The sequence below is a fragment of the Wyeomyia smithii genome, chromosome 2 (genome assembly GCF_029784165.1).
Source record: "Wyeomyia smithii strain HCP4-BCI-WySm-NY-G18 chromosome 2, ASM2978416v1, whole genome shotgun sequence".
Classification (NCBI taxonomy): Eukaryota; Metazoa; Arthropoda; class Insecta; order Diptera; family Culicidae; genus Wyeomyia; species Wyeomyia smithii.
This window is the reverse complement of record NC_073695.1, coordinates 159,286,573-159,574,930: the sequence shown is the minus strand read 5'-3', so window position 1 is coordinate 159,574,930 and position 288,358 is coordinate 159,286,573. Positions and strand designations below refer to the sequence as shown.

At 40.3% G+C, this 288,358-nt stretch overlaps 6 protein-coding genes and 5 long non-coding RNA genes across 16 annotated transcripts; 9 read left to right on the top strand and 2 right to left on the bottom strand.

Moving 5' to 3' along the window:
• The first annotated feature begins 28,175 nt into the window (after nt 1-28,175).
• Nucleotides 28,176-31,031, top strand: LOC129720147 (uncharacterized). The gene has a single exon (XM_055671580.1). The coding sequence runs from the start codon at nt 28,176-28,178 to the stop codon at nt 31,029-31,031; it is 2,856 nt and encodes a 951-aa protein (XP_055527555.1).
• Nucleotides 31,032-31,650: 619 nt separating this feature from the next.
• LOC129720146 (uncharacterized) lies at nt 31,651-33,426 on the top strand. Its single transcript, XM_055671578.1, has one exon. It carries the CDS (start codon nt 31,651-31,653, stop codon nt 33,424-33,426), a length of 1,776 nt encoding a protein of 591 aa, XP_055527553.1.
• A 22,680-nt stretch (nt 33,427-56,106) lies between these two features.
• Nucleotides 56,107-162,352, bottom strand: LOC129725827 (transcription-associated protein 1). 5 transcript variants are annotated; one of them, XM_055682087.1, is made up of 17 exons: nt 162,163-162,352; nt 161,026-161,697; nt 159,742-159,908; nt 159,252-159,487; nt 158,823-159,198; nt 154,608-155,727; nt 153,170-154,559; nt 152,825-153,117; nt 69,461-69,793; nt 68,053-68,291; nt 67,713-67,857; nt 65,098-67,659; nt 59,001-60,599; nt 57,848-58,943; nt 57,566-57,791; nt 56,864-57,506; nt 56,107-56,801 (listed from the first exon to the last, which is right to left on the bottom strand). In XM_055682087.1, exons 2-17 carry the CDS (start codon nt 161,689-161,691, stop codon nt 56,217-56,219), a joined length of 11,676 nt encoding a protein of 3,891 aa, XP_055538062.1. In that variant the 5' UTR covers nt 161,692-161,697; nt 162,163-162,352; the 3' UTR covers nt 56,107-56,216. The 5 variants fall into 5 exon arrangements, with proteins under 5 accessions (XP_055538062.1, XP_055538063.1, XP_055538065.1 ...); XM_055682088.1 differs by lacking the exons at nt 161,026-161,697; nt 162,163-162,352 and adding an exon at nt 160,409-160,456; XM_055682090.1 differs by lacking the exons at nt 159,742-159,908; nt 161,026-161,697 and having other exon boundaries at nt 162,163-162,351.
• A 2,986-nt stretch (nt 162,353-165,338) lies between these two features.
• Nucleotides 165,339-166,981, top strand: LOC129720145 (uncharacterized). Its single transcript, XM_055671577.1, has 4 exons — nt 165,339-165,401; nt 165,449-165,709; nt 165,948-166,236; nt 166,797-166,981. Exons 1-4 carry the CDS (start codon nt 165,339-165,341, stop codon nt 166,979-166,981), a joined length of 798 nt encoding a protein of 265 aa, XP_055527552.1.
• Nucleotides 166,982-170,696: 3,715 nt separating this feature from the next.
• LOC129725141 (uncharacterized) lies at nt 170,697-171,443 on the top strand. Its single transcript, XR_008728022.1, has 2 exons — nt 170,697-170,768; nt 170,870-171,443. It is a non-coding gene; the product is annotated as an uncharacterized LOC129725141 (long non-coding RNA).
• Nucleotides 171,444-194,587: 23,144 nt separating this feature from the next.
• Nucleotides 194,588-194,991, top strand: LOC129724745 (uncharacterized). The gene is made up of 2 exons (XR_008727957.1): nt 194,588-194,764; nt 194,838-194,991. It is a non-coding gene; the product is annotated as an uncharacterized LOC129724745 (long non-coding RNA).
• On the bottom strand, nt 194,700-196,419 carry LOC129724746 (uncharacterized). The gene is made up of 2 exons (XR_008727958.1): nt 195,845-196,419; nt 194,700-195,785 (listed from the first exon to the last, which is right to left on the bottom strand). It is a non-coding gene; the product is annotated as an uncharacterized LOC129724746 (long non-coding RNA).
• An 11,881-nt stretch (nt 196,420-208,300) lies between these two features.
• On the top strand, nt 208,301-212,172 carry LOC129723982 (26S proteasome regulatory subunit 7). 2 transcript variants are annotated; one of them, XM_055678524.1, is made up of 6 exons: nt 208,301-208,458; nt 208,531-208,628; nt 208,693-208,730; nt 208,804-208,977; nt 209,122-209,261; nt 211,230-212,172. In XM_055678524.1, exons 2-6 carry the CDS (start codon nt 208,556-208,558, stop codon nt 212,107-212,109), a joined length of 1,305 nt encoding a protein of 434 aa, XP_055534499.1. In that variant the 5' UTR covers nt 208,301-208,458; nt 208,531-208,555; the 3' UTR covers nt 212,110-212,172. The 2 variants fall into 2 exon arrangements, with proteins under 2 accessions (XP_055534499.1, XP_055534498.1); XM_055678523.1 differs by having other exon boundaries at nt 208,351-208,628.
• Nucleotides 212,173-213,730: 1,558 nt separating this feature from the next.
• Nucleotides 213,731-214,518, top strand: LOC129725256 (uncharacterized). Its single transcript, XR_008728040.1, has 3 exons — nt 213,731-213,882; nt 213,940-214,018; nt 214,076-214,518. It is a non-coding gene; the product is annotated as an uncharacterized LOC129725256 (long non-coding RNA).
• An 8,035-nt stretch (nt 214,519-222,553) lies between these two features.
• On the top strand, nt 222,554-224,725 carry LOC129720144 (uncharacterized protein K02A2.6-like). Its single transcript, XM_055671576.1, has 3 exons — nt 222,554-222,997; nt 223,059-223,993; nt 224,194-224,725. Exons 1-3 carry the CDS (start codon nt 222,554-222,556, stop codon nt 224,723-224,725), a joined length of 1,911 nt encoding a protein of 636 aa, XP_055527551.1.
• A 16,939-nt stretch (nt 224,726-241,664) lies between these two features.
• Nucleotides 241,665-242,507, top strand: LOC129725422 (uncharacterized). Its single transcript, XR_008728086.1, has 3 exons — nt 241,665-241,933; nt 241,987-242,116; nt 242,174-242,507. It is a non-coding gene; the product is annotated as an uncharacterized LOC129725422 (long non-coding RNA).
• Nucleotides 242,508-288,358: the final 45,851 nt, after the last annotated feature.

The following is a 288,358-nucleotide window of genomic DNA, read 5'->3' as shown; positions in this document are numbered from 1 at the left end:
AAACGAGTCTGACGGAGTGTAAACTTTTTTTCCGGAGACGAGCGACATGGACCGCAATTGCTTAACATCCAATACTTTCGCCTCGGTAGTGGATTTTTTGAAGCAGCCGACGCCGCTTCCCAGAATACACTCAACAGTCAGACTCGAATCGGTTATTACACCGTCGATCTCCACGTCTCGTGCAGGTACATACACGCGATACTCGCGTGTAAAGAGCTCAGAACGAGCTATATCGTTGGCCTGATCCAGATCATTGACCACGACACGGAGCTTGTTTGGTCTGACTTTTGCGATTTCGGTCACGGCCTTGTATCGTGACGTCAGATCTTTCGCGATTTGTAACGTGTTCAGGGATTTTCCTCCTGGTTTGGGCCTCATGTAGAGAACCAGTGGACCCGTTGATCCGTCTGGGTAGAGCCTGGGACGAGGATTGACTAAAGCAGGGACAGAGGGGGGGTGAACAGGAGGGACAGGGTCGGGTGGGTTTGGAGACGGGGGATCGGGGGCTAAGGGATTCACATCCATTGCGCTCAAACTAGCGCAACAGTCCAGTGGCAAAGAATCACGTACCTCTTCTTCTTTGTTGTCTTCAATAGCACAATCACCGAGTCTTTCGGTGCTGGAACGGGCAGCTTCGCAGCGGCACAGCTATAGCACAATAGCAGGATGACCTTCGGATTATCAGTTTGTCTTTACACCGCACTTCGCACTCTTTGAAACACGACCAAGTAAGCAATGCTTCTTTTCTTCTTCACACAGTAGCGACTTTATAGCGAGACAATCACTTAATGCGTCCGTTTTCGTCGAGCGTTCGGGACGGAATGAAAAAATGTGTTTGTAAATCAAAGTTTGTTCTTTAAACAAAGTTTAGAATTCCTGTCGATGAGAGGATATAAACATCTCGTATATTTGATGCACTTGGCTTGTATACTTTCAATGTGCTCTTTGAAAATAAGTTTTTTATGGTAAATTAGTCCCAAGTACTTAACCTTGTCAGACCAACTTAAAGAAACCCCATTCATCGTGACAACGTGATTATTGTTTGGCTTGAGGAAAGAAGCCCTAGTCTTACGAGAAAAAATTTTCATTTGAGTTTTAGAAGCATTGGGAGAGATTTTCCACTTTTGCAAGTAGGAAGAAAAAATATCTAAACTTTTCTGCAATCGACTGCATATGACACAACGGCTTTTTCCTTTCACGGAAATGCTTGTGTCATCGCAGAACAATGACTTTGTGCTTCCTGGAGGCAAATCAGGAAGATCTGAAGTGAATATGTTGTACAGGACTGGGCCCAAGACAGAACCTTGAGGCACACCTGCTCTGACAGGAAATCTATCAGATCTCGAATTCTGATAGACAAACTGCAGAGTTCTATCAGTAAGATAATTTTTCAAAATTTTGATTAGGAAAATTGGAAAATTAAATGTTTGCAATTTCGCAATCAAACCTTTATGCCAAACACTGTCGAATGCTTTCTCTATGTCTAAAAGAGCAGCTCAAGTGGAATCAGAGGCGACGCGTGACCAAGTGGGCCACCTGTTCAATCGACATTTGCAACATTAAAACAACAGTATTGCGATAACAGATTTTTAAAGTTTTATTTATCAACATTTATTTATATAACAAAGGAATCCTTCGGTTTACTTTTAACGCAAACTTGTCGATAATATCGTCGTAAAATAATGGCGTCAGCATTATCTCATGGAGTAAATCTTTCTCCACAGCCATCATCATAATACCAAATAATCGATTCTGGCCCGATTTAGAGCGCAAATAATTTTTGATCCGTCGGAGAACCGAAAATGTTCGTTCGATGGACGCCGTTGTGATAGGCAATGTCAGTATCATTCTGGCCAGCCGAAGCGTTTCGGAGAAAGTTTGATGCAGGTTTTGTCCAAGGATAAACGAAATTAAATACAATATATTTATGGGACGATAATTGATACCGTTGCTATCAGTGACCGTTTCGCCAGAAACATCAATTGCATCATTAAGCGTTCTGTAGAAATGATGCTCTGCTTTGAGCTCTTCGATAGAAGCGAGGCAAGCCTTGACGTTACGTAAACATTCTACTACGTCCAATTCTTTTGTTTGCAAAATTTGATACAGAACATCTGTATGTGCAAAAATATTAGCAAAAAGTTTGAGCAAGAATACGGTATTGAATTCAAGCATGAATGCGTGAAGACCTCTGGCTGTAGTACAAGTTTCAGCATCAAAGACACTGTAGCCAAGATAAATCTCACCTAAACATTCATTAATCGCTGCATAATTCGAATCAATTATTTTGATCATACGCGAATTATACGACCATTTGGTCTTGCAAACATTTGGTATGTGGGTCTCCATAAATTGCTTTAATGTCTCGCTGCGTTTAGGTGACTGCGAGAAAAATGCCGCGAGTGATGAGATCGTGTTGAAAAACCTTGCTGATTTCTTGTTATTTGTGCACGAGTGAAGTAGCACCAAATTAAGCACATGTGCGCGGCAGTGGATATATCCAGCTTTTGGAAACCGTTGCTTCACCAATGTTTGCACTCCAGATTTGTCCCCGGACATTACAGCAGCTCCATCATAGCTCTGAGCTACAACTTTGTCACCATCAAGACCAAAATACGCTGCTATTTCATGAACGTGTCCGGCCAACGCAGCGGCGGTTTTGTCACTGCTAACGTCTGCCAATCTAACGAGCCTTTCAACTGGTGTTCCTAAAATTTTAATGAAAAAAAAATGTTTGAGCCTCGTTGAATTGAAAAAAAATCAACTATTTGTTAACATATTTGCAAAATATATTTTATGAATATTTCTTGCCATCGGGCCGTAAGTAGCGCAGAGTACAAGATAGTTGCGATAACCGAGCCGTATCTGTTGATTCATCCTCATAATGGACACGAACTCAGCATCAAGAACTTCTCTTTTAATTGTTTGAAGCATGTAGCTTTCAATGCATTCTATAAGCTCGTTCTGGATTCCTCCCGACGTTCCGCTGAAAACTTTATTATTTATAAAGTCCTGGAATGCTGGATCCCTGGCGGCGATCAACGTGCAGAGGTCTTTATAATTTCCTCTGTTCGTGGAATCGGAACATTCATAATGTCCGCGAAAGGCGAGACCGTGAGTGCCAAGGAAACAGGTGATCTCAATTAAAGTTCGCATACCCTTCCGGTTTTTCGTTACTTCTTCGTTATGCTTATTGCGGGTGATCTGCCGGCTATGGTCAAGTGCTTCGTCTATCCTCATTTGCCCGAACATCGATAAGGCAAGTGAATTATTTATGTGATCTTTAGAGCTCGAATGCGTTTTAATTGACGCAGAAAGGTGATTCAGATCACTATATCCTTCCTTGCTCCAAACATTTTTTTCATTGGCGCTACGGAAAAGCAAACATGGCCAGCAGAAAAGTTTATTTAATTTCGCCGATCCACACAGCCATTGCTGGTCATACGATGACACATTAAAGTTGCGGGACATAATTTTCCCCTTCAACTTATACGTGGATTTTAATTGTTATATAGGTGGACGAGGAACCGGACGTCCAATAACTTTAACTTTTTCTTCCATGGTTCTGGCGGCAAACGGGCGCTTTAGTATTTGCTCAATAATGCAATGATCCATAACGTTGTCCATCTGGAAATCCACGCAAACAATCTCCAGTAGGTATATGGTAGTTTTGATGATTAATTGAAATATATGAAGTAATTAAACTTTACTCACCACGTATCGTTCCTTAAACGAGATTGAAATTTCACACAAGAAAGCAACAGAAATTTGAAAGATGGAGCAATGGTAGTCTTAGCCGTCACAAACAAATCAAAAGCAACCGTAACGTGAGCAGTCAAACATGTACTATACCATTCTAGTTACCATACTATGGTTCAAGTTATTGAATGAACAACATCGAGAAAAATGGCTTGAATCGAAACCACACATCAACGAAAAAACACCACTACATCTACAATAACCATGAATGAATTTGTTCGATTTTTCATTTGTATCGCACTCAGCGCTGCGCGACACTTTTTTTCTCACGTGAAGAATAATGTCATCAATGAGGAAATACATGAAAACCCTTCGCTGCACTCTCGGCTTTGCATCGACCTGACGCTCGCTTGAGCGTTGAGAGCTGTGTACTCTCGCGGCCTCTCTCAAATTTCAATGAACGAACATCAAAGAATGATGGGCGTGGGGGTCGGCGTCGGCGGTATCGTTTCCATCGGCTTGGTTCAACATAATTTTTGAACCGCAAATGTCATTTTTACGCAAGGCTGCGCATTAGTAGTGGTGCACGCTTTATGTACATAACTGGCTGCGTACGCTATAGTACTTGAAAATGCAGAGGAGTGTTTGAATGAATGCTAGTTCAGATAAATGATTTGAACAAACGGTAGTCATTACTGCTTATCTCGTTGTGTTGTGTTGTATTACGGGTGAGCTGTGTTGCGGGTGGGTTGAGTAGTGTAGAGTGAGTTTAGCCAGGTTATATTCTTCACGGTGGAGAAATAAATAGAAATTGAAATTGGTGAAAATAAATTGAAAATCAAAAAAATGTTCGAATGTTCGAAATAACATTAAGGTTACAAGAAAACTTAATGATGTCAGATCCATGCTACAAATGAGAAATAATTCGAGTAATTGTTCTGAAATTGTCTACCTGTCCTATGAACAGGTTGAACAGGTGGACGAGACGCCTCTGAGTGGAATAACCTTAAGATTTGTTAGCTTGTATCATATTAGTTACTCTGAGCAATTGATGAGTTGTGGAATGCCAATGGCGAAATCCAAACTGTTCATTTGCAAAAATTGAATTTTCGTTGATGTGTGACATCATTCTGTTAAGAATAATTCTCTCAAACAGTACTTATTGAAGAAAGCAAACTGATTGGTCGATAACTTGAAACTTCACCTGGATTCTTATCCGGTTTTAAAATTGGAGTAATTTTTGCATTTTTCCATAATTTGGGAAAATATGCAGCAATTGAAAATTTTCACTAAAAATTCCATTGTGCTCTTAGGGAGATGTTTGATTAATATATTAAAGATTCCATCGTCACCAGGTGCTTTCATATTTTTGAAATTTTTAATCATTGATTTAACCTCATTCAAGTTAGTTTCAACTATTTCTGCAGGTGAATAATTCTGGGAAGAAATTAAATCAAATTGACGTGTGACTTCATTTTCAATTGGACTCACAAAATTCAAATTTGAGTTATGAACACTCTCAAACTGCTGAGCAAGTCTTTGAGCCTTTTGTTCATTGGATACAAGAAAACGTTCACCATCTTTTAAAACTGGAATAGGCTTCGAAGGTTTCTTAATAATCTTCGACAGCTTCCAAATGGGTTTTGAATATGGTTTCAATTTTTCAACTTTAGTCTCAAAATTTTGATTTCTCAGAAAGTAAATCTATGTTTAATCTCTTTCTGTACATCTTTATAAATAGTTTTAAAACAGGGTCACGAGAACGTTGATATTGACGTCTGCGGACATTCTTCAAACGAATTAGAAGTTGAAGATTTTCGTCAATTATTGGTGAATCAAATTTCACTTGAGCCTTTGAAACAGAATAATTTTTGGCATCAATAATTGCACATTTCAAAAAAAATTTGGAGGGTGGATATTTTTCTTTCTCAAATAAATCCAATTTGAACTTCGCAGTTTTGGTTGCATTTCTCGATACATGTCACATGCATGCTACTATTTTTTTTTTATTTTTTTTGTATTTGATCGATCTATCTCACTAAACCCAAACGTAAGATCATAATAAATAAGGTGTTTTTGAATTGTTGTATGACTCATGAGAGCCGTTTTCATAGAAATTTGCAACACTCAACCGTATATTTTTATATTCTCTTTGTGTTGTGTTTTCAGCATGATGTGCATTACTTCAGCATAGAGATGGTCGGGTTTTGGGTTTTCGTTTTCGGGTTTGAAAATTTTTGAAAGTGTCGGGTACGGGTCGGGTTCGGGTTTGGTGAAAAAAAAAACTTTCGGGTTCCTGTCGGGTTTGGGTATGAAAACCCGAAACCCGACTATAAAATCTATGAAATCTCGGGTTCGGGTCGGGTTCGGGTTCCACAATTTCGGGTTCGGGTCGGGTTCGGGTTCCATGGAAATAAAATTTTCGGGTTCGGGTTCGGGTCGGGTTCGGATTTGAACGAAAAAAAAGTTTCGGGTTCGGGTCGGGCTCGGGTTTCAACCGAAAAAAAAACTCGAGTTCGGGTCGGGTACGGGTTTGAAAAACATCAAACCCGACCATCTCTACTTCAGCACTAAATGCAATGTGTTTTCTGATTTCTTCTGGCGTAAACGGTTCGAATTTGAATTTGTTTAGTGCTTCCTGTGTCTCGTCGTTACACAGCCCAATTGATAAAAGCGTACCTATGTAATTTCACGAGAATGTGAAAAAGAACAAGATCTAAAAGTTTCACAGAGGCTTAGAAAAAAATATGTTCATCATCATAGCGTATGTTCGAATTTCTCAGTATATGTTTCATACTCCCATTTTATTGTTGATTAACGTTAGGTAATCCTAAATATTATTTTCTTAAATATTTCTTCATTGAGGCTTGTGATCTCTGATGCTAATTCATATGTGTTGAAAAATCTGCGAGCTAAATTCTGTTGTTCTCACCATCATATAGAAGCTCACTAATTCGCTTTCAACGCATTCCGAATGGCGATTTCTCGTGCTTTAGAAACCAGGTTGTCGCTACTTACCACAATGGTTTACCCATGGTTAAACGATAGCTTCCCAAGCAACCAGAAGTTCGAATTTCACTTAACAAACGAACTTAGAAGTTCACATAAGGTTCGGATTTGGTTCCGCGGAACTTTCTTGCTGAACAACAAGACACATTACTCACAAACCGAACTTCATTCTAAATAAAGTACCGTTAACACCTGAAAGCAACTTAAAAGTTCATGAGAAGCTGCTTGTTCCCCTTCATTGGAACCTTAAAGTTCACACATGAACTTCAAAACCCCCGGAAATTAGAGTTCGGTTAACATTTTATCCGTACTCCTAATCAGCACGAAAGTTCAGTAGAAGCTGCTTACTACTCTTCATTGGAACCTTAAAGTTCACATAAAGTTCACACGTGAACTTCAAAACCCTTAGAATTGAAGTTCGGTTAGCATTTTATCCGTACTTCTAATCAGCACGAAGGTTCAGGAGAAGCTGCTCGCTCCTCTTCATTGGAACCTTGAAGTTCACACAAAGTTCACACGTGAAACTTAAAGCCGCCGGAAATTAAAGTTCGGTAATGCTTAATGTAATGCGGTAATGTTCGGTAATTAGTGATAAAAAAAGAGTTTTTCAAAAACAATAAATAAATGTGGTCTATTTTATTATCATCGGAATTTTATTATCTAAATTAATGGCAAAAAGAAAACAAAGCTATGATTCCAAAAGGTAATATTAGGGTGCTTAAAGGTTTCTCTATCTAAACACTTTCTTTTGTTACCTTACAGGAAATCAATTATGAATTCAGATACCCATGAATATGCAGGTCAAACGAAAAAATTAACCGGATGTAAGCTGTGAATTCCCGTTAGACACTTGTTGTGCGTGATGCTTTCATCCCTAAGCAATTAGCCCAAATCTTGGGTGTTTTTTATGTAGGCCACAGCATGATGTTGCCGGTTTTGGAAGTCCGAGTCCATTTCTCGGACACCACCGAGCAGGGATGGTTTCTCCTCAGAGGAAAGAAGAGGAAAGTGAAATTCTAACTCGCTGCTCTGTTTTCAAATCGTGTGCTCTTCTCTTTGTTGCTTTGACTTCTTTCTTGCGTTGAGTGCACAGGAGATTGAGAAACCTACACAAAGAGAAAGTATATTGTTCCTCTACACAAAGTTTCTCTTTTCTGAACTTTGTGAAGCTCGCTTTGGTTTGTGTGATGTGCTGGTTATTGGTATTGGTATTTTTCGAGTGTAAAATCAATCTCACATTCCTCCACTAGCGCTGGTGTACTTAGTCCAACCAGTGATGCCACATGTGCAATTTTATCTGTATTTATACAGATTTTTTACGTGTTTTCCATACATTTATTTCGCCACCTTAGCGGCTTTTGCTCGTGAATGTCAAAATACGTTCGAGGTAAAAAAACGTCGTGATGGCGAGTACTCGTTTGACATGTTTGTTCATGAATGTATTTAGCCACCGTCAGAGGAAAAAAACGATTATCGCAGTGAAAAGTGTTTCTACCTTGACCATTTCGAAACCTGTATATTATATTTATATGCTTCGCGTGGGCTTGTGAATGAACGAATCATGATATATGTTAAACAAGCTTTTCGAAATTTTATCAAAGTGACAAGATTTTTTGATCCTCAAAATACAGATGCAAATATGGCATTACTGAGTACAACGTGTAAATCAATTGATGAGGTTGGGAAATGCCCCCGCGGGAAGGGTAAAAAGCGAGCGCCAAGCTATAGCACATCATCATATTTCCAAGCTTTGATACGTTCTCATCACAAAACCAACAAACATTTCAATTAAAAAAAACAATATCTCTTAATAGGCAATGAAAGTTACCTATACTGTTTTTTAATAATATTGTAACAAAACAAACATATAATATTGATGTAATAATGACAAACCCAAAACACACGAGGATTTTAGACACAGTAACTCCCGGTCATGCACACATTGCCTTTGACAGTGATAATTACCACATTACTATAAAAGATTATAGAGATTAGAGTAGCTTGTATTTTTGTTTCATGCTCTAGCGCTTGCGGCAAGCGAAGTAACCAATTTCTCAGTACAAAGAGAAACAAAGAGTGAATTAAGCACTATCATTTCTCTTTTTTCGTTCGCGTCATTTCTCTTTGTGCTGGTGAGTTTCTCAACGGCTGCAGGCGTTCTTCTCAATGTGAAAAACGGAAAGTTGACTCTTTGTGCACTTGAAGTGAGCAGATAACATCCCTGCCACCGAGAGTTTCCTGTGTGCGGCACACAGCATATCTATTGAGCGAATGAGTTTTTATTGATTTTAAACATTTATCATATTTTGTATATACTGCTTACCAGAATAAATTTTCAATAAACGTTTGGAAGGAAAATATTGCGTACATAACCTTTTTCAATTACATTACCAACGAATTGCAGCAAAATCAAAACAAACTAGAGAACTGTCAGAGTTAAGTTCACATTGCGCTCTGTGTGTACTTTTTCTAAACTTTCTAGTTCGGTTTAGAAGCTGATTTGCATGCTACTCGAAGCTTATTCAACAAATGCGAACTTGAAAGTACGGTTAGTTACTTAAAACTTGAGCTGAATAGAATTCTATTCATGATCGTTAGATTGGCTGATTAGTCTATGAATTCTACTTTTATCCGAACTTTTGGTTACTTGGGTTACTTTCGCCAAGAGTTGCATGAAGCGGATGTAGGCGTGCGAGGGTGACATCCTAAATTTGTATTTTTCAGGATCGTCAACGTCACGATCGCTTCTTCCTTAACGATGACGTATATAACAAGCTTGTGAATTTATTTTAGTAAAGTAATTCCCCACTTTTGTCTCCTTTATGTAGGAAGCCATTTTCGATGTAACTCAAATGCTGTCGATATTTGCAGGGTTGTCATTTGGGCGTTTCGTGTTTAAAGAACTTTTTTTGGTAAACGTAGCAGAGTTTTTTTTTTTTCTTCACAAATCATTTATTTGACACGGCACAAATACAATTCAATGTTTAACGGCGCCAATTATATCGGATGACTTAAAATCTATAAGTAAATTTTTTATCCTCGCTGCCGACTACGAGCTGAAATTAAGTCTATCTTAAAACTAGCATGTATTATTCAATCAGCGTTTTATAGTCTGATGATCATCGAATGAATATGCAGCATGTATGGATTTGTTCTGCTAAGCCACGATGTCATGAGCTGGGACAGGGGTTTGTAATCCTCGGGTTCTGAGGGTATTGTGCGGGGTCTAGTTGCTGGTTTTGGTTCGTTGTTGTTGTTCGCTGGTGTTCAAGTGGCCATATGGTGTGTGCCACTGAGCCAAGATATCAAGAAAGGCCTCGGGTTTTCCTGGCGAGTTCGTGTGGGGTTCAATTTGCTGGTTCCAAAATCGAGGTCTACGACGTGATCTTGCCGTTTTGATGAATGTGGGTGGAAAGAAATGGGACTAGACTTGGGCATGGATGGATTTCAGGAAAATGTATATAAGGGACATGTAGGGTAGGTCGCGACTCGCCAAGACATCACGAACAGGGACAGCTGGTTCTCTACCCTCGGCCCGGAGGGAAGCGTGATGTTAATTTAGACCTGGCGTCACGGTGTACAGGGCATGACCAAACAACGTGCTCTATGTCGTGATAACCTTCACCACAGGCACAGATACCACTTTCTCCGAGCCCAATACGACTGAGGTGCGCATCAAATCTATAGTGATTGGACATAAGCCGAGACATCACGCAAATGAAATCTCGACCTACATCCAACCCCTTGAACCACGAATTCGTCGATACCTTGGGTATAATGGAATGTAACCACCTTCCCAGTTCCCCTCTGGTCCAAGAATTTTGCCAACTGATGATCGTGTTCTGACGTACAAATGCGAAAAATTCATTAAAAGCAATTGGTCTTTCATAAATATCACCGTTTGTTGCGCCCACCTTAGCCAAAGAGTCCGCTTTCTCATTGCCCGGTATCGAGCAGTGAGAAGGGACCCACGCTAAGGTAATCTGGAACGATTTTTCGGATAAAGCACTCAGATGTTCCCGTATTTTCACCAGGAAATACGGAGAGTGCTTAACATCTTTCATCGATCGGAGAGCCTCAATGGAACTGAGACTGTCCGTAAAGATGAAATAATGGTCCGTGGGCATTTTTTCGATAATCCCTAGGGTATACTGAATAGCAGCTAATTCTGCGAAATAAACAGAAGCAGGATTATCGAGCTTATGGGAGACGGTTAAATTGTTATTGAAGATACCGAAGCCAGTGGACCCATCGAGAAGTGATCCGTCAGTGTAGAACATATTGTCGCAGTTGATGTTTCGATATTTATTGGAAAAAATTTTGGGGATCTGCTGCACACGTAAATGATCCGGGATTCCACGAGTTTCTTGTATAATGGATGTATCGAAAAACACAGTAGAATCAGAAGTATTTGATAAGTTGACACGATTTGGAATATTCAAAGAAGGGTTAATATTTTGGGACATGTGATTGAAATACAATGTCATAAAACGGGTTTGAGAATTGAGTTCGATTAACCTTTCAAAATTTTCAATCACAGGACGGTTCAAGACCTCACATTTGATAAGAATACGAGAAGACAGGCTTCAGAAGCGGTTTTTCAACGTTAGAACTCCGGCTAAGACCTCCAAACTCATCGTATGGGTCGATTGCATGCAACCTAAGGCGATACGCAAACAACGATATTGTATTCGCTCCAGTTTGATCAAATGTGTGTTTGCTGCGGGGCGGAAGCAGAAACACCAGTACTCAATTACAGACAATATCGTTGTTTGGTAAAGCCTTATAAGGTCTCCTGGGTGGGCTCCCAACCATGATCCGGTTATTGTACGAAGAAAATTTACTCTTTGCTGACTTTTCTTCATCAGATAGCTAACATGGCAACCCCAGGTGCCCTTAGAGTCGAACCAGATACCAAGATACTTATGCACCAAAACCTGAGAAATCGTTTTACCCATTAATTGTGGTTGGAGCTGAGCAGGTTCATGCTTCCTAGAAAAAACTACTATCTCAGTCTTCTCCGGAGAGAATTCAATACCTAGCTGTAGAGCCCAAGCAGACAAATTGTCCAAGGTATCTTGCAATGGTCCTTGCAAATCGGCAGCTTTTCCTGTAACAGAGACCACGCTGTCGTCGGCAAGTTGTCTTATCGTGCATGAATTTGCCAGACATTCGTCGATGTCATTTACATAAAAATTGTAAAGAAGGGGGCTTAAACATGAGCCCTGGGGAAGACCCATGTAGCTAATTCGAAAAGTTGCCAATTCGCCATGCGTAAAATGCCCCCTTATATATATAAGCTTATGTATATAAGCCCCCTTAATGACCAAGAACGCAGACGCCATTTGTTCTTTGCGAGCATACGCCAGCTGAATATCTGTTGAAGCAACGCAAGACAATCATTCGTCCCTTTGGCTCGGCGGAAGCCAAACTGAGTATCTGATAGTAGACCATTTGATTAGACCCAATGGTCTAAACGACGGAGTATCATTTTTTCCATCAATTTCCGGATACAGGATAGCATTGCAATCGGCCTATAAGAGTTGTGATCAGAAGCTGGTTTCCCCGGTTTTTGGATGGCGATCACCTTCACTTACCTCCAATCCTGCGGTACAATGTTTTGCACCAGGAACTTATTGAACAAGTTCAACAAGCGCCTCTTGGCATTGCCGGGTAGATTCTTCAACAAGTTGAATTTGATTCTATCTAGCCCAGGTGCGTTATTGTTACAGGACAGGAGGGCAACTGAAAATTCTGCCATCGTAAAAGGTGATTCTATCGCGTCGTGGCCCGGAGACGTATCGCGAACAAGGTTTTGCGCAGGAACAGAGTCCGGACATACTTTCCTGGCAAAATCAAATATCCACCTACTTGAAGACTCCTCGCTTTCGTTGACCGTTACGCGATTCCGCATTCTTCGGGCTGTATTCCAAAGAGTGCTCATTGATGTCTCCCTCGATGTCTCGTTTACGAACCGACGCCAATATCCGCGTTTCTTTGCTTTAGACAAGCCATTAAGCTTGGTATCAAGCTCCGAATACCGTAAATAGTCGCCAGGTATACCTCCCTTCTGGAAGGCCAAAAACGCGTCGGATCTTTGCGTGTAGACATCGGAGCACTCTTTGTCCCATCACGGAGTTGGAGGCCGCTCTTTGATCGTTACGCCGGGATATTTCTTCGTTTGGGCCTCGCAACGCGGCGTCGAGGATTAAGCCCGCGAGGAGGTTGTATTCTTCAAGTGGTGGATAATGTTGAATCGACTCGACCGCTTTTGAAATCATTTCCTCGTATAACTTCCAATCGACATTCCGTGTGAGGTCATACGGAATGTCAATTGGTCTCATGCGAGTTGAACCGTTAGTAATTGAAATAAGAATAGGCAAATGGTCACTACCGTGAGAATCGAGGATTACCTTCCATGTGCAATCCAACCGAAGCGACGTCGAACATAAGGATAGATCCAAAGCGCTTGGGCGCGCTGGAGGTTTCGGGATACGTGTCATTTCACCGTTGTTCAAAATAGTCATGTCGAAGTCATCGCAAAGGTTATAGATTAAAGAGGAGCGGTTATCATTGTAAGAGGATCCCCAAGCCACACCATGAGAGTTGAAGTCTCCCAAAATCAAACGTGGCGAGGGGAGAAGTTCTATTAAATCAAAGAGCAGCCGTTGCCCAACCTGTGCTCTGGGAGGAATATATATTGAGGCAATACAAAGCTCTTTACCTTGTATTGTCATTTGACATGCGACAACTTCGATGCCTGGAATCGAGGGGAGGTTAATACGATAGAAAGAATAGCACTTTTTAATCCCTAAAAGTACTCCTCCATATGGGGTGTCTCGACCAAGGCGAATAATATTAAAATCATGGGAGTTGAGATCAATATTTGAAGTAAGCCAAGTTTCACAAAGGGAAAATGCATCGCATTTGTTTTTATTTATCAAAACTTTAAACGAATCAATTTTTGGTAAAATACTTCTACAATTCCACTGTAAGACAGAGATAGAATCCTTCATATACGCAGTTGAATTAGGCATCGAAGGATACAATCGCTGCAAGGAGGGGCCATTGGGCAGTCAACTGCTTCAAAAATGATCTAACTGTTGGGAGAAATGCTGTAAGAAAAATTTTAATTGGATCGGGTACATTGAAAGTTTCAAAAATTCAGTCCACAATGTCAGAAAATTTCACTAATCCAGAGTTTGTTTCATCAACTGGATGTGCAAAAGGAACAACTGGGGTTTTAGATGTTCTTCTGCACAACTCAAGAACAAACCAAGCAAATGAAACCGAATTTGGCAAGTGGATGTTTTAAGGGGTAACTAATATGTCCATAATAGTTGGATGAAACACAAATTTGTGCACATCTCGAGAACTAATCAACCAAATGCAACAAAATTTGGCAGGTGAATGTTTTTAGTGGTAACGAATATGTTCCATAATCGACCTAAGACAACATTTTGGATTGTAAGATGGCAACTTCCGGTTTCTGGAAAACAGCCGAAAATGGCCGATTTCCACCCAATATAATAATATCCGGATCTAGAATAATACACAGGAGCTAAAATCGACCACAGATAGCATTTTAAATTCTAAGATGGCGACTTCCGGTTTCTGGAAAACAGCCGGAAATGACCAAATACCATTCAATATGAATGTTTTCGGAACTAGAATTTCGCCCAGATGACAAAAATTGGTTTCACAGGCAATTTTAAAGTTCAAAATGACGACTTTCGGCTTCTGAAAAACAGTCCGAAGTGACCAAATAACACCCAATATGAGTTTTTCTTTAACCAGTATCCTAAATACCATTTTGAAATCCAAGATGGCGACTACCGGTTTGTGAAAAACGCCAAATCAATAGGGTCTTATGGGGCAATAAGACCTTCCATTTGACACTGATTTTATGAAAATCGGTACAGCCATCTCTGAGAAACATGAGTGAGATTAAACAGTCTTCAGAACACGTTTCTTTTCATAACTTTTGAACCACAAGTTCAATCTTTATGAAATTTAAAACTTAAGGTAAATTTTTCTAGGTAGCCCGTCCTTTTGAGAACAATTTTGTTCAAATCGGTTGTGTAGTTTCTGAGATATTGATGTTTCATGATTTTCACATTTTTAAACATAACCTCTAAACTATAAATACGATTACAATAAAATTCAATAGGGTCTTATGGGACAACAAGACCTTTCATTTGCAATTAATTTCATGAAAATCGGTCCAGCCATCTCTGAGAAAAGTGAGTGAGAATAAAAATCTGCACATACACACACACACATACAGAAAATGCCCAGCTCGTCGAGCTGAGTCGAGTGATATATGCCATTCGGCCCTTTTGAGCACTTTTATACTTTCGGTTTTGCAAGTGATTGCTATACCTTTCTAGGAGAAAGGCAAAAAAAATATCAAATCTCGCGGAATCCGATCATATAATCATCGGGGGAATGGAAGTTCATAGCATCACGAACACATCCTCGTAAATATCTCACGAACACATCCTTTTAAGTATCTCATCCGGTCCGGATTGACAATAGCGACCCGTTTGAAAAATGTTTTTTATGACGTATTTTGACGTTAAGTGTTCACGCCTACATGGGAAATGAAAAAAAAACTGATGGGTCCCTGCCTCATGCTTAAAACAGTGTTTCAGCTCAAAAAGATTGTATGAGATTAGTTTAGTGAATGAATTTCAATTAATTTAAGTTAACTTAAAATTAACTTGATGCACAGAATCAATAATCCGGGTGAATAACACTCCGTACAAAAGGCTTTTTTCAACCTACGTAAGTTCCTCGAGGCATCATATAATCTGTGAGCATCAAATTGAAAATTATGAGTGCGTCTTGAACTGTCCTACAGATCAGACGTTTTCTCGGTTGCTTGTGGACTGGTCTTTGACTGCCTATAGCTTCAAAGTTTGTGTTTTGTTAGTGTGTCTTTTAAAGATTACCTGAAAGTTATTTCCCATCAGTCTTTCTCAAGACTACCTACTTTTGAATTAAACATTTGTTTTAACTTTTTTCGTATCACCTGAAATGGCTGGACGGAAAAAAAACCTCGCATCGCTGCGGGGAGGAAAAGAGAGGCATCTCTTTCTGACACATCGAGTGTCTGTAGTGACAATCCTTTTGATATTTTGCCTGAGCAAGAAGCTGGTGAAATGGAAGTTATTAATAATGAAACTATACAAAATATAAAATCTTTAAAAAAGGAGAAAGTTCCACCTATTGTGGTAACTATTTCTTCTGAATTTAATATATTCAAAAAGGAACTTTCAACGTTTGTTTCTGACGTTAAAGTTACCTATCAAATTGGCCGTAGAGGTGAATGCCGCTTATTAGCCGACTCAGTAAAGGGTCGTGATCGTCTTGTTCAGTATTTAACTGACAAGATGTACAAATTTTTTACATATGACACCAAGAACACCAAGCCGTTCAAGGTTGTCTTGAAAGGTCTCACCAACGATCAAACCGTTGATGAGATCAAACTTACTTTAACAGAATTACTTGGCATAGCCCCTACCCAAGTAATTCTAATGAAACAAAAATCACGAGGCGAAAACAGTCAGAGAACTGGAATTTCCCTTGTTAATTATTTAATTCATTTTAACCGCAATGAGGTTAACAACTTAAAATTTTTTGCACATGCTTTGTATAATGTGCGTGTAAAGAGGGAAATTTATAGGAAGTATGGCGGAGGTGAAAAGCATATCACCCAATGCCGTACTTGCCAACGTTATGGCCATGGTTCCAAATTCTGTAACATGGACCAAAAATGTCTTAATTGTGGAGACTCTTCTCACAAAAAGGACACATGTCCTGTGAAAGAGAGTAAAAATTTTCGCTGTGCGAATTGTAACGGCAACCATATGTCAAATTTTTATCAATGCCCAGTCCGTTTAGCAATTGTTAAGGCAAGGCAAGGTAAACAAAATTCAATCTCTCAATTAAAACCAACTTCAAAACAAAATTCTCCAAGCGTACCAGTGACGCATAGTTTACCTACTCCTTTGCATACCCGTTTAACTTATGCACAGGTTACAGGTAGTTCGAACATTATACCGCCTAGTGTTGGTAGTTCGAAAATGACCGTTAATATGGGTAGGCAAAACAGGCTAGAAAATAATTGTACACCTATCACTCCAGCTAATATTGCTGCCGAAAATATTTTTTCTAATGTCAACTGCCTGGGGCCTATTACGGCAGGTAAACTTTCTTTTTTGCAACAGGCAATGTTCGATCTTATGAACGCCATGTTGCAGGCAAAATCAATGTTTGAAGCCATTCAAATAGGCACAAATTTTACTATTAAAATTGTTTCTAATTTAAAATTTAGCAATGATTTTAAATAAAACAATTAAAATATTAAATTGGAATGCTCGCTCATTGAAGGCCAATGAGAATGAGCTTTTTAACTTTTTAACAGTAAATAATGTGCATATTGCAATTATTACTGAAACATTTTTGAAACCTAACATAAAATTAAAATATGATCCCAATTACGTGGTTCATAGATATGATAGGATTCAGGGTTCCGGCGGTGGAGTTGCAATTGTTATTCATCGCCGAATCAAACATCGTGCTCTTCCCCATCTTGAGACGAAAGTTATTGAAACTTTGGGAATTGAAGTTCAAACTGAACTTGGGATTTTATTTATTGCCGCAGCATATTTACCATTTCAATGCACACGCGAGCTCAAAAATTATATTAAAGGTGATTTACAAAAACTCACCAGAAATCGTTCGAAATTTTTCATAATCGGCGATTTTAACGCTAAACATCGTTCATGGAATAATTCTCAAAGTAATTCCAATGGCAAAATTTTATTCAACGATTGTTCTTCAGGATACTATTCTATTTTGTCTCCGAATAGTCCTACATGCTTTTCTTCTGTAAGAAACCCTTCAACAATTGATTTGGTGCTTACAGATCAAAGTCATGTATGTAGTGATTTGATCACACATGCTGACTTTGATTCTGATCATCTTCCAATAACTTTTTCTTTATCACATGAATCAGTTTTGAACCCTATGAGCTCTGTTTTTAATTATAACAAGGCTAATTGGGAAAGATACAAAACTCATATTGAGAGAAATTTCAATAATGAGCTTGATTTGCAAAACGAAGTGAATATTGATTCCGCTTTGGACGCATTAAAATGTGCAATTGTTGATGCCAGGAATTATTCTGTTCCAAAGACTCAAGTGAAATTTGATTCACCAATAATTGACGAAAATCTTCAACTTCTAATTCGTTTGAAAAATGTCCGCAGACGTCAATATCAACGTTCTCGTGACCCTGTTTTTAAAACTATTTATAAAGATTTACAGAAAGAGATTAAACATAGATTTACTCTTCTGAGAAATCAAAATTTTGAGACTAAAGTTGAAAAATTGAAACCATATTCAAAACCATTTTGGAAGCTGTCGAAGATTCTTAAGAAACCTTCAAAGCCTATTCCAGTTTTAAAAGATGGTGAACGTTTTCTTGTATCCAATGAACAAAAGGCTCAAAGACTTGCTCAGCAGTTTGAGAGTGTTCATAACTCAAATTTGAATTTTGTGAGTCCAATTGAAAATGAAGTCACACGTCAATTTGATTTAATTTCTTCCCAGAATTTTTTACCTGCAGAAATAATTGAAACTAACTTGAATGAGATTAAATCAATTATTAAAAATTTCAAAAATATGAAAGCACCTGGTGACGATGGAATCTTTAATATACTAATCAAACATCTCCCTGAGAGCACAATGGAATTTTTAGTAAAAATTTTCAATTGCTGCTTCAAAATTGCATATTTTCCCAAATTATGGAAAAATGCAAAAATTACTCCCATTTTAAAACCGGATAGGAACCCAGCAGAAGTTTCAAGTTATCGACCAATCAGTTTGCTTTCTTCAATAAGTAAACTGTTTGAGAGAATTATTCTTAACAGAATGATGTCACACATCAACGAAAATTCAATTTTTGCAAATGAACAGTTTGGATTTCGCCATGGGCATTCCACAACTCATCAATTGCTCAGAGTTACTAATATGATACGAGCTAACAAATCTGAAGGTTATTCCACTGGAGCTGCTCTTTTAGACATAGAAAAAGCATTCGACAGTGTTTGGCATAAAGGTTTGATTGCGAAATTGCAAACTTTTAATTTTCCAATTTTCCTAATCAAAATTTTAAAAAATTATCTTACTGATCGAGCTCTGCAGGTTGTCTATCAGAATTCAAAATCTGATAGATTTCCTGTCAGAGCAGGTGTACCTCAAGGTTCAGTCTTGGGTCCAGTCCTGTACAACATATTCACTTCAGATCTTCCTGATTTGCCTCCAGGATGCACAAAGTCATTGTTCTGCGATGACACAAGCATTTCCGTAAAAGGAAAAAGTCTTCGTGTCATATGCAGTCGATTGCAGAAAAGTTTAGATATTTTTTCTTCCTACTTGCAAAAGTGGAAAATCTCTCCCAATGCTTCTAAAACTCAAATGATAATTTTTCCGCATAAGCCTAGGGCTTCTTTCCTCAAGCCAAACAATATTCACGTTGTCAAGATGAATGGGGTTATTTTAAGTTGGTCCGACAAGGTTAAGTACTTGGGACTAATTTATGATAAAAAACTTATTTTCAAAGAGCACATTGAGAGTATACAAGCCAAGTGCATCAAATATACGAGATGTTTATATCCTCTCATTAACAGGAATTCTAAACTTTGTTTAAAGAACAAACTTTTGATTTACAAACAAATTTTTAGACCAGCAATGCTCTATGCTGTACCGATCTGGTCAAGTTGCTGTTCAACAAGGAAGAAAACGCTTCAAAGGATTCAGAATAAAATTCTGAAAATGATTTTGAAGCGTCCTCCTTGGTTTGGTACACTCGAATTACATAGACTTACTGGTGTTGAACCATTAGAAGCTATGTCAAATAAAATTATTAACAATTTTCGACAAAAATCGTTGCAATCCTCAATTGCTACGATAAGCTCTCTTTATAGCCAATAAGTTAGCAATTAAGTTAGTTGTAAGTTTACTTCCCCTTTTCTGACAAGTAGGTTTAAATCCCTACGAATGATAAGTCCTAATTGCGAAAGCAAACAAATCCTAACAATTAAAATTACAAATTTCTAACAGTGTTGAGAAGTCACCATTTGTGATTGGACACACATACTCATTATTTACTAATATTTATCATAAATACTTAAGCTACTAACAAATCCCCCCTTTAAAAAAAAAAAAAAAAAATTGAAAATTATAAATGAAGTTATTTTGCTTTATCATTTTTCTGGTAAATTCTTCGATTTGCTTCGCTGCCCGTTCTGCGAACACAAATTATACGAGCGTATTACCATATCTGCTCACCAACATTAATAAAGACACTTATACTATGTAAATGAAAACATTAAGTTGTGTGTGTGAAATGGAAAAATGCCAAAGTCACTCCAATTTTAAAACCCGAAAAGAATCCAGCTGAGGCATCAAGTTATCGACCAATTAGTTTACTTTCCTCTATTAGCAAACTTTTTGAAAGAATAATTCTTAATAGAATGATAACACATATTAATGAGAACTCAATTTTTGCAAATGAGCAGTTTGGTTTTCGCCATGGGCATTCCACTACTCATCAGTTACTTAGAGTAACAAATATGATTCGGACTAATAAATCTGAAGGCTATTCGACTGGAGCTGCTCTTCTAGATATAGAAAAGGCATTCGACAGTGTTTGGCATATAGGTTTAATAGCTAAAATGTCAAATTTCAGTTTTCCGTTTTACCTTACAAAAATGATACAAAGTTATTTAACTGACCGCACTCTCCAGGTTAACTTTCTAAATGGTAAATCTAATAGATTGCCTGTTAGAGCTGGTGTGCCTCAGGGGAGTATCTTGGGCCCAATCTTATATAACATTTTTACTTCTGATCTTCCTGAATTACCACCAGGTTGTGTGAAATCTCTGTTTTGTGACGATACAAGCATTTCCGCAAAAGGAAAAAGCCTTCGTGTTATATGCAGTCGGCAACAAAAAAGTTTAGATATATTTTCTTCATACTTGCAGAAATGGAAGATTTCCCCTAATGCTTCTAAAACACAGTTAATTATTTTTCCTCATAAGCCAAGAGTTTCATTTCTCAAACCCACCCATAACCACGTTATTAAGATGAACGGTGTGGTCTTAAATTGGTCAGATCAAGTTAAATACTTAGGGCTGATTTATGATAAGAATCTTACTTTCAAGGAGCACATTGAAAATATCCAGTCAAAGTGCAATAAGTACATCAAATGTTTATATCCTCTTATCAACAGGAATTCTAGACTTTGTCTCAAGCATAAACTGTTAATTTACAAACAAATTTTTAGGCCAGCAATGTTATATGCAGTTCCCATCTGGACAAGTTGTTGTGCAACCAGGAAGAAGACACTTCAAAGGATTCAGACTAAACTTATGAAAATGATTTTGAAGCGTCCTCCCTGGTTTAGCACGAACGAGCTACATAGGCTCACCAATGTAGAAACATTAGAAAATATGTCAAGCCAAATTATCAACAAATTCCGACAAAAATCGTTGCAATCCTCAATTGCAACGATTAGCTCACTTAATAGTCAGTAAGATAGTTTTAAGTTTATTTTAAGTTTCGTTTTATTCCCTTTATTCCTTTTTTTTTTCTTGACAAGTAGGTTTAATAATTTTCCTACAATTACATTATCTTAACTGCGAAAGCTAATAACATTCAATAATACTAAAAAGCGTACAAATATATATAATAGTGTTGAAATGTCACCATTTGTGGCAGAACACACAATACTAATTCTGAATAGATATTTTAGTACATAAATAAATCATTACAAACTCCCCCCCCTCCCCCTATAAAAAAATAAAAAAAAAAGTTGTGTGTGTGATGTTACTCTTTGATACAATACTCGAACCAGCTACTTCCACTTCTCACTTGAATATTTCCCAAAATATTGCTAAACAGCAGCGAAAATAATTTTAGCCAGGTTTTCACTCGAGTTACTCCTCTGTGTGTCGGTTTAAATTAATTTAAGACCTTGAAAAAATTGCTAATACATTCTATTGGCCTCAGCTCGAAAATTTTGTGTGCTCAAGATATCGAAGTTTTTCAAAAAAAAATGTATTTCGAGATAACAATCGATCTCGATTTCTGAGACATTATTTTTTCATCGGGTAAATAAGTAGGTAAAACTTGGACCACTGTTCGGTCTTCTTTTCAAAATCTTATTGAGGTCAAATTTTACATCACGATTTTTTTTCGAGAAGACAAAGTTTTTGAGTCCTACCGCTAAACGAAATTCGACATCGGAGACTGCGGATTCGTGTCCCGTCTGGACGAAGTAAATTTTTCCTAAGTCTAAATCACATCCTCAACCCGTGTTCACTATTCGCATCCTCGTAAAAATCACATACATTGCCTACTTGAAATTCGAGGGTCAGAATTTTCCCATAACAGAAGCATTGGAGGCTCAACGGCAAATTGTAGTTAATTGGCCGTTGAGCCTCCAATGCTTCTGTTGAAAAAAGTGAAAGAAATAAAAAAGCGCCATAAGGTGAGGATTGCGAACGATTTGGAGATAAAAAGAGCGTAAATTAGGCAGGACTCTATGTAGAAACTTGTCAGAGTCGACGAATATAGTTTTCATAGTTTTGTAACACTGTTTTTCCTTATTTTCAATAATAAAACATTGGGAAATTTTAAGAAATATTGTTGGGAAAACCAGGAAAAAGCGAGAAATTGAAAATTGATTCTGAGTGGTCACCCTGTTATACGTTTGTATTGCCTTTTTAATACAATCATTTTATATCCTAAAATGTACAGGCCTTTGTCACAAATCAATAGATTTTTTTTTGCTTCTTAGTCTGAATTTCCTCTTTATAAATTTTCTCTATGGTCACTTTTTGGTCTCTTTTCGGTTCGTTTTCGGTCTCTTTCTGGTCTCTTCTTTCAGTCATTTGGTCTCTAAAGTTCCTATTTTTGAGTCACTCAGTCGCTACCAGCTCTGCGTTAAAGTGCATCGGCAGGTCTACATATCTTGCTATTCCCAAAGTTTGACCGCTCGCAGTAGTTAGTTCCACGTCGGTCTGGTGCAATTTTAATTTGCACTGTTTTATAAGGCTATTCGCACCCATCCCCAATATACTACGATGGGCGCCGCTATCGAGTAAACCTAAAATGCGAATATCGTACACGGTAATTTCTGCAAACGGACGTTCATCTCCGTTGAGATGAATAATAAGTTCGTCCACTTGTGGTTCTATAGACTTGTTGTATTCGGATAAATTGAACTGACGGTAGCCGCACATGGCTAGTGAATGGGACATGTGTTGGGGGCTTTCTGATTGCCTAGGACCAGCCTGCCCCATTAAGCTGTTCCCTGTGCGTTTTTTGCACACCACGGGCAAGCTTTGGTGTCCACGTTATGGAAACCGCATTTATAACAATATTCATGCTTTGGGCGGGTACACTCACTTTGGTGATGGCCCATACAACGGCAATCGAAACACATTCCTTCCCTAGGAGGAATATACTTCTCGAGCAAGATCCTTAGTTCTTTCGACTCATCTTCTTCTTTAGATCTAACGTTTTGACCTTTCGGCGTGTCGCGTGATTTGCCTACTTGTTCTTCATCGTACCGGTCCGCCTTAGACCGATACACATTACGCGATTTGTAAGACCTTGTTGCATCTTCACTGGGGAAGTTCTGGTGCATTTTACGCCCGCTTTGCACTTCATTAACCTGCGCACGATTACGCGAAGGGTTGATTTCACCTTGATTGTTTGCGTACTTATACCAATAAGTCGCATCAAGCTTTCTACCTAACTTTTTCAAGTCTGCCAGATTATCAATGTTGGATGTCACCGCGTGCCCTTTATAGTCGGCTCTCAGATTGCGATTAATAATTTCGAATTTCTTACCTTCCGAAACTGGTTTCGTTATTGCATTGCAATTTTTCTGCATTTGCGCGAGGTAGTCCGCAAAACGTTCTTTAGGGCCTTGTTTGCGCGCGATTGCCCGATTTTCATTCACGTGATCGTGGTCAGGGCTCAAGAATTCACGCTTTAGTTCCCGAATCAAGTCGTTCCAGTTCGCGAAATCTTCGTTCTCGATACCCGTCATATACCATGTCTTAGCTTGATCTTTAAATAGATGAATCGCGGAGCGAAATAATTCCCTATCAGATACCTGTTCTGCTTTCGCATAGAATTGAACTTCCTTAATAAAACGCATGAGACCTTGCCCATTATCGTTCCCGACGTATTTTAGATTCCATTCTGGTACCGGTCGCCGTCGGTGGTGCGATCTTCGCTTCGTCCCCAGACGAGAACCTCTCGCGCGTCGGTCAGCATCTGGAATAGACTCGTTGGATTTATTTTCTGTCACCGTGTCCGACGTTTCCAGTTGTGGGATTGGTTTAGGACGTTTAGGCGAAGCTCTACGAATAAACTGTTCTGTCTCGTTGTTCGCGCCCGAAAATGGCGGAGCCCAACCAAACGGATAAGGAGGGAACGCGTAAGGATACCACGTGGCTACAGGTGGTAAACACTTTTTATGATTCCGTTCGCGTACCGATTTTAATTTGCGTCGTTTTGGAACTAAGGATCTGTTTTGCTCATCACTTTGTACATTATCTTCCGACTCGACCGACTCCTGTCGTGAACTACGCGGGGAGTTCGATTTGCTTTTACTTTTGGTTGCCTCTGCGGAGGCCGACATACTCAAATTTGTAAGGGTTTGTGTAATTTGCTTTACCATTTCCTCCCGTACTGATTCGACTGGGGAAAATGGTGAGAAATAAACATTCATCAATTCTCTTGTAGTGCTCAAGATTTTGTCCAAATCTGTCAAATCTTCGTCTGATTCAGCAATATCTTGTACTCGCCTAGCCCTTGTGAAGTAGTGTACTATGCGAGTTTTCAAACTATCTCGAACCCCTTCGAAACGTGTGTTTCCTTCTAAATAATCTCTAATAATCTCTAGATTATGGTCAATGATTTTGATTTCCTCGTCAACTGTACGTCGACACCGTAAAACATCACAGTCTACTCTTGCACTATCTCTTTCGTCCTTTAGACGGTCACTAAGCCTTCTCTGTAAGGCTGAACGACTATCAGTCTGTTCAAATTGTACCGCTCGCACTTCAAGTTCATATTCGATTCCCTGTCGTTCTAAATGATGAACCAAGAGATTTTGTAGAGTAATTGGAACTCTACGTCCATTTTAAATTGTGATTATTTCCTCCGCACAACTTCAGAAATATTTGTCGCTCGAATTACAGACAGATCAACGTCAAGATCAACCCTCTTACTAGACTCTCTCTGCTATCCAACCGTACTAACCTTTCTCAGTTTAGGCTTTTGCAAACCAAACTCCAGGATGGGTTTCAAAGTGGCAGCGTAATTCTAAGGATTGTGTTAAATATCACGGAAATGTGTGCTGTAAGAAATAGCTCAACACGTTCGGAGAACGGACTAAATTTGCTAAACAGGAAACTGTTTACCTCCCCTCACACTGGTTGGAAACGAAGTAACGTAACTTATTAGTTCAAATTTTTCGTTGGGCGCCAATTTGTAGCTCCTAGCTAGCTCAGAGAATTTACCACAGGGTCGTTTTATGCTGTCTGTTCGCTTCACCCATACACTCTTAATTGTACCTACCGCGTGGGAGTTATGTTCGATGTAAGCAGACGATGTTTAGAGCGAAGGTGTGCCACTCTAGAGTTAACAACGTCGCAATAAGGGAAATGGCTCAAATACTGCACTAGTCTCAATCTCCGCTCGGACGACCAAAAGGCGAGGAATGAAAGCTCCCTTCTGAGCTCGGTTACCGCGGAGCAAGATTGTGGCTAAACACACGCAATGGATAGTAACTTTTGGTATATATAAAATGCCATCAGTTCCTATCCTAATACAAAGTCTTAAAGTTAGCAATCCTTAAAGATTTTCAGCTGAGCAAACTTATACTAGGTAACGAAGATTGGATGGAAACTAAACCAAACTTCGAAATACATATTTCTGTCGTCTTTTACACAGACGGCTCGAAAATGAACAATTCAACAGGAGCAGGTATAAATGGAACAGGAATAAGTATTTCGATACCAATGGGTCGTTGGCCTACAGTGTTTCATGTGCACAAATCTGTTTGGCTAGGACGTATAAGCATGCCAATATATGCATTTTCTCCGATAGCCAAGCAGCACTAAACGCATTGAAAGCCTTCACATGTACCTCTAAGCTAGTATGGGAGTGCATCCTTTCACTAAACCAACTGGCAGAAAGGAACCAAGTCAAGTTATTCTGGGTTCCTGGTCACTGCGGAGTGGAAGGCAATGAAAAAGCCGATACGTTAGCTAGACAGGGGTCATGTACCGATTTTATTGGCTCAGAACCGTTCTGTGGAGTGTCATCAAACGCGTTGAAAGCAGAATTGAAAACCTGGGAACATCGGACAATACAAGAGAACTGGATATGCTCTGAAGGGCTATGCCAGCAACTGCTTAGTTTAAACAAAAAGGGATTAAGCACAAGAACAGGTCTGTTCACCGGACATTGTCCGAGTAAGCATCACCTAAAACAAATTAGTCAGTCAGATGACGAGATTTGTCGCCTCTGTGGGTTCGAATGTGAAACCGCAAAACATTTGCTCTGCCAATGCAGTGCATTAATACAGCGCAGAATAAGAGCCTTTGGGAAAAGGAACTATGGAGCCTTTCGAGGTCTGGTCTGCAAATCCTAATGAAGTAATACATTTCATACGAAATTCAGTGCCAAATCGGGAGAAATGGTGTGATATGACAAGGACGATCACTCCTATCAATAGTGATATGTCTGCCACAAGTACCTAGACTAAAGAAGAGGCATACCACAAAAGATCAACACAATGGTCCAAATCTTACAAAAAAAAGATCTTTCAATTTAGGGCTGAGCACGTTGACTTTTTCAACATCGGATTTTTGGGACACCCTGCTCAGCGACGGATGTTATAGCAGCAACGTCAGCGTCAGGAGAATTATTACCTTTCAAGTTCGTTTGTCCGTTGACGCTCGAATCCAACCAATACATTTTGTGTAAGCCATATTGTCACACAAATGGCATATTGGTGCTTATTACGGGAGTCACTTCACAGTGAAATCAGAGTGAAGTGAACAAAATCCTATTACGGGACTCACGTAAGTGAGAAAAACGTCGTAAAGTGACATCTGCCGCGGAATCTGGGTTATTATGGGTGTCATATCAGTGAAGTGAGAACGGAAAAAGCGACGTTTCGCGTGGAATTATTTCACGACCATTTTGAACGGTGAAATGATTCCACGAAGCTGCCATAAGTCTGAAAGTTGATTGATTTGTGATCTAATGGTAAATATTGGATTTTTTCTTCAGTAACGAAGCGAATCAGAGCTTGATCCGTGCCTTAAAGCGGTCAATTTTTCATTTTTTTGCCCGATGAAAAAAATGCAAACTAGGGGAGGAGTACCAGCTATGGCAGTACCTAAAAAATGTACCAGTTATGGCATGAACCAGTTATGGCCTATGGAGTTTAAATGGACTATTGCCATAACTGGTACCATTGCGCTTATGCGATATAGCCATAACTGGTACACTTGCCATAATTGGCTCACCTACCCTAGTTCAGGAAATTTTCGATGCCGAAAAAAACATTTTTTTTAATGCCGAATGTTTTAGAAATGCAGAACACGTCAAGACCTGGTGTTATCTAAAAAAACGGAAAAAACGACTTTCTGGGACTTAGAGATTTTTGAGCTAGGAAACAATCTCGTTTCACTTGTCCTATTCTCAATTTCACTTCACTGTCAATCTCACTACACGGAGGTGATTTTTGTCACCTCACTTGAGGTGGAATCGGGAATAGGTCTTGTTCCGTCTCCCCACCAAAACTAACCACGACCAATCAGCATCAAGCAGCATCTATGCGAGCCACCGCAGCTGCTATAAAAGAACCCTCTGAAAGAGAAAGCGTTCATTCAGTTTTTTGTCGTGCAACCATTCACATCGTAGCAGCAGTAGCAGAAGACCAAAGAAGAGAATAAATAGTTGGTAGCATAGCAGCAAAGTTGTTTTTCCCGCATTCTTCTTCCTTTGGAGCTGAGCAAAAGGCAATTCCCCCAGTTCTTTTCATGACTAATTAGAGTTAATTTTGAGCCAACTGCAAACTCCGTTCCCCTCTGGTGTTTACAGTCCACCACAAGACGTTCCAGTGCGAACATCAATTTGGTCCTTCGAATCGGATCACGAGCCACCCGGAAGAAGCAAAATCCGTGCGTTATTTTCCTACCAAAAGAGAATTGAAAACGCAGTCGCGCTGTGCTATCAACTCGCCCGTAGGTAGAAGAACCTGCTACAGCAACTGCGATTGTGGCTAAAGCGTAAAAGCAAAAGTAAACGTGTTTGAACGTGTTCGCGCGCGTTTGAAGTAGAATTTTTGGAGAATGCCCGTAATGCATTCGCCGTCGCGTTCGGAAAACGGTGATAGTGACGGATCTGCGTCGTTTCATGGATTCGAAGAAGGAATTACTATGAATCCCGACAACGAGAATAAATATCGTGTTGTGTGCCGTCAGCGCTCACAAGTGAAACAAAAGTTAGTGCGGATTCAACGTACACTTATCACTAATTCTAATATTGGATTGGCACAATTAAATGTGCTGTCGAAAAATCTGTCTGCTGTATATTCGGAGTACAGTGGATTCCACAGTAAGGTACTTTTCTTTGTATCGGACGATGCTTTGGATCAGCAAGAAGAGGAATATGCTGGGTTCGAGAGCATATATAATGACGTGTGCAATGCCGTAGAGGAGTTACTTTTGGCAGCAAAGAATACAGCAGTGCCAGAATCTCCAATAAACCAACCAGCTCAACCAGTTATTATTCAACAGCAACCATTAAAGATGCCAATTCCAACATTTGACGGAAGTTATGCCGCATGGCCGAAGTTTAAGGCTATTTTTAATGATCTGATGGCAAACTCCGGGGATACAGATGCAATTAAGCTATATCATCTTGATAAAGCGCTTATTGGAAATGCCGCCGGAGCTCTGGATGCTAAAATTCTGAGTGAAGGTAATTACAAACAAGCCTGGGATGTACTTATGGATCGCTACGACAACAAGCGTGCGATTATCGAGACTCATTACCGCGGATTGTTATCCTTGAAGACAATGTCATCACCATCGTATAAAGAACTACGTGCCCTCGTGAATGAAGCGACCAATCATATCGAAAGCCTTTGTTATCTCGATCAAGAAATCAACGGTACTGCAGAGCATTTTTTTGTATTCCTTATCGTTTCGGCATTAGATAGTACCACACGTCAATCTTGGGAATCTACAATGAAAAAGGGAGAACTCCCGAAGTACAAGCAAACCATAGAGTATCTGAAAACTAGGTGCCAAATCCTAGACAATTGCGAAACTGCTTTCCAGGCAGCTGCTGCTCCAATCGAATCGAAGCAAGTTCCTTTCCAATCAAAGATACAGCCACAGAAAAGCTATGCCGTTTCGACTAGTTCATCACAATCTACGCTTGTTTGTGACATTTGCGGCGGTTCACATCGAAATGTCCAGTGCTCAGCCCTATCCAACCTTACACTTGCCCAGAAGAACGAAAAGAGTCGAGCTGCTGGAGTATGTTATAACTGTCTACGCAAAGGACATAGAGCCAAGGATTGTCCTTCCGATAAAGCGTGTCACAAATGCCAACGCCGTCATCACACATTACTTCACCACGATGGAGTCATCAACAAAGAATCCAGATCCAATGTCTCTGCTCCTGTTGAAATGGCAAATCAGCCATCGGTTATTGCCGTTCCAAAACAAGCTACTGCACAGCAAACACCTGCTCTGGTTGAGCCACCTATTTCAACCACTTGCTCCTCGTTTTTTACGAAATCCGCCAAAACAGTGTTACTACAAACTGCGCTAGTAGAGGTCTTCGACATAAACAGTCAACCGCACCTGTATCGTGTTCTGTTGGACAGTGGTTCTCAGGTGAATTTCGTAACCGAAGAAATGGCCAACCGCCTAGGCCTCCTTAAGACACCAGCCAACGTTCCTATCGTGGGTATCAATGCTTTACGTACCCACGCCCGTGATAAGGTGAAAGTACAGTTCCGTTCCCGCGTGTCTGCTTACCACGCCGAGCTAGAATGTCTAGTTACCCCGAGAGTAACGGGCATAATCCCAACCTCCAAAATTGACATCTCGCAATGGATGATCCCTGACGGAATAATGCTTGCCGATCCTGAGTTCCATACACCCGACAAAGTTGATTTGCTTATTGGTGGAGAACTATTTTTCGACATCCTCGAACCGAGTTCGATTCATCTTGCCGATGGATTACCACAGCTACGAGACACTCACTTTGGATGGGTCGTAGCTGGTGTCATCATTGATCCGCACGTAGTCAACGTGTCCCTCCAGTATTCGCACCCACCCGTCGAAGACATCGAGCGAAAAATGCAACAGTTCTGGCAAACAGAAGAAGTGCCTATCGTTTCAAAATTGTCAACAGCCGAAATAGCATGTGAAGCACATTTTCTTTCCACCTACCAACGTAATGAAACAGGAAGGTTTATTGTCAAGCTACCATTCAAGGAGAATCTTTCCCAGCTGGGTAATTGTCGTTCTCTGGCCTTGAAGCGATTTCTCATGCTGGAGAAACGATTGATTCGAAACCCTGAGCTGCAAACCCAGAACGTAAATTTCATCCGGGAATATGAGTCTATAGGTCATTGTCGTGAGGTAGCCGAGTCGGAGGACGTACCAAACCAACAAGTGTATTACCTCCCGCACCATGCAGTACTGCGGCCGTCCAGCTTGAGCACGAAATGCCGTGTCGTGTTCGACGCAAGCGCAAAATCTTCACCATTGGAACTTTCCCTTAATGATGTACTTCAGATCGGCCCAGTAGTACAAAACGACTTATACCATATTGTGCTACGATTCCGTACGTTTAGAGTGGCCTTCACCGCAGACATTTCAAAAATGTACCGCCAGATACTCGCAGCTCCATCGGACCGTCGATTTTTCTGGAGAGAAAAGCCGTCGTTACCTTTGCGCGTGCTGGAATTGTGCACTGTCACGTACGGCACTGCCTCGGCACCGTACCAAGCAACAAGATGTTTACTGCAACTTACCGAAGAGGACGGTAGAGAATTTCCTATTGCTACGCGCATAGTAAAGAAAGAGACGTACATGGATGATGTACTCTCGGGTGCAGACTCATTGGAACAGGCCCTTGAGGCGCAGAACCAGCTGAAGCAGCTTCTTCACCAGGGAGGCTTCATACATAAGTAGTGCTCCAACTCGCAAGAGTTCCTCGAGCACATACCGGTCGATGAGCAGGAGAAAATGGATGCTTCCGTAAACCGTGGTGTGAATTCAGCTATTAAAGTGCTCGGATTGCGTTGGAATCCTAACACAGATACACTTTCCATCGCAAATCATACGAATCCATCGGTCCCAAAATTGTTGACGAAACGAATACTGTATTCAGAAATCGCTAAGTTCTTTGATCCCCTAGGCTTGGTGTCACCGGTAATAGTGAAGGCGAAACTTCTAGCGCAGCAACAGTGGCAAGCTAAGATTGGATGGGATGATCCTGTGGACGACAACATAAAGGAACAGTGGCAAGAGTTACAAAGTTCATTGATTCATTTAAATGATATCGAGATTCCAAGATGCGTGCTCTCCGACAGTGCGGTAGCCTATGACGTACATGGTTTTCCAGATGCTTCTACAGTAGCATATGGAGCATGCATTTACCTCCGAAGTCTGGGGTGGGTCGGCCTCGCTTTGTCTTCTAACCAGTGAATCAAAACTGCCCCCCTTGGAAGAACTCTCCATTCCGCGGAAGGAACTGTGTGCCGCTTTATTGCTATCCAGACTAGTGCAGAAGGTGTTGCCAGCTTTAACGATGAAAATCCAGGAAACAGTACTGTGGTCTGACAGTACGATTGTTTTAGCATGGATTAAAAAACCACTGAATCAACTACAACAGTACGTGCGCAATAGAATCGCTCTGATTCAAGAGCAGACTAGTGAGCATCGATGGAAGCATGTCAGATCGCAGCAAAACCCAGCCGATATCATCTCCCGAGGCCAACTTCCTGAGTATCTTCAGAACAATCCGCTCTGGTGGAGCGGTCCCGAATTCCTGAATAGGGAAAAGTATGAAGTAGACGTGCCCGAAACTATACCTGATGAAGAGCTACCAGAACTTAAATCCATGGTGACAGTGTCAAACGATGATGGTTTGCTGGCCTATTTCCACAAGCAAAGTAGTTTCCGTAAAATTCAACGAGTCGTGGGATACATTTTGCGCTTCGCTAAGAATTGTAAAAAGAAGCGTGCCGAACGTGAGCTTGGGACACATTTACCCGTCAGCGAGCTACGCCAATCCACGGAAACCATTGCATATGTCGTACAGCAGTTCCATTTTGCCGATGAAATCAAGCGCGTTGTTACCAATCAACCGTGCCGAAAACTTGGTAATTTACGCCCGGTTTACGTCAATAAGCTTCTCCGCGTGGGTGGTCGGTTGGATCGCTCGCAACTACCTTTCGAGAATCGTCATCCTATAATATTGCCGGATAAGGATCCGGTGGTGCGGCTGCTAGTGCAACAGATGCACATCGAGTTACTCCACGTAAGACAAACTGGACTTTTGAATGCCATGAGACAGCGATATTGGCTTCTAAACGCAAGATCTACCATTCGTTTCATCACCCGTCGTTGCGTCAGATGTTTCCGTACCAGCCCTACTACTACCAGTCAGCTAATGGGAAACCTACCAGAGTCTAGAGTAGTACCTTCCCCTCCGTTCGCCGTAACAGATGTCGACTATGCCGGGCCCTTTTGGACGAAACAAGGATCACGTCGACCTGCAATAGTGAAATCGTACGTAGCAGTGTACGTTTGTATGACGACTGAGGCCGTTCACCTGGAGGCCGTATCCGATTTGAGCACCGATGCTTTCCTGGCTCTTCGACGATTGATAGCTCGACGGGGCATGATTCGTGAGTTGCACTCGGATAATGCTAGTAACTTCCGAGGCGCCAACCATGAATTGAGAGCATTGTACCAACAATTCCATAATCAACAATTCGTTGAGTCGATTCAGTCTTTTTGTAGCAGCCGTGAAATCGAGTGGCACTTTATCCTACCAGATGCCCCTGAATTTGGCGGCTTGTGGGAAGCGACGGTGAAATCCTGCAAAACTCATCTTAAATGTATTGTCGGTAACGTGAAGTTAACTTTTGAGGAACTGGCTACAGTCTTAGCACAGATTGAGGCTGTCATGAACTCCAGACCGCTGTTTACCATCTCCAATGATCCAGCAGATCCACTTGTGATCACGCCAGCTCACTACCTTATCGGTCGACCACTTACAGCTCCCGCTGAACCATCGTTAGAAGATGTCAAGGTTTCTCGTTTGAGCCGCTGGCAGCATCTCCAACTTCTCCGTGAACAATTTTGGCGTACTTGGAGCCGAGACTATTTAAACACCCTACAACCCAGGAAAAAGTACCTACGAGAGATGCCTAACGTTCGTGTCGGCATGATTGTGCTACTGCATGATCGAAATCAACCTCCTCTCAATTGCAAACTAGGTCGCATCGAAGAAGTCTACCCTGGCGATGATGGGCTTGTACGAGCAGTAGATGTCTTCTCCAACGGTCACCATTTTTGACGTCCAATCAACAAGGTTTCAATTCTACCGATTGAGGACAACCAATTAGTTGGAAACTTCGACGATCGCCGAGTTCCGCACTCGGGGGAGGATGTTCCGTCTCCCCACCAAAACTAACCACGACCAATCAGCATCAAGCAGCATCTATGCGAGCCACCGCAGCTGCTATAAAAGAACCCTCTGAAAGGGAAGCGTTCATTCAGTTTTTTGTCGCGCAACCATTCACATCGTAGCAGCAGTAGCAGAAGACCAAAGAAGAGAATAAATAGTTGGTAGCATAGCAGCAAAGTTGTTTTTCCCGCATTCTTCTTCCTTTGGAGCTGAGCAAAAGGCAATTCCCCCAGTTCTTTTCAGGACTAATTAGAGTTAATTTTGAGCCAATTGCAAACTCCGTTCCCCTCTGGTGTTTACAGTCCACCACAAGACGTTCCAGTGCGAACAGGTCTAAAAAAGTGAAGTGAGCGTGAGAGTGAAATATATTTCACCGTGAAGTGACTCCCGTAATAAGCACCATTATGTATGATCATATATGGATCAGAATTCGTGAAACGGATCACTGAAAATCGCGATGTCTAATTTTTTCAAATAAGTATTGAAAACTTCAAGAGTTTCACTCGGGAAGTTGATTTTCCAATTTTTATTGAATTTGGGTAAGTTTTCAAGTTTAATGCCATTTGCAATTTAGGTCAAAATTGCTTTTAGACAGACATAGCTTCAAAATTATCGCATCGGATTTAATGAAATTTTCACAGCAGATGCATCTTGAGTTGTAGTTTACAAAAATATTTTTTTTGATAGCAATTTTTTTTTTCAATAGTAACTATTTAAAACAATATGTTGAAAATCTATGTTCTTGGGCACTGAAAAATCTGAAAAAAAATCACAAGTATTTTTGACGAAATTACGAAACTACCATGTAAGTTTTGTGGTGGTGTTATTTTTTCATCAAAAGATATGGGCTTTCAAAGTTGGTGCCGAACGCATTTTCAAGCGAGAAGCGAGTGAGCAGTACTACTATTGACAATCCCAGTTTTAGTTATATGCAAAAATTCTGTAAGGTTTGTAAAATTAGTTTAATAGAAATGATTTTTAGTCGCAAAACAGTCAAAATATGCTTAGTCTGTTATCCAACTTAATGATGAAGACAGTATACTTTATGCCCTTAACAACTCGCAAGCCTAGCTATAGGAGTTCGGCGCGAGCATTCGGTCTGTGCGGTTCGTTTTTCAAAATGCTCCGGGCCGTTTTATCAAGCGCTGTTGTTCACGGTTGCTGTACGGCGTAACGCGAGCAAATCGTGTACGGTATAGAATAGTTCCATAATATTGCATTTTATTCGGTCTTCCCGTGGCGTCATATTTTTATTGAGTGCAAAGGGGTGGAGAAAAGGTGATACGAAATAAGGCGGTTTCGTTTTGCCGGTGAAAGTGCCGCCACTGTTAAAATTAAAAAGTGATTATAGTGTGATAGTTCTGTAGATAATATTGCGGATAATATATAGGGCGGTTAATTAAAAAAAGAGGTACGATAAAATGTTTTAAAAATCGGCATAATAGAATTAGGATTAAACGTTTTCGATGAGCGTGTATCGGCCCTACGATTGAATAAATCAATCGGGTGAAAGTGAATGAATAGCAAGTCGCGTTGACGGCATTCAATCGTCTCGCTCATATGCGAGTATGAATTAACTCATAAACTAAACTTTTCAAGGTGGCAGCACTGTATCCCTTCTTGATCATTGAGTGTCCTTCGGGTTTCTTCTTTACCATCAGAAGTCCTTTAAAGAGAGCAGACCGGAAATCCGAGTCAGTTTTGAGACAGACGTGAATAAGTGTAGACGCTTTGTGAAGTGACCAGTCGAAAAATAAGTTATCAAAAATGGAGAAATCCGACAATGGCAAAGTCTTGGATAACCAAATCGCTCCCAACAAAAAGTAAGTAATAGTAAGTAAGGTTTAAATAAACTAAAAGGATTTTTTTCGGCCACGAAAGTAAAGTGCGGACTGCAAAAAAAAATGGCGATTTAATTTGTGAAACGTGTCCTTAAAATGGCGTGGATAGAATGCGATTATAATCGTTTGTGAAATAAAAGTTACTAGCTATGAAATTGGGCCGTTGTTTAATGTACTACTGTTGATCGCCAATACGTGAATAATAATATTGATTGTATGAAATTAGTGAATGAATTAGATGTTAAATAATTTGTGCCAAAAATACGCACTAGATTTAGGCGTTAGTTTTTTTTTTCTTTACCGGATAATTGACAAACAAATAGTTCAAAGCTGCGATCTACATATGATTCGAATTGACCCGTCGAAGGACATAATCCAACCCTCGAGCGGGTTGGTACGTTCCGTAGAGAGCGTTGGACCCGATGGGTCGCAGGACATAATCCAATCCTTGAGAGGGTTGGTGCGTTCCATAAGGAACGTTCGACCCAGTGGGTCAGTCGAGAAAATCCAACCCTCGAGCGGGTTGGTACGTTCCGTAGAGAGCGTTAGACCCGGTGGGTCGCAGGACATAATCCAATCCTTGAGAGGTTTGGTGCGTTCCATAAGGAACGTTCGACCCAATGGGTCAGTCGAGAAAATCCAACCCTCGAGCGGGTTGGTACGTTCCGTAGAGAGCGTTGGACCCGGTGGGTCGCAGGACATAACCCAATCCTTGAGAGGATTAGTGCGGTTCATAAGAAACGTTCGACCCAATGCTTCAGAGGATAGGACTCAATGAATCACCTGACAGATTTCGATCTTCGTGAGGGTTGATGCGTTCCACATTCATTCGATCCAATGGGTCAAGGGAAGAAATTTCAATCCTCAAGCGGGTTGGTGCGATATTACGGTTTAAAATAGAGTGAACTATCTGAACGAACTGGTAGTTAATAATATCTGGAATTTATAATAATATGAATGAACGATCAAAGATATAAATATGTGTTTTGTATTTGAACAAAATTGAAAGTGAAAAATATAATTTTAATGTTAAATTTTTGCCATGAGTAGAAATCAGATGAAGTAATGCACAATATGAATATTATGTTATATTTCTGCAGGAAAATGACCAGAGCAACGACTAAAGATGCAGTATCTTTGGCGAAAGAGCTTGAGGACGAAAGAAAGCTTAACTGTACCTTTAGATCGAAACTTAAGAAAGCACGAACTGAAAAAAAGCAACTGGAGCAATCATTCGCAGAAGGTAGTTTCGTGAGAATGCATTCCACCATGCGCGAAGATAATCCTAGTAATGAGCAAAATTCCGTGATAGCATCTATGAGTAATCTTTCTTTCGCGTCGCTTCAAGTACCAGAATGCAAGCCATGCGACGGCGAAGAAGACATCGATCGCAAAACATATGAGCAATGGAAGGAACTGCTGGAAGCATCAATGCAGTTAGCTGGAGTATCCGATGAATTTACAAAAATAAATATATTCAAAATAAAAGCAGGGTCAAAGCTTTTGGATATTCTTGAAGGAGTAGCATCAAGCTCGAATTCACCGGACGCATCTACAGTACCGTATTCAAATGTTGTTCAACGGCTCGATTAATTCTTTGGTTCACGAGATTACTCATTCATGCAACGACAGAAGCTTCGGTCACTGGGACAAAAAGCAGGAGAGTCAGACTCGAAATACGTGAAAAAGGTGATAGCAGTTGCAAAACTCTGTGATTTTGACAGAAATATTCTACTGGAACAGGTTGCTGATTCCATACAGGCTAATGCTTTAAATCGCAGAGTCCGTGAAATGGCTAGAAAATTTCTACGTAAAGGAGGACAGCTCGCAGAGTTGGTTGATACAGTTCGGGCTTTAGAGATGGATCAGATGAACGAAGAAATTTACATTAAGAATCATCAGCAAGTCCAACGGCAGGTGCAGGTGGCTGCTGTTGCTATTGACAGTTCCAGAAACGAGCAGTTTCATAACGATCGGATTGAAAATCAGCAATATCCACGAAATAGACAGCAAGGATATGGCAGTAACTGGAGAGATGCTAGGGGAAGGGGATTCACCCAACGTGGAAAGGGTAGACAGATAGCTTTCAAACAAGATCGTTGTGGCAGGTGTTTGAGCAATCGGCACAATGCAAAGGAATGTTGGGCAATTCAAGTGACATGCCATAACTGCCAACGTATGGGACATGTGGCCCGCGCTTGCCGTCGAATGCAATCAGCAGGTCCAATGAAACGACGCATTAGTACCGATGGAAAGGAGTCTACGCCGAAGAAGATCGCCATCGTTAAAGATGACGAGGATGAAGCAGCAAATGATAGCGTGAGTTCACCCCCCACAGTTAACTAAATAAATTCAACTTACTTTCTATTGCCTGATTTTTTTAAGTTAGTTAGTTTTCTAACATTGATTTTTTTTGTTTACGACTAAAGCATATTTTTTAGAGACAAAATTTGATTTCAAAATCAATAAACATACAATTGGCAAAACACTTAAATTCGGTAGTTGGAATGTTTATATTGGTCATTGTTTTTTTATTTTCAGAATAATTTATCGAACGCCAAAACTCGAATTTCCATAAATGAACTTACTCAGTCCGAAAATTCAATCGCATTTAACGAGAGCTCGTCTAATAATGCTGAAAACACAGCAAATGCTACACTGATGAATGCAGGCATTTCAAAGGTTCGTGACTCATTGAATCTGAATAAAAGTGGTGAAATAGTTGGTAACATAGCAGGTACAAAAGTCAGTTTTTTAATCGACTCGGGCTCAGACGAGAATACAGTCGGAAGCAATACATACCAACTGTTATTAAAAAATGACGAAACCAGAGCAAGGTTATTCTGCATCAACGCAGGTACTGACAAGCCACTTAAGGCTTACGCATCATCGGGTCACATCCATGTTGTTGCATCTTTTGTAGCAGAGCTCATCATTACTGATGATCGACCTCAATATAATGAAAAATTTTATGTAGTCGATAACGCACGCGCATTGTTAGGTAGAGACACTGCCATTAGATATAGTATTCTGCAACTGGGTTTGGAAGTACCGATCCGAACGAAGAATCCCGTAAACTTCCCTGGAGAAATTTTCTCACTAAAGGTTTCTGAGCAATTTCCAAGTTCAATGTTCCTCCAGTGATTCTTAGTTATGATCACACCATGGCACCTTCGAGAAGGATATTCACAAATATTCCACCGGCTTTTAAAGCCGAGACGGAACGACGCATCAAAGATCTTTTAGTGTCAGGCATCATTGAACGCGTCACGGATTCAATGGACAGATCGTATTGCTCATCTCTTTTGGTTGTTCCTAAGGGTAAACAAAAGCGGGGGCCTAGTGTGGTTGGTAACGTCTCCGCCAACCACGCTCGACGCCTGGGTTCGAATCCCACCGCCGACATAGGTGTCGATGGTTGTGAGGTGGCGTGATCCACTCACAACCAACCCAACTGGTTCAATCCTAGCCGACACCGGGAGATTTTCTGAGGCGAAAAATCTCTGGGATCACGCCTTCCATCGCATGAGGAAATAAAGCCGTTGGCGCCGGTCCGTTAATAAACGGGTCGTGAGTTAGGGACCTGGGTGTGGAGTCGCCTCCCTGGGCGTCGGTAATTGGCCACAACAGTGGCGGAAATAGACCGACGGAAAATAAGCGAGAATTAAAAAAAAAATAAGGGTAAACAAGATATAAGATTAGTGGTAGATCTCAGAGGTCCAAATAAAGCGATTATCCGTACACCATTCAAGATGCCAACTTTAGAATCTATTCTCGTCGATCTGCCGGAGTGTAAATGGTTTTCCACAATCGACTTGACGAGCGCCTTCTTTCATGTCGTTCTGGACGAAAATTCGCGCGATCTGACAAATTTTTTTGCTGGAGACGCTATGTATCGTTTTCAAAGGCTTCCATTTGGTCTGACGAACGCCCCCGACATATTTCAGGAGATCATGCAGACGGTCATGTTAGCTGGATGACAAGGCGTTCGGAATTACCTTGATGACATTTTGGTATCAGGTAAAACCAAAGCAGAACATGACAACAATTTGAGGAATGTAATGCGAAGGCTGCGCGATCACAACGTCTCCATAAACAACGAAAAGTGTGTGTTCGGACAGCAGTCAGTGAAATTTATCGGTTTCAAATTGGGCCATGACGGACTGAGAGTCGAAGAAGAAAAGTTAAAGGCAATCAGAGGTTTTCGTAAACCAGAAACGCAGCAAGAAGTGAAGAGTTTCCTAGGGTTGGTTAATTTCACGGATCGGTTCATTCCCAACAGAGCGGACAAAACCAAAAAGTTTTTATTGGGGTGATGAGGAAGAGAGAGAATTCTTTTTCTTACAAGAGAGGGCTTTAGAAACGATCTCCAGACTTGGATATTTCAACGTTAACGATTATACGGAGCTTTATGTCGATGCTTCTCCATTCGGCTTAGGGGCTATGCTTGTACAATATAAAAATGATGGAGTTCCAAGAGTAATTTCTTGTGCGTCCAAGGCTTTAACGACCACTGAAATGAAATATCCTCAAACCCAAAAGGAATCACTTGCACTGGTTTGGGGAATCGAAAGATTTACATTTTATCTTACTGGAAAAACTTTTGTGGTACGCACTGATTCCGAAGCTAACGAATATATCTTCGGCAAAGGGTACAAATCAAGCAAGCGTGCAATATCTCGGACGGAATCGTAGGCCTTGCGTCTTCAGGCTTACGATTTTAAAATAAAGCGAGTGCCAGGAGACCAGAACGTAGCAGAAGCTCTCTCTTGCCTGATTTCAAAGGCACACATTGATGAGCCCTTCGAGGAGGAAGATGAGCAAAATCTACTATTTTGCCTGGAAGCTGGTTTCATGGATATAACATGGCCGGACTTTGAACTGGAATCGGAAACAGATGACGATCTGGCTGAAGTACGTACATCCATAAAGACTGGAGTTTGGCCGAAGCATCTCGTTAGTTACGAGGCACAGCAAAACAACTTTAGAAATCTAGCGCCAATGCTGTTCAAAGGAGATAAAGTCGTCCTTCCCTCAAATTTACGCAAAAAAGTCATAGGAGAATCCCACAAGGGCCATATTGGGTCTGCCGCAATGAAACGAATTCTCAGAGAATATTTCTGGTGGCCTGGAATGAGCGATGATGTCGAAAAATTTGTTCAAAATTGTAACGCTTGCATCGTACCTTCCAAAAAAAATCCACCGATTCCACTCTCAAGTCGCCAGTTACCTGAAGGTCCCTGGGAGATACTGCAAGTGGATTTTCTGGCGGTTCATGGCTGCGGGTTTGGAGAGTTTATGGTTCTGGTGGACACGTACTCCAGATTTCTTACGGTGGTTGAAATGAGATCTACGGATGCTAGAGTCACCAATCAAGCACTTCAGAAAATTTTCTTCATGTGGGGTTTACCGCTCATCCTACAAAGTGATAACGGCCCCCCTTTTCAGAGTAGAGAGTTTGTACAATTTTGGGAGGCAAAGGGTGTAAAAGTAAGAAAATCTATACCACTGTGCCCACAGACAAACGGTGCGGTAGAACGCCAAAATCAAGGTGTTATCAAAGCGTTGGCAGCAGCCAAAGTTGATGGTAAGAACTGGCGAGACGCACTGCAGGAATATGTGCACGTGCATAACACGCTCAAACCACACGCAAGACTCGGGATTACTCCTTTTGAGTTATTGGTGGGGTGAAAGCACAGGGGTGCGTTTCCTTCACTTTGGAATTCAAAATCAGAGGATATTCTCGATCGAGACAACGTACGAGACACAGATGCGGTGACGAAGTTGCAGAGTAAAAAATATGCTGATGGCAGAAGGGGTGCAAAATCTTCCAATCTAGGAGTTGGAGACATCGTCCTAATGGCGATACCAAAGAAAGGAAAAACGGACCCTTCTTTCGGTGATGAGCGATTTACTGTGCTCTCTCGAGACGGAGCTAGGGTAGTTGTTAGAAGTATGCGTGGAGTCCAATACACGCGAAGCATAAATGATCTCAAGCGAGCTCCGATGAATAGGGATTATGCTGAGAAAGGAGAATTCAATCCTGAAGACGAAGCTGAGAACTTGGAAACAAATGAACGCCTTATTGACATTGGAGGCCTCGACGAGAATCCTGAAGCCGACACTAAAAACATCGAAACAGCTTCACGTCCTTACAATGAAGAAGGTTCAACCTACGAAACGACAAAGCGTCCAAATAGAACCAAACGTACACCAGCTAGGTTCAACGACATGTGCTTGTATTACATATACGAATAGTATCACAAATTTCTGTGTTCTTACCTCAGCATTGTTGGTACAAAAAAAAAAAAAAAAGAAAAACGTTCACATCATAGACACGGTGCTCCTTCATATAATTTAAACCAGTAACATCATGAAACATGTTTTCCTCGCTCTTAGCAGTCGGATGTGTCTGTTGAAAACAGCTTCATCTAGTTTTAGGATTGGAATAAATTCATGTCAACAAACGACATAACCTCTTTGGGTTTCTTCTCTGTAATGCAACATTTTTGGAACGATTTTTTCTCCTTGTTTTGTTTAGGTATAATCACGAAATTCTTTTTCCGGCCTACTAATTGATCGCGACAAAGGCGTTTAGCTTTGCAAATCTTCCAGTAGGTAGGTATATCGTCATTTGATAGGCTTATCCTTTTACCTTAATTTTTTTTCCAATGTTGTACATAACATTTATGTGACTGCGAGCAAAATCTTGAGCAAATTTTCTTGGAAATCTAGTTTTCGCTTGTTGCACTACGTCCCAGAGCGGAGGTATATTTATTTATTCTCCTACGCAAAGCGATCAATAATATATTTGATAGGAGGCTTATGAGCAGACAAATTATATTTTTTCAAGTAAAACTTAAAAAAAAACTTATTCTGATATCGTGCTCAGAAAATATCACAACAAGACCTGTCAATGTCATCAGCTCGCAGAGATGCCAGAGGTATTTTTTTCTTCTTTCTGAAATATTGACAACTGCTCGAAAAAACAGATCATTGCTTGAAATCAAGGCCTACACGCTGCTTTATTTTACTCTAATTTGATTAGGGTCTACTCAGTTTGGTATTCTTATGCAAAATGTCAAAAAGTGAGTTATCGGGTACTGGATAATTGAGTAACATTTACCCAAATTTTCATAATTACCATGTTTACTCAGTTTTGAGTTATTATCCATGATGTTTACTCACCCCTGAGTTAATGTATATGTCAAAAGTTTTCAACAGCGATATTATCTGTTTCCGAAGAACAATTGGTGTCGCTTTTTATTCATTTGCCAGCAGTAAGTATTTGATCTTCCATCAAATCAATAATTTCCTAATCAATTACATTACAAACAACATGTAACAATATTCCATAACAATTTCAGCCAAACATCATTATTGCAGAGGATTTGAAAACATAAAAAACATCTCTTCAAAATGAACAACCGCATGTTGTGTGTCCTGCGATGCCGTTTTAAGTCGGGCTTTTATTCGTGATAATGAACGAAAACATTTGTATCGATGTACAGTGCCCAATACATGCAATCGCTACAATTTAAATCCTTCGCAGTGTTTGGTGACGGATGATGACGGATTTTTTGCTGTGCGTACTGTACAAAAACATGAGCCACAGTTCACGGGCAACTGTGAACCGGTTGGTTGCCGCATTATATAAAGACACGTGAATGATATAAAACTTTTATAATGTTTCGATGAAAAAAAAATCTATGATTTTGATTGTTCTGAATTTATTTTATTTATTGAGTCAGATTAACAAAAACCAGATATCATCAAATTTCCAAATTCAGGCAAACTGGGTAACTTGTACTCATTTTCGTTAATTCCTGGTTTGCATAAACAGAGTAGATTCTAATCAGTTTTTGACGTATGACGCTCTTACTCAGAAGTGAGTAACCGTAAAAGTACTCAAATTAGGGTACCTCCACTTTTTTCAAAAATGGGTCATATCTAACTCACTTTAGAGTAACAAATAATGAGCGTGTATAGAAAGCCGTTTTTTTTCTTGACCAACAATAACGTGGGTTCGAAATGCAAACGGAACTGAGATATATAAATGTTCGGTATTACAAGATAGATACTGGTAATACCCTATTCGCTAGAATTAGCTAGAGAGTAGAAGATTGCGGATAATATATTGGGCGGTTAATTAAAAAAAGAGGTACGATAAAATGTTTTAAAAATCGGCATAATAAAATTAGGATTAAACGTTTTCGATAAGCGTGTATCGGCCCTACGATTGAATAAATCAATCGTGTGAAAGTGAATGAATGGCAAGTCGCGTTGACGGCATTCAATCGTCTCGCTCATATGCGAGTATGAATTAACTCATAAACTAAACTTTTCAAGGTGGCAGCACTGTATCCCTTCTTGATCATTGAGTGTCCTTCGGGTTTCTTCTTTACCATCAGAAGTCCTTTAAAGAGAGCAGACCGGAAATCCGAGTCAGTTTTGAGACAGACGTGAATAAGTGTAGACGCGTTGTGAAGTGACCAGTCGAAAAATAAGTTGTCAAAAATGGAGAAATCCGACAAGTTCCTGGGAGTAACCATCTTTTTTCGGTGGCGGAGCGCGTTTTCTACGAGCGCTCACAATAAATACATATGTGTGAGTTAGCGCGGGATGAACTGGAAGGGCAAGAGAGTGAAGCGCGAGCGCAGGAAGATCGTTGCTCACCCGTGCGACGTTTCTCTCCTAACACCGTATGGTTCAAAAGGATGGAAATCAAAGGGTAAGTATTGGTGTTGGTGACATTTTGTTTGCTTGTGATTCCTTCGTTTAATTTGATAAGCAAGGGAGAATATTCTTTTGCTCTTGTAACGAGGGATGCCACATTTCAATCTGTATTTTTGATTCTAAAATCTTTTACAGATTTACGGTTTAAAAGATTGTTTTCGCGAAAGTCTGTAAGCTGAATGTACATATACCTGTGTGGGAATTTTGTTTTGTATGCAATCGGCCTCCCGGTATGCAATCGGCCTGCAGTGCGTGCTGAGACTTGAGGGGTGCAAACTGGAGGATTGTCGCGAGTTTGTGACTGCTTCTGTTTTTGTTTCTCTTTCTCTTTCTTTCGCACATCCTTTTTTTTCGTTCTATTCGAACGGCGGTGGCTAAGAGCAAGCGCACCGGTGAGTTGTCATTTGAGTTGCTATTTTCACAACGCTGGCCGTTGCTATTTTGGATAGCAACCGATGTTCGCACCGGTCGTTGCTATTGGGGATTACCAATTCATCTATTTCTTTTTAACGCCGGCAGTTGCTAATTTCTAAAGACCGTCAGCTAGCATTAGCAAAATGTTTGTGTGTGTGGTATTTTCCAAAAATTCTGCGCATCTAGTAATAACCAATTTATCTGTCCGTCAATTGTTTCTGGAATGATCTGCGTTCTTTCTGCTTCATAAAATATCCCCTTTATTTCAAGCAACTCTGTTTTAACTTTGTTTTCATTCTCTCAAATTATCGATAGCACAATTCTGTTGCAGGTTTCTTCTTTTGTGCGTGCATGGATTTTTTTTATTCTTGTATGTTTAATTAAAGTAATTGCGTTAGACCGTGAAACGTTTCGCAACGTTACCTTCAATAACTATTGTACTCAAAATTGGCAAACTGTCATCAATTGTATTTTGTACTTTGTGCTGTCTCGATTCCTACAATTTGCCATTAACATTTGCAAATTTTCAGGCAAACAAAATTTAAATGTAGAACGCGGAAATTGTTCTCGAGTATTTGGTTGAGTGACGAAGAAAATGATTTCGCGAAACAAATCTTTTTATACGCGAGTATGAAAAGGATTTTTGGAAAGATTCGGGGTGGCTCTCAGCCTGGAAAACGGTAAAATATTGACCACTATGCTGAGAAAGTTTGCCATCCAGCGTTTTACCAATGTTTTTTTTTCGGTAACGCCGCTTTCGAATTCGTCTTGTTTTCGAAGATTAAAACAGCTGTAGATGCGAAAAATGATTTTTTATTCTACAACCGGATGCAACGGAAAACTGAGACTAACATGCCTTCAAAAGAGTCAGCAGCAATAGTCGGTAATACTCCTGAGCAATTCGCTCAAACCTTCCAGGTTTACTGAAATAATGACAAGGTTGACCAATCTTGTGAGGACTTGAGCTTTATGCTTCGTGTAGATTAGAGTGCCAACAAAAATGGTCATCTCGAATTTAAAAATAAACTATAAATGTTTACCCGCCCGAAAAAACACCCTGTGTAAAATTTCAGCTCAATCGAAATTAATATAGACTGGTTCACGCCGATACTTGCGTCCTACGACGTGTTTAACCAAGGCGAAGCATTTCGTCTTCCGGGGCCGACAAATTATGTTCGAAACACTCATTATTTTCATAATCATGTCTGGCAACTCTGTTTGTGCTATTGTATATTCAGTTTTACTACCTGCGTTTAAATTCCGTTGATTCATCGAAAACCCGTGCTCTCGAGTAACTTCTGTGCTTCGAAACCAATATTGAGCTAATAGTGGTCACTAGAAGTGTGAAGAACAGTTACCTTTTGTGATAATCGACCCTTTCCAATACTCAAGTGGATCGGACTGTGTGCTGGCATTGGCATTGTTATTGTTTGGCATCGTGTAGCAGAGCATTTATCGTTAGTGTTCTTCTTGCCTATCGAAAGGCGTTTATTCATCATGGAGAAGAAATTATGCGGCGAGTGCAAACTTGAAGTGAATGATCTCGAACCGATCCGTTGTGGATTTTGTGATGCTCGCTACCACATTAATCAACAGTGCTGTGGATTCAACAGCAGAGTTTGTAAAGACCTTTTTTCGCAAGGTAAAATAATGTTTATTTGCCCGCACTGTAGAGATGAACTGAACGGTCAATCGATCGGTGCTTATGTGGCTGACATGATAGCAAAACAATCTCCCCCGCATTCACAACAGCTTATTGACTTACCTGGTCAAGTGCAAAGACTCGCCGAGGTAGTTGAGGGGTTGAGTAAGAAAATTGATAGCATGCCGCATAAACCGCTGAATATTGATGGTTCTACTAGCACCCCAACAAATTTATCAGCCACACCAGTCTGGTCTGTACGAAACCCCAAGCGTCGTCGTGCTGATCGCTTGCCAGTGGAAATTGCTTCTGATCGCGGCACTAACACTGTCGACATCAGCGATCTTTCTGTGCAGTCTATTACTTCTGCAGCAGCACAGAAATGCTTTTGGCTTTATTTATCTGGTCTAAACCCAAAAATAAGCGACGGCGACGTGCTAAAAATTGTTTCTCGTTGCTTAAATGGAAGTGAGGCCATCGCAGTTATACGACTAGTGCAGCGAGGTGCTGACACGAGTAACTTTTCATATGTATCGTACAAAATCGGATTGGACCCGGGCTTGAAATCCATTGCCCTAGATCCTGCTTCTTGGCCAACTGGACTTTTATTCAGGGAGTTTGTCGATCGTTCAAAAAACTAATTCCTAGTAGCAGATCACAGTATGCCGCATCGTGTGCTGTTACCGAACCTATTCTTTTGCGATCTTTTATTGACGGTGGGAGCTAACGGGCTCCCGCCAGAGGCGAGTATTCCGTTAATTCTTTTGCGCCGCCTGTGCTGTATGGCTCGTCTTTTCAGAAAACTGTCCGTGATGCGTCCATCGTTAGTATATACTACCAGAACGTACGCGGATTGAGGACGAAAGTTGACGACATCTTTCTGGCGACCACCGACTGCAGCTTCGATGTAATTATGCTGACCGAGACGGGATTGGACGATAATATTCTTTCACCACAGTTATTCGGCAACGCTTTCAACGTTTTTCGATGCGATCGAAGTCCACTCAACAGCAACAAACGTTCTCTCGGCGGTGTTCTGATTGCTGTCGCACGGCATCACGCTAGCGTTGTGTTTGAGTCTATACACGGAAGATGTTTGGAACAGGTATGCGTAAGAGCCACTATCAATGGATTGAAGTTTTTGCTATGTGTTATATATATTCCCCCTGACAAGAGTAACGACAGTACCATTGTTAATGCACACATCGCTTCCCTACGAGATTTTTTTGCGAGCAGCGCAGTCGATAGCATCATGATGGTATGTGGGGATTATAACCAACCGCGTATTGTATGGGACAACTACAATGGTGTCATTAAGCACAATGAATCCACGCAACTATCGAACGCAAGTGCTACTCTTATTGACGGTATGGATTTTTTAAACTTGAACCAAGGAAATTTAACTCGTAATCAACTTGGACGCATGCTTGATTTGGTATTTTACACCTCTGGTTGCGAAATCTTCGTTGATGAGAGTGTTGCCCCGATGCTACCCGTTGATGTACACCATCCCCCCCTGACAATTTCTACTACTAACTTGTATAATGCGATTGGCTGTTCTAGTGACACACCCGTGAGGCGGGAATTAAACTACAGAAGAATCGATTTTGAAGCTTTTAATGCTTTTATTTCAAACATTGACTGGCCAGCACTGTTGAACAGTAACGATGTGGACTTGATGGCAGCAAACTTCTGCTCAGTTGTTGGTTCATGGCTTAGAGAAAATTTACCATTTGTGAAACAACCTTCCACTCCAGCTTGGAGTAATCACAGCTTAAGAGTTTTAAAGCGTAAACGAAACGCATGCCTGCGCAGGCTTCGCCGTTTGCGGTCTTACGAATCTAAACAAAATTTTAAACGCTCAAGTGAAGAATATCGGCGGTTAAACTCTAGTCTTTACAAATCATATGTTCTGGGAGTTCAAACAGACTTGCGCAGAAATCCGAAAAAATTTTGGAATTTCGTTAATTCAAAACGGAAAAGTCGCTCAACTCCTTCGGACGTCTATTTGGAGGAAATGGTATCCTGCTCGGACTCTGACTCTTGTGAGCTTTTTGCGAAGTTTTTCTCTTCAGTATTTGCCACGGATTGTGCCTCAAATGACGATGCTCGGCGTGCTGCGGCTAATGTGCCAGCCGATCTTGTTGATCTTGACATTTTTGAAGTCACACATGACATGATTACTACCGCCGCTAAGAAACTTAAATGTTCGTACACTGTTGGTCCCGACGGAATACCGGCCGTTCTTTTGTGCCGTTGTATTGATATTCTGGCTGCTCCACTTTGCACAATTTTCACCCAATCTTTGGCTCAAGGGAAGTTTCCTGAGGTATGGAAGCACTCCTATATGTTTCCGGTTTTTAAAAGTGGTGATCGACGAAATGTCAAAAACTACCGTGGAATAACTAATCTGTCAGCTGCGTCTAAATTGTTCGAGATCATTGTAAGCTCTATTGTATTGAATTGCACACGCAACTACATTTCTTCGGACCAGCATGGTTTTGTTCCTGGGCGATCTGTAACAACAAATCTGATGGATTTCACGTCGAATTGTATTTCTGAACTCGAACGAAACGTACAGGTTGACGTTATTTACACTGACCTCAAAGCTGCCTTCGACCGAATTGATTATCGAATACTGCTGAACAAAATTTCCCGTCTTGGTGCTTCATCACGGTTCGTTGAATGGCTTGAATCATTCCTGTGTAATAGAATTTTGCAAGTTAAGCTTGGATCAGGTGTATCGTCTGCGTTCACGAACAAGTCTGGCGTACCACAGGGTAGTAACCTAGGACCGCTTCTTTTCATTATATTCTTCAATGACGTTGCTGATGCACTTGGGATTGGTTGCAGATTAGTTTACGCCGATGATTTAAAAATTTACTTGACGATTCGCACCATCGAGGATTGTTATCATCTACAATCACTTTTAAATACCTTTGTGACGTGGTGTAAACTAAACTCGCTAATTCTAAGTATTGCTAAATGTGAAGTGATAACCTTTCACCGCATTGAACGGCCAATACTTTTTGATTATGCTGTCGACGGAGAAGTGCTGCGCAGAGTAGATTACGTCAACGACCTTGGAGTTATACTTGACAGAAAGCTGACCTTCGATAGTCACCGTACTGCAATTATTTCGAAAGCAAGTCGGCAATTAGGATTCATCGCAAAAATTGGACGTGACTTCAAGGATCCCCATTGTTTAAAAGCTTTATACTGCTCACTTGTACGACCCCTAGTAAAAAACGTAAGTGTGGATTGGAGTCCGCACCAGCTTTAATGGAACCTGCGCCTCGAGCGTATACAGAGACGTTTCGTCCGATTGGCCCTGAAAGAACAACCTTGGCGTGATCCTACGAATCTGCCACCCTACCCGGATCGTTGCCGCCTGCTTGGACTAGACACTCTAGAGCACCGCCGCAAAGTACAACAGGCTGTATGCATTGCCAAGATTCTAAACGCTGAACTGGATTCCCCGAAGTTGCTGTCATTGATGAATTTCCGTGCATCTCAACGTATGCTGAGGCCCTCTTCGATGCTTTTGAACCAATTCCATCGCACGAACTATGGTTATTATGAACCTGTTGCCTTTTGTGTGAGAACATTCACGAGTGTCGAGCATCTTTTTGATTTTGGTGTGCCTAGTCATATTTTTAAACGTAGGTTAACTAATTCTAGTTACTTTTAATGATTATCCTTTTTCATTAAGACTTTATGTCAGATGATGCACTTAGAAATAAACAAACAAAAAAACAAAAATAATATTGTTTCGAACATTTACTATCGAGCACAACAAAACAAACAACAGTTTGACATTATTCATCAAATAGCAACGATGCTATCGCGTTGCCAAATTTTTTAACTCGCTACTACCCGAGGTGGGATTGCTATTTCCCAAACCAACATAGCAACGCCCGGTGCGGTTGCCGCGTTATGGTGGGAGTTGCCAAACTAGCTTTAGAAACTTCAATTTAGCCACTGGTGGGCTTGCTCTAAAAGAGTATTTTTTCTCTGCATCTTCGAATAGGCTGAGGCTCTCTGCGTCATTGCGTGATCGCAGTTTATGTGAGGATGATCGGGTTTGTGTTGTTTATTTTTTTGCGTTCTATCGAGTTGTCTCATCACTCGTGTGCGCAGTGAACTGACGTCAGTAGGGATACTCCACATACCCTGCCTGCGTTGTCAACTAGCCGTTTCGGAATCAATTAGTTTTTGTACCAATTTATTTATTTTTGTTTTTGGTAGATGCATGGCTGGCTGCATTGCTCTCAGTATATGGATATTTGTAAAAGCGTTATTTTAGTCTATACACGCTGGCTTTCACAAAACGAAATAAGTAGCAGCACAATATAATTTAGGAATTCATCGTTCGCGTCCCGACTACTAGTCTAAGACGGTTACGAACATTTTGACCAGTTTGTTATTTTGTTTTATGATTTTTCTAGCTTTTGCACAAATATTTAAATACATAGACAATTTTTATTTTAATTATGTTAAATGCTTGTCGGTCAGCATGGCAACTAAATTTTGATTGCGATTGTTTTGGCATTTTGTAAATCAACTTAGTACTATCTCGTTTAATATGCATATTTGCATTTTTATAATTTATCTAGCTATGAATGCATGAAACTTTGCCAGTTTTTCATACTCAGTAGGTATCTTTGCTTCATTATTCAAGAAGTAAAAGGTAATCGGCGCGAAACACCATGTCCCTACGCGCATGCGTCGGTAAGAGGAAATAGAGCGGTCGTGTATAATGTTCCGCGGTAAACATGTCTTCCCCGAGCCGAAGAGCTTTGCTCATCTATAGTTTTTCGGCGTGTTGTAGCTCCCGAAGTGTACCAAATCACTTATTCGATGACTGCCCAGCCGTTGGTTCTATTCAAGCACGTGATGATTCAGAGTAGTTTCCGTTTGTTCGATAAAAATATCGTAATTATTTATTCACGACAAAACATCGCAAATAATTGCCACAATATGTCGTAATTATTCGCAATAAATATGAAGATTATACGCGACTCGTATCTTAATGCACACATCCTTTTTTGTTCGATTGTAACGGCGATGGCCATGCGAATAGGCCGTTTTTGAAGTTCTCTTGCGTGATCGCTTGCAGTATGTGTTGAGGGTCTTTTTGTTTATTTATTTAATTTTTTTTAGATGCATATCTGGTTGCATTACATACAGTATATGGAGATTTGCTATAACGTGGTTTTGTGGAGTTGTTTCGTTTACTGAAGTCTATACTCGATTAGACAGAATTGCTCCAGTGTGTGGGATGTTCTGAACCTTTGGACACGCTGACTTCCACAAGACGGAATGGGTAGCATTACAATATAATTTAGGAATTTATAGTTCGCCCCCGTCCTAACAATTACGAACATTTTGCCCAGTTTTGTGCCCTTGATTTATGATTTGTCTAGCTTTTGAACAAATAATGAATCGCAGAATAAATTTTATTTAATTATTTTGAAATCTCGTCGGTCAGCATGGCAACTAAATTTTGATTGCGATTGTTTTGGCTTTTTGTAAATCAACTTAGTACTGTATCTCGTTTAATATGCATATTTGCATTTTTATAATTTATCTAGCTATGAATGCATGAAACTTTGCCAGTTTTTATACTTAGTAGGTATCTTTGCTCAATTATTCGAGGTGTAAAAGATAATCGGCGCGAAATACTGTGTCTCCGCGCGTAAGCATCGGTAGGAGGGAAAAGCGGTCGTGCATAATGCTCCTAGGTAAACGTGCCTTCAGCCCGGGTGAGCTTTGCTCATCTATATATCTTCGGTGTGTTGTGACTTCCGACGTATACCAAATCGTTTATTTCAAGAATGCCCTACGTTAGTTCTATACCAGCACATTGCGATTCAGAGATAGTTTCTTTCGTTTGATAAATATCGTAAATAATAAATCGCGAAAAACATCGTAATTGATCACCACAAATATCGCAACTATTCGCAATAAATGTCGGGATTATACGTGATGCATACCATTTTGAGAACCACATCTACTGAAGTGCGTTTGCTTTCGTGCAGGTATTCGAGGTTGGTATTAGACATATCTTTAAATACGTAGATGCTTCTTATAGTTAATGATCTCCCCGCACGTCATTTATATAGAATCGCGGAGTTGATAAGAAACATAACCGTTAAAACATAAACCGTTCGTATTCGTAATACGCGAGCCATGCGCGCATCATCATTCGATTTCATCACTTGCCACGGAGACATAATAACACAAACCGCTCTCTCCATCGTAGAGTAGAGATTCAGGGATAAGCTTGGTATGACCGTTCAGCCGAAGATTGCCTGCTCGTTGCTTTTATAACCGCGTGTCGCAAATCGAGTTCGGTTGGTAAATATCGTGATTGATTTAATAACTACACAATGCATACCTATCAAATAATCGCGTCTCGTTCGTCTTCGTAATGCGCTAACTTCACGCGCAACATAGTTCGATCTCGTCACTTACCACGGTGATAAAACTTTTCCTTTCCGTCACAGTCGTGGAGATGCAGAGGTAAACTCGGTCTCCGACAACAACGGCTGTTACACCTCCTTCCTTACAATATCCTTTCTTACCCTAACGATCGTAAGGACGTGGCCGGCGCCGTTATCGATCTATACAAAGCGGTAGCTACTGAATTGTTGTACACTGAAGATGGCAAACTAATCCCAAGTAGCCATTTACGTGGCTTCTCGTGCAACTTCACTAGCTCAGATCGATCACGGAGGAGCAACTACGAAATGTGCGGTCGTTCAAGCTCAAGCTCAACAACTCGCAAGCCTACCTATACATTTTACTAAAAAAATAATGCGAAATTCAGTTAGGGGACAACCGTACAGAACGCATCAGCGAAGTAAGATCACCCGTGTGATTACTTTTAGACATTATGGTGCACTTTTTTGTATGAGAATTGAAGAAAACTGGGTTTAGGAGCATTCCTCGCTTGAAAATGCGTTGCGGCACCAACTTTGAAGGCCCATATCTTTTGATCAAAAAATAACACCAGCGCGAAATTTCCAGGGTAGTTTCGAAATTTCGTCGAAAATACTTGTGATTTTTTTCAGATTTTTCAGTGCCCCAGAACATAGATTTTCAACATATTGTTTTAAATAGTTATTATTAAAAAAATAATTTTTTTCTCCAAAAAATATTTTGGTAAACTACAACTTAGAATGCGTTTGCTGTGAAAATTCCATCAAATTCGATGGAATATTTTTAAAAACAATTTTGACCTAAATTTCAAATGATAATAACAACTTGAAAACTTGCTTCAATAAAAATTGGAACATCAACTTCCCGCAGTACTTATTTAAAAAAATTAGAAATCGCGATTTCTAGTGATCCGTTTCAAGAATTCTGACCTATAGATTTTTTATTGGTTCACAGTATTTGTAGCATTTTTGTATGACAGATTGCATAAGTGATGGCGAATAACGAACGGGTTGCGGAATGCTTGTTCACTGATGGCGCTTCAAAAGAAAACGAAATGCGCGAGGTGGCTAGAACTGATCTAAATGCATAGAGTTCTCCAGGTGCGTTTGTATTAGTGCGATGTTTACGATTTATTTTTTGTTAGCTGTAAGAATTTTTTGTCACCTGTGAGAACTGTCATCTGAAAGAGAGCATAGAAAACTACCGAGTTTGATTCACACTCTCACAAATTTTAATATACAGTGTAAAGCGGGCCGTGTCGTAGTGTTTGTGTATTTTCGCTTGGAGAACTCTATAACAAAAGCTCTTATCACTTTGATCGAGTACACTCAAAAAACCGGTAATGCACTAAACTCCACTATCTTCACAGAAAATGATATCGCAACGAACCAACGGACTAATTAGTACGAGTATCAAGGTTTTAACACAGTCGAATTAACAGAAAAACTACGATCATAAAAATTAGCACAATAATAAACGGGCAAGGTTGCCAGAGAGAGCAATGGGCAATACTCAACGTTGTTAATTTTTTTAGATTTTCTCAGGGGCGCAACTACGGGGGGGCTAGGGGGAGCTGAAGCCCCCTCAAGAAAGTGTTTAGCCCTCTCCTAGAATTTCCCAGAGAATGATTGTATTCAATATATCTACATTCCATATTACTTATCAGAGCATCAAAATCAACACAAATTGAGATGTCGTCATTCATTGGCTAAGAACTAGTTCTGCACCCAGAATCGATTCTCAACCCTTGCTCTCTTACTCACCTTACCAGTCAGACGAGAGCTGTAATAACTCGTGATGTATCAAGAAGTCGCTATTTTACTTGGTTTTGGGCTGTGTTTCACCCGTTCCCCAGACGTCTCATCACTCGCAAGTCTCTTTCGATCTGGTCGAGCCATCATGCACGCTGAGCCCTTTAATTTCTTGTGACGGTAGGGTTGCTGAAGAGAAGTGATTTCACAGGGTTGTCGTCCGGCATTCTTACGATGTGACCGGCCCACCGCAACCTGTTGTCTTTCGCCAGGTGTGCAATGGGGTTCTCTCCAAGCAGCGCTTGTAGCTCATGGTTCATGCGCTGTCGCCATTATCCGTCGTCCGCTTGTGCTCCACCGTAGATAGTCACCTTCTGTTCGCCGATAGGCACCTTCTGTTCGAAAACACCAAAAGGACTTCCGTAGAGGACTACCGGTTATATCAGGGTTTTGTAGTTTTTTGTATCGAAGTGGTCATGTCCTATCATCACCGTGATAGGTGCGTACGTTCTTAATGTCTGAGAAGAACGGGCCGTCGTTGAGAACGTGGTCAATTTGTTTTGCTGCACGTTGGTCGAGGAAAGAAAGGACTTTGGACTACTAATCCGCGGGAAGCTGCGAAGTTGGTGCATAGCAGGCTGTGCGGGCCGATAACCGGCTTATATAAGTCTTTCCTTCCGTTCATGTCCCCAACGACGATCTTGATGTCTCTACGCGAGCAGCTATCGTGCCTTGCGGCCACAAATCCACAGTACCTTCTCTCCTTTCCGTCAAAGCTCCTGGAGCGCAACGATCCGGGATCCGGGTCGTTAAGCGATCTACTGTTACATGTACTGAGCTTCTATTCGTCGTCCTTAAGCAGGTATTAGACGACGCAAATATTTGCTATTTTTGGTACGATTTTTATTTGCACAAAATAAATTCTGTATTAAAAAATAGCAAATATTTGCTTCGTCTAATGCCTGCTTTATTTCGTCGGCTGGGTTTTGAATTCTTGATTTTCCGTAGTATGTTGATTTTAGTATGCTGCCTTACTAGGGCTGCGATGCCTAGTCTCGCGACGGAGCTGCCGCCATAGATGTAGCTGGCGAGACACCGCATTTCATAGTTCAACCGTCCGGTCCGGATCAGTCGCTGTTTGAGCCGCCCCTAGCCTGTGGGGTAGACGCGCAGACAAGCTGCTCTCTAAGGAGAACAACTACCCCTTCCTGTCAGCATACGACCAAGTTCCCACCGGTTCACCGGTTTTTCCTTGGTTGCTCGTATCCCAGTCGGTACCACGTGGAGGTAGGAATAGGGCATTATGCCTTGAACCACACTGGGCTCTATTTTAATCTAACTAGTACGGGTGAACTGTTAAAAAACACTGCCCAGCCGTTTACCAAATCTGGCTCTCCTCAATAACGAATCAGTGTTGCTGAAAGAGCTTGGCGTTGACGGTGTGTTCAAGATATTCAGTACATCTTCGGAGATTCTATCCCTAAGTGATTTGTTTCTGCTTTTACGATACTATTTTAAGCGTTATTAAATATTAAACAAACTCTTTTTTCTCTTTTTTAAAATGACATACATGAAAACTAGCCCCCCCCCCCCTAGAAATTTTCCTTAGTTGCGCCCATGGATTTTCTCAGTTGCTCAAAGTTTAATCACAGACAGTTTGTCTGTGGTTTATTTCTTTCTAGACGAAAAAAGTACAAGTAATCATGTGGTTCGGACTTTTTTTTAAATGAAAAGTGAAAGACAGTCTTGTGACATTTTTATTTTTGATACTTGGTTACTTATTACAATGATTATATGTATGTTTGCTAGACTTACTACGTGTTGAAAAACCCGAATTGACATGATAAAGATTTATAACCATGGGTGCCAAGTAGGGTCCATTCTACATAAATTGTCGGGATTACTAGCGATTTGAACCAATGTACTCATACGATTGATTTCTAAGTTATCAAATCTTGCCAAACAATTCAAACGGCTTACGATATTACTAACAGCTTTATTCACTGTGGTAATAACTGTGTCTGCATCGATTTCGACAGTAGGGTTTTCCTGTGTAAGATCCGTATTTTGATCGATCAATTTTTCATCTAAAAGACGTTTTTTCTGCACTGCAATAATTTCATCTCGTAAAATAGCTCTTAAAATGGCAGGTAGTTTGAAATTTGGTTGAACCAAACAACGAGCTACTGCAATTGTTGAACCTGTCAGAGGACCAGCAACGCCAATAACCGATAAGAATTCCACAATATTAGGTGTTAATCGGAACGGAACTGGTCTGTTAACATCTAACAGACCAGTGTTATCATCAACATCGAATTTGAAATATGAAACGTTCATTAGTCCGGAATCCTGATGAATGTACATCATATCCGCATTGAGTCGAGTTAGATAAAGCGCATATTCCAATGTGCACGATAACGACAGTTGCAAAGTAAACTGAAAAAGAATATAACAAATATATTGACGAGTTGATCTATGGATTTATTCTTAAACAATACCATTTTTCTGAATTGCCAGAAATCCGTAGCAGAATAAAAGTTACGCAACGCCCAATCTTTTACCATTGTGTTAGGAACCATTGCAACCTGTACCTCTCTTAAAATATCTCTTAGCACATTATGACTGGTTTGTGAGCCTCTTGCTTGAACCTTTGCCAATCTTTCGTAATATCGCGCGATTGGAGAATCATGTTCTATGTTAAGTTTGATACAACTGGTTTTATATATATCCAGTAAAGAAATACTGGACGGGTTATCCTCTACAAGACGCATTTGCGGTGAAACTGCAACTACCCTTGGTACCGTTATGTGAAGAAAACGTTTGGATGTTTCTTTTTGCTTGGCTAAATAATTGTTTAACATTCGTAATAACTGTAGCACTCGTTCTTCGCGACGAGCGTCTCCCAAACCGGTATCATTGACGACCAAATATGGATAGATTTTTCCATTCGTTCCTCGAATGTATAACCGGCGGGCAGCAGTATTATGTTTCTGCACAATATCTACTCTCGGCATAAAACGAGCAATCCTGATGTGATAATGAGAATGTTTCGGAAGAAGAAGTTCACCAGGTAATTCAACCTCCGCTGTTTTTTGACTGAAATTAGATAAAAACCTGCACTTTTCCTCAATTAGGAATGATCTGAAATATAACAATTCATGTAAAAACTTAATAATGTATTTTTAGAAGTTATAGATTACTTTGGAAGCTGCTTTGTCTTATTTTCCAGAATTTTTATCCATATCTTCAGTTTGCTTATTAGATTATGCAATTTTGTGGCACCTGGCTGCGAAAAATCGAAATCACTGGTAAACTGTCCTTTCATTTTCTGGAATACAGGGTCTTGAACGGTAGCCTGAGCACGCCTCGCTAGCGATTCCGATGCAGCAGATGAGAAATTCGAGGACACGGAACTTGAAATGTTTTCTGAAAATAAAATATAATCAATACTTGTGGCAATAATGATAGAAATTCAATTATACCAATTCCTATGCCAAAAGTAGACACCAGCTTCTTTACAAAATTTAATGTATGCTGTGTAATTGTTGCTTCATTGACGGAGCAACGGTTTTCAAATGCAATCGCATAGCATTTCGTTAACCCCTGTCGTAGCTGTCTTAATACTTCTTCATACCAATTTTCTCGGAACCAAACCATTTGATCTACAATACCCTCTAGTGAACTCAAGACGGTAGGATGAATATCACGTTGCACATGCATAATTTTCGAACATCTCCACATAGGTGGAGTCGCGCGAATTGGAGTAGTTGCTGTTTGTAAGGAAGCGCCGCTCGGATTCTGCTGACTCTCACTTCCAGGTTGAACGAGAGTTGGAGCAGTAGTTTGCTGATTCCCAGTTCCGCCAGGTTGGGTTGAAATAGTTACTTGCCCACCTGCTGGTTCTGTTTTATTCATAGCCATTTTTTGTGCAGCAGCAGAAGCTTGCTCAACGCTTTTGTATCTTTCTCGCTGTTCGATTTTCAATGTCAGATAGAGGGTTCGAATCGGAAAATAGACTGCCTGTGGAAACATTCTGCCGACTTGACTGAGCAAGTTTAAGATCACAGTTCCTTCATATTGAACTAGACTACAGAGGAGCTGAGGAATCCAAGGCACCCATTGGAGCGGAGGCACTCCTACCGCATACTTATCCAAGGCATCTAGCAGCGACTTGTCTTCATCGTAGGATAGCAACCACAAAACTTTAGCAAGATATTTACGAGATTTACTTTCATTCTGATTGCGACAAGCATGTAAAAAACAAGTTATAGCAGACACACCAATGTTGACTTGACGTGGATCCATAGTAAAAATGTGTTCCAAATAATCACCCCATAATGCCCATGCTTTAATTAGTGTATCATATAATTGAGTTGCAGCGCTAAACGCTTTATTTGCTTCTTCCGAGCGCCCAGTTTGTGCTAACAAAAGACCCTTCAATGCATAAAACTCTGCTGTCATTTCTTTCGAAAAGTAGTCTAAATTAGTGGGTTCTATAACTTCTAACGCCTCAGATAGTTCTGATCTACTGTTCACGGCAGCCATTTGTAAACAACATTTAACTTGTTGCCGAATTTTCTGTAATAATGTATAATTATTATAATATTCAACGGGACAAACGCTTTGAAAACGTACCTGAAAACAGTCTACTACTGGTACCGAAGGAATTGTATAAATCCGATATAGTGAATCTTGGCAAACCCCAGTCAAGTTTTGCTTTCGGGCAATTTTTCCGAAATGAATAATTGTTTGTGCTGAAGCATGGGCGCCCAGCATACAGGGAGCATTACTGTCACCTTGTTGTTCAAGATGAGTAGTTATAATTTGATAGTGATGTTGACGCCAAGTGAAAATATCGCTCCAATGAGATAAATCATCTGCTATCACTGGCAAACGGTTTCGCCACGTTTTAACTATAGCTTTCATATCATGTAATGACGAACTGCGATTTTGAAGTAACCCTTGATGTATCTGACTTGCTTCCTGAAGTTCCATAATTTGCTGAGATGCTTGCAATATCGGAAGATGAATATGTGATACAATAGGGGGTAATCGACGCCACTCACGCATACAATAAGCTGATGCCATCTCAACATAACGTTCCACGGATGATTGATGTTGCTCCTCTTGATTCAGTATAGTCAAATAACCTCGATATAAATTAACTTTGTATCCTACCTGTTTAGGGCAAGATTGCTCTACTTTGAGAAGCGCTTGCTTCATAAGTGTCCAATCTGGCACTCTCCAAGCGCTATCCATAATGAGGTACGAGTTTTTGTCTTTGCATAACTGGCCGTAGTCCATTAATATATCCCATTGATTCAATTCTTTTGCGCAACGAATCCATTGGTTCTCCCATAATAAAATTTCACTATTCATATCCATTGGAGTTAATCCGTTGTTGAGATCTTGCTTAAATCGTGTCATTGCTGAATCATAAATACTCTGAGCTTCTTCGAAGAAACCCATCTGTTCGTGAGCAATAGCTAAGTTAGTTTCGGGATATTTGGCATATTTCAACCAAAGCCCTGCCCACAAATCCTCTTCATGCAATGACGAATACATTTGTGAAAGTGGATCCATGACATATGAACAATCCTTGGTATGCTCCTCCTCAAACTCGGAATATTCAGCAGCAAGTTCTTTGTGGTTAGGCCAATTCAATGCCATGTCTTCCAACATCAGTGTCATGCGGTGCCAAAGGTTGTGCGCTTTACCCAAATACGCCATTAGATTTGGTGGAATATATACCGGAGGAATACAATGTGCCAGCGCCTCTATAAATGTATGCAAAGCACTAGGGTGACAGTCTTTTTGTATTATATGCGTACCCGATGAAAGAAAGGGTACTATTTCTCGATCTATTGCTTGTTGCTGTCCTTGGTCTAAGATAGACCAAAGACGAGGAAACACACCCAACCAAACTTTCTCGGCCAAAGTTGTATCCATATGACATAATTGCGCAGTGGCTACTAAAAATTGTTCTGTTCGAACCTTTCGACTCGCTTCTAAAAACTCGGCTTGGCGACTGATGAGCTTAGCTAGAGCAGCTTGTCGATTCGCCACAGGCCGTTCGCTCTCCTCGTGACGTGAGATGTTGGAATCCACGCTCATATCCATATCAAAAGCATCTTCCTTATCTTCTATGGGATCGAACGTTTCTGTAGAGTCGTTTTGCAGTGACGTGTAGATAACAAAATTTTTTTTTTCATCTGACTCCGCGAAGTTTATTACCTATAATTGAATCATCCAATTAGTATCTTGTAAAGAGATTTTTTTTTGAAAATATTTCAAAAAAATTGGAGCAGATATTTTTTAGGAAAAAAATCCATTTCGCTCTCAGTCAGCATAAACGGGACGCCAACACAGAAAGGTACATAATTGAAATGAGCACACATAGATGAAAAAAGTAACCAGCATTCATCGAGAGCAGTGGTTCCCGAACGGGGGTACGCGGCCGGTAAGGTGCTGCCAAACTAATCTAGGAGAGCCACGAGGGCGTTGGTAAATTTGACAGGTGAATGAAATTTCTTCTCTAATTTTTCTGAAAATTAAGACAAAGACATTCAGTAAATTAGACCGAGTAAGAACGATGTGAAACTGACAAACACAGCCTCGTATTACAAAACTTGTATTTAATTTTTTAGGGGGCCACGATCTTTTTTGTGCTTCGCAAAAGGGGCCGAGGAGCTCTTTGTCCTTAGCAAAGGGGGTCGCAAAGACAAAAACGTTAGAAACCACTGATCTAGAGTATCCCGCGCACCTTTGAAATGTTCCGTGGTTTTAATAAAATTGAGCTACTAGATGTCACAGATTCTGGGATAGCGTGTCTCTCTGACAAGTGTCTTTCTAGTCACTAGTGTGCTTTCGCTACATTTTAAAAGTATTAATATTCCATTCCATAATTTGAAAAATATTGTTGATTTCGCGTCGTTTTGGCCAGGAGCTAATGCTGGAATCAAGCGAGTTTTTTTAGTCGTGGACACTGAAAAAATATTACAGATTGGTCTACTGAATGCCGTAATCTCACATGACTTGCGGAAAAAGGTTTACCAACTGAAATTATATTTACAACGTCATTTTGTTGTGGACACAGTAAAAGCAGGAAACAGTAACAGTACACATAGTTGTGTTGAACATACGTCACTACGCTATATCATTCTCGTGATTTGATAGCGCTATTTCTAACACTTTTGATCAAATTTTGGCGTTTGCAGGTCAAATTTGGCATGTTTTATCGTTTGGGTGCTAAAAACACAAAGAAACAACTATGGCCCTCACGTCGGTTTGTGAAATTACGGCCGTTCAGTTACGCGGATTTTTCAGAAAAGTCGTTTTTTACGCGGTATGTTTTTATAGAGTTTACATTATCAAATCATTTATTTAGAGTGCCAGATGAGTTTACTTAATCCAATTACCAAATATTCACTGATTTTGATTCAGATACACATGCGGAAATAACACTACTATTGATTCTTTTTCGAAGAATTTAGTAGAAATGATTAAATACGTTCAGTTGAAGTTGAATGAAGTTTATCGTTTTTTAAATACCATTCTGATCTAATGAACTGAGTCTCGGGGAACGATTTTGGTCTAACAACTCAGGTGTAGTAAGTTCGAATCGTGGCTCGGGACAGATAGATAGAGAAATTTTACATTTCATTTTTTTACAAAAACTTTTAAAATTTTAGGATAGAATTTCGCATGTTCTTAGCATAGCATTTTTGTTGTCCGGTTGTAAATATTACCGAGAAGAAAGAAAAACTGGATTTGAATTCAAATGAGTTGAGACGCAAGATTGTTGGAATTGGATTTGCAGGAGCCTCGCTGAATAATCTAGTGAAGTCGAAGTGCTGCTTCTTATTAAAGTATGGACCACTCACTGCGACTAAATATATTGATATTCTGTGATAGCGCCCGGGTGTTTGCTATTTATTATCAAAATACAGAATTGATGGCACGGTGCTCCCACAGACCGTTATTATAAAACAAAAAATACCATCAATACGGTGAACGCCAGTTTGTTCGTTATCATGTTCATCATACCTGGGTGAATTAAAAAAAAATCGTTGGTGGCATTTTTAAGTTATGTCCATTTTATGTTAAATAGGCCGATATTCTAAGGAAATTTATACACACTGCACCAGTATTGGTTTTAGTCACATCCCTGTCACGAACGTCATCCCCATACATTTTGCTTAAAGCCGTTTTTCTCTGGCTCTCTGGCTCGATTATCCGTCAAAAGGCTGTCAGTGCTTGCGAAACAGCCGAATAAGCTCCGTCCATGCGAGATCAACTGTTGCTGCAAGTGGTGTGTAGGAATGCAAAAAGCGAAGAACGACTGTTTTGCTTTGAACGTTCTATGGATTTTGTGCGGGACACAAATGGTGATGTTCAAACATGTTTCAACACGTTCTGGATAGCCCTAAATTCAATATAGTTAGAAGCACGAAAAAAATCTGTACAGTAACACATGCGGCACAATGAACGGAGCTTATCATATTTTCAACACTAGCGTCATCATCATCGGCGGCGGCTTCAGGAAACAGTTGCCATGTCATCGGTCTGGTTTTAGTCTCTCAGATTTAAACGATACTTTGTGGGTATAGATCAGAGATGCCAGATGTTTTTGAAAAATGTCTGCAACTGCTCGAAAAACTGAAAAAATCTAATTGAAATCTGAAAAAAATCTATTGGTAATTCGAAAAAATTTCGCTCGCGCTGGTAAAAGTCTGTGAAAATCTGCACACATTTTGAGAAAAACTGCGCAAATATAAGGAGACTCTGACAAAAATCTGCAGAAACTATGGAAAATCTGTGAATATCTGCAAATCAATAAAAATCTGCGTTTTGCAGACAAATCTGCACATCTGGTATTTCTGGTATAGATATTTCGCAAACCCACGGGCAATTAGCATAACCAAAAAACAAGCCTAAGCTTTGAAAAGGGCGTAACCTCTTCATCTCAATGTTTTATTGATATATAAGCCAGATGTCAAAAGTTTGTTTCAAGTTATGTTGTGATTACTGGAATAAGTCCTTAAACTGTAGTAGGCGTTGAAAATTGACAGGAATGTCACTAGTTTACGTGAAAAATTTGAATCATAGTAGGCATCGTTGTTTGTCAGTCTAGCCTGTTCCCTATGGACTCAGAAACTACTGAATCGACTCCTGTAAAAATTTGCACTTAGAGGTTTGCGAGAATAAAAAGTGTAACAAATATATTAGCCTTGCTCTATCTTATTAGTGTGGACAAAGGGGAGCAATTTGTACTCTGTAAGCTTGAAAACGTCCTGGCATCATTTAATTATTATAAATTTGATTATTTAATTCGGAACAAAGTGCAATTAATTTGTCTGTATCACAGTGACGTTGTTTTAGGTTATATTTTTAGGTAATGGCTTTATTTCAACTTTATCTTCGGTACAAGTAGGCGAGTTCTGCAACCGTAAAACTGAATTGTAAAGGATTTATCTATCTTTCGTTCATTGTTCATGTATTTATCGAGTTCGAATTGGTTGAGTAACCTCTCACTAGAATAATTTTCATTGAAATTAAGAAGTTACGGTCTTTTAAAGCTTAGGTTTGTTTTTTGGCTAAGTCAATTGTTGATAGGTAGACAGATATCTATACCTACAAATTGAAATTTGAGAGACTAAAACCAATTACTGGTGCAGTGTGTATGAAGTTCCTAAGAATATCGGCCATTTAAACATAAAATGGACATAACCAAGGATGGAAAAAAATCGTATCGCATTACAATCATTCGGGTATCATTTCTGAACTTGCTATTCATAAGCTTTTAATCCCAGCAAACCATCGCTATTAAAAGTTACACATTCTCACGCATGCAAGAGACAACTTATAGCAAAGAAATATATAGTAGCTTTCTTTGATGATTTTGTTTCAGTATTGCCTGCTTTAGGGGGAGCGAGCAACATAAAGCGAGTGTTTCACGAAAGAATCGTATACGATTGCAATCGAGCGATCGCAGCGATTCTTTCAAATGTTGGTTGCTTGCAGGCGTAATTCGGTTACTCCACGTCGTGCTTTCACCGTGATATACCGCGATGATTCTTAGTGATTTCAAATATCACATGCTAATGCACCATGCTACCATTTCCGTTAGCATTGATGATACCTATTTGCTCCAGTAAGCAAACAGTTAAACGCAATTTAACGTTCATTTGGATTTACAATTTTGTAGGTGTCACTGGCGATAAAATCTCTAAAGATTCTCGCGATACCGTTGAATGCAAGTGAACTTGGATACAATAAATACTATCGTGTGTGAATCATTCAGTCTTCTTCTATAGTATTCGGAACTCTTAGAAGCGAAAAACAACCAGCAGCGTTTCTATGGAAAACTTGTACGCGAGTGGAAACAATTGAACGATACCTGATGAATCAAAGAACACATTTGCATGAAATATTGCTAGTGAGTGAAAATTTCCATGCTTGGACATAACTCAAAAATGCTACCAACGATTTTTTTTATAAATTTACCCAGAGATAAAGAGATTTTTTGATAATAACGGTCCGCAGGAGCATCGTGATGGTAAATCAGATCTGCTCGAAAAATAATTTAGACATTTTTAACTATCTGTTTTATTACATTCTTCAAACTCTGTCATATACTAGATGATCTTTCGGGTTACTTAATGTAGTGTTGGTGCAATTAGAACAATATATAGAATCAGGTCATTGTCATTTAATCGTATAATACACTTACCGAAGAGATGCTCGGTAGAAGGTGATTATCGTTACTGTTCTGAATTTGCGTGCTTGTATTCGCAGTAAGTATAAGTAGTTCAATACATTGCTTAATCCAATAGTGTTGTCCGATAGAATCCCAGGCATGTGAACATATTATGTAAAGAAGACGATCATGCAAACGTCTTCTCATAGATCCGTCAAAAACTTCAAAAAACTTCGCTCGAATTTTTGGTTGATTACAACGTAAGCCAGCCAAAAAGGCTGCCTCTAATTTGGAGGTAAGCTCAGTCACCTTTAATTGTTCGTCTCGATAGATGTAATTTATCAGTTCCAAAAACTGTCCATTAAGATCTTGATCATCAACAAAACGTTTCTCAACGTACTGCATCAATTTCACTAAAAGAATAGATTTTTCTCGCAGCGTTGGTGCTTGTGTCACGGTTACCGGAGTGTTCTTATTTTTCATCCATTCTTCTATCATTTTAACGATCGCCTTAATAACTTTCACGTCGTTACTTTTCTCTATTAGTCCTACAAGAATTCCGCCAATGAACATTTTCCGCATTTCGACACTCATAACAACCACGCGATTTTTTACTAAATCAAGTGAAACCACGAGTAACTCCAGCGCGATCGAACCAGCATTGTTTGCAGCTTCACCATTACCGTTTGGATTATTAACAATACCTCCAAGATGTTCTTTGGTCAAGCGATTCAGTAGACGCATAAATGGTATTATTAATCGATCAATATAGCTCTGGTTATTGGTACAAGCAGCTTTTAGTGTCATCAATGTACCGAATAATGTTGACGGATTAGCTTGAGGATTTTTCTCGTAGGCGGCCAATCCTTCAAAAATCATTTTACTAATAGTAGCATAAAGTGTCTCCAATTCATCATGTTTATGATGTGAGTCCGTCGGAAAAATTGCCATTAGACGTGACAGTAACCCATGCATAAGTTTGATAACCCTGGTATTTGGACAAGTTACGCAAGCAGAAAGTCCTCGCTGTAATGGTCGAAATGTTACCAGAATTTGATCCTTCTTCAATACAGTTAAAAGGAATGTCAATAACTCTAAAGCAGTGCAAACATTTCCAATATTAGGCTGCTGACCTTCAACGCTAGTAAACACTTTATCAAGCCATGTCAGCTTTAAATCAAAAGGCTGCTGCCAAACATCAGGTTTTATTGCCAATTTCAGAAGTGTAACGCACCGTCGAGACAGACTTTCTCCTGGTGATACTGTACCAGGTGTTGTTGATACGTCATTAAGCTGACAAGCCATTCTAAACAAAAAATTCAAAACAGCATCGCAATGAACACGATCTATAGCTCGGCCTGAACCTTCTACTTTGGAATTCGTAACATTAATTATTGTTGATGAACTACTTGGTGAAGGTTGTGGGTTTGTTTCGCCAGTAGCTATTTTTTTCTTTGGCTCTTCATCTTGGATAGTTCTTTTGATTCCTCCGCCTGCTTGTTGTTTATTGTCGCTTTGAACCTTACTGTCCTCATCTTCAGTGCTGTCATCAGTTTCGTCCTTGATTCGCTGCAATTCCCATTTAATAATTACTTCTGCCAGCTCTACCGATAGCTTGCGATAATCAATAGTAGCATTAACAGTGAATCCTAGGCGGTGCATAGAATTTATGATTTGTTGTACTAAGTGATGTCGAACAGGATAATACACTTTGAAGTGCCTTACTAACAATTGTAGAATATGGAACAACTGTTGCATGGAGTGACCTTCCTCAACAATTATTTTTTTAGTCCAATGAGTCAGCATTGTGTTGCCATCTTCCATTCGCAATGGCATGGCTGGGGTTAGTACTTCTAACGCTTGTTTTACTACAGTTCTAGCTTCAACAGCATGAGCTTTTAGTAAAGAATGAAATACTTGAAGTACAATTCGTTTATGAATAGCAAGTCTAGCTATTATATGACTAAGTAATAAATGACCATGATATCTTGCAGCAGGGTCAACACAATTCTTTGGCAACAAGCAGGGCCACGCGAATGTCATAAGTCTTCTTAACTTGTTCCCTTCTCGCTTGTTATTGGCATCTCCATCGTGGATATGAGGTGAAGCTCTTTCAACTAACAAACAAGCAAACTGCAGTAGTGCTATTCTGACAGCATCTTCATTGGCAAAAGGTTTTTCTGGATCGATGACTTTGTTAATAAAAACAGATACAACGTTATTATCATCCTCTTGGTATGGTGCTGGTGGTGCCCCGACCAATTTGTTACCTTCGCCTTTCTCGAAACTATTGGCAAAACTAGGAATGATGATCAACGTTAAAATTTTTGCTTTTAAATCTTGCGATACTTCAGGGTTGGCAAAATGCTCTACAAAATGAAAAAAACATTTCCTCTTCCAATCAACGGTATAGCTTTGGCACACTGTGTTCTGGAGATAGTCGCGAAAGAACTGAAAATCGGGAATAAACCGTAAACATAATGCGCGTAGTAACTGGAACAGTAATGGTATTTCATTGGTGTTATGTGAAAAATATTCTATTAAAATTTTTGCTGTTAAATGCCATATATCACAAACAACGGACGATTGGCAGGTCTGCAAAAAAATCATGTTTATGAAGTATATAGGTAAAAGAACATTTTATTTACCTTGTACAGATCGTTTTTCCAAATTGTTTTTAACGCTGCTATAATATCGCTTTGTGTTGATATCCAAGGACTCTCAAATTCAATCAATATGTGAATAGCCAAAATAGCATGCCTTTGGGCTTCATAACGTTCTTCAATAGGTTTTCTAGAAATTGAATAATATGTTGTTTAGCAGCCAACTTAATTTTAAGAAAATGCTCTAGTTTTTCAAATTCAAAATTCTACTGCATTGCTTTTCAAGAAGGCTATCTGTCATGTCGTATCTACATTATTGTGATACTATGATTTTTTTTATTACTATTGATAATAAGATGTGCAAAAGCTACAAAATGTCACTTACGCTAGATTAGAAGTGCTTCCTTCTGCGTTGATTAGAATCAGTTGAATCAAACGGTGACTTTTCTCTTGTATTGCATTTCGGAACGGGAATCCATCCTTATGTTTCATTAAATAAATTGTAAATCTATTCCATTGCGGATCTTTTACATTTATGTCACTCAGCAAAATTTCCATAGTTTCTTTTGGAAATTTTAGCAAGAATTTCACCAGTGGAGGTCGATATGGTGAGCACGATTCAATCTGGAAAGATCAAATTTGTTGCAGATATGTATATTTCACTATGACGGATTTCGCACCAACTCGACTAACAGCACCCTCCCAAAATTTATAGCAAATTTCTTTATTTCACAGCTCATCTCGTTTTGACCTGGAGCCAACCTAACTGCTTAAAAAAACCCTTGCTCATTTGCTCGATTTTGACCCAGTATTAACCTGGTGTGCTGCCCGAAGTGCACCGTAAAATTTGTCAGTTTTAGCCACTCCTTTGGCACCGCGACAGGTTTCAAGGGCTAACGTCTTAACGTATGTGTAAACGAGATAGCATATCACCACCACATCTCGTACACCTTTATCTGACAACTGACAGCAGGCACAAATGGATTGAGCCTAGGACATGAGTTCATTGTCATTCATTGTTATTCGGTATAGGGATGTCAATAACTCGGTTTTAGCCCACCACCGCACATGCTTAGTCGTAAACAATTAACATCTCTTTTTTACTTGCATCGTAAATCGCGATGTCGTCGCTTCATTCCTACGTAGATTTGCACTGACCCAGTGGAATGAAAAAAATCGCTATAAGTAAAACTTTGTGGGTATGTAGACCTTAAATTAAACAACGTTGGATACTTATTTTCGAAAATTTATCTAGACTAATAGTGAAATTCTTTATTCCCAGAGCCCACTTAGTTTTAACCTGGAGCTAACCCAACTGCTGTCAAAACCTCAAAACCGTTAAAACCCCTCTTTATTTGCTTAGTTTTGACCTGACACTACATCCGCAGCGTACTGTAAAATTTTTGAATTTCAGCACACCACCGCATGGGCTTAATTCGTAAACAACTATCTGACATCTCTTCCTTACTTGCGTCGTAAATCGCAATATCATTTCATTATTGCTGGTTAGGTTGGCACTGACCCAGTGGAATAAAAAAAATCGCTATAACATTTGACACTATCTGAAGTTTTTGACCAAAAATAAATAACTTTGAAAAAAAAAAACAGGTTCAAAAACTTCTGCTTTTTACGAATATAAGCTTACATCAATTTTAAAAAAATAAGTATGCAAAGTTACTTAGTTTAGTGAGATATACACACCCACGAAGTTGCATTGAATTCGGAGCGGGTGCTGAAAACATTTGATCAAGTTGGCGCGAAATTCATCTATAACTTCATTAACATATAAATACCATCGAACTTTTTTCTGTTTGTAAAACGAGTTTACAGAGACTATCAATAAATTTAGCGGATGCTGCTGGTATCTGATGAAATATTCCTATTATAGTGACGATTTTCTGCTCTGTTTCGCCAGATTTTGACGCAGCTAAAAAGTTTGAACTTTTGTTTGCAACGATAGAGCTTTCTAGTAATTTTTTAACAATTTGCAGCAAAGAATCACACAATTTTTCATTAAACATTGACGGAAAGAGTTGTGTCAGGTAGGATAACCGCTTGGCACCATTGAGAGTTAGATTACGATGATCACCAAGTTGCATTAACAACGGACGAATACCTGCATGAATCTGTAAAAACAAATCAAAGTTAGTTTTTGATTTTGCTAACATTACTATGATATTGTCATACTTTTTGAAAGAGCATTGATAAATAAACTTCAGGAAACATTAGTAGATAATTTGATTTATTTATTATTACGACAAAACTATTTTCAAAAGTCAAGATCAATTAAGAGTAAAGGCGAGAGAGTGATCAAAAGTCAAGATACGCTATAATCAAACCAATCATATACTATACTTTTTTTATATTTTTCCATTATCTAATGGCAGATAATCATGGGAAGCGATGTATAGAATATATAAGACTGTGCTGTGATGTATTCTGAAAGTAACTATACCTTCAAAATACGTCACAGCACAGTAGAGATAACTAGGTACTTGTTAGCATCAACATACTGCAGCGCATAGGCGTCGTACACAAATTACGTAACGCTGAAAACCCGGATTTTAGACCCCCTCCCCTATGTAACGATGAGTAACGTTCAACATGACTCCCCCCATAAAATTACGTAACGCCTAACCCACAAAAAATGCGGTTTTGAAGGAAAACCACAGTTACGTAACTGTTTCAACTACATCCCCCCCTCCCCCATATGTCACAATAAGTAACGCAAGCTCAACCCCCCTCCCCCCCTTCATGCGTTACGTAATTTGTGTATAACGCCATAGCAAGCTCGAGGACTTGCTACGCGGCAGCATACTTATTCAATACAAACAGTCATATTCACACACATACATACTAGGGTGGAGCAGAGTGATCAATCTTTAAGAACCAAGTTTTTTTGATTCCATTCGGAGCCCCAAATAATCTTGAACTTACCGGAAGTGAGAACTCTAGTGCTTTATTGCTTAATTCATTCTATAATAATGCTTTATTAATTCCCTGCATCACGTTCAAGGATAGTATTTTAAATGTTCAACAACTTTGCCGAAGACACTAGAAAACTAGGATTTTCCTGAAAGAAGCTATAGCTGTTCAAAGTTCAGTATGAATCACATTTTTTTTTTTTTGTAAGATTTGGACCACTGCGAGCATTATTTTGATCTTTTGTGGTATGAATATGAATCACATGCTGGAAATCGTCTTTTCTGCCAACACTACCAGCACAGAACAGATATGCAACTTCGAACAGAACTCTGCTACAAATCCTAGCCCACGCTGTCGCATTCGTTTTTCGCTGTTCCATCCTACATTGATTTTACAGTGCATCGTTCGAGCAGTTCGCTCCAATAGTTTAAACATGCAACAAAAATGTATTCTTTTTTTGCTTCAATGGCCAGACATCCCTCCCAGCTAGTCTCGAGGTACGATGCTGCCTTAACATGCCAGTCGTCGTAGGTTCGAGTCTCGACTCGGAAGAGACTGTTAGTGTCAGTAGGATCTAAGCACTAGCCTCGCAATTGTCCTGTACACTTAACAGTTGGCTGCGAAGTCCTTGTATAATAAACAGAAGGTCGAGTTCCGAATCGGAATGTAGCACCAAGGCTTTGCTTTTGACCAGAGAAAAAGGTGATCTTAAATCTATCAAAATCAAGTTAAGACAGGGCCGCATTCAAGAGATTTTTAAAGCTGGATTTCAGTAACAATTCAGTCAATATGAATGAAAAAATTAAACTGAAAATTTCTCAACCATTCAAGTATTGCTTAACAAATTTTAACCAGTTATTTGAATTACTTAGATATTTTCGTTGGAGTTAGAAACCGAATTTCTCGACTAACGACAATAATGCATATTGGACGCGCTATACACAGCGCTGCTTACGACATAAGGTATAATGTAAAAAAAACGATTGTTGTTAGTCAAGATATTCGGTTTTCAACTCGAGCAACAACGAAATTCATTTTTAAAAAACTAACAAAAAAACATTGCACGTATTCGGGTGGTACTGTACGCTTATCATGTAAAGGCACTCTCGCAATACCAGTACCGGAGAGAACAAAGAAATCTCTCGACGTCGAATTCGAAGGTCGCGCACTCTTTTTGCTTTTTGTTTTCGTATGAATGCAAGAGAGACCGAAATAATTCTTCACCACGGGAAGGTATGAATGGTATGTCTCGTTTTTGGTTCTTTAGTTGAACAGATGTGCTACCAGTGTACCGGAGTCAGTAGGATTTCCATTAGAAGTCAACTGTCGTATCGAGTTTATACACTCAGCTTAATCAAGTTAACAAATGAAGGTCAATACTCAAGTCGTAGATAGGATCTGCAACATGTAGCAGAGGTTACTTCTGATAAAAATCGAAGGCGTTGGACACAAATTACGTAACGCTAAAAATCTAGATTTCAGACCCCCTCTCTTCCTATGTAACGATAAGCAACGTTCGATATGACCCCCCCCCCCCCCTCCATTACGTAACGCTGAACAACCTGACCCCCTCGGAATTTTCAATTTCGTGCAAACATAACAGTTATGAAACTGTCTCTAAACATGTGCAACAAAACGAGCGATTATGTTTAATCATATTTTTGCCTTTCTTCTAGAAAGGTATAGCAATCACTTGCAAAACCGAAAGTATTAAAGAGCTCCAAAGGGCCGAATGGCATATATCACTCGACTCAGCTCGACGAGCTGAGCATTTTCTGTTTGTGTGTGTGTGTGCGTATGTGTGTGTATGTGCAGATTTTAATTCTCACTCACTTTTCTCAGAGATGGCTGGACCGATTTTCATGAAATTAATTGCAAATGAGAGGTCTTGTTGTCCCATAAGACACTATTGAATTTTATTGTAATCGTATTTATAGTTTAGAGGTTATGTATCAAAATGTAAAAATCATGAAACATCGTTATCTCGAAAACTACACAACCGATTTGAACAAAATTAGAAGAAAAATATAAATAGCAATTATAAAAATCAAAAGTTAAGAAATACTCTTAACTTTTGAATTTTATAAAGATTGAACTTGTGGTTCAAAAGTTATGAAAAGAAACGTGTTCTGAAAACTGTTGAATCTCACTCATGTTTCTCAGAGATGGCTGGACCGATTTTCATAAAATCAGTGTCAAATGGAAGGTCTAGTTTCCCCATAAGACCCCATTGATTTGTTTTGCAATCGGACTATTACTTTGCCTGTTATGTTTAAAAATGTGAAATCCAGCTATGCAACGGAACATATTCCGACGGCTACTTGAACTCACTCACTTTTCTCAGAGATGGCTGACCTGATTTCAACAAAATTAGTGTCAATTAATAAGTCTAGCTGCCTCATAACACCCTATTGAATTTTACTGTAATCGAACTGTAACTTCGTCTGTAATGTACCGAAATGTGAAAATCACGAAACATCAATTATCTCAGAAACCACACCACCGATTTGATCAATATTATTATCAGATGAGCGGGCTAGTTAAGGGTTAACTGATGAATTATGATTGAATACGTGGTTTCAAAGTTTGGCTGCCCTATACGTTCCCATTTCATTTGATTATAATCGAACCGTTATGTATTAAATTGTTAATAAAACAACGAAAGTCTATTATCTCAAAGATTACATGACTTATTTGAACATAACTAGTGTCATATGAACGAGTCATCTCTTGAACTTACAAATAACAAACTTCATAACAATTTGATATGTGGCTCAAAAGTTATGGAAAGAAAAGAAATTCAAAGACTATTTAAAACTATACCTGCTTTGATCGATATATGTGGCCTCAACATAATTTAAATGTGGTATCGTACTATTTGAACGTTCCAAATTCATTGATTCCTTGCGATGTGTTCAAAGTCTGCAAATGCACGACGAATCGGCCATAGGATATAATTAAAGTCAAATAACAAATTGTTTGAAATGATTGGTTTTATCCAAATGACAACATCCTCGACTTTTGGCTTCTGTACATCGCCTTAATTCTGAATATATATATATATATATATATATATATATATATATATATATATATATATATATATATATATATATATATATATATATATATATATATATATATATATATATATATATATATATATATATATATATATATATATATATATATATATATATATATATATATATATATATATATATATATATATATATATTTATTTATATATATAAATAAATATATATATATATATATATATATATATATATATATATATATATATATATATATATATATATATATATATATATATATTTATATTGGTGGGAAACCATCATCTGTTACTTACAGAGATCTTAAAAAAACAGACTGGGATCAATATGCACAATATAAAAAACAGACTGGGATCAATATGCACAATATTTGCGAAAAGATTCACCTTTAAATTGTAGCAGAATTGAAACAGTTCCAGAATTGGAATCTATGACAATTCAGCTAAATGAAATGGTGATAAATGCATACAATAAAAGTTGTCCCGCCAAACAATCGTCCTCAAGTAGGGACGTACCATGGTGGAACAAGAAGCTTGAAAGTCTTCGAAAAAATAGTCGGAAACTTTTTAATAAAGCAAAACGTACTTCAGACTGGGCTCAATATAGAAGAGCCTTAACTAAATATAGCAATGAAATCCGGAAATCTAGAAGGAGGTCTTGGGTTCGAATGTGTGAATCTATAGAAAAAACTCCAGTTGTTTCTAGATTACAAAAGACTCTTGGCAAAGATCATACCGTTGAGCTTGGCAATCTAAAGCGTCACGACGGAATCTATACTAGTGGTCCTCGTGATACCTTAAATCTAATGATGGAAACGCATTTTCCCGGTTCTATTGAAAAGACGGATTCAGCCATCTCTGATTTAGTTGAAATTTGTTCTACGCAGACTAGCTCTTGGTCTGCTAGAACGGAAAATACTGTATCAGATGTGGCGGATGAAATTTTTACGAGAACCAGGGTGGAAAGTGCTATGAGATCCTTTGAGCCTTTTAAGTCTGCAAGTGTAGATGGAATATTTCCAGCATTGCTTCAAAAAGGTGAAGCAATGCTAATTCCTTCTCTCATTGAGATTTTCAAGGCCAGTTTAAGGTTGAATCATATTCCATCAAAATGGAGGGTAGTAAGAGTAATCTTTATACCTAAAACTGGGAAGCGTGATAAGACGCATCCTAAATCATTCAGACCCATTAGTCTTTCTTCGGTTTTGTTGAAGACAATGGAAAAAGTGCTGAATGATTTCATTCATACATCTTACATGCAAACAAAACCGCTTTCAAAGTTCCAGTTTGCCTATCAAACTGGAAAATCCACTATAACAGCGCTTCATACACTGGTCATGAAAATTGAAAAGTCACTTTCAGCTAAAGAAATTGCTCTGTGCTTTTTCTTGGATATTGAAGGTGCTTTTGATAATGCGTCCTATTCTTCAATGTCTAGTGCAATGAAGAACAAAGGATTTCACACGAGCATTGTTAACTGGATTCATACCATGCTTGCAAAAAGAGAAATCACTTCTGAGTTGGGAGGTTCGTCTATTACGGTAAGGGCAACGAAAGGATGTCCGCAAGAAGGTGTTCTTTCGCCACTTATGTGGTCTTTGGTGGTGGACGATCTTCTCAAAAGCTTAGAAGCAAAAGGTTTCGAAGTTGTGGGCTTTGCAGATGACATAGTCATCTTGGTAAGAGTAAAGTTCGACAACATAGTTTCGGAAAGAATGCAGGAGGCTCTGGAGTATACCCAGTCTTGGTGTATAAAGGAGGGTCTCAGCATTAATCCGAGAAAAGCTGTAATCGTACCTTTCACTAGAAAGAGGAAATTCAATCTAAAAACTCTCAAGCTTGGAGGAGTAGAAATTCCATTCAGTGAACAGGTTAAATACTTAGGAGTTATCCTTGATGCCAAGCTAAACTGGAATGCACATCTTGACTATGCAACAGGGCGGTCAGTGCATTATGGTTGTGCTCCAAAACCGTTGGGAGAAAGTGGGGCTTGAGACCGAAAATGGTGATGTGGATATTCACATCTATTATACGTCCAAAACTGACCTACGCTGCGTTAGTGTGGTGGCCAAAAACCAAAGAGTCCACCGGTAGAACAAAGCTAGATAAAGTTCAACGACTTGCGTGCATTGCTATAACAGGAGCAATGAAAAGCACCCCGTCAAAAGCTCTTGATGCAATTCTTCAGTGCCTTGAAGCTAAAAAGAACAATAACTATCTTGTCAGGTGATCTTGTGGGTCACCTGACAATACTGGACTTTTTCAAAAGAGGGCCAGTGATGAGTAAGAATGGAGACTGGATGGCACCTCAGGATAACCATGATATTCCCTACAAGGTATGCGAAACGTCGCGTGCAGACTGGGAAGTCGGAGTTCCTGATGTCCGTCCCGGTTCAACGATATTTTTCACAGATGGCTCAAAAATAGGTACCAAAACTGGTGCAGGAATCTTTGGCCCTGGAATTAATATTTCAGTGGCAATGGGACACTGGCCAACAGTGTTTCAAGCAGAGATTCTTGCAATCCTTGAATGTGCGAATGTATGTCTGACTAGGAAATACATACATGCAAATATTTGTATTTTCTCTGACAGTCAAGCAGCACTGAAAGCACTTGATGCTTATAAATGTACATCCAAGATTGTCTGGGAATGTATTCTCACATTGCGATAGCTATGTCAAACAAACTCAGTAAATTTGTATTGGGTTCCAGGACATTGTGGCATTGGTGGGAATGAAAAGGCAGACGAACTTGCAAAACAAGGATCTAACTCACAGTTTATCGGCCCAGAACCTTTCTGCGGTATATCAAACTGTGCAGTGAAAATGGAATGGAGCTTAAACGCTGGGAGGAACAAAAGGTGATAACCAATTGGTTTGATGTCAAAAAGTGTTCCCAATCTAAAAGATTTATCACACCAAACGAGAATCATTAGAAAAAGCTCCTAGAGCTCAACAAAAGAGCTCTTTGTACATACGTCGGCCTAGTAACAGGGCACTGTCCGAGTAGATATCATTTAAAGAACATAGGCCGGGTTCAGGATGATATCTGTCGCTTTTGTAATATGGAAAGCGAGACATCAGAACATCTGCTGTGCAGTTGTGGTGCATTATTTAAACGCAGATCAAGGTTTCTTGGCAGTGGCTGTTTACAGCCCAAAGAGATTTGGTCTTTGAATCCTGGCAAGGGAGCGTGTCGGTGCAGGTACTTGATCACTCAACAATAGTGGTCATTGTATTTTGCAAGGGGACACGTATAGCAATTGACTGGGATATATATTACAAAAGTTCACATCAATGGACAACGTAGTTCTAATTCCCTAACAAAAAAAAATATAAATATAGATATATATATATATATATATATATATATATATATATATATATATATATATATATATATATATATATATATATATATATATATATATATATATATATATATATATATATATATATATATATATATATATATATATATATATATATATATATATATATATATATATATATATATATATATATATATATATATATATATATATATATATATATATATATATATATATATATATATATATATATATAAGACGCATTTGCGCTCTGTGAAACCTTTCTCAATTCAAACGATCAACTCAATTTCCATGATTTTAACATTATTCGTCGAGATCGAGACTCACACGGTGGAGGGGTACTTTTAGGGATTAAAAAGTGCTATTCCTTCTTCCGAATCGACCTCCCCTCGATCTCGAATATTGAAGTCGTTGCCATTCAAACGAATATGAATGGAAAAGACCTATGCCTTGTTTCGTTATATATGCCTCCATCCGCGCGGATTGAACAGAAGCATCTCACTGATATAGCAGAGTTGCTCCCGCGCCTTTTTTGATATTGGGAGATTTTAATTCTCACTGTTCGCTATGGGGGTCACTGTACGACGACAACCGATCTTCTTTAATCTGTAACTTGATCGACGACTTCAATATGACAGTTTTGAATACTGGGGAAGCGACACGTGTACCTATTCCTCCAGCACGTGAAAGCGTGCTTGACCTATCCCTTTGCTCGACATCACTAGCGTTAGATTGCCGGTGGAAAGTAATCAACGATCCCCACGGTAGTGATCATCTTCCAATCGTTATATCAATTGCTAATGGTTCAACTCCCCCGAACCCAATCAATATTTCCTACGACCTTACACGTAATATTGATTGGAAGTGTTATGAGTCTATTATAGCGCAATCTATCGAGCCTCACGAGGAACTTCCTCCGGAGGAAGAATACGCGTTCTTAGCTGGCTTGATAATCGACGCCGCGACTCAAGCTCAGACGAAACCGATACCCGGGGTAACGATAAGACAGCGCCCCCCCAACAAATGGTGGGACAAAGAGTGCTCTGAGCTGTACGCGCGAAGGCCCGCGGCGTATAAGGACTACCGGGAGTACGGCACTGTCAACCTGCTTCGAAAGTACGAGGCACTGGGCAGGCAGATGAAGAGCTTAGTAAAGGCGAAAAAACGCGGGTACTGGCGGCGGTTCGTAAACGCGTTGTCCAGGGAAACAGCGATGAGCACTCTTTAGGATACCGCCAGGCGCATGCGGAACCGTGACGTTTCGAATGAAAGCGAGGAGTATTCAGATCGCTGGATACTCGATTTTGCCAAAAAGGTCTGTCCAGACTCTGTACCGGAACAGAAAACCTTTCGCGACGCGTTATTAGTAACTACGGAAGAGCCTCCATTTTCGATGTTGGAATTTTCAATGGCTCTCCTGTCGTGCAACAATAAGGCTCCAGGGTTAGATAGAATAAAATTCAACCTGTTGAAGAATCTACCCGACTCTGCAAAAAGACGCTTGTTGAATTTGTTCAACAAGTTTCTTGAGCTAAATATTGTTCCGCATGACTGGAGGGAGGTAAAAGTCATTGCTATTCGGAAACCCGGGAAACCTGCCTCTGATCACAATTCATATAGGCCGATTGCGATGCTCTCTTGCCTCCGGAAATTAATGGAGAAAATGATCCTCTTACGGTTAGACAAATGGGTCGAAACAAACGGGTTACTTTCAGATACTCAATTTGGCTTTCGCCGGGGCAAAGGGACGAACGATTGCCTAGCGTTGCTTTCTACTGAAATTCAACTAGCCTTTGCTCGAAAAGAGCAAATGGCTTCTGCGTTCATGGATATTAAGGGGGCTTTTGACTCTGTCTCTGTAGAAGTTTTAAGCGCGAAACTTCATTCGCAGGGACTTTCACCAAATTTGAATAACTTTTTGCTCAATTTGTTGTCAGAAAAGCATATGTATTTCTCACATGGCGATTCGACAACTTCCCGAATTAGTTACATGGGCCTCCCCCAGGGCTCATGTTTAAGTCCTCTCTTATATAATTTTTACGTCAATGACATCGATGAATGTCTTGCAAATTCATGCACGCTAAGGCAACTTGCAGACGATAGCGTTGTATCCATTACTGGTGGCAAGGCTAGCGATCTGCAAGGACCATTGCAAGATACCTTAGACAATTTGTCTGAATGGGCTCTTAAGCTGGGTATCGAATTCTTTCCGGAGAAAACTGAGCTGGTCGTTTTTTCTAGGAAGCATAACCCAGCTCAGCTGCAGCTCCTACTAACGGGTAAAACAATCTCTCAGGTTTTAGTCGCTAAATATCTCGGGGTCTGGTTCGACTCTAAATGCACCTGGGCTTGTCATATTAGGTATCTGACACAAAAATGCCAACAGAGGATTAATTTTCTTCGTACGATTACCGGAGCTTGGTGGGGTGCTCACCCAGGAGACCTTCTAAGGTTATACCAAACAACGATATTGTCAGTTCTTGAGTACGGCTGTTTCTGCTTTCGCTCCGCCGCGAACACGCACATTATAAAATTAGAGAGAATACAATATCGTTGTTTGCGTATTGCCTTGGGTTGCATGCAGTCGACCCATACGATGAGTCTTGAAGTGTTAGCGGGTATTCTTCCGTTGAAACATCGTTTTTGGAATCTCTCTTACCGGTTGCTAATTCGATGCACAGTTATGAACCCATTAGTAATTGAAAATTTCGAGAGGTTGGTCGACCTTCAATCTCAATCCAGATTTATGACTTTATATTTTGACTATATGGCTCAAGATATTAATCCTTCTTCATACGATTCCTCCAATGTCGCACTTTTAGCTACTTCTAATAATGCTATATTCTTCGACACCACCATGAAACAAGACATTTCTGGTATCCCGGATCAATTGCGACCCCAAGAGATCCCTAAGATTTTTTCCAATAAGTTTAAACATGTTAGTTATGATAAAAGGTTTTACACTGACGGATCTAATCTAGATGAGTCCACTGGCTTCGGTGTTTTCCACGAAAATTTTACCGCCTCCTACAAACTCGATGCTCCTGCTTCCGTGTACGTCGCAGAACTTGCTGCTATTCAGTACTCTCTTGGAATCATCGAAACCCTACCCATAGACCACTACTTAACTTCACAGATAGTCTCAGTGCCATTGAGGCTCTGCGATCAATGAAGCCTGTGAAGCACACCCCGTATTTCCTGGGGAAAATACGGCGGTTTTCAAGTGCTTTAACAGATAAAAATTACCGGGTTACCTTAGCGTGGGTCCCTTCTCATTGCTCGATTCCGGGTAACGAAAAGGCTGACTCTTTAGCTAAGGTGGGTGCTATTGACGGCGATATTTATGAAAGACCAATTGCTTATGATGAATTTTATAGCATTTTGCGTCAGAGAACACTCAACAGTTGGCAATCATCATGGAACTCAGATGAACTGGGACGGTGGCTACATTCCATTTTTCCTAAGGTATCGACGAAAGCATGGTTCAAGGGGTTGGATGTAGGTCGGGACTTCATTCGCGTGATGTCCAGACTTATGTCCAATCACTATACGTTAAACACGCATCTCTTTCGTATAGGGCTTGTAGACAGTAATCACTGCGTTTGTGGCGATGGCTACCATGACATCGAGCATGTTGTTTGGTCGTGTACCGAATACTGTGGTGTTAGGTCTGAGCTTATAGATTCCCTTCGGGCCCGAGGAAAACAACCGAACGTACCCGTTAGAGACATTCTGGGAAGCGGTGATCTCCAGTACATGACACAGCTATACGTGTTCATAAAACACGCTGGTATTAAAATATGAAACTCTTCTATCTATTTGTTAGATTACCATTCCCGCTACACGCTGAAAGAAGATGATACACTAAGCTGGAGACACTCAAACGAAGACTCGGCATCTTTATGTTCACGCAGACACCTCAGTCCAAACTGCTCAAATAGAACATCACTGCTTAGCCATGTACAAATAAATAAATCGTATAACTCAATATAGTTAAAATCAAAATTGTAACTCCCCTCCTCTCACCTTAAATCCCCACTAGCTCGTAGTCGGCCGCGAGAATAAAGAAAAGGCCTCCCTCTTTTCCCTGCTAATTTAGAATTTAAAAAAATGTACTTGGCTCAGTTAAACATAAATTGTATCGTGCCGTGTCAAATAAACTATTTAATAAAAAAATAAATATAAATATATATATATTTTTTTTTTTATTGGCGATTACCGTAGGCCACGGAAGTGCTAACTGCAAGAACGCAGTCCCGGACCATCAGCGAGAGCTAGCCTAGGTTGTGGTGAGACTCAGGCATTGGGCCGCCGAATTCTCACAAAAGCCACATTATCCGGAAGCAGCTCTGACGGAGCGAATAGTGCCGCTCCCACCACCCAAGTGCACTAATTCGCCCATTGGGATTGATGCCAGTAAGTTCCCAATTACGGTAACTGGTCGCAACGCCATATGATAAGAGTCGGATTTCGTTTTCGTACCACGATTCTGGGCTGGCACCTGCGCCGAGCTCCCTTAGTAAGGTCGTGTGACAACGGCTTGAAACGGCGAGACAACAACCGGTGCAGGGGTCTCCGTCCCGTAAAACCTGGCAGGCCTTCCAGTACGTTCCAAATTCATTGCCCGGTGGGAACCGGGCAGGAGTGGGATCAGATGTCCTTTACTGACTTGCGCCGGTCGGGGGTGTCATAGTTGCTCATAAGGCGCTATGGCAGCCGCCCCTAGCCATGGCCTCACTGCTTCGGCATAGACTACCATGGGACCAGATAGGCGACCACTCCAGCATGGATAAGGATAGCGGCTGGAAGGGGGACCCAATTAACAAGAATGAATATTGAAAAAAATGAAGATCAACAATTGGGCGCAGATGGGTTGAAAAACCCGTTTGCACGAGGAGGCATCCAGAGGTCTCCGCCGAGAAAGGCGGAGATGGATGCAGTAAAGGACGCCTGCGAAGACGGCAAAGGCAGTACGCCTACCGGATCGACGCAAGACATCGCAGTGGCTGGTCCACTGTTGATAAAGGCGGTCGGAAGACAGCGAGACACGCTACCGAAGGTAGTAGCGCTGTCGGAGCAGCTCGATGCCATAATCGAGTTTGCGAAAAGTCGCACCAACACGACGAAGTACCTGAAGCAGGCTCTCTACATGCTTCGGTCCTCCGTCGATGCTGCGAAGAAGGAGCACGCCGAGCTCAAGGCAAGAGCGGTGGCTGCAGAGAAGAATGCAACGGAGGTGACCGGGAGGGCGACGAAGTCGGTCCAAACGGACACCTGCACGTTTGCAGCGGTTTGCGCCTCCGGGTCAGCCGCAAAAAGAGCAAGGCAGTCTCCGGGGGAAGCCCCCGAGAACAGCAAGAAACGGTTGGTTGTGCTAAGCCCGCGAGATAGCACACCAACGGCCTCCAAGTCCGCCGAAAAGTCTGCCGAAGTGGCAGCTACGGGAAACCCTTGGGTTACCGTGGGAGGAAGGAAGCGCCAAAAAGACAGCAAGCGCAACGACGAGAAGGCGACAAATCGTCCAAAAATGGGAAAGAAGGCGCGAAGCAGGGGCGACGCCCTCATACTCAAGACGGAGGGGTCCAAGTACTCCGAAGTCTTGAAGAAAATGAGAGGCGAAACCCAGCTCAAGGATCTGGGAGCGGATGTGCGGACCATCCATCGTTCTCGCACCGGCGAGATGATCCTTGAGCTCCGTAAGGATGCTAAAAACAAGGGCGCTGCCTACAAGACGGTAGCCGAGCAGGTCCTCGGGAAAGATGTGCAAATTCGGGCACTCATCTCAGAGGTGACTCTCCAGCTCAAAAACCTGGATGAAATCACCGAGAGGTGCGATATTGCACAGGCCCTCAAGGAGAAGTGCGGAGTGGAAGTAGCCACTGAGGTAATTCGCCTCCGAAAGGGTCCAGCGGGGACCCAGGTGGCCACTTTCCGGCTTGCATCGGCCGATGCAACTCTGGCCCTGAAGACAGCCAAACTTAAGGTTGGCTGGTCAGTATGTCCCCTGAGCATACTCCAGGGGCCCGATAGGAGCCAGTTATGTAGGCGTTGTGGTGGTGCTGGCCATAAAGCTAAAGACTGCGGGGAGCCTCCCAAGTGCTTGGTATGAACTGGAAAACGGGGGCCAAGCACTTTATGGGAGGCCCACGGTGCCCAGCCGGTAAGGCGGCCACGAAACCACGGGCGTGAGGGTGACACAATTGAACCTGAACCATTGCTATGCGGCACAGCAGCTGCTATACCAAGCAGCGTCTGAGTCGCGGTCGGACATCGCAATCGTATCGGACCCCTACTGCATTCCTCCCGGAAACGGTAATTGGGTTGCAGATAAGTCCAGTACGGCGGTCATATGCACGACCAGCAAGTTCCCGGTTCAGGAGGTTGTATCAACCTCAAATGAAGGATACGCGGTTGCCAAGGTGGACGGAGTGTTCTACTGCAGTTGTTATGCTCCGCCGCGTTGGTCTATCGAAAGGTTCACCCAGATGGTCGATTTGTTATCTATGGAGCTGACGGGACTAACACCCTTAGTAGTGGCGGGCGACTTCAACGCTTGGGCTGTTGAGTGGGGAAGCCGCCGCACGAACCGGAGGGGTCAGATCTTGTTGGAAGCTTTGGCAAAGCTCAACCTAGATCTGGCCAACGTTGGAACCAAGTGTACATTCAGCAGAAATGGTGCGGAGTCGATCATCGACGTGACGTTCTCCAGCCCAGGACTGATCGTGAACTGGAGGGTAGACGATGGCTACACCTATAGTGACCACCAGTCGGTCTGCTATAGCGTAGTCCAGAACGTGAGGCGGCAGGCGACGGGTAGAGCCAATACTCCGACCGTCCGCGGGTGGAAGACATCGCATTTCGATGCCGAGGTATTTGCAGAAGCAATGAGAAGAGAGCGCGAGGGGGGCAGTTGGCTCCGCCCGAGTGCTGACCAATTAGTTGCCACATTATCGCGGGCGTGCGACGCCACCATGCCTAGGACCCGCCAACCTAGGAATGGTAAGTCACCGGTATACTGGTGGACCGACGCGATAGCGGACCTCCGTAGCGCGTGCCTCCGTGCAAGACGGATGTTGCAACGTGCACGTACCGATGCACAGAGGGTAGAGCGCCGTGTAGTATTCGGATCTGCAAGATCGGCGCTTAAAAGTGCGATAAAGGCGAGCAAAAGGGCCTGCTTCGATAGGCTATGCGCGAGTGCCAATACGAATCCGTGGGGCAACGCCTACAGAGTCGTAATGGCGAAGACCAAAGGCGTGTTGGCGCCTGCAGAGCGATCACCAGCGATGCTGGAGCGCATCATCGAGGGACTCTTTCCACGACACGAGCCAAATCCTTGGCCTCCGGTTGCTGAGTCTCACGTCCGACGTTCCAGTACCTCAGACACAGACCAGGGATGGTCGGCCAACCTGCCGGGCATCCAATCCGTGAGAGACGGCAGCCGTGCAGAGGTTGTGGAGGAGGTAAGGGTTACGAATGATGAACTCATCGTGATCGCCAACTCCCTAAAGGTGAGCAAGGCACCGGGACCGGATGGAATCCCGAACTTGGCCATCAGGACGGCCATTAAAGTGGCCCCTGATCTATTTCGAGCAGTCATGCAGAAGTGCCTGGATGACTGCCTCTTTCCGGACAGGTGGAAGCGACAGAGATTGGTGCTGTTGCCGAAGGCTGGGAAACCGCCAGGGGACCCATCGGCATACAGACCTATCTGTCTGCTGGACACTACGGGCAAGGTGCTTGAGAGGATTATCCTCAACAGACTGGTGAAGTACACAGAGGGTGTAAACGGTCTGGCAAGTAACCAGTTCGGCTTCCGGAAAGGTAGATCCACGCTGGATGCTATTCTCTCTGTCACCAAGACGGCAGAGGTAGCACTCCAGCGTAAGAGTTGGGGCATTCGCTATTGCGCAATCGTCACGCTTGACGTGAAGAATGCATTCAATAGCGCCAGTTGGGACTCCATAGCGCTCGCGCTTAGGAGCATCCACGTACCGGTGTCGTTGTACAAGATTTTGGAAAATTATTTCCAGAATCGGGTACTAGTTTACAACACGGAGGAGGGTCAGAAGTGCGTCCCAATCACCGCAGGGGTACCGCAAGGTTCCATCCTGGGCCCGGTGTTGTGGAATGTCATGTATGACGGGGTGTTGAAACTAAAGTTCCCTGTAGGGGTTGTGATCGTCGGTTTCGCAGACGACATCACGCTAGAGGTCTACGGCGAGTCGATCGAAGAGGTCGAGTTGACGGCCGCGCACTGCATACGCAAGGTCGAAGACTGGATGCACTCTAGGAAACTGGAATTAGCGCACCATAAAACGGAGGTTACGGTTGTGAACAACCGCAAATTAGAGCAACAGGCGGTGGTCAGAGTCGGTGACTGCACCATTACCTCAAGGCGTTCCTTGAAGCTCTTGGGGGTTATGGTTGACGATAAGCTCACATTTAAGAGTCACGTCGACTATGCCTGTAAGAGGGCTTCAACGGCCGCTGCAGTACTATCTCGAATCATGTCCAATAGCTCAGCGGTATATGGCAGCAAGCGTAAACTTCTTGCCAGCGTGGTTTTGTCCATACTTAGGTATGGTGGGCCAGCGTGGTCCAAAGCGTTAGGTACCAACAGTCATCGTCGAAAACTGGAAAGTACCTACAGGCTCATGTGCCTGAGGGTTGTGAGCGCGTACCGTACAGTGTCATACGACGCAATCTGCGTCCTGTCCGGCATGATGCCTATCAGCATAGCCATTAAGGAGGACGTAGAATGCTTCGATCAACGTGACACAAGGGGTATACGAGGCACCAGAAGGTCATTCTCGATGATCAGATGGCAGCAGGAATGGTCCAATTCCGCAAAGGGTAGATGGACGCATCGACTTATTCCGGACGTATCCGGATGGGTCGGGAGGCGCCATGGAGAAGTTAACTTCCACTTGACACAAATTCTGTCAGGTCATGGTTGCTTCAGGCAGTATCTACACAGATTCGGGCATGCGGGGTCCCCCATGTGTCCCGAGTGTGCGGATGCGGAAGAAACTGCTGAGCATGTCTTCTTCGTATGCCCTCGTTTTGTGCATGCGCGGAGCGACATGATGGTAGTGAGCGGGCCAGACACCACTCCGGACAACCTAGTTCGGAGGATGTGTAAAGACCCAAACATTTGGAGGGCGGTTTGTACAGCCGCCTCTCAAATAGTTTTAGAATTGCAAAACAGGCGACAGGTTGACCACCGACACGCCAGTGTTAGCTAACGGCCAGTCTCCAGGCTAGTTAGCTAAGTTAGCAAAGAGATCTATAGAACCAAGAGGGTGCACAGAGCACAAAAGCCGCTCCCCGAAGCAATACCTAGCGGTGGTCCCGGGGAGTATTATGGGCTGGAGACTGGAGGGGTTTTAGTGGGTCCGGTCACTGATTCAAACCAACCCCACACTCCCTGAGGTTGGTCACCTCAGGGGTTTGGATGCAAATTTCCCCTCCACCTGAAAAAAAAAAAAAAAAAAAAAAAAATATATATATATATATATATATATATATATATATATATATATATATATATATATATATATATATATATATATATATATATATATATATATATATATATATATATATATATATATATATATATATATATATATATATATATATATATATATATATATACCGTCACGATAATCAGTTGAACTATCTAAACATATGAAAATGCTGCTATGTCTGTCTGTCTGATCCATATAGGCTAGGAAACTACTATGCCGATCGGCGTGAAATTTTGTATATAGGAGTTTTAGGGGCCGAGAAAGTAGTAGAGTTATTGGAAGCAAATTTAAAATGTGGAGGTTTTTGGGGGTAAAAAATATTTTAATGGTGGTTCAACACCCCTCCCACTTCTGGATGAGAGGGTTCTTATACAAATCAAACATAAATTTCTATGGTGGTCTGATACTCCCCCGTATTCTGGAAGGGGAGGCAGGTCTCCCATACAAATTTAACAGATATTTCAACCAGGTTTTCCGGAAAACAGCCTACAATGATCGGGTCGATGCACAAGAGCCAAAACTCGCCTCCAGACGCCATATTTAAATTTAAGATGGAAACTTCCGGTTTCTAATATAGGTATTTCCGGAATCCTAATGGTGCACTGAAGCCACAACTCGACCGCAGACAACATTTTGAATTGTAAGATGGCAACTTCCGGTTTCTGGAAAACAGCCGAAACTGACCGATTTCCATCCAATATGAGTACCTCCGGATCCAGAATGATGCACAGAAGCTAGAAATCGATCAGAGACATCATTTTGAATTTCAAGATGGCGACTTCCGGTGTCTGGAAAATAACCGAAAATGACCAAATAACACCCAATATGGGTGTTTCTTAAACCAGATAACGCTCAGGGGCCAGAAATTGTCTCCAAATGCCATTTCGATATTCAAGATGACGACTTCCGGTTTCGGAAAAACCGCCGAATAGATCGAATATTACTTAATGTGGATATTTCCGCAATCGAGATGATGCATAGAAACCAAGCATGGACCCTGGACACTATTTTGAATTCAAAGATTTGAATTCAAAGAAACTTTCAGTTTCTGGAAAACAACAAAATTACTGAATACCACTCAATATGGGTACTTCCGGAATCAGATTGATGCCAGAAAAACAGCTGAAAATGAATACCACTCAAAATGGATATTTTCAGAATAGAGGTGATGTACAGAAGGTCGAGGATGTTGTCATTCCGATAAAATAAATCATTTCAAACGATTCGCCTTTTGACTTTGATCATATCCTATGGCCGATTCGTCGTGCATTTGCAGACTATAATCAAATAGCAAGGAATCAATAAATTTGGAATTAAATTGAACACAAAAATGGGCGAGACGAAGTTTGCCGGGTCAGCTAGTATGCAGGCCCGGATTTGAGGGGGGGCAAAGGGGGCAAATGCCCCGGGCCTCCCGATTGAAGGGGCCCCCCTGGACCTAGGGCGACCTTTTTTTTTTGCTCATCACCTTCCAGAACGTTACCTCAAAATGTTTCAAGAAAAGAGGGCCTCACAAACAAATTTGCCCCGGGCCCCCCAGCTTCTAAATCCGGCCCTGCTAGTATGTATATATATATTCATAATGGGTGGTATTCGGTCATTTTCAGCAGGCTTTCTGGCATCAATCTGACACCGGAAATACCCGTATTGGAAGGTATTTAGTTATTTTGGTTGTTTTCCAGAAACTAAAAAAGGTCGTCTTTAAATTCAAAATGGTTTCCAGGGTCAATGTGTGGCTTTTATGCATCATCTCGATTACGGAAATATCCATATTGAGTTTTATTCGGTCATTTTTGACTGTTTCCTAGAAGTTGCCATTTAGCAACTCAAAATGGTGCCTGGAGTCAATTGTTAGCTCATTGCATCATTCTGGTTCCAGAGATACTCAGATTGGATGGTATTTGGTTATTTTATGCTGTTTTTCACAAACCGGAAGTCGCCATCTTGGATTTCAAAATGGTATTTGAGATAATTTCTGGCTTCTGAGCGTCATTCTGGTTGAATGTTTTCAGAGGTAACAAATATGTCCATAATGGTTCGACACCCCTCCTTCTTCTGGAAGCACATGTTCCTGGGAAACAGCCGAAAATGATCGAATAACACCCAATACCGGAAGTTGCCATCTTAGAATTCAAAATGGTATCTGTGGTCGATTTTAGCTCCTGTGTATCATTCTAGATCCGGATATTGTTATATTGGGTGGAAATCGGCTATTTTTGGCTGTTTTCCAGAAACCGGAAGTTGCCATCTTACAATCCAAAATGTTGCCTGAGGTCGATTATGGAACATAATGCAGAAATTTGTGTTTCATTTGTATGGAACCCCTCCCTTCCAGAAAAGGAAGGGGTGTCGAACCATTATGGACATATTTGTTACCCCTAAAAACATTCACATGCTAAATTTGGTACCTTTTACTCGGTTAGTTCTCGAGATGTGCGAAATTTGTGTTTCATTTGTATGGCACCCCTCCCTTTCAAAAGAAAGAGGGGTGTCGAAACATTATGGACATATTTTTTACCTTTTTTACCACTAAAAACATTTAACTGCCAAATTTGGTTCCATTTAATTGATTAGTTCTCGAGATGTGCAGAAATTTGTGTTTCATTTGTATGGAGCCCCTCCTTTCCAGAAAAGGGAGAGGCGTTCAATTATTATTGACATATTTGTTACCTCTTAAAACATCCATATGCCAAATTCGGTTTCATTTGCTTGGTTTGTTCTTGAGTTGTGCAGAAATTTATGTTTCATTTGTATGGGACCCCTCCCTTCCAGAAGAGGGAGGGGTCTCAAACTATTATAGGAACCTTTATCGGCACCAAAAACCCCTACACACAAATTTTCACGTCGATCGGTTGGGTAGTTTTCGAGCCTATATGGATCAGACAGACAGACCGGACTGCATTTTTTATATGTATAGATTGCAACATCAATAGTTTAGAACCTAAAGAGTGAATATACACTTATTGGATTGAAGCGTTCATGTAAATCTATTTTTACAAATAAAAGTTTAAATGAGAAAGGCTGCCTTCCTCCTAGAAAGGTATAACAATCACTGAAAAAACCAAAGGTATAAAAGTGCTCCAAAGGGTCGAATCTCGTATATCAATTGACTTAGTTCGACGAGCCGAGTATTTTCTGTATGCGTGTGTATGTGTGTATGTGTGTGTATGTATGTGTATGTGTGTGTATGTGTGTGTATGTATGTAACGGTCTCCCAATCTCACTCGATTTTCTCAGAGATGGCTGGACGGATTTTCACAAAATTAGTGTCATATGGAAGGTCTTGTTGCCTTATAGGACCCTATTGAATTTATTGTTATTGGACTTTAACTTTGTTCGTTATGTATAATAATGTGAAATTATATAAAGGGGGTAGCCAAAATGTGAAAATCACAAAACTTCATTATCTCAGAAACTACACAACCGATTAGAACAAAATTAGTATCAAAAGAACGGGCTTGTTTTTTGAATCATTTGTAAAATAATTTTATAATGATTGGACATGTAGTTCAAAAGTTATGCAAAGAAACTTGTTTCAAAGACTATTTAAACTCACTCACTTTTCTTAGAGATGGCTGGACCGATTTTCACAAAATTAGTGTCATATGGAAGGTCTTGTTGCCTTATAGGACCCTATTGAATTTATTGTTATTGGACTTTAACTTTGTTCGTTATGTATAATAATGTGAAATTATATAAAGGGGGTAGCCAAAATGGTTGAGACAGGCAAATTTTTGTCAATTTTTAAATAATCAGAACTTCACGAAAAATGAATCAATTTTGATGAAACCGGTTTCATTTTACTGAAAAACTATTCTAGTTCCCAAAATTTAATAAGGAATTTGATGGGACCAACGGACACCGGAAATATTCCGAATTTTAGGAGTGTGTGTCGAAATGTCCTTCTCTAGTTGTGAAGAGTTTTAGGCAAATAAATTGTCTATCTAAAAACCTTAATTTTAAAAAAAAGTCTCAAATAACCGATATTTTTAAAATTACTTTTTGTTTTTCAAAATATATATTTTCAGTGTAGGATCTGAAATTTAACTTTTTAATATTTTTAAATAAAAGTCCAGATAATTTTTAGAAGTTATCCATTGACAATCATCCTCTATCTCTCGTCATTATTTAAATATGTTGATTCATAAGAAAGAGGTTTAATTACTCCAAACCTTTTCAAATGTTAGTCCAGACGAATTTTCAAAAAAATGTTTGCAAAGTTGCTTCGTTTACTAAGGCCTACACACCCAAAAAGTTTCATTGAGTTCTGCTAGGGTGCCTAAGAAAAATTGTACGCATCAAGAGAAAAAACTGCCAAAAACAATATCCATACTTAATTAATTTATATCTCGATGGTTCTTCGACAGATTTTTAACCTTCAGGTACCAATGAACTCGGAATGAATTCTCGTTTATTGTAGACATATAAACCTAAAAGAAACAAGATGTCAGAAAAAGTTCTAAGCGTTGCTAGAACCTACATTTTGACACTCACTCCTAAAACCCGGATCATTCCCAATGTCCGTTGGTCCCGTCGAGTTCCCTAGTGATTTTTGGAAACTAGAATAGTTTTCCACTGAAATGAAACCGGTTTCATAAAAATTGATTCATTTTTCGTGAATTTCTTGCTATTTAAAAATTGACAAAATTTTGCCTGTCTCAATCATTTTGTCTACCCCCTGTAAATAGACACATATTTCTACGACTGCTTGAACTCACCCACTTTTCTCAGAGATGGATGGACCGATTTTCACGAAATAAATTGCAATAGAAAGGTCTAGTTGCCTGATAAGACCCTATTGAATTTCATTATAATCGGACTGTAACTTTGTCTGTTATGTATCAAAATGTAAAAGTTATGAAACTCCATTATCTCAGAAACTACACAACCGATTTGAACAAAAAAAGGTATCAAATGAACGGGCTGTCTTCAAAACCACCAACTAACGAATTTTATGATGGTTGAACGTGAAGTTCAAAGATTATGAAAACAAACGTGTTCAGAAAACTTTTTAAATTTACTCGTTTTGCCAAAGATGGCTGGACTGATTTCAACAATCTTAGTTTCAAATTGAAGGTTTAGTTGTTTTATTGGTACCCATTTCATTTGATTATAACACTGGTTGACAAAGTCGAATAAAATGCTATCCTGAGGCTCACAATAGGAAGAAGGAAGAAAGGCCTTGGAAGAATTTTTTTTTTCATTTTTTCTCAATTTGACCTTCGGGGCCACACTTGTGTTGACCAGTGTAGTCGGACTTTTATTTTAACCGTTATATGTTGAATTGTAAAAATATTGAAAATCTATTCTCTCAAAGATTACACGACTTATTTAAAGAAAACAAGTGTCAAACGAACAGGTTGTTTCTCAAACTTACAAAGAAACAAACTCCAAAGGCTGTTTAAACTAGCTGCTTTGATCAAAGTCCGAAATCAAAAGTCATTATGATAGAAAGATTATTTATTTAGTACAAATATTACGTCAAATTTCAAATATTATGCTCCAAATATTCCTTCAAGTACAACATCAATAATCTAAAATCCAAAGAGTTGATATACCTTTATTGGATTGTATTTGGCAATTAAAGGATGTTTTCCAGACACCGGTTCTCAAAATGAGGTATGGAGTTGATTCCTGGCTTCTGAGCATCATCCCGGATACTAAAAAACTCACATTAGGTAATGTTTGTTCCTTTTAGACTGGTTTCCATAAACCGGAAGCAACTATCTAGAACTTTAAAATGGCGCCTGAAGATGATTTCTAGCCTCCGGGTATCATACCGCTTCCCCAAATCGTATTGGATGATATTTGTCACTTTAGGCTGTTGATCGGAAACTGTCGCAATCTTCGCCATCGAAATACCCAGATTAGGCAGTTCGGCAATTTTATGATGGATTTTATGATTATCAGGCAACCAGAAGTGGTCAACTGGATTAAAAATGGGGTTTAAGGTTAGATTCTAGCCACTGGGTATAATCCAGGTTTCAAGAATCCATAGTGATTAGTATTTGGCCATCCATTGGATGCCCCTCAGAAACGATCAGTAATATCAACTGTGTTAAAGAATTTCATTTTCACTGATAAGATCATTCAAATTAATGTATAAGGAACAACATTTAATTATACATTATTTGAAACCTACTGACTAAAGTTGACATAAACAATCTAAATATTTATACGCAGTATATGAGTACAAATCGATTATACCATAATCAAAAACAAAATCGCATCATATATTTGAAAGAATTGAATATTATTTGCATGTATATGTGTTAATGTATGTTCATATGTGTGTGAATGTTATGTTTTAAATGTTCGGTATAGTTGTGCTGTTGGCTACCAAAAGTTTGTTGTTTAGAATGAAAAATAAATCCAGCAGAAATTATCTTTATTTTTTAGGTGTTGCTGTAAAAATATTTTAACAAATAATAAGTTCGAATGAGAAAGGCTGGGTCTCACCGCTAGGTGGATTAATTCAGTTTTTTTCAACCAATTAAAGCTCACCATCCTCCAGAAGAAAAAGAGCTTGGTTCTTTATGTTGCCGAAGCGGATGACCGGATTCCAGAAATATGGCCAAAACATGTTCCGGTAATATAATGATCATGATCAAAGCAGTACTAGAAACTGTACTATGCCTTTAATTACTCGGGTGGTCATTAGGGTGGGACAAAAAATAAATGTTAGCTCCCATGCACTTTTTGTGTTCCTCATGGGTCCCATAACAATTGTGTAACTTTTCAGATCGATCGGGGAAACGCCCGATTTTTAAATTTTCCATACGATTTTATATGGGAAAATTCACCTTTTTAATACTTATTCTCTAGAGATGTCAAGTTGGCTCTTAAAAAAAATCAATACATGATATTTGTAGGAAATTTTCCTGGGAAAAACTCTTCTGAAGACCGGAAGGGGCTACGATGCTTGCAGAAACAGCTATTCACCCCAAACTGATTGAATGTCTGACGTACGGCTTACCATTGAAATTTTACAGCAACACTGCTACAGCATGGTGCTATTGCAAACTTGCTTAAGTATGAGAAATAATTTCGCATGGAATTAATTTTCAAAGTGTGATTTTTGCTCATAGTTTCTTCAGGGAAGCCTCCAAGATAAATTTAAGCGATATCATTTCTCATCACATGGTTGAATTTGCACCAGTAGCATGCTGCAGCAGTATTGCTAGTAAAATTCAATGGTGAGCCGTTCGTCAGATATTCAATCAGTCTGGGGTGAATATCTTTTTTCACAAGCAAGGTAGTGCCTTGCGGTCTTCAGAAGAGTTTTTCTCAAGCAAATTTCCTATAAGTATCATGTATTGATGTATTTTTAGAAACCAACTGGACATCTCTATAGAGTAAGTTTTGAAAAAGTGGTTTTTCCCATATAAAATCGTATGGAAGCTTCAAAAATCGGGCGCAAATCGGGCGTTTCACCGATCGATCTGAAAAGTTACACAGTTGTTATAGGACCTATGAGGAACACGAAGAGTGCATGGGAGCGAAAAAATAACACCATCGCTTTTTTTTTCATATAACCGTGTCCCAGTCTAGTGGTCATATCAAGTATCTAGGTTGTCATAGGCCACATGCGTGCCTGTCCCCGTTGAGTTCCGGATACTCCCAGATTATTGAGCCTAAATTCAACAAGCGGCACCTCTCACGACTTGGAACTAAAACTAGTTTGTTGGTGGCTATATCTACTGTTAAGGTCGTCATAGGTTACCTCAAAGGTAAGAGAGTCAGTAAAAGAGAACCGTTTATTTTGACATGGTTCGATTTTGGCAACAGAAAAATATCTGGTGTGTTGCCAAAATCTAACGGGTTCTGTATTTTGATTATTTATTTGCAGCACTCTATTTTAGAAGAATAAGTATTCTCTTCAACATTCAATACGCAAAAAGGCAACCTTTTACACAGATTTTAACTGAGTACGATTTTGTAAAGGGTGATTTTTTTGCTATTTAGTTTTTCATGTATTCAGATTTGACAGTTCACGCGGGAATTCTGACAGCTATCAAAGTCTAATGTACTCAGTTTGGTTTGCCATTTCACCATGAACAGACTTACGTCTGAACAACGTTTAAAAATAATCGAATTTTTGGGCCTTAGAACAATTTGCCGAAAATCCACTTTTTTACCGAAAAATTGTGTTCAGTGACGAAGCTCATTTCTGGTTAAATGGGTATGTTAATAAGCAAAATTGCCGCATTTGGATGGAAGAGCAACCAGAGGCCATACAAGAATCGCCAATGCACCCAGAAAAATGCACGGTTTGGTGCGGTTTACACGCTTGAGGCATCATTGGTTCGTACTTCTTCATAGATGATCAAAATCGCAACGTCACGGTCAATGCCGGAGATGGAAGAGCTGGGTCTTGTTGACATGTGGTTTCAGCAAGACGGAGCAACGTGCCACACATCGCGCGAATCAATGGACATATTGCGGAATGAGCAATCGGTGAGCAATTCATCTCACGAAATGGACCGGTGAATTGGCCGCCTAGATCATGCGATTTAACACCGCAAGATTATTTTTTGTGGGGCTACGTTAAGTCTCTCGTCTATGCGGATAAGCCAACAACAATTCCAGCCATGGAAGACAACATTACACGCGTTATTCGCGAGATACCAGCTGAAATGCGCGAAAAAGTGACCCAAAATTGGACTTTTCGTATGGACCATTTAAAACGTAGCCGTGGCCAACATTGGAATGAAATTATCTTTAAAAAGTAAATGACATAAACCAATTTATCGGCTCAAATAAAGATTTTATACAGTTTTGTAATTTTTATGCATTTTTTTTAAAAGAAAACCACATTCTTAAAAAATTACCCTTTAGAAAGTAAACTATATTCAATTGTCTTGTGAGAGATGGCTCACTCACCGATTCCAAGGTTTAGCTTTGACTGTCTGTGCAGAGATGTCACAAAAAAAATAGGAGGGTGGTACCCAAGACACGACCGCATAGTTGACGTAGGACTACAATAATTTTATATTTCCTTTTGAGGCTCTGTTTGATTTGAGCTCGTTTATGTGCCAAAAACGAGCGATTATGTTTAATCACATTTTTCAGTTTTCTTAATCATTTTAACTAATTTAAGCTCAACATCCTCCAAAAGAAAGGTATTTTGGTTCTTTATGTTGCCGAAGCGGATGATCGGAATCGGTAAAACGGTTCCTGAAATATGACCGGAACATATTCCGGTAGTATAATGATCATGATCAAATATTAAGTATCTAGGTCGCCAGCAAATATCTTTTAATACGAATATAGTTCACTTACGTGAAATCATGAAAACACATTGAAATTGACAGAAGCGATAGTCATCTTTTCGACCGCTAGGAGCGCTTTGTTCTACAAGACATTCGAAAAAGAATCACTTTTTGCAATAAAATTACCCAAATGGGTACACTGAAAAAAATGCACATATTATGTATTGTGAGTTTTATAATGAGAATAACGTTTGCTTTTGTATGAGGCAGTACACGGATGACGTTTCACGGTTGGTACGATTGTTTGTGTTATCGTTTTTGCAACCTCAAACCGAACACAAAATCTTAATGTCTGCAAAAAAATCAAGAGTGGTATTTTATTGTTGTGTTAAGGATGGCTATTCTCGCGATACTGGAGCAACCGATTGGATATTTGTTTTTCGCGCTTCCCGGATCGGGGTTCTATCCAAGTAGCGACCTGAAATGTAATCAGCTGATCACAACTGTCTCAAGGAATTTCTTATTATCGTGGAGATAAATCAATTGGCGCTTCTAATGACAAAACAGGTGACTAGTACATCTAATCTGTTATACATGTCAAGTGAATATAATTAATATTTGAAAAAGTGTAACTCGAATGAGTAGATTTCAAATTATAAGTATGGAAGACTTGTCATAAATGTTTTCTTTTTATTTTAAGAATTTTAAAATAAAAATAATATATCACATTATTAGTTTACGCCAAGAAAGAAAGTGAAAGCTTAAAACACTGGTATACACTGGGGTTGCTTTTTACGCGGTTGGTTGTACTGCATTTAAAAATTAGATTCGATATATTTATACTAAACTTATTTGATACCACGTACAAATAACCTTTCGAATCGAGTAGAAATTCCGCGTTATTGTAAAAATATCCCGTTTAAAAAAACGCAAAAAACAACCCGCGTAAAAAGCAACCCCAATGTACATATATTCACCATTGTGGAAACAAGGAATTTACAAGTGAAAGTTCCACACGACTTTTAAAAAGTAAATATGATCGAGATACAACCACATACTTAAGACATATGTAACACTGACAATTATTTGCTGGTACAAACGTTTCAAACTAGTCGACAAAAAAATCATTGCTCCGCTCTACTGGAGCGCTAATAAAATCCCTTAAGGAGCTGTGAAAGTATATGCAGCAATCTTCGAGCACGCAGGAAAAGCATACAGGTATATTGTTCACATAAAGTACTCAAAGCTCATTATTAGGGTAAGAAAGTTCCAGTAATTTATTTCAAAACATTAGTTTTAGAAGATTTCTTCGTTACGGGTGTTTTGAGTATGACATCTAATGTTCAACAAAACACAAACTAGCCATGTATTTTCTACTAATTGGTACAGAGCGGAAGATTGCGGGCTCGAATCTTAGTACAACCAGGTCATTTGTTGTTAAAGACAAGCATATTATATAGAAGATTCAACTAGAGACATTGTTGATATAACCCTACACTAGCGCGTCGTCGCAGGTTTCTTCTTTTATCCTTTCTAGTCCGGAATCACGTACGCAATCTGCAATAAGTAATTTTTTCACATGATCCGTCATTTTTTCTGTGAAAGTATGAAATTGAGTCATTTAAACCTCAAATTGAGTATTTTCAGTTTCGTGTGTAAGAATATCGGTCACACGCTCACAGAAATAAACCAACAATGCACAGTGGTACAGTGAGGCAATTTAGGTGGACATGAGGTTTTCGATGCGATTTTTTTGATTTTAGAGTCATAGTTTCTTCTAAGAAGTTGTTTCTTATAGCTAGTCCTTTATTTATGTGCAAATGAAAATTAAGGTGGTCCTAAAATCGGCGAAATAAAAAAATAACTTTTTTATTTGCAGAAGTAACTGTATACAATCTTCGGCACAGTTGTAGATTAACTAATGTTGAGCAACAAAAAAAACTCTTTTGTAGCTATTAAAATGACCGCAAAAGAGCAATTTTACGTGACTGGCCTAGAATGGGTTCCGTAAAAACAGTTTTTTGGCTCTATTTTTTCAGTTCAAATTTAATAACAGAGTATTCTTCGGATGACCTCAAGAGCTTAAAAATATGTTATTATTGAACGTTTTATTGAAAAAATAAAAACTCTTCATATATACAACATATCGACAATGTTTTTCCGTCAAAAGTTGCGGATTTTCTTAAGGTTAATCGAAGAAAACTTTGTTATTACATTTGAACTGAAAAAATATGTTTTTTTGGAACCCTAGGTCAGTTAAGTCAAATTATTCTAAATCGGTAAATTTAATAGCTACAAAAAAAATTAACGAAGTTGCTTAAAACTAGTCGATTTACAATTTTGCAATTTGCAATTTCTGCAAATAAAAAAATAGTTTATTTTGTTTCGTTAATTTTAGGGCAACCCTAATTTTTATTTGCACATAAATAAAGGACTAAGTATAAGAAACAACTTCTTAAAAAAAAGTATTGCTTTAAAACCACAAAATTACATCGAAAAGCTCATGTCCGCCTGAATTGCGTCACTGTACCACTGTGCAATGAGTTTAGTTACTTTTTTCACCACAAGTCTTTTTGTTCCCTGTGTCTTTTCTAAATTATATGGGAAATTCGGAGGTGAACTATATTGGGATTATAAGATAAGTTATTGGGATTAAGATAAGATATTGGGATTATAAGATAAGTCGCCAGCCTAAATTCATCAAGCGACACCTCAAACGAATTGGAACTAAAACTAGTTCATTGGTGGAAATATCTACTCCTAATGTAGTCTTTGGCCACTTAAAAAGGAAAAAAATCGTTCATCGTTGGCATGATTCAATCTTGGCAACAGAAAAAATTCTGCCGGGTCGTGTTTGGCAAAATCGAACGTATTTTGATTGTTAATGTGCAGCACTTTCATGAACATGTTAACATTCAATTCAAGTCAATTTAAACATTTTATCAGTAAACAGAATCAGAAAAACCTAAATTAATCCACTAGCGCACAGTGGTACGAGAGCTCAAAAACGTAAACTTAATTCATTTGCTCTCCAAATAATGGTTTTATTGACATACTATCTTCCGAAGATATTTAGTATATAAAAAGGCTCAAATCATGACAAAAAGTTTTAGTTCGAAACTCAACCGCTAGTGGCGCTGGAAAATTTTACTTTTTATTCTAACATTTTAGAGAAATGGTTTCTTCAGCAAAGTTATAGATAAAGTTCTTACAAAAAACTTTGCCGAAGACACTTTTCTGCTAACTCTTCTTGTTTTGGATATATAATGTTTCATATTAGACTTGTCTTTAAAATTAGTTTTTTTTTCAAATATACAAAAAACTGTAGCATTTAGAAGGTAATAATATTCGGCATATATTTGTATATACCGTAAACAGGGGTGACTTTGATCACTTTTTTGATTGTATCTCAAATATTTTTAGAATATACTGAAAACAATATTATTCGATATTTTTAAAATAAGTACTGGCATGCATTGAAAAAGATTCAGTCACTACTTCAAAAGTTTAAGAACATTTTTGCTGTTTCTAAATATGCTCTAAAAATTTTATATCAATCATCATTCCGGGGTGACTTTGATCACTTCATTAGTTTGATGAATTTGGTGTAACACTTTGCTACTTTCACTAAATTGAACAGCCTTAAACGGCTTAAACGAGTTTATAAATATGGAAAGCAATTTGGGGGCCATTCACATTCTACGTGAACAGTTTATAATGGCGAATGTACAAGATTCATACAAATTTTTTAGAACATATATGAATTGTTATCCACTGAAAGAGAAGGTGGTCTAAAATCATCAAAAACTAGTCCACGAGGAATATGACTTATGAAATTGGCCAAATTTGCATGTTACTTCACGTCTTGGGTTTTTGTTAAGAAGAAATATGTAATACGCTGTGGAGAATATTGGAACTCAACATTGCCTTTGAGGAAAAACTTGCAAAAATAACAATAAAATGTTTTGTTATAATATTTGTTCATCTTAAGAACTAATCTGGGAACGAAATAAAAAAACTTTACGTATTGCAACTTGTTGTTTTGAATCTGCTTGAACCGATTGTTTGTATGCAACAAAAATCGCCAAAAATACACTTTATTTTCAATTAATATTTTAGAATGAAAAACACTCTTTAAATAGCAGGAAATGCATGAGTAGTAGCAATGCGAACATATATCCACGCATTCAGTGAAGATTACGACAAGTCCCAAGCACTACGAGCGCTTTTTTACCACATTTTCAAAAAAGAGGTACAGTGATCGGTGATCAAAGTCACCCCAGTTTACGGTACAAATTTATTTTATACATCAAAGTACATAACTTTGTAGAAGACACAAAAAAGGTAACTTCCACACAAACCGAGTTATTGTCAAAAAATGTTGAAAAAGGATCATTTTTTGTACACACCAAGAACACAAAATAGTAAAAACTAGTAGACGAAACCTGTATAGAATGAAATAATATCATAATCACTCTACGAAATCACTTTGAACGTTTGTCCAAAGCAAATTAATGTATATTCACTCTTTGGGTTCTAGAATATTGATGTTGTAATCTATGCATATAAACCTAAATTAATCCACCTAGCGGTCAGACCCAGCCTTTCTCATTCAAACTTTTATGTGTAAAACTAGATTTACATGAACGCTTCAATCCAATAAATGTATATTCACTCTTTAGGTTCTAAAATATTGATATTGTAATCTATCCATATAAAAATGCAATACGGTCTGTCTGTCAGATCCATATAGGCTCGAAAACTACCGAACAGATCGACGTGAAAATTTGTATGTAAGGGTTTTGGGTGCCGATCAGTGGTGAAAATTATCGAATGAGTTTCACAACATTGAAACTATGCTTTTTCGTCGTGTAGGTGATACATATTACCATGACAATCGGTTTCACTATCCGATATGCGATGTAAACAAAAGTGTTCATCGTTACTTGACGTCTCAAAATGAATATAATACCCAACAAGAACGAAACAGAAGATATTCGGATTGGTTCATCTATCAATTCAAAAATAGCAACCGTGAAAATGAAACTCAAAGGCAAAAAAATCAATTTCGATTTGAGGTACTGATATTTTTTGAAGTGCAGTTACATTTTTTTTATTTCAAAAATAATCTGAAATGGATAGCAATACCAACTGGAAGCTCTTCTCGTGATAACGATATTATCAAAACTAGAAAGCTTTGTGCAGGTATGGTTATCGTCCATATGTTTTCAACGTTGTAAAAAGTGCTTCAACATTCAAAACCTTCTTTTAGGGAAGCGTACGCTACTGGAAGTTGCTTTACCGCTGATTGCACGTGAGCGATGTCAAATTGATGTTGGGAGGGAATGCAAACATTCTTAAGTCGTTTTGGACGTCGGGAATATCATCCGGCATATCCGTACTAGATATTCTTTTGAAGCGTATGAGCATGGTTTATTCAAAGATAATGAAATTACACAGAAAAAACCAAGAATCATCACCAATAGACAGGTCGCTTTAGCTGATCAATTGTTCATGAATTCAAATAATAAGTTTGTGATTATGATTGAACTTATTTATGAGAAATATCATTTATTAGAATAAACGTATTAAACGTTATAACTTAAATAAATTTAATGAATTATATGCTATGATGGCTGCTGTGATCACGTATGAACTGGTCTAGGTCAGTCGGTTGCTTGTCGAATCCCAGAAATTTAATATTGAATATTGCATCTGAGCTCAACGTAATACAAATATTCAGTACATGTTACTGACACTGATATTCGTTCTCATTTCCGTGATGATGATAATGAATTTCAACTTTGACAACATATAAACGAATGTGAAGTTTGACTGAGGAATGAATACTAACAAACGTGTTCATCGAAAATCAACATTTCGATCTGTCTAGCGACCGTTGTCTAGCTACAGTTTATGTTTGTGCATAGAAAAGATATTTGACGCTAAGGTTGGCTTGATATCAGACTGTTTGAATTTCTTGGCGGTGATTTTTCTCAGCACTGGGGTCCCATGCAAATGGAACATAAATTTCTGCACAACTCAAGAACAAACCAAGCAAATGAAACCGAATTTGGCATGTGAATGTTTTAAGGGATATTGGGTTATTGCTCATTGATAAGGGCCCTACGATGAAGATTCTAGCTGGTTGAAAAATTTTCTGGCTGTTTCCTTAATAAAGTATTCTGTAGGGCTCTGCGCTTTGCTCACTGAGTTTCTTTTATTATTATTTATTTATTTTTATTTATTTATTTATTTCGTCAAACAAAAGTAGACTACATATGTTTAAAACTAACTTACATGCTATATGCTATTTATACTAGTGGGAGCAAAAAAAAGAGTATATACATAATTGAATAATAATTTCTTCACTTGACGGATTATTACAATGAATGTTTTCTATCGATTTAAATTGCGCGTTGAGTTGAAATATTGTTTTAATTTAGTTCTCGACATAGAAAAGTCAATTGTTTCACAGTGTTGGTTATACACTAACATCATTTGATTAATTGGCCCGTATTTAGCATAATTGTTTCGTTGATGATTTAAAGAAAACAAAGTCCGAGTTCGTAAATTTCTAGAAGGTACATAAAGATTGAGTTTTGATAATATTTCGGGTGAATCGACACGTTGAGATACGATATCGTTAACAAATGACATCATTGCGAATTCACGACGGGCTTTTAATGATTGGATGTCAATAAGTCTGCAGCGTTCGTCATATGATGGTAGGGGAAATGACGTCCATCGTAGATTACGAAGTGCATATAACAGGAATTGTTTTTGCACTGATTCTATTCTGTTTACATGTGTTGCAGAAAACGGAAACCATACAATGCTACAGTATTCTAAAAGTGACCTGACATAGGAATTATAAAGTGTTTTTATTGTGTATGGATCTTGGAAATTATAGCAGAAACGTTTTATAAAACTGAGCATGTTACTAGCCTTATTAATAATTGTATTGTAGTGATCAGTGAATGTTAATTTTGAGTCGAGTATGACTCCTAGGTCCCTAACTCGTTCACTTTTCTCTACTACCTGATCTCCTAAGGAAATCATATTGCTTGGCATGTTTCTTTTTCTGCCAAAAGCCATCGAACTACATTTTTTAACGTTTAGCTGAAGAAGGCTTTTTTTACACCAAATGTAAAAATATTTTATCTCGTTACGAAAAATATTTACATCATCGGCGTTTTTAATTTCAATGAAAAGTTTAATATCGTCGGCATAAATAAGAATTTTTACATGTTTTAGAATAAAGGAAATGTCGTTTACAAATAATATAAATAGTAGAGGGCCCAAGTGAGAGCCTTGAGGAACTCCTGAGGTTACCTGAATAGGTTTCGATATTCTACCTTTAAATTTGACTGTTTGTTGACGATCTGTCAAATACGATTCAATCCATTTGAGTAATTGTGGATGAATTCCAATTTTTCGTAACTTGAAGAGAAGCAGGGGTATATCAATGCGATCGAAAGCTTTACTGAAGTCAGTATATAAGGTTTCAACATAATTACCTTTATCCATTGCGTTCAAAGAGAAGCTAATAAACTCGAGTAAGTTAGTTGTTGTTGAGCGCCCTTTGAAAAAACCGTGTTGCGTTGGGGTAATTCTATTTTTTATTTGGTGAAATAACTTTTTGTTTATTATTGCTTCAAAAAGCTTAGGTATACAGGAAAGAATGGCTATGCCTCGATAGTTGCTAATGTCGGTTTTTTTACTAGATTTGAACACAGGCACTAGATATGAGTTTTTCCAGAATTTCGGGAAGCAACCGGATTCCAGCGACATATTGAAAATCAAGAACAGTGGGGAAGTTAGCTCTTTAGCTAAATGTTTCATGAATGCTGGCGGAATTCCGTCTGGTCCCGGACCTTTAGACGCATCCAGAGCTTTTAAAGTATCTTCAATTTCGCGTGCGCTGACATGTTCAATATTGAAATAGTTGGGAAACTCAGGAAAGTTGGTGAAGAATGTATAGTCACGATCAGATTCGGAGAAAGTTGTATAATTTTGTTGAAAAAAATCAGCAAATAGATCAGAGATGTATGCCGGGTTCTCTTCAACTTTGTCAGTTGCATTTTTGAAGGAAAATTTTCAGATTTTAACTTTGATTTAACATATTTGAAAAAAATTTTTGGACAGGATTTGATTTCAAGCTCAGTCTTTAATGTGAACTCTTCAAACGCGTTACTAATGGCATCGTTGAATTCGCCGCAAATGTTAAGATAAGTTGTTAAAGCATCACGATTTTTATGAGTTTTGTATTTTTTATGTGCTTTTTGTTTTTTGTTTTTTAAGTTTTTAATTTGTCTATTGTACCAGACTGGGTATTTGGAATTGCCATGACGTCTTATTCTTTTCAATGGTATTTCGCTAATAAATAAATCAGATAATATGTTATAAAAATTTTCTATAGCCGAATCGACGTTTCCGTCTTCAAACAATACATCTTGCCAGTTGATACTATTTAGTTTATGTTTAAATTCATCATAGTTTGCTGACTGAAAGTCAAAAACATCTTCGAATTCATATTCGTCAGGTCTTTTATTCACATGCACAAATAAAGAAAACTCTATTGCTGTATGATAAACTTCGTTCTTTCATAATGGTTGTAATGAATTCGTCACACAAAAGTCTTCACTAATGTTGGACATTAACAGATCTAGATAACAATTTTGTCCATTTTTCACATGATTTATTTGATTAAGACCAAGACTAGAGGTTTTATCAAAAAGAAGTTGCAGCGTTTCATTTTCGCCAATAATAGGAAGTAAAATGCTATGGTTATCGATGTCCGGAATAAAATAAATGTTGCGTTGGTTGAAATCACCGTATATGTGGAGTTTTACTTCAGGTAACAGCTTAGATGCAATATTTTCAACAACATGAAGAAACTTTTCAAAGATTTCATTCCGCGCATTATTTGGAGGGAAATAGACAGAGACAAATACGTGTGTCTCTCCTGCTAGTTCTGCTTTCACCCAAACATGTTCGAACTCTTTAAACTGAATGGTGTCGATAAGCGCTGAATTAAAGTCTACTGACAGCGCAATCAACACACCACCACCGGATTTCATTTCAGATAATTGATAGTTACGGTCATTTCTATAGACATTATATCGGCAACCGAAGACTTCTTCGCTGCGAACACCCTCATCCCAGCTGGTTTCGGTTGCTAAAATAACAGAAAATGAACAGGATAGTACATTTTTTTGAATTTCGTTAATTTTGTGAGCGCCTCGCATGCGGTTAAAATTTTGGCAATATACAGAGATCTCGGTAGTGGTGGGGTGTTCGAGTGTAGAAGCTAAAGAATGAGAGTCATTATTAACAGAAGTGTTTACCAGAGCAGAGCAGGTCGCGTCATTTCCTACATCTCTAGGTTGAACAAAATTTTCGCCAGGAACGGTCCTCCGATGAGTGAGTCAATTGCGTTGAAGACACGAGTGCCTAGATGAGCATGCAATGCATTGTGAAGTAGGAAGGTGTCCATGTTCGCTGATCATCTGGGGTTGAGAAAGTGAAAACTCGTCGTTCGCCGGGTATGGGTTAAGAGTTTCGCCTCTTTGAAATTGAATCGTAGGAATGAAGTTAGATTGAGGTCTGGAGAATCGGTCTTTCGCTGCTGCAAGAAGCACTCTGTCAGGTGGTAACAGTTGATTTGCATGGAAACGATTAGAGTTGGTGTGTTGTTGATTATTGTAGGAGTTGGTGACGTTATTCTGTTGCCTGTTGGCCATGTTATAGTTGGGGCTATTGTTATTATTCAAAAAACTGTTGTTGACGTGACGGTTGTGGTTGGTATATCTACGGTTACTATTGGTGTTGAAGTTGTAGTTGTTTCGATTGGTACTTTGATGGTTATTATCGAGATTTCTGTTAAAGTTGAGGTTGCGATTCTGGTTCTGATTGTTGTTGTTATTGTTGAAGTAGTTCTTATTGTTGCGGTTGTTGTTGGAATTGTTATTATTATTGTAGTAATTGCTGTTGTAGTTATTTCTATTGTTATTGACAAAGTTGTTGTTATTATCGTTGTTGTTGTTGTGAATGATATGGTTATGCCTAGGGTTGTTGTTTCTGTTGTAATTATTTCGCCTATAATGATTTCGTCTTCTGGCCCTCCGTTTTCTTGCTTTGTCAGCTTGTTTTTGCTGCTGCATAATACGGTGTAATTTTGTATCGTACGCTGTCCAGTCCTGTTTCCAAACTTTTCTCGACCCAAGGAAACGCCATCCACTGTTTGGAAGATCATTTGAAGGCTGGACGGCCATAGCTATTTCCTCTGCCACACTTGGATAGCCAATGCTGTTTTCGATGGGCATCATTCTTGGCGTGTACTTAGAAATTCTGCTGCTAATTATTCGAAATTCTTCCAAGATTTCAGGAACACTACATTGAGTCTTAGAAGTGGCCACATCGATCAAATTTTCATTAACAGCTTCAGGCTGTTCGTCGACTTTATTAGTTATTTCATCAATATGACTGGTCAGCTTATTTGTAATCGAGTTGCTAAGTATCCCAAGCGACTCAGTCATGTTAACTTTAGCGGAAGTTATAGCATCGTCGAAAAGTGTCGTCACGTGGTTATTGATTTGTCTCACTACTTTTGTAGGAGAGTTCACTTTTTTAACAGACGAAAGCTCCTGTTTTAGTTCATCCAATAGAGTTTCTTGTCGTTCGAGTGCCTCTTGAACGATTCCAATTTTCTGCAATGTCGACGTCGATTTGTGTATTGCGTCGCTATGCTTTTTCACTAAGTCAGCAAGAAGAGCCTGCTGGTGTACCAGGTGACGAAAATTTAATTCCATCGCGATTCGCTCCTGGCAATCATTGCAGGCTGGCATCATGTAGGACCTAATCTGGTCTTCTTTGTTTCGTTGAACACCTGCGCACGCGGCATGGAATCGTAGGGAACACCCCTCACACTTCCATAAGTTCCGGTTGTCCGAAGACCCAAAACCGCACACCACACAGTTTGGGTGGTGGTCTATGATAAGTTTAGCCCAGACATAGTTATTTTATTGAACAGCACGCAGCTTTGGCTCACCTACTCAAATGTGTAGTTATATTTTGTTTGTTTGTTTATTAATTTCATCCAACACAATGGTCTACATGAAATGTGGGTGATGGGGAAAAGCCAACAATTAGGCATAAAAACCCCATATCTTTTAACATAAATATATAAACTTAGGTCTAACGCAGAACAAATATAAGTAACAATAAAAAGTGACATATCCTTAGTTCAAAGCAGAAAGTCATGTAACATAGTCAAGATTGTAAAATAAAAATAAACAAATTAAGAATAAAAGGAACGGTACTTTCGATGAACATCCATTTTCAAGTCGTCTCTTGAAGCAGTTTCCGCCGGAACAATTTAGCTCTCTCTCCAAATTCGAATAGATGAAAATATTCATTAAAAATTGCACTCATCGAGTGTAGCGGTGAGTTTAGGAGATAATCCGTTTTGACTAATGGGCGACGGAGGAAGCCGGCTCTGGATCTCAGACGCCTGAAATGCGCACTGACGTTAAGCTGTTCCAACAGTGAGCTGCAATCAGTCTCAGTTGAAAGCAGTTTGGCAGCAAAAACAGCTTTCGAGACTTTTCGTCTTTTCTCCAACGTGGTAATGCCCAGCAATTTACAACGGGCTGCATATGGAGGCAGGTCGAACTGGTTGAGCCACCTTAGATTCCTGATGGCGTACCAGACGAACTTCCGTTGAATGCTTTCAATTCTTCGTATCCAAGTTGCGTGATACGGTGACCAAATGACGGCGGAAGACTCCAAGTGAGACCGTACAAACGCAAAATAGAGTGATCGAAGGCATAGCGGGTCATCGAACTCCTGGGCGATTTTGAATAAAAAGCCAAGCTGTCGGTTAGCTTTGTCAATCACAAATTGCTCACGCTCCAACGAGTGTCCAGCGATCGTGTAGTTATAATAGTAGGCTTCGCGGCTAACTTTGTGATGAAATGAGATGGTCACACAGATGGTCATATTCCACGCTTCATACGCGCAAAGGCACCGCTCAATAAGGTTGTGCATTTTTTTATGCTCATCACAATGCCTACTAAAAACTGATGTGATGCAATTTATGTGTTGATAAATGCACAATGATGAGTGATTGGACAAGACTGGAGGTAACAAATATATGCATAATGGTTTGACACCCCACTCTTTTCTATAAAAGAGAGGTCCCAATGAAACACTAATTTCGCACAGCTCAAGAACCAATCAAGAAAATACAACCAAATTTGGTATGTGAATGTTTTCAGAGGTAACAAATATGTTCATAATGGTTCGACGCCCCTCCCTCTTCTGGAAGCACAGGTTTCTGCACAAGTTTCCGCAAATCTCGCGAACTAATCAACTAAATGGAACCATATTTGGCAGGTGAATGTTTTTAGTGGTAACAAATATGTGCCATAATCGACCTCAGGCAACATTTTGGTTTGTGAGATGGCAACTTCCGGTTTCAGGAAAACAGCAAAAAATGGCCGATATCCACCCAATATAATCATATCCGGATCTAGAATGATACACAGAAACTAAAATCGACCACAGATACCATTTTGAATTCTAAGATGGCGACTCCCGGTTTCTGAAAAACAGCTGAAAATGACCAAATACCACCCAATCTGAGTGTTTCTTTAACCAGTATGACGTTAAAATCCAGAAATTGTCTCCAAATGCCATTATGAAATCGAAAATGGCGACTTACGGTTTCGGAAAACAGGCGCAAATGACCAAATACCACCCAATATGGGTATTTCCGAAAACGTAATGATGCACTCCAGCCACAAATCGACTTCAGACAACATTTTGAATTGTAAGATGGCAACTTCTGAAGCCTGAAATGGACGAAATTAAATATGAGTATCTCCGGAACCAGAAAGATGCACAGAAGCTGAAAATTGATCACAGAAACAATCTTGAATTTTAAGATGGTGACTTCCGGTATCTGGCAAACACCCGGAAATGACCAAATATTATTCAATATGAATGTTTTAGAAACCAGAATTACGCCCAGATGACAGAAATTGATTTCACAGGCAATTTTAAAGTCCAAAATGACGACTTTCGGTTTCTGAAAAACAGCCCAGTGACCAAATACCACCCAATATGAATATCTCCGGAGCCAGAATGTTGCAAGAAGCTAAACATTGACCTCACACACCATTATGAATTGTAGGATGGCAACTTCTGGTTTCTGGAAAACAGCCAAAAGTGGCCGATTTCCGTCTAACATGAGTATCTTCGGATCTAGAATGATACACAGCAGCTGAAATTGACCACAGACCCCATTTTGGACTTTGACGACTTCCGGTTCCTGGGAAACAGCCGAAAATGATCGAATAACACCCAATATGGGTGTTTCTTCAACCAGAATGACGCTCAGAGGCCGGAAATTATCTTAAATACCATTTTAAAATCCAAGATGGCGACTTCTGGTTTGTGAAAAACAATTTAAAAGAACCAAATACCATCCAATATGAGTATCTCTGGAACCAGAATGATGCAATGAGCCTAAAATTGGCCTCAGGCACCATTTTGAATTGCTAAATGGCCACTTCTAGGAAACAGTCGAAAATGACCGAATAATACTCAATATGGATATTTCCGTAATCGAGATGATGCATAGAAACCAAACATTGACCCTGGACACCATTTTGAATTTAAAGACGACCACTTTTAGTTTCTGGAAAACAACCAAAATAACTAAATACCTCCCAAAATGGGTATTTTCGGTGTCAGATTGATGCCAGAAAGTCTGCTGAAAATGATCGAATACCACCTAATATGAATATATATTCAGAATTAAGGCGATGTACAAAAGCCAAAAGTCGAGGATGTTATCATTTCGATAAAACCAATCATTTCAAACGATTTGTTATTTGACTTTGATCATATCCTATGGCCGATTCGTCCTGCATTTGCAGACTTTGAACACATCGCAAGAAATCAATGAATTTGGAACGTTCAAATAGTACGATACCACATTTAAATTATGTTGAGGCCACATATATCGATCAAAGCAGGTATAGTTTTAAATAGTCTTTGAATTTCTTTTTTTTTTTCATACCTTTTGAGCCACATATCAAGCTGTTATGAAGTTTGTTATTTGTAAGTTTGAGAGATGACTCGTTCGTATGACCCTAGTTATCCCAAGCAGCACTTGCAACATGTTTTCAAATGAGACTACTCAATATTTGTTGTTTTAAAACTTTTTTAACGGTGCAAAAAACTTTTTCGGTTATTCTGAAGAAATATAAAAAAATTTAGCAACATTTTGTTATTTACGTGTATCATTCTCGTAACTGAAAACTAGAAATTGCTCAATAGTTTTCTGCAATCTATTTCCAACTAAATGCCTCTAAATAACGATAATGTCACATGATGTTGCATATTGTTGTTTCACAAACGTCTTATTCTAAGGAAAGCAAACTAGTGATGAAAATGTATAGCAACATCTTGTTGAACCATATATTTGCTAAAATCACCACACAGTAAACAGCCATCTCTAATATAAACGAATGATAAATGATTATTGTTGGAAATATGGTTTTGTTATTCCATATTCCGCATGATTAACACTGCAAATCCACTGAGCACGGTTTTCTGAACTATCGTTTCCCAAAACATTGTTTATAATTTGGCGAGTTTGAATCATAAAATTTCTTTTACAACACTTTATAAAAGGCGCGTGAGTAATTACGAAGTAAAAACATTATTTGCACGGTAAATTTTGAATCGCAGGTAGAATGACACATTTATCAGAAGCGTAAGTAGAGAAAAAGTTCGATATATTTTGATATTATTTATTGTTATATTAAACGATTATTTTATTTTAAACGATTTTTATTATATTAAACGATTATTATATTAAACGATATTATTGTTATATTAAACTTCGCGACTAGCAATGGACAAAATCGATCCGATTTTTGCAAAATCGATCTTTTCGGGCCGATCTATCGATTTTTTGAATCGATTTCTCTGCGCGCGATCTTCTACTGAATCGATCCTTTGGATGGCAAGATCGTTTTTTTTTCGCCTGAAAAATAAATGTGTGCAAAACGGATTGAAGACAATAGTGATTGCATTTATAGTTGCTAACGTAATCTGCGGCCGAATTCCGAGAACACTTTTTTTTGAAGAGAAGAAAGTTTCTTCATTGATAGTATACAAATTTTTTTTCTTCTCGGAAGAAGTGTGTGCTCGGAACTCGGACACTGATCTGATAAATGTGTCAATTTTTTACCGGGATGACCATAGTTGAAGAATGGGCTAAAGTTCAATAGACATGAAACCGAGGAAAACGTATTTCAAATGTTTTTGCTGGTTAAAAAAATTGTCTACGTCCATGACAACTTTTTTCATGAGTATGTCACCACCCCCACAAGGTTCCAGAATATCCAGCTTTCCACGAACGGTAATGGCGGATAGGGCACGCTGCCCATTTTGACGTTTTCTGTAGGTCAGGGAAGCTGGATAACCTTGTCGTCGAGCTGAAAAAGAACAATCCGCAGCCAAATTAAGTCCCTCCAGTATTTTTAACGCAGTAACCATTTTTTTGCCTTTGTAAACGCGACATCAATAGACAAACCCGTATGAAATTTGGCTAATACGCATGCGTTGTGAAATATATCAAGGATTAGTGGGTGAAACGGCTCTTTTGCAAGAGCGGCTCTGAACTGACTCATGGTTCACAATGATTCACGAGCGTTGACAGTTCGTGTTGTCTCGGTAAACTTCGGGTTCACGCGAACCAAACAGTTCTGCTGCGCTTAACTTAAAGAACCGTGGTTCTTTTTCGTGAGCGGTTCGTTCTTTCGCTCTTTTCTAAGAACCGGTTCATATGAACGGCTCGTGATAAGTTTGCACCTCGAACTGAATATAAATTACCGACCACAAGACCGCCTCGAAAGTTTGACATATATTGTATACAATCATTACTAACTGATTGGTGTAGATTGGGGTGGCAATGGACTTTGACAGTTTTATTTAGAAGTAGTGTTCAATGTTCACAGTTAGCAAAATTTCGATTTTTTGGATAACACCCGACCTTGACGTTTTATGTATTTCTAATAACCCGTTCACATGATGTAATATTGCTCATCTTGATTTCAGATCCCATACTCCAAATTTTCCGTGAAAACTAGATGTATGTATGTTTCAAGATACGCGATATCACGTGATATCTGCTATAGTGTGAACAAGGCATAAGACATTTGGCACAAAAAAAACTATTACAAACTGTGCTTTTATTCAGAAGTCGAGAAAGTGAAATTTAGACCAAATACTCCTAAATTCCGATTGAGCTGAAATTTTGCATTGCATTGGATATTGAATTTACCATTTTGGACATTAGCCAACATTATTTCATATTTGCTACCTCTGCAAGTGCACTTTTTGAAAATTGGCTTCCGTAGGGATGTTGTTTACTATCGTTGTGGGTGTTTACTATCAACCACCAATTTTTTGATTTCGGTAGAAAAGGCATATGCGCTTATTTTTCAACTATGAGTAGCGGGGTACTCGTTAACTCAAATATTGCAAAAGTTGAATTAAATGTTCGTGCATATGCCGTGCTGCATTCTGTTCTGCATGGTGTCACGCTCGCCATTTTTGTTTATTTGAGTTTGTGCTGCGGATGTTCCGATTTTTTTATGAATTGGGTTGTTCAGCTATATCAGTTTTTTCTCTCATCTGGAAGATCTGAATTTTCTAAGTAAAACGTGATTTAAAAAAAATATATATCATTGTCCTTCGCTTTTTAAATCACGATTTGAAACTGCTTGAAATTTGCTCGAAACCGCTACAATGACAGATCGCCCAACTACCAACTGTCATTGTAGCGATTTAGAGCTTTTGTTTTTTTCTTAAAAACCGAGGGAAAATGATTAAAGTTTTGAAAAATCACGTTTTACTTAGAAAGTTACACTCTTTTGGATGATATATAAAAATCGGAAATCCGTGAATAGCTGAACAACCCAATTATACAGGTTTGGATTGCTCTTAGTGCATCCGAAACAAAATACCATTTCACGAACTCACAGGTGTCACGGATCCTGCTGACGTTGATGATGCTTTCACGTGCATTATGTCAGCGGTTCTAAACTTTCTGTCAAAATTTCGTTCATGAATCAAGTTCACAAACGTCTCGTGAAATGGTCTATGGGATGAGCGACAACGAAAATTCTTAGAAGAAAAAAACCGCCAAAAGAGTACACGCGGTAAAAGAAGATGGCAATAAACTAAAAAAGCCGTATCGTTAGTAGATGTTGTGAACGAAAACTCGTTGAACATGATTGATACACCAGAAAACGCAAACAAAACAAATTCTCCATAAATATAACCAAAAAAGGTCGTAAAAAGCTTATACCGAACAAAAATCGATTTTTTTTAATCGATTTTCCAGCCTCGATTTTCTTATGAATCGATTTTATTTATTTTGATTAATCGATGCAGGAGAATCGATTTTTTTCAAAGATCGCCCATTGCTATTCGCGACACCATCACCGAAGAGTAATGACAGTAATAGTAAACAAACTTAACTTTATTTCTCCTCTCTTTTCTTCCTATACTGCAGCGGCTATCGATGCAGATGATTCACATAGCACTGTTAGTTGCATATAGGCTCCACCTCCTGCGCTTTTTCGGTTATTTACAAGTTGAATAAAAGTAACGGATGCGATTTATTACAATCTTTGAATGCTGCATTGAGAGTTGCATTTGCTTCATTGCAACAATGCGTGCTGCTTGGGATGTTCAAATAAGTCATGTAATCTTTGAGATAATAGACTTTCGTTATTTTATAAACAATATAATACATAACGGTGGCTTAAGTTCGATTATAATCAAATGAAATGGGAACGTATAGACTTACAGACAATCAAAGAATTGCGCAATAAACCTGTCTGCTATTTAAAAACTGACAAGGGGAATAAAATTGTTATTTTGAACAAAAATAATTACGATCAACAAGTGTTGGAGAAAATTAATAATGGCCCATATAGGCAACATAGAGTCAACCCTCTTGCCGACATGGTAAAAAATTTTGAAAAAACTATCAAAGAATGCCAACCTATTTTTGGTGACGCTTTCGTGATTCGAACCCTCCTCTTCCTAGAATAAAGGGTCTCCCTAAAGTACATAAACCTGGCAATGAAATGAGAGAAATCGTTTCTGCGGTGGGGGCACCAACACAAAAATTGGCAAAATGGTTAGTCAAGGAATTTCAATCAATGCCAATTTCCTAGTCGATCTGTTAAGAGCACAGGAGATTTTGTTGAAAATTCAATCGGTATCAACACTGGCGAGATAATGGTTTCTTTTGATGGTTGCGATGAACTTCGGTCACTTGAAAATTGGCTGTATAGTGCATTAACGTTCGTTTGAAATTTCAAAGCAGCAAACCACACTGGTGGGAGAAGAATGTTGTTTTGTCATATCTGACGATGGCTGAATAACAGTACGCCGAAACGTCATGTTAAAACAAACATAGTGTGCATATTTCACCGAGAAAGATCAACCATCCAAAGGAAATAAAATTATACGGTGACTAGAACCTCAAATAATATTATTATATTGGGTGGAAATCGGCCATTTTTGGCTGTTTTCCATAAACCCGAAGTTAATCTTACAATCCAAAATGTTGCCTGAGGTCGATTATGAAACATATTTGTTACCACTAAAAACATTCACCTGCCAAATATAGTTCCATTTAGTTGATTAGATCGCGAAATGTGCAGAAATTTGTGCTTCATTTGTATGGAAACCCTCCCTTCCAGAAAAGGGAGGGGTGTCGAACCATTATGGACATATTTGTTACCCCTAAAGCATTCACATGCTAAATTGGGTTCCATTTATTCGGTTAGTTCTCGAGATGTGCAGAAATTTGTATTTAATTTGTATGGAACCCCACCCTCCAGAAAAGGGAGGAGCGTCCAACTATTAAGGACATATTTGTTACCCCTCAAAACATCCACAAGCCCAATTCAGTTCCATTTGTTTAGTTTGTTCTTGAGTTGTGCAGAAATTTATGCTTCATTTGTATAGGACCCCTCCCTACCAGAAGAGGAAGGGGTCTCAAACTATCATAGGAACCTTTATCGGCACCAAAAACCGCTACATACAAATTTTCACTTCGATCAGCTCGGTGGTTTCCGAGCCTATATGGTTCAGACAGAAAGACAGACAAACAAACAGACAGACCGGACTGCATTTTTATACGTATAGATTACAACATAAATATTTTAGAACCTAAAGAGTGAATATACATTTATTGGATTGAAGCGTTCATGTAAATCTAGTTTTACAAAAAAAGTTTGAATGAGAAAGGCTGGGTCTGACCGCTAGGTGGATTAATTTAGTTTTTTAATTTTTATTTATTTTTTATTTATATTTGATATTCTTTATTTTATACATATTTTTCTAGTTTTGCCTTTCTCCTAGAAAGGTACAGCAATCACAATGGCAAAACCGAAAGTATAAAAGTGTTCCAAAGGGCCTGTTCGGTCACTCTATCGTTATATCCGAACGTATGCAGCCAATATCGATCAACTGATAACCGATAAGAGAACATCGCACGAAGCAGGAGTGCGTTCGCCGATGGGCCGTATGTCTGTTCGTGCAGCCGGGACAAATCGATGTTGGATAAGAGCGAGTGCGATCGGACGGAGATCTATCGCTTGCCATCAACGGTTGAAATCGCACGCTAGATGTGAATCTATTGTTCATCGTTAAATTCCAATTGTTAGAGTTAAGATGTTAGATTAACTGAATATAGAAATTAGCGAATAGAGTTGTAGTGTTTTTTCATATTCACGGTGGTTTTATTTGGTGGTGACAATCTGGAGGCTCTCTTCGGGGATCAGGATCGCCCTATTAGGAGAAATATTGGGCCAGCAAATCCCGGAAACAAGGCGGCTATCGAAGGCCAAACGAAGGACACAGCTATTTTCCAACATTGCTGGTCCTTCAAACCGGATCGGCTACACAAGGATTTGGAACACGGATTTGCACGGAGGGTCGTTGGCCAGATCACGGTTATCGGAAACATCATCGCTACACGATTCACTACAACCCACGCCAAGCTGAAGGGAAGCCATTGCAAAAGGGAGTTGTTCATCGCCATTGTTACACAGGTCTACGCTGAGCGGCCATCGCGGAAACAACCGAGGCTGATCATCCGCCATCATCGAAGGGAAAGAACGCGTGGAATCCACTACTGGGAATAGCAACGCATCGGTAGAGTCACTGGTGATGCTCTACGGCCGGTCAGGTTAGTAAAGAGCATAGTCTATGTCCAGCCGATGGACAATTTATTTTGTGATTCTAACACCAATTTTCGTATCCCCATGTCATTTCGCCGCTATTGGTCACTGCATTGGTGAAATACATCGGAGAAAATTGCATGCTGCATGGATGCATGCTACCTATTGGTTAAAATCGGAGAGAAAATCAAACCTTTTAATCGGAACCGCAAAGTCTCGGAAGTGACATCGCGCAACATTTATTTCTCCCAGGTAAATTTACCTTTGGGTATATGCCCAGCTGGGGTTTATTTTTTGATACTGCCATTAAAAATAAATTCCCATTCGACAATTTGTGGCATTGTTTCTTGGATCGGAGCCCTGAATGCCCTGAAGTTACACTACTGGTGACTAGTATATTCTGTCGGTTGATGTTGAATTTGTCCAGGCGAAGTAATTAGTTGTCCAGGTGAGGCATAAGTATATGTTCTGCTGAAGTTGGGTTTAGTTGAATACTACATTGCTGCTTTCCCCTGATTGTACGAACTGACCACTTGTTCGGAGAAAATTATTGAGGCACTTACTGTTCAGCTGCGATAGCGGTGAATACACCCAGGCACGTCGATACTGTTTCCAATTCCTGTGAGGGGCGCAGTTATTAGTTTTCCAGGTAGGCTGGAACAGTAAATGTCTAGTAGAAGCTAGACAAACTTTCGGAATACTACATCCATCTATTTTTTCTGGTTATTCATTTGAGCGCAACCATGCCTTCGACCGCTTCGTCAGCAGCTGCGAAAAAGATAACATCGATGAAGTCTTTCAAACGAAACTCCGAGGCTTGCAAACATCATTTGCTAAATTCATCCAAGCGATGGATGCAAACACGAAGACCAATCAGGTAACAGTTCGTCTTGGGCGTTTAGATGATCTTTGGGAAAAAATCGGTGACTACAAGGATCTTTTGCTAATTGAGATTCTCAGCTCGAGGCTGGATACCTACACCCGGAGGGGATGGGAGGAACTGTCCTTTACTAAAGAAAAGGACACTCTCAAGGATTTGACAGAATTTCTTCACCGTAGGATACGGATATTAGAAGCTATACCCACTAGAAACACTGATCCAAAACCAAAAGTAATAGCAGCGCCGAAGAAAAGACCGTTTACCATACGGGCCAGTCACAATGCGATACAATCGTCAACTGCGAAATGCTATGCATGCTCAGATAGTCATTGATTACATTTGTGTCCGACGTTTCAGCGTATGGCAGCGGCTGGCCGGGAAACATTGCGCACACACTCGCTTTGCAGAAATTGCTTCAGAAAGGGTCACCAGGCAAAGGATCGTTCGTCTAAATTTTCGTGCAAAAGATGCAATGGTCGGCATCACACAATGGTTTGTTTTAAGACGGAAGCAGATAGCAATAATGAATGTTCTCAGTTGGGAGAGACATCGGCCACCCAGCAGAGCAAAGAAGCGGCGCTGACTGAAATGAAACCGAATACAAGGGTCGGTAATGTCGCTGCTGTGAAGGTAACAGCCAATGTTGCACAGCAGCGTGATTCAAAGGTACTTTTAGCTACTGCGGTAATTATCATCGAGGATGATCATGGTGTGCGGCATACAGCGCGCGCCCTTTTAGATTCAGGATCAGAATGCAATTTTGCTTCGGAAAGATTGTGCAAACAAATGAACGTTTTAAGTTTAGTAAAGCGGGCAATGTATGCAGTTTGCGAGGATGCGAAAATGAACGGGAATAGAAGGTGTGACTTTTAGGCTTAGAAAAAATTTTCCCTCGTCCAGACGGGACTCGAACCCGCAATCTCCGTTGTCTCCGGCAAGGTGTTTTGGCCAATTAAACTACTGGGAAAGGTATAAATAGTTCTAAACCAAAGTCGAATCACCCTCTACTATTGTGTTCCCGTATCTCAGCACGCCAACGATGAACTGCACACACTGCCCGGTGGGAGTTTATTTTTGTAACTGAGAGTGATCTCTTCACGCACACAGTGTATAACGACTTATTATATCTACAGTGGCGCAAGCTAGAGATGGGAAAAATGGTTCACTATAGTGAGCGGATCAGAGCGGTTCCGCTCACTAAGGTGAACTAGTTCTTTATAACAGCTCACTCGCTCTTTTCGTTCATACATAATTTTTGTTGACTATCAGTCTGGACGAGGGAAAATTTTTTCTAAGCCTAAAAGTCACACCTTCTATTCCCGTTCATTTTCGCATCCTCGCAAACTGCATACATTGCCCGCTTTACTAAACTTAAAATGTAAGTCATATGACAAAAATGAAATTAGTTCGTAAAGTAAATGAACGTTGCCAAGTAAAGGGTAGAAATCTCTGTCGTTGGAATTGGTGCAGCTTCCGTTAGGGTGAAGCATACGATCCGCGTGAACATCAGATCGCGAAACTCAACATTTTCCGAGGTTATGGATTTCTTAGTATTACCAAAATTGACATCAAAATTGCCTACTGCAACGGTGCAGACTATGGGATGGGTTATACCACAAGAGATCGAACTAGCGGACCCGTCATTCTTCGTTTCGAATAGTGTAGACATCATACTTGGCATCCAATCGTTCTTCGGCTTCTTTCGGACGGGCAAGGCAATGTCATTAGGAGAGGGACTACCACGGTTAACAGAATCCGTTTTTGGATGGATAGTATCCGGAGAGGCTGCAACACTGACTAATTCGACGCAGATCACCTGCAATATCGCGATATCTTACAAACTGAGGAGATGATGGAAAGGTTTTGGTCCTGCGAGGAAGTAGGAGATACCCATAATTATTCCCCCGAAGAAAGGCGTTGTGAGGAGCATTTTAGTACCACTGTCCACCGAGGGTCGGATGGACGATATACGGTTTCACTTCCAAAAAACGAAGACATTTTGGCACGGTTGGGAGAATCTAAGGACATTGCGCTTAAACGTTTTGTCGGGTTAGAACGGCAATTATCTCGGGATGATAACTTACGGAAACAATACCACGATTTTATCTCAGAATATTTGGAACTCTATCACATGCGTAAAATTGTTATTGACGGCACACCCGGAGTTAAAAGATGTTTTCTGCCTCACCACCCAGTTGTGAAGGAGGAGAGCACCACTACGAAGCTTCGTGTGGTATTTGATGCCTCCTGCATGACTTCTACAGGGATTTCTGTGAATGAGGCTCTACCAGTGGGTCCGGTTATCCAGCAGGATCAACGATCAATTGTCCTTCGTTGCAGAATGCGTCAAATCATGCTCGTTTCGGACGTCGAAAAAATGTTTCGGCAAATAAAAATAAACCCAGACGATGCTCCTCTCCAGAGTATTTTATGGCGGTTCAGAGAGGAAGATGAGGTGGATACGTACGAGTTAATGACAGTTACATACGGTACGAAACCGGCACCGTTTTTAGCAACGCGAACACTTAAGCAGCTAGCGATAGATGAAGCGGAACGTTATCCCCTGGCAGCAAACGTTATTGAAAACGACGTCTACATGGACGATGTGATTACAGGCGCCGATGATGTCGAAACAGCTACAAGGCTGCGATTGCAACTGGATGCAATGCTGGAAAGTGGAGGATTCCGATTGAGGAAATGGGCATCGAACTGTGTAGCAGTATTGAAGGATATTCCGAAAAACAATTTGGCGCTCCCAGAGACAAATGGCATCAGCTAGGAGCAGAATTCTGCAGTTAAGGCGTTGGTTACCAAAATCAGACACGTTAAGGTTTAGTTTCGTCATTCCCGAACTAACGCCAGATCAAACACTAGCCAAAAGGAAGGTCCTTTCGATTATTGCATCGTTGTTTGACCCTTTGGGTCTCCTAGGAGCCACGATTATGAAGGCTAAAATTTTCATGCAACGTTTATGGAGTGCGAAAAACACGGATGGGCGTGCATTGAAGTGGGACTCGCCTCTAACCGAGACCCTGGAGGCAGATTGGCGGATTTACCATCAGCAGTTGGCCTTGTTAAATGAGTTGCGCATTCCGAGATGCGTAATTACATCTGCAGCAGCATCCAGCATCAAATTCACTGTTTTTCTGATGCGTCTGAACGAGCATACGGTGGATGTGTGTACGTAAGATCTATGGATGCAAGCCAGTTGGTCACAGTTAAGCTTCTTACTGCTAAATCTAAGGTAGCTCCATTAAAAACTCAAAGCCTACCGCGACTCGAATTATGTGGCGCTAGACTAGTTGCGGAATTATGGGAAAAGATGACGGAATCAATCGGACCAAGTTATGAAGTGCATTTTTGGACGGATTCCACTTGTGTTCTGCGATGGATCCAAGCTTCCCCAGGAACCTGGGTTACGTACATAGCAAATCGCGTATCTAAAATCCAAGTCATAACAGAGGAGCACACTTGGCATCATGTACCAGGCTTGAGCAACCCGGCTGACTTAATTTCGCGTGGAGTAACGCCAGAAGTATTAATTGAAAACAGTTTGTGGTGGGAGGGACCAGATTGGTTAAAACAAGAAAAAGACCAATGGCCCCAAGGGCAGGAAAGTCTTTCGGAAGAAGTGCTAGAAGGAAGACGAATTGCGGTTGCTGTGGTGGCAGTCAACGAGAATGGGTTTATGCATGAGTACATTGCTAGATTTTCATCATACACCAGGTTATTGCGAGTAACTGCTTACTGCTTGCGCTTAAAGACGAGGGCAACGCCAAAGGAAAATAGATGTTTCATAACAACAGCGGAATTAAAAGAAGCAAAGTTTGCCATCATTCGAAGAGTCCAACAGGACGCCTTCTCCGAGGATTTGAAACGGTTAAGAAAAGGCGAGGCTGTTTCACGTCATTCTTTACTAAGATGGTTTAATCCAAAAATAGCGGAAAACGGTATACTACGGATAGGTTGGCGGTTAGAACATTCCCAAGAGCCAGCAGATGATAAACATCCGATGATTTTACCAGCGAAGCATGTACTGACAGAGCTTATATTATTGCATTATCATCAAAATTTGAAGCACGCGGGCCTTCAGTTGTTACTAGCTACTGTGAGGCAACGGTTTTGGCCGTTGGGTGGTCGGAACTTGGCCAGGAAAATCATTCATCGGTGCCAACGCTGCATCCGAGCAAAACCGAATCTTTTTAGACAACAAATGGGCGAACTACCAGCAGCGCGAGTAACAATATCAAGACCATTTGCGAAGTGTGGAGTGGATTACGTTGGCCCAGTTTACGTTCGAGCAGGCAGGCGACAAATCGCGATAAAAACTTACGTGTCAATTTTTGTGTGTATGAGCACTAAGGCTGTGCATATGGAGCATGTGACAGACCTTTCAACAGAACGGTTTCTGCAAGCATTGCGCAGATTTTTTGCCAGGAGGGGTAGATCGTCAGACATATATTCGGACAATGGGACTAATTTTGTCGGTGCTAGGAATCAACTGAGAGAGCTATTTGCTTTGGTAAAAGACCCCCAACATCAACAAGCGGTTGCCAGAGAGTGCTCAGCAAACGGCATTCATTGGCATTTTAACCCCCCAGGGGCACCGCACTTTGGAGGCCTCTGGGAGGCGGCTGTTCGTTCAGCGAAGTTCCACTTGTTACGTGTTATAGGTGGGAGCCCAGTGTCAACGGAGGATTTTATCACGTTGTTGACGCAAGCAGAGGCATGTCCGAACTCCAGGCCCCTAACTCCAATATCGGACGATCCGACGGATTTGCAACCATTGACTCCAACGCATTTTTGAACGGGCGGATCACTTCAAGCCATTCCTGAACCCGACTATAGTGCTGTGCCAGTGAATCGTTTGAATCAGTATCAATTGGTCCAGCTTCAGTTGCAAGACTTTTGGAAACGCTGGAAATCGGAATATTTGGTGCAGCTTCAAAGCAGGACGAAAAATTGGGAGCGGCCGGTGAAGGTGGGAATCGATCGGCTAGTTGTTGTTATGGATGCGAATCAACCTCCAATGCGATGGAAGTTGGGAAAAATCAGTCAGCTGCACCCTGGAACGGATGAAGTGGTTCGAGTGGTCACTATTAAAACAGCTACAGGATTCCTAACTCGACCAGTGGAGAAACTGTGCTTCCTGCCGCAGGTTGAAGATGCAACGGGGACAGATCAAGGGTCATGCCAGTAATCGTTCCAACATGATGTGGTCAGCCAGTACGTCGACGGATCTGTTCTCTATCTCCTTTTCTTTCAGAAGTCAAACTACTTGAGGGCGGGTGAGGATGTTCGGTCACTCTATCGTTATATCCGAATGTATGCAGCCAATATCGATCAACTGATAACCGATAAGAGAGCATCGCACGAAGCAGGAGTGCGTTCGCCGATGGGCCGTATGTCTGTTCGTGCAGCCAAGACAAATCGATGCTGGATAAGAGCGAGTGCGATCGGACGGAGATCTGTCGCTTGCCATCAACGGTTGAAATCGCACGCTAGACGTGAATCTATTGTTCATCGTTAAATTCCAATTGTTAGAGTTAAGATGTTAGATGTAGCTGAATATAGAAATTAGCGAATAGAGTTGTAGTGTTTTCTCATATTCACGGTGGTTTTATTCGGTGGTGACAATTCGGGGATTCGGGGATCAGGATCGCCCTATTAGGAGAAATATTGGGCCAGCAAATCCCGGAAACAAGGCGGCTATCGAAGGCCAAACGAAGGACACAGCTATTATCCAGCAAGGTCGAATGGCATATATCACTCGACTTAGTTCCACGAGCTGAGCATTTTCTGTATATGTGTATGTGTGTGTATGTATGTGTGTGTATGTTTGTGTGTGTGTGTATGTGTGTGTGTAAGTGTGTGTGTGTGTGTGTGTATGTGCAACTTTTTATTGTCACTCACTTTTCTCAGAGATGACTGGACTGATTTTCATGAAATTGATTGCAAACGAAAGGTCTTGTTGTTCCATAAGACCCTATTGAATTTCATTGTAATCGGATTTTTAATATAGAGGTTATGTTCCGAAATGAAAAAAACACGAAACATCATTATCTCAGAAACTATATATATTTGATTTGAACAAAATTGGGCTCAAAGGAACGAAATACCTGAAATACCCTTAGCATTTGAATATCACAAAGATTGAATTTGTGGTTCAAAAGTTATGAGAAGAAACGTGTTCTGAAGACTGTTTAATCTCACTCATGTTTCTCAGAGGTGGCTGGACCGATTTTCATAAAATCAGTGTCAAATGGAAGGTCTATTTGCCTTATGAGACCCTATTGATTTGTTTTGCAATCGGATTATTACTTTGCTTATGTTTAAAAATGTGAAATCCAGCTATGAAAAGAAACATATTCCGAAGGCTAATTGAGCTCACTCACTTTTCTCAGAGATGGCTGACCCGATTTCCACAAAATTAGTGTCAAATGAAAAGTCTAGCTGCCTCGTAACACCCTGATGAAATTTACTGTAATTGGACTGTAACTCCGTCTGTAATGTATCGAAATGTGAATATCCCCAAACTTCATTATCTCAGAAACTACACAACCGATTTGAGCAATATTGATAGCAACGGGCTAGTTAAGTGTTAACTGATGATTTATGATTGAACACGTGGTTTCAAAGTTTGGCTGCCCTATACGTTCCCATTTCATTTGATTATAGTCAAACTTAAGCAACCGTTATGAATTAAATTGTTAAAACAACTAAAGTCTATTATCTCAAAGATTACACGACTTATTTGAACATAACTAGTGTCATACGAACGAGTCATCTCTTAAACCTACAAATAACAAACTTCATAACAATTTGATATGTTGTTCAAAAGTTATAGAAAGAAAAAAAATTCAAATACTATTTAAACTATACCTGCTTTGATCAATTCATGTGGCCTCAACAAATTTCAATGTGGTATCGTACTATTTGAACGTTCCGGTATCGCGAGCGATTAAATTGTTCGATTTTAACAGTCATTTCTTTTATTTCGCTATTTCTTAAGCACTAACATTCAGGCCCTTCAATCGTCAAGCTATGATGACGCAACTCAACCTAGTCTTCAACCCGACTTGATATCAACTTCGTTTGGTTTCGCTCTATCTCTCACTGAGCACAAAACCAATCGTCTTTCACTCGGTACCTTTTGTTTCGTCGTTTCTTTTTCGGCGTATTTGTATCGTCGGTTCAGATTGAACTGCTAGAACTGAGACTTCAAGGCAGCAACGAAGAAAGCAGATTCGAGCAAATTTTGCTTCAATTGACGATTTAAAATTTATCGTCAACTGCATTATGACGATGAACCGAAGCAAGTTATTTTCTTCGCTTTGACCTGTGAGGTAAGGACAAGCATGTAGGGTGCTGTGATTGATGTATTTGGTTGCAGGCTTTGCAAATTGTTGCGTGGAACGTGTTACACGCTACATGTTACACATTACATATTACACATTATACACTATATGTTACACGTTACATATTACATGTCTTATTGCACGTGTTATTTTCATTACGTCTCGTCCCGTCCCGTTTAAATTCAAATCCTAGCCCTTATTCCTGCTCCTATATGTCTAAGGCCATGGACATACTGGCGCGGTCTGCGCTGTGAAGGCGACTCGCCCTATCGCTGGTTAATGTACAGCTCTATTTAGGGCTGTACATTAACCCACGGCAAGGCGAACCGTCTTTGCAACGCAAGCCGCGCCAGTATGTCCACGGCCTAAGACGCAGCAGCAGCATCAACGCTCTGTTTGTCCGAATTAATTTGCCCTTATCCATCCAAGTGACGATTTCATTGAAGCTGACTATAGTCGCTTCAGATCGATAATGAAGACGACGATTGTAGAAAGTAATTTTAAGCAATATTGAAGTTGTTTTTAACTTCATCCGAAAGACGCACACGCAAGGCAAATCAGAACGCAAAAGATTACACATGCACCAGTCGTGTGGAATATGAAGAGTGTTCGTCTTCTCTTCGGTAAGCACCAACCGAACTGAGTTTGCGAAGTTTCAGTAGCAGCGAGTGAGACGAAGGGGTTGCGTGTTCTCCTTTTGGTGTTTCATTCGACGATGTTGAGGCCTGCAACATTACGTCGAATTTCACATTTTATACTTCAATTACAACATCAATATTTGAGAACCCAAAGAGTGAATATACATTTATTGGATTGAAGCTTTCATGTAAATCTATTTGTACAAATATAAAGTTTGAATGAGAAAGGCTGACCGCGGGGTGGATTAATATAGGTTTTGCCTTTCTCCATATACCACTCGACCCCTTTCGACGAACTGAGCATTTTCTGTATGTATGTATGTGTGTATGTGTGTGTGTATGTGCATCTTTTTTTTTCACTCACTTTTCTCAGAGATGGCTGGACCGATTTTCATAAAATTAATTGCAAATGAAAGGTCTAGTTGCGCCATAGGTTGCTATTGAATTTCATTGTAATCGGATTTTTAGTTCAGAGGTTATGTATCAAAATGTAAAAATCACGAAACATCAATATCTCAGAAACCACATAACCGATTTCAATAAAACTGGTTGCAAATGATCGGGCTGTCTCCAAAACCCTTAACTTTTAAATTTCGTTATGATTGAACATATGGTTCAAAAGTTAGGTAAAGAAAAGTTATCCTGAGGTTGTTTAAACTCACTCATTTTTCTCAGAGATGGCTGAACCGATTTTCACAAAATTAGTGTCAAATGAAAGGTCTAGTTGCCCCATAGGTTGCTATTGAATTTCATTGCATTCGGATTGTAACTTTGTCCGTTGTTCATAAAAATGTAAAATCACATAATGAAAGTAAACATATTAACCTTCTCTTAACGATCACTGGCTAATTAAAAGGTAGAAAAGTGATCCAAATGGCCGAATGTCATATACTACTCGACTCAGTTCGACGAGTCGAGCATTTTCTGCATGTATGCATGTTTAGGTGTATATGTGTGTGTGAGTATGGGTGTGTACGTGTTTATGTGCACCTTTTTTTACGCACCCACTTCTCTCAGAGATGGTCTGACCGATTCTTTCTATCTTAGTGTCAAATGAAGGGTCTGTTTGCCGCTTAGGTTGCTATTGAATTTCATTGTAATCAAACTTTTAGTTTTGGCGCTGCGTCAGAATGTGAAAAACGCTCTTATATCTCAGAAGCTATGTAGGTGAATTCAAATTAATGGGCTTTTAAACCCTTAAACAATGAATTTCATAATGCTTAAACATGTGGTTTGAAAGTTATAGAAAGAAACGTAACCCGCAGACTGTTTAAAACTACAGCTCCGATCAAAATGTGTGGCCTCAACATCAATTAAATTTGATATTGTACTATTTCAATGTTTGCGGCCTTGCTCGGGATTGAAGTTGAAATTAAAAGCCATTTCTATCATTTCACTTTTTGCCTTTCTCCTAGAAAGGTATAGCAATCACTGCAAAAGCTAAAGGTATAAAAGTGCTCAAAGGGGCCGATTGTCGTATATCACTCGATTCAGTTCGACGAGCTGAGCATTTTCTGTATGTTTGTGTGAGCGTAACGTTCTCTCAATCTTACTCGATTTTCTCAGAGATGGCTGGATCGATTTCAATGAAATTAATTGCAAATGAAAGGTCTAGTTGCCTCATAAGACCCTATCGAATATTATTGTAATCTGATTTCTAGTTTAGAGATTATGTATCAAAATGTAAAAATCACGAAACATCAATATCTCAGAAACTACACAACAAATTTGAACAAAATTGGTTTCAAAAGAACGGGCTACCTAGAAAACCCTTAACTTTTGAATTTTATGAAGATTGAACATGTGGTTCAGAAGTAATGGAAAGAAACGTGTTCTGGAGACTATTTAATCTCACTCATGTTTCTCAGAGATGGCTGGACCGGGTTTCATAAAATCAGTGTCATATGGAAAGTCTTGTTGCCCATGAGACCCTATTGAAAATCACGAAACTTCATCATCACAACCGATTTGAACAATATTGATATTAGATGAACGGGCTAGTTAAGGGTTAACTGATGAATTATGATTGAACACGTGGTTTCAAAGTTTGGCTGCCCTATACGTTCCCTTTTCATTTGATTGTAATCAAACTTAAGCAACCGTTATGTTTTAAATTGTTAAAACAACGAAAGTCTATTATCTCAAGTATTACACGACTTATTTGAACATAACTAGTTTCATACAAACGAGTCATCTCTCAAATTTACAAATAACAAACTTCATAATAATTTAATATGTGGTTCAGAAGTTTTAGAAAGAGAAGAAATTCAAAGACTATTTAAAACTATACCTGCTTTGATCAATATATGTGGTCTCAACATAATTTGAATGTGGTATCGTATTATTTGAACGTTCCCGCTATCGCTCGTTATTAAATTGTTCGAAATTAAGAGTCATTTCTTTTATTTCGCTATGTCTTGAGCACTAACATTACGTCAAATTTCTTATTTTATACTTCAATTACAACATCAATATTTTAGAACCCAAAGAGTGAATATACCTTTATTGGATTCAAGCAATCATGTAAACCTATTTTTACAAATGATAAGTTTGAATGAGAAAGGCTGATTAATTTAGGCTTTTTTTTTTCAAACCGTTGCCATTTTGCGAATAAAAATTCTAATAATAGATAACGAAAAAAATTGTGTTTTGGTTGTTAGTGGCGTTGGGCACGACTTCTACTGCTCGCCGCGGAAGAACTTTATATATTTTTTTTCATTAGAGGGGGGATTTGTTAGTAGCTTAAGTATTTATGATAAGTATTAGTAAATAATGAGTATGTGTGTCCAATCACTAATGGTGACTTCTCAATACTGTTAGAAATTTGTAATTTTAATTGTTAGGATTTGTTTGCTTTCGCAATTAGGACTTATCATTCGTAGGGATTTAAACCTACTTGTCAGAAAAGGGGAAGTAAACTTACAACTAACTTAATTGCTAACTTATTGGCTATAAAGAGAGCTTATCGTAGCAATTGAGCAATTTTTTTTGGATTAGAGGGGGGATTTGTTAGTAGCTTAAGTATTTATGATAAGTATTAGTAAATAATGAGTATGTGTGTCCAATCACTAATGGTGACTTCTCAATACTGTTAGAAATTTGTAATTTTAATTGTTAGGATTTGTTTGCTTTCGCAATTAGGACTTATCATTCGTAGGGATTTAAACCTACTTGTCAATATAGGGGAAGTAAACTTACAACTAACTCAATTGCTAACATATTGGCTATAAAGAGAGCTTATCGTAGCAATTGAGGATTGCAACGATTTTTGTCGAAAATTGTTAATAATTTTATTTGACATAGCTTCTAATGGTTCAACACCAGTAAAGCAGGTATTAGACGAAGCAAACATTTGCTATTTTGGGTACGAATTTTATTTGCACAAAATAAAATTCGTACCAAAAATAGCTGTGACGGCGAAACCCCTCGATGCAGTGATACCGCAAACGCAGTTCTTTGCGACCGTCAGAATTAACGTCTGACATCGTTCTACATCCGCCGATGAGGATTATTGCAAAAACAACAAGTAGCTCGGTAGACGTATGAAGTGCACGCTCCATGTGAAATCATAAAACGCCCCAAGAAGAATTATTAAAATTTAATTATTATTATATTACATTATATTATATTTCGATTGCCGAGTCAATCAGTAAATTCGCCAGTGAAATATTCAGTTCTTATTAGATTATTAAAATGTAAGTTCGATTCTAGTTAACCTAAAACGAAAATGTGCTAATAAGTAACTCTTCTAATGATAGTGGCCAAAGTCGGTGACTCGTGTTACGACACCTTTAATTTATAAGCAGAGTACACCAAATTATTGTAAGTGCCCTTATTATCATGCGTACATCTCGAATAATAAAAATAACTGCTTTCCACTTGAAGTTAATCAAACCAAAATTAAGTACTGATTTACTATCAAAAGTGGTGATATTCTTCTCCCCCACAATCTTCAAAATAATTTGTACGTGGGAACAATGGAAGGACAACACGATCTCACCGGTTTCAATTGCAAACGATGTAGTTTGCCAGATTCTGCAGATGATAATATGGTTGCATGTGATAGATGCCACGAATGGGAGCATTTCAAGTGTGCTGGAGTTGACGAGCGAATTGTCATATTTGTGCCAAGAATGCCGCATTGCCAAACAATCGGCAGCCAAACCAGATACGTTTCAGAAGCCAAAAGAGACTGGGAAAAAATCTTCGGAGCCAACGAGTAAAGTTGGATCAAAACACGGATATAAAGTTCCACTCACACCTTCTGCTAATAGCACTGTGTCCAGTGGCCGAGCCGCACTGCAGGCCCAGATGAAGCTTATAGAAGAAGAGCAACGTATGCAAGAACAGCTCAAGGAATTGGAGGAGCTTAGACGACGGGAGCTGGAAGAGGAGCAGCGTCAAATTGAAGAGCAACGAAAATTGATGGCAAGAGAAATGGAATTACGTGTGCGTAAATTGAACGAGCTAAAAGAGTTTCAATCCAAACAGCAGTTGATCCGTCAACAAATTTTAGAGAAAGAGAACGATTTGATACAACAGATGTCAGCTTGTGGTAGTCATTTAGGATCAGAGCCTGTTCCAAATTGGCGTACAATTGATTGGTTGAATAATCTGAAGGTGGGTGATGATTGCGCTGGCAGCACAGCGAATGACAATGAAGCAATCGATGATGCTCTGTCGCTTTCACGTACTGATTCGGCCGTCGGCAAATCTCTCGAGCGATCATTTAACGCGCCACAGGTAAATACAATTGGTTCCCAACAATTTGCTGCTCGCCAGGTGATGGGCAGAGAACTTCCATCCTTTAGTGGCCATCCAGAAGATTGGCCAATATTTATTAGCAGTTTCGAACAATCGACAGCAGCATGCGGTTTTACAAAAAGGAAAATTTGATTCGTTTACAACGAGCATTGAAGGGTCAAGCGCTGGAATCGGTTCGAAGTAGGTTGCTGCTACCAGCTGGTGTACCACATGTCATAAAGACTTTGCGTACACTATATGGGCGACCAGAATTACTTATACGGTCGCGGATGGAAAAGATACAACGGCTCCCACCACCCAGGCATGATCGACTTGCAACTATTATGGAATTTGGACTAGCAGTCCAAAATCTTGTGGATCATCTTAAAGCTGCTCATCAAGACAACCATCTTTCCAATCCTGTATTGATGCAGGAGTTGATTGAAAAGTTACCAGGACCACTGAGGTTAGAGTGGGCAATGTTTAAAGGGCGATTTTCTTCAGTGACGCTAGCTACATTCGGTGATTTCATGTCAGGTTTGGTAGAGGCGGCTAGTGAGGTAACATTTGAACTGCCATGTTTTGATAGCGCGCGTAGAGTGGAAAAACATAAACCTAAGCAGAAAATTTTCCACCAAATGCATTCTGCTGAATCTAAACCTAATAGAACGAGTGACTCTGCTGAGCCAAGCAAGCCTCAAGGAGGGTTTGGAAAAGTATGTTCCTTGTGTAATCATTTCGGTCATCGTGTAGCTGAATGTGCTCGTTTTAAATCGCTAAGCGTAGAAGAACGATGGAAAATTAAACAGCAAAAGGGCTTGTGCAGAACTTGTATAAACAATCATGGTAAGTGGCCATGTAAGTCATGGAAAGGATGCGCCGTAGAAGGGTGCAGTGACAGGCATCACACCCTTCTCCACCCAGTTCCCGTAGTAAGACTTGCTGCTAGTCACACCAACCAAGATGAAACTTACCCCCCACTGTTCCGAATTATACCGGTCCAACTATTCGGAAATGGTGTGTCTACTACAGTGTTCGCCTTCATCGACGAGGGCTCATCCGTCACTTTGCTGGAAAAAACGGTTGCAGCAGAGCTTGGCGTTGGTGGGAAATCAGCGCCTCTAACGTTGCAATGGACAGCCAACATGGCACGCGAAGAACCGAAATCACTGCAGTTGCAGTTGCAGATAGCAGGAATAAAAAGAAGCGCCAACCTTTTCAGGCGCGCACAGTAAGCAATTTATTACTTCCGAAACAAACTATTCGGTACACTGAATTGGCGCGACGATACCCTCATTTACAAGGGCTACCACTGGACGACTACGAAGCAATACAACCACAATTACTGATAGGGTTAGACAATCTTCGCTTGATCGCCCCGTTAAAGTTACGCGAAGGGAAAGGTACCGACCCAATTGCAACCAAATGCAGACTGGGATGGAGTGTGTATGGATGCCGCGCAAACCGATCAATGCAAACAGCAACCGTTCATTTCCACCTTCGCGCTATTTCGGACATAGATCGTGAGTTAAATGAACAACTGCGGGAGTATTTTACAATCGAAAGCTCGGGTATTTTAGTTCCGGTTGAAAAATTAGAGTCAGCAGAAGATAAACGAGCGAGAAGGATTCTTGAAGAGACCACACGACGTACAGTGTCAGGGTTCGAAACGGGCCTGTTATGGAAAACGGATAACCTGAATTTTCTCAATAGCTACCCTCTGGCGGTTAGGCGCCTCGTTTCGCTTGAGCGCAAATTGCAGAGGGACCCAGACTTGAAACAACGCGTCACATTGCAAATAAGGGAATACGAGAGGAAGGGGTATGCTCACAAGGCTACGCAAGCAGAGCTACACTCGACGAAAGCGAATCGTGTCTGGTATTTGCCGCTTGGCATCGTTATCAATCCAAGAAAACCAGAAAAAATTAGACTTATTTGGGATGCGGCGGCAAAAGTTGAGGGAGTATCTTTCAACACCAATCTTCTGAAAGGTCCTAATCTGTTATCTCCTCTTTCTACCGTTCTATACCGTTTCCGTCAATTTCCGATTGCTGTGTGTGGTGACATCAGAGAAATGTTCCACCAAATTAAAATTCGGGAACCTGATCGGCAATCCCAGCGTTTTTTATGGCGTGAATCACCCGTTGAACCTCCCACGGCGTACGTGATGGATGTTGCCACCTTCGGGTCTACCTGTTCGCCGACGTCGGCGCAATTTGTGAAAAATCTCAATGCTCAAGATTTTATGGAAGAGTTTCCCAAAGCAGTCGAGGTCATATTAAAAAGCCACTATGTGGACGACTTGTTAGACAGCTTTCGAACGGAACAGGAAGCAGTTGATGTTATAAATCAGGTTAAACTGGTACATGCTATGGGTGGTTTCGAAATACGAAACTTCCTATGTAACAAAAAACAAGTTTTGAATCAAATTGGAGAGCTCTCAAACGACGCTCCCAAAGATTTGACTTTAGACCGCGAAAGTGTGGCGGAGTCAGTTCTTGGAACGCGATGGATTCTATCGGAGGATTGTTTTACCTACACGTTCAACCCTCGGAAAGATTTGCTGCCAGTAATCCAAGACGATCATATTCCGACAAAACGCGAGATACTAAAAGTAGTCATGTCACTCTTTGACCCACTGGGTCTGCTTTCTTTCTTCCTTGTTCACGGAAAGATCCTCATACAGGATTGTTGGACAACCGGAATGGCGTGGGACGAGCCAGTAAACGAAGAACTTTTCGGGCGCTGAAAACGTTGGACCAGTTTCTTTCCTCTACTGAACACAATCCGGATCCCACGTTGTTATTTTCGCACTTCTTCGGAAGAAAATCAAAATTTACAGATTCATGTTTTTGTGGATGCCAGCGAAATGGCGTACTGCTGCGTTATCTATTTCCGACTGGAAATAAATGGAAAGGTTGAGGTTTCGTTAGTGGCCTCTAAGACAAAAGTTGCCCCGCTCAAAACCCTCTCTATACCAAAACTCGAGTTGAAGGCAGCAGTGCTAGGGGTGCGTCTCATGAACACCGTTATTAGTTCTCACACCCTGAATTTTTCGCGACGTTACCTTTGGAGCGATTCGACCACCGTATTAGCCTGGATCCAATCAGAACATCGTCGGTATCCAAAATTTGTGGCTGTTCGAATCGGAGAAATCCTTATGACAAGGGAACAACAAGAATGGAAGTGGGTCCCTACTAAGCTCAACACAGCCGACGAAGGTACTAAATGGAAATCCGAGCCAAACTTTCGCTCCGACAGCCCGTGGTTTCGTGGTCCCAACTTCCTTCATGAAGCAGCAAACTATTGGCCTGAGCAGAGGCGATTTACAACTACGCTAGAGGAAATATGCCCATCGTTTGTACACACACCTGCGGCACCATCACTTAAAGTGAGCAGCTTCAGTTGCTGGATGGAACTCAATCGAACTGTGGCCTACGCTATCCGATTCATTAGAAATCTTCGTCGAAAACGAAATAGTACGCCTCTAGAACTTGGCGTGCTTCAACAAGAAGAGCTTAAAGAAGCAGAGCAAACATTGTGGAAAATTGTGCAAGCAGAATCCTTCCCTTTAGAGATTACCATCCTCAAAAAAACTCAAGGGTCGCCAGATTCACGACACGCAGTCGTGCCAAAATCAAGCCCGATCTACAAAATATGGCCCTTCCTCGACGAAAATGGTGTGTGGCGTAAACGCGGTAGAATAGATGTCGTTCCATTCATCTCCTTTGATACTAAATTTCCAATCATTCTTCCAAGGAGACATTCAATAGTATTTTTGCTTGTGGACTGGTACCATCGCCAATTTCGACACGCTAATCGAGAAACCGTAGTAAACGAAATGCGGCAACGTTTCGAAATACTCAAGCTCCGAGCTCTTATTAAAGAAGTGCCATCCAAGTGTATCTGGTGCCGGATACAAAGAGCCTCTCCAAGACCTCCTCCAATGCCCCCCCTACCATCCGCTCGACTAACGCCCTTCATCAAACCTTTTACATCTGTCGGTGTGGACAATTTCGGTCCAGTATACGTGAAAGTTGGAAGAAATAATCTATTCACCTGCATGACGATCCGTGCTGTGCATTTAGAAGTGGTTCACAGCATATCGACGGAATCATGCATAATGGCTGTTCGACGCTTCGTCGCGCGTCGTGGACCTCCAGCTGAGTTCTACTCAGATAATGGGACTTGTTTTTCAGGGGCAAGTCGTGTACTGCAACGGGAATTAAATGATCGAAATCAAACCTTGGCTAGAACCTTCACGAGTGCTCAGACGAGTTGGAAATTTATTCCACCGGCCACACCTCACATGGGAGGCGTTTGGGAGCGGCTTGTGCGATCCGTAAAGGCAGCTGTAGGAACCCTCTTGGATGCCCCACGAGTTCCCGATGATGAAACACTCCTCACTATAATGTATGAAGCAGAAGCTATGATAAACTGCAGACCATTAACTTACATACCGCTCGAATCAGCTGATCAAGAAGCACTCACTCCGAACCATTTTTTGCTGGGCTCCTCGAGTGGTGGCAAGATTCTCCCAACGGAACCCATAAAAAGTACCGCAACCTTGCGTAGCAGCTGGAAATTGGCACAACACTTATGTCAGGAGTTTTGGCGGCGTTGGATCCGAGAATATTCACCAGTAATAAATCGCAGATGCAAATGGTTCAACGAAGTTAAAGACATCGAGGTAGGAGATTTGGTTTTGGTGGTTTGCGGTACAACAAGAAGTCAATGGATCAGAGGACGCGTGCTGGACGTAATTCGCGGTCGTGACGGCCGTGTACGGCAAGCTTTGGTACAAACGGCTACAGGAGTGATAAAGCGCGCAGCGGTAAATTTGGCGGTCCTGGACGTCAGTACAAATTGTAAATCAGATTCAAGGCACTCCTAAAGGCCTGACCTACACCGTGATTTACTGGCGGGGGATTGTGACGGCGAAACCCCTCGATGCAGTGATACCGCAAACGCAGTTCTTTGCGACCGTCAGAATTAACGTCTGACATCGTTCTACATACGCCGATGAGGATTATTGCAAAAACAACAAGTAGCTCGGTAGACGTATGAAGTGCACGCTCCAAGTGAAATCATAAAACGCCCCAAGAATTATTAAAATTTAATTATTATTATATTACATTATATTATATTTCGATTGCCGAGTCAATCAGTAAATTCGCCAGTGAAATATTCAGTTCTTATTTGATTATTAAAATGTAAGTTCGATTCTAGGTAACCTAAAACGAAAATGTGCTAATAAGTAACTCTTCTAATGATAGTGGCCAAAGTCGGTGACTCGTGTTACGACGCCTTTAATTTATAAGCAGAGTACACCAAATTATTGTAAGTGCCCTTATTATCATGCATACATCTCGAATAATAAAAATAACTGCTTTCCAGTTGAAGTTAATCAAACCAAAATTAAGTACTGATTTACTATCAAAAGTGGTGATATTCTTCTCCCCCACAATAGCAAATATTTGTTTCGTCTAATACCTGCTTTAGTCTATGTAATTCGAGTGTACCAAACCAAGGAGGACGCTTCAAAATCATTTTCAGAATTTTATTCTGAATCCATTGGAGCGTTGAGCTATGGAGCGTGAAAATAAGCTGTACCAAAGCTTGAATAACTTGCCCTGAAAAAGTTTTCTTTGCACCAAAATTCACAGGAATAGCAAAAGCCACAACCATTTTGGATTTTTTGTGTCTTTCGAAAACAAACCACCGTTTTCTTTATTGCGTTATCTAGTTTGTGCTAAGACTATCAGAAGGTAATTTACAATCAAATGATAGTTTGTATTGCTAAACCTATTAGAAATACCGTTGATTTGAGCGAGGCACACGGTGTGGCATAAACTGGTAATAATTTTCCACATAGAACTATAACTTTTACTCATGGGCGTAGTCAGAATTTCAAATAGGGAGCGACGAGAATCTCAAGAATCCACGAACATGGCAGATCAGCAGCTGCAACCGAGATTCTCAAGCTGGCCCAACTTTTACAGCAGATGGCGGCTCAGCAACAGCAGCCTCAGTATCAAACCCCGGAGCAGATTTTGGAGTCCCTCTTAACGATCATCAGAGGAGCTGCGTAGCCGCAAGGTTACAGAGTCCGCTTTGTCAAGCGAATGGTCGTGGGTTCGAATCTTAAGCAGGTATTAGACGGAACAAACATTTGCTATTTTTGGTACGAATTTTATTTGCACAAAATAAAATCCGTACCAAAAATAGCAAACATTTGCTTCGTCTAATACCTGCTTTAGTAGAATCAGGCCATTCGATGTCAAAACTAAACTTGAAGCATAGGTTCATTCTCAGGCTCCCCACCACTTACCTTTCCTTTACGCTGAAATCTATAACACCTTTGTGTGACTGTCTCTTAACAATATATAAGTCCCTCTTGAGCAAAATCATTTCAAATCGCCTGGAAATACGCGAAAATTTAATCGACCATTTTTGATTTGAATGAAACTTTGCACACGTATTTGGCTTAGCAAACTGAGCATTTTTCACAGATTAAGAGATTTTTTACACCCATGAGTTACATTCTAAAAGGGCGTATGCCTTTTGGCATAGATTTTGTTCGAAGCATTGTAGCCCAGAAACCGTTGGTTGTACAGAAAACTGTCTGAGAATGAGTTGTAGCTAATCGAAAATGCATCATAAAAAAATATACACTGTACAAAAAAAATTTTGATAAAACAAATTAAAAATAAACAATAAATTTCAATTTAAAAAAAAAGAGTGGAATTTTTTTTATTTTTTTTTAAGAAACTTGACGTTAATACGCAACTTTTAAAAAAAAGTCCAGGATGGAGAAATGAAAAATAGTTTTTTTATCGTAGATTAATTTTTTTATAAAAATTCCAATTTAAACATTTTTCAAAATATTTGTATTCTGATGATTTTAAAGGATGCAGAGACTCATTTTGAATCAAAAACCTCTTGGTAGTAAACATTCTAAAGGCATTGGTTTTCGAGTTATTTCTAATTTAAGCTCGAAAAATTATAATTACTTAGGAAAATACACGTTTTCCTTAATTTATCCATGGTTCTCCAGCAAAAACCATACGTTCATTGGAATGCTTGATCAAAAATATACAATTCATTCTTTGACAACAAAACGATTGGGCGAACGGTTCTCAAGAAAAGAGTTAAATGTTCTAAGTGATATAAATATATATAAGAATCAAATATTTATTTTCGAGTTTTATTATCTTAGGAACATAGATACTTTACAGAACTAGTGTCACCTTATATTTTATATACATCATAAGTAAATGATTCGTCATCTTTTGAAAACAGCTTCGTTTGTATCTTATTTTCTGAAATCGGAACAAAAGAGTAATACTTTTGTGTGGCAGCTATTATTATAGATTTTTTGAAAATATTGCTCCATTCTGTTACTCCTTGTTCATATTCTTCATATGATACTCAACTGAATGACATTTTTGATGAATTTTTTTTACTTTTCTGATTAGACCAATCATACAATTCTTTTGCGCTTGTAATGGGATGTTCATGTTCTTCAGCTAAACTTGCATTTCCTGCCATTCGTTTTAATATGCCACCAATTGCATCGCATGGGCCTTTACCATGAGAAGTCGCAAAAAAATGCCACTCTGCATCGACATTTTGTTTTGAACTTGCAAAGTTTTTTCTATTTTTATATAGTGAGGCAGCTCCATCAGACATTAATATCGCTTTTTTCATCTCTATTGTTGTTTTCGAAAAACTCATTAATTTGGCAATGAACACCTGAACCGCAACAGTATCATGATGGAGTACTTCCGATATTATGATGAAGCTGATATTCCTAAGTGTTCCAGATTCTGAATAGTAAACAACGAAGGGATGAATGGTGGCTTGACTATCATTCCAATAACTACACGAATCACAAATTGATAAACACGTATTAAAATGAGCTTGACTGTTCAATATTTTTAATTTTGCAATAACGTTTTCGTTTAATTTGTGTAAGCTTGATGAGCACCGATGATCAGGAAAGGGTTTACAGCATTTGGGCTTGGTGTATTCCATTTTCACTTTATTCATCTTCACAAAATGCAAACTGTTACTAACACATCTGGAGTAGTGCAATCGTATTTATCTAGTCTAGTCTACACTAACACATCCAGTACTTGAAAGGATCCTGGAAAATGATATCCACCATTTAAAAAAATGATTTCCATACATTTTTCTTGTCAACGGCCAGGCCTACTGTGTAGCGCAATTTAATACAATATAATCTAAGATCGGGGACAATTCGTACCAACCGATCCGTGTGTAAGAAGTAATATACCTAATTCGTTGGGAGTGATGAAGCTAAGAAAGTACACTCCTTTGTTGACTAATCTCCTGGGATGGAACATAGGTATTTCCCCCTTATGTTCGGGTTTCGAAACCAAGGATATAGCGCCATTACTCGCTTCCACTGTTACGATTGGAACTTGAGTATTAAATCTAGTCCTAGCATTTCTAGCTTATGGTTATAGCGCCATTACTCGCTATCTGAAATGAATATGGTATTGTTTTTTGTTATTGAAAAAGGAAAAATAATTATATTCCTATTAAATTTCAAATCTGGCACCATTCATGCATCCAAAGCACGAAAATTCGATAAAAACCTTATAAGTATAAGTAACAATACAACATTTTTAATCTATTTAAAAAATGCCGAAATAAACATTATTGTTTCAAAGTGGCTGAGCTTTAAAAATTCAGAATAGTTATGTAAAATTTGTTAAGGGACTAAAAATTTATTTAAAAGCTAGAGAAGTCATAAAAATTAAATGCATATCAGAATTATGTTATCAGATTATTATTCCATTTGCGTGCTACACTTTCTCAAGCGATTCAAGTCATGTTCTGGAACAGTTCGAAATTAGAGACGAATGATTCCAGTAAGAAAATGTTACACCGGAGTAACGTGTTCGACATTAAATGTACCAATGACAAAAACAAAATGACACCAGTAAAGAAATCGTGAGGGATACCCTGTATAACACACGCTCACGAACACGAAAGTACAGAACAATCTAGTTACAGTACAAGCGAGTTATAAATAATAACATTGAGGATAGACGTATTTGCGTAAAATTGTAGCTGACCCTGAAGCTGACCTGAATTTAGAAATTTAAAAATAAATATTTCGTGTAGGTATATACACTTATCTTGACGAAATCCGGAGATTTTTCATATGTGCAGGTCACCATTCTAGTCGCAACGAACTGTTTCATTGCGCACCATCAAATCCAACAACGTATGCGCAGACTTTTTCCGCTGCCTTCACAGAACCAAACATAAGCAGACCCCTTCCATGGTTCTCTTCGCTTTCTGTCTCTCAGCAGATGGTGCTGTCTGTCGGATTATACAATGCACTAAAGGAAGAAAAAAAATCTCCCTTAAAAATCACGAACACAACACTAAACTTCAAGGCAGCCATTTTCGAGGCAGAAAAGAATTATAAACCGCTAAACACTTGTGAATTGCACATTTACTTTAAATACACTGGGCATAAACCGAAATATTCTCAGCCACAATTACAACATAGATTTCACATTTTTTTAGGTAATATACACTCCGAAAAGCGCGACAATTCCGGACGTAACATGTAAACTACCGACATCCGACGAGCGTCCGACCGGCTCTTCCAAAAAAAACACTCATAAATTTCGAAACTAAACTCACTTTACGCTAACAGTTATAGGTACAACAATATTAAACAAATTTTTACTCGAAATAGAATGCGAGTGAAAATTTTGACATCCGATTCCTGGAGTAGTGCAATCGTATTTATATACGAAAACAGATATTATAGGTAACCCAGTAGTTATTGGTTGCGTACTTTACAAACAGTTATTATTAGTAAGCAAGTAAATAGTGTTTTACGACAAACATATTTTTTTATAAAACATTTGGCAAGGGGGAACGTGTAGGTGGGCTAAGGTACAGCGCTTGAGTTATTTATCCAATCGTTTTGTTGTCAAAGAATGAATTGTATATTTTTGATCAAGCATTCCAATGAACGTATGGTTTTTGCTGGAGAATCATGGACAAATTAAGAAAAACGTGTATTTTCCGAAATATTAATAATTTTTCGAGCTTAAATTTAAAATAACTCGAAAACCAATGCCTTTGGAATGTTTACTACCAAGAGATTTTTGATTCAAAATGAGTCTCTGCATCTTTTAAAATCATCAGAATACAAATATTTTGAAAAATGTTTAAATTAGAATTTTTATAAAAAAATTAATCTACCATAAAAAAAAGTTGCTTATTTGAAAGTTGCATATTAACGTCAAGTTTTTAAAAAAAAATTGAAAAAAATCAACTCTTTTTTTATAAATTGAAATTTAATGTTTATTTTTTTTTGGTCAAAAAAAATTTTTTTTTGTACAGTATATATTTTTTTATGGTGCATTTTTAATTCCCTACAACTCATTCTCAGACAGTTTTTCTATACAACCAACGGTTTCTGGGCTACAATGCTTCGAATAAAACCTATGCCAAAAGGCATACGCCCTTTTAGAATGTAACTCATGGGTGTAAAAAATCTCTCCATCTGTGAAAAATGCTCAGTTTGCTAAGCCAAATACGTGTGCAAAGTTTCATTCAAATCAAAAATGGTCGATATTCGACCATAGGTCATTTGACGTGATCTTGCTCTCTTATTAATAAAAAAAACTGGCAAGAAGGACGCACTACCACACTTCTCCAGGTACACTGGGGTCGCTTGGTAGAGCTGCATGCCACCACGGGTCGGCGCGTGGCGACCGCCGAGGTCACGTTATATGAGGGCGACCGCTGATAGTACCTAACAGCCCCGGACCAGCAGCGGGAGATTGCCTAGGGGTGGTGAGGGTCGGACACTGGGCCGTCGACTCCTCGTAAATGCCACAATTACCCGCAAGCATCTCTGACGGAGCGAGTAGTGCCGCTCCCATCAACCAAATGCACTCCCTCGCCCATTGGGGCCGACACCAGTAAGGTCCCAATCATGGCAACTGGCAGCGAACGAAACGGATTCGAGTCGGATACGATAAGGAACCATGACCAAGGGCTGGCACCTGAATCGAGCTCCCTTAGTAAGGTCGCGTGACAGCGACTTGAAACGGCGAGATGGTACCCGGTGCAGGGGTCTCCGTCCCGTAAAACCTGGCAGGCCTTCCAGTACGTTCCGCGTCCATTGCCTGGTGGGAATCAGGCAGAGAAGGATCAGATGGGGGGGAACTAGTCCTAGGACAAGATGCTCCTTTCCTGACTTACGCGGGCGGGGGCGTCATAGTGCTCATAAGGTGCTATGGCGACCCCCCTTACCCAGGGCCTCACTGCTTCGGCATAGATTACCATGGGACCATACAAGCGACTTCTCATCTATGGACAAGGATAGCGGCTGAAAGGGGGACCCAATTAACAAAAATGAGCTCAAAAAACCAAAAAGAGACGGGTGCCGAGGGGTTACCAAATCCCTTCGCACGAGGTGGCATCCGGCGGTCTCCGCAGAAGAAGGCGGAGACGGATGCGGCGAAGTCTGGAGTTGGGAAACCGGCGAATCCGTCGGTGTCCACACCAGACATCACGGTAGACGGTCCCTTGTAGTCAAGGCCGTCGAAAGGTGCATGAACACGCGGCCTAGAGTGGCAGCGTTGTCCGAACAACTCGACGCTAAAATCGAGTTCTCGGCGAATAGGCGGAATATCGCTGGCGGCCTGAAGCAGAGCCTCCTCCTGCTTCGGGCCACTATTGATGAAGCCAGGAAGGAGTAGACCTGTGCGCCGACCATATCATCGGCGGCGGTGGCGTAGAAAACATTTCACCTCGGCGGCGATCGGCGCGCCGGCGTGACGTCGTTGGTATTTATCGGCGGCGGCGGCGGCGTGTACCGGCGTGACACTAATTACCATTTCTAAAATATTGCGTATAATGTGTACACTCTCACGTTTGGTTTTATATTTCAACATAAATAAATTGAAATATGTTCATCCGGGTTGACAGGATGTCGGAAAAGCAATAAGAATGGATAGAAATCAAGTAGACAAACAATTTAACAACCGGCAAATGAATGAACATCGGCGCGATAAAAATATCCTCGGCGGCGCGCCGACTCAAAATCATCGGCGGCGACGGCGTGCGTAAAAGTGTCGGCGGCGTCGGCGCGGCGTGGCGGCGCACAGGACTAGGAAGGAGCACGAAAAACTCCTAGCTCGGGTGAAGGCGGGACCAAAAGGGCGACTGCATCTAAAGAGGTGCAGACAGACGCCCCTCGTTCGCGGCGGTCTGCTCTACAGGGCAGGTCGCTAAGCGAACGAGGCAGTCCCCGGGGGAAGCGGCCCCCGGGAACCCCAAGAAACGGCTGGTTGCGCTACTCCCACGGGAGAACACACCAACCGGTTCAAGGTCCGCCGCGGAAATGGCACAAGTGGAGGCTACGGGCAACCCTTGGACTACTGTAAAGGGTAGGAGGCGTCGGAAAGGTGCGACACGCCAAGACGGCGGAGTGGCCAGAGGACCGAAAAAGGTCAAAAAGGCGCGGAGTAGGGGTGATGCCCTTATACTCAAGACGGACGGGTCTAAATACTCAGAAGTCTTGAAGAAGATGAGGGGGGAAGCCAGCTCAAGGATCTGGGGGCGGATGTGCGGAGTATCCGCCGATCTCGCACTGGCGAGATGATACTTGAGCTCCGGAAGGACGCCAAGAACAAGGGAGCTACCTATAAAACGATAGCTGAAAAGGTCCTAGGGAAGGAGGTGCAAGTGCGGGCACTCACCTCAGAGGTGACTCTCCAGCTTAAAAACCTGGACGAAATCACCGAGGGGTGCGACATTGCACAAGCCCTCAAAGCGAAGTGCGGGGTGGAGGTGGCTAAGAAGTCAATCCGCCTGCGCAAAGGTCCGGCGGGGACCCAGATAGCTACCTTCCGACTACCGTCGGCGGATGCTAACCTGGCCCTGAAAGAAGGCAAGTTGAAGGTCGGCTGGTCTGTATGTCCTCTGGGCATACTACAGCAACCAGACATTTGCTTCCGGTGCTTTGAGGGTGGACATAAGTCCTGGACCTGCAAGGGGCCCGATAGGAGCCAGTTGTGCAGGCGATGTGGAGGTGCAGGCCATAAAGCGAAGGACTGTGGAGAGTCGCCCAAGTGTATGGTATGTTCCGGGAAACGGGACGCCAAACACTTTATGGGAGGCCCCAGGTGCCCAGCCGGTAAGCCGGCTGCGAAACCACGGGCGTAAGGGTGACGCAACTGAACCTGAACCATTGCTTCGCGGCTCAGCAGCTGCTACACCAAGCAGCCACTGAGTCGTTGTCGGACATCGCCATCATATCGGACCTCTACCGCATCCCTCCCGGAAACGATAACTGGGTTGCGGGTAAGTCCAGTATGGCGGTTATATGTACGACGGGCAAGTTCCCGGTTCAGGAGGTTGTCTCAACCTCAGAAGAAGGGTACGTAGTTGCTAAGGTGAACGGAGTGTTCTACTGCAGTTGCTATGCTCCGCCACGTTGGTCTACCGAAAGGTTCACCCTGATGGTCGATCTCCCATCCATGGAGCTAACGGGCCTAACGCCGTTGGTGATGGCGGGCGACTTCAACGCTTGGGCTGTAGAGTGGGGAAGTCGCTTCACGAACCAGAGGGGCCAGATCTTGTTGGAGGCTTTGGCAAAGCTCAACCTAGATCTGGCCAACGTTGGGAACAAAAGTACATTTAGCAGAAATGGCGCGGAGTCGATCATCGACGTGACGTTCTCCAGCCCAGGACTGATCAAGAACTGCAGGGTAGACGATGGCTACACTAATAGCGACCACCAGGCGGTCTATTATAGTGTAGACAACGAGAGGCGGCAAGCGACGAGTAGGGCCAACACTCCGTTCGCCCGCGGGTTGAAGACATCGCATTTTGATGCCGAGGTATTTGAAGAGGCAATTAGACGAGAGCACGAGGGGGGCAGTCGGCTTCGCCCGACGCCTGACCAACTAGTTGCTATGCTATCTCGGGCGTGCGACACCACCATGCCTAGGACTCGCCAACCTAGGAATGGAAAGCCACCGGTCTACTGGTGGACTGACGATAGCGGACCTTCGCAGCGCGTGCCTCCGTGCGAGACGGAGGATGCAGCGTGCGCGAACAGACGAACAGAGGACAGAGCGCCGCGCAGCATTCAGTTCTGCCAGATCGACGCTGAAGAGTGCGATTAAGGCCAGCAAGAGGGCCTGTTTCGATAGGCTATGCGCGAGTGCCAATACGAACCCGTGGGGTGATGCCTACAGGATCGTAATGGCCAAGACCAAAGGCGCGCTGGCGCCTGCAGAGCGATCACCAGCGATGCTGGAGCGAATCATCGAGGGACTCTTTCCGCGCCACGAGCCAAGTCCTTGGCCTCCGGCGGTCGAGTCCCACGTCCGACGTTCCAGTATCTCAGACACAGACCAGGGATGGTCGGCCAACCTGCCGAGCATCCAATCCGTGGGCGACGACAGCCGTGTCGAGGTTCAGGAGGAGGCAAGGGTTACGAATGAGGAACTCATCGTGATCGCCAACTCTCTAAAGGTGAGCAAGGCACCGGGACCGGATGGCATCCCTAACCTGGCAATCAGGCTGGCGATAAAAACGGCCCCCGGGCTGTTTCAAGTAGTCATGCAGAGGTGCCTGGATGACTGCCTCTTTCCGGATAGGTGGAAGCGGCAGAAATTGATCCTACTGCCGAAGACTGGGAACCCAACAGGTGACCCATCGGCATATAGGCCTATCTACCTGCTAGACACGACGGGCAAGGTACTTGAGAGGATTATCCTCAACAGACTGATGAGGTACACAGAGGGTGTAAACGGTCTGGCAAGCAACCAGTTCGGCTTCCGGAAGGGCAGGTCCACACTGGATGCCATCGCCTCCGTCACCAAGACGGCGGAGATAGCACTCCAGCGCAAGAGAAGGGGAATACGCTATTGCGAAATCGTCACGCTAGACGTGAAGAATGCGTTCAATAGCGCCAGTTGGGACTCCATAGCGCTCGCGCTCAGGAGCATCGACGTACCGGTGTCGCTGTACAAGATTCTGGAAAACTACTTCCAGAATCGAGTACTGGTTTACAACACAGAGGAGGGTCAGAAGTGCGTCCCAATCACCGCCGGGGTTCCGCAAGGTTCAATCCAGGATCCGGTGTTGTGGAACGTCATGTATGACGGGGTGTTGAAACTAAAGTTTCCTGTAGGGGTTGTGATCGTCGGCTTTGCAGACGACATAACGCTAGAGGTTTACGGCGAGTCGATCGAAGAGGTCGAGTTAACGGCTGCGCATTGCATAAGGAAGGTCGAGGACTGGATGCGCTCCAGGAAACTGGAGCTCGCGCACCATAAGACGGAGGTCACGGTTGTGAACAACCGTAAATCAGAGCAAACATGCGGTGGTTAGAGTCGGAGACTGCACCATCACCTCAAAGCGATCGTTGAAGCTCTTGGGGGTTATGGTCGACAAGCTCACGTTCGGGAGCCACGTCGACTATGCCTGTAAGAGGGCCTTACGACTATTGCAGCACTATCTCGTATGATGTCCAATAGCTCAGCGGCCTATGGCAGCAAGCGAAGACTTCTTGCCAGCGTGGTTTCGTCCATACTTAGGTATGGTGGGCCAGTATGGTCCAGAGCGCTAGGTACTAACAGTTACCGTGGTAAACTGGAAAGTACCTACAGGCTCATGTGCCTTAGAGTTGTGAGTGTGTATCGTACGGTGTCATACGATGCAATCTGTGTCTTGTCGGCATGATGCCTATCAGCATCGCCATCAAGGAGGACAGAGAGTGTTTCGACCACCGTGACACAAGGGGCATACGAGGCACCAAAAGGTCATTCTCGATGCTCCGTTGGCAGAGGGAATGGTCTAATTCCACAAAGGGCAGATGGACGCACCGACTTATACCGGAGATATCCGGCTGGGTCGGGAGGCGACATGGCGAGGTGAACTTCCACCTGACACAGATCCTGTCAGGCCATGGTTGCTTCAGGCAATATCTGCATAGGTTCGGGCACGCGGGGTCCCCCATGTGTCCCGAGTGCGTGGAAGAGGAGGAGACTGCAGAGCATGTCTTCTTCGTATGCCCCCGTTTCGTAAGAGCGAGGAGCAACATGATGGCTGTGAGCGGGCCTGGCACTACTCCGGACAATCTTGTCCGGAGGACGTGCGACGACCCAGACATCTGGAACGCGGCCTGTGCGGCCGCCTCCCAGATTGTCCTGGAGCTACAACGTGTGTGGCGGGTCAATCACCAACACGCCAGTGGAAGCTAACTACCAGTCTCCAGATAGTTAGCTAGGAGGTTATAAGAGTAAAGAGGATGCATCACGCACAAAAGCCACTTCCCGACGTAATACTTAACCGTCGTTCCGGGAAGACCAGGGCTGGAGACTGGAGGGGTTTTAGTGGGTCGGGACAGGGATCAGTAGGTGTCTGGGGGAGTGTAACTACCCCAGCATCTCTCCCCTAGTCTCATCCCCACACCCTGAGTTCTCTTCTCAGGTGTCTGTTTGCAGATTTCCCCGCCACCTTTGAAAAAAAAACTGGGGTCGCTTTTTACGCGGTTGGTTGTACCGCATTTAGAAGATTAGATTCGATATATTTATACTAAACTTATTTGATACCGCGTACAAATAACCATCCGAATCGGGTAAAAATAATCCGCGTTATTGTAAAAATATCCCGTTTAAAAAAACGCATAAAAACAACCCGCGTAAAATGAGCGGGGGCCTAGTGAGGTTGGTAACGTCTCCGCCAACCACGCTCGACGACTGGGTTCGAATCCCACCGCCGACATAGGTGTCGATGGTTGTGAGGTGGCGTGATCCACTCACAACCAACCCAACTGGCCTAGATTTAATTCTAGCCGACACTGGGAGATTTTCTGAGGCGAAAAATCTCTGGGATCACGCCTTCCATCGCATGAGGAAGTAAAGCCGTTGGCGCCGGTCCGTTAATAAACGGGTCGTGAGTTAGGGTCCTGGGTGTGAACTCGCCTCCCTGGGCGTCGGTGATTGGCCACAACAGTGGCGGAACTAGACCGACGTAAAATAAGCGAGAATAAAAAAAAAACGCGTAAAAAGCGATCCCAGTGTAATTATAATTGGTGATATTTGGCAAGAGGAACGAGCACCGGTATAGTAGAACAGTAAGCGGGTAAAAGAAAGAGTATCACATCACACACAAGCACTGATAAACAATAATAATAAGCATGCCACTTCTCAATAGTGTTGCTAATAATAGAAGTGCGGGATACAGCAGACACCCGGGCATATCTCACAATAGATCTACGATTCTGGTCGCAGTAAGGAAGTCTATACAGAAAAAAATACCGATCATCACCGAGTTTGCCGTCGACGAAGAAAACGGAGTTACGTTCGGACGCTGGTTTAACCGCCAACAGGACCTCTTCGAGAACGATGCAGGCCAGCTGAATGATGCGGCGAAGGTACGTCTACTTCTCCGGAAGCTGGACACCCATTCGCACAGCCGCTATCTCAACTACATCCTGCAAAAGCTTTCCAAGAACGTGAAGTTTGAAGACACAGTCAAGATTCTCAACAAAATCTTTGGACATCAAACGTCAACGTTCCGGAAGCAGTTCATGTGTCGTCAATCGAGCCTGTGAAGATTCTCAGTTCCAGAACCTAACACCGGATCACTCCAAGTGCCTCATTGTCGTCAGCGGATTTAAAGCCACAAAATATGCGGATGTCCGGGCAAGACTACTTTTCTTTTAGAGAATGTCCAATCGTTAATTGATGAGTATCAACGACTTCTAAACTTGAAGGAAGACGCCACGATCATCGAGCAACAAAGCAGCGGCTCGAAATCTACAGTTCACGCCGCCAGGGACAAGGAGAGTGCACCGTATCAGCGGAATTCTTCGAAGCAAGAAGGTAGGAAACCGAAGACACCATGTTGGCAACGCGGTCAAATGCATTTTGTGGTCTGCTTTTTCAACAACCGCGTTGGGCACAAAGAAGGATACTGTACTTGTTCGAAGAAGACGATTCAAACAATGTAGATATCCTGAAGGCTCCTGCTTCTAAAGATCCACCAACTGAACATGAAGAAGTTCCGCCACCATTAAAAGCTCCACCACAACTCATGGCTGAAGAACAACAACCCCTCGATACTGCTGAATAGCCACTAGACAGTTAAAAAATGTTCCTGAGTAGTAGGACGATGAAGAGCCAGAAACCGCTGATCCACCTAAACGACTCGTTTCGCTGCCTTCCAGATTCCAAGGGTATCGGCTGTTTTAAGGAGGGAGATGTTACATCAAGGCAACCAGTGAAAAATTGTCCTTGACATCAGAGTGGAACATTTGATTATTCTTTGTCCAACCTCGAATGGAAATAGCGCTAATTCAGTAATTTGTTCAAGATTGTTGCTAACCATCTGCCAATGAACACTCAGCAAGCAGAGAGCACTCAACCGCTGTTCAACCATTGTTGACTTCAGCCAGGTTTTCACCAGACGTAATGAGCTGAACGAGTGCAATTTAAAATGCTATCTCAGTCGCAGGGAAGAAAGAACGGGTTGCAGCTAGCAGGTCTATAAGATCCAAATTCTTACGATCTGCCCTCATGCTGCTGCAATGTTGATACCAAACTTCCACCTCTCCAACAAAACTGTCAACTTCGTAAAAAATTACTAAACTTTTGGTTTTGCGCATGAACTCTTCCAACGACATGCGTATTACGTTAGCGGGATGCAACAAGGACAACGCGCAGGCAGGTGCAGTATCTTCACCGAACCGTGTTTCCAGTGGTCGGTTCCAATACTCCAAGCTAGTTGATGAAAGCGGATTTGCCCGGTACCTTTTGTCCTTGGTGGATCAACTGAAAAACCTGTGCAATTCCATGCAACAAGCATTTCAATCAATTATTTTTCATCTGGCTGATACTTTACACCAGGGATGTTACGGATGTGATTTTTCAGACATCTGCAGATGCGGATGCGGATATGTGGTTGCGGATGCAGATGTTGATGCGGATGTCAATTTTCATGCGGATGCGGATACGGATGTTCCGCTTTCGCGGATGCGGATATCCGTAGCATCCCTTGTGTTATATTTTGCTTTTTTCACATAACCATGCCCCTCCCCAGTGCAAAAGTTATTTGGGCGAGCAGTTAATACACCATGGAAAATTTTTCTGCAATATTTTATGAAGCGATATTTTTTTCAATATCCGCATGGTATGATGCGGATGCGGATATGTGATTACGGATGCAGATGTTGATGCGGATGTCAATTTTCATGCGGATGTTCCGCATTTGCGGATGCGGATGCAGATATCCGTTACATCCCTGCTTTACACAGATGTTTCTATGGGCTGAAGATGTCGTTTTGTGCTATTAGAGTTATTGAAAAGAAAATTCTGCACTAATGTCAAAAACTAGGGGAGAAGCAACGCCCCCCCCCTGCCCCCCTCTGGCTACGCTTATGCTTTTACCCCTAAAGTTTTTCACCTAAGAAAGTGGTCAGCACCTTTGATTACTGGAACATGACAATGGTCAAGCTTGCTCAGACGATGTTGGAAGGTGTGTCAATAGTTCGGAAGCAACTGTGATGAAGTACAAGAAACCAGAGAGAAAAAAAATCTCGTCCAACCACTGGAGACACCGAGGTATAAGGCGAGATTGGTCGCTAGGGGTTTTATCCAAAAGCACGGGTTCGACTACAGCGAAACGTACTCTTCCGTTGCTCGAATGGACACGTTGCATACGGTCCTGGCTCAGGCGAATTATAAAGGATTAGCCGCCAAGACCGCTTTCCCCACTGGCGATCTTTGCGAGGAAATCTATATGCGTCAGCCGGAAGAGTTCAGCGAGGCGAGCGGCCTCGTGCGCCGGTTGAATAAGTTCCTTTAAGGCAGCGGTTCTCAACCTGGGGTACGCGTACCCCTAGGGGTACGCGAGAGCCTTCAGGGAGTACGCGAGAGAAAAATCAGTAATGGCGGACAAAGCAATGTCTTTAAAAATACTTTATTTGTTGTTCAAACTTCCTCTTAAAACATGACTGTAGCAATCAAACAAATCATAGTTCAATTTTAAACCACAACTAGACTACCACAACATGATCCAGCACTACTCTCTCCCACTCTCCCACATTCCAAGCCTGGGGGTACGATTGATTTGGAAAATATCGTCAAGGGGTACGCGGACAAAAAAAGGTTGAGAACCGCTGCTTTAAGGGTTGAAGCAGGCGGCAAGGTCGTGGAATGACCGTTTACACAAGTTCGTCGTACGTTTGGGTTTCGTGAGGAGCCGGAACGAACATTGTAAATCAGGACGGAAGCAAGTCATCCTAGCTATCCACGTCAATGATGTACTTATTGCTAGTGCATCGGAGGAGCCGAGTTCGAAGTAACAGACGTTGGCGAAGTTAAAAATTTTCTCGGTATGCGGATCAATCGGGATTGGCAACACAAGGTGACACGTATCAGTAAACGGTGCTATTTAGAGAGCATGCTCGACTGGTTTTATATGCAGGACTGTCAACCAATCGCAACGCCGATGGAACATCGGCTGAAGCTATCGAAGGGGGTAGCACCAAAGAGAAACCGTACCGTGAGCTGGTTGGCTGCATCATGTATGTCGCATTGACGTCTTGACCGGACCTGGCTGTTGCAGCGAACTTATGTAGACAGTTTCAAGCTTACCCTAACGTGGAACATTGGGTACAACTTCAGTGGGTCCTCCGCTACATCAGAGGGGATCTTGGCAAGGGTTTGCAATCCCGGGAACTATTTCCCGGGAATTGCCTTTTCCTGGGATTCCCGGATCCCAGGAATACAAATATTGATTCCCGGGATCCCGGGATTCCCGAGCTCTTCGAGAAATTTCCCATACAATATTGCAATAGAAGTAAATATCGTATCAAAACGCGAAACTTACGTCTTAAAAGTGTAAAACAGCTTCAAAAATTTTTTGAAACCTATTAAATGATAAAAAAATTGAAGCCCGTAAATCAATGCGACAGAAATGAATAAATAAATGAAACTCAGTCAGTGTAACTTGGGTCGTGGCCGCGATTTCACATTAATGCCTACGTAATTAATTATTAATAATTAATTAAATTCAAATGCTCTAAAACATGCCTGCCTAAGGGGCCATCCACACAGACGTGGACAGATTTTTAACGATTTTGAATTTAACGAATTAACGACTTAATTCCATAACGCACTCCACATTTATTCTAGCTTAATATTGTCTTCGGAAAAATTGTTTGTATGAATGGCCCGCAAAATCGCAAATTGTCAAAAAATGTTGACAATACTTCAAATAAAAAACTAACTTTGTTGTGTTAAGAGCCTCTATCTCTTATGGTTTATTCAGGGAAGTTATAGAAGATTAAAAAATATTAAACTTTTTTGAACAAATGAAAATCCTATCTTCATTAGGTACAAAGTTATAAAGTATATTATATATTATATGGAGCTTACTTAAAATTCAGTTATTTGCACTTAGCTTTTGTTAGTTGCATTTTACATGAAAGTGTTGTTTGGAGGATTGTTAGGGCACACAAAACACACATTTTTGCCAAAGACCATACATCTGTAGGACTTTTCCTTACAAAGTTATATCATATTTTAGCTTATTTTTTAAAAAGGGGCAAATGGAATCATGATGTCAATACTTGTACATGAAGTATAAACTCTTGTAGGTTCCAGTTGTCCCAATCCACCCATATTAGAGTACGACGAGCATATGTTACAGTAAGTGTTCATATATTAAAAATACTAACTTTTTTGTGTTAAGAGATAGAGGCCTGATTTATTTGGCAAAGTTTCAGAACATGCAGAAATATGAAACTTTGCTGAACAAACAAAATTCCTATCTTAATTGGAAACAGAGTTACCTTGTGTAGTATACAAATTATATAAAAATATTGAATAATAATCGCCTACGTCTGTCCTGTTTTGGTTCAAATCAATTCGAACGTTAGAAAGCTCCGTTATTTAACTTATTTAAAAACAGGTAGGGTGTGGGACTAGTTCGTCAGAGGTTTTCTTCGTCTTAATTTTTGCTTCATTCTAATAAGAAATATATGACGAAGAAAACCCCTGCCGAAGTAGTCCCACACCCTATAACAGCGGTTCTCAACCTGGGGTACGCGTACCCGGGAATACAAGGGGTACTTGAAAGCCTTCAGGAGGTACGCGGAAGAAAAATCAGTAATGACGGACAAAGAAATATTTCTTTATAATACTTTGTTGTTCTATCTTGCTCTTAAAACAAAACTGTAGCAATCATTGTTTGACCAGAGTTAAATTTGAAACCTTAACTAGACTTCCACAACATGATCTACCACTACTCTCTCCCACTCTGCGAGAACATTCCAAGCCAGGGGGTACAATCGATATGAAAAATATTGCCAAGGGGTACGCGGACAAAAAAAAAGTTGAGAACCGCTGCCCTATAACATTTTCCAATTCATTTGATATAATTCGTACGAAAGTCGGAGCTCAGCCATAAAAGCCATAAACAAGAACAAAGTCTACAAGCAACTTTTGTTCACGTCTATTTCCTAATTTTGAGTCAGTCAAATGAAGGAGCGTCGAATGGTCATTTTCGATTCTTTCGTAAAACTTTGTTTTGAACAAAACAAGAATAGGGCTGATCACTATGAAAGTGGTAATAAATTTCTACTGGTATGACATACACTGAGTTGCTCATTTTTTGGAAATTTTAAAAGTTAGAATTTTAGAAGAATTTTAGAATAGAACAAAGAATGCTTCGCAAATGATCCGTTTTGTAAATTTTTGTAATAAAATCCCGAAGTTAAAATCTATGATAATTACATTCCCAAAAATATATATGCTTTTCCAGTCACAAACTTATGTGTCACATGTGTTTGTAAGTTATTTCTCTATTTTTTTGCTTCCTCAGGGGCCATCCACATACCACGTGGACAGCTTGGGGGGGGGGGGGGGGGTTGGCTAATGTCCACGGTCCATACAATTTTTTTAGAATTTATATGGACAGTGGTCCACGGAGGGGGAGGGGGGGGGGTCAAAATCGTTAAAAATCTGTCCACGTGGTATGTGGATGGCCCCTCACGGGAATATAAAGCAATGTAAAATAAAAGTATGCTTCAAATAACAAGTACCAATACAACTTAAGGGTTTATACATACTGCTTCTTTGTCCACGGTGCATCCTTGTAAAAAATTTTGCATGCACTCAAATGCTGCCTCCTGTAACTCAACGTTATTTTTCTCTAATGCTTTGAAAAGAATAGAAAATATTTTTTCCCTGCATCCATTAGGTATGTAGTGGCACGCTGCCAGGGCTCGCAGGGCGCTTTTTCGAAGTGGAATCAAATTAGTTACAGTTTTGTAACAATCCAACTTATTTAAAGTCGTATCTTCTGCATCAGACAGAGTCAGCACTTCATGATAAAATACTTTATGTGTTAGAATGGTAAGATCTGAAAAAAGGTGAAATTAGCATCTTTTCAATCTTTCCAAAAGTATACATACCAATGGTGAATAAACGCGGTTCAAGTGTAGTGCAAAACGTATTACCATCCATCAATCCTATTTGAGCACTAGCAGGTTGATGACGGAGCAAATGTTTCTTAGGAGGAATCATATCAACGAGTACCTCCCGGTGAGGATTCATTACCTCGGTTACGGTTTTGCCTTGCAATTCACCTATCAAACGCAATGATGACATTGCTGTTTCTCTAACCAATGTATGGGGGCTTGTTACTTGTCTAACTAATTCGTGGATCACGTCATACATTGCTTTCTTCTGGGTTGTAATCAATTCTTCATTTTTGCAATCCCTGTCTAGAGGTGTCATGCATATATTCAACATTTTTTCTAAGTAACTTTTTGCCATGTCGATTGCGCCGCTTGACACCTCTCCAGTAAGATCCATAATGATGAACATAAAAGCTTTCAGGAATATAAATAAATGTTGGTACAGCCACCGCATAGCCATATTCTGGTATAGAAACTTTAATGCAATACAGCCACCCATTTTAGAATACCATGGACGTTCATAACAAAGAGCAGCCATTTTCTCAGCCAAGTACTGCATCATAGGTAATCGACAGGCGCGTTCTTTTGAGCCCATAATATTTGTTGCTGTTTCTAGAATTAAAACCATCGCCAAATTTCCAGGTTTACAAAGCTCCTTTTCTTCATGTCCCATAATAGCAGCTAGCGCATCTATTAGTACTAATGGATCAAGTCCCGAATTAAGTTGATAATGCTTATGTGGAAATGGGCCAGCTTGTTGTGCAATTGCAACCATCGTATAGTGTCGTACTACAGCAACCATCGTTGGTAAAACTGATCCTCGGAGTTCTTTAGTAGCCGCTGCTACAAACATACCCGTAAGGGCAGTCCGATGAGCTTGTCTCGCTCTTTTATCTGATAATATGTAGTGGGGACCCGTTGAGACTATATTGTTTTCAGTAAAACTGGGATGCATGAATAATTTTTGAAGCGTGTATTTATCATCGTCCAAAGAGAGAGAAGCTGATAAATAGCATCGAATTACTTCCCAACTCTGTCTCCAATAAAATGGGTCGGTTGTGCTTGTTTTTAAAGCATTAAATGCAGTTTCAATCACCTTATCGACAGGAAAATCAATCGGTTTGCGATGTTCCTGGAAGAATGCAATTATTGCTGGTTGTCCTGTATCATTTTCCTGATAAACAAGTTGTTGAGGTTCAATCATCATCTTTCGATTACCACCACCAAATTTGCCCAGAACTCGAAAAGCGACGACGGCAGCGCTATCTTGATTGCGAAGAGTTCTCCAGAGAGCTTGCATCAAATCAGCTCGAACTGGCTGGATATGGTCATACAAGAAATCTGGTTGGAGGTTATCGACGCATAACTCCAAGGTTCGCAGTCCCTAAAAACAAGACATGAAGAATTGCATATGAAACATTTATTACCTTACCTGGCTAACTAGAGTATGAGATCCATTCAAAGCCGAAACCAGTGGGTCCATTAACATAGGTAAATATGGTAACAATGATGACAGTCGTACCGGAACTGTGAGACAAAGTTCTACGAAAAGATCCTTCATGTGCTGTTTGTGAAATCCACTCTGCAATCTGTTGAGACCTTCCAGTAAATTGGGCAATAATGGTAAAAACTCCTGATATAACAAATCATGTGAACCACCTCCGATAGATCTGAAGAGTGCTCGCAACAAAAGAAAATAATTATACGGTTCTTTCGCTGTCATCGCCAGTTCCATGGATCTGTTAACAATATTGTGTAAATGTGGTCGCAACATGTGTTCATTCTCAGCAGCAAACAAACTGACGCTCCCAAACACTAGTTTAAAAAGTCGCAAATATAAATTTGATCTTTCTATATTTGAACCCATCTCCTCCATACGTTCCAATAAATACTCAACAAGTACTGTGGCAAATAGCGGTGATGTTTTGGGGTTTGCTAAAAATGAGTTCGCAATTACCTGCAGAGCTGAATTTTTGTACAATCTGTCTACCATAAAATCAATCGTTGATGCGAATATTTCTTGAAAATTTTGAGAATCCATAGTTAAAAATACACCACTAAAATGTTCCAATACTTCTTTCTCTTCTTTTGACCGGGGCATTTGGAGAGCCTGCTTTTGTTGCGGCAATGATGGCGGAATACCCATCGATGGAACATTTATGGTATAAATATCTAGTGCTTCTAACGCATAATGAAATAGGTCAATGAAAATAAGTATTTCGTTTGGGTTAAATAACTTGGATGCTGGCATACTGTGTTCACTTGGATTCATTTTTGCTGCAGGACATCCCCATGTTATGGTTTTAACGCCACATACGAGAGTTTTAACCAAACTACGATATTCTGTAACGTTATGATTATTTGGCTGTGGAAAACCAATACTTGTTAATTTGAAGGAATTGTCAGATAAATCTATTCCCAAAAAATCTTTTGGTATCGTATTATCTGTTGACGCAGAAGCTTGTGGTGTGTGCTGTGGAGTGACGCTTATTGCAATAGGGTTTTGAGTATTGCCAAGTGTCAATGTTGATCCTTCCGGTTTAAAATTTTTCCTGAAAAGTGATAATCCAATATAAGAATAACATTTTGACATTTCTCAGCTTGATATGACTGTTTCACAATGGGGCTTATTACGGATGTCATGTATTCCCAAACTTTTTTAAGCTATCGTGAACCAAAAAATATTTAATCAGATAAAGAACCGCATAACGTGTAACCAACATGGTTTTTACAAAGGAAGGTCTACGGCTACCAACTTACTTGAATTTGTTGATTTCTCTCTTGCGTCTATGGACAGAGGCAACTTCGTGGAAACTCTATACACGGATTTTAGTAAAGCTTTTGACAGAGTAGATATTTCCATGCTTATGTTCAAATTTATTCTCGCTTATTTTCCGTCGGTCTATTTCCGCCACTGTTGTGACCAATCACCGACGCCCAGGGAGGCGACTCCACACCCAGGACCCTAACTCACGACCCGTTTTTTAACGGACCGGCGCCAACGGCTTTACTTCCTCATGCGATGGAAGGCGTGATCCCAGAGATTTTTCGCCTCAGAAAATCTCCCGGTGTCGGCTAGGATTGAATCTAGACCAGTTGGGTTGGTTGTGAGTGGATCACGCCACCCCACAACCATCGACACCTATGTCGGCGGTGGGATTCGAACCCAGGCGTCGAGCGTGGTTGGCGGAGACTTTACAAACCACACTAGGCCCCCGCTTATGTTCAAATTTAAAAAACTGGGATTTGAGTCAGGCCTACTTAGATGGATTGAATCTTATTTGACGAATAGGACACAAACGGTTAGGTTTAAGCAGGGGGTAGAAGTGGCTGTCAGATTGCCCATTAAACCAGCGTACCCTACATCGCCTACTTTTGGCACCAACCGTTGGTGCTTTGACGTTTCCTCGCATGCGCAAGCAACAGTAGGGGAGTGTTGATAACCGCGTTAGCAGCTAGATTTTCGAGTTTGTTTGTTAAGTTATTGTTTCTGAGTATTGAGTATATTAGGCGATCTGAAGAAAAATGCGTTTTTTATTTCATCCATTCATTTTGCGTGGAGTCAAGGTTGAGTTTAAACTCACAGGTGAATAATACAGCCGCAATTTTGCGAATAGTAAAGGTGTATTTTCAACTCACATGTGAATAATGCAGCTCGTATTGTGTAAAAAACTTACTAATAGTTTAATTTTCAAGATTCCCCACGATTGAACAAAAAAAAAACATCGGTGGTGCAGGATTATCTCCATCTGCAAATTATGGAATCTGCTTGCTTCTGGAAGCCAAATAAAAGCAGGAATCAGTATTCTAGCCACTTCTGCACATCTTATTGTATTTTACAAATATGCTGTTCCGAGTTCGTAGCTTGTAGAAAACATCTCTGAGTTGGATGTATCGAGTAGAATATTCAAAATTACAACAGATAGCTGCTCTCTCCTAATTGTCGTAAACAAACGACGTCATATTGAGTTACGATAAAACTGCTTGACTTCACCCCCTTGGGTTTAAGGGACACCTTTCTGTACCAGTAAAAGTGACATCTGGAGTTCCACAAAGCTCCCATTTAGGCCCTTTGCTCTTCATTTTATTTCTTAATGACGTTACCCTTGTGTTGAATCGTCTCAAAGAATTGATATATGCCGATGGCATGAAATTGTACATGGAAATAAAACACAAATCAGACATATAACAATTCCAACAAGAGGTTGACATTTTCTACATTTGGTGTAAAAAAAGTCTTCTTGATCTCAACGTAAAAAAATGTAATATTATATTCTACACAAGGAAAAAAATCCTGAACATTCCAGTTGCACTCTTGGACATCAAGTTGTAGAAAGGTGTTATCAAATTAGAGATTTAGGAGTAATTATGGATTCTGAGTTAACATTCATTGATCACTACAATACGATCATCAATAGAGCCAAAAGTGAGTTTTATAAAAAGGTTCAGTTATCATTTCGTAGACCCGTACACTATAAAAACTCTCTTTGTTACATATGTTAGATCTATTTTAGAATACTGTAATGTTGTTTGGTCGCCTTATCAAGACGTCCATTCCAGTAGAATCGAATCCGTACAAAAACAGTTTTTGTTATAAGCACTAAGAAAACTAGGTTGGAATTCATTTCCTCTCCCTTGTTATGAATCGCGTTGCATGCTTAATAATATAGAAACGCTTGAAAAAAGAAGAGAAGTTGCTTCGGTAACTCTTGTCAACAATTTAGTTTTACAACGCATAAAGCGTCGTACACAAATAATTTCAGACCGTGCGGGATCGGAATTCATGAACCCGAAAATAGAATAAACATCAGTCTCAAAATGGAATTACATTCCTACATTATGACTGGCGAGCTTGTGGCTATTCGAGCAGGTCTGGACGAAATGGTAAAATCGAATAGAGGAATTATCGATAACACGGCGATTCGGACCGACTCACAATCAGCCTTTCTGTTGTTGAAGAAACATCAACAACTGAAGCCATGGGACATCTCAACCGGTTACATCTGCAAACAACTACAGGGTACAAAAACAGTCCTGCAATGGATTTCCAGTCACATAGGACTAAACGGCAATGAAGCGGCAGACGAACTTGCCAGGGCTGGTTTACACAGTGAAGCGGTCATGGTAAACAAGCTGCTGTGGAATAATGTAACTCTTCGTAACAGAAAACAACTGGAAAAAGCCACAAACGAGTGGTACAAGGACATCGCAATTGAGCAGGAAAAAGGGATAAAATTCTACGAACTATTCGAGGAATTTCCAACCAGACCGCGGTTCTGGAATATTGATTTCGATGGCGAGGAGACAAGAACACTAAACAGAATACTTGCCGGTCACGATTATTCGACATTTCGCAGGGTAAATGTCTTCCAATCTGGCATCGCTGGCTTTTACAGTTAGTCTCTTGAGCGTATATCAAATGACGGGAGAAACATAATAACATACCTTAAAGCAGAAGAAAGTGTGGTGCAAGAAATTGCTACACACGCTTTTTCACATATTGAATATCTTCGGTATTGGTTTTCTCGGCCAGTATTTGCATAAGTCTGCTGCAGTAAACCAACCAAAGAGAACCACTGCAGAAGACGTTCGATACCCTTACTAATAGATTTTATCTTATAAAATATGAATCATAATTTCGACTTACCACTTTTGCATTATTTGAGGAAGTTGTAACTTGGAAATTGTATGGAACTTTTGAGTGAAAATTTTGAGCATTGTTATCAATAATTCTCTGCTTGCCAATGGTTCAACATCGCTTTTCATACGAATGCATTCTACCAAATTCAGCAACAGTTTACATGACATTGTTTGAATACTCGTGGGCAAAGATTCATCATGTACATTTTTTGCGAACAGATACACTGCTTTCGAAAGAGCCGATAATGATAAATGTTGTCGAACATGATGCACTAAGTCTGCTAAAGTTGAATATGCCAATGGTCGCAATGATTCATGGGTAGTCCAACCTTTTCCAAGCAGTATGTCCTCGTCGAAAAGTTTATCGATCGAAGATACAAAATCTGTAAACTATAATGTGTTATTAAAAATTCTTTGCAGCAAAGATGGAACATACGATTTCTGAGTTCTGTTGCTAAAATATGCCGTGTAGCTACCAAAAGCTCCTTCCTTAAATGAGCTACCTCCTTGGGACAACTCTCAAGTAAATTGAGCATTCCCTTTACCATTGTTGACGCGTGGTTTAAAATCACATCTTGAAAAAGCCTAATAATATAGGCTGAGAAAGCTAGAGTTTTGATTTGAGCACCCATAAAATCCACATAAATTTCTTTATTGAAAACCGGAGAGTTCCTAAATGAGAAAAAAACAGGAATTCTATTTATTATAATAGGATTACACTATTATGTAGGGTACCGGCTCTATTATCGTCAGGGGGATAAATGATGTCCTCGAGCACTAATTTCCTGCATGATGGTACTTCATAGTGCAGAGCATCCTCTTGCAAAAGATCAGTTTTCTATGACTCCATGAGCCCTCGGGCGATAATTGAACAAACCTGACGATAATAGAGCCGATACCCTATGTTTCTTATACTTATTCCTTACTTATGAATAGGTGACGGCTGCAATGTAATTGTAGTGATAATTAGTGGAACAAAATCAACAACTTCTTGATGAACATTTGTTTTATATATTTGATACATCAAAACAACAATTATAGGTAGTTCTTGCAACACCTTCAACGAATTGATGCCTTTCGGAATTAAATTGTACTAAAAAAAATCATAACTGACGTTATTATAACAGTCATACCTCGATATAAGGCAACCTCGATATAACGTAACTTTTACCTCGACATAACGTAACTTTTTGAAATGTATTGAAATTGAAAATAAATGATACAGCAACTGTTTTTGGGCTTTAAATTGCTTCCAAAAATGTTTGTAGTAAGTTTTGAAACCAATGAAACAAATGCGAAAATTGTCCAAAATGGGCATAAGGAAGGTTTAAAAATACTAATAGGTGATGGGAAATAGGGTTTCATGCCTCTTTGAGTAACCTCTTGTATCAATATTTTTTTGCTTCTGAAAATGTTTCTAAATGGGCATAAGAAAGGTTTAAAAATACTGATAGGTTATGGGAAATAGGTTTTCGCGCATCTTTGAGTAACCATTAACATTCTTGTATAATTAAAAAAAAATATTTTTTGCTTCGATATAACGTAACGAAAATAAAAATAAAGTTACCTTACATCGAGGTATGCTGCCGGTACCTGCATAACGGTCCCATACGGATTTTGGTCACTTTTGAGTCACATCGGGAATTGACATAATTGTTATCATATTTTCTTAAAAAAAATTAAAATTGATACTTTTGTATGGATATATATATATTGTTTTTGTCCCATATTGAAAGAACCCGCATTACAGTCCCACTGCATAGCGGTACAAACTGCAAACATATAATTTTGCTCCAGATTAGTGTATATCGGATTATTTCAGGCATATAGAAGTATGTCATTTAATTAACTAGACTAATGTTGTTTTTCTGTAGTACAATCTAGGTTGCCAATGATACTGCCGGTTGCTGGTTGAATTTATATGTGATGGGGAAAATATGGGAGTACTTTTGAAATGTACCCGCATATGTTGTCCCATTTTGTGTTTTTTCAAGTTATATAACGTAAAACCAATTTTATCCATGGTTTTTTGTTCTCAACGATAAACTGGTGGTGCCATGAAACTGTTATGGTCATTGGTTCTGGATGTAATTGCTGGAAATCCGAAAATTCACGGATAATTTTAAATCGCCGTTTTCTAAACATGTTGTTTTTCATTATGGGACAGTTATCCGGGTACCGGCAGTATGAGTGTATAACTATTAACTTACTGTAACGGTTGTATGCTTTCCATCTGCGGTAATTTTTTCAACTTGAATCGGCGTTATCGCAAAGGTTTCTGGTAAAATAGTATCAAAATTGATTTCTTTCAAGTCCTTCACTCTGATTTGTTGCTTCGGCTCAAACATAGTAGTTAAGTGCTTGGGCAGATCAGAATATATGGTTTTTACATATAATAAAAAATTTTGTATTTCAGGATGGAACACCGGTCTGTACTGTTTGTGCATGTCAATGATAATTCGCAAGCATACCAGTACATTTTCTTCGTTATCAGATTGCAGTAGCTTGATGGTGAGGGTAATGATCGGTTTCACATATGGTCGTATATGATCCGATGTCGGTAATCTATGGATCATCTCCAAAATCAATTTGCGTACCTGTTGCAGGTTTAGTTCAGATATAAAATGTGGTTCGCCCTCTTCAAGAATTTTTAAAAAAATTCTCATTGAATGCTCTAAGAAACCAGGATAGGCACTACATTGAGTTATCAATTCGAAATGTTCACTTAATTCTTGTGCTGCCTTCAGTTTGATTTCATCCTTCGCGGAAGCGTCGCCCAGCATGTTTACGAAGCTTCGGAAATGATTCATTTGCACAGAATCGATCACCGTTTGTGCTTGAGGCAACGCGATGGTTTGTGCATACATCGACGCCATGGAAACCTAATTCATAAAAGAATAAAAAATATGTGAATAGAAATAAAGTGCAAAATTGTTATTGTGGCGGCTCTAATGTTGTGAACAAAAAAAAAATCCAAACTGTAAACATTGAGTAAGTCGCGAAAAAAATTGTAATAATAGTCAAATTAGTATAAGTATTCCAGTTTGATATTAAATTCGTAAGCTAAAGGTAAATATCCGCTTGACAGGTCCATGTATATAACATGGCCGATCATAACAGTACTGAAAATAGATCAAACCCGATTAGAATTTTTTTTTTTTTTAAATGGCCTTTTACTGTTAATATAATGTAAATTATACATAATATTTTAAAGAACGAATATTTTCAGTTTGTTTACATCTGGCACTTAAGATATATTAACGTTTTGGTAGATATATAATAGCAACCGGCAGAGATAAACTATACATAACGCGTGATTTTAAGTTAATAAAAGCGACACTACTAACCTTTTATTTTTTTCTCTAGTAACCACTTGAAATTTCTAAAAACCTTGTTTAAATAATCTAAATGACAGCTTTTAACAACGAAATTGTCAATGAAGTAGCATACATTCTAAAATTTTTTGAAGACTATTCTAAATTCAAAATCGAAAATCGCCTGCAACCAAGCTAAAACACGCACTAAACGAAAAGTATTGACAGCAGAGATGCCAGATGTTTTTGAAAATATGTGCAACTGCTCGAAAAACCTGCTTGAAATCTGACAAACATCTACCCGCTGCTTTATTTTAACCCTACAAAACGTACAAATATGGGTGTAGTAAGAGATCGACTTGGATCATCACTTATATCAATTGGTCGGCGTGCGACCAGACCGAACCAAGCGCCAAAAACATTATTTCGAGTAATCGGCGATCAAAGTTTACTCACCCCGTATGCTTCCTGCAAGCTGCTGCAGAGAAATTTTGTTATAATACCATTATAAACTGTTCAAATGATTTCGTTTTTTTGTGAAATATAGATTATCAATTTTAACATCTACTAGTGTTAAAAACTCAATTTTCAAAAAAATGGCGCTTGGTTCGGTCGTCGCACGCCGACCAATTACCAAAAAATCTAAATGTGCGAAAGGAGTTAATACGGTTATGCGTGAAGCATAAGAACAGCATACCGCTGCTAAATGTCGGAAGTAAATAGTGTAAGCTTATTTCTACTTTTGATTCCGTTCTGGATTAAGTTTGGAACATACCTGTGGAGGCATATTGCTTATGCGGAGAGTAAAATTCAGATGGGTCAATGAAGGAATCATAATCATTGATGGATGACACATTTGATTTTAAGGATATTAAAGATGCAGATACTCCGGTAACCCTCAGACGGCAAAACTATCGCCTGCAGGAGGAATTGTGCATAATGCTGATAAAATGCATTCGAAACATTCAAGTATTTTCCGGGTAGATGGCATCACTTACGAAAAATACAACAGGGATCATCGAGGTGGGTGAGTAGGAAGCAAGATGTCTCCTCTTAGCTGATTAGGATCTACTCAGTTGGGTATACTAGGACAGGACGTGACAAGAGAAACCAAAAATCACCCAAAGTTCTGTCAAAGTGAAAGCCCTCTCTGATTGGTCGATTTTATTTAGCGCACTGTTAAATTTTATTATTAGTCGGTACAGTTGGCCGCGCTGCAAAAACTTTTGGTATTTTTGGTTTACACTGTTTCTGCATACAGAGTGGATGAACTGCGTTTTGTTCAACAACTTTTTGAAATTTTTTCATACACCGGATTGTGTAATATCTGTGCAAATAAACATTCGAAATATTAATCATGTTCACGAAACTACGTATGATGAACGATTGCAGATTTATTTCATGAGAATCAGAAATCCGGAATAAATTATGACTAGTTCGAAGAAATCCAAAATATATTTTTAAATCTATTCAAGATTCATTGAGCAACCATCACCAAATAAATTAATTATAATTGAAACCCAAATCTTGAAAAACCCTAGATATTGATATTTTATTTATTAAATATTTTTGGCGACACTGACAAGCGTCATGTCGAAAAATTGCAATTTTTCATGAGGGCGATTTTAAACGAAAAGAAGAATAACTTGAAACCACTTGTCACGTCCTGTCCTTTGGGTATAGAGCTTTCCTGGGAGGGAGAAACGGATACTAGAGATCCTCAGAGGTAGAGATAAGCGATGAAAAAAACCACTGATTTGGCAACTAGGTTTCCATATCAGAGGTGCCAGATCTCTTCTCAAAGCGCAATGTTGACTAACTTTTTAATTCGGCTCGTATAACCGATGGTGACGGTGGAAGTCCTGGAGAATAATAAAGTGCATCACAAAAACCATGAAGGTTTTAAATTTTATGTTTATGTTTAATTTTATATACTTTCATCATTATTCTGTAGACCAAACAAAGGCTTTGTGAACCACCAGTTAAAAATCACTGTGATGACGCAACTTTGGAGCATTCTCAAATGATGTTTTAGCAATAGAACATGAAAAACGTGTAAAAATTAATATATTCTTTATTGAACCTCATTGCAATACCTTTCAATGTGTCACCTTTCTTGTTCGTTTGGCTCGAATTTTGACATGTTCGTTTGGCTCACAACACTCTCTTCGCATATTTCTTCATCTGAGTATTGCTGACGGATACGAAGCTGTGGGAGTGACAAAATGAACCAAAATGAGCTGTCATTGACTGTCAATTTGAACCAAGGAAAACGGAGCATTTTTTTGTAATGAGTATTGTTATAACTGAAAGGTATCGCGTTGCTTGAAAAAATATTCATTGCAAACAGTTTTTATATTCATTGTCGTTTTACAAAATATTTTGGTTTATTTTTACATAAAATAATCATGTACTTCGATTATTTAACTTGCGCTTTTTTGGATTTAGACTTGGGTCACAATTTCGAACACACTTCACGGTCGAATGTCGAATCTCGTTTCACGAAATGGTGAGATGTAGGACTGTAAAATGTTTGCAACTGCATGAAACCCCGAAAAATCTGCCTCACATGTTACGCTCTCGTACACATTTTCAGAAAGTCTGCGCAAATTTATTAAAACTCAAACTCAAAACTCTGAAGAAATTTTTATACAACGGCAAATTGAAAAAACACAGACTCAAAAAATGTGTCTTTTACAAACAAATTTGCACATTCAGTATTCCTGATGTTACTAAAAACTTCGTTTGAGTCATGCATGCGCTACAGCAAGAAGATAGTTACACGCTATCAAAAAACGACGCATGTGCGTGTTCTCTGTTTTAAGTGTAGTATTCGTTTCTCCCTCTCAGGAGCTCTCCAATTGTCTGTGTTGGTAACCAGCGTTGCCAGATATCCAGATTTATCTGGATTATCCAGATTTTTGAACATTAATCCAGGTAGACAGCTTTGATGTTCAATTATCCAGATTTTTCATGGATGATCCAGATTTTATCCAGATTTTATTTTCTCTGTTCCGCAAAAAGGTCATCACTTTAAATTCGGCGCGAAATTTTGCAATTTTGTCACCTAAAATTTTGCGTACCCCAAGACTTTTGTTCAAAAAGTTTAACTTTCACCCCACGAAATGACTGCCAGATTTTTTCCAGATTTTTTTTGCCTTTTCCAAATTTTTTAAAAAATGACCTGGCGACGCTGTTGGTAACCAAAAATGAGGCCAACAAACAAACAACTGTCAAAACGGTTGCTGTGTAGCTATGTAAATAAAGATATGGTGAGAAGCTTTCTTATTGTTTGAATATTTTGGCAATTTGTTTCTAGCTCGCAAGTGAAATATCACGATTTCCTATTATTCAGGATTCCTCAGAAGCAGCTTTACGATACTCGAAAAAAATACGTATGTTTTATGGTACCGATCCATTTGTTCAAATCTACCAGTTCCTGGTTTTAGATAAGAGTCCGTATACGGGAGAACCAAAAGAATGTGCCAAAGGTCTAGATGCCATAATGTACTTTAAAAATGGATGGGTCAAAAATGTTTCCGGGAAGCAAATACGTTACATTTACGTTGTGCATGGATTGGTTTGTCATTCGTTTTCAATACGAGAAAAGCCTTTGAGCCCGTGGATATTAGTAAAAGAGAATGGTACACTTCTGGCGGCACATTGCACTTGTGCCATTGGTATTCTTGAAGCATGCAGTCATATTGGAGCTACGTTGTTTGCTCTAGATGGAATAAGGTCTGCTGTCTGAAGGAAAGAGGTATCATCAATATATTAGAAAATAACCCAAAGCAAAATGTTAATAAAAGTATTTCCAGTTATCCGTTACCGACCTTTCTGCATACTGGCGGAAACCTCCGTCATCCATTACAGAAGATTTATATAAAAAAGTGCGGGATATTGATTTCGGTCGAAAAATTCAGAAGCTCTATTTCATAAACAACACAACTATATGTTGGAAAAGCAGATATGAAAATCTTTTGCGATCTCTACAAAATGATGGCATAAATGTGGCTGCAATGTCTACTTTTTGTAGCGATTCAAATATAGAGTTCACCTGTGAAAGTTGCATTACGGAGCAGTTATTGGAGAATAGTTTTCAGTTATTTGATTTTACTCGACTTCAACAATAAGGAGAAAACGCTTGAAGAAATTCAATTACTGTCGCTTGAGATTTTTGATAACATTCCTCGTGACCAACCTGAAATTTTAAAGGAGATAGAATTCGTTACACAATCACAACACGAGTCCACTTGGTGGCATACATTAAGATGCAGCGAATCACAGCTTCTGTTTTGAAAGACGTTTGCAGAACCAAGCTTACGAGACCATCGATATCAACATTAAAAAAAAATTGTTATCCTGGAAAAGATATTCTGACACCTTCAATTAAATATGGAAGAAAGCACGAGAGTCATGCTGTTGAAGCGTTGTTCAATACTGTTGCAGAGAGCCATCTTGGTTTTCGTTTATTGAAATCAGGTCTACATATATCTTCGAATGATCCATTTCTTGGAGCATCACCAGGTGCGATTTTCCTTTGCCGATGTCACGGTACAATAACTGTAGAAGTCAAATACCCCTATTGCGCTTAAAAGATCCTTTCATTGTCTTGGACGATAATGGAAACGTGGTAATGAACGTCGCTCATAGATGATTGTACCAAGCTTTAATGCAAGTACATGTCTGTGAAGCATCTTCGGGATATTTCTACGTTTGGTCTCCTAGAGATACACTTTTACTTGAAATCAAAAGAAATGACAGATATTGGAGTTTTTGTAGAAACAAAGCCGAATTGTTCTCCAAAAGCGTTGTTCTTCCGGAATTGTTATCGAAAAAGTTTACAGAATAGTCTGCAATAAATGTTTTTGTATCAATGTTATACTAACATTCCCATTCGTCTCTATACTTAATTGAAATTAATCAATAAAAACGTTTTCCTAATTGTTTTCTGTTCTTTTTTACTGATTTTCCCATCCTGGTAATAGTTTTAGTTTTTTGTGTTGTTTCTTTCCTTAGAATTGAAAATAATATTGTGGATTTCATCAGTTTTTTATTTTCTCGCAAAATATACAACTTGTTATATATATTGTATATATACATAAAAATGCAGCTCTGTCTGTCTGTCTGTCTGATTCATATAGGCTTGGAAACTACCGAACCGATCGGCGTGAAATTTTGTATATAGGGGTTTTAGGGGCCGGGAAAGGTGACTAAGATAGTTCGAGACCCCTCCACCTTCTGGAAGGGAGGGATCACATACAAATGAAACACAAATTTCTGCACATCTCGAAATCTAACCAAGCAAATGGAATCAAATTTGGCATGTGGATGTTTTTAAGAGTAACAAATATGTCCATGTTGATTCGACACCCTTCCCTCTTCTGGAAGGGAGGGGTCCCATACAAATGAAACACAAATTTCTGCACATCTCGAGAACTAACCAAGTGAATGGAACCAAATTTGGCAGGTGGATGTTTTTAGGAGTAACAAATATGTCCATGTTGGTTCGACACCCTTCCCTCTTCTGGAAGGGAGGGGTCCCATACAAATGAAACACAAATTTCGCACATCTCGAGAACTAACCAAGTGAATAGAACCAAATTTGGTAGGTAGATGTTTTTAGGGGTAACAAATATATCCATAATGGTTTGACACCCCTCTCTCTTCTACAAGGGAGGGGTCCCATACAAATGAAATACGAATTTCGCCCAGCTCGAGAACCAATCAACCAAATACAACCAAATTTGGTATGTGAATGTTTTTAGAGGTAACAACTATGTCCATAGTGGTTCAACTCCCCTCCCTCTTCTGTGAGGGAGGAGTTCAAAACAAATGAAACACAAATCTCTGCTTATCTCGAGAACTTATAGCCGGCCCTGGTCGATCCCTAATCAGCGTGCAGCTTGAGCGCCACTCCGTTAGGAGACTGCACGCCACGCTATGTTTGCCCGGTGAGACTCCCCTAAGGGTCAGTCAAAGTTGCCATAAAGAAAAGGAATCAGGATCGGACCAGATAGGCTTATACATTTAATGCTCCAAAAGCGGGTAGAAAACCCTTTTATCAGCCAGCACAAATCTTCAACACCTACGTAAACGCGAAGAAAGCTTGCGGTAAGGAATCACCCATACCTTGATGTTATCATCACAGGCAAAGTCGCTATTTGCCGCTAGACGGCGCAAACATCTCGAACAATGAGCTTTGCTCGGCATTCAAATTCCGCCACGCGGAAGACACAACGAACCGAACTACACGAATACGAATGACGTGAACATATTAGAACGTACTAAATCCTTCCAGTAAACACATTACATCATTTGTTTAACTAATCAAACCATTTATTGGAGACAAAAAGGACAGGTTTGTATTTTATATTACTAGCATGCTTTAATGTGTGTTGTATTGGTATATGTATTCTTAACTCTAGGCCTATCTTCTATTGTTCGTGTGCTTTTTCTCCCTACTGTGCTCGTGGACCCATGTGCTTTATATTTCAATCAGCTGCTTTATAATGAATCTGCAGTGACGTCACCGGCTTAAGCAAATGCTTACACCCGGGTGTTTAATTCGGTAAGGTGGCGTTCATAACAGTGGTTCTATCATATTGCGTGCACGTCAAATCTGCTCACCTTATATTTTGGGACACGGCGGTAGCATGCCGGTCGCGGCCGACTTAAGTCGGGAAATTGAATACAGCATCTATAGGGCGTCCTTTACGGAGGCCTCTTTGATAGAAAGAACGATACGACTCACCGAGACTGCTGCGACGGTCGCTGTTGTTGCTGCTATTGGTTGCTTCGCTGGATACTGCTACGGCTGGCTGCTGATGATGATGTTAGTTGCTTTGCTGGCTACGGCTGGCTGCTGGTGATGACGATCACATGTGGCAACGGGCGTGCGATCGGTCGGCAAACGCCGACGGGGGATAAACTCGCTTCCTTAGTGCCGCTTACAGGGAGATATCTCGACCTGAAACGGACACTAGCTCACCGGAGGGCCCCGGTCTACAGGATGTTACACGATGATGCGGATTTTGGGAATACCGCGTGTCTTCCGACGATGTAGCGTTGTCGGGAATTTCGTCCGATGGGGAAAAAACCAGTGCGCGGTGCGCCTTTCGCTGCCCCTTTCCTCTCGTTCGTCTTGGCTGTCGAATAAATTGTGAGTAGCCGGCTGGCTATTGTACAAAGGGTCATTAGCACGTGAGCGGGTCATTGACATTATGAAATGAGCACATTTACCTATCTGAATTTACTCGCACACTTTATTGAATTGGCGAAACTATTTGCACACGTTATTCGACTCTATCTAATTTTAAAATAAAGAAATTTAATACAACTCTACTATGTTCACATTATATGACTTACTATTAGAAACTTAAAGGAAAAACGCGGACAACAGACACACGCGCGACACTTCCGAAATGCTTGGCGGACTAGGACGAAACGAACGAGCAATGTAAGTCCTCAGATGAGGGAAGGTGATTCCGTACGACTTACAGGAAATACGTAATGTCCCGCCAATTTCTTCGGGTTACTTCGGAAATCTACGATTCTTTTGGCTGTTTCATTTTGGAATCTTAAATTGGCTCTATCTGTCCCTTTCCAACCTTTCTTCGAGGTTTCTTTAGAGACTATTGCGCTAAGTGAGTCTGAACGGGATTGTGAGCGGCTGACACTTAGAGAGAAATTATGCGATGGGATTGCGACAAGTGTACCGAATTAGCTAGCCTACATCTTGGCGCCAGCAGTTATGTTGATTTCGAAGTTACTAATAAATGCTACGGCTACATAACACCACACTTGTTTTACGAAAATTTGGTTGTTGGATAACAACCAAATTTTCGTAAGGGACCTTTTTATTCCCATACGAAAACAATTTCTCCACGAAAAAAAAACTACATAGGGTAAACAATATACAATAATACTAAAGCTAATCCTTGGTTCACCAACAAAATCGAAAATACTGAACATTTTTAAACATTTCTGTCGACCATGTTGGTATTTAAGTTATTGCTGTTGAGACTTCAAACTAAATTCAAAAAAAGTCGATTATACCGACCATAAAATTCTCCATAATCCCAATGTGTTTCTTACGACTCACAAAGACATAAAACACTACAATAATCCATACCTAAATACGGCTCATTGGACTTCAGGATTACTCCAATCCTAACGTTGGAAAAGTATCCCTACTCCCGAATTCGCCAACTGGTTTGCCTATCATGAGACTCCAAGGCTTCTCCCTGGAAAATTCTCTTTCTGACAACCCGTACATACATCTTGAAACTACAGCGATTCTAACGCCGATATTTCGGCTTAGGCGAATCCTGCATAATTTTCTCTCAAACCCTGCATCGAGTTGATCTGGTATAAACATACATCAAATAATCTTGATCAACAAATATATCTCCAAATCCCTCGACGCAATTATTTGTTATATTTCCACACCGAACCACATCAGCAACATGAAATACAATTAAAAATTAAAATGTGAAAACCCCTATTAAAGCTCCACTCGTCTCACGCATACAACTAACTACCAACACGAATCAAGAGAAACGTCAAAATAATTCTAGATTGAATACTGTAATGTGTGGTGTGCTAACAGGCACTGCAGCGGATCGGAATTTAATCAGGTAAATATTCATTAATTTGGCTCTACATTTCGCAAAATTACTGGCCACAATATACCAGGTAAGTTACTGAATATATTCTGATTATTATTTTCTATTTTCAGACTGAATTTATGTCGACTGCAAAACGTAAACAATGTTTACGTTGCTGATACGACCGGATGGATAAACTGGACGAGCAGTAGCTGCATCTGCATTATCTCACGGCTAGTGGATGGATCTGCCAACTATCCCTCATTCGTTTGGAATTTGACGGAGGAAAGTTGACTTCTGGTGAAACAGGTTGGTGTGAACAATTTCTGATTGTGTTTTTTTTTTTCTTTACTTTCAGGAACAATCGGATTGACGGCTAAACCCAAGGATACAGATTTTACCCCGACATCAAAATTGGCCGGTGGAACGAAAATTGCCATATTTTTATTTCTAAGTTTAACCCAAAAACCAAACCTCCAAATAACGAAACTAAATAATTTAACATGAATATAAATAAATAGCAAAATAAATTAACATCAATTTAAGTAAATAGAAAAATAAATTAACATTAATATAAGTAACTAACAAATTAACATATATATAAAAACAAATAAATTACTATTAATAAATAGAATAATATACAATATACTTTGATCAAATATACGATAATTTTAAGTACTAACATAGGATAAGAAACATTGTGAACTACAACTAACATTACTTATCCGATAATTTTTTTTTATATATTTTTACAATTTACATTGGGGTGATCCTGCACAGGCAACATCCCCCTTCCTCCTTTCCCCAAAGTCTCGTCAGTTAGTTTAGAGGTCAGAGGTACGAACTCTTGTACTACAATGCATCAAACAAGGAGATTGCATATGCCATTTCACCTTGAAACGCCAGGTAGACTTGCTATACCTTTCTTGTTCAAGAAAATCAATATTGATTATATCCAACACATTTAAGTTCTTCTTGGGCCTGAACGAGTCAATGTCCCAAGGATGCCTCCAGTAGATACATGTTATTGTGGGGGCGCACTGTCTAAAAGACAGTGCTAACTTCACGAATGGTGGTATAATGTTTCTAGCAACCAGAGCGAAAGCATCATGGTGCATTGTCCCAAACAGGTAAACTGAGAGGTTCATAGCTGAAAAATTTCTGTGCTAACTTCACAAACAGCGAAATAATATTTCTTGCAACCAGAGCGAAAGCACCATGGTGCATTGTCCCAAACAGGTGAACTGATTGGTTCATAGCTGAAAAAAAATTCGTTTAATTTTCCGGTGCCTACAAAGCGAGTTTCTTCAAATACCTGCAGTGAAAAGTTCCAATTCTTTTACCCTTCAGATCCTCAAGATCATAACAGTGGCTTCCGACCACTCTTTTAACCACTGCTGGGACGTATTTTGGTGCAAGCTTTGCACTGAAACCCTTGCCTTTATCCGATTGTTCTGTATTTTTCTTTAGGACCTTTTCTCCTACGGAGTAAGTTGGACAGTTTGCATTCGACCGAAGATTATAGTGGGACGAATGTTTTTTATACGCAGCTTTTAAATTTTCACGGACATCTTCAAGAAGCTTTTCTCTCTCAACCGCATTAGGATGATTACTACCGACCGGTGTGGAATCCCTTAGGTGCCGGTATTCTCTACCGTCAGACACCATGTTTCGTCCGAGCACTACAAAGTACGGAGAATATTTAGTAGCTCCGTGAACTGAGTTGCGGATGGCATTAGCAATTTGTTGTAAATTATTTGCCCATTCTTTATGGTCCTTACGAATGGATGCTCGTATTGCTGTCGTTATTACGCGGTTGACTCGCTCGGTGTCATTCACCTGCGGATGATAGTTCGGGGTGCGCCAGTGTGTTACGTTGTACTTTGCCAACAGACCTTGAAAAATTCCCGACGTGAATTGAGTTCCATTATCTGAAAGGATCACTTCTGGGACACCAAAAAGCAGGAAAATTGTGTTTTCCACAAACTGAACCAGTGTTTCAGCGGTTGCTTGCCGGAATGGCTGCACTAGCACAAATTTGCTGAACAAGTCCGTCACAACCAGAAGGCATGTGCTACGCCCTTTCCCTGAGGCAGGAAGCGGGCCAACGTAGTCCATCGCTAAGAATTGCCACGGGTACTGGGCAATCTTTTTCTGTTCGGCCATCGGTGGGGTCGTGTTTTGGTTGGTGGCCTTGCTAGTCTGACACTGTAGACAAGTCTGGCACTTCTTTCTCACCTCCCCGTTCATTCGCGGCCAGTAATACCGTTCCTTCACGGCGGCTAAAGTTTTTTCGTAGCCAAGGTGTGCCTGCTCATGGATCCTACTGATGATTTCAAGGCGTTCAGTTTTCGGTGGGTATCTTTTCCACTGAAATCTCTTATCTTCAACCTTATCGCCTCCCTTCACGTATTTCAGTATTTGTCCTTCCACGATGCGAAAATCCGGATAATTTGCTTTGTCCTTCAAAATCTTCTCTATTAACTCTTGATGCTCCAAGTCCACGTTCACGGTGAAAATCGTTTCTACTGACCTAGACAAACAATCAGCGAGTATGTTGTTTTTACCTTTTCTATACTCTAACTCAATGTCATACGACTGTATCTTGAGTGCCCATCTCAATAGTTTTGAGTTACCCGATTCTACGCCGATCGTAAACAGCCATAGCAGACTACGAGCGTCAGTTATAACTCTGAACCGAGAGCCTTCGACAAAATGTCGAAAGTGTTCGATGGCCAAAAGAACCCCCAAGCACTCTTTCTCCACGCTTGCATATTTTTTCTGCGTGCTGCTTAGCTTTTTGCTGAAGTACGCGATGATTCTCGTCTGTCCTTCAATTTGCTGTGTCAGTGCGGCACCTACTGCATTATCCGAAGCATCAGATTCAATGGTGAATGGGTGACTGAAATCTGGATTCCCCAGAATCGGAGCGGATATCAGCGCGGCCTTAAGCTCTCCAAACGAAGTTTCCGCGCTTCCGTCCACACAAACTTTTTAGCTTTCGCCTTTTTTAACAGGTCTGATATTGGTGCGACAATGCGGCTGTAATCACGAATAAACCGCTGATAGAACCCCGCTAGGCCAAGTAACCGCCGTACATCCTTCACACATTTTGGTCGAACGTAATCTAGGATTGGCGAGATCCGTGAGTTGTCGATCGATACACCATTTTCAGTCAACAGGTACCCCAGGTACATCACTTGTTTCCTACAGAACCGACTCTTGTCTAATGAAATAGTCAAGTTGGCCTTTGACAATCTTTCTGCAACCAATTTAAGCAGGCGCACGTGCTCGCCAAACGTTTTCGTCGCAATGACTATGTCATCCAGGTAAACGAAAACATTCGGTTCGAGATCGAACCCGATCACGCGGTCCATCAATCGGCACATCGTAAACGGTGCGTTTGTCAATCCGAATGGGCAAACCTTGAACCGGAACAAACCTTTTGGTGTTCTAAACGCCGTGTAGTCTCGCGACTCCTCTTTGAGAGGAATCTGAAAGTAGGCGTCTTTCAAGTCCACTACCGAATAGTATTTTGCCTTTCCCAACCGATGAAAGATTTCCCCCATATTCCGCATTGGGTAGGAATCTTTTTTCGTCCAGGCGTTTATCTTGCGAGAATCTAAGCAAACTCGTAGCTTACCGTTCGCTTTCCGAACTGGGACTAGAGCGCTAGCCCACTCGCTCGAACACTCCTCGATAGCGTCCATTTTTTTGTATCGTTCAATCTCCGCTTCCATTTCCGCTTGAATGGCCGGTGAGCACCGGTACCATGGTTGTCTTCTTGGTCTCGCTTCCTCACTCAGTACTATCTCGTGTTGTATCAGCGATGTTCTGCCTAAGTGGTTTTCTGTCGTACAAGGAAAACATTTTATTGCTTCGACCAAATCATTCCGCTCTTTCCGCGTTAACTCGTGCTCCGTTTCAATAGTCTCTGGGGTTGTTTTAGACGGCTCAGGTAGCTCTAATGCTGGTATGTCTAACGTTGTGTCTGGTTCGACGTTTTTCAGCGCTGGCAGTGTTTCGATCGGTAATAACGTGAACTCAATGATTTCTGTCGGCCTCTCCTTGGCCTCCCATCCTATCGTCGTGACAGGTTCAAACCCACCTGTGTTTCGCATCATTGGCTCAATTCCGAAAGACTTCCAAAAATTATATCCCAGAATCAGTTCACGACAAATTTGCGGTACTACTAGCGTTGGTATCACTCTTGTAATTCCGCGAAACTCCATCGGTAGCTGTACATAGCCCAAGCTCTCGTGTATCGTTTTGTCAGCCGTTACAATTTTCAGTGGACTATGCTGCAATTTAAGTCCATGTTTCTCCGCAATATCCGTAATGCTCGTTACGCATACGCTCGCTCCCGAATCCAGTAGAGCGTCGTGCTCTATATCAAATATTTTTACCCTGACGTGTGGACAACTTGCCGTGTGGATTTTTACCTCACACACCTGCTTAAACGGGTCCTCATACGGACTAGAATTGGGAACTTTTCCCGCCGACGGAATGCTCCTGTTCCCTAGATTGCATTCCCGTGGTAGTTTCCCGACAGATTTTCAGTTGTACGTCGGTTTCCTCTCTGATGGTTCTCACATGTCCATGTTGTTTTGTTCGGAGTACCGCAAAGGTAACAAAACATCCGCTTCTCCTCTCTGCAATTTCGCCAAATGTGTCCACGCTTCTGACAATTCCAACACATTGGACCTTGTCGATCCTCGTTCGGAGGTGTCTCCGTAATCGGTTGTTGACTTCGTGGTTTGGGTTGCCCTGGTGGCATACTTTGCCGGTTTCTGTTGAACCGTTTGTCTAACGCGTTCAGCTCTTCTGTCTCGGAATATGAATCGTCAGATTCCTTTTCGGCTTCGATATTGTGGACATTAGTGTGACGGATTGGTCCTTCCCTTGATTGTCGCAGTGATGGGTCGTTTGCATCTATTCGGTATGTGTAGTACTCCAGTTTCCGAAGGTCTCTCACTGTTCTACACGCCAGCTTCGAGCGGTAGTGGGGACGCATGTTATCCCATATCACCTCAAAAATCCTCTGACTATCCAACGGAGTTGTTAGCGATTTATTTAACCGCTCAATTTCCATTTTAAACGATAGGAAGGTTTCGTTGCGATTCTGCTTCCGTTCGTAAATTTTTTGACGGTTTCCCTGGTCCTTATTTGGATTGCCGTACATGTAACGGATCCGCTGCTCGAAGTCTTGCCAGTCAATGAATTCGTCTGCGTAACACAAATACCAGTCATAGGCTTCTCCTCGCAGTATCGTGTGTACCCTTTGTAACAGCGTGTCCTCACGAATCCGATCCATTCTTGCCAAGTGTTGAATTTTTTGGAGAAAATCTTCCAACGATCTTTGGCGCGAGTCTCCATTGAACGTTAGATGCCACTTTTCCATTCTTCTATCCGCATTCTGGATTTCTCGATCCTCGATCTCTCGTTGTCTATGTTGCCCTGTTCTACTGTAATCGGAATCGTTATCCGTTCTTCTGGCTCTGTGGTTTTGCTCATTTCTCCTATTATTTCGGTTACCACTCCACCGCTCGTTATGTATTCCGCACTCATCTGACTCATCCCGATCTTCCCGATCGTTCCCAAGGGTTGTTCTCTGTCCTTGTCTGTCCCTTTGATAGCCATTTTGGCGATCTTGGTTATCACTTCGTCGGTCCATGCTGCGTCGGTTTGACGGTCGGTTCTCCTCGCGCTCAAACTGTCTTTCTGTACCTTTTCTCTGATGTGACTGCCTTTCTCCGGTTCTTCTGAAATGGTGCCCCAATCTATTTTCCCCTTTGACCCAGGAAATATCACTGTCTGAATCTTCAGATTCCGTAGAGGTACAACTTCGCTGACGACCCCGACGTCTATCATTGTTATTTTCTGTCGCTCGCGCTGACGACCTTGCTTCAACTAGCTGTTGTTTAACATTTTTAGCCTATGCCTCAAAAGTTGCAGTTCAAAATTCGTAGTCTTCTCCTTTTGGTTCTGCGGCGAATTCTTGGGAATTGTCCCGGTCGGTCTTTCCTGTTGGCCTTGAGATTCTGCTTGGTCTTGAGCAGATGCTCCGTTTTGCGCTTTTTCTTCGTCATTTTTCTGCTCCTCTACTTTCTTGTGGTTGTCGTCAACTTTCCCTGAGCGGTCCTCATCTTTTCTAACACTATATTTGTTCAACACTTCCCGTATTTCGCTCCCGAGTTCCCTACGCCTTTTTTCAGAGTCGCGATCGTCCGCCAAACTCCGCGCTACCCTCAGTGCATAGTGCTTGAGGCGCGAGATACACCGGTCCGTATCTTTACCCCTCTCTAACTTTCCTCTCAAATCATTGACAATGCTAGACACCCGATCGTATTCTTGATCAATGGTGAACCGTGATTGATACTCCCGATTTTCCCTCAAGTCGTCCGAAAATAGTTTACGCAATAACCGGTTTTTCGCATCCGCATCCGCGTTTACTTCATCAGCTCTACCACGTATAATCAACTCGTATTCCACTTCCTCATTGGTTAAGTGGTCTGCACGCGGAAATTTAGATGCCATTTTAAATTTATATATTTAACTAAATGATAATAATAAATGTAAATGATAATAAATAAAACTAATTCCTAGGTAGGATTATTTCCCGATTTGCAGCGTTTCACACGTCAGCAACAGTACTCTACAATAACTTCAGTATTCGAATTTGCCGTCTGTATCAACGGAATTAACTTTAACCTTTTTCTTTACCACCTTTATCCAAAAATAAATATACACATCAATACGAAAATACGAAATAAATAACGACAATAACAACTAACAACCTTACTTTTATTTTATTCTACCTATATTATTGAAAAAATACCCAGTAGTTATCTGAAATTAGTTTTAAATTTCCAAATGTAGCATTGGCTTCAACTATATACCTTGAATTGCCGAAATGTAATATTCCAAATTACAAACGTGCATTAGCTTCAATATAACATTATATAAGTTCATCAGAACTTCAATATAACTTCAACATAATCTGCCTTATACCGCCTTGAAATTTTACGTTGGGCGCCAATATGTAGCCGGCCCTGGTCGATCCCTAATCAGCGTGCAGCTTGAGCGCCACTCCGTTAGGAGACTGCACGCCACGCTATGTTTGCCCGGTGAGACTCCCCTAAGGTTCAGTCAAAGTTGCCATAAAGAAAAGGAATCAGGATCGGACCAAATAGGCTTATACATTTAATGCTCCAAAAGCGGGTAGAAAACCCTTTTATCAGCCAGCACAAATCTTCAACACCTACGTAAACGCGAAGAAAGCTTGCGGTAAGGAATCACCCATACCTTGATGTTATCATCACAGGCAAAGTCGCTATTTGCCGCTAGACGGCGCAAACATCTCGAACAATGAGCTTTGCTCGGCATTCAAATTCCGCCATGCGGAAGACACAACGAACCGAACTACACGAATACGAATAACGTGAACATATTAGAACGTACTAAATCCTTCCAGTAAACACATTACATCATTTGTTTAACTAATCAAACCATTTATTGGAGACAAAAAGGACAGGTTTGTATTTTATATTACTAGCATGCTTTAATGTGTGTTGTATTGGTATATGTATTCTTAACTCTAGGCCTATCTTCTATTGTTCGTGTGCTTTTTCTCCCTACTGTGCTCGTGGACCCATGTGCTTTATATTATTATATTATTATATATAATCTGCAGTGACGTCACCGGCTTAAGCAAATGCTTGCACCCGGGTGTTTAATTCGGTAAGGTGGCGTTCATAACAGTGGTTCTATCATATTGCGTGCACGTCAAATCTGCTCACCTTATATTTTGGGACACGGCGGTAGCATGCCGGTCGCGGCCGACTTAAGTCGGGAAATTTAATACAGCATCTATAGGGCGTCCTTTACGGAGGCCTCTTTGATAGAAAGAACGATACGACTCACCGAGACTGCTGCGACGGTCGCTGTTGTTGCTGCTATTGGTTGCTTCGCTGGATACTGCTACGGCTGGCTGCTGATGATGATGTTAGTTGCTTTGCTGGCTACGGCTGGCTGCTGGTGATGACGATCACATGTGGCAACGGGCGTGTGATCGGTCGGCAAACGCCGACGGGGGATAAACTCGCTTCCTTAGTGCCGCTTACAGGGAGATATCTCGACCTGAAACGGACACTAGCTCACCGGAGGGCCCCGGTCTACAGGATGTTACACGATGATGCGGATTTTGGGAATACCGCGTGTCTTCCGACGATGTAGCGTTGTCGGGAATTTCGTCCGATGGGGAAAAAAACCAGTGCGCGGTGCGCCTTTCGCTGCCCCTTTCCTCTCGTTCGTCTTGGCTGTCGAATAAATTGTGAGTAGCCGGCTGGCTATTGTACAAAGGGTCATTAGCACGTGAGCGGGTCATTGACATTATGAAATGAGCACATTTACCTATCTGAATTTACTCGCACACTTTATTGAATTGGCGAAACTATTTGCACACGTTATTCGACTCTATCTAATTTTAAAATAAAGAAATTTAATACAACTCTACTATGTTCACATTATATGACTTACTATTAGAAACTTAAAGGAAAAACGCGGACAACAGACACACGCGCGACACTTCCGAAATGCTTGGCGGACTAGGACGAAATGAACGAGCAATGTAAGTCCTCAGATGAGGGAAGGTGATTCCGTACGACTCACAGGAAATACGTAATGTCCCGCTAACTTCTTCGGGTTACTTTGGAAATCTACGATTCTTTTGGCTGTTTCATTTTGGAATCTTAAATTGGCTCTATCTGTCCCTTTCCAACCTTTCTTCGAGGTTTCTTTAGAGACTATTGCGCTAAGTGAGTCTGAACGGGATTGTGAGCGGCTGACACTTAGAGAGAAATTATGCGATGGGATTGCGACAAGTGTACCGAATTAGCTAGCCTACATCTTGGCGCCAGCAGTTATGTTGATTTCGAAGTTACTAATAAATGCTACGGCTACAAACTAACCAACTAAATGGAACCAAATTTGGCAGGTGATTGTTTTTAGGGGTAGCAAACATGTCCATAATGTTTCGACACCCTTTCTTCTGGCATGTCTCCAAATACCATTTCGAAATCCAAGATGGCGACTTCCCGTTTCTGAAAAATAGCGGCAAATGACCTTATACCACCAAACATGGGTATTTCCGGAATTGTTATGGTGCACTGAAGCCACAAATCGACCTCAAACAACAATTTGAAATGTAAGATGGCGACTTCCGGTGTCTGGAAAAGAGCCGAAAATGACCAAATAACACTTTATATGAGTGTTTCTTCAACCAGATTGACGCTAAGAGGCCAAAAATTGTCTCCTAATGCCAATGTGAAATCCAAGATGGAGACTTCCGGTTTCTGAAAATCAGCGGCAAATGACCAAATACCACCCAATATGGCTATTTCTGGGATTGTTATGATACATTGAAGTTACAAATCGACCTCAAACAACAATTTGAATTGTAAGATGGCGACTTCCGGTGTCTGGAAAACAGCCGAAAATGACCAAATACCACCCAATAAAAATGTTTCTTCAACTAGATTGACGCTCAGATGCCAAAAATTGTCTCCCAATGCCATTCTGAAATCCAAGATGGCGACTTCCGGTTTCTGAAAAACAGCGGCAAATGACCAAATACCACCCAATATGGGTATTTCCGGGATTGTTATGATGCACTGAAGCCACAAATCGAAGCCACAACACTTCGAATTGTAAGATGCTAACTTCCGGTGTCTGGAAAATAGCCGAAAATGATCAAATACCACTCAATATGAGCGTTTCTTTAATCAGATTGACGCACGGAGGCCAGAAATTGTTCCCAAATGCCATTTTGAAATCCAAGATGGCGACTTCCGGTTTTCGAAAAACAGCGGCAAATGACCAAATACCACCTAATATGGGTATTTCCGGAATTGTTATGACGCACTGAAGCCACAAATCGACCTCAGACAACATTTTGAATTGTAAGATGGCGATTTCCGGTGTATGAAAAACAGCCGAAAATGACCGAATACCACCCAATATGGATATTTCCGGGATTGTTATGATGCACTGAAGCCACAATTCGACCTCAGACCAGAACCAGACCATTTCAACCAGAATGACGCTAGGAGGTCAAAAATTGTCTCCTAATGCCATTCTAAAATCCAAGATGGTGACTTCCGGTTTCTGAAAAGCAGCGGCAAATGACCAAATACCAGCCAATAGGCGTCGTACACAAATTACGTAACGCATGAAGGGGGGGGAGGGGGTATAAGTCTGCGTTACTTATTGTTACATAGGGGGGAGGGGGGGGTAGTTGAGACCGATACGTAACTGAGATGTTTGCTCAAAATTGCAAATTTGGAGGGGGGGGGCAGGTTAACCAACGTTACGTAACCTTAGGGGGGGGGGGTCATATCTAACGTTACTTATCGTTACATAGGGGGGAGGGGGTCTGAAATCTAGGTTTTTAGCGTTACGTAATTTGTGTACGACGCCATATGGGTATTTCCGGGATTGTTATGATGCACTGAAGCCACAAATCGACCTCAGACAACATTTTGAATTGTAAGATGGCAACTTCCGGTGTCTGGAAAACAGCCGAAAATGATCAAATACCAATATGAGCGTTTCTTTAAGCAGATTGACCGCACGGAGGGCCGAAATTGTTTTGAAATCCAAGATGGCGACTTCCGGTGTCCGGGAAACAGCATAAAGTGACCAAATACCACCCAATATGAGTATCTCTGGAACGAGAATTAAGCTGAAAATTGACCTCAGACACCATTATTAATTGTAAGATGGCTACTTCCGGCTTCTAAAAAACAACCAAAAATGGCCGATTTCCATACAAAATGAGTATCTTCGGAACCAGAATGATACACAGGAGCTAGAATCGACCACAGACACCATTTTCAATTCTCAGATGGTGACATCCGGTTTCTGGAGAACAGCCGAAAATGACCAAATAACACCCAATATGGGTGTTTCTCAAACCAGAATGACGCTCAGGGGCCAGAAATTGTCTCCAAATGCCATTTTTAAATCCAAAATGGCGACTTACGGTTCCGGATCACCGGATCCAGAATGATGCAAGGAGCTATAAATTGACCTTAGACAACAGTTCGAATTGAAAAATGGCAACTTCAGGAAAACATCCGCAAATAACCTGATACTACTACAGGTCGGACTCGATTATATACAGACTCGATTATATATTGACTGGATTATATATGATTCGATTATATATAAAATTGTATAAAATCGAATCATAAAATTTTTTTTTCAATTTTAAATATAACTTACCTAAAGCAGCAATGTCGTATAGGGATCGTCCAAAAATACGGGAGGTAAGGTAAAGATCTGACAAAACGTCGCAATCAATACTCAAAATTTTGAAGATCTATACAAAGAGCGTTACCTAGAGGAAAGAGGGAGTCGAAAATAGTTATTTACGGTACGTAATTAATGGACGTTCCCTTCAGTCCAATATAACGTAACGCAACATTTTTTGACCAAAAACGTTGATTTTGAGCCATAATGTTTCAAGTAAAGTAAAGCTGATCTAAAACAGCAATATCGCGAGGAAACGTTTACAAATTATGTAACGCGCAGAAAACAGGAAAGAGTGTTGGGTTGGCAAAGTGTTGCAACCCATACGGAAAATTTAAACAAAAAGCATGGCAAAGGGGGAAAGGAGATCAACAATAATTATTCTTGCGTTACGTTATAAATAAGCGCTTCCTTATTGATTCATAAAAGTCCGTTCAAATGTTACATAACGCAAGCAGGGCTGAGGAAATTTTTTATGCCTGGTGTGCTGAGTATTGGAAACATGCTAGACATGCTGCATGCTGAGGGTTTTCCGGAAGTCCAATATTTATATCACGTTAAATTTGAATTGACCCTAATATTACTATTTCAATGTTGAGGTTGAGGTGATAGAGATTGACTCTTTTCAAATACACTAAGGTCGCTTTTTACGCGTTTTTTTTTACGCGGTTTTTTACGCGGATTCCGGAATTTACGCGGTTTTTTCCGCGGACTCCGGAATTTACGCGGTTTTTTTACGCGGATTCCGGATGTTACGCGGTTTTTTTACGCGGATTCCGGAATTTACGCGGTTTTTTTTACGCGGCATGTATCCCCCGCGTAAAAAGCGACTTTAGTGTACTTATTTTTATGATTTGAGATCAATATTGGTGAGCAAAAATTTAAATAAATTAAAGGCAATGTTTTTAGCTAATCTACTATCTACCCAATACACATCACGCAGTGCAAGTTGCAATACACGCCGTGTAGTGTTTCTATGCAAAAGTGGCACCCGTGCAGCACGGTGTAGTGTTCTTGCATGGCTGACTGCAATAACATAAAGAATAATTACGAAATCTATACATACATAGATTTTTGTAAGAAAGGTTTTTTGCGTTTTTGAGGATGTTAGTCAAAAAAAATCTACTCATTTATTTAAAAACAACAAAAGATGTCTGCAAAATAAACAAAAAAAAAATCTGATTCGATTATATATACACATATTTTTGTAAGAAAGGTTTTTTGCGACTTTAAGGGGGTTAGTCAAAAAAATCCTACTTATTTGTTCAAAAACAACAAAATATTTATGCAAAATAAACAAAAACAAATTTTTTTGAAGTAGAATACTTCTCTCAGGAAGTTCGGCTAAGCGGGGGCCTAGTGTGGTTGGTAACGTCTCCGCCAACCACGCTCGACGCCTGGGTTCGAATCCCACCGCCGACATAGGTGTCGATGGTTGTGAGGTGGCGTGTTCCTCTCACAACCAACCCAACTGGTCTAGATTCAATCCTAGCCGACACCGGGAGATTTTCTGAGGCGAAAAATCTCTGGGATCACGCCTTCCATCGCATGAGGAAGTAAAGCCGTTGGCGCCGGTCCGTTAATAAACGGGTCGTGAGTTAGGGTCCTGGGTGTGGAGTCGCCTCCCTGGGCGTCGGTGATTGGCCACAACAGTGGCGGAACTAGGCCGACGGAAAATAAGCGAGAATAAAAAAAAAAAAAAAAAAGTTCGGCTACATAGGGATGTGAAATGAAAATCTAAAACCGAAAAAAGTGAAAAATATGTCCAATTTCAAATGCTAATAAATCGGTTAGTATTCGATGGATTTCCTTCGTTCTTGCGGCAATAGATTGGAAAATCTTCTAAGATTCTTCCCAAAATAAGATAATTGTTATTTTATTATTCACACTATTGTACTATTGAAAATAGTCAAGCCTTGTCAAAACGAAAATTTCGACCCCTGATTGGTCGTTATATGCTTGCTTCCCAAGCACGGTCGACAGAATCATATACCTTGCAATTGAAAACATGCTATCTGGCCTATATAAGAGCCTGTTTCAGCCGGAGCCGATCATAACAGTTCTGAACAGCGACGACAGCAGTCCTCCCTTAGCAGCAGCGGGAGCGAGCAGTGGGTACCATCGATAGCGGAAAGCGGCCACAACTGTGGCATGGCTGTGGATAGGCGTAGCAGTTCCAGCGGATCTTACCATCGATAGCAGCAGGGCCAGCAGGCGCAGTTACAGTGGATACCAATGGCGGCCACAACTGTGGCATGGCTACGGATAGTGTTGCAGTTGCTCAGCAGTTAGGCCAGCGTATAGCAGCCACAACTGTGGCATGGCTATGCATAGCGTAGCATCAGACAGCGACAACGGCAGTCGTCCTTCCTCAGCAGCAGCGCTAGCCCTGTGGCTGGTCACCACGTCTCAGGAGCAGCGCGGTTTTTCTCAGCGTGTGTCGCCAGACAGCCATTATTCCCCCCGTGTTGGGGCAGCATGATGATTGTCATCAGGAAATCCAGTTTCGGAAATCAAAATGCCTTTTTGAAGGCAAATAAACAAGTCATTGAAAGTAAATAATTTTTATCAACGCAAGCAAGCATTCTGTGTTGCATCCTAACAATTTAAATTTGTCGCACCCGTCTGATTTACTGAAAGTGAAATAGCTTCCACAGTGCATGTTGTCCGTGTATCTTAATTCCCCCAATGTTAGGGCAGCTCAAAGGTTGTAATTAGCAACCGATTTTGAACCGCAACATGCTTTTTTCAAGGCAAAAACAAAATAATTGAAGGTTAATAATTTTCTGGCATCAACACAAGCAGACATTCTGTGCGGGATGCAATCAAATTCTGTTGTAGTTGTCTAATTTTTACTTTCACTTTATTTAGTAAACCCCCCACTGTAGGGGCAGCGCAAAGGCTGCGATCAGCATAACCGACATTGAATAATAAATTGCCCTGTTAGTACGCATTTACAAAAGCAGTTAGTCCGACTATGCAGAGCTAATATGAAGTTGATTCAATCAATCAGCATAAACAGAATTTCGTCGTCCCCCAGCTGCCAAGTTGCAACATGATGCAACACGCAACAGCGAGCAAACGAAATCGCTTGATGTTACAAACCGCAATAAGATACGGGTTAAAACCGTTGCGTGTGTGAGAGCACCATCGGTGTTTATTCGCTGGATACACTATCTACTGTCTACTGAACGCAATAATCTGCTTACATGCGACACGGGGACGGGAACATTTTCTTCAACGAAGCTGCGCAACACGACACAAAACATGTTATTTTGTTGCTTCAATGAGAGTGCTATCGGTCCGGCTCGACAAGAAATCATTTTTGTGCATCCGTGCTACGAAACTGAGGAAAACTTTAGAAACTGAAAAAAGAGGTGGAGCTTATCAAATGATCGCTCTGAGCCGGAATGAAGTCACACATATTTTTCAAGTTATGTCGATCCACCACGTACAAAAAATAATTCATTCCTATTTTCATCCCTATATAAGAGCCTGTTTCAGCCGGAGCCGCTCATAATAGTTCTGAACAGCGACGACAGCAGTCCTCCCTTAGCAGCAGCGGGAGCGAGCAGTGGGTACCATCGATAGCGGAAAGCGGCCACAACTGTGGCATGGCTGTGGATAAGCGTAGCAGTTCCAGCGGATCTCACCATCGATAGCAGCAGGGCCAGCAGATGCAGGTACAGTGGATACCAATGGCGGCCACAACTGTGGCATGGCTACGGATAGTGTTGCAGTTGTTCAGCAGTTAGGCCAGCGTATAGCGGCCACAACTGTGGCATGGCTATGCATAGCGTAGCATCAGACAGCGACGACAGCAGTCGTCCTTCCTTAGCAGCAGCACTAGCCCTGTGGTTGGTCACCACGTCTCAGGAGCAGCGCGGTTTTTCTCAGCGTGTGTCGCCAGACAGCCATTATTCCATTATATATATATATTTGGCAGAGCTGTATGCCACCACGGGTCGGTATTTGGCGATTACCGTAGGCCACGGAAGTGCTAACTGCAAGAACGCAGTCCCGGACCATCAGCGAGAGCTAGCCTAGGTTGTGGTGAGACTCAGGCATTGGGCCGCCGAATTCTCACAAAAGCCACATTATCCGGAAGCAGCTCTGACGGAGCGAATAGTGCCGCCACCCACCCAAATGCACTAATTCGCCCATTGGGATTGATGCCAGTAAGTTCCCAATTACGGTAACTGGTCGCAACGCCATATGATAAGAGTCGGATTTCGTTTTCGTACCACGATTCTGGGCTGGCACCTGCGCCGAGCTCCCTTAGTAAGGTCGTGTGACAACGGCTTGAAACGGCGAGACAACAACCGGTGCAGGGGTCTCCGTCCCGTAAAACCTGGCAGGCCTTCCAGTAAGTTCCAAATTCATTGCCCGGTGGGAGCCGGGCAGGAGTGGGATCAGATGTCCTTTCCTGACTTGCGCCGGTCGGGGGTGTCATAGTTGCTCATAAGGCGCTATGGCAGCCGCCCCTAGCCATGGCCTCACTGCTTCGGCATAGACTACCATGGGACCAGATAGGCGACCACTCCAGTATGGATAAGGATAGCGGCTGGAAGGGGGACCCACTAAACAAAAATGGATTCAACAAAAAATAATCAACAAATGGGCGCAGATGGGTTGGAAAACCCGTTTGCACGAGGAGGCATCCAGAGGTCTCCGCCGAGAAAGGCGGAGATGGATGCAGTAAAGGACGCCTGCGAAGACGGCAAAGGCAGTACGCCTACCGGATCGACGCAAGACATCGCAGTGGCTGGTCCACTGTTGATAAAGGCGGTCGGAAGACAGCGAGACACGCTACCGAAGGTAGTAGCGCTGTCGGAGCAGCTCGATGCCATAATCGAGTTTGCGAAAAGTCGCACCAACACGACGAAGTACCTGAAGCAGGCTCTCTACATGCTTCGGTCCTCCGTCGATGCTGCGAAGAAGGAGCACGCCGAGCTCAAGGCAAGAGCGGTGGCTGCAGAGAAGAATGCAACGGAGGTGACCGGAAGGGCGACGAAGTCGGTCCAAACGGACACCTGCACGTTTGCAGCGGTTTGCGCCTCCGGGTCAGCCGCAAAAAGAGCAAGGCAGTCTCCGGGGGAAGCCCCCGAGAACAGCAAGAAACGGTTGGTTGTGCTAAGCCCGCGAGATAGCACACCAACGGCCTCCAAGTCCGCCGAAAAGTCTGCCGAAGTGGCAGCTACGGGAAACCCTTGGGTTACCGTGGGAGGAAGGAAGCGCCAAAAAGACAGCAAGCGCAACGACGAGAAGGCGACAAATCGTCCAAAAGTGGGAAAATGGTCCAAATATATATATATATATAAAGTTATAACAGTGAAATATATTACTCGGTAATATCATGTACCTTGCATACTTTTGCATCATTGTTTATGAACAATTATAATAGCTAAATTATGACTCTCCAGAATCACTGCTTTACAGTCAAAAGTAACCTCGTTGTATTTTCTACGTGACGATTGCGTTATCGGATTCAGCCAATCAGCAGCCGGTTCAAATTGGTTGCATGTAACGGTGACCAGCTGTCGCGTCTTGTCTTAGGTTTAAATATTCATTACAGTCACTTAATTTCAATAATCCACGGGTGACATTTTTTTGCTTGTACGTTTGTTATTGTTGCTGTTTTTCAAGCTGTAAAATCAAAACACTGCCAAAACCGAAATCTTTCAATGTCGGCAATAATATCAAAAGTGATTTTATATTGTTGTATTTAGGATTGACACTCGCGATACTAGAGCTACCGATCGGATAACATTTGTTTTTCACGTTTCTGGATCCGGATTGCATCCAAGTTGAGACCGATCGAACATACATAAAACTGTCATAAGTTGAAAACAGACTGAAATCAGCTGATCGCAACTGTCTCGTGGATTGCCTTATTATGAGGCAAACAAACATATTTTGTGTACGAATTAGTTATAGTTGTGTGCGTGAGTGAGCTGTCAGAAAGCTCCATTCTTCAGAGATGCCAGATGTTTTTGAAAAATGTCTGCAACTGCTCGAAAAACCGGAAAAAAATCTGCTTGTAATCTAAAAAAAATCTATCCACATACATAAGACATATGTAACACTGGCGATTTTTTTTTTTGGTACACGTTGCCCCACAGTACCCTGTACTTTAGATTATTGAAACATAGATATCCAAATCAACCAACAATACGGGCAACAAAAATGTGGCGCCCCTCCGAGTATGATGGCGGTTGGGTGAACTACATTTCATGCGCACACACAGAGAAATATTATAGTAATTGCTATCTATATATATATATATATATATATATATATATATATATATATATATATATATATATATATATATATATATATATATATATATATATATATATATATATATATATATATATATATATATATATATATATATATATATATATATATATATATATATATATATATATATATATATATATATATACTAGATGACCCGGCAAACTTCGTTCCGCCTATTTTAGTGTTTAATTTAATAATTTTAAACTTTTCAAATTTATTGATTCCTTGCGGTTGGATTATATCGTTTAAAAATAATTGGTTTTATCGGAATGGCAACATCCTCAACTTTTGGCTTTTGTACATGACCTCTATTCCGGATATATATTGGGTGCATTTCAGTTATTTTCGTTGTTTTCCAGAAACTGAAAGTGGTCATCTTCTGATTCAAAATGGTGTCCAGGGTCAATGCTTGGCTTCTTTACATCATTTTGATTACGGACTTAACCATATGTACAGGTCGGACTCGATTATATACAGTCTCCGAAAAATTTTCACTATGTATATAATCGAGTCCTGTATATAATTGAATCAGAAAAATCACAGGAGGGTTGTGTGCAAAGCCACGACCGCAAGGTTGAAGTAGAATACTTTTACAAGAAAGATAACCCGGCTGCTTGCTCAGTCATTTTGAAATCGGATTTGTTTCGTATATACCGCTTGTTAAGCACAGTATCAACAAATCGTAGTAAATCAAATAAAACCTCAGTTGCAGTTTTTTAATTCATTATGCTCTTCCAAAAACATTTAGTAGCCTTGAAAAAGGCCGATTGCTGTAATTGCAATTTTCATTCAATTATTGCATAAATGCTTCATGATCAGATATACCCGCTGCAACTGCTACGCTATCCGTAGCCATGCCACAGTTGTGGCCGCTATACGCTACCATTGGTATCCGCTACCATTGGTATCCGCTACCCCTGCATCAGCTGGCCCAGCTGCTATCGATGCTGAGATCCGCTGCAACTAGTGCGCTATCCATTACTATGCCACAGCTGTGGCCGCTATCCGCTATCGCTAGTAACCACTGCATTGCTACAGCTGCTACTAAGGGATGACTGCTGTCGTCGCTGTTTAGAACTATAATGAGCGGCTTCGGCTGAAACAAGCTATCGATGGTGAGATCCGATGGAACTGCTTCGCTTATCCACAGCCATGCCACAGTTGTGGCCGCTTCCGCTATCGATGTTACCCACTGCTCGCTCCCGCTGCTGCTAAGGGAGGACTGCTGTCGTCGCTGTTCAGAACTATTATGAGCGGCTCCGGCTGAAACAGGCTCTTATATAGGGATGAAAATAGGAATGAATTATTTTTTGTGCGTGGTGGATCGACATAACTTGAAAAATATGTGTGACTTCATTCCGGCTCAGAGCGATCATTTGATAAGCTCCACCTCTTTTTTCAGTTTCTAAAGTTTTCCTCAGTTTCGTAGCACGGATGCACAAAAATGATTTCTTGTCGAGCCGGACCGATAGCACTCTCATTGAAGCAACAAAACAACATGTTTTGTGTCGTGTTGTGCAGCTTGGTTGAAGAAAATGTTCCCGTCCCCATGTCGCATGTAAGCAGATTATTGCGTTCAGTAGACAGTAGATAGTGTATCCAGCGAATAAACACCGATGGTGCTCTCACACACGCAACGGTTTTAACCCGTATCTTATTGCGGTTTGTAACATCAAGCGATTTCGTTTGCTCGCTGTTGCGTGTTGCATCATGTTGCAACTTGGCAGCTGGGAGACGACGAAATTCTGTTTACGCTGATTGATTGAATCGACTTCATATTAGTTCTGCATAGTCGAACTAACTGCTTTTGTAAATGCGTACTAACAGGGCAGTTTATTATTCAATGTCGGTTAAGCTGATCGCAGCCTTTACGCTGCCCCTACAGTGGGGGGTTTACTAAATAAAGTGAAAATTAGACAACTACAACAGAATTTGATTGCATCCCGCACAGAATGTCTGCTTGTGTTGATGCCAGAAAATTATTAACCTTCAATTATTTTGTTTTTGCCTTCAAAAAAGCATTTTGCTGTTCAAAATCGGTTGCTAATTACAACCTTTGAGCTGCCCTAACATTGAGGGAATTAAGATACACGGACAACATGCACTGTGGAAGCTATTTCACTTTCAGTAAATTAGACGGGTGCGACAAATTTAAATTGCTAGGATGCAACACAGAATGCTTGCTTGCGTTGATAAAAATTATTAACTTTCAATGACTTGTTTATTTGACTTCAAAAAGGCATTTTGATTTCCAAAATTGGATTTCCTGATGGCAATCTTCATGCTGCCCCAACACGGGGGGAATAATGGCTGTCTGGCGACACACGCTGAGAAAAACCGCGCTGCTCCTGAGACGTGGTGACCAACCACAGGGCTAGTGCTGCTGCTAAGGAAGGACGACTGCTGTTGTCGCTGTCTGATGCTACGCTATGCATAGCCATGCCACAGTTGTGGCCGCTATACGCTGGCCTAACTGCTGAACAACTGCAACACTATCCGTAGCCATGCCACAGTTGTGGCCGCAATTGGTATCCACTGTACCTGCATCTGCTGGCCCTGCTGCTATCGATGGTGAGATCCGCTGGAACTGCTACGCTTATCCACAGCCATGCTACAGTTGTGGCCGCTTTCCGCTATCGATGGTACCCACTGCTCGCTCCCGCTGCTGCTAAGGGAGGACTGCTGTCGTCGCTGTTCAGAACTATTATGAGCGGCTCCGGCTGAAACAGGCTCTTATATAGGGATGAAAATAGGAATGAATTATTTTTTGTACGTGGTGGATCGACATAACTTGAAAAATATGTGTGACTTCATTCCGGCTCAGAGCGATCATTTGATAAGCTCCACCTCTTTTTTCAGTTTCTAAAGTTTTCCTCAGTTTCGTAGCACGGATGCACAAAAATGATTTCTTGTCGAGCCGGACCGATAGCACTCTCATTGAAGCAACAAAATAACATGTTCTGTGTCGTGTTGCGCAGCTTCGTTGAAGAAAATGTTCCCGTCCCCGTGTCGCATGTAAGCAGATTATTGCGTTCAGTAGACAGTAGATAGTGTATCCAGCGAATAAACACCGATGGTGCTCTCACACACGCAACGGTTTTAACCCGTATCTTATTGCGGTTTGTAACATCAAGCGATTTCGTTTGCTCGCTGTTGCGTGTTGCATCATGTTGCAACTTGGCAGCTGGGGGACGACGAAATTCTGTTTATGCTGATTGATTGAATCGACTTCATATTAGCTCTGCATAGTCGGACTAACTGCTTTTGTGAATGCGTACTAACAGGGCAATTTATTATTCAATGTCGGTTATGCTGATCGCAGCCTTTGCGCTGCCCCTACAATGGGGGGTTTACTAAATAAAGTGAAAGTAAAAATTAGACAACTACAACAGAATTTGATTGCATCCCGCACAGAATGTCTGCTTGTGTTGATGCCAGAAAATTATTAACCTTCAATTATTTTGTTTTTGCCTTGAAAAAAGCATGTTGCGGTTCAAAATCGGTTGCTAATTACAACCTTTGAGCTGCCCTAACATTGGGGAATTAAGATACACGGACAACATGCACTGTGGAAGCTATTTCACTTTCAGTAAATCAGACGGGTGCGACAAATTTAAATTGTTAGGATGCAACACAGAATGCTTGCTTGCGTTGATAAAAATTATTAACTTTCAATGACTTGTTTATTTGCCTTCAAAAAGGCATTTTGATTTCCGAAACTGGATTTCCTGATGACAATCATCATGCTGCCCCAACACGGGGGGAATAATGGCTGTCTGGCGACACACGCTGAGAAAAACCGCGCTGCTCCTGAGACGTGGTGACCAACCACAGGGCTAGCGCTGCTGCTGAGGAAGGACGACTGCCGTTGTCGCTGTCTGATGCTACGCTATGCATAGCCATGCCACAGTTGTGGCCGCTATACGCTGGCCTAACTGCTGAGCAACTGCAACACTATCCGTAGCCATGCCACAGTTGTGGCCGCCATTGGTATCCACTGTAACTGCGCCTGCTGGCCCTGCTGCTATCGATGGTAAGATCCGCTGGAACTGCTACGCCTATCCACAGCCATGCCACAGTTGTGGCCGCTTTCCGCTATCGATGGTACCCACTGCTCGCTCCCGCTGCTGCTAAGGGAGGACTGCTGTCGTCGCTGTTCAGAACTGTTATGAGCGGCTCCGGCTGAAACAGGCTCTTATATAGGCCAAATAGCATGTTTTCAATTGCAAGGTATATGATTCTGTCGACCGTGCTTGGGAAGCAAGCATATAACGACCAATCAGGGGTCGAAATTTTCGTTTTGACAAGGCTTGACTATTTTCAATAGTACAATAGTGTGAATAATAAAATAACAATTATCTTATTTTGGGAAGAATCTTAGAAGATTTTCCAATCTATTGCCGCAAGAACGAAGGAAATCCATCGAATACTAACCGATTTATTAGCATTTGAAATTGGACATATTTTTCACTTTTTTCGGTTTTAGATTTTCATTTCACATCCCTATGTAGCAGAACTTTTTTTTTTTATTCTCGCTTATTTTCCGTCGGTCTAGTTCCGCCACTGTTGTGGCCAATCACCGACGCCCAGGGAGGCGACTCCACACCCAGGACCCTAACTCACGACCCGTTTATTAACGGACCGGCGCCAACGGCTTTACTTCCTCATGCGATGGAAGGCGTGATCCCAGAGATTTTTCGCCTCAGAAAATCTCCCGGTGTCGGCTAGGATTGAATCTAGACCAGTTGGGTTGGTTGTGAGAGGAACACGCCACCTCACAACCATCGACACCTATGTCGGCGGTGGGATTCGAACCCAGGCGTCGAGCGTGGTTGGCGGAGACGTTACCAACCACACTAGGCCCCCGCTTAGCCGAACTTCCTGAGAGAAGTATTCTACTTCAAAAAAATTTGTTTTTGTTTATTTTGCATAAATATTTTGTTGTTTTTGAACAAATAAGTAGGATTTTTTTGACTAACCCCCTTAAAGTCGCAAAAAACCTTTCTTACAAAAATATGTGTATATATAATCGAATCAGAAATTTTTTTGATGATGCAAAAGTATGCAAAAGTATGCAAGGTACATGATATTACCGAGTAATGTATTTCACTGTTATAACTTTATATATATATATGTTCAGACTTAAAATTTTTCGCCGGGTCTCGGTAATTTATTGCCGAAAACGGCACCACTGAGTGCTCGGTTGAAAAAATAATAACAGCTGTCACTTTTTTTCGTGAATCTCGGTTCACCTAACTGATATTTCGGCTCGTTAATATTTTGTGCCGAAACTTCAGTTAGGTACAGAGATGCCAGATGTTTTTGAAAAATGTCTGCAACTGCTCGAAAACCGGAAAAATGTGCTCGAAATCTGAAAAAAATCTATCCGTGATCCGAAAAAATTTCGCTCGCGCAGGCAAAAATCTGTAAAAATCGTACACATGTTAAGAAAATCTGCGCAAATATAAGGAGACTTTGACAAAAATCTGCAGAAACCGTGGAAAAACTGCAAATACCTGCAAATTAATAAATATCTGCACACCGACTACAAAAATCTGCATTTTGCAGACAAATCTGCACATTTGGTATCACTGGTAAGGTTGAACCGAGATTTTCGAAAAAATGTGACAGCTGTCATTTTTTTCTAACCGAGCACTCAGTGGTGCCGTTCTCGGCAAAAAAATTCAAGTGTATATATGTATGTATATATATATATATATATATATATATATATATATATATATATATATATATATATATATATATATATATATATATATATATATATATATATATATATATATATATATATATATATATATATATATATATATATATACATGCATTGTTGTTGCCAGAAAAGATTGAGTAACACTAATATACCTCCTTCGGAATCTGATTGAATCAAACTCTTACTAATTTTTTAAGTGTTCAATCAAAAGTGGAATTTATTGAATGTATTGCGTAACATTTATTAGATGTCCGTACATGAATAAATTATTACAACTACGAGCAATTTTTTTTAAATTTCCAATATTTTTATAATTTTTTTTTTTAATAATGTATTTTGGCAGCACTGCCGCACACAAATGAAAGCAAGCTGTCAAAAAGTATGGTGAGTGATGGTAAATTCGTTTTGGCGGTGTAGCTACACTCGTGTTACACTTTTTACCCTGTAACTCCGGGAACAGTGTAGACCTGCGCGAAAACGAATTCATAAGTGTCAATGAGCACTTTGATGCACACTTCTTTGTTGTTGCACTTTCAAACTGTGCAGTCCATTTTGGTGGGAAGTGCGCAATATATATATATATACAAGTTAATCAAAATATTTTTAAATGTCTAGAGTACAACTGAAGGACAAAGGTTTGTCATAGCAGCCGTTATTTGCAGAATTTGATCGATAGCTGGTGAGTCATCGTTCCATCGGTGTAACTGCGACATTGGAATCGTTTCAGTTAAAATTAAAAATTTTTGCCGCAGGACTCCAATCAATCTCTCAACATGAGTTCTTAGTGCAGATAACTCTTTGGAGGCAACACAGGGACACAGAAGCTTTCACATTCATTACTACTTCATCAATAAGAAATCCTCTATCCGCTAATATAAAATCTCCTTCTTGGAGCTGATCTAAAAATCCCGATTGTTTTAAGATTTCTTTATCAGATATACGACCTCCAAAAGCTTCAGACATAAATATTACGGTTCCGGCGGCACTGATTCCAACAAGTACTTTCATTGTATTATGATTTTTATAACTAGAGTAAATGTTTGCATTGGCAACCATTTCCTGGGAACTTGGCGACTCTATATTAATTTCGAAACAATCAATTATTATAGTAACTGATGTTCCATACTTTTTCAAAAAGGAAAGTGGCATATGTTTGCGAAGAACAGATCTTTCCGGGAACTTCACCAAACCTTTCATGAGAGGAAATATGCTCTGAATCGTTTCGTAGAAGTATGTCGATATTGTTGTAGGACTTAAATTGTAAATATAGCCCAACGTTGAAAAAGGTTCATTGAGACGAAGCTTTCGCAGAGTAAGAATAAATATTCTTTCTCTATCAATCCCTTCACCAATAAATATATCGTTTTTCAACTTACCATATAATTTTTTTAGTACCAGCCCACTACTCAGTCCTGTGAAAGTGTGAAATATTAATAATGCATTTCTTATCACCTTTTTCAAGTGATGAAATTGCAAACTGTGTTTCTTCTCGAGCAATGGCGAGGTTTTTCTTTTGCTGTTGATGTATATTTTCTTGTTGTTGAGAATGATTCCGCGCTTGATCCAATGCTTTTCTCATTCGATTGAAATCTCCCTCCAGGTGAGCGTCAGTTTGTGTTCCTACATCAATGTAGAAAACATATTGTGGGTCCGTAACAATGGCATCTGAAGTATTGAGATGTTCTGTCGAACACTTTTTGCTGAAATTTAAAAACAAGTTAGATACATTGTGATGCACTGCACATTTCATAAACCTTACAATGGTGGCGTAATGTAATGTGTTTCACAAACTGATTGTCGGTAACATTTACATACGTTAATTAATTTGCAAGCATTTGCCGACGAATCTATCGTTGAGCTGAACAGCGCCGGTCTTTTATTTTGAATGCAAAGAGCAATATCAAAACCTTGATCAAGGGCATGATCTTGAGACACGCTAGGACTTCCTTTCGAAGGATCAGTGTTCACAAATGTCGCAGTAGCCAAATTATGTTGATGCTCTACGTTTCTTTCATTCTATTGATTGTTATCTTCTTCTGTATCAATAGAAGTATATATTACATCGGGAATAGTGATGTCCGATTTTTTCAACTAATCGATTAATTGCTATACGATTATTTTGTTCGTGTCCGCTAATCGGACGCGATTAGCTTACGCAAGATATTCGATTTATCGAGATAATCGATTATCTGATTGCGTGAGTCCTACGTTCAAAAATAAAATGTTAGTGCTGACCAACAGTCAGTTACCAATAAACTTGATCTCTAGATTTTACTGACAAATCTGGCAGAAAGCTCTAGAAATATTTCGTGGCCTACCTCTTGATTTCGATGTACGAACTATGATCGAATCTCTGCTGCAAATTCATTGTAAAATAGTGTAACACCTAAACTTTGCTTTTGTGCAGCAAAAAATATTGTACAATTCTACAACATATTAAAACTTTCTTTAAGAGACTTTTTGGCTATTCAGTTTGAAATCACATTATTTAATATATTTATTAGTTCAATTAGCCTAATTCTTTATGAATCTTCGAGGAAGCATTTTTCCGATTCAATTAGTTCTTCAGTTTTGTAATTGCGCATTCGTTTGCAAGTGATTTTGCTGTACGAAAAACTTTCCACTAGATTTAAGTGATCGAATCCTATATCCTAAACATTAGGCAAACGAATCAATAAATAGGAACCACCATATAAATTTACTTGTTAACGTCTGGAAAGCGAGAAAAGAAACATTTATTTCAAAAATGCTAAACATTCGAATGACAGTGAATGGCCCTAGACACCCTGTGACGTGAGTAGGTGCCGTCAGTGGAATCATGCATCCTCTCCTATCGACTGTTAGATTAGGAACATTTCTAGGTGGGGTCCTTGGAGCCGATTTCGCAGCTTTGTAATCGTTTGACCGGCTTTGCTGAATAGACTTCTGAAGGAACGGATGTTCCTAGAACTGGCATGTATTTCATCGGTATTTTATGAAGCGTTGGATCTGTCCTTGAATTCGGTTCCATACTATAATTGGGTCAGAATTTCTTGGTGCCAAATTGCCATGCAAATACTGCCGTAACTCCCCGGGTAATCTAACCATATGGTTGATGTTTTTGTATCTTGATGCTTCTCTAGCAAGAGTACCGTGGGCAGCCCACAGGTCATTACTTGGTTCGATGTTGACTGGTTCAAGTTGCTCCTCTCTACACTGCCTAGTAATTTTTTGCTTCATATTAACTAAAATTATATTAAATGTGACATCTGTTCATACAAAGAAAAGCAACATTTTTCTATTAGGATCAATCTGATCACTCCAAATGAAACGTGTATTTGCTATAGACCATCGCACGGTGACGTCACGCACCTGAGTTTGACAGCTACTGGTAACTATGTTTACCTCCGGGTGATGCAGTTTGGTTTTCAATTATAACAAATCTTTTCAATTGTGATCAAAATACCCTTTGAATGTTGTACGTGAGGTTCCAGTACACTAAGAACAATGATAAATTGAGCAGCATTTCCACTACGCGCACAATTGCTCTATCAGAAAAAAGCACAAAGTCCAAAACGTAAACAAAGTTACCACTAACTGTCAGAAAAGTGAGGTTAGAGATACGGTGAGATAGTCTATACCTTTACATATATCTACTTTGCGCTATTTTTCAGTGTTCTCCAGGGATACCAAATGTGTAGATTTGTCTGCAAAACGCAGATTTTTGGAGTCCGTGTGCAGATTTTTATTGATTTGCAGATATTTGCAGTTTTTCCACGGTTTCTGCAGATTCTTGTCAGAGTCTCCTTATATTTGCGCAGATTTTCTTAAAATGTGTGCAGATTTTTACAGACTTTTGCCTGCGCGAGCGAAATTTTTTCGGATCACGGATAGATTTTTTTTCAGATTTCGAGCACATTTTTGCAGACATTTTTCAAAAACATCTGGCATCTCTGGCAGGGTTGCCAATGTTCCAGTTTAAACTGGATTCCTCCAGTTTTTTTCAAGTGATCCAGCCAAACAGTTTATTCCCAAAATCTTCCAGTTTTTTTTAGATATCTGCCAGTTTTATCCAGTTTTTCATTCACTCAAGCTCCGATTGATTTTCAAAAATATTTTTAAAACGTAAATTTTGTAGATTGATGAATTATTGTGTTAACACCATTTTCAGTATTCTATCTTCTCGCACGAAACACGGTCAAATTCAAGACTGCATGACATGGTTGAGATGAAACCAAACAAATAAAATTTACCAGACCATAAAAAAATTATTTAAGTAGCAGTTAAAAAGTTGTAAGAAGAATTAGAATTAGATAGATAGATTAGATAGATAGCGAAGTCAGAAATAATTGAAATTCAAACTTTTAAGCTTCACTGATGTAACGGAAGAAAATGTTGCTCTGTTCTCGTTTTTTTTTGTAATTTTTAGACAGATTGATTGCGTAACTTTTAAATTTTGCTGCTGTTAAAGGGATTTTTTCAGTCCATAATTTTAACAAAATGTAAGCCCGAAACCAAACCAGTTCTGATTAAAATGAGTAATTTTTTGCGAAGAGTTATCTCTCTAATTGCTGTATAAAAAACTGACACTGGATTCAGTCTCCATAACAGAAAAGCACTCTCACAATCATTTTTTGCTTTTTTTATGTTTTTGGAATCCAGTTTTTTCCAGTTTTTTGTTCAGCCTTTTTCCAGTTAAATCGAAAATTTCATTGGCAACTCTGATCTCTGGTGTTCTCGCTTTACGGTATAATAAAACACTTCTAAACGTAACGTCAAACAGTATAAACGTGTTTCGTGTTTCTGCTCCACAATTGTATCACTGCCTCTGCTGTTCTCAGGTTACGGGTCCAGCGCTACGCACTAACCTCGAAATTTCGCGAGTGTGATCGTCACGTGTTTTCTACCGGTCGAATAAAAAGTTTTTTTTTATTTCGGTCAAGTAAAACTATACTTTATCTTTTTTTTCGCAATGGAAGTGGACAGAAAAGTATATCTTTTTGACGGAAGCAATTGGCAAAATTGGAGCTTCCGAATGGAAGTCCATTTGGAAGAGCTTGGGCTCCTCTCGTGCATCGAACAGCCGGCGGAGGAAGTGCTGGCATTTCAAGTTCTCGCGACAGACACTGCTCCGGTGAAGCTGGAAAAGGAGAGAAAATTGGCTGAAAGAAAAGTGAACGATGTGAAGTGCAAATCGGCCCTGATCCGGAATATAGCCGACTCGCAGCTTGAGTACGTCAAGCAGAAGCGTACGCCGGTTGAAATTTGGAGGGCATTGGAGAATGCATTCGCTCGAAAAAGTGTTTCGGGTCAGTTTTTTTTGCTTAAGAAGCTGTCGAGGATGAAATACGAAGAAAATTGTTCGATGGAAGAGCATTTGCTTGTGCTTGACAGGAATGTGCGCGATTTACAATCGGCGGGCATAAATTTGGACGAACGTTTGGTTGTCTTTTACCTGCTTCAAACAATGCCGCGATCATATGGTCAGCTTGTGACGGTTCTCGAGACCCTTTCGGACGAACAGTGCACACTCGATTTCGTACGGGCTCGTTTGTTGAACGAAAGTGTGAAGAGAGAAAATAGTGATGACGTGGAGGTGGAAAAGGAATCGTCCGCGTTCGCCGGAAAATCGTTCGGAAAAAGTTTTAAGTTGAAATGCTATTCTTGTGGGAAGCTTGGACATAAACAAGCGGTGTGTCCCAATCGGGAGGAACAATCGCCAAAGAAAGAGAAGAAAAAGAAGAATGTGCATAAGGGAAAAGCGCATGTCGGCGAAGAAGTGGCTTTCGTTAGCAGCCTAGTTAGTGGTAGTTCCGTTGGTTGTGCAAATGAGACGCAAGATAGTACGGTGACTTGGATTTTGGATTCGGGGACATCCGACCATATGGTCGGGGCGCGTGACTGGTTGCGTGATGTGAAGCAACTGGACGATCCAGTCATGATAAAAGTTGCGTCCGGACAAGTGCTAAAGTGTAATCACTCCGGGACAGTTGATATGACAGTGAGCATAGGCAAAAGGCAACGAAAGTGCGTTGTGACCGATGTTCTTTACGTTCCGGGACTGCGATATAACCTGTTTTCGATAAGACGAGTGGGTTTGTTAGGAATGGAGGTTGTGTTCGGTAAGAACAGTGCAGTGATTAGGCGCGATGGCGACGTCGTTTGCACGGCCAAACGGATGAACTGTCTATACGAAATGAACGCAAAACTGTGGAAAGCGAAGGGGCAGAACCTTCTCATAAGTGACAAAACCTGTGGCATGAGTGATGAAGAACTTTGGCATCGGCGATTTGGCCACATTGGTAAAACTAGATTGTTGGAATTGGTGAAAGCCGATATGGTTAAAGGCTTAGTGCTGAAGAAAAGTCAGACGCCAGAAAGAGCGCAGTGCGAACCCTGCTTGAAGGGAAAGCAGGCACGGCGGCCGTTCATCGAGATGCCCTTACCTAGGAGCACCCGTTCGCTAGAGCTGATTCACAGCGACGTGTGTGGAGGTATGAAGCCTGCTGCGTGGAACGGTAAGCGTTACTAGGTTTCTTTCACTGACGACTATACGCATTTTACGGCTGTGTATATCTTGCACACCAAAGATGAGGTCTACGATGCTTTTGAAACGTTTGTAGCCATGGTAGAATCGCATTTTGACAGCAGAATTTCGCGCCTCAGATGCGACAATGGGGGCGAATACGTGGGAAACAAATTTCGCGATTTCTGCCGACTGAAGGGAATACAGCTTGAGTACACTGTTCCATACACGCCACAGCAAAACGGTGTGAGCGAGCGGCTCAACCGAACAATCATGGACAAAGCCAGGGCGATGATAGAGGATGCAGAGATGGACAAGAAGATGTGGTGCGAGGCAGTCTTGACAGCTCTATTCATCATCAATCGAAGTCCGACAGCAGCGTTACCGAGAGGAAAGACACCGTACGAGATGTGGTACGGCCACAAGCCCGACGTTTCCAAGTTCCGGATTTTCGGGAGCAAAGCCTACAGTTTCGTACCGAAGGAGAAACGCAACAAGCTAGAGTCTCGCAGCAAGCCTTGTGTCTTTGTCGGGTACGGTATCAATGGTTATCGGCTATGGGACGGTCAGAAGATTTTCATTGGCAGAGATGTTGTTGTTGATGAGTCCGCTAAGATGTCAGTCGAAGGAGGGGGATCTTCTGCTAAGAGTCAGAGCTCTGGCCCGGTTGAGTTGTATGGTCCATCGTTATTGCCAGTTCCTGAGGCTGTTGATCCAGAAAACTGCGGATCCGGAGATTCCTGCGTCGAGTTCGAGATCTATTTTTGTGCCAGCCGACGAGCCTGAGAGTCAAGAGACTGCTGGGCAGGATAAAGATGATGACAATCTTCAGTTCCGTGATACTCTAGAAGTCAGCGAAGATGATGAATTCAGCGACTGTGAAGATGATCCGGAAGAAACAGATCCCTTAGAATTGCGCCGGAGTGAGCGGATCCGAAACCCACCACCGAAATTGAGTGATTACTCCTGCATCGCCTTCGCTTTGAATGCGGAAAATTATGTAGATAACCCTCCATCTACTATCGAGGAACTACGAAAACGGGATGATTGGTCTGACTGGAATGTAGCTATCGTCGAAGAACTCAAATCTCTGGCCGACAATGAGACTTGGCAACTGGTCGATCTCCCCATAGGTCGTAAGCCAGTCGCTTGTAAATGGGTATTTCGCCTAAAAACCAACCCGGATGGTACTATTTACAAGAGAAAGGCAAGGTTGGTCGCTAAAGGGTTTACCCAGCGCTACGGCTACGATTTTCACGAGACGTATGCACCAGTCATCAAGATGTCGACCGTGCGGATGATGCTGGCATTGGCAAACCACCATGGCTTCATCGTCCACCAAATGGACGTTAAAGCAGCGTTCCTCAATGGCGTTCTCACTGAGGACATATATATGCGTCAGCCCGAAGGATTTGAGGAGGGGGAGAAAATGTGCAAACTTCGCAAATCGATCTATGGGCTGAAGCAGTCTTCCAAGACTTGGAACGACAGGTTCGACGAGTTCGTGAAGAAGATAGGATTCCGGCGATGTGTGGAAGATAGTTGCCTTTACGTCCGCCAAAGAAAGTTCGGTCCTGTGTATCTCGTTCTGTATGTGGATGACGCATTAATTATGTCGAAGGATCTGCGAGAAGTTGAAACGGTTAAACGGCTGTTGCTGCGTGAATTTCGTATGGAGGACCTTGGTGAAGCTCGGATGTTTCTGGGTATCCGCATCAACCGAGACTTCAAGAACGGCGTCATGAAGCTGAGCCAGCCCGGTTACACCGAAGCAGTCCTCAAGCGTTTTGGCATGGAAACCTGCAAGCCGGTGTCCACCCCAATGGTTGCCAACTTACAGCTACTGAAGTCGTCGGAGGAGAAACTTGAGAAACCCTATCGCGAGTTAATAGGGTGCCTCACATACCTAATGGTTACCACACGTCCTGACATCAGTGCGGCTGTCTCCTATTTCAGCCAATTTCAGTGCAACCCTTCCGAAGAGCACTGGTCTCATGCCAAGCGAATACTACGCTTCTGGAGGGGAACGACCGAACATGGACTGATCTACAAGAGAAAAGAATCAGTGAGGCAGATCACCGGTTTCGCCGATGCAAATTGAGCAACTGATCCCAATGATCGTCATTCTGTTTCAGGGTTCGTATTCCAAACCTACGGAGCAACCACATCATGGAGTACTCGCAAGCAAAGAACCATTGCGCTATCGTCCACCGAATCAGAGTGCAGTGCCTTGGCTGACAGCATTTGCGAATCACTCTGGATGTCGAAGCTCTTCAAGGCACTAAACATCTTAGACAAAGGAAACATCGTTATTTTCGAGGACAATCAGTCCGCTATCGCGATAGCTGAGTCCGAGGCGCCGTCAAAAAAAACTGAAGCATACTGACGTTAAGTTGCAGTTCATCAAGGAATGCGTCTTGAAGCGGAAGGTAACTGTCCAGTATTTGCCGAGTAGTGACCAACCGGCAGATATGTTGACGAAAGGTTTGGTTCCAGCAGCCTTCAGCAAGCATTGTGCCACTTTGGGGATTCTAAAGTGATAAGCTCGAGGAGGGGTATTAGGATCAATCTGATCACTCCAAATGAAACGTGTATTTGCTATACCTTTACATATATCTACTTTGCGCTATTTTTCAGTGTTCTCGCTTTATGGTATAATAAAACACTTCTAAACGTAACGTCAAACAGTATAAACGTGTTTCGTGTTTCTGCTCCACAATTGTATCACTGCCTCAGCTGTTCTAATTTTCGTCATACTCACCAATCCAAGAAATCGTTTTAGATGTGTTCAGTGTTCACCTCTCAAAATCTGCCAAAGATAATTGGCATATTTTGTTAGCCTGACTTGCTTCCTGTTGTTATACCAATGCGTGATGACAAAATCAAAAATATTTCATTTCGTCATTTTCGCATGCAAAAACAAACAAAATATCAGCAACACCGTCAACGCGAATCCGTGCGGTTCTTGCATGCGAAAAAGAGGGAAGGAAATATTTTAGCTCTGGCACTCACACATATTTTAACAATTGCTTATGTGAGTTCGCGTTAATGCGAAAACCCCTAAAATCTTTTTTAACTTCGTAGTCGCGACGCCAAGTGTTTTGTTTGTGAACACGCAAAAAAAGAAGTTTTGACAATCACAGAAAAAATAATAGACAAAAAACTGATTTTAAGGAGGGATGTTCCACAAAAAACTCTATTTTGTCGTGTTAAACGTAGAGATAGGACATCGCAGTATTCAGCAATTGTTTTGACGTTGGACTAACGTCTATATCGAAGTTAGGCACCTGAATTTGAAAATCTAGTAATTCAACCGGGGAAAACCCTGGAAAAGTGGTCAGGTTTTGAGCGCTTATACATCAGTCATTTCTTTTCAGAATTTCGAGGTTTTGGCATCAACCGATCAGAAATTTTTTTACGGTTGAATTTATGTAACAAAAATAACCTATTGTTCGAGATACACTATTGAAAAATTGATAAATCACATCGATTGTCTAAATCATACCGAGCAACCAATCACCACCTCTCTTCACTAGCACAGTCGACACTAACGGATACAACCGATCTGACTTTGTAAACAGTCTCACAGCTTTCAACCAATAACGAGCTCGCTTTCGGTAGCTGCAACAGGTGTTTCAACACCGTTTTGAAATGCTTCTGTTATCATTACCACTGAACAGATTCTAAACACCAATGGCTTGATTGATAGGGGAAATATTGCGCAAGATTAACATATAATAATTTAAATATGCTTTCGATACTAAACTAGTTAAAAGTCGTGCACATTCAACCAATCACAAGCTCGCTTCTTGTTTGCTCGCGGATGGATTTTTGCTTTGGGCTATATAATAGCCTGTGTCGTCTCATAGCAGTCATCAGTTAACAAGTGAAAAGCCACCAGGCCGGTCTTGTATAATCAGCAGCGGTGGCTGATTCCAGCGGCCAAACTGAGCTGCAGCAGAACCAGAGCGGTGGTATCAGGCAGCAGCGGCGGAGGTAGTGGGAAGCTGCATTTCTTCATTCAGTTCGGTTCTCCTTCGATCTGAGTTGAACCCCACCAGCGGTAATCCAATTCAGATATCGTTGGTGAAAACAGCCAGAAACTGCACGAGCCAGCACCGCCACTAGGAAAGCTACCGCCATTTAGTGTGTGTGCAGTGTGCACATATAGCGTATGTGCATCTGTATTGCTATGACATTTGCGATGATAGGGATGGCGCTGTTGCGTGTGTATGGCTAGCTATAGCGTGTGTAATACACTAGCATGTGTAGCATATTATGGCTATTGCGTGTATATCTTCAGCGTGTGTACGGATAGTTATAGCTTGTGTGTGGATAGCTGCTGCGTGTGTAATGATTAGTTATAGCGTATGTATGGATAGTAATAGCACATGGTTGGATAGCTTATGCGTGTGTATAGATAGTTGTATCGAATGTATGGAAAGGAATAGCGTGTGTATGGATAGCTATAGCTACAGCGTGTGTACTAATGGTTTTAACGCGTGTTTAGATAGTTATAGCATGTGTGTGAATAACTATAGCGGGAGTTTATCGAAGATTATTATGTCACAGTTGTGAATTTGATTTTACAGCATCGATTTTAACTTCTTCAGCCAGTCTTTATTCATCGAGTAAAAATTACTACCTATGAATGATCAACACTTATTTACTAGAAATTTGATTTAGATCAAAACGGGTTCTTTTGAGTATCATAAATATTGGTAAGAAGAGTTGCAAGTTTTCTCAATGAGCATTCATTAAATTTTCGTTTTTGTTTCTCGGTGCGCGGTTTTGATTTTGTTTCTCGCACACAAAGAAAGAAACAAACTTGTCGCTATCGTGAAAAATAAAAAAACAATTAGAAATGCTCTAAATCACAACTGAAGAAGTTAAGATCGTTAAGATATTTTCCTGTCTCGCCCAAACCTTGCTAACAACTACCGAAAAACGTGTGATTGAGCTCTTGCTATATTGAGTTATTGAACCAAACGTTTTTTTTTTTTCAAATACATGAAGTTATATGCTGGGCTGGAACTAACCTAGCATGAGTTTTATCGATTAAATGTCAAACAATTTTCAAATTTAAAATTTTCGGTTCTGGGCTCCAATTTCAGATAGTTTCGTAAAGTTTGCTTTTTGCTTGGATAGGAAAATTTTACCAATTCGCTCAATTAAATGATTGTCTTGGTAGTGCAGCAAACAAAGGGTTGATTCGAATACGTATGAAATGACAGCGATTAAATAAAAGATATCCATTCTTTTAGTATATATTATTATTTATAACGTTTTAACGTCTCAGCATCCAGAAATGCACTGTTAGATAAAATTGCAGCAAATACTAGAGTTGCAACTCTCTCTATTATTTGTTTTAATGGAATATAAGAATACCGTAGTCCAACGTCATGCGGTCGTGTCTTGGATACCACCCTCCTACTTTTTCTTTTAAAATTTTCCACAACTTTGCTGAAGGAAGCAATCCGGTATATTGAAAATTAGAAAAAATATTTTTTTTATCTAACTGTTAGGTGGATTGATCGAAAAACCAAAAACGCCAAAAGTAAGGCCTTGTTTTATGAAACAATTTTGCTGAAGACATTGAGTACATAAAATCAATTTTTCACAGTCAAATATAGAACGATCACGATTTTTCGAATTTATACCACTGTGCACTGTGGGATTTTCGAATAAATCTTTCCACCAATTGTAAATGTCTTGAAACACAATACTTGGAATGTGTGGAAACTATTTTGGATGTTGTTTAATAAACTGTGGCTGAAAAACGTGCTTTACATTGAGTATTTTGTCGTTTCAATATCATTTTTTTGTACTTCACGGCCTTCAAAAGGGCATTACTCAAAAATGTACCGTACGATGATTTTGAAATTTTGACCATAGATTCTGGACGTCATAACGAATCGAATGGTGTACCCAGATTCTTTGGTGCATTTTTTTTAATAACGGTCTGTGAGAGCACCGTGGCGGGCATTTTTTGAATTTTGAATGAAATATTAACGTCGCAGCACTAAATCTAAATCACGACTTTTGTTGCGCGCACTTTTCGCTGCGACTTTGAATATCCTTACGTAGGAAGTAGTACGCTGTATAGCACATCAGATGCGCTATACAGCGCACTATTTGCGACGTAAGGTATAATGTGCGGCATGAGAGTAAAACCGATTGTCGCCAGTCGACAACTACAATTTTCAACTAAATGGATAATATAAAATAAGTGAGAACAGAGGTTTCGAAATCTCTTGTGTTTTCGTCACCGCTGGCATAACCAATTTTTGGACAAAGTTGAACTATAATCGAACAATAATCGGGGTCAACTATTCGATTATTCAATAATCGAAAAGTAGGTTAATCGATAAAAAAATAATCGAATAATTTTGCAAATAATCGAATAACTCGATTAGTCGAGAAGTAATCGGACATCACTACTCCCTCCCAGTCGAGCTCCCAGTACCATATTCCTATAGCATTGGCCGATATCGTATCGATACTTACGGTATCGATACCTTGGGGCCTAAATATCGTTATTTTTAATCGATGCAAGCGACTTCGATATCATGCTGGATCGATACTTTTGCCCCGATTTTTTTTCGATACTGAAGAGAAACTATAAAATCGAAGAATATTGTTGATTGCTACAAATTGTCTGACGGAAAAGCCTTGTAGAAGTGCACGGATATGATCCATCGCGTTAAAGTCTTCTACAAACAGTGCAGAAATTTGGTTTGTGCTCTTTTTGTAAAAGACACCAACAGGATTGAATATACCCGCTCATTTCTAAGGTGGTTTTTCATGCCTCTTGCGAGAAAAATGCTACCGAATTTGGTAATACTGTCTGTGCAGAGCAAACCCGTAAGCGCCGAGTTTTTGCAAAAAGGCAGGCAATAAAGAATAAGAAGCCAGCATTATCGTGCTGCCCTATATTTCAAATAAGGACGCACACGCGCGTATGTTATTGCATTGATTTGTGTGTGTGACATATAATTCTGTCACCACTGTCCCATTCTGGTACCGTTAGTCTATTGACCGAGGGATACAAAATATGCAGATTTGTTTTCAAAACGCAGATTTTTAGAGTCGGTGTGCAGATTTTTATTTATTCGCAGATAATCATATTTTTTCCAGAGTCTCCGAAGATTTTTGTCAGAGTTTCTTTACGCAGACTTTCTCAACATCTGTGAAAATTTTTGCAGACTTTCGCCAGCGCAAACGCATTTTCCCAAATCACAGACAATTTTTTTCCAGACTTTGAGCAGATTTTGTCGGTTTTTCGAATAGTTGCTTACATTTTTCAAAAACACCTGGCATCTCTGATTTTCCGTATTGTTGATTGCGGGAGAATATATCTCGCAAGGTGCATGAAAAACGCCGTAGAAGTGCGCGGGTATAACCAATCATGTTGGTGTCTTCTACAAAAAGTGCGCAAATTCAATTTCCGCACTTTTTGTAGAAGATATTACCGCGATTGGACGTACCCGCGCACTTCAACAAGAATTTTTCGCGAGAAAATTTGTCGCAATCAACAATATTAATGATCAAAAAAATGGTAGCTTTTCATAGACCTGTTTTAAGTAGCAGGCAGAGTATCGATACAGCTGGTATCGATGCTCCGCCCTCGATATCAGCCTGGCATCGATGCCACCACGAAAAAATTATCGATACTCAAGTATCGATACTTTGCAATTTTTGGCCAATGCTTTCCAATCCCTTGCTCAAATGGCAACTCACCGGTGCGCTTGCTCTACAGAGCTTGTCATTTCTAGCTGTCAGTTGCTGTTCACGTAAAACGCTAATAATCATTTTTCTCTGAAAGGACAATATATTTACGTTTTCCAATTTCGCTTGTAATCATTCAGGTAACCAAAATTATTCTTTTATTTTTCAACCTAAGGTACATTTGACTACCAAAAATTTACTCACGGTTTCAGGTTCTTACATTCAAAATTGATCAATATGCCAGATCATCTAGGGGATGATATGCGGAAAATTAAGTCCGACAGCAAAGAAGTTGAACCGGAAATTGAAGGTAAAGAATAGATTGCAAAATTTTAATAAACCCGATTGCTAACTTGATTCATTTATGATGAAAGCTCTTGATGACGTGGATATTGAGTTGTTAAAAACCTACGTAAGTATTTGGATATATGTTAGCAGTCAAAATTTCAGTGTTTTTCCATTGCACATAACCTGGAACGTTACAGGGGCAAGGTCAGTATCACAAGGCCATAAAACAAATTGAGGAAGACATACAGAAAGCTATCAAGCAAGTCAATGAATTAACTGGTATTAAGGAGAGTGATACAGGTTTGGCTCCGCCTGCGCTTTGGGATCTTGCGGCTGATAAGCAAATTCTACAAAATGAGCAACCATTACAGGTATTTTTTTGGATTTTAGCTTTAATTCGATCACGCCAATTTTTCTCAGTAGGGTAAGCAAAAGTTGTTTATACGTCGATAATTGCACAAATGCATTTCTTGTAAATAAAGTTTGCATTGAACTAAATTTCATATTTACCACAGGTCGCACGTTGTACTAAAATAATCAATGCTGATTCGGACGATCCAAAATATATTATCAATGTGAAACAATTTGCAAAATTCGTCGTTGACTTAGCTGATTCTGTTGCACCAACCGATATTGAGGAAGGAATGCGTGTTGGGTATGTAAATAGCATTCATGTTTTTATGATGAAAGTCTTAAATACAAAGCCGGCTTAAGGGTTGTGGGGGCCCGGGACCAAGTAATACGTTGCGGCCCCTTTTCAGTTGTCAAAATTTCAATTAGGGAACACGTCTTAAAAATAAAAGTTAAAGAAAGGTTATAAAAGAATTGTGTTATAGCGAATTTCTTTATTCCACCAGCTCACCTCGTTTTGACCTGGAAGCGCACTAACTGCTGTCAAAACCCTTCTTTATTCGCTCGATTTTGACCCAGTTTTGACCTGCCGTGCTGCCTGAAGCGCACTGTAAAACATGTCACCTTCAACCTACAGACGGTGTTATGAACAGATATGCAAAGAGTGAGGTCGAAAACTCCAAGTGAACCGTCAAATCGAGGCTCCAAGTGTGCAAAGTAAACAAACTCATGCGTGTTACTTTTCGTACAGAATGTGTGTTGCGATCAGTTTAAATTCTGTGAATCACGTGCAATTATGGTTTCGTCATGCTCATGTTATGAGTGATGCATTGGAAATTATTATAATTGTATGAACAAGCACTGAAACTCAGTAATATATCCTTACGAAGTTTCGAAATTTCATTACACTTTCTAGTGCGTATGAAAAGTCATGCGAAAATAAATGTGGTTGCCAGGATTGTTTAAAATAAAATATTAGCAAAGGGTTGCCATATTTACTGCTTTTCTCTTTGCGTATCTCTTTATAACACAGTCTCTACTTCAACCCACCACCGCACGTGCTAAGTTCGTAAACAATTGTTTGGCATCTCTTTCTTACTTGTATCTTAAATGGCGATGACGTTTTATTATTCTTCGGCAGTTTTGCCCGCACACAGTGGAATAAAGAAATTTGCTATTAGTTTTGTCCAGGATTTTTTTTTTTTTTTTGCTGGAAGTGAACTTTTGTTGGAGCCCCCAGAGTGTGGGGGCCCGGGGGCTATGCCTCGTTCAATCCGGCTATGCTTATATTTTTAGGGCGTCGAACGCCTTCGGCAGTAGTTTTCTTTGGTTGCTTTTCTGCAGCAGTCACGCAAAAGTTTGCCGAAGACTTTTGATGCCCTATATATGAGCCGTTGCGCAATAAAGTGGTCTAAAGACCATATTTTTCGAAAATGAGTTTTTTGCATAAACCGCATCTACTCAAGAAGCTGAAGTTGGGAGATTAAGTAAATTTCTGAAAATCGAATTTTAAAGCTGATTTTTTCCGTGTTGAAAATTCGTCCGAAACAGAATGGCCATTTTGTTTCGGAACAGAGTGGTCTATGTACATAAATCGATGGAATACTATCATGTAACACGTAACATCTAGCATATTACATGTGATAAGGAACATGCCACTTATTTTGTACATGTCACACGTGATATGTAACATGTTACACGTAATGTAACACGAAAAATGTAACATGTAAAATATTATGTAATATGTAATATCTTGTGTTACATGTAACGTAACACGTGACATCTTACATGTGACATGCTATATGTATCATATAACATGTGACACTAGCCATTTTATACGATTTACCGTCATTTTCTTTGTCATTTACCGGGTTTGTATATATAGACCACTCTGTTCCGAAACGATTCGAGGATCCAAGTGATTATATATATGAAGTCAGAGTGGTCTATGTACATTGGTGGGATAAAATCACCGATTTCGCAAAGAAACTGTTAATTTTATGTATCCCAATGTTAAACCACTTCATAACCTTTATATTAGAACATTTTTTTTGAAAGAATCCGTTGAACAGAATTTTATTCAGAGATTTTTCGAAAATTGCTTCTCCTGAACAATTTGCTCGATGGCACATAGACCACTCTGGTTCGCAGCGGCTCATATATTACGAAGAAACGATTTATGGTTTTGTTCCTGCTGTTTTTTTTTTCAGGTCTATACAGTTTAAATTGTTTCTGATTTTATGCACTTAGAGCCTTTTTCATGTTTTTTTAGGGTTGATCGCAACAAATATCAGATTCATATTCCTCTTCCTCCAAAAATAGATCCAACAGTAACAATGATGCAAGTGGAGGAAAAACCGGACGTTACTTATAGTGACGTTGGAGGGTGCAAAGAACAAATAGAAAAGTTACGTGAAGTTGTTGAAACTCCATTGTTGCATCCGGAAAAATTTGTCAATCTTGGCATTGAACCACCAAAAGGTGTTTTGCTGTTTGGTCCTCCAGGCACTGGGAAAACTTTGTGTGCAAGAGCTGTAGCAAATCGCACTGATGCTTGCTTTATTCGTGTTATTGGGTCAGAATTAGTCCAAAAATATGTCGGCGAAGGAGCTCGTATGGTACGTGAGTTGTTTGAAATGGCTCGTTCGAAAAAAGCTTGTCTTATTTTCTTTGATGAGATTGACGCCATAGGAGGTGCACGTTTTGACGATGGTGCTGGAGGTGACAATGAAGTACAGAGAACTATGTTAGAGCTAATCAATCAGTTGGATGGTTTCGATCCGCGGGGAAACATAAAGGTTCTAATGGCAACAAACCGACCGGACACTCTGGATCCGGCTCTAATGCGACCAGGAAGATTGGATCGTAAGGTAGAATTTGGCCTTCCAGATTTGGAAGGAAGAACGCACATTTTTAAAATTCATGCTCGATCAATGTCAGTTGAAAGAGATATTCGTTTCGAATTACTTGCTCGTTTGTGTCCTAATTCCACTGGTGCAGAAATTCGTTCGGTTTGCACAGAAGCTGGTATGTTCGCTATTAGAGCCAGACGCAAAGTTGCAACGGAGAAAGATTTCCTCGAGGCAGTGAATAAAGTCATTAAAAGTTATGCGAAATTCAGCGCTACTCCTAGATATATGACATATAATTGAATGGGTTATTTAATGTGTACCATTATCGCTTTTGTGTTCCATAAATAAAAAAAACAATGTCGATGACGTAGTTACTTCACTTCTTACCGAAATTTCCGTGATGATAAATATTTTACATTTTTAAACTCAGAAGCGCGTTCGGTATTTTTTAACATTTAATCATGAAGTTTTTTGTAGGGGGGAAAGCTCATCAAAACTTCCGGCCCTCTCCGTAGCACATACTACGGAGAGCCAGGTGGACACCCACCAATTACCTGTCGATCTTCCTAACTGGAAAACGTCTGCAAACTATCTCTAATAATGATATTTCGTCCACTGTATCACAAGCAATTGCGAATAGATGGGCGATGGAGAGATATTGAGTGCATTGGGTACAGTGCCAAGTCCCCCCTGGGTGGCGCTAAACGATGAGAGCGAGAATGGACGAACACGTATGACAACGGAAAGGGGAGCCTCACCGGACTCTTGGCTGGATTTGGGATACTATGCTGCCCCTTCACAAATCAATCATGAAATTAACCAACCTTTTTTGTTTATTTTTTGTTTTCTTTTTTTTATTTCTTTTCTTTATTCTTTTTATTTTATTTGTTTTTCTTTTTTTTCTCTTCTTTTTTTGATTTTTTTTTCTTTCTTCTTTTTTATTGTTTTTTTTTTCTTTTTTTTCCTTCTTTTCTTTTCTTTCTATTTTTTTTTCTTTTTTTTCTTTTTTTGTTTTGTTTTTTTTTTACCCGTTACTAACACTTCAATTTCTTTCCTTCCTTTCGTTTCCACACCCATCATAATTTGGAACACACTCGAGCACATGCACATGACAACAAATAATGTGGAACATAACGGAGACGACACTAATGGAAAGCACAACATTGCGCACCGAAGGAGGAACAGATAAGCAAACTATTTATTATTTTTATTATTGTTATTATTACTATTATTATCATCACTATTGTTATTATTATTATTACTAACGTATTTCTTACTATCGTTATTATTACTATTACTATTGTTATCATTACTTTTATTACTATTATTATTACTATTAATACTATTAGCAGTATTAGCATTATTATTGTTATTGTTATCATAATTATTATTAGTATTAACATTAACATCAATTACTATTACAGGTCGGACTCGATTCTCCGCAGACTCGATTATCCGGAATATTAGTCTCGATAACCCGGAATTTTATTACATTTTATTTATTTATTTATTTTTTTTTGTTCGTTTTTAATTTTTATTTCGAAATTTTACCCTTACCATCCTTCCTGGCATATTTGTGACCATTTATGTCACTACGCCACAGAAATAATTTCTGGTTACGCCACTGCATTTTACAAGTAAAATAAATAAAAGAAAATATTTATTTTATGTTCGTTAATAGCAAATTTGAATATTTTTTCTGTGATTCGATTATCCGGAAAACTCGATTATCCGGAATGTAATTTTTTTTTGATGTTCCGGATAATCGAGTCCGACCTGTACTGCTATCATTATTATTATTATCATTATTGTCACGACGAGACCCCTCATCGTTAGCAACGCTTCACTATGCAGCGCAGCTTCAGCTGCCAGTGTATGGTGACAGAACCGAGAAACGTCATGAGCGAGAACAAACGAGAAGAATGAGCAGCGAGGATTCAATTAAAACGTGTCGGATTTAACTTGCCATAAATCGAATTAATTTCGTTAAGATTAACAGTTTCATTTCAAATAGTTCTTCATGCAAAATCAATTTAAAACCGTGCATTTCTTAAATCTAAAATTAAACCTAAAGTAAGTACGGATAAATCGATAAAAGTAACTTAATAGTAATTCTAACCCTAAAATTAGTACGGAGAATAATTATCACAGATAACGCGTAGAACCATCATAACAGGCCGTACCACTTCCTGAAAAGTACACCAAATTTGTAAGTCAATTAATTAAAATCTGTTAGACCTAACTGAGAATAAAAATTTAATTGCAGCTTAAAGCTCACATACAATCGAGAAACGTGTTGCTCAATTAGAGTTGGTGATCCTAACCCAACATTTCTTTAAGAAATTTGTTAGGGTATCGGAAGTATGGCTGAGAAAAATTCCCCGCATAACTGCCAGTCGTGTGAGCGACCGGACTCTGCGGAAACTGAGATGGTCCAATGCGAAAAGTGTAAACTGTGCGCATTTTGGATGCGCTGGTGTCAACGAGCAAATCCGGCAATCGGGTACTACCTATTTGTGTAAGCCATGCGCGAAGCAAAAGAAATCCAAGGAGAATAGGACACGTTCAAAGACCGGCTCGAGGAGGGGAAAAAAACAAAGCTGTCACGTCGGAAAGCGTAACATCTAGTGTCCGGGCGGCAACGTTAATGGAACAGGTAAAGCTTATCGAAGAGGAGCGGAAAATTGAAGAAGAAGCTTTACTTGAAGAGCAAGGAATGAAAAAACGACAATTAGAAGAAGTTGAGCGACAGTTGGAAGAAGCAAAACAGCTTCGCGAACGTAAATTACGGGACGAATTAGAGTTGAAGCGGAAACAGCAGTAAATTAGAAAACAATCGTTTGAGAAGCGACAAGCTATTATCCGTCAGCTAGCGGAAGCAGGCAGTGGAGGTGATTCGGTTGTGGACTCTGACCAAAAGGTGAATGATTGGTTACATGGACAGAGCCCCGAAAGCGTAAATGGAAATCGAGAGAGTTTATGTGGAAGTCAGCAATACTTAGATGGAACTCGGCAAAAGGAAACACCCACACGAATGCTAACGCAAACGCAAATTGCGGCGAGGCAGGTACTAGGGAAAGAATTGCCCTTATTCAGTGGGAATCCGGAAGATTGGCCCATCTTCATAAGCAACTTCGAGCAGTCGACCGCTACCTGCGGTTATTCAGATGCGGAAAACTTAATAAGACTGCAACGTTGCTTAAAGGGTAATGCTCTGGAATCAGTGAGAAGCCGATTACTTTTGCCAACCAGTGTACCGCACGTCGTTCAGACCCTGCGTACTCTTTTTGGAAGACCAGATCTGCTTATTAGACCCTTGTTGGGCAAAATGAATCAAATTTCGCCCCCCAGACACGACCGATTAGAAACCATCGTACACTTTGGTGTGGCAGTGCAAAGTCTAGTTGACCATCTTAAAGCAGCACAGCAGTTCGACCACCTTTCAAATCCGGTGCTTCTGCATGAGTTGGTGGAGAAATTGCCCGGCCCGTTGCGTCTCGATTGGGCAGTTTACAAAAACCACCATAAACCTGCTACACTCGACACCTTTGGTGAATTTATGTACGGATTGGTAACAGCAGACAGTGAAGTTTCGTATAGTGTCCCAGGATTCCCTGCTCAAAAAATCGTCACTGGCAATGAACCCAGAAACCACAAACCAAGAGGTGGAAATACGATGATTGTACAACCACCCACCGTGGATGAAAATTCGACTTCCACAGCTAGCAGTGTTCCGACCAACACCAAATCAAGTAAAACCTGCCTGTCTTGTGGCCGAGCAGGACACCGAGTTATTGACTGTCAACAGTTCAACGCTGTTAGCGTAGATGAACGTTGGAAGTTAGTGCAGCTAAAAAGACTCTGCAGAACGTGCCTAAACAGCCACGGCAAATGGCCTTGCCGATCGTGGAATGGTTGCGGCGTTAATCAATGTCGACAGAAACACCACACCCTTCTACACTCTATCACTCCTTCTGAGGGAATAAATGTTTCTTCTAGCCATGTAACTTCTGGTGACGTACAATAGGATCAATACCTCCCAAACTGTTTATGCCTTCATTGACGAAGGGTCGTCCTACACTCTGCTGGACGAATCGGTTGCAAAACAATTAGGAGTTACTGGGAAATCAGAACCACTTACTTTAAAGTGGACTGGAAATATTACACGAGTCGAGCCAAAGCCACAAGGTGTGCAGGTCAGCATTTCCGGTAAAAATATTATTTCTCAGTACACACTCAAACGCACGAACGGTTAGACGTCTTGTGCTTCCGACACAGAGTTTGAAATACCGCGACCTAGCAAATCGATTTCCTCATCTACGTGGCCTTCCGTTCAACGACTACGAGTTAGTTGAACCTAAATTGCTGATTGGTTTGGACAATTTGTGATTATGCGTCCCATTAAAGGTGCATGAAGGGGGACAATCACAACCTATTGGTGCAAAATGTCGACTGGGGTGGAGCATTTATGGGTACGTCCCAAGCAAATCTCAACCACCTGCGATTGTTGGGTTTTACATTGGGTCGGTTTCTGATCGAGATCGTGAGTTAAACGAACAACTTCGAGATTATTTTGCTCTCGAAGATGCCGGAGTAGTCGGGCCAAATAAAGTTTTGGAGTCAACTGAAGAGAAACGCGCGATACAATTGCTGCAAGAGACAACTCGTCGCACACCCACTGGGCCGAACTTTGAAACAGGCCTTTTATGGAACACTGAAGATCCGAAATTTCCCGACAGCTACCCCATGGCTGTCCGACGTCTGGAGCCTCTAGAGCGTCAACTTCAACGAGAGCGTGGATTGCAAGAGCGGGCTCGTGAGCAGATTGCGGACTACGAAAGGAAAGGTTATGCACACCGGGCGAGTTTAGCCGAATTGACTTCTGTTGAACCGAACCGCGTGTGGTACCTCCCGCTAGGCGTTGTAAAAAATCCCAGAAAACCCGAAAAGATTCGTTTGATCTGGGACGCAGCCGCTAAGGTCGGTGGTGTTTCTTTCCACTCGCGGCTTTTAAAAGGACCGGATTTGTTAACCCCGCTCCCGATGGTCTTGAGCCAGTTCCGCCAATATCCGGTAGCGATGAGTGGTGACGTTATGGAAATGTTCCATCAACTTAAAATACGTTTTCCCGATTGCCAATCGCAACGCTTTTTATTCCGTCAGTGTCCCACGGACCCTCCTCAGGTATACATTATGGATGTCGCCACCTTTGGATCGTCCTGCTCTCCTGCATCGGCGCAGTATGTAAAAAACACCAATGCTGATGAGTTCGCCAGGATCTACCCCAGAGCCGCTGCAGCCATCAAGCAAAAGCACTATGTAGATGACTACCTGGATAGTTTCAAGACGACCGAGGAAGCGATTAAGGTAGTTAACGAAGTCAAACTAGTGCACTCCAAAGGAGGTTTCACTCTTCGCCACTTTCTGTCTAATGCACCCCAAGGTCTACAAGGAATAGGCGAAGTAAGAGAGGCGGAATTCAAAAACTTACATCTAGAACGCGACGGGTAGACCGCATCGGTGCTCGGGATGCAGTGGATTCCTAAGGAAGATGTGTTTATTAATGCTTTCGGCACGCGAGAAGATTTACAGTACATTTTAAACGATAATCATGTTCCCACCAAGCGTGAGGTGGCCAGGGTGGTAATGAGCCTTTTTGACCCGCTTGGTCTTATCGCCTTTTTTCTGGTACACGGTAAAATCCTAATCCCCAGATTCGCCTGATGGAAAATATTCATAAACATCACAGCTTCACAATTGGTCAACGGTTCTGTTGGAGTGATGCGAGCACTGTGCTCGCTTGGGTGCGATCTCCTGATCATCGGCGTTATCACAAATTTGTCGCCGTTCGAGTTGGCGAAATCTTATCATCCACGCAACAATCAGAGTGGAGGTGGGTACCAACAAAGCAGAACGTGGCAGATCTTGCCACAAAGTGGAATAACAACCCGAATATGTCTGTAAACAACCCCTGGTTTCAAGGACCAGCCTTCCTCTACGAACCAGAAGTGCACTGGCCTAAGCAGAGAATGATAGTTCAACGGAAGAAGAACTCCGCCCCACCCACTTCCACGCGGCACACTTCACTCCAAATATGAAATTCAACAGATTCGATCGATGGACCAAAATGCAACGTGTGGCCGCATATGTGTTCCGCGGCATCGATAACTTTCGCAGACGTCTAACCAAAAATGAATTAGAACTTGGTCATCTCACCAGTGACGAGCTCCGACGGGCTGAAGAAGCATTACTAAAAACGGCTCAAAGTGAGTTTTACGCAAACGAAATCGCAATACTCGCCAAGACCTGGATCACCTGAAAATTGCCATGCTACTGTGGACAAAACGAGCCCAATCTACACTTCATGTCCGTTTCTGGATGAAAAGAGCATTCTACGAAGCCGTGGTCGAATCGGTGCAGCACCATATGCACCAACCGAAGCTAAGTTCCCAATCATTCTTCCAAATCAACAGCTAATTACTTTCCTTCTTGTTGACTGGTATCACCGCCGTTTCCGTCACGCCAATCGCGAGACCATCTTCAACGAGATCCGCCAGCGGTTCCAGATATCTGCTTTAAGACGACTGCTAGCTAAAGTTGAACGAGCTTGCGCCTTCTGCCGACTAGCAAAGGCGATCCCAAGACCGCCAACGATGGCTCCACTGCCTGAGATGCGTCTGACAGCCTTTATTCGACCATTTACCTTTACCGGATTGGACTACTTTGGCCCTGTGTTTGCAAAAGTAAGTAGAAGAAACATGAAACGTTGGGTGGCCCTCTTCACTTGCCTCACGACTAGGGCGGTACACATGGAGGTAGTGCACTCGTTAAGCACAGAGTCGAGTATAATGGCTGTGCAACGTTTTGTGGCACGCAGAGGTTTGCCCAGAGAGTTCTAGAGCGACAATGCCACATGTTTTCAAGACACCAGTAACGAGTTGAAGGCACAAAAAGAGACAAGAGACAAAGCTCTTTCTGCAAAATTTACGACCGCCCAAACGACATGGAAATTTATCCCACCCGCAGCACCGCACATGGGGGGTGCGTGGGAAAGACTTGTCGGGTCGGTAAAAGTGGCAATTGGAGCGGTTCTAAATGGTCCGCGGCAGCCTGACGATGAAACACTGGAGACAATACTGTTAGAAGCGGAAAGGATGATTAACTCTAGACCGCTTACCTTCATCCCCTTGGAATCCGCGGATCAAGAAGCCTTAACCCCTAACCACTTTTTGTTAGGAAATTCTTCCGGAGAGATATTTTTGCCAACCGAGAAGTTGGAAAGTCGTTCTACACTAAGAAGTAGTTGGAAGCTAGCAAGGTACATCACGGATGAGTTTTAGCGCAGGTGGCTCAAAGAATACCTCTCCATGATTACGCAAAGATGCAAGTGGTTCCAAGACGTAAAGGATCTGGCAGTTGATGACTTGGTTCTGGTGGTTAACGGAACGGCGAGGAACCAGTGGCTACGGGGAAGGATCGAGCGTGTTTTTCCGGGACGGGATGGCAGAGTACGCCAAGCGTTGGTTCAAACATCTTCGGGTACTTTACGTAGACCAGCAGTAAAATTGGCTGTATTAGACGTCGAGGTTGATGGTAAACCCGGATTCGGCACTTCAGAAGCATCCGATACTCACCAAGGTTTACGGGCGGGGGTATGTCACGACGAGACCCCTCATCGTTAGCAACGCTTCACTATGCAGCGCAGCTTCAGCTGCCAGTGGTATGGTGACAGAACCGAGAAACGTCATGAGCGAGAACAAACGAGAAGAATGAGCAGCGAGGATTCAATTAAAACGTGTCGAATTTAACTTGCCATAAATCAAAATTAATTTCGTTAAGATTAACAGTTTCATTTCAAATAGTTCTTCATGCAAAATCAATTTAAAACCGTGCATAACAACGACCATCATTGCGAGCACACTTGTCACTACAAATTCACAACTATCAAAACAGCGTAATACGCTACCATCATTCTCACATTACATGAACACCTATTGATTTTCAAAAGAAATTTGCAATTAAATACATTGTCATATGATTTCATCTTCCACCTCCTCTCTGCAATGTATCTGAAACTAGTGGGACGGCGTCAAACCTACGCCTGCTAGTGGAAGAAGCCGGTGCGCTACACGGTCTAGCGCATATCCAAAGTTACGATGCTCATCGTTGCCTAGGATATCGGATAGGCTTAGTAGGTTATCACTCACCGAAAGCAGATGGGCAGGCAGCGGCCAGCCAGAGTGATAATCGATCAATTACAATTACACTTTAATCATGAAGTTTTTTGTAGTATTACGTCTCAGTTTAGTAGAGTAGCTGTGCAAAGTGTAAAGAAAAATGTGCCCTTTTCAAATGCATAAACTCTTACTACCATTCTGAGCTCGAAAAAACTAAAGACCTACGTGAAAGTGAAAAATAAAAACACAACGTTTTTGCTACCAAGGCAGCGATTAAAACATTAAAGCAATCCTTGGAATATCGAGTCGCTAGAAGAAGTAAATAATATTTTCACTCTGTTATTAGTCTTTGACAAGAATAGACGTAATTTCTATAAGTTCCCAACTTGTTCTTTTAAAATATAACATTTTGGCGACGAGTTTCGAAGGCCTGAAGTTACAAGAAGAGAAGACCAATGAGCGCCAATAACGGAAATCTGAGCGAAGATGAAAACTTTTTTGGGGGAGAAGTTCCTGAAGCTTCGTTGCCGGAGGTTATGCGTCAGATGACACTCCAGAACAGTCGTCTGATGGCCCTTTTGGATCAAGTCACCAGAGGGGCAAATCCAGCAGCATAGCGAAGCTCACCGGAGCACATAATTGAATCTCTTTCCGCCGCAATTAAGGAGTTTCATTTCGAACCAGAAAACGGGTTAACGTTCGACCGTTGGTTTTTCAAATACGAAGATCTCTTCAGGCAGGATGGCAAAAACCTGGATGACCCGGCGAAAGTGCGGCTTATGCTGCGCAGTCTCAGTGTTCCAGGTCACGAGAAATTATTAAATTATCACCTGCCTAACCAGCCACGCGATTTTAATTTTGATCAAGTTGTGGACAAATTGAAGGCGATTTTCAGACAGCAAAAATCACTATTTAGCAAACGCTATGATTGCTTTCAAACCATCAAGAACGAAGCCGACGATTTCGTAACGTACGCTAGGGTTGTCAACCGGCAGTACGAAGAATTTGAACTACAGAAACTCTCATCAAACCAGTTCAAGAGTCTGGTGTTCATCTGTGGTCTCAAGTCAACAAAGGACGCCGACATCAGGATACGACTCCTATCGAAGCTCGAGTCCGATTCTACCGATACCAATATTGAAGGTTTGGTGACCGAATGTCAGCGCCTCTCAAACCTTAAGCATGATGTGGCGTTAGTGGAGAAGAAGCATTCATCTTCGGCGGTTCGTCAGTTCAAAAAGCAATCCAACCAATCAAAATCGGCGACAGCAGACAGTAAAGTACCTCTGTCTCCATGCTGGCAATGTGGAGCCATGCACTTCGTGAAGGATTGTCAGTTCTCCAAACATGCCTGCAAGCAATGTGGAAAAGTGGGTCACAAGGAAGGCTACTGCAGCTGCTCGTCAAAATCTTCTGCATCAACGTCCGCAGGCGACAAGAAGGTCAGCAAGAAAGACAAGAAAGCACACATGAAAACTATTCAGCCAGTGAAGCGTATTCAGAGCCGTAGAAGTACTTGACCGTCAACTTCAACGGTGTTCAAGCAGAACTTCAGCTTGACTGTGGCCGATATTTCGGTGATTTCGCAAGCCGTATGGAAAAAGATTGGTGAACCTACAGTCAATTCCACACAAATGTAGGCAACAACCGCATCTGGAAAACCTCTGGATTTGGTAGGAGAGTTCACTACATCTATCACCATTAGTAATGTCACACGAATCGAGCATTGTTACGTCACTACGGTTTACGATCTCAATGTGGTTGGTCTGGACTGGATGGACGCATTCAATCTTTGGCCAAAGCCACTTGTTGCACATTGCAATAAGGTGAACCTTTTCAATTTTCTCCGTGATGATCAGCACTTCCTCACTCGTTTCCCTGAAGTTTTCAAGGACGGTTTGGGCCACAAACTAAAGTTGGTCTAAACCTTAAACCAGATACCCAACCAAATTTTCGACCAAAGCGACCAGTTCCTTTTCACGCTACTCAAAAAGTGGAAAAGCAGTTGGAACGACTTCAACGTTTGGATTACACCCATCGACTTTTCTGACTGGGCAGCTCCGATCGTGGTTGTCAAGAAACCAGGTGGCAAGGTACGCATCTGCGCCGATTACTCCACTGGACTCAACGCGGCACTAGAAGCGAACTACTACCTTCTTCCAACGCCTGAAGAAATTTTTACTAAACTTGCCAGTAAACGTGTTTTCAGAATCATAGATCTCTCGGACGCGTATCTGCAAGTAGAAGTGGATGACGAGTCAAAAAAGCTGCTAACAATCAACATTCACCGGGGTCTATTCCGTTTCAACCGATTGGCACCTGGACTGAAGTCGGCGCCTGGGGCATTCCAGCAAAAAGCAAAGCAAAGCCTTGGTGCTACATTCCGTAACGGAACTCGACCTTCTGTTTATTATTCACAGACTTCGCAGCCAACTGTTGAGTGTGCAGGACAATTGGGGGGCTAGCGCTAAGATCCTACTGACACTAAGGGTCTCTCCCGAGCCGAGACTCGAACCTACGACGACTGGCTTGTTAAGACAGCATCGTACCTCGAGACCAGCTGGGGAATGGGGGCATTCCAGCAACTGATGGCAAAAATGATAGCAGGCCTGGAAGGAGTTGACGCATTCTTAGACGACATCATCATTCACAGTGAAGACGAAGAAAAACATTACGCAGCTCTCACTGCTCTTTTCAAGCGTCTGCGCGATTATGGTTTCCATTTACGTCTGGACAAATGCCGGTTCAACCAAAAGGAAATCAAGTATCTCGGACACATAGTTGATGCAAAGGGGATCCGGCCCGATCCAGCGAAAATATCAGTAATCTCCCAGATGCCTCCTCCAACTGACGTTACAACTCTACGATCATTCTTGGGTGCCGTTAACTTTTACGGAAAATTTGTTCAAGCAACGCACCAGTTACGCCATCCTCTGGATAATCTGTTGAAGAATGACGCAAAGTTTATCTGGAGCCAGGAATGTCAGCATGCGTTTTCGGATATCAAAAGGGTTCTGCAATCAAATCTGCTCCTCACTCATCATAATCCGGAGCACGAGATCATTGTTGCAGGTGATGCATCCAAACCGGCATCGGAGCAGTCATTATGCATCGGTTTCCCAACGGCACCATCAAAGCGATTTCACACGCTGCCAAATCGCTCAATCAAGCAAAATTACAGCTGAGCAAAATTACAGCCAGATTGAGAAGGAAGCACTTGCGTTGGTGTTTGCCTGTACAAAATTCCATCGCATGCTTTGGGGTCGTCGTTTTAGACTGCAAACCGACCATCAACCGTCGCTGAAAAATTTCGGATGCAAAAAGGGAATTCCGGTTCACACAGCTAACCGTCTCCAGCGTTGGGCACTAACTCTATTAGGCTACGATTTTGATATCGAATTCGTGTCAACGCATAATTTCGGATATGCTGATGTTCTTTCACGCCTGATAAATAATCACGAGAAGCCAGACGAGGAAGCAGTAATCGCAATGGTTCGCGCTGAGGCAGACGTCAGTTTTGGATTGCAAGACACTCTGCAAAACCTTCCGGTCACTGCTGAAATGATGCAAGATTCAACAGCTAAAGATCCAGTGCTGCAGAAGGTGATATATTATATCCAGGATGGCTGGCCGGTGCGTAGCAAAGCTATTCCTGAGATCGAGGTAAGACCGTTCTTTGGCCATCGAGAATCCTACTCATTGGTTGGTCGCTGCGTGATGATGATGGATCGAGTCGTTGTTCCCGTAAGTTTCCAGAAAAGTATTCTTAAATGGATTCATCAAGGACATCCTGGAATCGAGCGATCAAAAGCAATTGCTCGAGGTATTGTTTTCTGGCCAAGAATCGACAAAGACATTGATGACTATGTTCGAAGATGTTCAGATTGTGCAAGTGCTGCAAAATCTCCAACACAAGCAAACCCACAGCCCTGGCCAACTGCTGACGGTCCATGGCAACATCTTCATTTAGATTTTGCGGTCCATTGGAAGGATACTACTATCTTGTTGTAGGTTCCTATACAAAATAGCCAGAAATACTGCAGACAAGATCTCCAACAAGCTCAACCACAATCGTTTTCCTTAGAGAATGTTATTCCCGTTTCGGAATAGGTACCAACAATAATGGTGACGGACAATGGAAGTCAACTTATAAGTGAAAGTTTCCGGATTTTTTGCGAGGAGTTGGGAATCGTTCACTTCCGTACAGCACTCATCCGCAATCAAATGGTCAAGCGGAGCGGTTTGTGGATACCCTGAAGCGTTCACTAAAGAAAATTATTGGAGGAGGAGAAACATCAACCGCAACAGCACTTCAAACGTTCCTGCACATCTACAGATCAACACCCTCTGCCGTGCTTGGTGGGAAGTCACTTGATCAATCAATGATTGGACGTTCCATGCGGACAACTCTGGACCTTCTACGCACCACGTGCTCACCTGTTATGCAACAAACAAAACACAATCGAAGCTTTAAAGCTGGATCACCTGTTTTTGCCAAGGCGTATTCAAGCAATGAAAGCTGGAAGTGGATGCCTGGTGTTGTGCTCGAACGAATCGGCAATGTCAACTACAACATTTTGCTAAATCATCAGGTTGGCCGTCGCAAAGTGCTTCGATCTCATATTGACCAATTGGAGATTCGTTCAAAAGATGAACCTTTGTCAGTAGATAAACCAGTTCCGTTACAAATTCTCATTGAGAGTTTCGAACTGCAGCAGCAAGCAGTCCCGGTACAGTAGTTGCAATCGTTCAATAGTGGACATAGTTCAGCCGTACCCGTTCAACAGTCAATCGATTTACAAAAGCAAGCTGAACATTCCATTCCTAATGATCAACCAATATCTGCGGTGAATGAAGTAAACAATGACAATTCTGACCTCGAATGTACACTTCGGGCTGAATTCCAACAAGAAGCTAGCCTATCATCGTGTTCAACCCCGTTAACCCATCAGCGTCCCTTGCGATCCGTGCGTTTACCAAGGAAGCTGGATGACTACATCTGTTACTAGCTAAAAGGGGAAATGCTACCAAGGCAGCGATCAAAACATTAAAGCAGTCCTTGGAATATTCTTTCAAAATATAACAGTTTTCAACTCTAATTTCTTATTATCCATTAAATAGCACTTTCGCTTAGCTTTGCTTGACTGACTGCACATATCAAAAATTTGCTACTCGGTGATTGATCCAAATCAGTAAAATTGCACTGTGAATCAACTGAATGGGGCCGGGAGAGACCAACCACTCTCATTGTACAAGTTTTAGTTACTCAGTACTTTGAAGGATCAATAATGACTGCTGCCACATCCTTGCAATCACATGGGAAGAAAACAGGGAAGTAAGCGTGACCTTTGCTATTCGAAGACCGTGTTAATCTCTCCATCTCCACAAAGGTCACAGAAGAATTTTTGTAAGTAGGGAAGGATACGTTGGATCAGGATTCACCTCGATAAGTGATGTGATCATACCTATAATTTGTGTTCGTCTTCATTCTCATATTTGCGGTTTATCTTCTGTTCAGTCGACTGATTAAAAAGTGTCTAAACCGGTACCAAATAAAACAGCTGGTCTCGAGGTACGATGCTGGCCTAACAAGCCAGTCGTCGTAGGTTCGAGTCTCGGCTCGGGAGAGACTGTTAGTGTCAGTAGGATCGTAGCACTAAGAAGGGGGCTCTTTTGGCTGTCAAACTCCATACATTTTTCATCTACCACTCATCGATTCTGGTACCAGCGATTCTGGTACCCACTTTTTGGTTGATTGGCCCTAAAACAGTTGAAATAGAGTTAACGTCCCATGATTGTTCATTGACTTGTTCTCGGAAAAATATGTTTATAGATGTGAAAAATCAAGACTCAACGTTTGTTTTCAGTAGAAGGTGCACTTTTAATGAATAAAATATTTTGTGTAAGCATTTAATATAAAATTTCGACACCACGATGAATTCATGATTGGTAGGCAAAGTTTTGACGTTTATACTCCCCTGGTAGCACTAGCAATACTCAGAGGCTAGGACAGGATGTGACAAGAGAAACCAAAAATCACCCAAAGTTCTGTCAAAGAAGTGAAAGCCCTCTCTGATTGGTCGATTTTATTTAGCGCACTGTTAAGTTTTATTATTAGTCGGTAGGGTTGGCCGTGCTGCAAAAACTTTCGATATTTTTGGTTTACACTGTTTCTGCATACGAATCATGAGCATGAGCATGAGCATTGATGACCGCACACATCGTAGTTGCACCTCCGTGATTGATCTAAGCTAGTGAAGTTGCATAGAGAACCACATAGATAGCTTTTGGGTTAGAACACCTTCCTCAATGTGCAACAGTTCAGTAACTTCCTCTTTATAAAGATCAATAACGGCGCCGGGCACGTCCTTACGGTCGTTAGGGAGTGTTGGGAGAAGGATTGTTAGTTCGACATACGTTTTCAAGAGACCGAGTTCACCTCTGCATCTCTACGTATGTCACGTGATGGATATTTGTGTTAGTAAGGTAAGGTTAGAGAAGATCTAGATTCACCGTGGTAGGCGATGCGATCAAAGGAGAAAGAGTAAACTACAGATATATATTCATACATAGAAACGTACCATACATTAATTCACATTCACATATATACATATCTATACATACATACACACACGCATACACATACATACTTGCACACACACTTGCATACCCACACCCATGCGTGTTTCTATAGGTTAGTAATCAACTTCACGCACATACACATGTATCACAGACTGCCACTTATGTTTTATGCTCTCAATGCCTATTAAGTGCTCAAATTGTAGCAAACATATTTTTATTATTTTCTTAAGTCCTCATTTCCGTTTTTTCTGTTTTCCCTATCATTCTATTTTTAACAACTGAACGTTTAACTGTCACATAGGTTACTGTAGAAAATCACGTTTGAGATTTCACATTTGTATCAAACTCATTTACGTTAACGTTTTCAGCTACTTCACTGTCTTCCATTGAAAATACTGCGATATACCTTTGTGTTTGTTTCAATTACGCCCTATACCAGCAGTCATATTTTCTACGGTAATTGAATTTAAACTCATTCACGTGTCATTCGTAAGTTTTGTTGATTAAAAATGTTTTTCCAGCCATTTTATTTCCGGTAAATCTAAGTATCATGAATCGGCTGAACGACAATAGTGGTAACTGTTATTGGCTTCTGACTATTCCCGGTGACGGCAATTGCTTGTTTGGATCTCTGGTACATCAAGTTTTTGCAATAGCTCCTCAACAGCCTCTTTTCCGAGAGTATAGCCAATCCATGAGGGAAGTGGCAGTAAGTGAGATTATGGAGAATTTTACCGTCTATCGCGTTCATATTGAAGCTAGTGCAAATGATACAATACCTGGTGATTTGACTTCCGACGCAAAGGTTGCTCAATGCTTACAACGTTTGAGAACTTCTGGATTCTGCGGAGGGGAGGAGTGCCTGGCTGCGATTTCGAATCTTTATAACGTAACAATATGCGACCACTAGGTAGACGGTATGATTCAATTTCAACCTTCCGCAACCGAAAGCTTGACACGCCTGAATATTTTTTACCATGGTAATTTTGGTAAAAAAACCACTATGATAGTGTTGTTTGCATTAGACCTGTAACTCTCTTTGATGGTACTGTATCGGAACTGATCGATGAGAGGCTACCTCACTTCAACGCCAACCTTGAACTGCATGTTAGATGGGAAAACGAGGGAGCGGACTCATTGTTATGCTCAATACATCGCCAGCTATCCGGGTCAACTCCCACATCCAACGAATTGAATTTATATCCCTGTTTAGTTAGTACCGAAATCGAGAATCAATCTGACAGATCAGAACTTCCCTGCGGAAATCTGCTTTGCCCTACAGAGAAAAAAACTTTCTTTGCTTCCCAATCCGGATTTGGACAGTTTGACCTAGGGATATTAACTATTTCATGTTTGTCGAGCTTAATGAATATTACTACCTATGTTCATAGCATAACACATCAGTCCTATCGCTTCAGCACTTCTTCACAAAATAATATAACTATACATATTGTACGAAATACCAGAGTATCCGGTATCAGATTCGGTTCTGTAGTCTGTCTAACCCCTGTCACGTCTAATGCACTGCCACTTGGTTTATCCACATTCAATGAGAAAGAGACTGAAACGATTTCCAATTCAAATCCTCAGTCAACGCAGTTATGTTCTTTGAACGCATTTGCACTTGCCGAAAAAGTAGCCGAACAGAAATATTTAGCTTCCCCGCAAGCACCCTCACTTAAAGTGACTATAGATCACACAAGAGGTTTACGATTTGCTAGTTTGAATGTAAACGGATGTCGTTCCATTTGCAAACGTGAAAGTATTGATTCCCATTTATTTTTCGGAAGGAGTCCATGTAGCCATTTTGCAAGAAGTTAATCTTGAAAGCGAAGAGGTAAGGACCGACAGTTACAGGCGGCTACTGGGAGCGAGTTCGAGGACAAAGAAGCGCGGGTTAGCTGTATTACTGCGCCTAGGTGCCAATATTACTGTCGATACACATGACTTTTATGGCTCGAATATTCAATTAATAGGACTCACTTATGACGTAGTTATCATTATTCATATTGTTACTATTTAATTTAAACATTTGTTCATTGTTTATTAGGTTGGTGGTGTGCTTCATACGCTACACATTGTAATTGCTGGTCGTTTTTTTTTGGCAATTTAGGCACAATTGTTAGTAGATGTGATATAAAAAAATTAATAGTTGCAGGAGACTTTAATAGTCATTTGTATAACAAAAATCTTATGCCTTCCGAATCTCTTTTAATTGGAAAGTTCGTTGGCCACTCACAGTTCAATGAAAACGGACTACAAATGCGTTTGTTTTTTGGAAATTATAATCTTGCTGTTCGCAGCACGCAAGGCATTGCCAATGAGAGTTTTAGAGTTACTTGGACTAATAGAACCGCTATCAGCCAAGTGGATCACAGACTAACGTATTTGAATTCAAGCTATTTCCTCCGTCGTTTAAAATGCGTCCGACCAAGCGGAGTTACCACTGACCATAGGATTTTAATATGTGATCTTGTCGGCAAACGAAACAATCCTGTCCAACCTTGTTCAAAAGCCCGAAGTTACAAAGATAGATCACATGTAGATCCGACATTATTGCAAGAAGAAACATTCAGATTGCAGTTTAATGACTGCCTTTTGCAATATTCATCTGTTCAAGAGAACGACGATGAAACTACAACAGTTGACGATCGATGGAATCGAATAAAAAAGATTGTGCAGATTGCAGCTTCCAATGTCCTTCGAAAACGACCTAGCATAATAAAAGATCGACAATGTCAGATGGCACTAACGCGCGTGAAGTAATATTTTTTTTTGGGTCAATCGGTCAGAGCATCCCAAATGGCAACATAGGTTATCAAATGCAAGAGAGGATTTAAAAAGATTACTTCGCTTACAGAAAGAAAAAGAGATTGAGAATTTTTTCCGAGACGTCATGCAATATCCTGTTGGTGAACGTATCAAACGCACATACCGTTATTTAAAGCGTTTTACCAAAAAGAAGAAAATTTTCAGCAGATTCAACAGTCCAATTCAGCTCAAACATTGGGTTCCAGTGTCTCACTGTCCGTGTTCCGTACCTGATAGACTTGATGAACCTACAGATCTAATAACACAGCCACCAACCTTAGAAGAGATGAAGAATGTTATTTGCAAGATGAAGAATGGAAAAACACCTGGTGTAGATCATCTCTATGTAGAGTATTTTAAATATTGCAACGAGCAAACGTTAAAAAAACTACAAAGTCTTCTAACGAGTGTTTGGATATCCAACAAGCTTCCTGTTGATTGGAAACATTCAGGTATTGTACCAATACCCAAAGTAAGAGCACCAAAGACTCCCCTCGATTACAGGCAAATCAGTCTGAGTTGTACTGCATACAAGATCTATGCTCTTTGGATTCTTCAAAAGATTCAAGAGATTGCTGGCCCAATTGGAACGCATCAGTCTGCTTTCTTACCCGAACGATCGACTATCGACCATCTGTTCACTGTACAACGCATATTATAGGAATATTTGAACGGAGGTAAACCTGTAATTCTGATGACACTTGATATTGAGAAAGCTTTCGATAATGTCTCCTTAGATGCTTCGCCTGCTATTCTAAAAGGTAGGTATGAATATAGTTGCACATATGCTTCAATATATACACGCAATTGTACATTTGAGCCGTTGCGAACCAGAGCGGTCTATGTGCCATCGAGCAAATTGTTCAGGAGAAGCAATTCTCGGAAAATCTCTGAATAAAATTCTGTTCAACGGATTCTTTCAAACAAACTGTTCTAATATAAAGGTTATGAAGTGGTTTAACATTGGGATACATAAAATTAACAGTTTCTTTGCGAAATCGGTGATTTTATCCCACCAATGTACATAGACCACTCTGACTTCATATATATAATAGTGATGGGAAATATCGCCCAAAACGTACATCGATAACAATCGATAATTCCGGGGGTTTTATCGATATTATCGATAAGTATCGATAATTTGACAGCTAACGTTTGAGGTAAAAAAAATTTATTCAGATGATGAAAAAAAAACTTTTCCAGATGGTGATGAAAAAGAAACTATGACAGATAATTGAGTTGGATGAATTTCCCATGCAAGGTTATCATGTTAGCTTCCTCGCAAAAAAATATTACGTCCTTGCGTGCGGCCTTCCGGCTGTTAACCGTAACATTAGCCATGGCGGACGAAAACATGCGTGTAGCCGTGTTTTTAAGCTCTTTCTTCGTTTTTTTTTATTAATTCCTCCTCCGTTTTCGCGACAAAATTGTTGGAATAGATCTTGCGCTTCAAGTTTGCCCAGAAATTCTCGATGGGAAGCAGGTGGAGGACATTGGGCGGATTCGCCGACTTCGGTACCACATCGATATTCAGCCGCTCCATCTCCTCCTACGATCGCTTCGAGTAGTTGGCCGACGTCAAATCTGGCCAGAACACCGTGTCTTCGCGCTTATGGTATTTCTTGATGAACGACGCAACGTCTGTCAGGCACTTCGTACTATAAATTTCCCCGTTCACGGCCAGCCCGAAGCGAAAGAAGAGTAACTTTGACATTCCTTTCTCGCTGATTGTCAGCCACAGCCGCACCTTCTTGGGAAACTTGGTCTGTGAAATAAACTTTACCTCGGTGCTCACTTCCTTCGTGGGGGAGGTAAAATACGAAGAACCCTGCTAGTCGTTGCCATCCAGGGTGAGACAGGTCTAGTCGTCCATCACCACTGCCACGTCGCGATTCGCCGGAAAAATCGACTTGACCATCTTATTCAACCGCTGTCGCTGCGTCATTGCCTGCAGCTCCGAGACCAGTGGTCGGGACTGCAGCTTCTTGTATGCATGTCCATGTTCTCCAGATACTTTTTCACTGTTTTAGAGCATGCACCAACCTCTCGGCCAAGTGCACGCAGCGATTTAGCCACTTTTCCCTCGGTCTTCCTCTTCAGCATCCTTTTGGTTATCAGCAAGCTTCTTGTCACTCAGGGTCGTTGGCCGACCAGAACCGGGTTTTCTTTCGATGCTCTGATCATTGTCCAATAGTGTCAAAATGTTGTAGATGCCAGAACCGGCATACCCGGCGTCCACAAAGTGCCGCACGATGTCTGTTTTAACGCCATTTTGAAACCCATGAAATCGGCAATTTTTGTCCATTTTTTTACCGCAAACGTTATTGCGGTTATAGTAACGGCCCAAACAGAATGGATACGTTTGCGTTGCGTTGGCGTCAATTTGACAGTAAATGCACAGACTAACAGACATAACACGTCGAATAAATTTTCAATAAAATCATCGTTTGGATGATTCCAGTACTTTACGTTAGTAACACTAGCACCATCTACTGTCGTGTTCGCGCTGCATCATGTATTTCGACATCAGCGCCAGCGTTACTGCATGTGTCAAATGGGGAACTACAAAATATGTATGAGATTGCATGACAGCGCCCCAGACGACATTTTCGCGCGACAACTGTTATTCGATTGAAAATTTGAAATGAACGTTTTTTTGTGGCGATGGAGCTAGGTTCCAGTGTTACGTCTGTTAGTCTGTGGTAAATGTATGGGCTAACTGTCAAATTGCCGCAAACGCAGCCGCAACGTATCCATTGTGTTAAGGCCTTGAATGACAAATCTTACGATACTGCGAATGATAATTCAAACTACCGGACGAGTTAAACAGTTTGTTTTGGAAAGTCTTTGAGTTTTACGCCGGGAGTGCTTTCTACGGAGTAGTTTCAAGCCGAAGTTCATTTTGAAGGTTGTGTAATAAGGGAAATAATTGAAGCAGGCAAAATTCTGTCAATTTTTAATGGCCAAAACTTCACGAAAAATGAATCAATTCAGACAAAACAGGTTTCATTTTACTGGAAAACTGTCCTAGATTCCTAGTAAAACTTGAGAACTGGACGTGACCAAGGGTCACTGGAAATGTTTCAGATTTCCGGAGTGTGTGCCAAAGTGTACATTTTTGCAACGCGTAGAACTTTTTCTGGCATTCTGTTTCACATAGGTTTATGTGTTGTCAATAAATCAGAATTTATTTCAGGTTCATTGGTAGCCAAAGATTGAAAATTCGCCAAGGAATCATCGAGGTATGAATTTATTAAGTATGAGTGTTGATTTTGGCGGTTTTTTCCCTGTTGGGTACTAATTTTCTTTGAGTTTGCAGCACTCTAGCAGAATTCAATCGAACATTGTGGGTGTGTAGGTCCTATCAAACCAAGCAACTTTGCAAACTTGCGTTTGAAAATTTATCTGGATTAACATTTAAAAAGGTCAGATTGAAAGTTGAGACCATGATAATTGTTAGTCAAAATTTCGATCATCATGTGACAAATTTCAGGAACTCATTGCTGAAAATTGCACTCTTCAGGATGGGGTAAGTTCATCGAAGCAATCCCAATTGTTTGCATGCTTTGGTTGGAAAAAAAATTCAAAAATTAATGTTAACATGTGTACCGTTTTTTGAACCCGTTTGTCCCTTTTTTATCCCGAGAAAATCTGGTCAGCCTACTTCAAAAAAATTGCGGGGGCCTAGTGTGGTTGGTAACGTCTCCGCCAACCACGCTCGACGCCTGGGCTCGAATCCCACCACATAGGTGTCGATGGTTGTGAGGTGGCGTGATCCACTCACAACCAACCCAACTGGTCTAGATTCAATCCTAGCCGACACCGGGAGATTTTCTGAGGCGAAAAATCTCTGGGATCACGCCTTCCATCGCATGAGGAAGTAAAGCCGTTGGCGCCGGTCCGTTAATAAACGGGTCGTGAGTTAGGGTCCTGGATGTGGAGTCGCCTCCCTGGGCGTCGGTGATTGGCCACAACAGTGGCGGAACTAGACCGACGGAAAATAAGCGAGAATAAAAAAAAAAAAAATACTTCAAAAATATAAAAAAATGAGTTTAAGATCCTACTCTGAAAAAAATATAATTTTAAAAACAAAAAATGATTTTAGAAAATATCGGTGATCTCAGATTTTTTTAAATGAAGTATTTTAGATAGACAATTTAGTTGCCTTAAACGTTCTATGCGTTGCAAAAATGTACACTTTGACACACACTCTTGAAATTCGAAACATTTTCGGTGTAGGATGGTCATACCAAGTTTCCAAGTAATACTAATATAATACTGTTTGCCAGTGGAATGAAACTGGTTATCAAAATTGATTCATTTTTCGTAAAGTTCTGGCCATTGAAAATTCGAGAGAATTTTTTTTATCTCAATTATTTTTTCCACCCCCTGTATAAATCAGGATACTTTTTTTGGCGCAACAATTTCGTTGATTTGGATTTTTAGTGGAACTAAAAATTGTTTGTTGGGTAACAGATACTTTAAACTTAAACAGTTCCAAGTTAAACTAAACAATTACCAGAGAATTACCAATAGACTGCCGCTATGCATGTCCATCATATTATAAGAGTTGGCAAGCCAAAGAAAATGCATTTTATTACAATTTCGTGTCATTGCTTTTTATGAGATGGTGCGAAAAGTTTGGATATTTTTTTAAAGTTCTCCAGTACTGAGTTGTCGAATTCATCTGTTCATAGGAAACTGAAAACTATAAATACCTTTTTAGTTACCATTATTTCTCAGAAACTCAGTGACATCCGGGGCGAACCTTTATCCGGATGGAAATCTTGTCGAATAGCAACAAATACCCAGCGGCAAACGCAACTCCTGGGGAAGGGTAGGTGAGGTCTCCTTCTTTTGGGTCTCCTCCAGTAACCAGCCGCACTGACTTGTGCTCACCCTTATAATATCGATAATTATCGTTAACGTCAAAAAATAACGATAATATCGTTGTCAAGCACTTATCGATATTATCGATAAGTATCGATAAGTTTCCCATCACTAATATATAATCACTGGAATCCTCGAATCGTTTCGGAACAGAGTGGTCTATGTACACAAACCCGGTAAATGACAAAGAAAATTACGGTAAATCGTATAAAATGGCTAGTGTCACATGTTATATGATACATATAGCATGTCACATGTAAGATGTCACGTGTTACATTACATGTTACACAAAATATTACATATTACATAATATTTTACATGTTACATTTTTCGTGTTACATTACGTGTAACGTGTTACATATCACGTGTGACATGTACAAAATAAGTGGCATGTTCCTTATCACATGTAATATGCTAGATGTTACGTGTTACATGATAGTATTCCATCGATTTATGTACATAGACCACTCTGTTCCGAAACAAAACGGCCATTCTGTTTCGGACGAATTTTCAACACGGAAAAAATCAGCTTTAAAATTCGATTTTCAAAAATTTACTTAATCTCCCAACTTCAGCTTCTTGAGTAGATGCGGTTTATGCAAAAAACTCATTTTCGAAAAAAATGGTCTTTAGACCACTCTGTTCCGCAACGGCTCATTTGTACATCACTTTATAGTTGTACACAAGCCTATTTGTAAGTATATTTAAAGCCGGGCGAGACTACGCCAGTTGGGGCGAGACCACGCCACCTAAACCTATTGCTAGTCAGCTATCCTACGGCGATCACAAGACCAAACCCTCCTGAATAACTTTCCTCGAATACTTAACCAAGAAGGACCAGTCCTCCGCCCCGAAAGAGACAGCTGACAAGTCTCGGGATGGACGGCACAGTCTCGCCCTCAACTGGTACTATTCTACCCGACCGACGGTACTCACATATTCAATCATACCCACATATGATAAACATACATAAACATATACTTATGAGTACATACGTACGATACCCAAGCAACCAGAAGTTCGAATTTCACTTAACAAACGAACTTAGAAGTTCACATAAGGTTCAGATTTAGTTCCGCGGAACTTTCTAGCTGAACAACAGGACACATTACTTACAAACCGAACTTCATTTTAAATAAAGTTCGGTCAGTACTAGAAAGCAACTTGAAAGTTCATAAGAAGCTGCTTGCTCCTCTTCTTTGGAACCTAAAAGTTCACATAAAGTTCACACGTGGACTTCAAACCCCCTTGAAATTGAAGTTCGGTTAGCATTTTATCCGTACTTTTAATCAGCACGAAAGTTCATGAGAAGCTCCATGCTCCTCTTCTTTGGAACCTTCAAGTTCACATAAAGTTTACACGCGAACTTCAAAACAACTAGAATTAAAGATCGGTTAGCATTTTATCCATACTTTTAATCAGGACGAAATTTCAGTAGAAGTCTATGTCGTACTTCATTCCCACTTTGAAGTTCATCTTAAGTTCTGACTGACGCTTTGCTTGCATTTGACGAGAGTGAAGCTTTCAGATGTGAAGTTTAAATTTGTGCTTCAGGATTAATAACAGAAACGAGTTTTCAAAAACTATAATGAAAAGTGATTTATTTATTTTATTTTATTATCATCGGATAAAACTTTTATCGAAATTGGAAAAGGAAAACAAAGCTTTTACTCCAATAGGTAATATCAGCGTGCATAAAGGCTTTCGCTATATAAATATTGTTATTTGTTACCTCACAGTAAATCAATCATGCACTCTGGTATCCAAGAATGGGCAGCTCAAAAAGGAAATTGAATCGAAAGTATACACTTGTTTGGACGTGATGTTCTCATCCCTGAGCATTCATCTAAATTTTAAGTTCTCTTTTCGCTCGGCTACAGCAGGATGTGGCCGGTTTTGGAGGTCCGAATCCATTTTCCAGGCACGAGAGCGAAAGTTCTTTATGTTCCAAGGCGTTGGTAGTTTCGACTACGGCTAACGGCATATCTGATGACCGAAAATAAATTAATCGATTTGAAAATTTAGCAGATTTTGTATATATTGCTTACCAGAATAATTTTCAAAAAACGCTCAAAACGAAAATATTGCCTACACAACTTATTTCATTTATATCACCAACAAACATGCATCAAAATCAAAACAAACTAGAGAACTGTCAGACGTAAGTTCACATTTCGTTCCGCGTTTACTTTTTCTGAACTTGAAAGTTCGGAAAAAGTTCCACGGCAGCCTTTTCTGAACCTCAGAGTTCACATGAAATTACGCGTGTACTTTATCTGAACCTCTAAGCTGAAAGAGAGAACCGGTATGTTCCTAGCTATGAGCATGTAGGTAACAGAGAGAAATCAGCACATCGAGTAAAATCGACGTTGACCTCATATAATGAAAACGGAGCAGTGGTATGGATCTAGGCTCCAAAGCGGGAAGACTCGAGTTCGAATCTGGTGTGGTTGGTGGTAAGTTGCAAAAAATCATGAAATATAATAATAAATAAAGCCAGGCAAATTATTCTTCTTTTCTAGAATACCTCCAGTACATGCTAAATGATAAGTTAGAAAAAAAAAGGAAAAATAAAAAAAAATACTCAAGTTGTTTTTATTTTGAGTTTTTGCCTTTCTCATAGAAAGGTATAGCAATCACTTGCAAAACCGAAAGTATAAAAGTGCTCCAAAGGGCCGAATGGCATATATCACTCGACTGTATGTGTGTGTGTATGTGTTTGTGTGTGTGTGTGTATGTGTAGATTTTTATTCTCACTCACTTTTCTCAGAGATGGCTGGACCGATTTTCATGAAATTAATTGCAAATGAAAGGTCTTGTTGTCCCATAATACCCTATTAAATTTTATTGTAATCGGATTTTTAGTTTAGAAGTTATGTATCAAAATGTAAAAATCATGAAACATCATTATCTTGATAACTACACAACCGATTTGAACAAAATTGGTTTCAAATGAACGGGCTACTTGGAAAACCCTTAACTTTTGAATTTTATAAAGATTGAACTTGGGGTTCAAAAGTTATGAAAAGAAACATGTTCTGAAGACTGTTTAATCTCACTCATGTTTCTCAGAGATGGCTTGACCGATTTTCATAAAGTCAGTCTCAAATTGAAGGTCTAGCTGCCCCATAAGACCCTATTGATTTGTTTTGCAATCGAACTATTACTTTGCCTGTTATGTTTAAAAATGTGAAATCCAGCTTTTCATTGGAACATATTACGAAGACTACTTGAACTCACTCACTTTTCTCAGAGATGGCTGAACCGATTTCCACAAAATTAGTGTCAATTAATAAGTCAAGCTGCCTTATAACACCCTTTTGAATTTGACTGTAATCGAACTGTAACTTCGTCTGTAAAGTACCAAAATGTGAAAATCATGAAACTTAATTATCTCAGGAACTACACAACCGATTTGATCAATATTATTATCAGATGAGCGGGCTAGTTAAGGGTTAACTGATGAATTATGATTGAACACGTGGTTTCAAAATTTTGGTGCCCTATACGTTCCCATTTCATTTGATTGTAATCGGACTAAAGCAATTGTTATGTATTGAATTGTTATTAAAACAACGAAAGTCTATTATCTCAAAGATTACATAACGTATTTGAACATAACTAGTGTCATACGAACGAGTCATCTCTCGAACTTACAAATAACAAATTTCATAACAATTTGATATGTGGCTCAAAAGTTATGGAAAGAAAAGAAATTCAAAGACTATTTAAAACTACCATAGGATATGATCAAAGTCAAATAACAAATCGTTTAAAATGATTGGTTTTATCTAAATGACAACATCCTCGACTTTTGACTTCTGTACATCGCTTTAATTCTGAATATATTCATATTGGGTGGTATTCGGCCATTTTCAGTAGATTTTCTGGCATCAATCTGACACCGGAAATACCCATATTGGGAAAAAGTTGTTTTCCAGAAACTAAAAGTGGTCGTCTTTAAATTCAAATGGTGTCCAGGGTCAATGTTTGGTTTCTATGCATCATCTCGATTACGGAAATATCCATATAGAGTATTATTCGGTCGTTTTCGACTGTTACCCTTTAGCAATTCAGAATGGTGCCTGAGGTCAATTGTTAGCTCATTGCATCATTCTGGTTCCATAAATACTAATATTGGATGGTATTTGGTTATTTTATCTTGGATTTATCTTGGAATTCAGAATGGTATTTGAGATAATTTCTGGCCTCTGAGCGTCATTCTGGTAGAATGTTTTTAGAGGTAACAAATATGTTCATAATAGTTCAACGCCTCTCCCTCTTCTAGAAGCACATGTTCCTGGGAAACAGCCGAAAATGATCGAATAACACCCAATACCGGAAGTCGCCATCTTAGAATTCAAAATGGTATCTGTGGTCGATTTTAGCTCCTGTGTATCATTCTAGATCCGGATATTATTATATTGGGTGGAAATCAGCCATTTTTGGCTGTTTTCCAGAAACCGGAAGTTGCCATCTTACAATCCAAAATGTTGCCTGAGGTCGATTATGTAACATATTTGTTACCTCTAAAAACATTCACCTGCCAAATTTGGTTCCATTTAGTTGGTTAGCTCTCGAGATGTGCAAAAATGTGTGTTTCATTTATATGGCACCCCTCCCTTCCGAAAGATGGTGGGGCGTCAAACATTACGGACATTTTTGTTGCCACTAGAAACATTTACCTGCCAAATTTGGTTCCATTTAGTTGATTAGCTCTCGAGCTGTGCAGAAATTTGTGTTTCATTTGTATGAAACCCCTCCTTTCCAGAAAAGGAAGGGGCGTCCAACTATTATGGACATATTTGTTACATCTTATAACATCCACATGCCAAATTCGGTTTAATTTACTTGGTTTGTTCTTGAGTTGTGCAGAAATTTGTTTTTCATTTGTATGGGACATCCCCCTTCCAGAAGAGGGAGGTGTCTTAAACAATCATAGGAACCTTTATTGGCACCAAAAACCCCTACATACAAATTTTCACGTCGATCGGTGTGGTAGTTTTCGAGCCTATATGGATCAGACAGACAGACAGACCGGACTGCATTTTTATATGTATAGATTACAACATCAATATTTCAGAACCTAAAGAGTAAATATACATTCATTGGTTTGAAGCGTTCATATAAATCTATTTTTACAAATAAAAGTTTGAATGAGAAAAGCTGGGTCTGACCGCTAGGTGGATAATTTAGGTTTTGAAGTTTTATTTTCAAGCTGAACAGAGTTCTGTACAGCGACGAAACCGAACTTAATGTGAACTATCTAGTGCAGTTTAGAAGCTGCTTTGCATGCTACTCGGAGTTTATTCATCAAATACGAACTTGAAAGTACGGTTAATTACTTAAAAATTGAGCTGAATAGAATTCGATTCATGATCGTTAGTTCGGCTGATTAGACTATGAAATCTACTTTTAACCGAACTTTTGGTTACTTGGGTAAGCAAACTCTCCTACACATACACAATAATGAATTGTTTTCTTTGATGCAATCGTTTATGCTGTTTGGGAAAAGGTGTTTCATGTTACGTAATAAATCGAGTATTGGAATGCCTTTGGGAAGAGACACAGCAAGTGCTATGGCAGGGTCAGCTCTCTAGACTATTTCAGAGAAATCGCGGTATCAAGCAAGGGTGTCCCCTATCACCCTACATATTTGATCTTATAATGGAATCGGTATTGGAATCCGTCGAGGATGAGGTTCCCGACCTCGTTCTCAACCAATCTGATCGAATTACTCTTCCTATCATTAGGGCTTTTGCGGATGATTTGGTGGTTTTAGCCGAAAGTGTGCAAGACGTTGAGATAATATTAGTTAAGATAAAGGAATATTTATCATATGTAGGATTAAGTCTAAATGATGCCAAATGCAAGGTCCCGAAAAAAATGTACGATGTATTTTGCGGTGAGAACAGTAAACGGACAATGTTTTTTGTTGTAACCATAGAAAACACGGTATTTTTACGGTAAGCTTGCAAACGATTGTTGTCAATACCATGTTTTAACAACGTTTTTGCCTTTCTCCTAGAAAGGTATAGCAATCACTTACAAAACCGAAAGTATAAAAGTGCTCCAAAGGGCCGGATGGCATATATCACTCGACTCAGCTCGACGAGCTGAGCATTTTCTGTATGTATGTGTGTATGTGTGTGTATGTGCAGATTTTTATTCTCACTCACTTTTCTCAGAGATGGCTGGACCGATTTTCATGAAATCAATTGCAAATGAAAGGTCTTGTTGTCCCATAAGACCCTATTAAATTTCATTGTAATCGGACTCTTAGTTTAGAGGTTATGTATCAAAATGTGAAAATCATAAAACATCATTATCTCACAAACCACAAAACCGATTTGAACAAAATTGATTTCAAATGAACAGGCTTCCCGGAAAACCCTTAACTTTTGAATTTTATAAAGATTGAACTTGGGGTTCAAAAGTTATGAAAAGAAACGTGTTCTGAAGACTGTTTAATCTCACTCATGTTTCTCAGAGATGGCTGAACCGATTTTCATAAAATCAGTGTCAAATGGAAGGTCTAGTTGCCTCATAAGATCCTATTGATTTGTTTTGCAATCGGACTATTACTTTTCCTGTTATGTTTAAAAATGTGAAATCCAGCTATGAAAAGGAACATATTCCGAAGACTACTTGGACTCACTCACTTTTCTCAGAGATGGCTGACCCGATTTCCACAAAATCAATGTCAAATAAAAAGTCTAGCTGCCTCATAACACCCTATTGAATTTTACTGTAATCGGACTGTAACTTCGTATGTAATGTACCGAAATGTGAAAATCACGAAACTTCATTATCTCAGAAACTAGAAAATCGATTTGATCAATATTATTATCAGATGAGCGGGCCAGTTAGGGGTTAACTGATGAATTATGATTGAACACGTGGTTGCAAATTTTGACTGCCCTATACGTTCCCATTTTATTTGATTATAATCGAACTTAAGCAACAGTTATGTATTATATTGTTAATAAAACAACGAAAGTCTATTATCTCAAAGATTACATGACTTATTTGAACATAACTAGTGTCATACGAACGAGTCATCTCTCAAACTTATAAATAACAAACTTCATAACAATTTGATATGTGGCTCAAAAGTTATGGAAAGAAAAGAAATTCAAAGATTATTTAAAACTATACCTGCTTTGATCGATATATGTGGCCTCAACATAATTTAAATATGTTATCGTACTATTTGAACGTTTCAAATTCATTGATTCCTTGCGATGTGTTAAAAATCTGCAAATGCACGACGAATCGGCCATAAGATATGATCAGAGTCAAATAACAAATCTTTTGAAATGATTGGTTTTATCGAAATAACAACATCCTCGACTTTTGCCTTCTGTACATCGCCTTAATTCTGAATATATACATATTGGGTGGTATTCGGTCATTTTCAGCAGATTTTTTGGCATCAAGCTAACGCCGGAAATACCCATATCGGGAAGTATTTAGTTATTTTGGTTGTTTTACAGAAAATAAAAGTGGTCGTCTTCAAATTCAAAATGGTGTCCAAGGTCAAAGTTTGGTTTCTATGCATCATCTCGATTACGGAAATATCCATATTGAGCATTATTCGGTCATTTTCTACTGTTTCCTAGAAGTTGCAATTTAGCAATTTAAAATGGTGCCTGAGGTCAATTGTTAGTTACATGCATCATTCTGGTTCCAGAGATACTTATATTGTTTATTTTAGGCTGTTTTCCCCCATCGATTTGATGATATGTCCCCTGACAATTGGAGAGATTTGGCTGTAGAGAAAGTCCGTTTCCATCTGAAGCTGCAAGAGATTTACGACCAAGACGAATCCGATTCCACTGATTGGGGTACTTCATACACTTATCCTGTAATAGTTTTTTATCTGTTTTGTATTTATTTTCCAGAGACCGACTCAGACTAGTAATTTTCTTGTTTTCACTTGTGGACCAGCTTTCCTAACCAACACACAGTCAATTTCCGATTGCCCTTTACACTGTTTCTGCATACGAAGTGGATGAACTGTGTTTCGTTCAACAACTTTTCGAAAAATTTTCATACACCTAATCTGTGAAAATCAACATTCGAAATAATAATTATGTTTTTTCAACTAATTATGACGAACGATTGCAGATTTAATTCCAGAGAAGCAAGAGGATTTAGTTGAAATTATGACTAGTTCGGATAAATCCAAAATATATATTCAAATAAATTCAAGATTTATTGAGTAACCATTATCAAGTAACTGATTTTAATTGTAACCCAGAACTACAATATCCTAGGTATTGAAATTTCCTTTATTAAATATTTTTGGCGACACTGGCAAGCGTCGCACAGAGGAGTACCTAGAACAAAAAGCTGGCCAAAATAAGAAAAAAGTTTTTTGTTGCTTTTTTGGTGCCGCTATATTTTTCCTGCAGCTTAAATAAATGCTCCACAAAATGCCATCACTCGATGAACGTTAAATGGTATTATCATATGCTGGGAGCGCTGTAAACATTGACAAATTTTCAAGCATATTTTTTGGGAATCGAACCATTTATAGTAACAAGTTGTGCCAGGCATCAAAAAAATGACAATTGATCAATATTCTGCAGCAAATGAGTTCTTCATGTTCAATGCTAATAAACCGGTTGATAGAAATTCCGAAATTTCGAAATTATAGTTACTCTTAAGATGTTTTAGAAATTAGTGACTTTTACGTATTTTCGAGCATTTTCAATATTAAAAAAGTTATCAAATCTCGCGGAATCCGATCATATAACCATCGGAGGAATGGAAGTTCATAACATCACGAACACATGCTCGCAAATATCTCATCCGGTAACGTCCGGGTTGGCATTTGCGACCCGTATGAAAAATGTTGCTTATGACGAATTTCGACGTTAAGTGTTCACGCGTACACAGGAAATTAAAAAAAAAACCTGATGGGTGCCTGCCTCACGCTTAAAACAGTGTTTCAGCTCAACAAAGATGAAATGAGATTAATTTAGTGAATGAATTTCAACTAATTTAAGTTAACTTAAAAATAACTTGATGCACAGAATCAATAATCCAGGTAAATAACACTCCGTACAAAAGGCTTTTTCCAACCTACGTAGGTTCCACGAGGCATCATATAATTTGTGAGCATCAAATTGATAGGTCTAAATGAAGATATTTTGCTACATCATTTTTCTGGTAAATTCTTCGATTTGTTTCGCTGTCCGTTTTGCGAAAACAAATCATTCGAGCGTATTACTTCATCTGCTCACTAACATCAATGAAGACACATAGGCTATGTAAATGTAAACATTAAGTTGTGTGTGTGATATTTAGAGTTACTTTTTGATATAATACTCGAACCAGCCACTTCCACTTCTCAGTTAAATATTTTCCAAAATATTGCTAAATAGCAGCGAAAATAATTTTGGCCAGGTTTTCACTCGAGTTACTCCTCTGTGCGTCGTGTCAAAAAATTAAAATGTTTTATGAGGGCTATTTTGAACGAAAAGAAGAATAACTAGAAGCCACTTGTCACGTCCTGTTCTAGCTCAGAGGGAGAGATATGCGAAGAGAATGTTGTGAGCCAAACGAACATGTCAAAATTCGAGCCAAACGAACAAGAAAGATGACACATTGAGTGAAATTGCAATAAGGTTCAATAAAGAATAAATTGATTTTAACACGTTTTCATGTTCTATTGCTAAACGATGAATTGAGAATGCTCCAAAGTTGCCTTATCATAGTGATTTTAACTGGTGGTTAACAAACTCTTTGTATGGTCTACAAAATAATGATGAAAGTATATAAAATTAAACATAAACATAAAACTTAACACCTTCACGGTTTTTGTGATGCACTTTATTATTCCCCAGGACTTTCACCGTCACCATCAGTTATACGAGCCGAATAAAAAAGTTAGTCAACATTGCGTTTTGAGAAGAGATCTGGCACCTCTGTGAAACCTAGTTGCCAAATCAGCGGATTTTTTCATCGCTTATCTCTCTTTCTCTCTCTGAGGATCTCTAGGTAGCACTAGCCCCGCAATTGTCCTGTACACTTAACAGTTGGCTGCGAAGTCTGTGTATAATAAACAGAAGGTCGAGTTCTGATACGGAATGTAGCACCAAGGCTTTGCTTTGCTTTTTGTGTAAGGCTTATTTCACTAGAGCACAACAATATTCAGCATTCTGATTTGAGACCGATTCAAATCAATGGTATGCCACGCACAAGTGACATTATGTTTGAGAAAAGGAAGCAAAAGTACTTTTTGAATAGCGAACGGTATATCCAGCTTTTTACGCTCCATAATAGCGATCGCTATAATGCGTGCTCGTAACATGCGAACCTCTTTGCTTACGTCAGATTTGGGATTTCTGAAAAATTGGCAACACAAATGTTGCCAGATATACCATGACCATGACCAACCATGACGTTGTTTAGGATTTACTGTCTTATATTGACTTACCTTTTTTCGCACCTTCATGTACACTGGTGTCTTTTTTTACGCGGGTTATTTTTATGCGGTTTTGAAGTAGAATACTTCTCTCAGGAAGTTCGGCTACATAGGGATGTGAAATGAAAATCTAAAACCGAAAAAAGTGAAAAATATGTCCAATTTCAAATGCTAATAAATCGGTTAGTATTCGATGGATTTCCTTCGTTCTTGCAGAAATAGATTGGAAAATCTTCTAAGATTCTTCCCAAAATAAGATAATTGTAATTGTATTATTCACACTATTGTACTATTGAAAATAGTCAAGCCTTGTCAAAACGAAAAATTCGACCTCTGATTGGTCGTTATATGCTTGCTTCCCAAGCACGGTCGACAGGATCATATACCTTGCAATTGAAAACATGCTATTTGGCCTATATAAGAGCCTGTTTCAGCCGGAGCCGCTCATAATAGTTCTAGACAGCGACAACAGCAGTCGTCCTTCCTTAGCAGCAGCACTAGCCCTGTGATCACGCCTCAGGAGCAGCGCGGTTTTTCTCAGCGTGTGTCGCCAGACAGCCATTATTCCCCCCGTGATGGGGCAGCATGAAGATTGCCATCAGGAAATCCAATTTCGGAAATCAAAATGCTTTTTTCAAGGCAAATAAACAAGTCATTGAAAGTAAAAAATTTTTGTCAACGCAAGCAAGCATTCTGTGTTGCATCCTAACAATTTAAATTTGTCACACCCGTCTAATTTACTGAATGTGAAATAGCTTCCACAGTGCATGTTGTCCGTGTATCTTAATTCCCCCAATGTCAGGGCAGCTTGAAGGTTGTAATTTGCAACCGATTTTGAACCGCAACATGCTTTTTTCAAGGCAAATAAAAAAATAATTGAAGGTTAATAATTTTCTGGCATCAACACAAGCAGACATTCTGTGCGGGATGCAATCAAATTCTGTTGTAGTTGTCTAATTTTCACTTTATTTAGTAAACCCTCCACTGTAGGGGCAGCGCAAACGCTGCGATCAGCATAACCGACATTCAATATTAAACTGCTCTGTAAGAACGCATTCACAAAAGCAGTTAGTTCGACTATGCAGAGCTAATATGAAGTCGATTCAAGCAATCAGCATAAAGAGAATTTAGTCGTCTCCCAGCTGCCAAGTTGCAACATGATGCAACACGCAACAGCGAGCAAACGAAATCGCTTGATGTTACAAACCGCAATAAGATACGGGTTAAAACCGTTGCGTGTGTGAGAGCACCATCGGAGTTTATTCGCTGGATACACTATCTACTGTCTACTGAACGCAATAATCTGCTTACATGCGACATGGGGACGGGAACATTTTCTTCAACCAAGCTGCACAGCACGACACAAAACATGTTATTTTGTTGCTTCAATGAGAGTGCTATCGGTCCGGCTCGACAGAATGTTCACAAGAAATCATTTTTGTGCATCCGTGCTACGAAACTGAGGAAAAACTTTAGAAACTGAAAAAACAGGTGGAGCTTATCAAATGATCGCTCTGAACCAGAATGAAGTCACACATATTTTTCAAGTTATATCATTCCATCACGTACGTAAAATAATTCATTCCTATTTTCATCCCTACATAAGAGCCTGTTTTAGTCGAAGCCGCTCATAATAGTTCTGAACAGCGACAACAGCAGTCCTACCTTAGCAGCAGCGGGAGCAGTGCAGTGGGTACCATCGATAGCGGATAGCGGCCACAACTGTGGCATGGCTATGCATAGCATAACTGTTGCAGCGGTATATCAGCATCGATAGTAGCAGGGTAAGCTGATGCATCCGAACTGCTTTTACTCGTCTCTTTGGAAATTGATGTGCAGTCTCCCAACATCGTGCATTCTACTCGTAAAAAAAATGAGTAGCACCCGATCCCTGAGTAAGGGACATCTCCGGAAAGAGACGGATAAAGAGTGCTGTGACATGCGAACTGCACTTACTTGTCTCTTTGGAAACGAAGTGTACAGTGCAATCCAAACTGCTCTTACTGGTCCCTTTAGAAATTATTGTGCAGTCTCCCAACGGCGTGTGCTTTGCACGCAAAAAAATGAGTAGCACCCGATCTCTGACTCTCAAGTATAAAATCTCGCTCTCCTTCGTCTCTTACTCCTTCCAAATATTGGAGACGTGCACCAAAACCTGCGAGACGCACGAAGATTTTTTGCACAGCTCTGAGTAGTTAGACGATCCCTGCAAATAACACACTTATTTGAAGAGTTAATAGCTTTTGGTACCAATAGCAGTATAGTGACAGCCTCAGCGGTAGATGCAGATGCAGCCGGAACTTCTCTGAGGCCGATGTAAAGGTAAAGTGCTTAGATGCGCGTCATTTTTCGTTGTTGATATTCCCCACATGAAACGACGCGCTTTCGTATGATAGCGGTGGTATTAGCGGTACATGCATTTGCCAACACTTTCTCCAGTAAAGCCGTGTCTAGTTTTCAATGTGAAAACACCTTTCTTATTGTGTTTGACCGTGCGCCTTAGTCCTCACTGTCAAGGTAACACAGAGATGTAAGATAAACACTACATCCTATGATAAATTGAACAATTGTCCTTATTACAAATGAACAACAAATGAATTAATGAAGATTTAATTTTGAATTAGAATACTTCTCTCAGGAAGTTCGGCTACATAGGGATGTGAAATGAAAATCTAAAACAGAAAAAGGTGAGAAAAATTTCAAATGCTAATAAATCGGTTAGTTTTTGATGGATTTCCTTCGTTTTTGCAGCAATCGATTAGAAAATCTTCTAAGATTCCTACCAAATGCATGAAATTGCAATTTTATCATTCGAACTATTGTACTATTGAAAACTCTTAAGCCTTGTCAAAACACAAAATTCGACCTCTGATTGGTCGTTATACCGCGCTTTCCCAAGCACGGTCGGCAGAGTTATGGACCTAGTAAATTGGGAATGCATCATTTGGCCTATATAAGAGCTTCATCAGATAATAAACATTTGAACAACTGAAATTTGAAGAACACAAATGATTATTTGAAGAGTTAATATTTTCTCGTTTTGCGCTATAATCCAAAGTTAATTATCTTCATCTACATGCATACTCTGACTATTATTACGTGTTTGCGTCGCTTAGTATTTGGCTACGGTCATGCAGAACGCAAATAACGGCGCGATGCGATTCGGCAAGACGAAATCTGTTGAAATGTATAGCTCTACTTCGCCTTAAAAAGAGCTGTACATTTCACCACGGTAAGGCGAACCGCATCGCGCCGGCATTCGCGTTCTGCATAACCGTAGCCTTTGTTCCGTTCCCGTTTAATGATGTCGTATTAAATGTGCATATTACAATTCGGCAGCACTTCAACGTCTCATTTGCACAAAATTCAAAAATATTCAATGAACATCATTCAAAATATCAGACAAAAAGAAATTACAATTCTGCCAACTGACACGCAAGCAGCCGGGTTATCTTTCTTGTAAAAGTATTCTACTTCAACCTTGCGGTTGTGGCTTTGCATACAACCTTCTTGTGATTTTTTTTATACACGACTTTTTTTACGCGATTTTTTACAATAACGCGGATTATTCTTACGCGGCTTTTTGAAATAACGCGGATTATTTTTACACGATTTGATAGATTATTTTTACGCGGTATTAAATAAGTTTAGTATACACTGAGGTCTTTTTTTACGCGGTTGGTTGTACCGCGTTAAAAAAATCCGCGTATAAAAAAACCGCGTAATTTTAAAAAATCGCGTAAAAAAACTCCATTCAATAATAAGATCCGATTAAAAATAATGGCACATAAATAAATATAAACATGAGAAATGATATAAATATGGTAAAGAAGCACACAAAATAAGTTTTAGTGCTTCTAAAATGAAAATTCATTGAAGAACATCACAATAACTTTTTTAAAATTTTGCTACACGTTAAAGCTTTCGTTTTTTAAAAGGAAGTAAATCGCAACGACCCTGACTCGTATCGTTGTACAATTATTAATGTATTTTTGTTTCTTCTTACCGAATCAACGGAAATTGCCGATTTCTTGATAATAACAGCAAATATATTAAAAATATTCATTATTTAGATTATTAAAAAGGATATCTTATTGTCATGAACCGTATGATTGATTTTTACTTTATTGGATTTACTTATACTAAACCTATTTAATACCGCGTAAAAATAATCTATCAAATCGTGTAAAAATAATCCGCGTTATTTAAAAAAACCGCGTAAAAATAATCCGCGTTATTGTAAAAAATCGATTATTTTTAATATATTTGCTGTTATTATCAAGAAATAGGCAATTTCCGTTGATTCGGTAAGAAGAAACAAAAATACATTGATAATTGTACAACGATACGAGTCAGGGTCGTTGCGATTTACTTCCTTTTAAAAAACGAAAGCTTTAACATGTAGCAAAATTATTATAAAATAGTTATTGTCATGTTCTTCAATGAATTTTCATTTTAGAAGCACTAAAACTTATTTTGTGTGCTTCTTTACCATTTTTATATCATTTTTCATGTTTATATTTATTTACATGCCATTATTTTTAATCGGATCTTATTATTGAATGAAGTAAAAAAAGCGTAAAAAAAGACCCCAGTGTATATCTCATTGAATAATGTTGACATCGATTTTCTGGCAGCTGTTTTCGATGTAAATAATCTCAACTAGGCAAAAAAAAACTAATACCTTGAAAAGCTGTGATAAACCTCGATCCCACCCGCGGCAGGAAATGCAGCCGCAAGGATAAAGAAATTCGAAAACATTGTAAGTATTTTGCATATATCTAAAACTCTCGAGTTAGTAAAATGTAGATGTGATTTCAGCCAACAAAGTAATGGGACATTTCTGGCGAGTGCAATTTCCACTGTCGGATTTCCGCTGCAACGGCAACCTTCAATAGTAGCAGCAGTTCCTAACAATTTAACTACGGGAACTGGAACATAGGAGGCAATCAGTGTTTTCGTAATGGAAATATTTCCGCTGATCGCTTTTTTTTTTTTTTTTATTCTAATTAAATGTAATAAGATAAAGGCCCAATCGCAGAGAGCATAACGGGGCCGAAATAATTATTGGAGTAGGGAAAAGCCTGCTTGAGTAAAATTAATAAATATTTCTCCTCAAACAGGCATAAAAACCCTCTCATCTTTTCATATACAATAATACAATTATAAATAAGTTACAAATCATAAAACACAATCTTGATAAGTATGGTTCCTGCAGCTTCAAGAGCCAAATATATTTTCGGGAGCGTCTTATTCCTGGTTAAGCGCGTAAATAGAATCTGAAATGAAAACAAAAGTGTACTAAATAGGAACATCAATTGATTTAAGGAAGGAATATAGAAGACGCATATATGGGAAATCTAAAATTGCTAAGACATCACGAACAGGGACATTTGGTTGTTTATTCCGAGCTTTAAGAGAATTTTCTAAATTGGATCTAGCTTCACGATATAACGGACATGACCAAACAACATGTTCAATATCGTGGTAACCCTCGCCACAGGTGCAAAGGTGATCCTCTGTGAGTCCTATACGACGAAGGTGAGCATTAAACCAGTAATGATTGGACATAAGCTGAGACATCATACAAATGAAATCACGACTTACGTCCAATTTGTGGAACCAAGGTTTTAAAGAAACTTTAGGAATAATTGAATGACACCATCTTCCTAGATCTCCATTGTCCCAAGAGTTTTGCCAGTTCATGAGCGACTCCCGACGTATAGAACTAAAAAATTCATTGAATTCAATAGGTCTTTCATAAATGTCACCATGTACCGTACCGATCTTAGCTAATGAATCTGCCGTCTCATTGCCCTCAATTAAAGAATGAGAAGGGATCCATACTAATGTAACCTGTGATGCGATTTCGGATAAAGTACTCAAATGGTCGCGTATTTTATTCAAAAAATACGAAGAACTCTTTATACTTTTTATCGATCGGAGAGCTTCAATAGCACTGAGGCTGTCCGTAAAGATGAAGTAATTGTCTTTAGGCAAATTTTCAACAAAACTTAATGTGTACTGAATAGCAGCCAGCTCTGCGACATAAACAGAAGCAGGGCTTTCGAGTTTGTAAGCGACGGATAAATTATTGTTATAAACACCGAAACCAGTAGATCCGTTGAGAAAAGAACCATCGGTATAAAATGAATTATTACAGTTTATATTTTGATATTTTTCACGAAATAGATTTGGAATCTGTTGTATACGTAGTTGATCAGGCATACTACGAATTTCATTTAACATTGATGTATCAAAAAATAGGGTAGAATCAAAGGTATCTAATGAGTAAATATTATTTGAAGGAAATGAAGAAGGGTTGATATTTTGAGACATGTAATTGAAATAAACAGTCATAAAACGAGTTTGAGATTGAAGTTCAACAAGTCTTTCAAAGTTATTTATTATCATAGGATTCAAAATTTCACTTTTCACAAGAATGCGAGAAGTGATAATCCAAAAACGATCTTTTAAGGGGAGAACGCCCGCTAACACTTCTAAACTCATCGTATGAGTTGAATGCATACAACCTAAAGCAATGCGTAAACAGCGATACTGTATTCGTTCAAGTTTTATGATATGAGTTTTTGCGGCAGAACGGAAACAAAAACATCCGTATTCGAGCACTGATAGAATTGTAGTTTGATAAAGTTTAATAAGGTCCCAAGGATGTGCTCCCCACCATGATCCAGTTACTGTGCGCAAAAAATTAACTCTTTGTTGACATTTCTGTATTAAATATCGAATATGACTTTTCCAAGTGCATTTTGAGTCGAACCATACGCCAAGATATTTATGAACTAAAACTTGAGTAATGGGTTCACCCACTAACATAAGTTGGAGCTGAGCTGGCTCATGTTTTCTAGAAAAAACTACATATTCAGTTTTTTCAACTGAAAAGTCTATACCTAGTTGTATTGCCCAATTGGATAAGTTGTTCAAGGTATCTTGTAAAGATCTTTGAAAATCGGATGCCCTGGAACCTGTGGAAGAAATCACACTATCATCTGCAAATTGTCTGATAGTGCAATTTACCAAACAGTCATCAATATCACTCACATAAAAATTGTAGAGCAGTGGACTTAAACATGAGCCTTGTGGAAGACCCATGTAAGGACTGTTCATTTTATCAAACGGACACTTTGTTTTGGTGATATCTTTATTATTTTTCAAGCAATTTCTAGACGGTTTTTTGCAAAATGAAGGTTTAGTTTTCAACAAAAAGTACAAAATGTAAAACCTAACTAAGTTCATCTAACTATAAAACTGGTGAACTTTTCCTCGAACTCCACTCACAAGCCTCTTTACAGTTTCTGGCTTAACTTTTCGGCTTGCAGATGACCACATTTTCTTGAACTCATCAATTGACTGTGTTTCTCTACCATCCTTTCGAAGATACCGCTTGATAATTACCCAATAGCGTTCAACCGGACGTAGCTCTGGACAATTTGGTGGATTATTCGCCTTTTCGACGAATTTAATCGTATATTTCTTCAGCATTTCAAGAGTGGCAGCAGCGTAGTGGGCGGATGCAAGGTCTGGCCAGAACATTGGTGGGGTCTTGTGTTGACGATACACAGCAACAAGACGTTTTTGAATGCACTCCTTCCGGTAATTCTCAGCGCTTATGGTTCCTATTGTGAAATATGGCAAACTTTTTTTTCCACAAGAACAAAAAGCTTGCCATACAAGCACTTTCTTACCAAACTTGTCCATTCTAATCGATCGTTTTACATCTGGTACTTCCCTACCTACAATAGAATTGAAAAATTGTGGCCCCGGAAGTGTTGTTGCGTCCAGTTTTCAGTAAGTCTCGTCATCCATTAAAATGCAACAGTTTCATTGCTTTTTCAGTATCCTATCCAACCTCTGACATCGTTCCTTTGCCCGTTCATGCTGTTCCTCGGTCCGTTTCGGTGTCTTCTGTTTTTTGTAGGTTCTGATGTTATTCCTTCGTTTGATATTTTGAACCGTTCCTATACTAACTCTGAGTTTTTAAGCAATTTTTCGCACAGAGTCACATTCATTGGACAGTAAAAGCTTCACACACTTCTGCTCGATTTGTGGAATAGCCGCACCTTTTCTGGTTTTGGATCTTGGCAAATCTTCAAGAGAATCGTATTCTCCAAACTTTCTGATGATCTGGTACACAGTAGACTTAGACCTTTTCACAAGTTTTGCAATATTTCTACAGAATAGTCCCTCGGAACAGTACTTTTGAACAATCCAAAAACGAGTATCTTGATCGATTCGTGCCATTTTCCGAAACTTAACCGTTCCGACACCAAAACCAAAACACCGGCACAATGTCAACAAACTCAACTACACGATAAAGGAAGATTCATCAAATTTGGAGTTAATGTTTAGTTTTTATCGTCTATTCAAAATGTCCGTTTTATAAAATGAACATTCCTTAGCTAAGTCTAAACGCTGACAAACTACCATGAGAGAAATGCATATGTTTTTCTGATAGTAGATTGTATAAAAAATTATTAAATTTAGGAGGAAGACCTTTTTGATGAAGTTTATCAGAAAGAACATCTATAGAAAAAGAATCAAAGGCTCCCTTAATGTCTAAGAATACAGAAGCCATTTGTTCTTTTTGAGCAAATGCAATCTGGATTTCTGTTGAAAGTAATGCGAGACAATCATTTGTTCCTTTAGTTCTACGGAAGCCAAACTGGGTGTGTGATAATAAATTATTACTTTCAACCCAATGGTCTAAACGATATAAAATCATTTTTTCAAACAATTTACGAATACAAGAAAGCATCGCAATTGGACGATATGAGTTATGATTAGAATCAGGTTTTCCAGGTTTTTGGATAGCAATCACCTTTACTTGTCTCCAATCATGTGGAATGATGTTTAGTTCAAAAAAATTATTGTATAAATCTAACAACATTTTTTTAGCAATGTCAGGTAAATTTTGCAGTAAATAAAATTTTATTTTATCCAGACCAGGGGCATTATTATTGGAAGAGAGAAGAGCGATAGACAGTTCAGTAATAGAAAATGGTAGTTCCATCACCGATTGTTCAGAAAAATTGTCACGATTAATTTTTTGAGCAGGAACAGTGTCTGGACATACTTTTTTTGCAAAATTTAATATCCATTGATTTGAACATTCTTCATTTTCATTAGCCACTACTCGATTTCTCATTCTTCTAGCAGTGTTCCAAAGAGTATTCATAGATGTTTCTCTGGAAAGCTCATTAACGAATCGTCGCCAATAACCACGTTTTTTAGCTTTGATCAAGTTTTTAAACATGGATTCTAACTTCATGTATCGTACAAAGTCTTCGATTTTTCCTTTTTTCCGGAAAATCTTATACGCGTTTGATTTTTTAACATAAATTTTTGAGCACTCTTTGTCCCACCAAGGAGTAGGAGGTCGTCTTTTAGTTGAAACGCCAAGATATTTTTTCCTTTGGGCTAGTATTGCAGAATTTAAAATTAAACCCGCAAATGAATCATATTTTTCAAGAAGTGGAAGGTGTTGCAATGCCTCTAAAGCTTCTGTAATTTTTAATTTATAAATTTCCCAATCAATATTTAATGTAAGGTCATACGGAATGTCAATTGGTCGAGTACTATTTGACCCATTATTAATTGAAATTAAAATTGGTAAATGATCACTACCATGGGGATCATAGACAACCTTCCAGCTACAATCTAACCGTAATGACGTTGAACATAATGATAAATCCAATGCGCTTGGACGAGCCGGTGGTTTCGGAACACGTGTCATATCTCCATTGTTCAAAACAGTCATATTAAAATTGTCACAAAGATTATAAATCAAAGTGGAGCGGTTATCGTTGTAAGATGAACCCCAAGCTACACCATGAGAGTTAAAATCTCCCAATATTAAACGGGGTGAGGGTAGAAGTTCGACAATATCAGAAAGCATTTGTTGTCTAATTAGTGCTTTAGGAGGGATATATACAGAAGCAATGCAGAGATCTTTGTCTTGTATGTTAATTTGACAAGCTACACATTCGATGCCTTGAATTGAAGGTAAATTAATTTTATAAAAAGAATAACACTTTTTAATCCCTAAAAGTACACCTCCATAGGGAATATCTCGATCTAATCGTACGATATTGTAATTATTGAAATTGAGATTGATATCTGAAGTGAGCCATGTTTCACAAATAGAAAACACATCACATTTCAAATTATTAATCATAGCTTTGAATGGATCAAGTTTTGGTATGATACTTCTGCAATTCCATTGTAAATATGTATAAAATCATTAGTCTCAGACGATAAGTTAGTCATCGAAGGATATTAAAGTAGAAATGAGGGGCCATTGAGAGGTAAGCTGCTTTAAAAATGTTTTGAAAACAGGGAGTAATGAATGAATAAATTTGCTGAAAGGGTCCGGTGTGTTTAATGATTCAAGAATCCAGTTTATTACATGAGAAAATTTCAGAATTCCTGATTTTGTTTGTTTATTTGAAGGTGTGAATGAGCTATCACAGTTTTTGGGTGATAGTGGTGGAAACTCTTGTGTTGACTTTAAATTTAAAATTCTAGAGGAAGTTTGATTTGATTTTTCAGTATCGTGATTAGATTTGGGAACATTACCATTTCTATTAAGTGATATTTTAGGGCCCTTGTTGGGAAGTTTTGGGGAAGAAAGATTTTTCCTTTTTCTAGACCAACCAGGGTTTGAAAAAGAAGGACCAGCAAGAGGAACATCGCAGTCCGTCTCATCAGAGGACAATAAATCATAAATATTAGAAGAAATAAGAGAATTTGTTTCCGATTGCTTAAGGAGATCAGAATAACTGCGTTTAGCGCGGTCTTTAAGAGATCGTTTCATTTTAATTTTATGTTGAATGAATAAGGAACAATTCGAGAGTTCATGTTTGGTTTCACCACAGTAATAACAACTATTATTTTCTTGATTGCAAGAGTCATCAAGATGGTTTCCCCCACATTTACCGCATCGACTTTTATTGCAACAGTAGGCAGAAGTATGGCCTAACTGTTTGTAATTGGTGCAGTTCATGACTCGTGGAATATACAGGCGAACGGGTACAAGGACATTGTGAATCGAGATGTGAGATGGTAAAGCAGATCCAGCGAATGTGACACGAAATGAATCTGAGGGGGAATATATTTTCTTCCCTTCTACAAAGGACACGGATCTCAATTGTTGACAATCGAGAATTTTAACCGTTGGAATGGAAGTGTTCTTGAAATATCCAACACCGTCTTTTAAAAGAAATTCACTGGATAAGCTGGAATCGGTAACAACACCGTCAATTTCTACATCTCGAGCGGGAACATAAACATGATATTCTCGGGTGAAAAACTCCGAAGTAGCAATTTTATTAGCTTGAGTAAGGTCTTTAACCACAACTCTCAATTTGTTAGGTCTGACCTTAGAAATTTCAATGATAGACTTGAAATGAGACTCTAAATCTTTAGATATCTGAATGATGTTTAAGGGCTTTGATTTGGGCCCGATTTTTGGTCGGAAATAAACAACAAATGAACCAGTCAATCCGTCTGGATACAGTTTAACGCGTGAGGGAATTGAGGAAACAGTGGAAAAAGGGTCAGGAGGTTTAGGTGTAATAGAAACAGGATCGGCCAAATTTTTTTCATCCACTTCCATTGTGTGTAAAAGAGCACACTATGGTAGGGCAACAAAAAATGCAAATGGATACAAATATAATAAATTAAGTTCTATACTTAGCTGTTATAATAAAAGAAATCTTGATCTTTAAATTTCTTGGTGTACTTGAATTGTCGTTGATCTTTCGAAACCTTCGAACCCCTTGAAAACTCTGATTCCTGTATCCTGTAGAGCAGCAAATCTTGAATAGCTCTGGATCTCTTGGAATCTTCAAATCTCTTGAATACTGATGGCGGTATCCTGTAGAGTTGCAAATCCTGGTATTTCCAATATTGAATCAATACTTCAGATCTGCAATTATAAAGAAAATTAATGACGGTAGCAGCTGTAAATAAATGCGACACTTCCCAAGCGAAGACTGCTGAGCAAATGAACTGATCGCTTTTGGAAGCGATTCCAACCGTAACAACGGTGGCGGACTCAAAAAATCGCATCTTACGTTATGGCTCTTTCGGTAGGGTTACCATTTGGTCGGAGTTAAAAATCAGGACAACTTTTTTCCAGCAAAAATTTTATCTAAGCTATTTTTATTTTTGAGGTAACAATAAATAAAATAAATAATTTGAGATTTGCACTTCAAAATACGCCAAAAGACTCATATTTAACAGGTTTCTCGAACGATTCAATCTTGCAACTAAACTGTTTGAAATAAACTTAACAATTGTCAAAAAACGTTTAACGGTTTCAACGACTAAACAATTTCTCTCGTCAAGATTCAACCAGAGAAAAAATTTGTTCGAATTAAGTTCGTTTTTTTCGGAATCAAAATGAAAGTACTGAACAGTTTGCTACCTTTTTGAAAACCTAGCTTCATTAAGTAAAATCAGGACAAATGCTAAAATATGAAAAATAAATCAGGACGCTTCATATGGGTCTCAAAATCAGGACATGTCCTGCTAAATCAGGACGGATGGTATCCCTAACTTTCGGAAATAGTGAAAATAGTTATAGGGTCAGAATTCGTGAAACGGATCACTAAAAATCGCGATGTCTGTTTTTTTCAAATAAGTATTAAAAACTTCAACAGTTTCACTCGGGAAGGTGATTTTCCAATTTTATTGAATTTAAGTAAGTTTTCAAGTTGTTATTGTCATTTGAAATTTAGGTCAAAATTGATTTTAAACAGACATAGCTTCAAATATATTGCATCGATTTTGATAAAAGTTTCACAGCAGATGCATCCTTAGTTGTAGTTTACGAATTTTTTTTTGAGAAAAAGAATATTTTTTCAATAGTAACTATTTAAAACAATATGTTGAAAATCTATGTTCTGAAGCACTGAAAAATCTGAAAAAATCACAAGTATTTTTGACGAAATTTCGAAACTTCCCTGAAAATTTCGCGGTGGTGTTATTTTTTGATCAAAAGATATAGGCCTCAAAGTTGGTGCCGCAACGCATTTTCAAGCGAGAAATGCTCCTAAACCTAGTTTTCTTCAGTTCTCATACCACAACGAGCACCATAATGACTAAAAGTAATAGCACGGACGATCTTACCTAGTCCTGTGCGCCGCCACGCCGCGCCGCCGCCGCCGACACTTTTACGCACGCCGCCGCCGCCGCCGCCGATGATTTGGACTCGGCGCGCCGCCGAGGAAATTTTTAGCGCGCCGCCGAGAAAATTTTTACCGCGCCGATAGTGATTGTGTATGCTGGATTTTTTCCTGATTGTAGAAATACCGCAAATCACAGCCGATATGGGAACACTCGTATATTAGGTAACGCGGAATTTGGCAATTCTTAATACCCCTTCTCTCCGCAAAACGCAATTTTGCATGGTGGCCTCACGCAGTGTAACACTTCGCTAAGTACCTCCCCCGTATTTACGTATTTACGAAGGATACGGGACACGAGACATATGGACGCTAGGCATATGGATGTTAGGCATTGTATGCTATGCATACAGACGCGAGGCTTAATGGATGTGAGGCATAATGGATACGAGGCATAAGGCCATAAGGCATAACGGACGTGAGGCCGAATGGACGTGAGGCCGAATGGACGCAAGGCCGAATGGACGCGAGGCTGAATACGGTATTATCGTCATCATCACAGCCCTCTTTTAATAACATGTATTTCGCTTCAGGGTGTCATTTAGAAAGCTTCGCGTCTATTCGGCCTCGCGTCCATATGCCTCGTGCCCGTATGCCTGCCATCCATTATGCCTAGCGTTCTATGCCTTGCGTCCGTATGCCTTCCGTCTGTTTGCTTAACGGGTTTTTATCATTTACGAATGTTCCCTAAGTGTAAATTATTTTAATTTGTGGAAATTTGATACAATATTTGACATTAAATATTTAGACTTTAGTCTTTTTTATCGAAAGATATAAAAAATTTTGAAGTCATTATCAAAAAATTGCACGGGGCTAATTTGCTTCGAGAATATTGTTTCAGTCATTATAACATAAGTTTATGTTTATTTTTATTTTCAATTTTTATGTAAACGTATGAGCAAGCCGGGAATGTTAAAAAAACTTAAGAAAAAATTATTGGTGGTTTTTCATCTATTCTTTGGTTAAGATTTTAGTTTGCTCTAGAATACTAAGTTTTTATATGCGTTTGCGAGTTTTTATATGGGAGAATTCACTAAAATCGACTATGTTTTTGCTGAATTCTCCTTACTTTGTTGCTTGAACGTTAAGGCATCGAAAAAAAAACACTTTCAGCTATTTTCTGTTACCATGGTGATATTTGCGGATTTTTCGGTCAGAATGGATCGCCTTCGACCCATCATATTTGAGGGTGATTTTCATAATAATGACATCACATAGTTCATGTGATTGTTGCTTTTTTCAACGCTACTTCGAGCAAACAAAAAATTTTCAGCTGGTAATGAAGAATCTGTGGAGTTCAACGAAGAACTCTATTTGAATGAAGAGAGTATCCCATTTTTTTCAGTTTTTCCATGGGTAACCTAACAAAATATATGGATGTTGAAAACGACGCTCTAACGTAAGATCTATCGAATTTTCCCAAAGTCGGTCTACGGTTAATCAAAATGAACTCATCGACAAACTATCTGTCTTTTTTTTTCAAAACTGAACGTCTTTGGAAATAATGTTCCTTGCAATTTTTTTGGGATTTACACTTGTTTTACTTTCTCTGCTTGGTTTATTATTCTCTGGCTGCTCAATTGTTTATTTACTTGATTTCTTACCATTTTTATTTCTAGTTTTGACATCATGTCAACCCTGACGCAATATTTTAAAGTAAAATACTTCTCTCAAGAAGTTCGGCTACATAGGGATGTGAAATGAAAATCTAAAACCGAAAAAAGTGAAAAATATGTCCAATTTCAAATGCTAATAAATCGGTTAGAATTCGATGTAAGATGTAAGATAATTGTAATTTTTTTTTCTTCATCTATAGTTTATTTGACACGGCACAAATACAATTCAATGTTTAACGGCGCCAATTATATCTGGTAGCTTACTTTCTAAAGTATCTTAATAACTAAAAGCAAATATTTTATCCTCGCTGCCGACTACGAGCTGAAACTAAATCTAACTTAAAACTAGAATATTTTGCATTAAAAGCACAGGTTTGCTGTTTGATGGTTTTCATTGCCATAGGTAAGCAGCATATTAAATTTGTTCCGCTGCTGGGCCAAGATATTACGGACTGGCATATTGGGTTGTTTCCATCGGGCCTTGAGAGTATCGTGCGGGTCTGATTGCTGTTTCCGGATCCGGGGTCTTAACGTGTTCTTGTCGTTTGGTTGGATGTAGGCGGAAGGGGATAGGACTAAACTGGGGCGTGGATGGATTTCAGGAAAACGTATATAAGGGACATGTAGGATAGGTCACGGCTCGCCAAGACATCACGAACAGGAACAGCCGGCTGCCTACCTTCGGCCTGCAGGGAAGCTATTAATCTAGACCTGGCGTCACGGTGTACAGGGCATGACCAAACAACGTGCTCTATGTCGTGATAACCTTCACCACAGGCACAGATACCACTCTCCCCGAGCTCAACACGACGGAGATACGCGTCAAATCTATAGTGATTGGACATAAGCCGGGACATCACGCAAATGAAATCCCGACTTACATCCAACCCCTTGAACCACGGGTTCGTCGATACCTTGGGGATTATGGAATGTAACCACCTTCCCAGTTCCCCCTTGGTCCAAGAATTTTGCCAACTGATGATCGTATTCTGACGTACAAATGCAAAAAATTCATTAAAGGCAATTGGTCTTTCATAAATATCACCGTTTGTTGCGCCCACCTTAGCCAAAGAGTCCGCTTTCTCATTACCCGGTATCGAGCAGTGAGAAGGGACCCACGCTAAGGTAATCTGAGTAGATTTTTCGGATAAAGCACTCAGATGTTCCCGTATTTTCCCCAGGAAATACGGAGAGTGCTTAACATCTTTCATCGATCGGAGAGCCTCAATGGAACTGAGACTGTCCGTAAAGATGAAATAATGGTCCGTGGGCATTTTTTCGATAATCCCTAGGGTGTACTGAATTGCAGCTAATTCTGCGACGTAAACAGAAGCAGGATTATCGAGCTTATGGGAGACGGTTAAATTGTTATTGGAGATACCGAAGCCAGTGGACCCATCAAGAAGTGATCCGTCAGTGTAGAACACATTGTTGCAGTTGATATTTCGATATTTATTGGAAAAAATTTTGGGGATCTGCTGCACGCGTAAATGATCCGGGATTCCACGAGTTTCTTCTATCATGGATGTATCGAAAAACACAGTAGAATCAGAAGTATTTGATAAGTCGACACGATTTGGAATATTCGAAGAAGGGTTAATATTTTGGGACATGTGATTGAAATACAATGTCATAAAACGGGTTTGAGAATTAAGTTCGATTAACCTTTCAAAATTTTCAATCACGGGACGGTTCAAGACCTCACATTTGATTAGAATACGAGAAGACAGGCTCCAGAAGCGGTTTTTCAATGGTAGTACTCCAGCTAAGATCTCCAAACTCATCGTATGGGTCGATTGCATGCAACCCAAGGCGATACGCAAACAACGATATTGTATTCGCTCCAGTTTGATCAAATGTGTGTTTGCTGCGGAGCGAAAGCAGAAACACCCGTACTCAATAACAGACAATATCGTTGTTTGGTAAAGCCTTATAAGGTCTCCTGGGTGGGCACCCCACCATTGTCCGGTTATTGTACGAAGAAAATTCACTCTTTGTTGACATTTTTTCATCAGATACCTCACGTGACAACCCCAGGTGCCTTTAGAGTCGAACCAGACACCAAGATATTTGTGTACCAAAACCTGAGAAATCGTTTTACCCATTAATTGTGTTTGAAGCTGAGCAGGTTCATGCTTCCTAGAAAAAACTACTATCTCAGTCTTCTCCGGAGAGAATTCGATACCTAGCTGTAAAGCCCAAGCAGACAAATTGTCCAAGGTATCTTGCAATGGTCCTTGCAAATCGGCAGCTTTGGCTCCTGTAACAGAGATTACACTGTCGTCTGCAAGTTGTCTTATCGTGCATGAATTTGCCAGACATTCGTCGATGTCATTTACATAAAAGTTGTAAAGAAGGGGGCTTAAACATGAGCCCTGGGGAAGACCCATGTAGCTAATGCGAAAAGTTGCCAAATCGCCGTGCGTAAAATGCATGTGCTTTTCGGACAACAAATTGTGCAAAAAATTGTTCAAAATTGGAGAAAATCCTTGTCGGTGAAGTTTACCCGAAAGAATGTCAATAGAAACGGAATCAAAAGCCCTCTTAATGTCCAAGAACGCAGACGCCATTTGTTCTTTGCGAGCATACGCCAGCTGAATATCTGTTGAAAGCAACGCAAGACAATCATTCGTCCCTTTGGCACGGCGGAAGCCAAATTGAGTATCTGATAGTAGACCATTTGATTCGACCCAATGGTCTAAACGACGGAGTATCATTTTTTCCATCAATTTCCGGATACAGGATAGCATTGCAATCGGCCTATAAGAGTTGTGATCAGAAGCTGGTTTCCCTGGTTTTTGGATGGCGATCACCTTCACTTGCCTCCAATCCTGCGGTACAATGTTTTGCTCCAGGAACTTATTGAACAAGTTCAACAAGCGCCTCTTGGCATTGCCGGGTAGATTCTTCAACAAGTTGAATTTGATTCTATCTAACCCAGGCGCGTTATTGTTACAGGACAGGAGGGCAACTGAAAATTCTGCCATCGTAAAAGGTGATTCTATCGCGTCGTGACCCGGAGACGCATCGCGAACAAAGTTTCGCGCAGGAACAGAGTCCGGACATACGTTCCTGGCAAAATCAAATATCCACCGACTTGAAGACTCCTCGCTTTCGTTGACCGTTACGCGATTCCGCATTCTTCGGGCTGTGTTCCAAAGAGTGCTCATCGATGTCTCCCTCGACGTCTCGTTCACGAACCGACGCCAATATCCGCGTTTCTTTGCTTTAGCCAGGCTTTTAAGCTTGGTATTAAGCTCCGAATACCGTATATAGTCGTCGGGTATACCTCCCTTCTGGAAGGCCAAAAACGCGTCGGATCTTTGCGTGTAGACATCGGAGCACTCTTTATCCCACCACGGAGTTGGAGGCCGCTCTTTGATCGTTACGCCGGGATATTTCTTCGTTTGGGCTTGCAACGCGGCGTCGAGGATTAAGCCCGCGAGGAGGTTGTATTCTTCAAGTGGTGGGTGATGTTGAATCGACTCGACCGCTTTTGAAATCATTTCCTCGTATAACTTCCAATCGACATTCCGTGTGAGGTCATACGGAATGTCAATTGGTCGCATGCGAGTTGACCCGTTTGTAATTGAAATAAGAATAGGCAGATGGTCGCTACCGTGAGGATCGAGGATTACCTTCCATGTGCAATCCAACCGTAGCGACGTCGATCATAAGGATAGATCCAGAGCGCTTGGGCGCGCTGGAGGTTTCGGGATACGTGTCATTTCACCGTTGTTTAAAATAGTCATGTCGAAGTCATCGCAAAGGTTATAGATTAAAGAGGAGCGGTTATCATTGTAAGGGGAACCACAAGCCGCACCATGAGAGTTGAAGTCTCCCAAAATCAAACGTGGCGAGGGAAGAAGTTCTATTAAATCAAAGAGCAGCCGTTGCCCAACCTGTGCTCTGGGAGGAATATATATTGAAGCAATACAAAGCTCTTTACCTTGTATTGTCATTTGACATGCGACAACTTCGATGCCTGGAATCGAGGGGAGGTTAATACGATAGAAAGAATAGCACTTTTTAATCCCTAAAAGTACTCCTCCATATGGGGTGTCTCGATCAAGGCGAATAATATTAAAATCATGGAAGTTGAGATCAATATTTGAAGTAAGCCAAGTTTCACAAAGGGAAAATGCATCGTATTTGTTTTTATTTATCAAAACTTTAAACGAATCAATTTTTGGTAAAATACTTCTACAATTCCACTGTAAGACAGAGATAGAATCCTTCATATACGCAGTTGAATTAGGCATCGAAGGATACAATCGCTGCAAGGAGGGGCCATTGGGTAGTCAACTGCTTCAAAAATGATCTAACTGTTGGGAGGAATGCTGTAAGAAAAATTTTAATTGGATCGAGTACATTGAAATTTTCAAAAATCAAGTCCACAATGTCAGAAAATTTCACTAATCCAGAGTTTGTTTCATCAACTGGATGTGCAAAAGGAACAACTGGGCTTTTAGATGTTCCTGGCAGTGCTGGGAACTCCTTCTGGGACTTTAAATTTGCAAGCCCAGGAGGAGTTTGCTTCGGTTTTTCCGCAGCACTGTTTGGTTTGTTCGTACTTTTCATTACACTTTGGGAAATCTTAGGACCTTTACGGGGAAGTTTAGGAGAAGAAACATTTTTCCTCTTCCTAGACTCCCCAGGATTGGCATAAGATGTTCCCGCTGATGAATCGTCAGAATCGGTTTCATCAGAGGACAACAGATCAAAGGGGTTCGATGTTATGGTAGAAGTGGTCACGGTCTTCTTCAGCATCTCAGCATAAGAACGCTTTGAACGCTCCTTAAGTGACCGCTTGATTTTATCTCTGCGCTGCATGTACACCGGGCATGTGAAGAGCTCATGCTGGTTTTCCCCACAGTGAATACATTTTTCAGCATTAACACTGCAAGAATCTTCCGCATGAGTCTCCCCACACTTGCTACATCGTGCCTTATTGCAGCAGTAGGCGGCTGTGTGGCCTAACTGCTTGCAATTGGTGCAATTCATAACACGGGGTACATACAATCGCACAGGCAGACGAACCCGGTCGATCGAGACGTGGCTAGGGAGTGCAGATCCGGCAAACGTAACGCGAAACGAGTCTGACGGAGTGTAAACTTTGTTACCGCCGACGAGAGACATGGACCGCAATTGCTTACAATCCAAAATCTTCGCCTGTGTTTCGGTATTTTTGAAGCAACCGGTTGCGCTTTTAAGGATACACTCGACAGACAGACTCGAATCGGTTATGACACCGTCGATCTCCACGTCTCGTGCGGGTATGTAAACGCGATACTCGCGTGTGAAGAGCTCAGAGCAAGCGATAGCATTGGCCTGTGCCAGATCACTGACCACGACACGGAGCTTGTTAGGTCGGACCTTGGAAATTTCGGTCACGGCCTTGTACCCCTTCGTCAGGTCTTTTGAAATTTGCAGTATGTTTAATCGCTTTGAATTCACTCCTGCCTTTGGACGAAAATAAACAGTATAGCTGCCCTGTTGAGATCCGTCCGGGTAAAGCCTGGGGCGTGGGGGGACTGGAGAATGAACAGGGGAGGGGGTAACAGAAGGGTCAGGGTCAAGGGGGTTCGGGGATGGTGGCACGGGAGGCGAGGGATCTATATCCATCGCGCTAAATGTAGCGCACTAGCGCCGACAAGAACACGTACCTATTTACTTCTTCCTTCCAGCAGTGGTTGTCCGATCGTTCGAAGCTGCACCCAAAGCAGCCTGCAGCACCAATACAGCCACCAGCAGTGAGCCGGGTGTGAGATCACTCAGCACAGCGACACGGCTCGACTGTCAAATGATGGCCTTGAATTAGAAAGATCTATTCACTGTGCACAGATCAAAACTGCAGCTGGTATTTTGCACCAATACAGCCAAAGTTGCGAGCCGGGTACAGAACGTAGCGACACAACTCACAATCTACTTGGCCTTTAGCGCGAATAATACACTCTTTTGTTTGGCTATTCGTACACACGGACCGGATTGTAATAGAACGACCACTTTGCACGTCCGTTTCTGTCGAGTGTTCGACGCGGAATGAATTGTAATTTTATTATTCACACTATTGTACTATTGAAAATAGTAAAGCCTTGTCAAAACGAAAACTTCGCCTCTGATTGGTCGTTATATGATTGCTTCCCAAGCACGGTCGACAGAATCATATACCTTGCAATTTAAAGCATGCTATTTGGCCTATATAAGAGCCTGAGTGGTCCCCGTGGTTCTGTGGTTAGCGATGTCGGTCGGCTAGCTCTCCCACACGGTTGTGATATCGGGTTCGATTCCCGATCGAGTCGAGGATCTTTTCGAGCTGGAAATTTTCTCGACTCAGCACTAGGGCACGGTGTATCGTTATACTTATCCAACACATGCAAAATGTGCCAAAAACAATATCGATAACGAATTCTCTCAACTAATCTAGTTGATCGAGACCGCTATTAGCCCCAAGGCTAAGCGTGCGATATTGTTTAAGAGCCTGTTTTACCCGAAGCCGCTCATTATAATTCTAGACTGCAACAACAGCAGTCCTCCCTTAGCAGCAGCAGTGGATACAGCAGCAGTAGCAGTGCAGCGGACAACGGCCACAGCTGTGGTATGGCAACGGATAGCGGAGCGCGTCTCAGTATCGATAGCAGGACCTGGTGATGCAGGGCGGCGGATACCAATGGCAACGGAAGCGTCCACTACTGTGGCATCGGGGATAGTGCATATTCATCTCCGTGTCTCAGAACGTACTGAATTATCTTTTCTTTCAGTCATGAGCACAACATCTGAAAATCCTTTATTATCAGCATAAAAATTAATTTTTCGCATAATTAAAATTCAAAAATTATCAAGTCCAAATCATGACAAGCAACTATATTATTGAGAATGGTCAATCCTTGTTGAAGCGCGAAATTTGACTGATCTGATTAGTCGTTAATATGATTGCTTCCCAAGTACGGTCGACAGAATCATAGACCTTGCCATTTTAAATTTGCTATTTGTCTGTATCGACTGAAATGGCTATCAATAGTTATCGATGATTTCTTACTACTATCGATAGGTTTCTCATCCCTATATAAGAGCCTGTGTCAGTGGAAGCCGCTCATAATAGTTCTAGACAGCGACAACAGCAGTCTTTCCTTAGCAGCAGCAGTAGCAGTGCAGTGGATACCAGGCGGATAGCGGCCACAGCTGTGGCATGGCAATAGATAGTGCACTAGTTGCAGCGGATCTCAGCGTCGATAGCAGCTGGGCCAGCTGATGCAGGGACAGCGGATACCTATAGCAGCGTATAGCGGTCGAAACATTAGCATGGCTACGGATAGCGTAGCAGTTGCAGCGGGTTTAGCATCGATAGCAGCTGATACAGTGAGGCACTTTAGTGAAATGCAGTCTCTGTGCGATAGCGGGCACTACTAAATGCATTCAATGAAAAAGACTCATTTCGACAACACATGAGCCGTCTAGTTTTGAGTGTTAAATCAGTTTTTTACTGTTTATTTTATCACAAGGAATACTTTATTCGCACTGTCAGTGATAACGCCAAGATGTGATCGGTATCTTTTTTTTTTTTTGTTAGGGACTTAGAAATACGTTGTCCATTGACGTGAACTTTTGTAATATTTTATCTATCGGTAAATCTATCTATCGGTAAAATGACTGACACGCAAGCAGCCGGGTTTTCTTGTAAAAGTGTTCTATTTCATCCTTGCGGTCTTGGCTTTGCACACAACCCTCCTGTGATTATTTTTTATTAACGTTGAATTAACAAAAACCTAAATTAATCCACCTAGCGGTCAGACCCAGCCTTTCTCATTCAAACTTATTATTTGTAAAAATAGATTTACATGAACGCTTCAATCCAATAAATGTATATTCACTTTTTGGGTCGTAAAATAATGATGTTGTAATAGAAGTATAAAATATGAAATTTGACGTAATGTAAATGCTCAAGAAATAGCGAAATAAAAGAAATGACTTTTAATTTCGAACAATACAATCACGAGCGATACCGGGAACATTCAAATGGTACGATACCACATTTAAATTATATTGTGGCCACATATAATAATCAAATCAGGTATAGTTTTAAATAGCCTTTGAATTTCTTTTTTTTTCCATAACTTTTGAACCACATATCAAATTGTTATGAAGTTTGTTATTTGTAAGTTTGAGAGATGACTCGTTCGTATGACACTAGTTATGTTCAAATAAGTCGTGTAATCTTTTAAATAATAGAATTTCGTTGTCTTATTAACAATTTAATACATAACGGTTGCTTAGTTCGATTATAATCAAATAAAATGGGAACGTATAGGGCAGCCAAACTTTGAAACCACGTGTTAAATCATAATTCATCAGTTAACCCTCAATTAGCCCGTTCATCTGATAATACTATTGATCAAATCGGTTGTGTACTTTCTGAGATAATGAAGTTTCGTGATTTTCACAATTCGGTACATTTCAGACGAAGTTACAGTTCGATTACAGAAAAATTTAATAGGGTGTTATGAGTCAGCTAGACCTTTCATTTGACACTCATTTCGTGAAAAACGGTTCACCCGTCTCTGAGAAAAGTGAGTGAGTTTATGTATTCTTCGGAATATGTTCCTTTTCACAGCTAGATTTCACATTTTTAAACATAACAGGCAAAGTAATATTCCGATTGCAAAAAAATCAATAGGGTCTTATGGGGTAACTAGACCTTTTATATGACACTGATTTTGTGGAAATAGGTCCAGCCATCTCTGAGAAACATGAGTGAAATTAAACAGTATTCAGAAGACGTTACTTTTCATAACTTTTGAACCACATGTTCAATCTATATAAAATTCAAAAGTTAAGGGTTTTTAAGATGGCCCGTTCATTTGATACCACTTCCATATCTTCGGTTTTACAAGTGATTGCTATACCTTTCTAGGAGAAAGGCAAAAAGTCAAAATAGTATTGATTATGAGTAAAATATTCGTGCTGAAGAAATAGCGAAATAAAATAAATGACTTTGAATTTCGTACACTTCAATCACGAGCAATACCGGGAACTTACGAATAGCACAATACCAAATTTAAATTTTGTTGAGGCCACATGTTTTGATCAAAGCAGTTACAGTTTTAAATTGTCTTTGAACTTCGTTTCTTTTCATAACTTTTGAGCCACATATCAAATTGCTATGAAATTTCTTACTTGTGAGTTTGAGAGACAACCCGTTCAAATGACACTAGATATGTTCAAATAAGTCGTGTGATCTTTGATATAATAGACGCTCGTTGTTTTTATAATTTAATACAGTACAGATACAGTTGGAATAAAAATACGATTATAGTCAAATAAAATGGGAACCTATAGGAAAGCCGAACTTTTCATTTGACACTAAGATTGTTGAATTTAGTCCAGCCATTTTTGGGAAAACGAGTGAATTTGAAAAGTAACCGGAACATGTTTCTTTTCACAATTTTTGAACCACGTGTTTAATCACTATAAAATTCATCAATTAACCTTTAACTAGCCCGTTCATTTGATACCAATATTGTTCAAATCGGTTGTGTACTTTCTGAGATAATGAAGTTTCGTGATTTTCATATTTTGATACATTACAGACAAAGTAACAGACCGAATACATTGAAACTCAATAGGGTGTTATGAGGCAGCTAGACCTTTCATTTGACACTCATTTCGTGGAAATCGGTTCAGCCATCTCTGAGAAAAGTGAGTGAGTTTAAGTAGTCTTCGGAATATGTTTCTTTTCAAAGCTGGATTTCACATTTTTAAACATAACAGGCAAAGTAATAGTCCGATTGCAAAAAAAAAAAAATCAATAGAGTCTTATGGGGTAATTAGACCTTCCAAATGACACTGATTTTGTGGAAATCGGTTCAGCCATCTCTGAGAAACATGAGTGAGATTAAACACTCTCCAGAACACGTTTCTTTGAATAACTTCTGAACCACACGTTCAATCTTCATGAAACTCAAAAGTTAAGGGTTTTTTTTGAGTAGCTCGTTCATTTAAAACCAATTTTGTTGAAATCGGTTGAGTAGTTTCTGAGATAATGATGTTTCTTGACTTTCCCATTTTTAAACATAACCTCTGAACTAAAAATCCGATTGCAATGAAATTCAATAGGGTTTTATGGGGCAACTAGACCTCTCATTTGCAATTAATTTCATGAAGATCGGTCCAGCCATCTCTGAGAAAATCGAGTGAGATTGGGAGAGCGTTACATACACAGACACACATACACACACACATACAGAAAATGCTCAGCTCGTCAAACTAAGTCGATTGATATACGAGATTCGACCCTTTGGAGCACTTTTATACCTTTGGTTTTTCCAGTGATTGCTATACTTTTCTATTTTGCGACTAAAAATCATTTCTATCAAACTAATTTTACAAACCTTACAGAATTTTTGCATGTAACTGAAACTGGGAATGTCAATAGTAGTTTTGCTCGCTCGCTCCTCGCTTGAAAATGCGTTGCGGCACCAACTTTGAAAGCCCACATCTTTTGATCAAAAAATAACACCACCGCGAAATTTCCAGGAAAGTTTCGAAATTTTGTCAAAAATACTTGTGATTTTTTCAGATTTTCCAGTGTCCCAGAACATAGATTTTCAACATATTGTTTTAAATAGTTACTATTGAAAAAATATTTTTTTCTCCGAAATTTTTTTTTTAAACTACAACTAAGGATGCATCTGCTGTGAAAATTTCATCTAAATCAATGCAACATTTTTAAAGCTATGTCTATTTAAAAACAATTTTGACCTAAATTTCAAATGACAATAACAACTTGAAAACTTACTGAAATTCAATAAAAATTGGAAAATCACCTTCCCGAGTGAAACTCTTGAAGTTTTTAATACTTATTTGGAAAAATTAGGCATCGTGATTTTTAGTGATCCGTTTCACGAATTCTGACCCATAGTGTTTTTCGAGTAGTGGTTCATATAGTTTTTCTCTATAATATCAAACCTTCGATTCATTATCGGCTACGGCAAAATAGCTTAGCATCTCGTAGCGGCCAAGATAACTGGCAAACGAATGTTAGTGATGATTTTGAGCTTTCCATACTTGTTCGTGTCCAGTACCGATATACTTCCTCTGCATGTACTCTGATTAGATATTGTATCGGTCATCCATAATTACACGATAGTGGCTAAAAAGACTTGAATTCCAGGATCAGGTTCGTTCCAGAGTTTCGAAGCAAGAACTGTGAATGCTTTATGCAACCGGAGAAAACTGAGGCAGAAGCATTTAACGGTGAACATAATTTCAGAAGTCCGTTTTTTCACTGAATGGTTTTATACCGCCCTTACGTTTGTTCAATCTGGCTATTATAGACGTAAAAAGGTACATTAGTGAGTAAAATGTTAACTAACATAAAGGCACAATGTCCCAGTGAAAAAAATGTTACATTCGTTGGTTCATATTTGTAAACCGTGGAACATTTCAGAGGCGTGCGATAAATGTGGGACATTTCGCGGGGCGTTTTTCTAAGTAGGACATTTTGTTAAGCAGCGGGACTGTCTCGCAAAATGCGGGACGTCTTGTCGTTGACTTTACAACACATGCGCCTCGATTTTGATGATTAAGAGGAATTGGTACAGAAGGATCTGCATAAAAGGCCAACGAAAAAGCTTTTTAGTAGCAGTTGCATTATCTGGCCCGGGAACAACGAATGAGTACGGGTGATAAAATGATCCGGATGAGTGTTAAATAGGATTCTCGGATTGGTCATCAACAATCAGCGAGTGATGGTTACGGTCATAATTTACTGTTTGTCCGAAAAGGGTTACAATCCAGATTATAGTGCGTTTTCGCAAAAGTTTTGCGAATATGATCGACGATCGGTTGAAGAGCATACATGCATTGAAGCAAGCATAGGTAAGGAATCTTGCCAAGCTACTTGCACATTTGATTGCCGACGGTGGATTTAGTGTTATCAGTTCAGAGGCTGATAAATAGAATGATAGTTGATGGAAAACGACAAAGTTACGCTTTGGTTGGCGAGGCAAATTATATTGGGAATTCTACTGATGGAGGGGTACATTTAGTGTCTCGAGGTTTTCATTAAATTCGTCCTAGTTTTAAGCTGAAAGTATTCAAGGATAGTTTGCCACTTTTTTTGAAACATTTTCTGAAAAGAGGAAATACAGTCGCAGCAGCAACTTTCTGAACGGATGCTGGATACCTCCGAATCGAGAGTTAAGTTTTAGTCTCGTTATTTTACGAGTTGTTGGGAGACTTTTTCGGTGCAGTTCTGAAAGAATTTTGTCAGGTAATGTGTTATTGAAATTTGCGTGCAGAAGTTTTTTCATAGTAGATAAAACGATGGTTTCAACATGTCAAAAATGACAATGTTGCCAAAAAGTTGGGGTGAATAATATTTTGCAGTGCTGCAAGAACGTAAATTTTCCAACTCAACATTCATGCAAGGTGAAAAAAATATTCAACATTCATGCATTTTCAACTTTTCAAAAAATAATAGTAAATTTAATACTCATGGGAAAAAAATGATTTTAGCGATATTAATCTTTGAATGCAAAGTACTTCGAAAAAAAAAATATAAAAATTGGCGGTAAGGTCCGACGGGAAACGTCTATTACCTGAACATAAACAGTTGCAGCTAACAGTAATCATCGCCGGCGAATGTCGCAATATCATTTTGTCATTTTGTGTCGTTTGATTCATTTACGAATTGGCGATATTGCATGCCCGTGCGAGCTATCAAGCAAACATATTTGGATAATTTCTAAAAACTATTTTCAGTCTCTCAAGAATTTAGAAAACCACAATTGAAAATTATACGTTGTATAAAACGTAGTAGCTATCAGACAATCAAATGCATTTCACTTTACTGGTAGTTGAATTTTACGTGAAACTCACATGAAAGGCATATGTCTACTGAATAAGATTCACAGGATGAATCATCTCACCTGTTCATGATGAACTCAAATGACAATCACATAAAATCAGGGTGGCCACTCAATATCAATTTTCAATTTCCCGGTTTTTGCCGGTTTTTCCGATGATATTTAGTGAAATTTCCTGGTGTTTTATTTTTAAAACATATGAGAAAAAAATCAATTTTCACATGCTTATTTGTGCCTTGCAAAAATAGTGTTACAAAACTATGAAAAACATTCCTCCTTCATCGTGTTTAGCTGTTTGTCGACTTTAGCAAGTACCTTCATGATGATCTGCTGCACAATTTTCGCCCTCTTTATCTCCAAATCGTTGACAATCTTTGCCTTCTCGCGCTTATTTTCTTCCTTCTGCTTCTTTCTCTGTCAACCTTCTCTCGAGCTTGCAGTGCTTCTGTATCAGGATGCCAATGAAATGCGTGGGATAAATTTAAGAGTTGGGGCATAGAGTTTTTGTCTTCTAGAAAAATGTCCTCAGGCAAAACTTCAAGCGGACTTTGGGAAGAAGAGCCTCAGAATGACCAATGAAAAAATGCACATGAAACTGTCAAGATGCATTTTGCAAAATGCATGAAACGTTGAGATCTGTTATTTCAAAACAATTTTTTGAAGTAGAATACTTCTCTCAGGAAGTTCGGCTACATAGGGATGTGAAATGAAAATCTAAAACCGAAAAAAGTGAAAAATATGTCCAATTTCAAATGCTAATAAATCGGTTAGTATTCGATGGATTTCCTTCGTTCTTGCAGCAATAGATTGGAAAATCTTCTAAGATTCTTCCCAAATGCAGATAATTGTAATTTCATTATTCACACTATTGTACTATTGAAAATAGTCAAGCCTTGTCAAAACGAAAAATTCGACCTCTGATTGGTCGTTATATGCTTGCTTCCCAAGCACGGTCGACAGGATCATATACCTTGCAATTGAAAACATGCTATTTGGCCTATATAAGAGCCTGTTTCAGCCGGAGCCGCTCATAATAGTTCTAGACAACGACAACAGCAGTCGTCCTTCCTTAGCAGCAGCACTAGCCCTGTGGTTGGTCACAACGTCTCAGGAGCAGCGCGGCTTTTCTCAGCGTGTGCCGCCAGACAGCCATTATTTCCCCCGTGTTGGGGCAGCATGAAGATTGCCATCAGGAAATCCAATTTTGAAAATCAAAATGCCTTTTTCAAGGCAAATCAACAAGTCATTGAAAGTTAATAATTTTTGTCAACGCAAGCAAGCATTCTGTGTTGCATCCTAGCAATTTAAATCTGTCGCACCCGTCGAATTTACTGAATGTAAAATAGCTTCCACAGTGCATGTTGTCCGTGTATCTTAGTTCCCCCAATGTTAGGGCAGCTCAAAAGTTGTAATCAGTAACCGATTTTGTACCGCAAAATGCTTTTTTAAAGGCAAATAAACAAATAATTGAAGGTTAATAATTTTCTGGCATCAACACAAGCAGACATTCTGTGTGGGATGCAATCAAATTCTGTTGTAGTTGTCTAATTTTCACAGCGCAAAGGCTGCGATCAGCATAACCGACTTTGAATAATAAACTGCCCTGTTAAAACGCATTCACAAAAGCAACAGGAACAGAATTTCGTCGTCTCCCAGCTGCCAAGTTGCAACATGATGCAACACGCAACAGCGGGAAACGAATTGCTTGATGTTACAAACCGTAATAAGATACGGGTTAAAACCGTTGCGTGTGTGAGAGCACCATCGGTGTTTATTCGCTGGATACAAAAATCAAATGCGAATTGTGGAATAATTCGTCTGAAGAACATAAGGAATAGGTAAACCTGAACTGAAAGGCGTGGCCTATTACGTAGCACCCTTCGGCTATAAAAGAGTGTTTCTGGGAAAACTAGCTACATTCATTAGTCGGAGGGTGAACTGGATGGACCGTCTGGGTTGCGCCTGTGGCTGCCTTCAAATTAAACAAATCACTTGCCCTGTGGTAGGTCACCACGTCTCAGGCCTCTGCCTGAGAACGAACGCCAACGCGAGCGATCGGGCGAGATTTTTGCCGTACATCAGCCGGCACTTCCTCTAATGGAAAAGTTGGATCACTTTGTTCAGGAGAATATTACTCTCGGTAATATTACAGAGATGCGATTGCATTATATCCGATATGGAATTGAACAATTGTTCTTTTGAGGACAAATAAAACACTTAATTTGAAGAGTTAATAGCTCTGGGTACCAGTAGCAGTATGGTAACAGCCTCTGCGGTAGGTGCGGCCGGTACTTCCATGAGGCGGAAGTTATAAGGAAGTAAATGGAAGCAGCGCGGCGAAACAGTTCGGGTGTGCTTAGACGCGCGTCATTTTTCGTTGTTGATATTATTCCCCACATAAAACGACGCGCTTTCGTACGATAGCGGCGGTATAAGCGGTAGATGCATTTGTCAACACTAACTTTAGTAAAGCCGAGTCTTTTCAATGTGAAAACACCTTTCTATTGTGTTGGCCGTGCGCATTAGGCCTCTGCCAGGCTAAACGCAAAAAGCGGGGCGAACCGATTCGCCCGGCCGTAGGTTAATGTACAGCCGTAAGTAGAGCTGTGTAAAAGTATTCTACTTCAACCTTGCGGTCGTGGCTTTGCACACAACCCTCCTGTGATTTTTTCGAAAAACTTCGATCCTGGGACTTTAAAATTTTCGAGCTGGAGTCAATGTAATGTATAAGAAATTTTCTCATGGTCCGTAAAATAAATTCAACTGACACTCTGAATAAACAATTTGAAAAAAAAAAATTACATACTGTTTGTTTTTGATATCTTTAACAAATTGCTCTTCAAGGTGGCGTCTTTCCCCAACAAAATCCAGTAGTCAAAAGGTCCAACACAGAATGAAAAAAATTGTTTTGAAGTAGAATACTTCTCTCAGAAAGTTCGGCTACATAGGGATGTGAAATGAAAATCTGAAACCGAAAAAAGTGAAAAATATGTCCAATTTCAAATGCTAATAAATCGGTTAGTATTCGATGGATTTCCTTCGTTCTTACAGCAATAGATTGGAAAATCTTCTAAGATTCTTCCCAAAATAAGATAATTGTAATTTTATTATTCACACTATTGTACTATTGAAAATAGTCAAGCCTTGTCAAAACGAAAAATTCGACCTCTGATTGGTCGTTATATGCTTGCTTCCCAAGTACGGTCGACAGGATCATATACCTTGCAATTGAAAACATGCTATTTGGCCTATATAAGAGCCTGTTTCAGCCGGAGCCGCTCATAATAGTTCTAGACAGCGACAACAGCAGTCGTCCTTCCTTAGCAGCAGCACTAGCCCTGTGGTTGGTCACCACGTCTCAGGAGCAGCGCGGTTTTTCTCAGCGTGTGTCGCCAGACAGCCATTATTCCCCCCGTGTTGGGGCAGCATGAAGATTGCCATCAGGAAATCCAATTTTGGAAATCAAAATGCCTTTTTGAAGGCAAATAAACAAGTCATTGAAAGTTAATAATTTTTGTCAACGCAAGCAAGCATTCTGTGTTGCATCCTAGCAATTTAAATCTGTCGCACCCGTCGAATTTACTGAATGTAAAATAGCTTCCACAGTGCATTTTTCACAATTTTTGACCCACGTGTTTAATCCCTATAAATTCATCAATTAACCTTTAACTAGCCCGTTCATTTGATACCAATATTGTTCAAATCGGTTGTGTACTTTCTGAGATAATGAAGTTTCGTGATTTTCATATTTTGATACATTACAGACAAAGTAACAGACCGAATACATTGAAACTCAATAGGGTGTTATGAGGCAGCTAGACCTTTCATTTGACACTCATTTCGTGGAAATCGGTTCAGCCATCTCTGAGAAAAGTGAGTGAGTTTAAGTAGTCTTCGGAATATGTTTCTTTTCAAAGCTGGATTTCACATTTTTAAACATAACAGGCAAAGTAATAGTCCGATTGCAAAAAAAAAAAATCAATAGAGTCTTATGGGGTAATTAGACCTTCCAAATGACACTGATTTTGTGGAAATCGGTTCAGCCATCTCTGAGAAACATGAGTGAGATTAAACACTCTCCAGAACACGTTTCTTTGAATAACTTCTGAACCACACGTTCAATCTTCATGAAACTCAAAAGTTAAGGGTTTTTTTTGAGTAGCTCGTTCATTTAAAACCAATTTTGTTGAAATCGGTTGAGTAGTTTCTGAGATAATGATGTTTCTTGACTTTCCCATTTTTAAACATAACCTCTGAACTAAAAATCCGATTGCAATGAAATTCAATAGGGTTTTATGGGGCAACTAGACCTCTCATTTGCAATTAATTTCATGAAGATCGGTCCAGCCATCTCTGAGAAAATCGAGTGAGATTGGGAGAGCGTTACATACACACACACACACACACACACACACACATACAGAAAATGCTCAGCTCGTCAAACTAAGTCGATTGATATACGAGATTCGACCCTTTGGAGCACTTTTATACCTTTGGTTTTTCCAGTGATTGCTATACCTTTCTAGGAGAGAGGCAAAACCGAAAATGAAAGCTCAAAGCACACATTATGCGCAATTATAAGTGGTAATTAGTGTCACGCCGATACACGCCGCCGCCACCGCCGCCGATATATGCCAACGCCGTCACGCCGGTCGCCGCCGAAGTAAAATGTTTTCTTCGCCGCCGCCGCCGATGATATGGTCGGCGCACAGGTCTAATCTTACCCCGCTGATGCGTTCTGTAGGTTATCCCGTAACTAAAGTTTGCGTTATTTTTTTTAGTAAAATGTGTAGGTAGGCTTGCGAGTTGTTAGGGGCATACAGTATACTGTCTTCATCATTAAGTTGGGTAACAGACTAAGCATTATTTGACTATTTTGCGACTAAAAATCATTTCTATCAAACTAATTTTACAAACCTTACAGAATTTTTGCATGTAACTGAAACTGGAATATGATCGACGATCGGTTGAAGAGCATACATGCATTGAAGCAAGCATAGGTAAGGAATCTTGCCAAGCTACTTGCACATTTGATTGCCGACGGTGGATTTAGTGTTATCAGTTCAGAGGCTGATAAATAGAATGATAGTTGATGGAAAACGACAAAGTTACGCTTTGGTTGGCGAGGCAAATTATATTGGGAATTCTACTGATGGAGGGGTACATTTAGTGTCTCGAGGTTTTCATTAAATTCGTCCTAGTTTTAAGCTGAAAGTATTCAAGGATAGTTTGCCACTTTTTTTGAAACATTTTCTGAAAAGAGGAAATACAGTCGCAGCAGCAACTTTCTGAACGGATGCTGGATACCTCCGAATCGAGAGTTAAGTTTTAGTCTCGTTATTTTACGAGTTGTGGAGAGACTTTTTCGGTGCAGTTCTGAAAGAATTTTGACAGGTAATGTGTTATTGAAATTTGCGTGCAGAAGTTTTTTCATAGTAGATAAAACGATGGTTTCAACATGTCAAAAATGACAATGTTGCCAAAAAGTTGGGGTGAATAATATTTTGCAGTGCTGCAAGAACGTAAACTTTCCAACTCAACATTCATGCAAGGTGAAAAAAATATTCAACATTCATGCATTTTCAACTTTTCAAAAAATTATAGTAAATTTAATACTCATGGAAAAAAAAATGATTTCAGCGATATTAATCTTTGAATGCAAAGTACTTCGAAGAAAAAATATAAAAATTGGCGGTAAGGTCCGACGGGAAACGTCTATTACCTGAACATAAACAGTTGCAGCTAACAGTAATCATCGCCGGCGAATGTCGCAATATCATTTTGTCATTTTGTGTCGTTTGATTCATTTACGAATTGGCGATATTGCATGCCCGTGCGAGTTATCAAGCAAACATGTTTGGATATTTTCTAAAAACTATTTTCAGTCTCTCAAGAATTTAGAAAACCACAATTGAAAATTATACGTTGTATAAAACGTAGTAGCTATCAGACAATCAAATGCATTACACTTAAGAGTTGGGGCATAGAGTTTTTGTCTTCTAGAAAAATGTCCTCAGGCAAAACTTCAAGCGGACTTTGGGAAGAAGAGCCTCAGAATGACCAATGAAAAAATGCACATGAAACTGTCAAGATGCATTTTGCAAAATGCATGAAACGTTGAGATCTGTTATTTCAAAACAATTTTTTGAAGTAGAATACTTCTCTCAGGAAGTTCGGCTACATAGGGATGTGAAATGAAAATCTAAAACCGAAAAAAGTGAAAAATATGTCCAATTTCAAATGCTAATAAATCGGTTAGTATTCGATGGATTTCCTTCGTTCTTGCAGCAATAGATTGGAAAATCTTCTAAGATTCTTCCCAAATGCAGATAATTGTAATTTCATTATACACACTATTGTACTATTGAAAATAGTCAAGCCTTGTCAAAACGAAAAATTCGACCTCTGATTGGTCGTTATATGATTGCTTCCCAAGCACGGTCGACAGGACCATATACCTTGCAATTGAAAACATGCTATTTGGCCTATATAAAAGCCTGTTTCAGCCGGAGCCGCTCATAATAGTTCTAGACAGCGACAACAGCAGTCGTCCTTCCTTAGCAGCAGCACTAGCCCTGTGGTTGGTCACCACGTCTCAGGAGCAGCGCGGTTTTTCTCAGCGTGTGTCGCCAGACAGCCATTATTCCCCCCGTGCTGGGGCAGCATGAAGATTGCCATCAGGAAATCCAATTTTGGAAATCAAAATGCCTTTTTGAAGGAAAATAAACAAGTCATTGAAAGTTAATAATTTTTGTCAACGCAAGCAAGCATTCTGTGTTGCATCCTAGCAATTTAAATCTGTCGCACCCGTCGAATTTACTGAATGTAAAATAGCTTCCACAGTGCATGTTGTCCGTGTATCTTAGTTCCCCCAATGTTAGGGCAGCTCAAAGGTTGTAATTAGCAACCGATTTAGAACCGCAAAATGCTTTTTTTTCAAGGCAAATAAAAAATAATTGAAGGTTAATAATTTTCTGGCATCAACACAATCAGACATTCTGTGCGGGATGCAATCAAATTCTGTTGTAGTTGTCTAATTTTCACTTTATTTAGTAAACCCCCCACTGTAGGGGCATCGCAAAGGCTGCGATCAGCATAACCGACATTGAATAATAAACTGCCCTGTTAGAACTCATTCACAAAAGCAGTTAGTTCGACTATGCAGAGCTAATATGAAGTCGATTCAATCAATCAGCATAAATAGAATTTCGTCGTCTCCCAGCTGCCAAGTTGCAACACGCAACAACGAGCAAACGAAATCGCTTGGTGTTACAAACCGCAATAAGATACGGGTTAAAACCGTTGTGTGTGTGAGAGCACCATCGGTGTTTATTCGCTGGATACAAAAATCAAATACGAATTGTGGAATAATTTGTCTGAAGAACATTAAGGAATGAAACAACTGAACTGATAGGGCGTGGCCTATTACGTAGCACCCTTCGGCTATAAAAGAGTGTTTCTGGGAAAACTAGCTACATTCATTAGTCGGAAGGTGAACTGGATGGACCGTCCACAACGTTGACAGCAGTAACAGCAGATATCGGCACTCAGCAGTAACAGACCATAGCAGCGGGTTGCGCCTGTGGTTGCCTTCAAATTAAACAAATCACTTGCCCTGTGGTTGGTCATCACGTCTCAGGAGCAGCGCGGTTCTTCTCAGCATGTGTCGCCAGACTGCCATTATTCCCCCCGTGTTGGGGCAGCATGAAGATTGCCATCAGAAAATCCAATTTCGAACATCAAAATGCCTTATTGAAGGCCGGCGTCACCTTATTTTCCCGAGTGGGTAGTAAGGTAATAGGAAAGGTTCATGGGTGACAAAGGCGTAGCCGGGGGGGGGGGGTCTGGTTAGTGCGACCTACTGATACCTGAACATAATTTTAGGAAAAATCGAAAGTGCATCAACAATGGGGTGCCAATGTTGCAGAGAAATTAGATTTTAGAATTTCGTTCAGTAGTAATGTTTGCATTAAAAACATGGACTTTTTTCGGATGGTGATAGAAAAAAACCAAGACAGATAATTAATTTTAATGAATTTCCCAAGGAAGGTAATGAATTTCCCAAGGAAGCCTAACTTGCAAAAGCAATTCCACGCCCTTGCAAGTGGCTTTCCGGGAGTTTACCTGAACATTCGTCATGGTGGACGAAAACATGCGTGTAGGCATGTTTTTGAATTCTTTTTTCGTTTTATTTATCAATTCCTCCTCAATTTTCGCGTCAAAATTGTTGGAGTTAGTCTTACGCTTCTGGTTTGCTTAGAAACTCTGGATGGGACGCAGCTGAAGAGCGTTGGGTGGGTTGGCCGACCTGGGTACCGCATCGATTTTCAGCCGCTTCACCCCTTCAACGTTATGGAGCTTCTCGCTGCCAGTCGTTGCCATCCAGGGTGAGATAGGTCTCGGCGGCCACCGCTACCATCACGTCGCGATTTGCCGGAGAAATCGACTCGACCATCTTATTCAGCAGCTGACACTGCGTCATTGCCTTCAGCTCCGAGACCAATGGACGGGACTGCCGCTTCCTGATGTCCATGTTCGCCAGGTACTTTTCCACTGTTTGGCCGGTTGCACCGACCTCCCGATCAAGCGTACGCAGCGATGTAGCCACTTTTCCCTCGGTCTTCCTCTTCAGCATTCTTTGGAGTCTCTTGTCACTCAGGGTCGTCGGCCGTACGGAACCGGTCTTTCTTTCGATGCTCTGATTGTAGTCCAACAGTAGATGTTGTAGATACCGGAACAAGCATAACCGGTGTCCCTTTTTCTTACGATGTCCATTTTCGCCGCGGCGGGTTCTTTGATCGCGCACACTTCTCAACGGAGTAGCTTCACTGTTTACACCATTACGGTTAGAGTTCGAGTCATTTTTTTTCTGTTGACTCATGGGCTACTGTGATTGATGCTCGTGGGTAGTTTTGTCAGGGCGATATCGACTTTTTAGAGCATTTTTCTAATGCGAAAGTTGGGGCTTAACAATTTTGTCTTCGGACTTCTGATGAGGTTTCACTTACAGTCGTGAAAGTCGTACATTTTTGACCAACCTAAAAATGCACAAGAGTAGTTCTTGAAGTTTCCGAAATCGATTTTTTTTTCATAGTAAATCTCTTAGAAATGCATGAAATATCGAGATCTGATGCTATTTCATAAAAAATTGTTTGAAAATAAAAAAAAATCAGGGACATGAAAACTTTTGCGTTGGGAGACTCGAGCTACATCAGAAAAACAAAAGATCAAAAAACTGGAACTTTGACCGTTTTGAGGCTCTACTCTCTGAAGTCCGGTTGAGCTCAAATTTAACATGGGAGATTTTCACGAGAAAACATTGTTTGTCTTCAGAACTCTATCGTAAATAAATTTAGAACTCTATAGTAAATAAAATTCTCTATCGTAAATGAAACAATTGAAAAAATAATCCTTTTCCCTAAGAAACTTTACAACTGTACATAAATCTGTAGATTTATAACCTCTCGCTCAACAATATCCATCGAAAAATCTGTCGCTCACAACATTACTTTTTTTTTTATTTTGACCGATAGTTCCGTGTGGGTATGTACCCACATGGATATTTTCCGAGTGGGTACTACTACCCATACTACCCACATGAAACGCCGGCCCTGAACACAAGCAGACATTCTGTGCGGGATGCAATCAAATTCTGTTGTAGTTGTCTAATTTTTACTTTATTTAGTAAACCCCCCACTGTGAGGGGAGCGCAAAGGCTGCGATCAGCATAACCGACATTGAATAATAAACTGCCCTGTTGGAACGCATTCACAAAAGCAGTTAGTTCGACTATGCAGAGCTAATATGAAGTCGATTCAATCAATCAGCATAAACAGAATTTCGTCGTCTGCCAGCTGCCAAGTTGCAACATGATGCAACACGCAACAATGAGCAAACGAAATCGCTTGATGTTACAAACCACAATAAGATACGGGTTAAAACCGTTGCGTGTGTGAGAGCACCATCGGTGTTTATTCGCTGGATACAAAAATCAAATGCGAATTGTGGAATAATTTGTCTGAAGAACATTAGGGGATGGAACAATTGAACTGATAGGGCGTGGCCTATTACGTAGCACCCTTCGGCTATAAAAGAGTGTTTCTGGGAAAACTAGCTACATTCATTATTCGGAAGGTGAGCTGGATGGACCGTCCACAACGTTGACAGCAGCAGCAGCAGATATCAGCACTCAGCGGTAACAGAATTTATCAGCGGGTTGCGCCTATGGCTGCCTTCAAATTAAACAAATCACTTGCCCTGTGGTTGGTCATCACGTCTCAGGCCTCTGCCTGAGAACGAACGCCAACGTGAGCGATCGGGCGAGATTTTTGCCGTACATCGGCCGGCACTTCCTCTAATGGAAAAGTTGGATCATTTTGTTCAGAAGAATATTACTGTCAGTAATATTACAGAGCTGCGATTGTATTATATCCGATATGGAATTGAACAATTGTTAATAGTTTTGGGTACCAGTAGCAGTATGGTAACAGCCTCAGCGGTAGGTGCAGCCGGTACTTCCATGAGGCGGATGTTATAAGGAAGTAAATGGAAGCGGCATGGCGAAGCAGTTCGGGTGTGCTTAGACGCGCGTCATTTTTCGTTGTTGATATTATTCCCCACATGAAACGAAGCGCTTTCGTACGATAGCGGCGGTATTAGCGGTAAATGCATTTGCCAACACTTACTCCAGTAAAGCCGTGTCTAATTTTCAATGTGAAAACACCTTTCTATTGTGTTGGCCGTGCACATTAGGCCTCTGCCAGGCTAAACGCGAAAAGCGGTGTGAACCGTTTCGCCCGGTCGTAGGTTAATGTGCAGCCGTAAGTAGAGCTGTGTAAAAGTATTCTACTTCAACCTCGCGGTCGTGGCTTTGCACTCAAATCTCCTGTGATTTTTTTTACTACGTCTGTAGCGCAATTCACTTCAGTAATATTATTTTATTTCATAAAAAACCTATGTTTACTAAAAACGTAATTTACCGTGCTTGAAGAAGCAAAAAAATCTTCATTGGACGAATTCATATTTCCTTCAAACAAAACCGCTACTGGAATCTAGGAATATGACAACACAACGCATTTGCGACGCAACGCTTCGCTTCATTTGACACCTCAGTATGTCAGTAGCCTTACTCCAGTCAAGCCGTGTCTAATGTTCATTGTGAAAACACCTTTCTATTGTGCTGGCGGTGCGCATTAGGCCTCTGCCAGGCTAAACGCGAAAAGCGGCGCGAACCGATTCGCCCGGCCGTAGGTTAATGTACAACCGTAAGTAGAGCTGTGTAAAAGTATTCTACTTCAACCTTGCGGTCGTGGCTTTGCACACAACCCTCCTGTGATTTTTTCTGCGAAACACTTAATGTGGAGTGCGTGCCTCCGTGCAAGACGGAGGATGCAGCGTGCGCGAAACGAAGAACAGAGGACAGAGCGCCGCGCAGCATTCAGTTCGGCAAGATCGATGCTAAAGAGTGCGATAAAGGCCAGCAAGAGGGCCTGCTTCGATAGGCTATGTGCGAGTGCCAATACAAATCCGTGGGGTGACGCCTACAGGATCGTAATGGCCAAGACTAAAGGCGCGCTGGCGCCTGCAGAGTGATCACCAGCGATGCTGGAGCGTATCATCGAGGGACTCTTTCCACGCCACGAGCCAAGTCCTTGGCCTCCGGCGGTCGAGTCTCACGTCCGACGTTCCAGTATCTCAGACATAGACCAGAGATGGTCGGCCAACCTGCCGAGCATCCAATCCGTGAGCGACGACAGCCGTGTCGAGGCAGGGGAGGAGGCAAGGGTTACGAATGAGGAACTCATCGTGATCGCCAAATCCCTAAAGGTGAGCAAGGCACCGGGACCGGATGGTATCCCTAACCTGGCGATCAGGCTGGCGATAAAAACGGCCCCCGGGCTGTTTCAAGTAGTCATGCAGAGGTGCCTGGATGACTGTCTCTTTGCGGACAGGTGGAAGCGGCAGAGACTGGTCTTATTGCCGAAGGCTGGGAAACCGCCAGGGGACCCATCGGCATATAGGCCTATCTGCCTGCTGGACACCGCGGGGAAGGTGCTTGAGAGGATCATCCTCAACAGACTGGTGAGGTACACGGAGGGTGTACACGGTCTGGCAAGTAACCAGTTCGGCTTCCGGAAGGACGGGTTCACGCTGGACGCAATCTCTTCCGTCATCAAGACGGCGGAGGTAGCAATCCAGCGCAAGAGAAGGGGAATACGCTACTGCGCAATCGTCACGCTCGACGTGAAGAATGCGTTCAATAGTGCCAGTTGGGACTCCATAGCGCTCGCGCTCAGGAGCATCCATGTACCGGTGTCGCTGTACAAGATTCTGGAAAATTATTTCCAGAATCGAATACTTGTTTACGACACGGAGGAGGGTCAGAAGTGCGTCCCAATTACCGCAGGAGTTCCGCAAGGTTCTATCCTGAGCCCGGTGTTGTGGAATGTCATGTATGACGGAGTGTTGAAACTCAAGTTCCCTGTAGGGGTTGTGATCGTCGGCTTTGCAGACGACATAACGCTGGAGGTTTACGGCGAGTCTATCGAGGAGGTCGAGTTGACGGCCGCGCACTGTATACGCAAGGTCGAGGACTGGATGCGCTTCAGGAAACTGGAGCTCGCGCATCATAAGACGGAGGTCACGGTTGTGAACAACCGTAAATCGGAGCAACAGGCGGTGGTCAGAGTCGGAGACTGCACCATCACCTCGAAGCGATCCCTGAAGCTCTTGGGGGTTATGGTGGATGACAAGCTCACGTTCGGGAGCCACGTCGACTATGCCTGTAAGAGGGCCTCATCGGCTATTGCAGCACTATCTCGTATGATGTCCAATAGCTCAGTGGTTTATGGCAGCAAGCGAAGACTTCTTGCCAGCGTGGTTTCGTCCATACTTAGGTATGGTGGGCCAGTGTGGTCCAGAGCGCTAGGTACTAATAGTTACCGTGGTAAACTGGAAAGCACCTACAGGCTCATGTGCCTGAGAGTTGCGAGTGCGTATCGTACGGTGTCATACGATGCAATCTGTGTCTTGTCCGGCATGATGCCTATCAGCATCGCCATCAAGGAGGACAGAGAGTGTTTCGACCAACGTGACACAAGGGGCATACGAGGTACCAGAAGGTCATTCTCGATGCTCCGCTGGCAGCGGGAATGGTCCAACTCCACAAAGGGCAGATGGACGCACCGACTCATACCGGAGATATCCGGCTGGGTCGGGAGACGACATGGTGAAGTGAACTTCCACCTGACACAAATCCTGTCAGGCCATGGTTGTTTCAGGCAATATCTGCAAAGGTTCGGACACGCGGTGTCCCCCATGTGTCCCGAGTGCGTGGAGGAGGAGGAGACTGCTGAGCATGTCTTCTTCGTATGCCCCCGTTTCGTAAGAGCGAGGAGCAACATGATGGCTGTGAGCGGGCCTGGCACTACTCCGGACAATCTAGTCCGGAGGATGTGCGACGACCCGGACATCTGGAACGCGGTCTGTGCGGCCGCCTCTCAGATTGTTCTGGAGCTGCAACGTGTGTGGCGGGTCAACCACCAACACGCCAGTGGTAGCTAATTACCAGTCTCCAGGTAGTTAGCTAGGAGGTTATAAGAGTAAAGAGGGTGCATCACGCACAAAAGCCACTCCCCGACGTAATACTTAACCGTCGTTCCGGGAAGACCAGGGCTGGAGACTGGAGGGGTTTTAGTGGGTCGGGACAGGGATCAGTAGGTGCCTGGGCGAGTGTAACTACCCCAGCATCTCTCCCCTAGTCTCATCCCCACACCCTGAGTTCTCTTCTCAGGTGTCTGTTTGCAGATTTCCCCGCCACCTTTGAAAAAAAAAAAAAGGCTAAACGCGAAAAGCGGCGCGAACCGATTCGCCCGGCCGAAGGTTAATGTACAGCCGTAAGTAGAGCTGTGTAAAAGTATTCTACTTAAACCTTGCGGTCGTGGCTTTGCACACAACCCTCCTGTGATTTTTTCTGCGAAACACTTAATGTGGAGAATGTTAAAAATAACAAAGTCTTGATTGTTTAAATTATTACGAAATTTCAGCAGATATTGACCGCAACATGACAGACGAACAGTTGATTAAAAATATTGGTTATACACACTTAATTTATCTCGGCAAATTTCCCAACAGCTGATTGAGCTCGGCAAAGTTTTCAACAAATGTCAGCAATATATTTCGACGAACATTCAGCAAATATATCGATTAACCGTAAATCAGCAAGTATTGACATTTCATTTGCCGAAGTTCTTGAGAATTCTGCCGAAAATTTGTAGAACATTTCGCTGAATTTATCAGCTGTTGAGTTCTCGGCAATAAAATCTAAGTGTGTATATTCTCTTTGAAGTATGTCAATTGCAAATGCAATTAAAATGATCCGCAATATAAATGTGCTGCTTGTGGTTAAAATCATATCAAAAATCGGGAAGTACAAACCGGGTAGCTTCGTTCCGGTCCGGTTCGAAATAAAATCGTGACTCGAAGTTTCCGGTCCTATTTGACTTTTGACCGATGTCGAACACTATTCACAAGAAGTTTCAATGCGAACGCTGATAACTTTTTGACTTCTTTAAAATCTGACAATATATGTTACGGAACAGTAAATTTATCCACCTGAACAAGCCTAATTTAATTTGACGCAGATCTTGCTGCGAAGCTGCTGTCGACTTTAGCTGAAACCAACAACCAGCTTTCCCCTAGCCGGCAGAATCATGCCAGTTAGGCGAACATGAAACAAAACAGGGTCTCATGTTGACATTTCCTCAGAAACTGTTGAACAAATGAAGCGGCAGACATGAAGGAGGATGATTTTCCCGGCGTGAAGCCTAATTTCCCGGTTTTCCCGTATTTTTTTCCCGGTAATTTGAAATTCCCGGCTTTTTCCCGGTAGAGTGGCCACCCTGATAAAATCTACGTGAAAATTACAGTGGAAAATATTCACATAACTTTTCCGGTAATTATAACGTAAAAAATATTTTGAGTGTATGGAACGCATATGATGGTTTTAAAGATAAGATTGTTTAGTCCCTAGATAAGTTATGTCGCTGGCGTCGCTGGATTTTTACAGGTCATGCTTGGGAACGTAACGTCAAACGTCGTTACGCTGTACGGAATCGTCGAGTCCTTATTAGAGAATTTATTATTCAGAAGTATCAGACGGGTGGAATTAAAAAAAGTCATTTGAAATACTCGATGCCCTAATAATTCACATTAAATAATATGATTCGCTATGCACACTTGTAAAAAAAATATCATCAATGAAAAATTTTGCATTTATATTTTCAGTAATAGTTGTCGATAATTTACAACATGAATTCAAGCGCATATATGAAAGAAAATCATCCATGTCAACCCCATCAACCCATTCCCGGGGGGTGATGCCGTATGGCATCACCTGACATCTGAACTTGGATTACAACTTAACAATTAAACCTGATATTTTGAACGATTAAACTATTAAATACGGTTTGAGAACAGATCAATCTACAATACGCAACCCAGTTTGTGTTAATTGTACGCGCAGTTGCTGAGTAATAAGAATTTGAAGGTTTTTCGAGGTAAAATCTGATTACTCTCCGCCGGGAATGGGTTAGGGAAATCATATACAAACATGAACTGTTTTACGATTCAGTTTCACGCCGTTTCATTTTCGATGTGCTCATCCATAAACTTTCCCATAGTTAATAACAATCATTTTAACTGTTTCGTGTTGCCCTTATTTGTTGAACTGTGCAAGCAAAGGGTGATAATCAGTTTTAAAATGATATACAATCGTTAAAAATCAAGCAATGATAACACATTTATGTGCGAGCAATTTGGTTCAGCGTAGTCTGCTTTTTCTTTTGGCAGTTTTTGCCCATAACAAGGCTCAAAATAGAGGTAGGTCTATTAGATCATGATTCTCAATGCAGTTTTCAAGTCGAATCGCGACAAATCGACTCTAATGCTTGGGATCTTTTGTGCA

What these genes read in the sequence shown, in the direction of transcription:
- LOC129720147 (XM_055671580.1), top strand. Translation starts at nt 28,176, where the DNA reads ATGCATTCGCCGTCGCGTTCGGAAAACGGTGATAGTGACGGATCTGCG.
- LOC129720146 (XM_055671578.1), top strand. Translation starts at nt 31,651, where the DNA reads ATGAAAATCCAGGAAACAGTACTGTGGTCTGACAGTACGATTGTTTTA.
- LOC129725827 (XM_055682087.1), bottom strand. Translation starts at nt 161,691, where the DNA reads ATGGCGTCGATGTATGCACAAACCATCGCGTTGCCTCAAGCACAAACG. An exon ending in CAGTAGTAGACTGTTTTCAG is followed by an intron (nt 58,944 to 59,000) that starts GTACGTTTTCAA and finishes ACATTATTACAG; the next exon opens with AAAATTCGGCAACAAGTTAA. An exon ending in TCTGGCAATTCAGAAAAATG is followed by an intron (nt 56,802 to 56,863) that starts GTATTGTTTAAG and finishes ATTCTTTTTCAG; the next exon opens with TTTACTTTGCAACTGTCGTT.
- LOC129720145 (XM_055671577.1), top strand. Translation starts at nt 165,339, where the DNA reads ATGAGGCCAACAAACAAACAACTGTCAAAACGGTTGCTGTGTAGCTAT. An exon ending in GCTATGTAAATAAAGATATG is followed by an intron (nt 165,402 to 165,448) that starts GTGAGAAGCTTT and finishes ATTTGTTTCTAG; the next exon opens with CTCGCAAGTGAAATATCACG. An exon ending in GGAGAATAGTTTTCAGTTAT is followed by an intron (nt 166,237 to 166,796) that starts TTGATTTTACTC and finishes GATTGTACCAAG; the next exon opens with CTTTAATGCAAGTACATGTC.
- LOC129723982 (XM_055678524.1), top strand. Translation starts at nt 208,556, where the DNA reads ATGCCAGATCATCTAGGGGATGATATGCGGAAAATTAAGTCCGACAGC. An exon ending in AGTTGAACCGGAAATTGAAG is followed by an intron (nt 208,629 to 208,692) that starts GTAAAGAATAGA and finishes TTATGATGAAAG; the next exon opens with CTCTTGATGACGTGGATATT. An exon ending in TTGAGTTGTTAAAAACCTAC is followed by an intron (nt 208,731 to 208,803) that starts GTAAGTATTTGG and finishes GGAACGTTACAG; the next exon opens with GGGCAAGGTCAGTATCACAA.
- LOC129720144 (XM_055671576.1), top strand. Translation starts at nt 222,554, where the DNA reads ATGGGGGCATTCCAGCAACTGATGGCAAAAATGATAGCAGGCCTGGAA. An exon ending in CGTTTTCGGATATCAAAAGG is followed by an intron (nt 222,998 to 223,058) that starts GTTCTGCAATCA and finishes TCATTGTTGCAG; the next exon opens with GTGATGCATCCAAACCGGCA. An exon ending in AAGGATACTACTATCTTGTT is followed by an intron (nt 223,994 to 224,193) that starts GTAGGTTCCTAT and finishes ACTTCCGTACAG; the next exon opens with CACTCATCCGCAATCAAATG.